General features: G+C 49.8%; 4 protein-coding genes across 14 annotated transcripts; all 4 read right to left on the reverse strand.

Annotated features, from left to right (window-relative positions):
* Window positions 1-22,484: 22,484 nt before the first annotated feature.
* On the reverse strand, window positions 22,485-117,974 carry Cyth1 (cytohesin 1). Of its 4 annotated transcripts, none has more exons than XM_028892590.2 (13): window positions 117,859-117,974; window positions 58,192-58,274; window positions 56,456-56,520; window positions 49,660-49,726; window positions 49,276-49,394; window positions 48,851-48,931; window positions 47,774-47,886; window positions 45,670-45,818; window positions 45,168-45,279; window positions 40,063-40,139; window positions 30,280-30,351; window positions 27,340-27,494; window positions 22,485-24,381 (listed from the first exon to the last, which is right to left on the reverse strand). In XM_028892590.2, exons 1-13 carry the CDS (start codon window positions 117,878-117,880, stop codon window positions 24,303-24,305), a joined length of 1,194 nt encoding a protein of 397 aa, XP_028748423.1. In that variant the 5' UTR covers window positions 117,881-117,974; the 3' UTR covers window positions 22,485-24,302. The 4 variants fall into 4 exon arrangements, with proteins under 4 accessions (XP_028748423.1, XP_037057035.1, XP_028748422.1 ...); XM_037201140.1 differs by lacking the exon at window positions 117,859-117,974 and adding an exon at window positions 89,988-90,306 and having other exon boundaries at window positions 40,063-40,141; window positions 45,167-45,279; XM_028892589.2 differs by lacking the exon at window positions 117,859-117,974 and adding an exon at window positions 78,313-78,385.
* An 11,216-nt stretch (window positions 117,975-129,190) lies between these two features.
* Window positions 129,191-160,274, reverse strand: Usp36 (ubiquitin specific peptidase 36). 3 transcript variants are annotated; one of them, XM_028892551.2, is made up of 22 exons: window positions 160,185-160,274; window positions 158,000-158,153; window positions 157,183-157,342; window positions 155,827-156,088; window positions 154,979-155,200; window positions 152,152-152,262; window positions 151,584-151,686; window positions 147,392-147,459; window positions 146,833-146,903; window positions 146,141-146,223; window positions 144,896-145,007; window positions 143,491-143,631; window positions 142,800-142,900; window positions 142,018-142,156; window positions 138,741-139,409; window positions 137,974-138,104; window positions 134,860-135,429; window positions 133,583-133,791; window positions 132,835-132,936; window positions 132,137-132,252; window positions 131,643-131,794; window positions 129,191-131,209 (listed from the first exon to the last, which is right to left on the reverse strand). In XM_028892551.2, exons 3-21 carry the CDS (start codon window positions 157,225-157,227, stop codon window positions 131,663-131,665), a joined length of 3,387 nt encoding a protein of 1,128 aa, XP_028748384.1. In that variant the 5' UTR covers window positions 157,228-157,342; window positions 158,000-158,153; window positions 160,185-160,274; the 3' UTR covers window positions 129,191-131,209; window positions 131,643-131,662. The 3 variants fall into 3 exon arrangements, with proteins under 3 accessions (XP_028748384.1, XP_028748386.1, XP_037057416.1); XM_037201521.1 differs by having other exon boundaries at window positions 131,195-131,278; XM_028892553.2 differs by lacking the exon at window positions 157,183-157,342.
* Window positions 160,275-174,862: 14,588 nt separating this feature from the next.
* Window positions 174,863-223,315, reverse strand: Timp2 (TIMP metallopeptidase inhibitor 2). Its single transcript, XM_028892547.2, has 5 exons — window positions 222,902-223,315; window positions 187,942-188,042; window positions 185,046-185,154; window positions 179,574-179,698; window positions 174,863-177,770 (listed from the first exon to the last, which is right to left on the reverse strand). Exons 1-5 carry the CDS (start codon window positions 223,029-223,031, stop codon window positions 177,573-177,575), a joined length of 663 nt encoding a protein of 220 aa, XP_028748380.1. The 5' UTR covers window positions 223,032-223,315; the 3' UTR covers window positions 174,863-177,572.
* On the reverse strand, window positions 200,609-211,384 carry Cep295nl (CEP295 N-terminal like). 6 transcript variants are annotated; one of them, XM_037201454.1, is made up of 3 exons: window positions 210,263-211,384; window positions 209,319-209,411; window positions 200,609-202,482 (listed from the first exon to the last, which is right to left on the reverse strand). In XM_037201454.1, the coding sequence occupies exon 3, from the start codon at window positions 202,357-202,359 to the stop codon at window positions 200,659-200,661; it is 1,701 nt and encodes a 566-aa protein (XP_037057349.1). In that variant the 5' UTR covers window positions 202,360-202,482; window positions 209,319-209,411; window positions 210,263-211,384; the 3' UTR covers window positions 200,609-200,658. The 6 variants fall into 6 exon arrangements, with proteins under 6 accessions (XP_037057349.1, XP_037057348.1, XP_037057347.1 ...); XM_037201453.1 differs by having other exon boundaries at window positions 209,319-209,451; XM_037201452.1 differs by having other exon boundaries at window positions 210,217-211,384.
* Window positions 223,316-244,072: the final 20,757 nt, after the last annotated feature.

Below are 244,072 nucleotides of genomic sequence, written 5' to 3' on the forward strand. Positions count from 1 at the left end.
GTCCAGTACTGTCCAGGCAACCTATGGCCAAGAGCTGTAGGAACCTGTCACAGGTTACTCCCTCCTGCCCACCTCCATCCTTAGCCTTGCTAAGTCAAGCCTAGCTCTGAATTTCAGGGAAGGGAGGGTGAGGCCCATACTTGTTGGAAGGGCCTCTGGCTGTCAGGCTGTCTCAGCTCTGTTTGCTAAATTGAACGTGACTTGAATGAATGCAATGTGTCAGGAAAAATAGATTTGAACGAGGTCTGGAGAAGAGATTTCCTGCCTGGGGTTTGACTCTCGCCTGTCTGTCTCCGGACGGACTCCAAGGATGTCCATCCCATGTAATGGGGCTGCTTTTAGCTGAGACCCTGGTTCTCCCAGGGGTAGGGAAAACTCTGCATGTTTAGGCAGGAAACAAGCAAGGAGCTCAGACTGCAGTACACATGACGCACATACATGCAAGCAAAAATACCCATACGTATCACAGAAAATGAAAACTAAGAGCGTCTGCTAAGAAATGAGAGGCATAAGCCACTGAGACAACCATGGACATGACAGACACTGAACACTAAAGAGTGCAGGCAGAGAGGGGGGCAGGGGACAAGGAACCCATGGGACACAATGAGATTAGTGGCAGGAAGGTCGCATGGAACCAGGTCAGTGGTCTCATCACCCAGGGCACCCATCCCAGCGTAGAGCCAGGCCTGAGTGAGGGGAGGAGGGCTAGGCCGAGCAGGGGTGAGGAGGGCAGGATGACTAGGAGATGCTTCCCTGCTTATGAAAGATGGGATTGTGACTTAGACCTGGGGGCCTTCCAGCGCCGTCTCTGCAGATACTGAGAGAAAGCCTCGGGCCTAAGAAGAACCAGAGAACGCTGCTGACAGGGCAGACGTGTTGAGGAAGGCTGCAAACAGGTGAGGAAGGTCCTGACCAGCCTTGGCGCTGGGAGCCTTTCCCCATCCATTTCCTAGCAGGACTGTTCTGGAATTTAGACCTGCTACTAGCAGCTGGCCTTCCTGCAGGGCAGCTGAAATGGCTCTCAGCAAGGACCCTCCTGGATTTCTAAGACAGCTGATTCATTCAGCAGCTGTGTCCATTCCTCAGTTTCTTCAGTCACAGTGTGAGTTCCTGGGCTGGGGGCTGTAATGTGAGATCCTGGGCTGGGGGCTACAGTATGAGGTCCTGGGCTGGGGGCTGGTGAGGTCCTGGCTGCAGGTCCTGGCTGGGGGCTGTAATGTGAGGTCCTGGGCTGGGGGGGGCTGCAGTGTGAGGTCCTGGGCTGGGGGGGGCTGCAGTGTGAGGTCCTGGCTGGGGGGGGGGCTGCAGTGTGAGGTCCTGGGCCGGGGACTTCAGGAGCTTGTTTCCAAAGTGCTGACTATGTTTTTTAAAAGAAAAAGGTGTCTAACTGCCCCGGCCAGTGGGGTGTCAACAGGGGCGACCCACCTGTGAGAGAGAATGAAAGGGATGGGGAGACACGAGAGAAGACAGCAAGACAGAGTTCTGATCAAGCTGCAAATTTTATTCTCCTCAGCAAGGCTTATAAAGCATGAGAGGCGGCAGGAAGGAGGGAAGGGGTGCACGACTTTGACGTGCTGGACGTGCAGGTGAAGGGAGACGTGCAAGTCGTGCAAGTCGTGAGGCTGCTAGGTGGTAAGGTCACTGGTCAGGGCCCATTGTCCTGTTGCTATGCTGCCTGACCTGCCTGACCTGTTCTTTATCTTTGGAGCATCTGGTTTAGGGCAGGGGCTTGTTCTCTGGCCTAGCTAGTGCTTTTCCATGGTCCGTGTTTGGTCCCTGACATCTCCCCCTTCTATAAGTATAGCAAAACAAAGAAAGAAGGCCCAAATGTTTTTGCCGTGACGGGAGAGGGGTGACAGAGGCTCTATCCCTGATAAGTTCCATTGTTAACGGTCGGTCCATGTAGGCGTCCCCACAAGTCCCGAAGGAAGCTGGAACGATGCAGTTTTTTACAGGGGGCGGGTTTGAATCCGGGAGGAAAGAGTATAGGGTCTGCATAACCGCCGTGCAATAGAGCGTGTCATCCAAGGCCCCCAGGGTGGTGGAGCACTTGAGTCTCCCTGCCTTCTGCAGTCCCGGCTGCCCCCTCAATCCCCTATGCAGTGGGCTCCAGCTCCCAGGCACAGGTGCATCCTCCCCTGAGCAGAGGAGCCTGTGCTGATACGGAGTCTTTATCTAGTTCATCGAGACCATGATCATGGAGGTCGAGGCGATGGTAATGAACCTGAATTTATTTTGCCTGAAGTTCGGCCAGCTGACCGTGCACAAATCGAGTTAGTCGAGACAAGGCCCAAGGGCCTAATGTCAAGACAAGAATGAGGCCAACCAAGGGTCCCAGAAGGGGGGTTAGCCAGGGAGATGCAGAGAACCAATTTTGGAACCAGCCTAGCTCTTGATCTCTTTTTTTTTGCGCTTCTCTAAGTCTTCATAGACTTTGGCCATGCTATCTCTTGCTACTCCTGCGTGATCAGTATAAAAGCAGCACTCTTCCTTAAGAGCGGCACACAGACCTCCTTGCTGTAAAAAGAGGAGGTCGAACCCTCGGCAGTTTTGGAGGACCGCCTCTGAAAGGGAGGTGAGGGAGGATTCAAGGGCGGAAATGCCTTGCTCAAGCTGCGCTATATCCTCATCTATGGAAATTCTAAGCTCTGAATAATGTTGATTAGATAAAACCAGGGAAGCTATGCCCCTGCCTCCGTTTCGTGGATTGCTCAGTGACCTCACAGGGCCTCCGGAAAGCTACCCTCTGTGTTCCGGGTTCTACTGCATTCTCCCCTTTACCGGTCAGCTCCATCCACCAGATAAACTGAGCTCAGCGATGTTGCTGGAGACCCGTTAATTGCAGTAAGAAGAATGACGTCCCAGCTTGTCCACACCATTAGGTTTATGGCACCCAGGGGCCTCCTTCCTTAACCGCCTTCTGACCAGTTAACGTAGAACCTTCCTCCTCCCTCACTGAGCTTTATGAGTGGCAGAGAGCTGGTTCTTATGAAATCTTTTGTCTCTGCTTCCAGGTCTCCCACATTCCTCTGCCTTCCAAGAACCCTTCTGGGCAGGAGTCATGTGTTCCCCTTTCCCCAAAGGCTCATCGTCCTGGGCGGTTTTTGTTTGCTGATGGGAATGTCCTGTTAAAATCAAAGTTGTGAGTCGGTACAGTAGCTGTGCTTGCTTTCCACAGCTTGCTTCCCTCTCTGTCTTCGGAGGGCAGGCTGAGCAAGTTGCTTTTGCTTGTGGTGCTTCTTTGCAGCAATAGAAACCTTAACTAAGACAGAGGTCAGGGCTGGTTTCAGCTTACAACTCCCAGGTCACATTATCAGTAAGCGAAGCCAGGGCAAGAGCTCGAGGCAGGAACCTGGAAGCAAGACCTGAAGCAGGCCGTGGAGGAGTGCTTCCTGGCTCGCTTTTCATGGCTTGTCCATCCTGCTTTTTTATTTTATCTGGACCACCAGCCCAGGGATGGCACCATCTACAGTGGCCTGGACCCTCCCACATCAATCATTTACCAAGAAAATGCTCAACAAATTTGCCTGTAGGCCAATCTTATGGACACATTTTCTCAATTTCGAGAACCTCTTCTGTAGCTAGAGTTTTTCTGCCTGGCCCACAGTCAGGACAAATCTTTGTCACCCGCCAGTCCCACAACCGCTCAGACCCAACCAAGTAAACACAGAGACTTATATAGCTTACAAACTGTATGGCCGTGGCAGGCTTCTTGCTAACTGTTCTTATAGCTTAAATTAATCCATTTCCATAAATCTATACCTTGCCACATGTCTCGTGGCTTACCGGCATCTTCACATGCTGCTTGTTGTGGCGGCAGCTGGCAGTGACTCCTTCTGCCTTCCTGTTCTCTCTTTTCTCCTCTCTGTTAGTCCCGCCTATACTTCCTGCCTAGCCACTGGCCAATCAGTGTTTTATTTATTGACCAATCAGAGCAACACATTTGCCATACAGAACATCCCATAGCACTCTCCCCAATATGTTGTGGGGTGTCCACCAGAAAAGACTACTCAGACACAGGTTTAAGCCAAAAGAACAGTGGTTCTCAACCCGTGGGTCATGAACCCCTTGGGGTTGGAATGATTCCTTCACAGGTATCTCATATCAGATATCCTGCATATCAGATATTTACATTACAATTCATAACAGTAGCAGAATTACAGTTGTGAAGTAGCAACAAAAATAATTTTATAGTTGGGGTCACCACATGAGGAGCTGTGTTAAAGGTCACAGCATCAGGAAGGTTGAGAATCACTGCAGCAGAAAATCTTTATTAACCAGCTGGTGACTACACTAGGTGTTCAGAATTCCAGTGCAGCCCCGGGCCTTTCTCAGGGTGAGCTTTTAAGTACAAAGCCACATCCTGGATTGACGTACTTCTTCAGTTAATAAGAACAGTTAGCCCGAAATGGAACTACTGAAGCCAAAAAGCAAGGTTAGAACATCTAGAGACTTTCACAGAACTATGGGTTTTGATGGATTAGGTCTTTGCTGGTGCTGTCTACGTGCTGAGTCTTACCACCGAAGGGTACTGCTATCATGGCGTCTGTCGTGCTAAGGACTGGGGCCCTGTTACAAAACGACTCTAGCTTTGTCAGGTCGACTCACAACCAACCAGAATGACAGATAGTCTTCCAGGGAGGCATCTGAACACTTTCCACCCCTGGAAGGGAGTTCTCAGAGAGGCCCAACATCCAACACACGTCACACAGCAAGCAGGCAGCCCAGTCCCTGACTCTAATCCAGTTCTCGAGGACCTAGGTGAGGCCCTGATGCCCAGTCTTCATGGTCAGCTTCACTGGGCTCAGGCTTGTTATGGAAATGCAGCTCTGGCTGTGTTTTCTAGCATGTTTCTGGAGAGGTTTAACTATCACTGCTCAGCCTTTGGGATAAGATCAGATGTGGAAATGTTTCACTGAAGAGGGAAGATCCACCTTGAGTATAGGTGGCACCATCCCCTGGGCTGGGATGTGGGTGGCACCCATCCCCTGGGCTGGGGTGTGGGTAGCACCATCCCCTGGGCTAGAGTGTGAGTGACACCATCCCCTGGGCTAGGGTGTGGGTGGCACCATCCCCCGGGCTGGGGTGGGGGTGGCACCCCATCCCCTGGGCTGAGCTGGGGTGGCACCATCCCCCCGGGCTGGGGTGGGGGTGGCACTATCTCCTGGGCTAGGGTCTTGCACTGAATAAAGCAAGCTGATCCCCAGCATTCATCTCTGTTTCCCACCTGCAGGTGCAATGTGACCAGCTGCCTCATGCTCCTGCCTCTGTGTCTTCGCCTCCAAGATGGACTGTGCCCTCCAAGTGTGAACCCAGATAAACCCTTCCTTCCTTAACTAACCCAGCATGTTAGCTGTACACGTGCCCCACGTGTGAGGCCAGGAGCTGGCAAGGTGGCCACTTCAAGAACCAATGAATCAAGACATGCAGCAACATGTCAGGGCAAGTGCCCAATGTGACAATTACCAGAGTTATTCTCTGAGATTGCATTTCTTAGGGCTGGAGACGCCCCATTGGCAGAGTGCTTGCTACTATTTTTAACACTCCAGCCTTGCCCCTCAGCATCTCATCCAATGGCTAGTGGAACAGGACTGTCCTCCCAGCATCGGAGAGGTAGAGGAAAGAGGAGCCGAAGTTCCAGGTCATCCTCGCTACACAGTGAGTCTGAAGCCAGCCTGAACTACACGAGACTCGGTCTCAGAAGTACAACAGACCAATGAGATGGTTCAGTGGGTAGAGGACTTGCCACCAAATCTGATGGGCTACTGTAAGCTGTCCTCTGATCTCTACAAGTGCGCGCGCACGCGCGCACACACACACACACACACACACACACACACACACACACACAAATAAAAATAAAATGTAATGAAGCAACGAAGACTCCGGTTTTCCTTCTGGTATGCAGCAAAGACCACTGCACTCTTGCAAAGCTGCATGCTGGTACGATGTTCTGGACCGGTGACATGTGACTGGACGTGTGGCAGCAGTGCATGACTCACCATGAGCACACGCCACGAGGAAGCTGCGGTCCCTGTGATGCTGAGATTCCTTTTCTCACAGGAGCGTGGCTCAGTATAACCTGAGTGACGCACACATCACCATGTCACACACCACGGCTCCAGTCCCCGTCACCATTGCTCCAGCTCTGCTCTGCCTCTCAAAGTGCTCTGTGTGGCCGCCATGTGAGTGCTGTGGGAGCTCACCAAACTGAGGCTTCCAGACAAGCAGCAAAGGCTCTCACAGGAAGCCACCAGCAAATGGAAAGCCAACAGTAGAGGGCAGAGTGCCAGAGGAGGTGTCGGGGAGACAGCCGGAGGGCGGCCTTCAGAACAGGGTGGGTTGTACACAGCAGGAAGGAAAAGGCAGGCAGGAAGGGCGGGAGGGCAAGGACATAAGCCTCGGGACTGCCATCGGCGCGGGTGCTCTGGGCATTACCAAGACAGCCAGGCTCACACACAGCTCGTGGGTGTTGGTGGTGGCCAGGGAATAAACAGGGCCTGAGGAAGAACAGAGTGGGCACGGAGTGGGCACCGTGAGACGTTTGCACATCTAGGACTTGGAGCCTCCTGTGTCTCAGAAGCAGAACAGACACGGGCTTCCCAGCAGGAAGCAAGAAACAGGAAGTTCGCAGTGAAAGTTAAGATGCAGGCACCTCAGGAGGTGGGCATCTATGTCCCTTGCCTGCGGCCTGGCCTTGTGGTTTACTGTGGACAAGAGGATGCAGAGAACTCAGGGTCTGGCTCCCCTCTCCAGTGTTCAGTCCCATCCTGCCCCTCCCCCGCCTCCATCTGAATAGCGGCCATCTCGGTCCTGCGCTGAGGTGTGAGGCAGTGAGACAGCAGCCATGCCCGGTGTGATGTCATGCTGCATGCCTGGGAGACCCTCAGATTCTCCAGAGCACAGCAAGTGGACGTGGTCGGTGGCTCCAGCCAGGCTTGGTGTCTCTTGTAATCCCAGTACTTGGAAGGTGGAGGCAGGAGGATCAGGGATCAAGAGCTGAAGGCTAGGCTGCAGAGTGAGTTCAGAGCCACCCTGGGCCGCATGAGACCCAGTCTTAGAACACAGGCACAGCCAGGAGGTGGGGCACACCTTTAATCCCAGCCCTCGGGAGGCAGAGACAGGCAAATCTGAGTTCTTGGCCAGTCTGGTGTACAGAGTGAGTTCCAGGACAGCCAGGGCTACATAGTGAGATCCTCTATGAGGGTAAGGGGGGCTGCATTGTTGCTGTGTGGTTGGGAAACAGCTCTGGGCAAAACCGCCCACAGAAGGGACGTGCCCATTGAGACTGTGAACCCACATTTGCGTCACAAAGGCAGAGTTGGCTGTGATTTCATAACATGCAGCAATCACATGTCACAATTCACAGTATATCTTGCCTAATGCTTATGTGGCCTTTTCTTGCATGTCAAGGAAATACTCAAACTTCGGATTTATGTAACTGGTGGTCTAGACTCTCTGAAAGAGCCTGTTTCTAAATCATACTCAGCGAGTTGAGGACCCTCCTCCAAGACTTTCATCCTAAGTGTAAGATAGAGGACCTGCCAAGTCTCTTCCATGGCCGTCACGAGGCCCTTTAGGCTGGACTCTTTGTAAGGCAGAGGGGTTCTGGGGTATGAGAGTCTGGTAATGAAGTGCCAGCTCTGTGCAGGCCATTCTCGCTGGAAGGTGGAGACAGGAGGATCCCAAGATCAACGGTATGGATAGCACCATGGGGAGCACATTTGAGAGGAGCACATAGGACAACAGGAAGCCTGAGAGGGGGAGGGTCCTGGTTCACTCGTTCACCTCTCATGAGAACTAACTGAGGGTCCCCTGAGAACTACCTCAGGCTCCTCTGAGGGAAGCACCCCAGTGACCCAATCACCTCTCATGAGGCCTCATTTCTCCTTTTTAAATTTTGTATTTTATTATATTTACTTATGGAGGTGGGTACACATGCCGTGGTGTATATGTGGAGGTCAGAGGTCAACATTTGGGAGTTGATTTTTCTCCTACCATGTGTTCCAGGGATCAAACTCAGGTCATCATGCTTAGTGCACATGAGTCACCTAGTGAGCCACCTCAAAGGCCCGAGGCACACCGGGGGGTCTAGCACCCCAAACACAAACCCCATGGAGACACACTAATCATATCCAACTGCAGCACATGCCCATGGACGAAAGTCGGAAATCTCCCCCAGCCAATCTTCACCCTATTCTCTTTGGTGGCACTTTGGAAGGTACAGTGCCGAGGCTGCAGGGAGTCATTGCAGCCAATGAGACGTCTGAGCTGTAGGGAGGCAGTCCAGAGGGCCTCAGCCAGGTGGACACGCGTGGAGAGGCTTGTGGGACCGTGTGAGCTGCCCAGCTAGCGGGTTCTCTGTGCCAGTGGGTTCTGTGTGCCAGTGGGTTCTGTGGGCCACAGCTGTGGATCCAGCATTCTCCACCTCATTTCGTGCTTATTCCTGAATTTCTCGCTGCGGATAAGGCTGGTCGCCCCTTCCAGAAGGTATGGGGAATAAAGAGGGCTGAGCATGGATTTCTCTGGACTGCGTGTGTCTCTTTCCCTTCTCTGTCCCCTTGGGCATCTGACTCAGTATAGCCGGCCTGAGTTCTGAGGCCTCCTAGCAATGACTGAACATGCAGCTGATCTCTGGGACTCTAAAATGACATGTTCTTGGAGGAAACTGCGTGGACACCTGAAGGATAACAAGACCTGGCTAACATGGCAGCAGGAACAGAAGAACACACAGGGAAGGGCCCCCGAGATGCTCACAGAGCACACACAGGGAGGGGGTCCCCCAGTCCTAGACCTTGGGCTAGCCACACAGTGGGAGCCTGAGATCCAAGTGCTGGAGACGGTACCGGAGAGGGTTCCTCCCGGAGCCGTGAATGGCGGAAGAGGCAGAGGGCAGAAGGCCCAACATCTTGTCCTCACAGTGTGGGGGAGATGGAAGAGCTGAAGGCACCGAGGTGCTCGCCTCACCCTCTTTCCTAAGCTCTCTTAATGTCCCCTGGTGAGGACAGAGTCTGTGGCCTCATCACCTCCCCCAGAGTCCTACCTCCTCATGTCACTACCTCGAGGTTTGAATGTCGTCACATGAATGTTGGAGGGACAGAGACACTCAAATTGACACCCACTGGGGTTTGGACAGGGTGTCTGAGTTCTCAGGGGTACCAAGAGACCCAAAATGCTGTCAGTTCTTGCTACCACCTTCAGGGCTTCCGTAGACTAGTGTGAGGCAGGGATGAGTCTGAGCCGAGTAAAGGACGGGTCATCCCAGCCAGCCATGTTCCTCCTTCGTGTCCTGTGGATCCTCATGGCAGCAGCGAGTTTCACAAGCTTACAGCAAGCATGCCTTACCCCTATGCACAGGACTCCTGACGCCACGGCAAGGTGACATCAGTGGACGCCGCGGCAAGGTGACATCAGCGGACGCCACGGCAAGGTGTAAGCGTGGCAAACGTTGGCGCAGGCAGCATAGGCAGGTCATGACGAAGAGCAGAACGCCCATGAGGAATGTGTGAGTTCAGCAGGAATTAAGACACCTGGCAGAGAACCAAAGGCCGGCCAACCCGGCGCCTCCGCGATGCAGTCAGCCCATGGCTCTGCCCTGCCTGTTTTTACCTCATCTGCTAGCATAAAGCATGCCTGGGGACACCCAGGGCAGCCACCTCCTCTCCTTCAATTCAAGAAGATGCTATAGGCACCCAAAGCAGCCATGGGTAGGTCATAGAATGTTCCAGGAATGGTCACGATGATTACCAAAGTCCTGGCCCAGCCAAGTGGCTCCTAGTGAGATACTGCTATTGCCAGCTCTGGCTAGACCAGGCCTCTGCTGAGGACGGGGACTGTGCCGAAGACTTGGGCGAAGCCCACCATTGTGATGGCCATCCTGGACCTGAGGTTGTGGGGACCCCACCAGCCACCTGTTCTCCTTGGCTCTGAGATGCCAGAAGGTAACTTGCACTGAGCTATGGTCTTGCCCGTGTCTGCCGGGCTGATGTCTGGAGCCCTTTCCCTGGCCTGGTCCCACAGACTACAGCTGGCATACCATCACCTTGGAGGTCCCAGGACTGGCAGAGCTCAGTCATCAGGTTCCTCTGCTGTCTGTCCTCCTCTACCTAGCTGTCAGTCTTCCACTTGCTGACTGGAAGGGCCTTGCTGCTTGTGTGGCATTCACTAATGGGGATGGCCAGCCAGCCACCAGAAATGTAACCTTTCCTGAGCTGAACATCTGAGCCACCCGAAGCTCCTTTAAGCAATGCTGAATCTGGGGTCCTACTGCAGACACTGTGACATAATAGGTTTGCCATGAGTGTTAAGGATTGGGGGTTCCAGAAACTCCCCTGGGGCTGGGGTGTAGCTCCACAGACAGAGAGCTTCCTAGCCTTGGGTTTGGTCCTCAGCACTCAGGGGGTGAAGACAGGAGGATGTGAAATTCAAGATCACCCTCAGCTACACAGTGAGTTCAAAGCCAGCCTGGGTTATGTGAAAAATCTGTCTCAAAAACAAACAAGCAAAACCCAAAACAAAACCAAGGATCGACTCTAAGGAGTCTCAGGTCTAGCCAGGCATGCTGGAGCCACCTCTGCCCCAGACATCTTGGTACCTGCCTGGAGAAAGCAACCTTCCAAATGGTCCTCAGCCAAGCCCATGGAGTAAGGAGAAGGGCCCATCCATCCTGGTACTCCTCCATCTCCCTCCACAGAGACAGAGGCCAAGCAAAACACAGCAGTGTGAAGAGGATGCCACCCTCCCTGGAAGGGCAGGGCTGGTTTTATTGTTTGTCTGTTTTAGCAGACATGGTATCCTCTCCCCGTCTTAGCTTCCATTCCCCACTGCTGGGCAACTAGATCATCACAAGTTCTCTCCGGGAACCGAAGAGGGACTGAGAGAAAGAAAAAGCAGGGGTCTGCTGGAGGAAAGTAATGGAGGGCAGGCGCTAACAGAAGGGACCGGCCAGCACCGAGAGGCTCAGCCACCAGACCTCTGGATGTTAGAGTCAACCCTGTGGAGACTGCAGCATCAAGTGTTAAACCAAGTTGCCCGGGGACACCACTGCCCAGCGGTCCTCGCGTGAAGGACTGCACCCTAGGAAAGCCTGGCTACAACCGTGTTCCTGGGACAAGCAGCCAAGTGTCAGCCGGTCTACAACTGACCAAAGGCCGTCAGGTCGACCACGCCTACTTGTTTCCGTCCTTTCTGTCCACTCCATTTTCTGTCCCCAAACATCTTCCTGTCCCGAGCAGGTCGGGGCTCTCTGAGCCCGTCTACTGTGATAGATTTGTACGTGAACGCCGAGTAAGACCTGCATCTCCGCTGTCATCCTGCCGTCCTGCAGCAGGTCCCAGGCCCCAAACGGCGGTCAGCGTCTCCCCGTGTCCAAGGACGCTGGACCAGGAGGCAGTACCCCTCCCCATGTCAGTGCTGGGGCACGGCAGACATGAGTGGCGGGTGCCTCGGTGAGTAGAGTGAGGGAGCAACAATTCATCGACTGCCTCTGGGGAGAGAGGCCACAGAAGGCAGCCACAAGACTGTCCTCTGGGCCACAGTGGGCTGGGAGGGCTTCTGGATCTAGGAACAAGAGAGGCAATGAGCGGCCATGTCTCTGTAGGAGCCCAACACTGGGAGACCAGTAGAGAATGATGTGACAGTGAGCCACAGCCCGATGCCACCAGAGACCTCTCCATCCCTTCACCGTGTCCCTAACAACCTGCAGGTGTGGCCACTCAGGCCTGGGAAGGGACAGACGACCACAGGAGTGGCTAGTACTTGACTAGGAGCTGATATTTATCTGAGAGCAACAGAGTTAAACCAGTTGGTTATCAGTGGGGGTGGGGGGTGCCTGACAGACCTGTTTACAGGTTAAGTTAAATCTGGTTTTCTTGTTGCTAGGCAGGAGAAAGGCTCTGTCAATGAGACTGGGGAAGCATAAAAATAGAACTTCACGTTTGCACGCAGCTGACTGGCGAAGGTGGATTCACACCCACCTCAAGCCAGAGAGATGCCGCACGGGAGCCATGCCTGTGCTGGAGTGGCACCCTCACCGCTGCACCCCGTTGAAGGCAGGGCTGCAGTTAAGGACGCAGCAGCCGCGGAGCAGCTCGCCGGAGCCCAGGGAAAGCACACACGGAAACAAACACAGACTCCAGCTGTCTGAAGATCAAGGGGGCTGAAGAGGTGGTTCAGAAGTTAAGAGCACATACTGCCTCTTACAGAGGACCCAAGTTTGGTTTCCAAGAACCCTGGTTGGGCAGCTCACAACTGCCTATAACCCCAGTTCTGGGAAATCTGATGCCCTCTTCTGGCCTCTGTAGGCACTGCACCTACATGGCACACGTTCACACACACATACACAGCTAAAAATAAATAAACCTTAAAAGAAAATAAAAGATTAGCAAGCTGGTATAGTGGCACATGTATGTAAGCCCAGCACTCAGGTGGTAGAGGCAGGGTGATCCTGACTTTGAGGCCAGCGTGGGTGCAGGACCCTGTCTCAAAAAAGCACAAGAAAACAAAACAAGACTCAACAAAACAAATAGCTAAAAAATAGATGAAGATAAGAGCAAAAAAAAATACTAATTAGGATTGAGAATGTAGATATAATTCAAATAGGCAGATTAGAAATCCAGATCTGTGTGGACCCGTCCATGCAAAAACTACACAGTCTACAATATCTTCAAATGGGTTCTCCTGACCACATGCTCTGGAGCCCTCCAGTGCTCTGGAAAGGCAGAGTTCCACCTCCCCTTGGACCCTGCACCCATCACAGATCTCCCCGGATCCCTGTGCACCCCGACATCGACGGCTGCCAGACCGCAGGGCAGCACAGACAAGGACCCTGGGCCCAAGGGAGGCAGGGAGTGTGAACCAAGCAGCCATCCTAGGATAAGCGAGACACCATGAAGGGTCCTCCCCCACCCCCCACTGCTGAGTTCTACTGTGTCCCCTCCTCCCCACACTCACAGGCTGAAGTGGCAGCAGGCGACTGGTCGGTCGTATCTGGAAGTAGCATCAGCGCTGTGGTGGTGAAGATGAGATCATGCTGGAGTCGGTGGGCCCACGTCCAACATGACTGGTGTCTCTACACAAAGGGAAAATCTGGGCATACACAGGAGAACGTCACAAGGATAGGCAGGCAGAGCTCAGGCGATAGAACACCAACCACTTCAGAAGTCAGGAGAGGCCTGGTGTGGCCCCAGAGGAGCCACCCAGCAGAGGCCTCACTCTGACTTGGGGTCTCCAGAATTCTAGGTCACAGGTTTTAACAAACCTCCTGAGTGCAGGGAATGTCCATGTCCCTAGGCTGGCACACAGGACCTGAGCAGGGCACATTTCTAGGCCATGTGGTAAATCTAGTGCATGGCTGTGGCAAAGCTCGAGCAGGAGCAGGAAGGCAAGGGCCTGGAGCCCTGAGGAGACTCAAGATCCCAGACTCCCCACGGCCATGGGCAGAACGCATGTGCTTCAACACTGATGCTGTGGCCCATGGACAATGAGAGCTAGCCATGCATGGGATTTGTCATCTGAGTAAATTAAGGCAGGGAAAACACACGATCACGTCAGTACTCGGAAGTATTTGGAAAAAAGCCTGAACCTTCTTAAGTCAAAAAGTAATAATAAATTATTAGCAAACAGTAGAAACAATAAAACATAACATCATAAAATGTATGTATTGAGACCTTGCGGCCAAGGCACTGTTAAGTCTTTTCTGAGCTGTGCAGCTAAGACAGGGACAGATATCACGGTTGGCAGAGGAAGCAATCAACCAGGAAGTCCATTCTGAGTGACAAAAAGGTGAAAGAAATCCCATGAGTACAGTTGTCCCTTAGAAGCCATGGGGCACTGGTTCCAGGAAGTCCTCCAAAGTCTGAAGCATCTCAAGCCCCTTCTTTATAAGGACGTGGTCCCTGCATGTCACCCGTGGATGTCCTGGCGACTCTGAATCACTCCTAGAACACTGTAACGCCTGCAGGGAGTGACATCAGTGCCCACAAACAGGCTCTGTGCACGTGCAATAACATCCACCTGCGGCTGGCTGAACGCGAGCCCATGAAGGGGCAGGGCAAGCTCACTACGTTCAGAGCTCCACGTGCTGAGGGCAGGGCCCCTCATGGTCCTTGCAATTTATATAGGAAACAAGGTGGTGGAATAATCCCACAGGCAGAACGTGGTCCCAAAAGAAGGAACCCCTAAGGGGCCCCTGAGGTCAGAGAGAGGTGGACAAGCTGAAGATGTTCAGTACAGTGAGGAGTCAGGGAAGTTCCCTGCCGAGACTATTGGCAGGGAAGGAAACATGGTTTTTAGACGTGTGGAAAAGGGGAGACCACAGTCCTGGAGGCTATGGTGAGCAGCTCCCGAGGGGACAGGGAAGAGCCAGGCTGGGATGGACACAGGTCCTGGGAAAGGTAGGGGTTGGGGGGCTGTGGGCCTACAATGGCCTTGAGTCTAGAACTTGGAAGTGCTAAAGACTGCAGGTCTCCACACAGGCTCTGGCCTGGCTCCTGCTTGGTGGCAGCCTGCGACAGTGAGTCCTGTGTATCTCTGTGTATCTCTGATGACTCTTTGCTAACATCAAATCCATCAATAAACCACCACCAATGCTAAAAAACAATCAGATGAAACTTGAGGAAGCCTGCTGAATGCCCTAAGCCAGACCCAAAGACTAAATATTATCTGTTGACATTTATGAGGTCCCTGGGGTGGTCAGTTCACAGGGACCTTATAGGTCAAGTTCACCAGATGTTGGAGGGGAACGAGGAGCCAGTGTTTCATGGGCACAGAGTTGACTTTGGGATATGGATAGCAGGGATGGGTTCACCAACAATGTGAGTGTGCTGAGCACACTGTGTGGATCTGGGAATTGTTTGAGATGGTGAGTATGCATTATCATGTATTAGCAACCATTTCACCACCTTTTTAAGTCTTGACATTTGTTTTTGCTTGACTACATATTAGGATGAATTCCACACAGTACACAAGATTACCGGATTTGATTTGTAGACCGGTAGGGACTGGTAGGCAACACCCTACACTCATGCTTTGCCCCCACAGAGCGCCCAGTCATGGGAAAGTTCAACGGTGATTATGCACAGACCTAAGAGATGTGGGTGAGACAGGTGGAAATACATCAATGTGCCTTGGGCTGCAATCTATTGAGAACACCGTGAATGGCCTTTTGCTCCAGGTCATGCTGGGTCCATTAGTGCTGTCTAAAGGGGATGAACAGATAGGCACATGTAGGCTGACAGCTAATAAAGCTAGAGTCAGAGATGGATAGAGTGGGGCGCTGTGAACAACACGAGAACAGAACAAAATCACCTCTCTAGTCGGGCCAGGGGACATGCACAGTGTGGGTCCTCCATTGACTCAGAGAACTAACCTGTCTCCTAACCAGCAACTGCCAGAGCTCTATAAAAACCACAGAGGAGGAAGTTCAACAACTTTTCCTCTCTCAGGGACCACCCCCACTCTTGGGCAGTTTCTTTCACTTTGCCTCAATTTTCACAGTTTTATGCAGTTCTCCTTAATAAAGCTGATGCTTCTTGTCTGACCTTGACTTGCATCTCTAATTGTCACTAGTGTGAAGCAACAAGCTTGAAGCCACTGTCCCAGGTCAATCTTTGGTAACTGTGTTCATCACTTCAGGTCCTCGAAAGCATCATTTGGCCAAGAAGATTCCCTTTGCATCCAAATGCCGAACCTGAATCACCTGATGGCCCAGAGAACAGGCCCTTGTCTGTCTGTAGGAATGGACGTCTTTCTCCCTTCTGGTACACAGCAAAGTTTTGGAAAGACCATCTTGGGCTCAGCTCCGCTAACTTGTGGGTTTGACAACAGACATGTGGTTCATATATGACACACCTCACTTCTTTAGCCCCAGATTTTATACAAGACTCACTATGTATCTATATATGTAGGAAGTGCTCTAAGTCTTAAACTGTGGAGCCCCTGCTGGACACGGACAACAGTTGGTGACTCTCCCGGCCTCCATCAAACAGGGAAATGGAGGTTACTGATGCTGGGGAGTCCAGTCAGCTCTGGAATGCTTCCCACCAATGCTCTCTTGATGGGCTGCTAAAAGTTCAACTAAGAAGAAGGCTGCCACTGAGTCCCAGCAGTCAGGGCAGAGACATTGACACATCCTAGAGATGAATCTCAGGGAATGGCCATAACCAGTGGATGTAGGGCTGGGCATGGCTTAGCAGCAAGAGACTTGCCTAGCATCCTCAGCTGCACAGAATGGACAGTTCCAAACCTGTGGTCACACAGATGACCCTAGTTAAGTTAGTGGGGCACAAAACAAAGCACAGAGACAAGAATGGAACAAGAGATGAGGGAGGGGAAGGGCAATGGGTAGGAGAGCCAGGGGAGAGTGAGGGATGAGGGCTAAAACCAAGTGTTATGTATGTGTGTGAAACTGTCCAAGAACAACTGTAGTCAGTAAAAATTCGATAAACATCCTAAAGAAATCTCTCTCTCTTTCTCTCTCTCTCTCATACAGACACACACACACACACAGATAAATATATATGTGTGTGTGTGTGTGTGTGTGTGTGTGTGTATAGAGAGAGAGAGAGAGAGAGAGAAGAGAGAGAGAGAGAGAGAGAGAGAGAGAGAGAGAGAGAGAGAGAGAGAGACATATCTTGAAAATAATGAAGGACATGAAGTACATATTTATAGTCCCAACATTTGGAAGCTTGAGTTCAAGGCCATCTTGGGCTACAAAGCAAGACTCCAACATGAGGGGGTTAAAAAAAAGGCTACAGCACCCCAGAGGGACCTTTCAAAGGAAAGGACACCTCTCACTAACTTGAGATGCAAGGAAGGAAAACAAAATCTCCTGGAGCGGGAAGCCGCATGAGTCATTAGTTTAGAATAATTTGTTGTTAAAGTAAGGGATGTAACCAGAAACGATCCCACTTACGTCTGTATAATTTAGCCAGCAAAACAAAACACTGACCTCAGCGGGCGTCTCTCAGCTCAGCACAGAACTATAGCGAAAGCTTTCCCAGTGGAGTTCATGCTTCCTAACACAGGCTGCCAGGTGACCTGGCACACGCACCTTCACCTAGGAGGTCTCAGGCTCCTCATTCCTTAGGGGAGCAGGGAGCACCAAGCTAGCTGTCTTAGAGTTTCATCCAGTTCTAAACCCCTTGGGTTTCCTAAAAACACATTAGGTTTTCTCGGACAATTCTTGTAACACAAGGCAAGTTATTTCAACAGACTCATGTATTCCCTGCATAGGTTCGTTATTCAGTATTTCTTGTGTAATGAGTTCTGTTTTGACTGGGTCTCAGCATCCATTGCTCAGTCTCTCACACGGAATGAGTTCTAACTTTGCCCGAGGAAGCAGCAGACAGCATCGTTGTCCTCTTCTGTTTTTTTGTTCTGTTTTGTTTTTTGTACTGGCTTCCAGGAAGCTGGCGGGGGCCTGTCTTGTCTGGGACCAGGCTCTCTTGCACACATTTCAGTATTGCTTGAACTTAATGCCCACATTAGGTGGTAGTAGCAGGATTAAATATGTGTGTCTCCCTGGGGTGCTGTGGCCGTCCTCTTCACAGCAGAAACCAGGCTCCAGTACCCACGGAAAGGGCTACACAAGCGCCGTGCTTGCTGTATCGGCTGTCTATGGTCTTTCTAATTCTACCTTGAAGAACCTTTGCCGACTCCAAGGTCATAAGTAGATTCTTGTGTGTTTTCATCTAGAAACTTCTTGGCTTTATGTGTGAGATCAAGTCACACTCCATCTTGAATTATTTTGGAGTATGTAGCTTACTCATGCAGTTGGTTTCCATGCGGAAAAGGCTTTGCTGTCCCCACTGGATTGCCTTAGGGACTTTACTGGGTACTGAGTGACAACAGATTTCATCGTTAGATTGCCATGGGATCTGCTTTTGTTTGCTGTTTTCCTTGTCTTCCAGTTGTGTGGTCCCATACATGCCCCCTTGTTTCCAATGTGTTGGGCAGTGTGGGCAACATGGAAGGGCTCTGGGCTAGGCTGTCTTCCTGTGAAGAGCTAACACCCTCTTCTGGTCTCCACAGGTACATGTGGTGCACATATATTCAGGCAAAACACCCGTACACATAAAATCAAATGAATTTAAAGAAATTCCTTCTTCATTCGGAAGAGACTTCCTCACTGGACTTTAGCTGTGTCCGCCAGGCCAACAGACATCAGTTGTCACTGTTGTGACAATTATGCTTCACACCCTGTCTAATAGAGGAAACAGATACAACATCCTCTTCCTCGTACCAACCTGTGAGCACCCAGAGTTCACTGAGTCACTGGCTCCACCACGGAGCCAATGGCAGCGACCCACATGCTCAGTGTCTGAGTTGTGGCTCCTGACTGCTCTGACCGGCGGTGTGCTGGAATTGGGGTAATCTTGGATTCTTTGCCTACCTCGCTGTCTCTCAGCAGCTCTTCAGAGGTTACTGGAAGGACTTGACATCAGATTATCTTCTGACCACGTGGGAAATGCGTGGTTCCTGCATTTCCCACAGTCCATTCATGTAAATCAGGTCCTCACCAGCACAGGCAAGTGTCTCAACTCCTAAATGCCCCATTCAACATTCCCATGTCACTGTAATATGAACAACTCAAGCTGGCCATGGGAGCTCCAGCTGTAATTTCAGCACTTAAAGGGCTGGAACAGGAGGATGACTGTGTATGTGAAGCCAACCTGGGCTACATAGGGAGTCCCAGGCAATGGTTCCTGGGCAATGGATGAGAGCCTGCCACAAACCAAAACCAACAAATAAAAACAAATGAATGACTTGGGAACCTCTGCAGAGCCCTGGCCCCGAAAGCTTACTTAGAGTCCAAGAACTGGCCTGAGGAGGACACTGACTGAAGAATACTCCGTGTGTTACCCTGCACTCTGACAGAGTCCACGAGAGCATGAATGTCTGTGACCTAGCTGCAGTCTGCCAGGGTGAGGTGGGGGTGGGGTGGGGTGGGGGGTGGGGGCTGGATTTGCAGATCTACATCAAGGGCTTGGCATGTCAACAGTCATGTCATGCCCAGCTTTGCCATTAGAAGTACCAGGGACCTGGCTAGTCATGCTGGTCCTGCTCACTCTGGGCTGCTTTGGCCCTTGGTGAAATCAACCCACTCATGGAAGCTGGCCTTCTCCTTGGCCAGGCCCCTCCTCTACATGCATGTAGGGCATAATGCTGTGGAGCTGTCTCACTAGGGAGTGGTATGACAATGGCTGTACCCTCCTACGGACCTTGGTCCTTAGTCCTTCCTGACATCACTTCCCTCAGATGCCCTCCCAAGGGGCATCCAGCCGGCACCCCACATCATCCTTCTCCCTCTTGTCCTTTACACCCAAGGCTGTCTGCTTACAGTGTTGGGACAGCATCTGTCACCATCATTGCCTCCGTCACTCTCACTCACCTGGATGTCCTTCCTTCCCCCAGTGTGACTATGTCTAGTTAAGAAGGATGTTGCCTCAGTCGCTAACCTACTGCCCCTGACCAGCTAGGGCTTAGGTATGCACCACAGCCTCGGGTGCTTTAGCAATGGGCTTCCTCAGAGATGATCCTCTTCTGGATCCTTAAAGTGAGATTCTTAATTAGCAAAAGGCTCATGAGACAGGATCCCAGGCTGGGTGTGGTGGCACAGGCTTGTCATCCCCACACTTGGGAATCAGAGGCAGGGGACGGCTCTGCTCAAGTCTGAGGTCAGCCTGGTTTGTACAGGGAATTCCAGGCTGTGAGGACTACACAGTGAGCTCTCAAAAGAACAAATACAAAGCTAGAACCAGGACCAAAGAAAAAGCAAAACAAGCCAAGCATTGGTATGAGCAGACACACTCAGACACGCACACGTCAGGGATGCAGAGGCCTACAGAGTAAACAATGACGTATCCATGACTGGCTGTTAGCCTGGCTTCTGCTAAGTTCCCACACACACACCAGAGAGGTCTGTGTCACATTCTGATGTGATGAAGCAATCTGGGAGGGAGATGGGGTGGGGGGTGGGATGCGGGGTGGGGTGGGGGCACGGTGCTACCTGTTTCCCTATCACTCCCACCCTGAGACTGCTCTTGGCTGCTAAGCAAGATGCTGAGATGACCAACTTCATTTCCCAAGGACTGGTACACCTTCTTCACCAAGACAGCCTCTAACCAGAAGGACCAGATCCGTGGATGGGACAAATGACCCGAGCCTGGCCCTCCCCTGGGCATTTTCTAACACCAGCTAGTTTCAGAGAAAGCTGGGCCCCAGTGAATAAACTTTTTGCGCTCACCTTCTACCGGGCCCAGAGAACCTCCAACAATGTGTGTGATTGTCATGCTCAGGGTCACACTCACAGTGGAGGGAGGCTTAAAGCTGGCAAACAAGTCATGCAGGGATACACAGCCCAAGGTCAGGCCAGCTGAAAGACTGGAGCCTAGGAAGGACTCCAGAGACGGGGCACAACCCTACCCAACAGTGATGAGGTCACCTCCTGTGACCAGCACAGCACAAGGGGTAGCAAGATAGCAAGAGAGCCATCCACACCACCTACCTTTCCAAAGCGCTGCTTCTGTTTAAGCCACTCTGTGTCACAGCCTATGAGTAACACTTAAAAAAAAAAAAAGGTTTGGTATTTTCTCACTGTCCACAATCTACTCCTCCGCTGCTCTCTAGCAGGCGCCGGTGGTCAATTCAATGCTCAGGAAGAGGTGAGTCAGGAGCATCGAGCACGCTTGCCCAAGCCCGCTGCCCTGCCCCCGCCCCCAGCACAGCCGCTCTGCGGCCCTGTTCTGTTTCTGCTCCAGCGGGCTCAGGCAGGCCAGCAGTAAGCAATCTTTGGAGTGATGGACATAGTACTTGGCTTCCTGGTCTGATAGACCCCAGGCAGTGTTTGCTGAATGTAGACGTTCAGTGAGGAACGAGACACTCTAATGCAACTACTGCAAGGAGACAAGAGCTCGGGATCGGGAATGTTTAACCAAGCAGGAAGCAGAAGACGCTGAGACTCAGCTCTCAAGAGCTCGGAGTCACACAGAATGAAGTGGTAGAACCAGCCCGCCTGATAGGGCTCAGAAAGGAAGTGAAGGGACAGAGCCCAAAGCTGAGGAGCCCACAGAGACAGGGGCTCTGTGCACAGTACTGACTTCATGCTTATGAACAAGATGCAGCCATGTAAACAGCAAGAGCCACATGCACATCAGCAGATTCGTTTTGATCAAATATGTACAAAAAAATTAAACCAGGAGGAGATAAGCAAATGTCATCAAATGTCAAGGAGTGAGATGCAGAGACCTGGATTAAGGGAGACAAGAACAGTGTATCTGTTGGGGCTGCTCTTGTCTATCAGGACAGGTGTTCTGGTACCAAGTTCACAGCACCTTTGATCTTTACATTGTCTGCCTTAATGGAAGTCAGGGCAGTGGTCTGTTTGCTGAGCACGGAGCTTAGCCCTCTCCAGATGTGACCCTGAACTTCCATTAAGGCAGACAATGGGATAACGATCATTTGACTCACGGCTTCAGAGGTTTCAGTCCATGGTCCTGGGATCTAGTGATCCTGGGATCTGATGAAGTAGAGCATCATGACAGCAGAACCCTGTGGCGGAGGCTACTTACTTCATGGTACACAGGAGGCAGAGAGAGAGGACAAGATACAGTTTCCAAAAATATGCCCTCAGTGACCTACTCCCTTGAAGCTAGTTTACAAGGCAAAACCAAAAAAACAATTGGAATAATATTTTCAAAAAACCCTGTCAACAACTTTCAGTCATTTTGTTGTATCTTGATAAATCTTTTTGTAAACAAAATAATACAAATCTTTTTGTAATACAAAATAATCTAAAAGGAGAAAAACTATATATGAATTATTTACACCTCTGATAAATAAACCGATGCTGATCCAGGTGCTGGGCTGCCCAGGACACTCCTGTGAGGACCGGTGTGAGGGAAGGGCTGTGGCCCTGCTGCCCCGGCCCCAGGCTTGGGATGCAGTTCAGTTCCTGGAGTGCTCATCTCACACGAAGAACGCTTTGGGGCGATCCCCAGCATTGCACAAACCAGACACTGTCCAGACCCATGACCCCAGCACTGGAGAGAGGCAGGCACAAGAAGAGCAGAAATTCAGGGTCGTCTTCAGCTGCACACTGAACTCAAGGCCAGCCTGAGCTACATGCTGCCTCAAGAAAAGAAAAGAAAGGAGCCCAGAGAGACGCCAGCTTCTGCCACATGGGTCATGTACCTGTGGCCTGTCTCCTGGTGCCGCTCAACCGCCCGACAAGGCTGCACGTGGCTGATGTGGACACTTCTGCTCTGCCTTCAAGTTGAGTTTCTTTCCCAAAAAGGGGGGGGCAAATGTTAAGCCCACTCCCCCCTTGTTATGACGTCCCTTGCAGAAACACAGCCCCTACCCAACTTCTGCTTTCTTATCAGAACCACACTCAGGATGGAGCCATGCCCACCCTACAGGCGCACCAGCTCCCAATCCCAGGCTTGACAAGAGATGACACCCACTACCAAGCAGACAACGAAAAGTGGTTTGGGCACATTTGGAGTTTATTTGCTGCAGTTCCTTGGAGCTAGTTTACAAGGCAAAGACAAACAAAAAACAATTGGAATAATAATATTTTTAAAAAACCCTGTCAACAACTTTCAGTCATTTCTTTGTATTTTGACAAATCTTTTTTTAAACAAATACAAAATAATCTAAAAGGAGAAAAACTATGTATGAATTATTTACACCTCTGATAAATAGACTGATACTGATCCAGGTGCTGGTCTGCCCAGGGCACACCCGTGAGAACCAGTGTGCAGGAGGGGCTCTGACCCTGGCCCAACCCCCCCACAACCTGGCTGGCACTGCCTGGTTCTCTACCAGGAGGCTCAGTTTTCCACCCTGGACCCTCTTCTGTCACTGTCTCCTTCACACACTCCAGCATCAAGCACCTGAAGCCACTCGAGGCCGGATCCACAGGAAGGGAGGGGGCCAGAGTGCTGTCCCCACACTCACCCTTCTCTGCAAAGCTATTTCCAGAGGTGCTGACCTCCTTCTGAGATTGGAGGAGCCCAGCTCACACAGCCTAGAGGGGGCCCATGGCTCCTCCACCTGCCTGGAGGCAGCATTCTGCCACCGAGGCCTTGGCCACACGGAGGAGTGTGCCACCTGCTCTGCCTGGACTGGCACGCTGGCCCTGGCCAAGGAGCAGGAGCTGCCCTTGAGAGTCCCTGAGAGAACGGCAGGAGATGCTGCGCTTCATGGCTCCCTTCACACTGAGTTAGGAGACCAGGGCCAACTCACACATGTGCCGTGGCATGCCACGCCATAGGGGGAGGGGACAGAAAGGCCACCTCACCCTTGCCTGACTGCACTGCACGCTGCTGAGTGAGGCCCCTGCTCCTGGAGGCTCCCACAGAGTGCACCAGAATAGTCCAGTTGGGGATACTTTTGAGGCAGAAAAGACTGGAGCCCCAAGGGGATCAGGTAAAACCTACTCCTTCCTCTAGAACGAGGAGTGGAATCCTTGGGGAAGAGAAAGAAAAACCAGCTATGAAACAGTCGTCGGCCACCCGGGACCACGGGTGGCCTCCTCACAGTTTTGGTTACTAGGAAAATGCAGACTCCCACTTTAGAGCGCAGTGGGCCTGGGTACTGAGGCCAGGCAAGGGGCCAGCCGCCTTCACCCCACCCCACAGGCACTGGGCAGGAGCTGCCCAGACTGTCCGCCTGCTGCCCTGCTGGGGTCCTGGAGGCCTCCCTGTGTCTGCTGGGCCCTGCCAGCAGCCCTGCTTTTGCCCCTCTAGCCCACACAGGTCACGAGGCAGCAGCTCCTGGGGTGCCAGCAGCCCCAGAGCCCCTACTGGGGAAGCTTCCCAAGCAGGACACAGGAGGGCAGAGTACAGTGCTACGTTCATGTTTGCTTTACAAAAACAAAAATAAATCTTTCTAGTGCGTGGCTTCTTTTCCTTTCCTCCGTTCTCCTCAGTCCATAAAGTACATCCTCACAGGCATGTGTGGAGCAGAGGGGGAGGCCCTTGGCCAGGAACACTGCGAGGTAAAGAGAGCTCTCTGCGGTGCCATCGGCCTGCGAGCTGAGGCCTGGGACCGCGGCACTGCTCTGCTGCTGCCAGAGAGCGCTTCTGAGAGAGGCTGGAGCCTGCGGGGTGCGGCAGCCCCAGCCCTCACTGCCCACCCTTCTCCCCCTTAGAAAACTGCAAAAGCTGAAGCTAGTCTTTAGGAGCGGGCAGGAACTAGCAGAGGAGCCCTCTGCTCTCCTCTGCTTGGCTCGCTGCGCCCCCCCAGGGCAGGCGGGAGAAAGGCCCCGGCTCAGGGGGCTGCCGTGCCCTGGTGCACGCTCAGTGTCTCTTCGTGGACGAGACCTTCTTTTTCCGTGCGGCAAGCATCTCGTAGAAAGGGTCTCTGCTGATGGCAGCCCTGGAGGACAGAAAAGGGAGAGAAGAGGCATGAGAGGTAGATGAACCTGGGCTGCCAGATGTCACCAGGAACGCCCACCCTCACTCTGTCCAAGTGGTAGCTTAAGGTGATACACAGGGACATATAACAAAGTAAGCATGGAGGTTCCTGCCTATTTTAAACTAACATCACTTAGCATTTGGGAGTAGAACCATTATACATTCACTCCTTAGCTGAGTTCCCAGCATGGGGATTTGGTTTTCTCAACCAAGTGACTGTCCTCTGTATCCCTGAGTGGCATGCTGCAATACTTGCCACTAAGTTACTTCACTCATAGTGAAGGCAGGGAACTTCTGGGGTCCTGTTGTTCCAGCTCCATGTAAATGAGTACTGCTGCTGGGGGCCCAGTGCAAAAGGGGACGGCCATGCTGCCTGTCGAGCCCAGTGAGGGAGGGCACACGTGACCTGCACTGGACAGTGGAGGTGGCTAAGGCCACAGAGCTGGTGCTTGGTCTCCTAGGGAAGCAGAGTCTGTGTGATGCTTAGTTCCAGTGGTCACCAGTGACCCGGAGTCCACAGCACTCACATCCCAGCTGCCCCAGCTCTGGTGAGCTGGCTGGGTCTCACCACCACAGGGACTCAGCACCCAAGGAATACGGCTAGTCAGAGGCCTCTCATCTTCACGGGTAGCTGAGTCTACCTTGCCTTTTGGGCGATGGCCAACCCCTTTGGTAGGTTGCTTGCCCTTGTACAGCAGTGCCCATGATGCCCAGATGAAAATATGCTGGGAAATGGTGCCAAGAACTGGGTTGGTATCAGTTACTCCTCAGTTACGGGCTATGTTTAACTTCCTCTTCATCCCTGGCACTGTTAGTTCTCGGAACTGGAAATCACACCTCTCCACACCTGTCAGACACAGGCTCCCCATGGCTGACAGTGGGCATCTCTGGCCTACTGAGAGTCTGCTTGCAGTCTGGACTCTGTTGAACCCAGTGTTGAGATGGACACATGCAATGCACTAGGAGTTTGCTTAGGCTGCTGGGAACCCCTAGGAAGGGGCATCTTGGCCTTCTACGACACCATGAAGCATGTTTCTCCCAGTGCTCTCTCATTTCACTCCTCCACACAGGTTCTGAGGCAGACAGTGTCTCAGGTCCTCATCTGTGGAGTAGTGCTTACCATCTTCTGGGCTTTCCCCATGGGGATTGGGATGCAGAGATCATGCTACAGAGTCCCAGCACCTGCACATCCTCCAGAGGCCAAGCCAGAGTTCCCAGGGAAGCATCAAGAATATTTGCGGGGAGTTGTCAGAGGAGATTGGTAGCCCCAGGAGGAGGCCTAGCACCCACAAGGATCCAAGAGGGACTTTAAATAACACTCAAATTTTCTGATTACAGCAGCAAAAACTTCTATGAGAGCCAAAATGGACAAAAACAGCCAAAATTCCTTTGAAAAAGCTTTAAGGGGAAGGAGCCTCTACCAAAGCATATTCTAGTGACAGAAGCAGTGTGTATTCAGGTGGGAAGACAGTGGTCCACACAGGCCAGTCAGGGGCCATGCAGAACGTGGTAGGACCAGGGAAAGTGCTTTAAGTCCGTGTCAGACAGACAGTTACTGGATCGAGAGAATAGTTAATGAATTCCCAACAACAGACATGAAAGGACACAGGACACTCCGGGGGTGATCTGTTCCCTGGTCTCAGGTCTTTCCCAGACACAGAGCCAATGCTCAGAGGATGGGCTGCCTGCCTGGCCCTCTCTGTGAACCGTAACTGGCACAACAGCTGTCATTTGAGGACAATGCCTAAGTCAAGGCAGCATGCTGTCAGCCTCAGCGCTCTACCTCAGTCCTCAAGCAGCCCTTGAAGTTGAGAGCGTCAGAGAAGAGATGGGTAACACACCCCAAAGACATCAAGGACTGACTGCACTGGAGACCTGCACCCAAGCCCCAGCCATCAGCCTCCTTTCTCTGGGAACTGTGAGTGGCATGTTTCCAGAGAAAAGCGTCAGCCCTCCACACCAGCATGTCAGCACCTTGCTTGCTCCCTGTCTGATCTTGGCCAAAACACCACACTGGATGGAGTAAAGTCCCCCAAACTAATTAGACTAGGCAACAATCAGGTCCTAAGGACGGGCTGCAGCTGGGTAGAAGGCGTGCTTGCTATGTCTGAGGACACAGAGGCAGCCTGTGACCTGATGGCACATCTTCCTCACTCCCCAGGTCACCAGGGCCCAGATAACAAGCAAAGCTTTCTAAGGGAAACACTTGCATAACTCCTCATGGCCAAAGTCCCCAGAGTGATGAGTAAGGATGCTGCATTGCTGGAAGAAGAAATAACTGCCGAGAGCGTGGGAAGTCAGACTGCTCAATGGCCGTCTTCCTGGTGCAAGGAGAAAGAAACCCATCAACCCAGGTTTCATGTCAGTCCCAGGGAACAATGCTGACAGAAGACATCAAGGAGCTTTGTAAAGCCTCTTTCCAGTCATGTGCCACACTGGGAAGTCCTGTTCCTGTAGTAAGCCTCACACTGTGGGACCACAGTTCGTGGTGGGACTTGGAGAAGCTCCCTCCACTCAGGCTGGCTGTGGTCTCACAGCACATGGTTCATAACCTGGCATCACTGCACTGTGACTTTCCACAGCTCTCATAATTTGGGGGCTTCGTTTCCATGTCTGTAACTGGGAGAACAGTCTCACTGGATAAAAAAGTACAATAAAGCCAAGTGCCATCCACTGAGGAGGCACCAGGGAGAGATGTCCCCCCCCACAGACACATAATGGAGGTAAGTGGCTCTTGTCCCCACTCTGGGGTCTCTGAATTCCCTTGGTGCCTAGGCTGGAGACATGGCCTACTCATGCTCTAATGGGCAAGAATCCAAAGGCCTGCTGGGAAGCAAGCTGGGAGCCCTCCCTGAAGCCCTTCCAAGCTGGAAGGGGAGGACACTGCGGCCGTCCCGTCCCAGGTGTGGGAGCCACCTACTTGATGCACTTGATCCACTCCTCCTTCTCCTCGGGAGTCGGGGCTGAGATGCGGTACACAGTGTGGTTCCCTTCCACCACCCGGCCATCGGCCTCCGTCTTACAGGCCTTAATCACCTGGTCTTTGTTGTCAGGAATATAAAGCTCAAAGCAGTTCTGAGAAGAAAATGAGAAAGAACAGTCAGATTTTTAAGAAGCTGTTGACCAAGGAAAATGTTATTTATTTTCCCAAAGACTCTTTATTCTTACTTTCAAGAAATATGTATCAGGGAATACCTCCAGAAAATGAAGGCAGAGAACAGAAGTCAGTTGATAAAGTGTTTGCCACAGAAGTATGAGGAACTGAGTTTGATCCTGCATTTAAAAAGCCAAGTGTGGGCCAGTGTGGTGGCACATGCCTTGAATTCCTGTACTCAGGAGGCAGAGGCAGGTGGATTTCTGAGTTCGAGGCCAGTCCGGTCTACAAAACAAGCTCTAGGACAGCTAGGGCCATACAGTCTTGAAAAAGCAAAAATAAATAAGTAATAAATAAATTCGTGAGTGTGTGTGCGCGTGCACTTGTGTGAATGCAGGTGCACTGTACCAGGCTGGAACCCCAAGGACAGCCGCGGGTATCACCCCGTCTTCTACCTTGTCTGAGACAGGCCCATTGCTGTTTTCCCACTGCACACACTAGGTCAGCAAGCCTGTGAACTTCTGGAAATTCTCCTTTCAACATCCCCTACCTCACAGTAGGGGTGCTGGGATTACGGACACACATCACCACACCCAGCTCTTCTGAGGACTGAACTCAGGCTCTTGTACTTGCCAATATTGTCTCACACTTTCCCACCAGCTGAGAGTCTGTCTCGAAAAACCAGGCAGACAGTTCCTGAGGAATGACTCATGTGCATATGTGTAAACACATGTACACCTCTGTGGTGATATTTTATCTGTGTCTCCCAATAAAATTTGTCTGAGGATCAGAGGAAAAAGCCAGCCACTATATTAAACACGGAAGTCAGGCAATGGTAGCACACCTTTGATCCTATCACTTGGGAGGCAGGGATTTGTCTGGATCTCTGTGAGTTCAAGGCCACACTGGGAACAGAGCCAGGCATGGTGGCACATGCCTTAAATTCCAACATTAGTTAACCATGGAGGTCTGTAGGTCTGTACATCTGTACAGACAGACAGGAAGTGACAGAGCTGGGAAGGAAGAGGAAGTGATGTAGCTGGATGGAGAGAGCAATGATATAGCAGAACAGAAAGGCATATAGGCATGGGTAGCAGGAATCTTAGAAGGTCTTATTAATAAAATCAAACCTGAGCCAGTTATTGGGGTGAACTCGGGAAGATCAGAGAGACAGAACAAGCCACAGCTTCCTCACCTGCCAATTCCTCAGCTGATCCTGTTTCTTCAGACTGGATGCCTCTGAGTCCTCATCCAGAATGAATCTCAGCTGAACTGTGCTGCTCAAAACCAGCCAAATGCTTCTAGTTCCTGGTCTTCACACCTTATATACCTTTCTGCTACCTGCCATCACTCCCTGGAATTAAAGGCTTGCTTTCTGGGATTAAAGGCATGAGTCACCATGCTTGGCTGTATCCTTGAACAGATGGATTTCTGCCTCTAGAATGCTAGGATTAAAGGTGTGAGCGCCACCATTTTCTAGCCTTTGTATCTAGTGGCTCTTCTGTCTCTGACCCCAGATAAGTTTATTAGGGTGCACAATATTTTTGGGAACACAATACCACCACAGGCATGGGTATACAAGAAGTAGGTTTCGCTGGGCGGTGGTAGCACACGCCTTTAATTCCAGCACTTGGGAGGCAGAGGCAGGCAGATCTCTGTGAGTTCGAGGCCAGTCTGCTCTACAGAGTGAGTTCCAGGATAGGCTCCAAAGCTGCACAGAGAAACGCTGTCTAGAAAAACCAAAAAAAAAAAAAAAAAAAAAAAAAAAAAAAAAAAAGTCTCTTTGGTCAGTAAGGTGAGGCTGGCTTGTGGCTTTTCCTATTCCTCTGATCATTCAGGTTTTAACCCTGATACCTGGCTCCCGGTGTTTTACTTAATAAGACCCTTTAGTAATTTGTCTACACACCTGCACACATACACAAGTATTTTTCCTAAAGAAAAAGAAGCTCAGACTTGAACACTGAAGGATGCTGGCCTGACACCTGCTGGCTCCACCCCTGACAGACAGGAGCATGCACAGAGCTGCAGGTGAGCTGCTCCCATGCCACACAATGTCATAAAGCCAGCACTGAGCTATGGGTGCTCGCAGCTGACCTGTTAGGAGGGACGGTTCAGTCAGTAGGTGACACTGAGGCAGACAGACAGAACAAAGTAAGGCTATTTGTTTCATCTTTCACTTGAACACTAAGGGTAATCAAAGCAGGCGGAGGTAAAGGCATGGCTTTGTTTTTCTTAAAATGCCTTCCAATGTCATTCTTTCTTAGAGCAAAGCTGTGACCATCCCTATGGTGGTATTTTATTTGTACTGAAATGTGATTTTCATTGTATGTTAATAAATAAAGTTGCCTGGGGGTCAGAGCTATTAGACCCATAGCAAGAGCATGGTGATAGTGGCGCACGCCTTTAATCCCAGCACTTGGTAGAAGAGCTAGGTAGATCTCTGTGTGTTCAGGGATACAGCCAGCATTGGAGACATACGCCTTTAAGACCTGGAGGGCGGTACTTACAGGAAGTGACAAGGCAGTCATGTGTTTGGGTTTACAACCAATGAGAAGGCAGAACAGAAAGACTATTTAAAGACATACACACAGGAAGTAGCTCTCTTTCGGGGAGGTAGGAGCACCGCAGGAGGTAAGATTTTAGCTCTGAGCTCTGACCGCTTGACTTTCTCTTTTACATTGGTTCTGTGTTTCTTATTTTAATAAGACGGTTGGTTACATCTACACATCCCCTTCTGGCCCTGGGCAATATCATAGGAATACTCACCGGCTTTTTGGAGTCTTCTACCTCTCGGATACTCAGATTCTCTAAGGGGATGATCCCACGGGGCTCTTTATCCTGGAACAGGTGAAGAAAGACTTTACTCACAGCTGAGGAAACACCTGTTTCTCCTCCCTCAGCCCATCCTGACTCCTCCCTCTCAGGCATGAAGCTCCTAGGTAGGCTTCAGCCACCCTTGAGTTCTAAAACAGGACCAGGGTTAGGAGTGTGTGGCAAGGCTGGGAAAATCCAAAGCCCTCTGCAGACCACAAGGCCAGGGGCCTCAGCTGATTAACTTCATTATTCATACAATTGCAGGAAATCATCAGAAAAAGGGAACATCATATATATATATATATATATATATATATATATATATATATATCTCACATATCAGATCCCATACAGGTCTGCCAGGACCTCTAGCACAAGGTAATGATGAGATTGATCAGTTACTAATAGGTAATGTGCTAGAGGCCTCAGAATGTCATAAGAAATACCATGTAAATAGCAAAGGTTTGAAGAAGGATTTCTCCATCACTTGGCAACAGGCTAAGGATATTGTGAAAAAATGTCCTACTTGTTCCATCTATAACCAAACTCCATTACCTGCAGGGGGTAATCCAAAAGGTATACAAAGAAATGAAATTTGGCAGATGGATGTGTTTCATTTTGCAGAATTTGGAAGATTAAAGTATGTACATCATACCATTGACACCTATTCAGGATTTCAATGGGCAACTCCTATGAGTTCTGAAAAGGCTGATTCTGTGATTACAAACTTATTAGAAGTTATGGCCATCATGGGAATACCTGTAGAAATTAAGACAGACAATGCCCCAGCATATGTCTCCAATAAAATGAGACAATTCTTTGCTTATTACAATATAAAGCATGTTACAGGTATACCACACAATCCCACAGGCCAAGCAGTCATAGAAAGATCTAATCAAACTTTAAAGGATATATTAAATAAACAACAACAGGTAACAATGACTTCTAGAAATAGACTGCATAGTGCTTTATTAACCCTGAATTTTCTCAATGCTAATGAGAAAGGAACAACAGCTGTGGAGAGACATTGGACGACAGACAAAACTCCTGAGCTAAACCAACCGGTTTATTTCAAGGATGTGCTGACCTCAGAATGGAAACCTAGATATGTTCTATGTTGGGGAAGGGGTTTTGCCTTTGTTTCTACAGGAGAAGAAAAGCTATGGATACCAACAAAATTAATAAAAATTCGATTCAAACAGGAAAAAACCCTTGATGAAGAGAAGTAAAAGATCATCCACCAATGTGACATCTCTACAAGTTGTAAGAAAAATTTAACAATCAAAGGGTGGAGCAGGGTTCTGTTTTTGTCTTTCCAGGATAATGGAAATACCCATCTTCCAAAAATCATAAGGCCTTGGATATCCAGATGTTTACAGCAGAAAGAAAGAATCTATTGGTACCAATCTACACATGGTAAAATCTCACTGTCTAACATCTATCTCTCTATCAATCTAGAAAAGTTGTGGTTCCAATTTAATTATAAGCCAAGCTGGCTTTGGAGATGGAATTGGCTCACTCCTTCTCTAAACCCAAACGTATTGCTAAAAGAAAAGTTTGAGAGATTCTTCAGTCCCGTATAAGAACAGCCCTCTGGTGTGAGACAGAAGGAAACCAATAAAAAGGGACCATTGTCTTCTAAATTCTAATTCTCTCCATGCTTACTCTTGATTTCTCAGAATCCTTTCTTACATGCTATGTCCTCTTTAAATCCAAACCTCCCATTTTTGATAACAAATAAGTTTTTCCAATAGCAATCTCAGAAGTCTCCAGAAGGAAGATGGGGCCTCAACAACAACTCTACCCAATCCAGAATGATGCCATGGTAATCATCATCATACTACACTTCTTGCCAGAATTTCAGACAATCTTACCCATTACTCTAAAACTTGCTGCAGAACCTACAGTTAGTCTAACTGAGATTTAACTATCTGAGCTTTCTCACAGTACCCAACAGAGATAACATTACCCCCTAAACGACAGGAAGCAATTCTAAGAAAACAATGCCCCTTCTCCCTTAGGTTTCATAATTCTCAGGGTTATGGATGATGGTTATAGGGTTGGGGGTGGAAGAAAATATTAGACTCAGTATTCTAAAAAAAAAAAGGGGGGGAGAAATGGAATGGATAGGTATAAGATATGATGGTAGATCAATGTATATACTAGTAAACAAATTTAGTAAAATAGCAACCTTAGATAATTTGCACTGTAATTTGTACTGTTATATGTTGATACAAATGTAAACTATTTTTATACTCCTGTTTAAGATAATTTTTATATTGATACAAATACAGAACTATATTTGTTATAATGTACATATATTTCTACTCTTATTTGAATTTTTTTTTTTTTTTTTTTTTTTTTGTTTTTCGAGACAGGGTTTCTCTATGTAGCTTTGCGCCTTTCCTGGAACTCACTTGGTAGCCCAGGCTGGCCTCGAACTCACAGAGATCCGCCTGCCTCTGCCTCCCAAGTGCTGGGATTAAAGGCGTGCGCCACCACCGCCTGGCTTGAAATATTTTTATATTGATACAAATGTAAATTTATATCTGTCATACTTTATGTATGTCCGACTTCTGATTAGGATATTTGGTATATTGATATATATTTGATTATTGTCATATTGCATATTGCACTATATATTCCTACCTGTTATAAATATCTTGTGTATTGTCACAATTTTGAAGTCATCGTTCTTCACCATACGTTTGCTTATAGACTATTTACTTTGTTTACGTGAAGCCTTAGTCCTTAGGTTATTTCAGTAGATAAGACTTACATATTTATAGTCACCTATGCCTGTCATCTCTACAGTTACGTTAGTTAGGTTATCCAGATTTACAGATACATAGGTCAGATGGATAGGTAATCTTCAAACACTTCATAGACCTATAGAATATGGGATTTAAATAACTTAGAATTCTGTTGACGTGAGACACAATTGCTTCTGGCTGCACCAATTTGATCCTGAGAGAATGTTGGGCTTCTAAGACATTTTCATTTGGAAGTTTGTCTTTTTGGCACAAAATGGCCTACTGGTCAAAGTACTGCCCTTGCCTTGACGGCTGACAGTACAAATGCAATGCTGTCCTTTCTAGACAAGCGGGACACAAGGAAAGCGACCACTGTACTCTGCCAAGACAGGGTAAAATGGTCTTTCAGAATTCCTGCTTCTGAAAATGGTCTGTCAGATACTCTAGGCCTGTAGCCAATTTAAATACACCAACAATGCTGAGAAACATTAGGTGACTGTCCAGGCTGCCAGCTGTCTTGGTCTACTCTTGAAAGATTCCCAAAAGTTGCTTGCATCCATCTACCATTTCTCAGGTACCATTATGTTCCTTCTCAGGTCTTTGATGGGATTGAAGACTAGAAGTTATAGTTACAACTTAGTATATATAATATCTTAGATAGAACATATTAAGTATTAGATTCAGGTTCTTTAGGATAGGACACCTTTTAGAATGATCTTTATAACATGCCATTTACCTATGCTCTATACTTCTCTGGATTTTAGTATGTGTTTCTTGCTTGATATTGTTTGCATTGGTTGTAGTTCCATCTTATCTAGGTCATTATCCCTCATTATTCCTGGACAATATTTGATAACCATTCCTTTGTATATAGTCTTGTATTAGTTTAGAACCTTCTTATTTAGACAAAAAGGGGGAGATGTAGTGGGTAGCAATTCCAGCTTGGATCTGGAAGTTCCAACCCCCACTGAGACTCTGGCAACTGTCACGCCTACGAGGCAGGGCCAGGGGAGGCACCTGGAGACCTGAGAGCTGGATGGTTGAGCGCTGTCTCGGTGCCGGGACCCTGAATAGTGGAGGTGGACCGAGCAGAGCTCCAGAGAACACCGCTGGACTGCGATACACCTTCCCCAGACCCTGCGACCTACCTTTCCCTTTTTGTAAGTTGCCCACTAAATAAATCTTTCTTTTAACTAAGTGGAGTGGCCTTAATAATTTCACCAATACTCAGCAGGTACCATCAAAGTGTACCTGGCAATAACCCATAGGACCTCAAGCAGGGAACATGTCAGCTACTTTCCCTAAGAAAGAGCTTTTCCCCTCTTCCATGTCTGTATCTGTTTTTCCTTTTCCTTTTCCTTTTCCTAGCATGGTTCTGTGCCACTAACTCCTGGGAGTCTTTTCAGGCCTAGGTCTAGGCACTCCTGCCCATGCCTGATGTAGGGACTCCAGCTGAGTTTCAGATTACCTTTGCTCACTGCATATCACCTGAATTTGTGACCCTTAGGGTGACACTGTCTTTTGGACAGCTGCTCCACGATCCATAGAGGTGCCTGACAGATGATCCTCATTCCCTCCTTCACCTCAACTGGCCCTCTGAGGAACTGGCCATCACATCAGCAAGGCCCCTACCAGGGATATACTTCTGCCCTACCAGCCAGCTAACCTTAGTCAAGGCCTGTCACTTCTCAAACATATGCACAATATGTCAAAAACAAACCATCCCCGGGAGGCAACCAGGCAGTGGGACCGAGTCCTGTGCTCATTGCATGAGTTGGCTGTTTGAAACCTGGAGTTTATGCACGGATGCTTGGCTCAGTCTGGGAGGAGGGGACTGGACCTGCCTGGACTGAATCTACCAGGTTGATCACAGTCCTCAGGGGAGGCTTTGCTCTGGAGGAGGTGGGAATGGGGGGTAGGTTGGGGGGAAGGGGAGGGGGTGGGAGGGGGAGAACAGGGGAACCCATGGCTAATATGTAGAACTGAATGGTATTGTAAAATAAAATAAAAGGAAAAAAAACTTCAAAAAATATAAACAAACAAACAAATAAATAAATAAAATATAACACACACACACACAAAAACCATCCCACCAATTAACCAACCAACCAAATCTAGTTCTGATTGTAAACAAACAAACAAACATTTCCCCAGGCCCTGCAGGAACAGTCACCCTCTTCCTGCCAACCCGTTCAGTGCTGGCCTGAGGACACCCTCTCTGAGCTGCTCCTCTGAGCTTCCAGCATCGTCTACTGAGAAAGACCCAGCTCTTTCTGCCTCATCCCTCAATAATCAAGCTGGCGTATGCTGCTTCTTGTCAGCACTACTCTGCTCCTTGGCTATGCCACGCAGCAGCTAATCTGTACCAGGTAACCTACTCCACACCTTTGCTCTCCTTCCCCCAACTCAAAAATCACCTTCTAATTGGGTGGTGTGTGCACACCCATTACTTACTTTTCTATCAAACAGCACCCAAATCAATTGCATGTGTTTCGTCTTGTCAAAATCTCCTTCTTAGGCTAATTCATATTGAGTATTCTCCTAATCTTAACTTTGTGGCCAAGTCCCTCTCAGAGCCAGTTGGCCTCTAAGCCCGGGACATTCCATCCCCAAGTTCGCAGCTCTCCCCTGTTTCACTGCCTGAGACCCAGTTCCCACGGTTAAGATTTCCCCGAATTTACTGGGCATTATCATTTTGACAGGGTGCATCTTCCAAGAGTATTCTGAGGGAGAGTACAAAGGGCAGGGGAACCCTGTTAAAATCTCCCATGTTGGAAAGGTTTTCACCTGACTGGAGCTCAGATGCATCGAACAGTGTGGGTCGAGAGTGCATCCTCCAGACTGTGACACATGGTACCCTTCAGCTCTCAGGCTATTCTGTCTGTGTAAGTTTTTCTGTTGGCTGAAACTGTGCTCTTTGTTCTCTAGGTACTGAGACTCAGAAGGAACATGAACTCGGTGAGGATCTATTTTCGGTCATGATGCAGGGTAAGCCTGGAGGCACATTTTCCATTTGAGGATGGTCTAAGTGATTGTCAGTATCTCACAGTTGTCATCCTCTCTGGGCCACATGGGACCTCTTGGGCTAGCTCTTGTCTCCTGTATCATTTGCTCTGTGTCCTAGTACTCTTTCTGGAAACCCTGGTTCCTTCCAGCCCTTCTACTGCATTTATGACTGAAGTGTTTTGTTTTCACGAGCATGTCTGTCGGTCCGTCCTGGGCTCATTACATCCCTGTTCCCGTCCCTGCTGCAATGGGCCATCTCTCTAAGACCAGTCTCCGGCTCCCCACCGTCCTTTCCTCCCTCCTGCAAGCAGCTCTGGCCTCCACCTGCTCTTCGTCAGAAGCCTTCTTAGGCGTCTGGACTTGCCAGTTGTATCATTTGGAGAGTGAGGGACTAGGCTGAGTAAGCGTGTAGACTGCAGGTTCTCTCTGCTCACGCGGGTCCTCCCCCACGGCTGACCAGAGTCTGCCTGAGATCCTCACAGCCCTCTTCTGGGGTATCAGTCCCTCACATGGCAGTTACAGAAGGGGAGATAATCACGGACCTGAGTTTCCCTGACCCTCCTATGTGCATACAATGCCCCCCTCAGCAGTGCTAGGAGGACCCCTTGGTCCAGAGACTCACAGTAGTCCCCTCCTGAGGAGGAACCCCCAGGCAGCTGCAGGAAGGATGGCCACTGGCTTCTTCAACAATCCCCAGTCCACTTCCCCATCCCCTTTCCCCTCCACTCTCATTTCCTGGCCACAGGGTGCCTGGACATGTCGAGGATTCCAGTGTTGAAGTGGGTTGTCAAGTCATCCTAATGCAGAGCCTGAGGCACGGCTTCTTGATTCTGCTAGACTGCAGGGGCCGGGGCAATGAGCTGCTACATGTGCACAGTACATGGTCTGTGGTCTAGATATGCAGTTGTGAACCAAAAGGGGCTCGAAGAACTGCTCAGTAGGAGGACCTGGGTCCTATCCCCAGCACCAAAATTAAAATAACCAAATAATTCTATACCAAGTCCAGGCACAGACCCATGGTACATACACCTTACCACTGGTTTCATCTATGTCCCAACAAGGACAGAAAAAACCAGTGCCAAGTCCTTTGGCCTATGTGATATCTTACACCAAGTACCAATATCTTTGCAAAAACATGACTCGCTCATTATAAAGAATTTAAAATACTGCAGAAAAGAATAAAAGAAAAAGGTTTTAGACACTCCAAATCAGATCACCTGGTGATCACATGGGAGCACTGTGGGGTAGGGGTATAGAGGGCTGGTGTGATGTGGAGGGAGAAGAACATGTCTGTGAGGATGGGCTATTTCATGTAGTATTTTCATAAAAGATATCCTATTAAGAAAAAATTGAGGCAGAAAATGAAAACACATGGAACTTCAAGGAAAATGCTTCCTTGCCATGAAAGACCATTCTTAAAGTAGCCTTACAAAGACTGCTAGGTGTTTCATCTGTTTTGAAAAATGTCATGTGATTCAGCTTGAACAGTTTGAAAGATGAAGTGTCCTTCCTACTGCTGGTCCCTGCTGACACTGACTTCACTTGACACTTTCCAGGTTTCTAACACCCTCAAGCCTGTCCCGCAGCCACAGGGTCTAATTACTTAGCACAGGCATGAATCCATTCCGGGTCTCGGCACAGTTCCGTGTGGACCCTGTATCTCCACGCTGCTTCCATATTTAGGAAATTTTAGCAACAGCTCTATAGTGAAGTGCACCCAAGTTCCAGCTCTGTGTTTAGGCATCAGTTTATACTTGAGTATCTTTTATAACTTCTATGTTTAAGAAAATTTCAACATTGGTCCTGCTTTTCAGTGCTGGCAGCAGCCCTCAGCACAAGGTCCACACGTTGGTAGTCTGGTTTTAGTTCCACAGCTCAGTGCAGGATGCTGTCAATTCTCCCAACCGTACCTTTCAGCACTGGCCCCTTATGTCAGCATACCTGGCCTGCTGAGCTCAGCACTTCTGCCCCAGACATAAGTGAAAGAGCTCAGCATCCACCCGCCCCACCTGCAACCCCACCTTCTACATCTTGGGAACAATTCCACAGGTACAAAACGGATTTTGCAGGTATCAACTTCCTGGCACTGAAACTGTGTCCTATGCCCAGCACCTGGTGCTTACTTCTAATTTTGCTGCCTTCCTGCAGCAAGCGAGGACATCCTTAGTTAATATGTCCTACTCCTTAAAGTTCACAGACTTGCTAAACAATGAGCTACAACTCCATAGCTCCATAGTGATTCAGAAATGCACAGCTCTGGCTCTCATGAGCTGAAGTCCTGTTCTGCCTTCTAGATCATTCTGGTCACTATTTAAGTGAGCCTAGACGATTTTCCTGGACTCTCTGGGGGCCAGGTGTTTGCTATTCTGTACTTTCTACAGTGTCCTAAGTGAACTGGAGGAAGCTCCTCTGAAGTTTGTCCAGGGAAGAGCTGACTCTACCTGTTGGCTCCCAGAAGCCCAAAGGCAGCTTTCCCGGGAGAATGCACCATCCCGTCACAGAGAGAAGTCCTGTCTGCTCACTCCCCATCCTTGACCCACAGTGGACTTCACTCCATGCACTCTTACCAGCCTGCGTCTTCCTCCAGGCCAAAGGGTGGAGTGGGCTGAGCTCAGGCCCAGGCTGCAGCAGAACCACTCTGCAACTCCAGCTGTGACTTCTCTCCCATTGCCAGAGAGCAGGACGCCCACACCCGCTGTGCCCTCTCCTGGTCTGGGGGTCTCATCCCACGCACTCAGTCTCCCTAGGGTTATCCCATGTCAGTGTTTCCCGAGCACTTGCCGGGAAACCTCTCCTGGCTGCCTAGACCCTGTGAAGTCAAAGGAAGGAAGGCCCCGGAAGGAAACCTGCTGAGCCTTTTGTCCACAGTACCCTGGGGGTGGAACAGGGAGACTCCTACCACTTTTATACACTTAACGTATTGTTCTAACGTTTGAGAAGACTTGAAATACAGAAAAAGCAAAGCCAGTTGCAGAACTTGGGCAGCACAAGTGAGGCCCTGTGAGAAGTACTTTGGAAACAATTTCCTGCCAGGTCCACAGCACATCATCAGCATGAATGACTGAACTGAACCTGCTAACTCCATGCATCCCAGGCTGGCCTAAAGCTTGTGGTAATCCTCCTGCTGATTTTTGTTTAACTGTTACTTAAACACCATTTTGTTCCACCTTTACCACAAATGAGGCTTCAACCCTGTTTTCTCAGTGGGATCAATGACTTTTACTCAGTGAAGATCCAGCCAAGTTAGTTACACTGACCTAGTTTGAGACCCAAGTCCAATATGCATGCAAGAAGAACCACTCTGTGCTTGCAGGTGCCCAGGAAGATGGCACCAGAGTGCCATGTCACCAGTGTGGGAGTCACAGTCTGAGCATCGACAACCTCTGGCTTTCTGAGTGCTCTGCCCACAGGACGGACGCCGGGAGGAACTGTACTGGGTCCTTTTTATTCCTACACTATAAAGGATACCAACAGAACTTCCGTGATGTGAGGAGACATCAGCTCCCCAGACCTCCAGGCTCCCTCAGATTAGCCCTTCCTATTCTGTTCCTTCCCCTTTACTGTACCTCTCATCACTGGGACTGCTCCTTCTCAATCGAACCTTTTCTCCACATCACAATTATTATCCCTTTCACGTGAGCTTCACAAGTCTTTCTTGGCAACTGAGCCAGTTCCTTGTTTCCAGCCCAGCTCCAAACAAGCCCCAATACTATGCCCACTGCTCCCTCTCCGTTCTGGTACTTGTGCCTCTTGTTGTCTCGAGAACCAGGTGCTGCTCTGGGTCACAGCCTCCTGGCCAGCCACTCTACATCCTTGTTAGGGTGCTGCATTCTGAGATGTACCTAAGTTCTTCCCTGACCCCCAAAGAAGGACAGATCTGACTGTCTCTCCAGTCCCCTCTAGCTATGTTTGGCCAGAGTGGTTTGGAAGCGGAGGACTGGCCCAGCCTGCCCCAGGTGGACCAGCAGAAGCTCACCGTGGTGTACTCAAAGTAGTATAGGCAGTTGTCAGTCAGAATGAACCAGCGCCTCTTCCAGGTCTTCACCCTGCCACCTGAGAGCAAAAAGAAGATGCTCTTGACACGAGACACCAAGGCAGGTGCATGCTACACACACACACACACACATACACATACACATACACACACACACACACACACACACACACACACACACACACAGCTCTCTTCTCAGGGAGGGGATGGGATTGGGCGGGGTACCAGGAGAACACTTAGACTATGGCAAAATTTACATCAGTGACAAGACACAGCCAAGACAGAAGCATCTTTCACAGAGTGAAAGTCTATGGTATGAGCAGAGCAAGCGTGTCTGGGTGACACCCTGAGATGTCCCAGACAGCAAGATGAGAGCATGGGCTAGGGAGGAAGCCCCAGGGTGATGATGGTGGAATGCAAGTGTACTTCAGGCTGGAGGAGCTGGCCATGCCCTGTGTGATAGAGACAGGCAAAGAAAGGAAAGGAAGAAGGGAGGGTCAGCACCCTGACACAGGTGGCATGGGCAGGGAGTTCCACGCAAGTGACAGAGAGAAGATCCAGAAAGTGAGGTACTATGAGCCCTTACAACCAATCCATGGGCTTCCCTCACCCTCCTGCCTGTGGTGAAGTGCTACACTGGCTTCAGTCCCTTCAGTTAATGTCCTGAAAGTCATGTCCCCAGAGCTATAGGTGTGAATTGAAGCAGGACTCCTTCCCCAGGAAAGGAATAGCTTATCTAAGAGGTGGGCTCAGGAGCCCTCCCACTGTGGACTCATGTGACTCCTGAAAACTACGTAATTACAAGAGGCAGTCCTAACAGCCAGGAGGTGGTGACTAGCTGCTGGCCAGGGCCTTCCTCAGTCCTCTCCAACACTCTATGAGGTTACTCTACGCTGCGTATGGGGAAGGATGTGCATCACTGTGTCCACTTTGAAGGGAGCTCTATCCTCACTTGCATCATGCTCAGGATCCCCACTTTCCCCAACTTACCTCTGGTCAAGGGAAGACTGTCTTGACATGAACCATTCAGAATCACCCAGGGCTTCCCATGCTGATACACACACGGCACTGCATGAACACCCTCTCCCTGATCCTTAGCACTTGCCCTTTGCTAGGGCCCAACTATGGAGAACATCACTCTCTACAGTCTCCACGGAGGGCAGGGGAGTGGGCCCTGCCATGCCTACTTTCCTGACCTCTTGCCAACAGCCATGCAGAGCAGGGAAATTTTATAAAGACTGTTTCCAAATGCCAGCATCTGCCTGCAGGCTCATCCCTGAAATTTGAGAGAAGAGGTCCAGCGGAACGGATTAGGACCTAGACCTTTCTGGGGTATTTTACAGCTCTGCCTGGGTGCCTGAGCTGGAGGGCTAGGGAAGGAGATGTAAGCAGCCACCATTAACTACAAGATTCTAAATGACTGAGACCTAGGTTTCCAGATGGAGTATGCCACGAGCAATCATGTGCCAACAACCACGCCTCCTGTGTGGTATACAGTGAGGCACTCTCCCTCATGGTGATCTCTAAGTTGTATGGAAGCACCCCAAGGTTAAGTGGCATGAATGAGAAAAGACATAAGAGTACTATGACATGCGTGTTGGCAACAGGGAGGGCTGGGCAGAATTAGGACAAATGAAAGGAAGACAAAGAGTGCTCAAAACCAAAGGCAGTTTGTCTTAAAGTGGACCCTTCCCATTCTAGGTTGAGAGCTTCTGTCTTCCAGCCCCTTGGGGAGACCATTTCTCATACAGGGCTTGGTACACAAGGATGGTCAACCCATGCTGACCTCCCATGCACTCCGTCACAGGACACTACCCCAGGAGACAATGGGACTCAGGAAATGATGGAAAAAGTGAGTTAGATACCAAAAGAAACAAGATGGCAGGAAATCAAGGAGAAAAAGCAGAGCTGGGAAGTTGTGTCTGGTTATAAAAGCTTCATTACGTCCCCTGGACAGTTGGCTGCACCACAGAGCCCTCTACCACAAAGCATCGCTGCGGGCCCACGGGGAACACTTCCACGTGGAAAGAAAAACAGACATGGGACAAGCAGACAGATCAATGTGCGCCTAGGACAGTCCCTGTGGAACTCACAGGACCCCCTCCCACGCAGGGCTCCACAGACCCTCCCTTAGACAGAAGGGCTGACACTGTCCTGACAGTCCAGCCTGCCTGCTCCCAGCACTGGAGGGAGCCTGTGTCTGTTCTCTTAGGGCAGCTCTGCTCTAGTCAGGCTTAGACATAGACCTGAGGAGCATTCAGATCCTCCATATGCTCCCCATATCAGCAACCAGAGAACTAAGAGGCCAATCTGGGTTTGAGAATGACTGAAACAGAGGCATATGTGCACCATTAGAAACGCAGACAGAGGACCCAGGCTGTGAGGCCTCTCTGATACTCAGGAAACGGAATCAAGGACAACAGGAGGGGGCTCTGGTTTGGGGGTTTGGAAGACACCATTTCTCTCTTTCATAGAAAGGCAATGCCCCAAGGGCCATCTAATTTAGTCTTTCCTCAACTCCTTCATCCACCATGGTGTCAGAAACACATGGCTTTGGGAAGTTACAGGGCAGCACCCTCTTCTCTGATTCCTCACGTCAGAAATTACTTTTGATCAGGTTGACGCATGGGTGTCAATTTGAATTCAGTAATTCCCAGGAGCAGGAAGCCAGTGCCTCTCTGCCCTCCTCAGCTCGCTCCGGGCTAGGACTGCACGACTACTCGCAGTTTGGGACCTCGGAGCTGGTGGCTGCTGAACCACTCTCTCCTCCACCGAGAGGCAAGTGAGCACTGCCCCAGACCCTGATCCTGGCCAGTTCCCTAGGGACTGTACAGTAAGTTAGAAGCAGCATTAACACTACTACCAGCAATTAAAAAACAAAATAACCAAAAATAACAAAGTAAAAAACGCTGCAGCAATGACAGTGGCCTGGGCAGAGTGAGCGAGCAGGTTGCAGGGTTACATACCTCCTGGAGTTTGGGGCAAGGAAAAGGAGAGCCAAAATCATGGAAACATAAATGAGGAGAAAAGAAAATTAAAACAAAGAAATCAAACCCAGTTCCTCAATCTTAAAGTGCAGCGCACCAGTCACATTTATGTATGCCTGAAGAGGGAGGTGAACCTGGAAACACTGATGGGCAGGGGACCACCCATGCTGTACAGCAAGGTTGGAGGTCTTACCCACTCCTGGCCTAACAGTGCCACAAATCCATTATTGTAAGGTCAGCGTTTGCCAGACTCCACAATCCGGAGCAAAGAGGGGGATGTGCAGCACTTCTGAGAAAGTCAGTATCTTCCTTAAGACACTCGTCATTTTATAAATGTGTGCAAGGACGCACACATATACACCCATGGATATACATGTACACATGTGTGTACACAAGGACACACATGCTATGGCTCTCTGCATACAGGGACATATACAGACAACTACAGATGGCACAAAGTCCTACCCTGTGCAGCACACAGACACACAGGACTGAGTCTCAGTGTGCCACAATGGAAACACCCTATCGGGAGTCTAGGCAGTTAGGAAACGTGAAGCAATGGCCCCACAATTAATGGGTCCCATATTGTTAGATTTTTATTCTTTGGGATGAGGCCTTGCTCTACCACGAAGCTGGCTTGATTTCATGGGCTCCAGGGATTCTCCTGATCTGTCTCCTAAGTGTCTGGGATCTCAGGTGTGCACCATTGCACTCAGCTTAAATTTTTGACTTTTAAAAATATAGGATGCCTCATGAATTTGCATGTCATCCTGGTACAAGAGCCAAGATAATATCTGTTCTAATTTTAGTGTCTCAGCTGTCAAAGCCAACACTTAGCATTCGCATGGAAACAAATCTCCCTGGAGGGAAGGAAATCTAAATTTGGACACACTTTTGAAATTCCCGGCACATTTCCTCTTCACTCTCTGGGTTGGGCAAGAAGAATGTGGAGAAGGTTGCCCATGCTTTAACCATTTCAGAGTCTTCAAATCAGACCCTCTGCTTAGAGCTTACTGACTGTTGGCCACAGTCAGACACTGCAGGGCTCTAATCTGTGAAGCAGTACTTGAAAGGAATTTATGAATCGTCATGTGTAAACACATGCTTTGGGCCTTTTAAAGGAAATGTCAACCCTAAGCTATCTGGATGAGTTAGTAGCAGAGGGCATGTATCTTACTTTCCATGGATGTGTCAGTAATGGCCAAGATGCTGCTGGTCGGGGCAAGTAACCGAGATGGAAGAAGAGCATGTCTCCAATAGAATATGCCCTGCTGATATGGGATTCAGCTCATCAAAGGCCAAGGAAGAAGGAAACTGGAATGTGCTCTCTAGTGGTCAAAAAATTTGAACATTTTCATGTCCAGAGAGTTCAGAGACCTCCTGTATGTCTGATAATAAAGCAACCACAGGTGGACATGAATATGCACGAGAACCCATTGAATTTCTTCTGTTTAGTTACTCTGTCACCTTCCTGGCAAGGCATGACCATAAATCTTAACAATACAGGCTCACTTCTGGCAGAGGGAAGAGAAATGCACCTGCAGCTACTGATGACACAATCATTAATGGGGCTGATTGGGACTGGAAAGGGGCCACTGCCAGAGCATGAGGAAGAGTGCTGTGGTTTGCGCTGCAGCCAAGGGCTCTAGATTTGCCATGCACACTGCCTGTGGGAGCCAGATGCAGAGGGAAGTGATGATGCACTGGGTGGGGCAGGAGTGCAGGGGTAAATCTGGGATGGGAAGTAGAGAGATGGATATGGCTGGTTACCCTCCCAAGGGTAGGAGGCAGAGGCGGGTGGTGGATCATAGAAAGTGCCTCATAGAACATGGCCATCTATTCAGGAGTGAACACAAGAGGGCTCAGATACACATGGGCAATGTTTATAAAGGCAAAGTCTGTGTCCAGGAGTCTCCGTTCTATGGAGAGTGGCTTCAGCAGCTTCCTGTCTGGAGGTGGACTGTTGTAAGAACACAACTCAGGGCAGTCTCTGTGGGACGCCTGTGACATGCCCCCTTCCCCACACCCCAAGCCTGTGAGCATACAGCCCTTCTTCCTGAGCTCTGTTGCAGGGACCCCAAGCTGGGGAAGGTTACTTACCGAGTTTCAGCAGCCAGCCTTCTCGGTCTGGATTGAAGAAAGTGTGAGTGAGGTCATTGCCATCATCTTCTGGGATCTTAAAGGGCTCGTTTTTAATGCTCTCATAGAGGTTCTGGGATAGAAGATGACATTGCACGTCTCATTCTAGAAGCAGCTGTTCTTTCTCCCCTCTCTACTCATTCCACAGCATTCACTGTGAGCCTGGGGTAAGGACTAGAGAAAAACCAACCATTTTTCTGCTCTACAGCAGCTTACAGGGACAAAAATAAGATGCCTGGTGGATAATTAAGGAAGAAAAAAAATAGCAGCTTGGAGTCTACTCAAGCCTTTAGTTTCAGATTTAGAAGCCTCTTCCCCTTGCTGCTTCTCAGCTGGCCTTTGTGAAATTCACATATTTAAATGAATTAAGAGAGCAGGCACTTGGCAAGTTATCCCCTGTCTCTTCTCCTACAGAAATGATCCTGTTCTGAGCAAATGCTTTGCCTGATGAAATGAAGCTCACCCGGAGCAACTCCTCAGGCAGGTCTCCTCCATCATTGATGCCCCGATTCATGGCAATGAACCTCTCCACCGTAGGCTTGTCTTTGACATTGGGGTTGTGTAGGCTGGTATTCAGCATTATGATGGCAAAGGAGAGGACGTAGCAAGTGTCTAGGGAAGAGAAGAACAGGATGTGAGAGCAAAGGAAACACCCACCCAGGACAGGAGACACTAAACCGAATAAGATCAAGAATATAAGATCATGGGCAGGAAGAGTGGGTAAGCCGAGCACACACTCTTGTTCCCAGGCTTACGCTCCTGAAAGGGGCAAGACACACGAGTGTACCGAAGCCACTCAATTTCTTCAGACAGAAAGAATAGGGAAACAATAAAATGGCCAGCTGGGAGCATCCCTTAGTCCAGCACTCAGGAGACAGATTTCTTGTGAGTTCCACTACAGTCTGGTCTCCAAAGGGAGTTCCAGGCCATCTAGGGCCACACAACAAAACTCCAAACCAATACAATGTATAAAAAAGATTAAAAACTACCTACAATTCTATTAAGTACTGTGGGATGATCCTTCTGTATGCTGTGAATATGTATTACTCTCATTGGTTAATAATAAAGCTGTTTGGCCTGTATCAAGACAGGATAAAGTTAGGTGGGACCATCAAACTGAGGACTGGGATGAAGAAGGGCAGAGTCGGGCGAGACTCGAGGGATCTGCCCAAGAAGCAAGATGCCAGAGGACTGGTAAAGCCACAGCTCACATGACAATAGATGAATAGAAATGGGTTAGTTTTTTTTTTTTAAATAAGTAACTTTTTTTTCTTTGTTTTTTTTTTTCTTTCTTTCTTTCTTTCTTTCTTTCTTTCTTTCTTTCTTTCTTTCTTTCTTTTTATTTTTAAGCTGAGGATCGAACCCAGGGCCTTGCACTTGCTAGGCAAGCACTCTACCACTGAGCAAAATCCCCAACCCAAAATGGGTTAATTTAAAAGTAAGAGCTAGTTAATAATAAGCCTGAGCTAGTAGCTGAGAATTCTGTAATTAATATAAGCGTTTGTGTGTTTGTTTGGAACTGGGAGGTTGGGACAGAAAAATTCCACTTCTGCTTACAATTCAGTAATAATTTGGTCTGCTTTTTTCTTCTATATAAATGTGACTATGTAATAAAATCACTTTATAGACACTGTAACACACTGTCCTCCCAACACATACATATGGGATACATACTTACATAGGGGATAAATACATACACATACATATACAAATGATATACACACACATTTATATACACACATATATGCATAATATATATATACAAACACACAAACATGTATACACACATACACATATATGCACACACACACATATATATACATACACACATGTACACATACATACATACACACACACATATATACATACACACATGTACACACACATATATACACACACATACATATGCTTTTTTGTTGATCTTATCATTTTCCCATGCCAATATCTTTACAAGATCATGATTTTCTTTCCAAGACAAGGTTATGCTTAGCTGACTACAGTCATAATTCTGCTTCTCCCTCCTGAGTAGCTAGGATGACAGACAAATGCTATAGCAGCCTGCTTCTAGAGACATCTTCAACAGTTACATGTTGGGTAATTCGGAACCCAGGGCCTCATGTACGTGGGGGAAGTACTCTACCACTAAGCCACAACCAGGTCTTACTGTGCCTCAGTGGTGGTCTTCTGGATGCTTCCAATCTTTCACCGTATACATACCATTAAGAAACTGTTTCTGGGGGTTGGGGATTTAGCTTAGTGGTAGAGTGCTTGCCTAGCAAGTGCAAGGCCCTGGGATCAGTCCTCAGCTCCAGAAAAAAAGAAAGGATCAAAGGAAGGAAGGAAGGAAGGAAGGAAGGAAGGAAGGAAGGAAGGAAGGAAGAAAGAAAAGAAAAGAAAAGAAAGGAAAAGAAAAGAAAAGAAAAGAAAAGAAAGGAAAAGAAAAGAAAAGAAAAGAAACAAAACAAAACGAAAAGAAACTGTTCTTGGCATGGACTCAGCCTCTTGTCTTAGAAATCCTTCACTGCCAAGAAGAGAACCTTATGGAAAAAGCTCTCCTCCCCACTCACCTGTGGACTGAAACACCCCGTTATTGCACTGACAGTACCGCTGGGCAAAGGCCTCCATCATCCGGTCAATCTTCTGGGCCTCTCCAGGGAGCCGGAAGCTCCATAGGAACTGCCTAAGGGTGGAGACAGGAGCATTGCTTTGACTTGTTCTGTTGCTGGTCATGGCTTTAGTATCAGAGGGCAAAGGGAGGTGAAGGGCTTCAGTCCACTTTAGTATCAGAGGGCAAAGGGAGGTGAGGGGCTTCAGTCCATTTTTACAGAAATTGAACAGAAGCCAATTTAGCCACCGCCCATCACTGTGGCCTTAACTGGAGGTAAGGTGCTTAGGTAAACTGAGAAATTGAGATTTTCCTATTCCAAAGAACAGCTCCCCCTCTTCAGAACTGAAGCACAGATGTTAATCATTTAAAGTGAACTCTAAGGTAAGGATTCATTCAGAGCATTCATGATGAAACCATGTAAGTAACATGGGCCCACAGCCATGGGTTTAGTTCTGCCATTACTGCACCTATTAAAAATCACAGCTCAAAAAATAACCTCAGGATTTAAACCTACAGCAGAGAAAATTAAAAAGACAGTTTCTTCAAAAGGCATAAAATAAGCTTTGTTAAAAAACTAAAGTTGCTAAGTAGTGGTAGCACATGCCTTTAATCCCAGCACTCTGGAGGCAGAGGCAGGAGGATCTCTGTGAGTTTAAGCCCAGCCTGGGCTACAGAGCGAGTTCCAGGACAGCCAGGGCTACCTAGAAAAACCTTGTCTCGAAAAACCAAATTAAAAAAAAAGTTGATTTTTTTTTTCTTTTTAAAATGAAATACACAGCTACCTAGTTTAGGATAAGAAATAAAGGGCTTTCTTTTCTGAAGAGTGGAAACAATTGCAATATTTGATACTGAACAGTCCTACCACCCCCAAGACCAAGAACTGTCCTAGCAAACGCTTTCCCACTCATAGGCGTGCACATGGCCGCCCCTGAAATACTTCAAGATAGTGACAACAACCCCCACGACAGAACTGCAGTCCAACAGCATACAGGATGGTCACGCTCCCACTCCACGGTGCCCCACTGACAACACCCACCGCAAGGCCTGGACGAGGTTCAGGTCGGTGAACTCATGCAGCTCTACAAACGCATGCAGGACCTGGATGCTGAACTCATCTCTGTCAGGAAACAAACAAGAGGCAGGGATGGAGCACAAGTCAGATCCCTGTCACCAAGGCCAACACCCATCCTGATCCCAAGCAGATGGCATCTCCTGAGTCCCAGGCTAGGAGGCCTCTCAAGTCTGGCCATCCATAGGAGGACACTGGACAGGCTCTGTTTACTAACTAAACAAGCAAGGCACCTGCATACCCCTGGACAGGTAAGTTAGTGTTCCTGAGAACACTTCCACTCAACACCACAGGGCTACTGCTGCCCTCATACCACAGCCACCCCATGAACTTGGGCACCAGGGGGCTCTTTCCTCCCATGATTCTGACAACACCCTCTCTGAAGGCCTCACCTCTCCCCAAGGTAGTCACCAATGGCTGTTTTGTTGAGCCCTTCCCCTTTGTATAAGAACTGGGCAATGTCTTCACAGGTATTCTTCAGCAGGTCATTCTCTATTAAGAACTGGATCCCCTGCAGAAAGACCAGAAAGAGCTGGTGACAACGAGGGAAGCAGAGGCTGCCATGGGCCCTGGAGCACGTCCAAGAAACATCCACCAGCAGACACCCACAGAGGCATTGCAGGTTAGGAACTAGAGCCCCAGACAATGGGGGTAACCACCCAACATCCAGTCCAGAACACCGTAGCTTAGGAAAAACGCCCCTGGTTCCCATCTGACCACTAAGAAAGCCCCACCTTCAGACTCTGGCCTTGGTCATTTTCATTTTTGCTTTTTACCTTTTTAGGATCCATGTTAAATTTCTTCCTGCCCATGGCTACCTGTTTGTTCCTCTGCATGTTTTTCCTGAAAGAGAAGTGTAGCCATTAGTGCTCTGGCAGCAGGGAGTTCTGGCGGGGGCAGTTCTGGCGGGGGCAGTTCTGGCGGGGGCAGTTCTGGCGGGGGCTAGAGCAGTCCTCACATGCGCCTGCTGACAGCTTTGGAAGACTGGTCCAGCTAAGCATGGTCAGCTGAAGCTCTGGCCCAGGCTCAGGCTCAGGCTCATTTGCCTCTTTCCCTCTAGATTCATGGTTTCTCTTAGAATTTTTATTTTCTTAAGCTTTGTTGTCTACATATTGTAGAATCTGCCCATTTTAAGTGTAAGCTTTTAGTAAGCTAAGTTGTGCAACCATTACCATAACCAGTTTTAGAACATTTTCATCAGTCCAACAAAATTCCCCATACCCATTTCCAGTTTACCCACATTTCTAATTCAACCCCCAGGAGCTCTCAGTCAACTTTCTGTGCACAGATCTGCCTGGTTCTGCAGCTTCTGTGTGGACAGAATCATGGAGTGTCTAGACTTTTGTTTAGCATGCTGTCTTCAAGGTTTGCAGCACAACACTCTGCCTACTGCTTAGCGACGTTCCTCTACATTCTACCTCCATCTGCTTTTCAGATGATAGACAGAATCAAGATTGGGGTCATTGCACACAGGGCTGTTATCAGCACATGTCCACCCTTGTGGCAGACACGTTTTCCTTTCTTTTGGGCAGAAGGGTCAAGGTTGTATCGAGACAGGTCATGTAGTACTTTTATATTTAACTTTTTAGGATGCTGTATAAACAAGCAACAGTTTTCTTAACTGTGCATCAGCCTAAACAAATGCAAGTTCACAGACCATGCTTCTCAAGGTGTGGTCACAAACATCTGAGGGAGCAAGTCAGATGCAGAATGCCAGCTCTCACTCACACACCTAATGTGTCTGTGAAGGGATCAGGACTCCTGCCCATTTTATCCAATCCGACAGATGAACTGAGTTACAGGTTCTGGGTTAGTGACTCAGAAGTTTTAGGAGTAGAGTCTAGGTGACATTTTTAAAACCTCCTGTAAGTCTGGTGTATACGGGAACTAACAGTAATTTTACAGTTTCTGAGCAAATGAGTTATTCAGAAATAACTTATTTATTGTCTTAAGGAGCACATCAGCACTGACTGAATCCCCAGAGGTAGACTGATAGAAGCAGATGCAGAGATCCATGGCCAGGTGCCAGGCTGAGCTCCAGGAATCCAAACAATGAGAGAGGGGAGGGATTCTATGAGCAAGGGACATCGAGACCATGAGGGGAAAAATTACAGAAACGACCAGCCAAACTAGTGGAAATACATGAACTGTGGACCAATAGCTTAGGAGCCCCCATGGTACTGGACTAGGCCCTCTGGATAGGTGAGACAGTTGTTTAGCTTGAATTGTTTAAGGGGCCCCCAGGCAGTGGGGTTGGGACCTGTCCCTAGTGCATGAGTCGGCTTTTTGGAGCCTAGTGCCTACGGTGAGACACTTTGCACAGCCTTGGTGCAGGGAGGAGGGGCTTGGACCTGCCTCAACTGAATGTACCAGGCTCTGCTGACTCCCCATGCCTTAGAGGAGGTAGGAATGGGGAGGTGGGTTAGGGAGGAAGGCTGGGGGGTAGAAGGAGGGAGGACAGGGGAATCTGTAGTTGGTATGTAAAATGAATAGAAAATCTCTTTAATAATAATAATAATAAAAGAAAGTCCCTCTTTTCTTTTTTCGTGGTTGAGACAAGGAGGTTACTCTGTAGCTCAGGGTGGGCAGAAACTCACAACAATCCTCTTGCCTCTGCCTCCCAAATACTGGGATTACAGTCGTGAACCCACTATGGTTGGCTAGGCTGACTTGAGGTTTGGAATGAACACGTATGAGTCTCAGGTTATCTAATTACATTTTCCCTAAATCCAAGAATACTACTTTGATCCATATTTCAAAACAAAAAACAAAATGAAACAAAACAAACAAAAACAAGAAAAAGCAGCTGGTTTCCTATTAGAGTATGCAATACTTGGAGGCCCTACAACGGCAAGGCACATAAACACCCACAAGGGCCCTCAGCATCCTTTGCCTTGGTTTGGTTCCTTACTGAAGGCTTCCTGTGCCTCTGGCAAGCCCAGAACCAAGAGTCTAGACTTCAATAGTATACTTCCAGATCTCTGCCAGCTACTATTGCTGCTTCTGACCACTCTGAGTGCTTACAGGGGTGGCTAGCTAACTTCACTGGCTCCCCATGAATGAGCTCCCACCCCTAGCCATTCGGCATTGTAGCTTATGACTGCCTGGTATACTCCCAGGACTCGGCTGGCTAAAGTTCCCAGTTCTCCATGAGTCAGCTCCTGCCCCTAGCTATCCATTGTTGTCTATGACTGAAGGGATAGTCACTGTAGGTGGCTGGCTAACGTCATCAGCGCCTATGGGTCAGCCATCCTAACTTCAGCACAGTCTCCCTTGGACACCAGCTGCATCAACTGGTCAACTTGAGAAAGCTTTATGTCTCACAGTATTATGTTGTCTCTACTTCTTACATAGTGTTTGGAGTTATTGCTACAGAATGCTGATTAGGACTTTGATTACAAGCACGACACCACACCTATGGAAAAGCCAGAATTAATAAGAAATCCCGACTACACAGATGCTCAGAACCTGCAGAACAGCTCTCCTTTTGATCTTCAATATTGGAAAACTAGCTTCAACTCCAGAGTTTAAACCAAAAATCACTGACATGTGGCTCTTGGGCTCCCAAGCACCAGATGCATTGATGAAAGTTGGTCTTTTTTCTTTATGTTACCTTTACATTTTGTTACTTATTTTGTTTGTGTGTGCCTACATGATGTGCACGCATGGGTGTGGAGGTCAAAAGACCGCTCTGTGGAGTCAGCTCTCTGTTCCCCTTTACACAGGTTAAGAGGTTGACTCAGGCCAGCAGGTTTGCCCGGCAAACACTTCTGTGTGCTGAGCCATCTTGTCCGCCCTTACATGTCACCTTTAAGGGCATTCTTCATGTTTTAAGCTTCATCAGATGATGGTGTTGCTTGTTTACTCAAAGTTCCCATGGTATCCCATTGTCCACTCAGATGGAGCATCTCCAAACGAGGCACGATTCTCTAGCTCAGGATGGGCAGATCAGGACTCCATGGAAAGAACTAAGCCCAGTGAACAGAGAGCTGGTTTTCTTAAGTTCACCAGCTGAGTGTTCTCAGTGCCTAGCTGCTGACACCACGGGGGTCTTCAGTCCACTGGGACCGTGATAACCCACAGGACATTAAGCAAACAGTATCCTGAATTCCACGTATGTGTGCTGGCACCAAAAGACACAGAAAGGAAGTATGCTATGATATTAATTGTGGTTCTCTCTGGGTTGCTGATCATGGGAAATCTGCTTTCTTCATGCTTTTCCATCTTTTGCCAGTTTATTGCAATAAACATATATTCCTGGATAGTGAGATGACTCAACAGGTACAGGGACTTGCAGTTAAGCAGACCATCTACACTCAATCCCCTGGACCCACAGCAGGACAGAGCTGGCTCCACAAAGTTGTCCTGAGTTCTACATGTGTGCTGTCCACTAAATATCTAAATAAATAAATGTAATTTTTAAAATTAAAAAAATTCACTTAGAACCAGGAAAAGGCCAATAATTTGATTTTTAAATTCAGAGATTGTTAGCATTTAGGCATCTGTACTGGCCTGCCCTTAGGTCCTGACAGGATATGTCCTCAGCTGCAACCACCAAGAGCACCCCCTGTGCACATTAGCTGCTTTCCTTATAATAAAAGCGGGCCTTGCCCACCTCTTGTCTCTTTCTCTTCCTCCATTCTCGTCCCCAGGGACCGTTTCTGTCCCCTTCTCTGTCCTTCCCCCAAGAGCCCTGTTGTATGGTGTGACTCCTTCTTGTCGCTTTTAAAATACAACAGAGATAATTCTCACTCAGTGCAAGGCTCGCATCCTCAGTGCCCCATTCACAGTTTTGACAGGCGTGCGTGCGTGCGTGCGTGCGTGCGTGCGTGCGTGCGTGCGTGCGTGCCCTGGTGACCACCCCAGAAAGCCTGCTCCCATCTTCCCACTAGGTTCTGGTCAGGGCTCCCTCTGACACCGGCCAGAATCCACTGCCATTCCTAACGGTGTGTCCTGGTTTTCATCTCAGCTTTATGACAGAAGTATGTATTATGTCCATGTGGTACTATGTATACACATATGAACAGCTTCTCTAGCCTGTGTCTGTGGGGCCTGCACACGCTCCTGCACCGGATCAGTATGCTCCTCCAATACGACTGAGTAATGGGCCATTGTCCCAGCCTACTTATGCATGTACTTACTGGTAGACAGATGGGCCATTTCTAGCTTGGTTGATTTTAATAAGAATGCTGTAAATAACCTTGGTAAAGGTTTTTGTGGACATATTTTCATTCTCTTGAGTAAACACCTGAATTGCTGGGTATCAGCACTGGACATGTATTTTATATCTTTTGATTCTAGCCATTCCAGGATATGTGAGGCTGCATTTCATGGTAGTTTTACATTGCTCACCCTCATAGCTAATGATACCAAGTCTCTTTCACACAAGCATCTTTTTTTTGTTTGTTTGTTTGTTTTGGTTTTGGTTTTTTGAGATAGGGTTTCTCTGTGTAGTTTGGTGCCTTGCTCTGTAGACCAGGCTGGCCTCGAACTCACAGAGGAGGCCAGGCTCTGCCTCTCGGGTGCTGGGATTAAAGGCGTGCGCCACCGCCGTCAGACCGGAGCATCTATTATTTACTGCCTCTTGCATGAGGATCTGCTCAGGACCTGTGTCCCTCTTCTCAGGTAGTCTGTGTGTCACTGCACTGTGTGAGCGTCTGTTCTGGACAAGGTCTTCCTCAGATACACAAGCTGCAGCTACCTTCCCCTACTTTGCGACTTGTCTATCTCTTCAGCAATTACCTGCTTGTTGTGGTGGGAGAGCTGCTGATGGTGGCATTGAATCTAGGGCCTCACACATGCCAGACAAGTATTCTACCACTGAATCACATCCCTAGCCTGTTTGTTTGTTTGGTTTTTGGTTTTTGAGATGGTGTCTCACTATGTAGCCCTGGCTGTCCTGGAACTCATGATGTAGACCAGGACAGCCTCAAAGTCACAAAGATCCACCTGCTTCTTCCTTCCAAGTGTGGGAATTACAGGTGTGCAACATCACACCCAGCCTGTTACCTTTTCTAGAGCAGAAGCTTTAAATCTAGATGAACCCTTTTGTTTGTTTGTTTTCACACAGGGTTTCTCTGTGTAGCCCTGGCTGTCCTAGAACTCACTCTGTACACCAGGCTGGTCTTGAACTCAGAGATCTGCCTGCCTCTGCCTCCTGAGTGCTAGGGTTTAAGGTATGTACCACCACCACCTGGCTCTCTAGATAAACTCTTAATCTACCAATTTCTATGTTGTTGTTGTTGTTTTTTAACAGACAGTAAGAGGCTGCAGAGGTGGCCTCTTGCAGAGGAACAGGGATCAGTTCCCAACACCCACATGGTAGTTCACAACCATCCATAACTTCAGTTCCAGGGGATCTGATGCTCTCTCTGACCTCCATGGGCACTAGGCACACATGTAGTGCACAGACATACTTGCAGGCAAAGCAGTCAATACATAAACATTTTTAAATCTAAAATAAAAAATGTAATAGAAAGTAAGAAAGCTGTGACCCTAAAGACAGCCCAGAGGCTGACAGTGCCCTCCTAGCTGCTCTCTGTGGAGGACGTAGCTTCCTCCCTAATGGCACTGTCCACACAAGTTTAAAATAACAAATCAAAGGGCCTTATGAAGTCAGACAGGGAGGATTAGGCTTAGAAAAACACAGACACAGAGGGAACTAACTGGAAGCAGATCGTTTATCGAGTGAGGCAGTAGAAACGGCCTGAGAATTCCATTCAAAGTCACTGACATCTTGTCATTTTACACTGTAATCATCTCCACATTCTTCTCCCCTAAGCATAAGGAAGTGCAAGTGAACTTGACATTACACCACACATAAGTGGGCACACCAGCCTTCGAAAATCACATTAGCAGCTCGTACTAGGCTTTTCCGTTAAACAAAAGTAAAACAGAAAATTTAAAAATTCATACAGAGTGGACAACATAAGGGGAAATAAATAATCTATACAACAATTTATGAGCACTTAGAGCAGTGTTCTCAACCTTCCTAATGCTGTGACCATTTAATACAGTGCCTCATGCTGTGGTGACCCCCAACCATAAAATTATTTTGTTGCAACTTCACAACTGTAAATTTGCTACTGTTATGAATCATAATCTGATATGCAGGATATCTGATATGTGACTCCTGTGAAAGGGTCGGTCCCCAAAGGGGTCATGACCCATAGGCTGAGAACAACTGACTTAAGGTTTTCAGGTACCATTGAATTTTCTAGCTGGGTTTTGTACATGTGAAAGGTGTCCTGTGGCCAGGTATAGTGGCGCACACCTTTAATCCCAGCACTTGAGAGACAGAGGCAGTGGATCTCTGTGACCAGGTCAGCCTGGGCTACATAGCGGGTTTCAGGACAGCCAAAGCTATGTAGAAAGGCTATGTCTCAAAAAAAAAAGTTTCCTATGTTCAGATCCTTGCGGTGAGGACTCAGAGGAAGGCCATGAAGGCTTCTGTGTATCTGCTAGGACTACAAAGGAGAACCCTGCTTTCTCCTTGAACATGACAGAACATGTGGGAGGATGGTGCACTGGGAGCTAGACCACAAGGCCCACCCAGCAGCAAGGCAGACTCACCTTTCCTCTGTGGATCCCAGGCTTTCAATTTCATTAGCGACTTCTGCTATCTCGTCCTTCAGCCTCTGTAAACAGGAGTTACCAGGATGAGAGCTGCAGACCACAGTGACACTTCCGAAGCCTTTCACACAACTCCCTCCATCCCAAGACCATGACACAGCAGGACAGAACGACAACAGAGGCACGCGCAGAAACTCTAAGAGGTCAACTAGGAGAGTGGATTTACTCAACAAGTGTCTCCTGGGCTCCCGGCAGACAGTAAGCTTTTCAGGACTGCAAAGGTGGGAAGACAGCTACTTGGCCCACGGCCCCGGACTGCGGAGAAGTGTCTTAGGTACATGCTGCTAAGAAGGTGCACTCGAAGAAGAACATCCACTTTGGCACAGTCTTTCAGAACAGTCTGCAGTTCCCAAACCCAGTATGATGGAACTCACAGCACACAGGCACCCACACACATGGTTGGCTGGATCAGCAAAGGCTGTGCTGGACTTACACTGCTGCTTCTTGCAGCTATAACTGGACATGGGAATGTCCCACTAAATCTGCTGACCATTCACCCCCGGCATCAAAATCACTACCAGCCACTGCCTCCCCTTCACTCAGTCTTGTAAGGGAGGCGAGTCTGCTGTGGGATGTTCTGTATGGCAAATGTGTTGCTCTGATTGGTTAGTAAATAAAACACTGATTGGCCAGTAGTCAGGCAGGAGGAAGTATAGGCGGGATGAGGAGGAGAAGAATTCTGGGAAGTGGAAGGCTGAGTCAGAGACACTGCCAGCCGCCACCATGACAGGCAGCATGTGAAGACGCCAGTAAGCCACGAGCCACGGTATAGATTTATGGGAATGGATTAATTTAAGACATAAGAACAGTTAGCAAGAAGCCTGCCATGGCCATACAGTTTGTAACCAATGTAAGTCTTTGTGTTTACTTGGTTGGGTCTGAGCGGCTGTGGGACTGTCGGGTGACAAAGATTTGTCCTGACTGTGGGCAAGGCAAAAAAAACTCTAGCTACAGTTGTCTCCATGCAGAGGGGAGGGTGAAAGCTCCTCCATGTTCCTAGCAGTTACCAGAGACTCGGGGGTGGGGGTGGGGGACGGGGGACGGACGACATCCAAACAGTCCCAAGTCACCAACATCAAGCAGGCCTGTCCTCCCTCGCTGTGCTGAGGTTCCAGGCCCTCCTTTCCTCACCCCTGAAATCTTAGAAAGGGTTTTAGAAGAGCATCCATCCAGCTGCTCAGAGGGAAAATAACCCACCATAGGGCTCCTGGGCCCTCTTTCCAGCACAGCCTTTGTCATGAAAAGGAACTTGGAAAAACATCAACACTGCTGTCTACAATCCCAGCTATCTGCAGGGATCACCCTGTACAGAGCAGTGCTTGTCATGTCCTCTCCAGAAGGTGTGAGGGAGCTGTTGTTCTCATCCTGTGACCAGGAAGGAGAGAAGTAAAGGAACCAGAGCTGCAGCCCATGCCCTCAGCTGGTGAGGAGCAGTCAGGACCCACAGAAGGTGCCAGCAAACCTGAGCCTGTGTTCTGTGCTGCGTCAGCTGGGAAAACTGCGCCCAGAGTCACTCAAGCTCCGACAAGCGGCAGCAGGGCAGGCCTTCCGAGACCCCACCTTCTGGTCAGTCACAGGCAGCCACTAACACCTCACTTCGGTCAGAGCTGTGGGAGCACCAGCCCTTAAGGGCACCTTGTGTTCCTACACTGGCCAGCCTCCCAGCACCCTCCAACCTGAATGTCAGCCAGCAGCTCCTGCTTCCTCCGCCGGATGTTCTCCAGTTCTTGACGCTCTTCTGCAGTCAGGTCACTGGGAACTGCAAAGAGAGACATGTCACCAAGAAAGCATCTTCCCACAAAAAAAAAAAAAAAAATCCAAAGACCTGTAGGTAAAACATGACCAAGAAAGAAGCCAGAAGCAACTTCAGACATGACAGCTGCTGGGAGTCACTCTGGCAGGTTTAGAAGAGAGGTGGGACCTTCAGCTCTTAGACAGCTGACCAAGGACAGCTCCAAAGGAAGAACAGGGAGATGCTACCCCAGTGGGGAGAGGAGAGAGGCCTTAATCATCTGTCAGGCCATTCTGCCTTCTAGCTGGGAGAGGACAGGCCTCAGCTCCCTCCCAGGAGGTCAAAAGTGGAACTACAGCTCCCAGGAGCTGCCCAGGCACCTAAGGTGGAAGCCAGAGGTGAAGTGCTTTGAGCGCTCTGTGCTGTTTTAGAAAACGTGGGGTGAGGATTCTTTGTGAACAGAGAAGAAAATAAACATTGCCATAGACCCCCAGTGACTGGCTGCTCATTCCAAGCCCTTCTCTGTCAGAAGAGATGGCCACATGAACAAGCATTAAAACCGGCAAAGTGTCCCTGTTCCCACATCTCGAGTCATCATGCCTCCTGTACCCCATCCCCACCACTTCAGACAGACTACATAATCCATTCAGTCACATGCTGTCCGTCCTCACGGGTGATCTGAGGAGGGAGTGGAATAGAGATGTATTCCCTTGCCCTCAGAGGACACATTCTAAGGACCCCAACAGACCTCTGGACCCACAGATAGACTGGTTTTGTCTACATGTACATCCACATTGGATGCTTTTTCTGTCTGGCCCAGGCACTATCCTACACTGTGGCCAAACTTTGGCAGCCTGAGGTACAAGCAGTGAAATGAGTAAACAGTTTTTCACTATTACAGAGGGTCACAGACAGAGAAGGGTAGAGCAGGCAACTGCAAAATTCATCCTGCCACTCAGAATGCAAATGAAGGCTTATGAGCTGTTTGTTTCTGGAATTTTCCACTTAATACTGTGGGCTACAGATGACAATGGGTAAAGGTTTTAACTGTGGTGCCTCAAGCCCTGACTGGTGTCCAGTGGACAAAGTGTTGGCTCCGGTTTCTGCACAGTGTGGTGTAGGGCACCCACATCCTCAGGATGGGTAGACAGATTTCTTCTCTTCTTGAATCAAGGTGCACCCTTGAGCTATGATGCCCAGTGTGACTCCTCTGCAGTAATGCTTCACACTGGTGACACACTGGTGTGATGGAGTAAGGCCTCACACTGGTGACACACTGGTGTGATGCAGTAAGGCCTCACACTGGTGACACACTGGTGTGATGCAGTAAGGCCTCACACTGGTGACACACTGGTGTGATGCAGTAAGGCTCACACTGGTGACACACTGGTGTGATGGAGTAAGGCCTCACACTGGCGACACACTGGTGTGATGCAGTAAGGCCTCACACTGGCGACACACTGGTGTGATGCAGTAAGGCCTCACACTGGCGACACACTGGTGTGATGCAGTAAGCCTCACACTGTGACACTGGTGTGATGCAGTAAGGCCTCACACTGGCGACACACTGGTGTGATGCAGTAAGGCCTCACACTGGCGACACACTGGTGTGATGGAGTAAGGCCTCACACTGGCGACACACTGGTGTGATGCAGTAAAGTGTTTAGCTGACCCCTCAGAGCTGGAATGACACTTCTGTTTATAGCACAGATGGACACACGCTCATCCTGACATGGCATGGCTTTGGAGGCAAAAGTTCACTTTAAACGTATCTATTTCATGAGGATATCAATACCTGGGATCTGATTTGATGCTTATAGACCTGGTTAATCATATCATCAATGAGTCTCCATTTGAGCAGAAACAAGACTAATAAATCCCAGATCCTTACTACAAAGCTGATGGGGAAAAAAAATTCTTATCCCCTGTGGTGATATTGTGTTCCCCAGAATATTATGCACCCTAATAAACTTATTTGAGGTCAGAGAACACAACAGCCACTAGATATAGAAGCCAGAAAATGGTGGCACACACACCTTTAATCCTAGCATTCCAGAGGCAGAGATCACTCTGGATGTCTGTGAGTTCAAAGCCACACTAGAAACAGCTAGGTGTGGTAACAAGAGCCTTTAATCCCAGGAAGTGATGGTGGGAAGCAGAAAGTATTTAAGGCGTGAGGATGAGGAACTAGATCCTGGCTAAGCTTTTAGGCTTTTGAGCAGCACAGTTCAGCGGAGAGGCATCCAGTCTGAGGAAACAGAATCAGCTGAGGTATTGGCAAGGTGAGGTGGCTGTGGCTTGTTCTGCTTCTCTGATCTTCCAGCATTTACCCCAATACCTGGCTCCAGGTTTGTTTTTATTAATAAAAACTTTTAAGATTCGTGCTACAATCCCCAGGCTGCTAACATTTATCACTTGAGTCAGAAACTCTGTGGTTGCCTCCAGAATCAGAGAACCCACCCTTCATTCACATGTGACAGTCATGGCCCATTATCTGCATTTCACATTCAAATTGTGCTTCTCACTATCTGCCTCTCAAGATGTTACTTTAAAAATAAGGAAGAAAGTCTAAAAAGTCAACAAACCTACACTCCTGTGGGGCATCAGTAGTCTCTCTGACAGGAACCTGGGACTCAGAAGGCAATGTCATGAGAACAGAGGCCTTCTTGGGAGTCTTGGATGCCATCATATCTCTGGTACCTCACCACAGGGCTCTATGTGCCAAAGAATTGGAATATACACCTATCCCCAAGCAAACAAGAATGGATTAGCTGCTGGTAAGTAAGCTATCTGATGGGTAGTTGACCCAGTTGGGATGGGAGCCCTTGATGCTGATGCCTGGAGACTTGACAGTCCCTGTGGCAAAGGCTCCTCCTGCTCCACCTAAGCAAAACCCCTAAGTCCTAAGACCCAACCCCCTCACAGCCTTCCCACCTACCCCCAAGCTTCTCTCTTACAGTTACACCTGAGTGGGAAAGAGTAAGACCACAAACAAACAAACAGATCCTGTAGTGAACAGAAAACTCAAAAAAAAAAAAAAAAAAAAAAAAAAAAAAAACCCAGACCCTTGAAAAGGGGTGCATGCCTTTAATCCCAGGAGGCAGAGGCAGGAGGATCTCTGTGAGTTCAAGGCCAGCCTGATCTACAGAGCAAGATCCAGGATAGACACAAAAACTACACAGGGAAACTCTGTCTCAAAAAACAAAACAAAGCAAAGCAAAAACCCAGACCCTTGAAAAGGGGGTAAAGAGAAAAAAACAAACCAACATACTCTTGCAAATTAAATCTTTTTCCCTTTTTCAATCCTCCTATCTAAATAAAACATGTCAAGAAAGGACTAAAGGACAAACCTATAAGAAGAACAACAAGAAAAGACCTAAAAATGAGCAGCCAATCAGTTCATGGCACAGTAAAACATAAGGTCCTATAGAGAAATAAATAGAAGCAAATAGGCCCCCAGACCTCCACAGGGCAGGGAGTGGGGTTCATCAGCCCACAGCTGAAGAGATCCACACAGTCCAGTGAGGACCCTGAAGGCTTTCAAAATTCTAAATGAAAATTCCTGGACCCCAATCCTCAGCCAAGAGAGAGATAAGTCAGAATCATTAGATGTCTAAGTAGCAGAGAGCCAGTCTCCTGGCCACATGTTCTAAAGTGACTTCAAGTGGGGCACAATGCAGGACGAGGGACAGGTCCAACTCAGGAGCCTGAGGATGGCAAACAACTGGGCGGAGGGCAGAAAGCATGTAGAACAGGCTGGTGTGCAAAAGGGCAGAGCATGTAGAACAGGCTGGTGTGCAAACTGTGGACTGTAGGAAAGGTATCGCAAAAACAAAACAGGCTACAAATAAAAGAATGGGGTGTGTAACACATGTCTGTAATCCCAACACTCTTGCGGCTGAGGCAGGGGCAGCCTGAGTTTGAAGCCAGCAAGGACTATATAGCAATACCATCTTGGAGATACTGGGAAGTGTTTGTGAAATGGGCAGACACCACTTCACGTTCTCTTAACAAAATGGTAAGTTCTGCAAATAGTGGGGGAACCCCACATCTAAAAGGAATACTGGGAAAAAGTAAGTGAGAAGTCTGGGTAGCAGGGATGCTGGAGCAGCTCACCAGTATCTCCAATCTTGTACTATCTGCTGCTTGTTGCTTTCAGAATCCGTCTGTTTGCAAAGCATAAAATGCTCCCCAAGAAGGAAGAACAGCTCTTACCATGAAGGGTGAGTGAGGTGTGACAGGATGGGGCCACCTGAGAGAGAATCAGGGTCCCCACTGCAGAGGAGGAGGAAAAGGAAGCAAGAGCCTGAGTAAAGACCAGGGATGAGAAGTGCACAATGCAGACACACTCACGGGACATGCACAGGTAAAAAAACAGAAGAACTAGAAGGCACAGTAAACTACTCAAAAGGAGAGAAGGCGAGCTGGAGCCTCTGTCCGCCACAGGAGGAAACCAGGAGTTTGTCCCTGGCTCTGACACAGGAACGAGCTACTCAAGACCCAAGCAGACCAACACCAAGGAGCTCATGGCTGTGGCTGCCTTGGGGGTCAGGTCCCAGAACGGAATGATGGGGTTCCCATGAATACTCACATGTCATCTGTCTGACACACTAACCAGGGTTTCCAGGGAAAAGGCTTCTGTGTCCTGGCAGCCACACAAATGGCCAGTTTGCAGTTATAATAAAGACATTAAAAATAAAACAAAAAAGCCATGGCATTTGCTGTCATTTGCTTTGATCCAGTCTCCTGACACTAACTATGTGATCTCTAAGTTACTTCTGTAATAGTTAATAACCTGAAATCAATGCTTCTTCCATTTTGGTTCAAAGAAGAACAAGAATTTAGGAGAAGAAATAAAAAAACAAAAACAATCTAGATCTCATTTTATTCTTTGGAATTTTGCTGTAAGATGAGAGAAATCTAACATTTTAAAGAGCACTTCACTCTGCAGAAACTCACCAATGTCAACACCAAACCTTACCAACATAGCACCAAAACTTACTAATGAAGCACCAAGCCTTATCAATGTAGCACCAGACTTTACCAACATAACACCAAGCCTTACCAGTGAAGCACCAAACCTTACCAACTCAGCACCAAATCTTACCAATGTAACACCAAATCTTACCAAAAGCAAATCTTTAGTTCAAGCCTCTGTGCCAGAGAAAAAAACAAATGCCAATGATTGCTTCATTTAACACAGGATCGAAACGATTGCTAGGTGCTGGGGGTATGGAGGTTCCAGGTACCTGGGCTGATAACACAGATGCTGTGAACAATGGAACCATGCTGAGAAGGAAAAGGGAGAGACAGACAAGGGGCACTGGGTGACCCAGTCTACTGGACCTGGGGGCACCAGCAGGGAAGGCTATCTAACCCCAAGGACTGGCAGGGTTAAACTGCACAAGAGCTCCCACACACAGGCCAGATGGCAGAACAACAATCAACTTCCCCTCCCCCACTGCCACGTGCTACAGCCACGCTTCCGTGCCAGGAGGCGGCTAAACCCTTTTCTCTAAAAGAATGGCCACTGGGCAGGGCAGCAGGTTGTCCTTGCCACAGTCTGAGCACAATGAAGACAGATCAGGAGTTCTCTTGCTATACCATCACTCACCCTTGTCTGTGCCAGAGGGACAGGAACCCATGCCCTAAGGTTAATTTGTAAGGTGTCCAGCCAGCAGGCTGAGGGGACAGTCCGGCACTGGTCTCCTCACCAATCCTTTCCCAGGTTCCAGTTTAATGAGGGGGATTAAAGAGGCCAAACAACAAGAAGCCATTGTGCCCAGCTGTGAAGGCAAAAGCAGTACAAGGGAAGCTCTCATTTATTTATTTAAATGTTGCTTTGCAGATTTTAACTGTAGGCAGAAACTCAGAGCTGAAACATGGTCCAGCCAGCACATACAAAGGAGGACTGTCTTAAAGGGACGGTGCCTTCTTTCCAAGCCAAGGAACAGAAATGTGCACAGGATGGCAGGCATCAGTCTGCAGCCCTGCAGTCCCTGCTCTGTTCTGTCACAGCTGCCCAGTGGTGTGCCTGCCACGAGGTCTCATTGGGGACGGAGCTCCTGTGACATCAGTTCTATTTAGCAGCCACTGCAGCCACTACTCAAATGCATGGCGCTTACCCAGTCCTAGTGGGTGCTGTGAAGTCAGAGGGGTCCAGGCATGCTTTGGAACGCAGGTTTCCTTCTTCCTGCTTTTTGGGGTCATCTTGCTCCCCTCACACCTTTCTGCCTGGCTTGAAAATACACTACCTGCCTTGTTTTTAATTATTATTAACCAATTTACTAACCGCCATAATGATTAACCAGCATCCAGAGCCCGGGCCTCAGTGGATTAAAAAGGGTCTACATTTAATGCAGTACTACAGGGAGACAGTGAAGAGTGACTAAGAAATGGGTCTTCTCGGAGGGCTCACCTTCTCCTCACTGTGAAGAAGGTAAATATACAAAGCATGGCTACCATGGTAATAGCCCCAAACCCAGAGCCCAGGGCTCCCCCATATTTCCATACAGCTCTGCTGTTAAGCTGCCTTTTCTATTCTGGACCTGGACTGAACATGCATATTTGTATTTCCTTTCTCTCCTTCTCCCCACTCCTTCCCTGCCTCTCACTTACTCAGGCAAACCTAAGCACAGCCCAGAACTGCAGAGGTGGCAAATGAAGCCCAAGTTTCCCCATATCCCCACAGAGCTGGCCCCCACTCCGAGAGGACAGTGGCTCTCCTAGTTCCAAGAGTACAGATACAGGAGGAAGCTGCTGCTGAAACTTCCCACAGTGTGAAGAGCCCTGAAAGTCAGCAGCACCAGCCACAGCAAGGCACCAACCCATCCACTGTCTGCCCCCAAGTGGACTTAGCCAGTGTGATCTTGGCAACAAGTCCAGAGTCTGTCCCCTCCAGAGGCCTATATCACTTTGTCACCCAGGAAATCCAGGGACTTACACTTTGAAAAATTTTCCAGTACTGTGGCCACACCAATGCTTAGCAGCTGCTCACCTCTTGGTAAGACGGAAGTACCCCATCCATTGCTGTAACCACTGGGCACAGGAAAAGAGCTAGAAGAGCTGGCTCAGTGGGCACCCTGAGCTAAACCAGGTCCCTTCACCTTCAGATTCAGCTCACTCACCTCCTCTCTTGCCTACACACCACAGATACTCACCTAACCTGTAACTACTGCTACCTCACTGCTGGACAGTGGACTCTCCCTTCCTGGAGGAGCAGCAGTCCTAGAGAAGACCCAGAGGTCACGGACAATTTAGGAGTGCATGCTAATGAAGGCCATGTCTATTGGGCACTGCACCTACCTGTGGAACTGCCCAGGGCCACTTGGCTATATCACCTACAGTCCATACTCACCCACTGTGTGGTCCTGGGCAAGCTATCTCATCAGTGTGTGTCCCTCACCGACAATAAGCTGACAGGCTGCTTCCCAGAACACTCTGCAGTGGAGTATGGCTCTTACACCATAGTGGGGAAAGTAACAGCCCTAAGCCCTGTCCTTGTGGTGAGTCAGAAACAGCAGGGAACCGGGGCAAGGCAGGAGGGGCTGGCACAGAAGGCAGCAGCTGCAGATTCAAAGACAGTACCAAGGTTCTTATTGATCACTGCTACCTGGCTTGGAGTCTGGCTTCCCTCACTTAGAACTCCCCATTCACAAGTGATGGGCTGAGGCACTCAGGAAGACTAGGAATGCAACCTACCTTCAGGTAACAGCAAAAGAGGAAACACCCAAAGCCTGATGCTCTGGGCTACACAGCAAGCCAGAAGTTGTTTCCAGTCCTCGGAATAGTGATCAGGATCCAAGGATGAGGGAAGGTGGACACAGGAAAGGGGTGTGACCACAGTCAGAGACCTAGTGACACACTTGCTGCCAGCAGTGTGCTGAGTTCCCACCACACCTTTATAGAGTCTGTCAACTTTAGAGAACCAATCCCATTTCTTCCTTCTGAGTGAAAACCTTCGCAATCCTTCTAAAATGTAATACACTATTAGGGGTTTAAAAGGAAGAGAATTCTGATGCTACAATAGCCCAGATGAACCCTGAAGACACTCAGTAAAATGGCCAGTCACAAGAGGGACATTGTAAGAGTTCCCTTACTCAAGGGTCCTTGGGTCACACTCATAGAGAGAGTAGTGATGGTTTGGGGAGGTGAGAGTGGTGAGAAGATTAATAAGGACAGAGTGGCAACCTTTTAGTGTTGAACATTTCTGGGGATGGATACACTACCATTGTTCAGCACCATTAACTGTATACTTCAAATGGTTAAGATGGTAAGTTTTATGTTATATGGATTTTACCATAATTAAAAATAAACAGAAATTTTAATGCCAATAGTCTAACCTCTTGATTCCAGTTCAGATCCTTTTTGCTATGTTTTGGCCCTTGAAAGACACCTTGACGCACTACCCTTCTGCAGTATACAAGTTTTAAAGAAATTCACATACTCAGGACCAAAGCCTGTTCAATTCACATGCAGCAAGCATGGACAACCCTCAAGACAGATGTGATGGGCAAACTGCCAGTGTGGACATTTATACACTCTAGTTTACATTCTTTCCAGGCAAACCAATCCAGGCCTCTGCTTAGAAGTAGGAGTACTAAAGATTTTATTGCCATATTTTGCATTTTGAGGGAAGACTTTGGTCCGGTTCTCAAGGCTCAGGGACAGCTCCTCTGATGACTACCTTAACAACAGCCTTTGCCTCAGCCTTGCCTGTTGAATTCAGAGTGGACACTGTCCAGGGACAGGAGGGAGGGAGGAGGCCCAGGACCAACCAGGACTTCACTGACTTCTTTGTGACCTTGGACAAAACATGACCTCTCCTCTCCCCAGTTTCCTTGTGTGTAGACATGGAATAGGAACATGTATTTTAAAAGCTCCAAGAACATTCTTATAAAATGAAGATATTTTACTATCATTTAGAGAAGAGAATCAACACAATTTATCCAATAAATCCTAGAACTCAAAATTGAGTTTGCATGCTGTAAATTTGAGCAGCCCACTGAAGGGAAATGAGGTCAGATTTCGAGGCAGTAACAAGAACTAAGTCATCAAATTTTATCCTAAAAATGTAGATGTATTAAAACACAAGTGACTGTCCTCACAGCTGAGAGACCCTTACCCTTTAACACCTGGCAGGGGCAGTGCCACAGCCAGGATTCCCAGCAGCTTTCTCTATGCAGGACAAAGCTGGGAGCCCTGGGAAAGGAAGAGCCTTCTGGACACTTCTGAGATAGCACTAGGTTCTCAGCTCTTGGACAGCTGGAGAGTCCCTATTCCACCAGGAACCCAGGTCATGAGGCTCCCCTCCTCTGGGGGTCAGAGGACACTTGTATTTTGGGGGAAGTACTGTCATTCTGGTGCCTGCCAGCTGCAGCCACCATCACACTGCACAGCTGGGCCACCACACCCCCTGTGCATCCCAAACAGAAGCAGACTGGGGGTTTTCAGAAGTCACTTCTCCTTCACTTCATCTCCTCCCTAAAGACTGTTTGCACACCAGTCCTTTACACAACCTTGACTCTTCCTGTACACTCGAGCCTTTTCTCTGTCTAGCAGCTGGAAAGGACCTGGGGTCGCTCTTCTCAGTGTGTATTGCTAGAACCTCAGCTGCCCCAACCAGGAAGGTCCAAAGGCCCCGAGTCAGCAAAACCCCCAAGTGGTGGGCAGATCTAGACAGGAGAGTCTGGCCATGAATTTGCCCCTTGGCTTTCTGCTACCCTATTTTTAACCTCATCAAAGCCAAAATTGAGAATTGGTTATTGGCTTGCTCTTAAGTCTCAGGCCAAGAAGAAACAACAACAAATAACTGAATTCCTATCTAGAAGCACTGTGGAAAATCCCTGAGAGGAGAAAGAAGAGGACGGGAATCCAAGGACAGACATGCAGAGTCAGCGGCACACGTCAGCTCCTGCTGCCTGCTGCAGGGTATGGGGTGCAGGGTGGGAGAGGCTGCATCTAGGTAAAACGGGGGGGGGGGGGGCTGCAGACCCGATCCATGCACCATCCACCAGGATCTTACCGGCAGCGGCGTGTCCCCTCTTCTGTGGCCCCAGTGTCCTGTCAAGCCCTGGGCAGCAACATCAAAGCCTCAGCTGGTCCTCGGTTCTCCATGTCAGAGGCCATGGTGGATCTGTACAGCAATCCCACAGGCCCAGGCTCCCCGGAGCTCTCCCAGCTCTGGGTGCAGGGAGAGCTGGAGTAAGGACAGCATTTGTGTGCCAGCACACAAGGGCAGGGGAGGAGGCGTCCAGAGGAGACAAAAGCCGAATGGCCAAACAGCAGGCGGGAGTGAACAGAGCCTGGTAGGGAAGGCTGGCGCAGCCCCGGGGATGGGGACGGATGCACGGAGCTGCAGCAGCAGCTGACACTCGTGTGCGGCTCCTCTCCTAGCAGGCTCATTTCCATGAATGTAATCACACCGCCCCTCCTACTACCCTCTTCCTGGCCTCCTGGGGGAGGGGAGGCACTGCTAGCATTTGCTCATAGGCTGTGCTTGCCTTCTTCTTGCCCCTTAGAAGCAAAGCTTGATGGCTGCTCTCTCCAGAAAGAGGGCAACTCTTACTTATGATGCCTTCTCAAACAGGAGACTGGATCTGGGTGTCAGACATCTGTCACTCACGTGGCATAACCTCAGACCGTATGCCAGTCCCACATCAGACCAGCCTGCTCTCCCCTACATACCATCTGGGAGGGTCTTGAGAGGCAGCATTCTACAAGATCCACCCCTGGAGGATCTCCTCCCTCCACCTCCACATGGGATGCTGCAGCCTTTTTATTTCTGCTGTTCATGGATGCCAGCACCCATGAGTTCTGCACCAGAAATGGGCCACATGTGCTAAGTGCCCTGGGTAGCAGGGCTAGGCATACTCATTCTGGAATGACTATATAAGATGGCTGGGGGCTAGAGAGATGGCTCAGCAGTTAAGAGCACTGGCTGCTCTTCCAGAGGATCTGGGTCAATTCTCAGCACCCACATGGCAGCTCACAACTGTCTGTAACTCCAGTTCTGGGGATATGACATGTGGGCAAAACACCAAAGCACATAAAATAAAAATAAAGAAATCATTAAAAAAAAAAAAAAAGATGGCTAGTGACAAGAAACACAGCTACATCCTAAGCACAGGCAACTGAGTCTTGAAGGAGTGCAAGACTACCTATTAGGTAAGACAAGTGGGACTCCAGGGCCCAGGACAAAAATTCCATAGGTCCAGACCTAATTTTGAAGTGGCAACAAGGTGTTGACACACCAAGAAGCACTGCTTGAGACTATGAGGCGGGGAGATGGCTATTTACCAAGCAGTCAAATAAGCAAGGAGAAAAAAAAAAAAACAGACAATGCCTCACTGCACTAGGCCAGAGTTCTTTAGTCTGAGCCCCGAGGCCATTTAGAACATATCACTCAGTGGTGGGGACTCATCCCTGTATGCTTCTGGGACGTGTTGAGGCAACCAGAGGAGACAAAGGCTGAGAAGCCAAAAAGGGCACAGAGCACTTATGGCCTCTTCCCACTAGATGCCACAGCTACCCTCTCTCAGCCAGTTGTGACTACCAAAATGTTTCCAGACATTGCTGAGAGTCCCTGGACAACTCTGGTTAAGAACCATAACCCCAGATATATAACAAAAGGGGATCCCCACCCTAGGCCTCTCTTCCTTTTAGCCTCCTGCACTAGGGAACCACTAAGGTTACCCCTCCCTCCAAAGGCACACCCCCCCACCCTGTGATCTTCAATTTCAGGGTTCTACTTGACTAGACAGAGAATGTGGACAGACATCCTCATCATTATCCAGTGTCTCCAGACTGGACTCAAACCCTGTGCTCTCCATTCCAACCCATGTCTTCTAAAAGACAGCCACAACAACATGACCAGTTAGTGCCAAAATGGTAGTACTTGTTTAAAAGAATCCTAAAATCACTTATGAAATGTCTGCCTTAAGCTGCAAAGGCCTACAAGTTTTCTTTTTTTTTTGATTTTTCGAGACAGGGTTTCTCTGTGTAATAGTCCTAGTTGTCCTAGAACTCACTCTGTAGACCAGACTGGCCTCAAACTTACAGAAATCTGCCTGTCTCTGCCTCCCAAGTGCTGGGATTATAGGCGTGAACCACCACTGCCTGGCGCCTACAAGTTTTCAACAAAGTGTGGGCAGCATTTTCTAAGGAGAGGGAGAAAGGGTATGAATCCAGATTGGAGTGGGGTAGGAAAGGAGTATGAGGAGGGGAAACCATAATCAGAATGTATTATATGAGGAAAAAAATTGATTTTCATTAAATGAAAAACAAGATTATCAGAATGAATAGAAAAAAAAAAGGTGTGGGCAGAGAATCCTGGGAGACACAGCCACAGGCTCCTGTCTCTCTGGCTCTCGTGTCTGGAGAGTTCCCCCCTCCCTGCTCTGCCAGGTCTGATGAATCCATTCTTCCTCTTGTTTGCAGGCTCATCCCCACACTTCAAAGGCCTACTTCCTCCAGAGAGACTCTCTGATTATTGTGTCACCTCCTTGCTTAGCCTGTGGGTATCAGCTGTCACCTGATAACATTCTGGTCGCAGTGTTTACATCACAGGAGCCATGTCCCCCTCACATACCCTCCTTCAGGTGGTACCCTACACCGAACACAGCTGCAGTTCTTCTCACAGTCCCAAGGGTCACAACCATCTCCTTGGGGTGATAATCTGATTGTCATACAGTTATGTACACACTCTGGGGACTAAAAGACCCCAGCAGATGAATCCTGACCTATCCCTTCCCCATGCACTCACCCATAATGTGCAAGGCTCTCCATGGCTCTCCCTTATGTGGCCACTTACAACACACATACTAAGTGGATATTCTGCTAGCTTTATTCACAGCACATGAACTGCTCACCTTCAGGTGGAACCAACCCGTGCTAAATGAAACTGATAGCAAAAGCCTGTATGAACACACCTCTACACACAAACTCTAAGTTACAGGGAGCCAGCAGACCAGAAGTCAGGGGAAAGGCTGCAAATGAGCCCCTCCCATACCTAAAGAAAAAAAATGCTAAAATAAATCAATATACAACCAAATTTATGAAAGCATAGTAACAGAAAAAAAATTGGAGAAAAACCTGCTTGCAGAACAGGAATCACGCCAAAGAAAATGGAAGTTTTTAAGAAATTACTTTCTTAGACTAAGAATTCAACACACCTATTAGTGACTGTGGAAGACACAGAGTTGGGAAGATAGGGCTCCACCATCCAACAGCTCACGTGTCACAATTTCTCTTACAAAAAGAAGAATCAGACAGCATATAATGCCTATCAAAGTGCTACAGGGCTGGACGTCAGAGAACCGTGGTACACATCAGTCTAAATTGACTCTACACAAGAGTCAAGATTGGTGTTGAGCCGCCGAGTTCACCAGGAAGGAAAAAGTGTCCAGGCTGGGGGTGAGATGGGTGGGACAGAAGCGGAAGGGTGGCCCGAGTGGGAAAAGTCTGGAAGGCAAGCTGGAATCGGCGGTGACTTTTGACTCCCGCTGAGACAGTGGGTCCCACTGTTGCTGAGCTGAGCTGAGGAGCAAAAGCAGCAAGGAGGCGCCAGGGAGAGAAGGGAGAAAAGGACCTGGAGGCCTTCCAGTTCCAGAGGAAAGCACAGGGACGGATGAAGACAAAGAGCTTCCTCGCCTACGGTGCTGGCGGCTTCAACTGCCACCCTTACCTGACACTAACATTTCAAACACACCAACTAGCACCACCCTCCCCCACTCCTATCTCAGGCACAGGGATGGCTTCTGACAAGAGTGTGTGTGCACCGTCACGATTTCTTTGGCAACTTCTGATGAGGAAGGCATGGACCAAGGTAGCCTTGGTGGCCCCTCAGCTCACTGACGGACGCTCAGGGCTGCCTGCAGGCTCTCTACACACATGACACGAAGGAGCACATTGAACACAAAGTCCCTGCCCAGGCACTACCTCAACCTCCTGATCGTGAAGGTTCTGAGATTCTTTATACTTAAAGTTGCTTTGTGACTCTTTAGTAAGAATAGAAACAATGAGATGCTTTTTCAAAGAGGCCACCAACTGCCATCTACTTTTGCTCAACGAGGGCCTGAAAGTTGACAGGGGCATCTCTACCCTCACATGTCTTAGTTGGGTTTCTGTTGCTGTGATACATACCATGACCAAAAGCACCTTGGGAAGAAAAGGATTAATTTCAGCTTACAGCTTACAGTCCATCATGAGGGGAAGCCAGGTGGAACTCAAGGCAAGAAGTGACACAGAGGCCATGGAGGCAACGCTGCTTACTGGCTTGCTCCCATGGTTGTTTACTTTCTTATAAACCACAGAACCATGCATGCAGGGGTGGCACCGCCCACAGTGGTTCCTCCCACATCATTAATCAAGAAAATGTCTCACCGACTTGCCTACCAGTCAATCTGATAGAGGCAATTTCTCAGTTGAGGTTTGCCCTTTCCATATAACCTCACACATGTTGGGGTGACAAAAACCTAAGAGTGCCAGACACCCGCTCTTCAGAGCTGTCCTTAGTCCCGGTGGCAGCGCTGGAATCCCAAAGGAACTCAGGAACAACTGCTGACCCTGGGTGGAGCCCAAGCTTCCTGAGTCCAGAGCAGTCCAACCGCTGGTCCCATTGGTGGAACCATTGCTTCAGGAGGCCAAGGCTGGGGAGTGGCCACAGAGGCCCACGCCTCTGGCCTCTGATACAGGTGCCAGAGGGGTGTGTGTGTGTGTGTGTGTGTGTGTGTGTGTGTGTGTGTGTGTGTTGGGGGGGCAGGATTTCGTCTCTGCCTACCCACAAGTGTTCTCAGGGGCTGCTCTTAGATGGGCCCTACCTCCTGCCCTGCACAGAGGAAGCAGCTGGGCAGGAGAGAAACTGCAGCAAGGGAGGCCCAAGGGAGCTGGGGAGGAGGGACAGGAAGAAGCCAGGCCTGTGTCTCTGAGATCCAAGGTAGATGTAAGAGGCAGACTGAGGAAGCGTAAGAGCTGGGACATGAAAAGATGCTATGTTCCACTACCCGGGAAGTGCAAACAAAAGCACCCACCAACTGCCAGGCCCCCTATGTGCACGCACTCCCAGAAGTGCAGACAGGCTGCTGCAGCTTTCTGCACCACCTTAAACACACGGGGCTTTGCATCGGAAAATTTGAGTCTGCTTCTTAAACTAAATTTGGATACTTTTTGTAAAAGATTGACTGATTCATTATGTACACAGTATTCTGCCTGCGTGTATGCCTACACGCCAGAAGGGAGCATCAGATCTCATTACAGATGGTTGTGAGCCACCATGTGGGTGCTGGAAATTGAACCCAGGACCTCTGGAAGAGCAGCCAGTGCTCTTGACCTCTGAGCCATCTCTCCAGCCCCTAAATTTGGATTCTTAATTTGTATATAAGAATTTTCCCAATGACTACCACATCAAAATTGTAAAATCTGCAAAATGTTCAGTACTGTACATGGTGACTAAAGAGTGAGGTGTTCTGAAGAGGCCAGTAGTGACACAGGATGGCATCAGGCAGCACTGTGTCAGATTCCTCCTTATGCATGACATATGCCTGGAGGACACATGTGAACCCCACACCACCAGCAGCCACCACATAGATGAGGCCTGTGGAGAAGGGCATGCCTGCTCTAACTCTTCTTTGCTACTGTTCTGTACGTCGGGTCCACAGGAAATGCAATCTTTGCTGCTGAGGCTTCTCTCAGAGAAAATGAAGAAAAGCCACTGGCTCCTTCGCCCAGACAGAGCCTGAGCCCTTCCTCTGTGTGGAGCATTCTTGTGCTCTGGTCCACTATAAGTGACACCCTACTTGGCACCCTGACGCTGCCATGGCAGCACCATGGCCTTTCCTACGGACTTGCTGCTCAGAATCCTGACTCAAAGGAAGACGGAGAAAGGGTATCGAGCACTGAGAACAGGGCGGAACAGCACTGACTCTGGAAGGACTCACGGATCTCTCGGGGCCATAAGTTGAGCTTCCATGAGTCAGTCCTCCTCCGTAAAGTGTGAAAAACACAGGACTAAGGCAAAATATGACTTCCTTCTTTTCTCAAAAAAGGAAGGGACATGCTGGGTGGGTCCTTCCACAGCAGCGCATCTGCAGGGAGTCCCCACAGCTCCCTGCCACACCACAGACAGACAAGAGAACTTCTTCCTCACTCTCAGGGCTCCTTGTTCAGAGGCCTGCTCTCCTGGGAGCCAAGGCAGACTGTTATTTAGAGCCGACCAGGGATTGGCTGGAGAGCCGCACAGGCACTTCTTGCTCTGGAAGTCTGCCTGCACAGCTGCTGGTGACACCTGGCTCTGTGTGGAGCCACACGCACTGCTCCACTACTCGAGGCTGAGGACCTGGGAGGGCAGGCAGGAGAAGCAGCATTCCCCGGCGTAATTCCTAAGAAGAAAGTACAGCTGAGCAGGAGACAGACGGACAGACAGACGAGCAGACACCAGAACACTGTGTTCAGTGAGGCTACTTTTGGAAGGGTGTCAAGGTCCAAAGGGAAAATGAGAGGTGGGAATTCCCAGATATTTCCAAGTCTAACTCTCCATCTTTGACGTAGCTAACAGCAAACTATATGCAACCTCCACCCTCATTTCAGTAAGTTTTTGTGGGCCCCAGGGTGACTGACTGGCTGAGAACGGGCGCATGCTGCCTCCAAGGCACTCTGTTCACTCCTCTACCGTACATCCCAGCTTCATCCTCACTGGCTACTCTGCAAGCCTGCAGGACTCTAAAACCCCAGACTCAAGCCTGCTCTTCTTCCCACCGATACTGAACTCTTAGAATCTGATTCCACCTTCTGCCTCCCAAACCTCCTTTCTAACTGGTCCTGATGTCTGCAGCTAGCCTGGCTTTCATGCTCTACACAGGGAACATGGCAGGTGGCGGAAGACCTCAGGCAGTGGGAAAGGCCGACTGTCTTCAGAGGCAGCTACGCCCTGGCTTCTGTCCCATGTCCTCACTGAGGAGAAGAGGTGAAATGGTGCTGTGCTCCACAGGGAGGCCTGTAAAGCTCAATCAGAGGGAAGCCCTTCAACACTGTCACAGCAGATGGTGACACAGGCTTTTTGTCTTCATGTGTGCTTTGTACAACATCAAACATGCTCCTGCTTAAAAAGAAGATGAAGTCAGGTGTCACCTTGAGAAGCACCTGAGGTGTTCATCCACAGCATCAGCACCTTGGGTCTTCCTTCCAATACCTACCAAGCAGCTTGTCCCAAACCACGACACAGGTCACCAGGGATGCTGCTGCGAGTCAAGTTAACATCAAGGTGAATTGTTTAGTTGCTACCTGAAAACCTAGTGTATACACAAGAGGTGCTATATGCAACTCTATTTGGTGTGTTTTCCTATAAATAATACTATTTTATACCCTTGTAGTACCATAGCTTCAGACGTTTTTGAGTCTCTCTTTTTTTTTTTTTTTTTTCAACTTGACAACCAAGCTCAGGTCTGAACTGCTCCCTGAGGTGAATTGCTCCTGACAGTTTCTCAATGAGGCACAGATCCAACACCAACAGCCCGCTTCACACGCCTGGTCCCTGACTGGTCCTTAGCAACTTATTCTCCTACTGAAACCTACAGATTCATTTAGCTAGCATTTGCTGAGCATCTGCCATAAGTGCAGCCTGTGCTTGGAGCTGGGACTTAAATAGCTCCAGACCCAGCCTTGCCAGTGGGGAGAGGCGGGCAAGCCTGTGGCAGCAGGAACTTGGCACAGCATCTGTGCATGCTAAGGACATGCCGAGATGCTGCAGAGGGGCCAGCTGGATCCAGGACTTGATGATCAATGATTCCAACTGGAGAAGCTGTGGGAATGGAGAACCCCAAGCCTGAGGTCAAGTCAGAGCCAGCAAGAGAGAGCGCTGAGAGCCTCCTCTGGAGGGCCATGGGTACACATTAAGGAGTCTGGATTCCATACTAAAGAGAGGGTTCAGTGGCAAATCAAGGGGGCCTACACATAAGCAGAAAAGCTCAAATAGCTAATCTACTAGAACCAAATCTATGGCGGTTAAGGAAACAGTGCCCAATTAATTAATTATATTGGTAACTCTCACTTAGGCAAATAAACACATGATGCTAGAGAGCAACTGCTTATTTAAGTACAGATAAGAAAGGAGGTAAAGGGTTGGAGAGATGGCTCAGCAGGTTAGAGCACTTGCTGCTCTTCCAAAGGACCTAGGTTTGACCTCCCCCAGCACCCATAAGGTGGTTCACAACCATTTATAACTCCAGTTCCAGGGAATCCAATACCCTCTTCTGACATCCCAGGACATCAGGTGCACATGTGGTGTATGTACATACATGCAGGCAAAATATTCATGCACATATATAAGTAAATGAATAAATGATAAATAAATAAATGTAAGAAGTAATTTTTAAAGAAGGGTGTGAAAGCAGCATGGCTGATGTGCACAGCAGAAGGACCCGCCCTCTGAATGTCTGTCCAAAGTCCTCACCACTGAGCAGGCATGCACTCAGGAAAGCAAATCTGGGGAGGTAGCTTCGTAAGAAGCACCCACACTCCTCCTTCGGGACCTTAGGGACTTGCCACAGGAAACTCCACTTGTTCTCTTCCCTTTTACACCCATCTAAATGCCATCCTGCTTCTGTGGCTACACGGCAGGAATCTACTTTAGCAATGGTTAAAAGGGCAATGTTCTTCCCTTTTGTTCCAAATAGGGAACATTAAGAGGGGGTTGGAAATGGGGACACTGGCTTTTCAGGGTTGTTCATTAAAAGCAGAGCTGATGTGATCCCTCAGGCCCTGCCCCTAAAGCTCTACCATAAAGCCTGCCTCAGGCCTATCACCCCATCCCCGGATTTAGGCCTGCACCCACACTCAGGGCATCTGATGATACACTTTAAAGCCTACAGGACAATGGGGAATCCAACCACATATGACTCCTCTGGCTCAAAGTGACTATAGCACACTTTCTAGATGGATGTAAAGATGGGTGAAGAACTAGCAGCCAATGATCACTGCTGGCCTGGTTAAGCAGTCTCACTCCGATACTATGATTATTCTAGTATTTTATTCTGTGTCCTCCTCTTCTGTCAAAGCTATTTCCCTTGGAGCTCAATACCAGGGCTAATATGGATTCACCTCTTAAAAATAAAAAATAAACTCCCAGTGGGCAGCTTACCCTGGCCTGGTATCGGCTCCCATTACCATCCCCCCAAGTCCTGCAATAAAGACAGCATATCCTTCTCACTCAGAAGTTGTACCCACAACAGAGTTTTTCAAGCAGCCTCATGGAAACTGCCCAGGGTGAGCTCTCTTTAGAGGTGAGACTTCAAGGGTGTGCTCAGTAAGCCAGGCGAGGGAAGTGAATGAGAGAGCCAGATTCCCTGGACTCATTCCTGGAGCACGGCCTCATCTCTGTCGAAGCACACGATTCGCGGGGGTCACCCTCGCCCTCTTTTGCCTCCTCCGGGCTGAGCACTGCAGCGGAGCTGAGGAAGGCGGAGACAGCAGGGAGACTGACCCTGGAGTTGCAGCTCCTGCCTCACAGCTCCACTGCTGACAGGGGGGCTGGCGGAAGATGAGGGAAATGCAACAGACACCACGAGACTTCAGTCTCCACCCGGCGAAGAAAGAGGAAGCCTCTCCTTTGGCTACACTTCATTTAGGAAAAGCAAGAACCGGTGATGCCGGATGTTGACGGCATAACCCAGTGGATGCCTTTACTTGCCAGCCCAGCTTCACTGTGGTTCACAACTGCTCCTCAGATACAATGAACAGTCCACAAGCAGGAGCATCTATGGTTTTGTACAAAGCTCAAAGTAAAGCAAAGGCTGGCAGAAGCCTGGATGACTCTTGCCACCTCATTTAGAATCTCATAGTTACTCACTCTCTCTGCCTCCCTCCCTCTGAGACACACAACACACCTCTTAATCTTACTCAGCACACTGAAGCTCTTTGAAAGAAACAGATAAAAACCAGACTCTAACTGCACCCTCCACAAAGGCCCAGTAAAGCTGTCCCTGTGGGGACACACAGATGAGTCCAAAGAGACCCTCAGAACCCACCCCACCCGCCTCAGACCACCTGGGTCTAATCTGGGGCTGGGACTCACCATCCTCCTCTTCTCCTTCCTTAAGAACCATTGTTTGGCTTCTCAGAGCAGGACAGGCTGGGCTCTGCCACAAAGGAGAGGCTGCTGCTAACTCACTAGCAAAGTACCCAGAGCAAAGTTTCCTGAGCCGTGCTTGGGTGGAGCTAGGAACACCTACAGGAGCTGTCCAGCCACTAGGGCAGCTAGAGGCTGCTTCTGACTACCAGAGGAACAGGGACCAATTAGCCTGCAGCCTCTGCAGGCGTCACCACACTCTGTCACCACCCAGTTCCTGAAGTCAAGCTCAAGCACCTTCTAGCACGTAGCACAGCACTGAGTCACCACACAGCTCAGCAGGGCCCACCCTGTCTTCACTCAGCCCAGCAAGGGCACAGTAGCTGCGACTTTCCTCTTCACCTCCTCAGTCTTCCCAGGAACACAATCACCCAACCCTGTCATCTCCCAGAGAGGAAGCAATACGTTAACATCCACAAGACAATGACGAAGATGGCAATCACCACCACATGCTAGCATGTCCCAGCTAAGAAGCAGAAGGCAGGGCCTAGAGATGAGAAAATCAAGGGCCACACTCCCAATGTGAAGTCAATTTCAACCCCATTTTGATTTCTGCAATCTTAACTGACACTTAACAAGACCATACACAACCGGGCGGTGGTGGCGCACGCCTTTGATCCCAGCACTCGGGAGGCAGAGGCAGGCGGATCTCTGTGAGTTGGAGGCCAGCCTGGGCTACCAAGTGAGTTCCAGGAAAGGCGCAAAGCTACAGAGAGAAACCCTGTCTCGAAAAACCAAAACAAAACAAACAAAAAACAAAACAAAACAAAAAAAAAAAAAAACCATACACAATGTTTACCTCCTAAATTAGGTGAGTAATGCATCTCCTTGTCCTTAAATGCCATTTCTTGTATTGAGGACTTCCAACTCTTTTCATCATGACTGTGGGGCTTGCAAGGTAGTCCAGTGGGTAAAAAGAGTTTGTCACACAGCCTGATGATCAAGTTGAACCCCAGAATGCACATAAAGGTGGGAGGAGACAACCAACTTACACAAGCTGTCTTCTGACTGCCACATTCTCATGATGGCATGCATAAGGAACGCCCCTACCTCAGCACAATAAGTAAATGTAAATAATAATGATAATAATAATAATAACAATAATAAAATAAGGAAGTCAAGTGGCGCACACTTTTAGTCCTAGCAGAGGCAGAGGCACGCAGATCTCTGAGTTAGAGGCCAACCTGGTCTACAGAGCAAGTTCCAGGACAGCTAGGGCTACACAGAGAAACCCTGTCTCAAAAAACCAAAGTAAGTAAGCAAAAATAAATAAATAAATAAATAAATAAATAAATAAATGAATGAATGAAACAAACAAACAAACAAACAAACAAACAAATAAATAAATAAATAAATAAATAACAACAATAAATCAGGCAGTCAAATGGCCCCACAGGTAAAGTGCTGTTCTAGTTTTTTGGAACCTGCACAGTATTTGTCGCAATGCCTGTACTAATCACCCCTGTGGCCTAGCCAACAGTTGCTGCTTTTTGCTGACATCATCCCTAACGACTAAGTGATACTGAGCATTTTAAATATTTTGGCCATTTTTGTTGCTGGGTTTTAGGAGTTTTTGTTTGTTTGCTTGAGACAGAGCTTCATCATATAGCCCAGACTGGCCTTGAACACACACACACACACACACACACACACACACACACACACAGAGAGAGAGAGAGAGAGAGAGAGAGAGAGAGAGAGAGAGAGAGAGAGAGAGAGGCCTGTGGAGTACTAGAATTACATACAAGCCTCTTTCACCATGCCTGGCTCATCTGTGACCATTTGTATTGCTTCTTTCAAGAAAGGTCACTGGGCAGTGGTGGCACACGCCTTTAATCCCAGATCTCAGGAGGCAGAGACACGGGGATTTCCGTGAGTTCAAGGCTAGCCTGGTCTACAGAGTGAGTTCCAGGACAGCCAGGGTGGTTATACAGAGAAACCCTGTCTTGAGAAACTTAAAAAAAAAAAAAAAGAAAGGGAAAAAAAGGCCTATTTCCATCTCTTGCTTTGTTTTTCTGTTGTCTTTCCATCTGTTTGTTTTAGACAGCCTCACGTAGTCCGGCTGGCCTCAAACTCCCTACATAACCGACAATGACCTCAACTTCTGACCTGCTCCACCCCTCAAGTGCTAAGGTGCAGGCATGCACCACCATGCCCAGCCACTGGCTTCTTTTTAATTAGGTGTCTTCTTCTGTTTGGTTCCTTGTATATTCTGGATATTATATTCTACATAATTTACAAATATTTTTTCAAAAGCTTTTTAGTTTGATAAACTCTCATTGGTCTGGTTTTGCCTTTGCTTGGGGATCTTATCCACAGTATCATTGTCTGTAACACCTTACAGCACTGCCCTACTTTTTCTATTGGTTTTATAGTTTCTAATCTAATTCAGGTCTTTGGTGTTTTATGGTGGAGAGACAGTCAGATTTCATTCCTGGTTATATATGTGGATAGCCAGTTTTACTGGGACCAGCGCTGGCGCCTCTGTTGGAAGTCAGTCGGCTGCAGAATGTGACTTCTGGGCTCCCGCTTGTTTCCCTTCCGTGTGACCACAGCATGCTATGGGACTGCTCTGCTTTGCAGCTGTTTGAAACCAGGTGTTAGGATGCCTCGGGCTGTGCTCCTTTTGCTCAGGACTGTACAGTCATAGGAGACTTTCTGTGAAAGTGACTACTGTTTTTCCTATCTGTGAAGAAGGGCACCTTTATTTAATCCATTTATTCCAAAGCATGTATTCTAACAAGTAACACTAGTCTAGAATTAGAAAATTACCTCCTAAGGATGACAAGCCCAAAGTGGTCTCTAGCCTGAGTTGACAGACTGGTCCTCTGTTGCCCTGCAGACTGAGCCAAGTTGCTCCACCTTGCTAAAGGACTCCTGGGGACAACAGCCCCCTGCTGTTCTGATGGTGACCACAGTGAAGCTGCATACTGCACCGGGTAATACTCCTTTTCTAGCTCCTGATGCATCACATCAGGATGTTCTTTTCTGCATGTTTTTCACAATGTTCAAGAAACATATTCATGAATGAATGCAGGAAATATTAGCAGGCAGTCTAACCCTTCCCCCAATGAGAATCACTGTAGGGTTTGGCCTGGCTTCTTTTGCATGCAATATACATTATGCTATACTGTCTCTTTCATGTCACACACATATATATATATACACACACCAGAAAGTTAGCAACTATTTTTGCATGCTGCTTATAAACACCTCGTTTTCACTTTTGTGTGTGTGTGTGTGTGTGTGTGTACATGTACGTACATATATGTGTGTTCACAGGTGTGTGCATCAAACACAACAGGTATTTCCTCAGTTGCTTTTCCCTTTTTTTTTTTTTTTTTTTTTTTTTTTTTTTTTTTTTTTTTTTTTTTTATTTGTATAGCCCCAGCTGGAACACACTATGTAGACCAGGCTGGCCTTGAACTCACAGAGATAGGCCTGCCTCTGCCTACCTAATGCTGGGACTAAAGGTGTGTGCACACCATGCCCAGCTCTTCACCTTACTTTTGGGACCGGGTCTCTCGCTGAATCCTCACTGGAGCTCATTGATTCAGTTAGACTGACTGGCCAGAAATATCCCTGCGTTCTGCACCATTTAAAGACTGTTTGATGGTTCCTAACCCATATTTCTTCTGACCTTAGATCTAATTCCCAGATGATCCTGACTTGGGAGGGACAGGTCACTTCTGTTTCCTATGTCATAGCAGTGTGGTAGCACATGTCTGGTCTGTCCATACAGGCCTGCACTGAACTGCACTGACAGGTGGGGACATTCCCAGTGCTGACCTCTGCACTGGCCTCACTGCATTCAAGCCTGTCTTTCCCTAAGTGTGAGAACACTTCCATTCTGTGAGCTGATATTACACCTTATGTTCTTTTTTCTGTTATCCTTCCTACTGCTTTGTAGGACTGAATACTGAATAGAATATTTACAACCTATAATGCAATCTGTCACTTGTTTTTAACTCCAGTTCTATCTTTAGTTTTACACACTTTTTTAAAAAAAATCAATCAAATTTATCATCTTTCCTTCCTACTGTTTCACCCAATAAGGGTCCCGGAGCACAGTGGGTGTGGGCTGTAGAGACATCAAGACCAAATGGACACAGCATTTCCATTGTGTGGAATGACAAAGACAGGGGAACATACAAAAGCAGAGTGGACACCACTCCTGGACATGTGCTCTGGGGCTCAGGACAGTGTCAAGTTCAGTGTGGGCAGGAAGGACTACAGGAGGTGAGGTCAGAGGGTGGAGGCCCTTGGCGGACTGTAGGGAGCCTTAGGCTGTTACATTAAGGACTGCAGCTTCTGTTCTGGGTGAGATGAATGACCATGTTCTGGGCAAAGCAAAGACATTGACTTCCTTTGTGACAAGACCACCACAAGAACAGACTGCAGGCAACCAGGGCAGAAGCAGTGTGACCTGAGAAGCTGCTATGAAAGACGGGTCAAACTCCTGTTCCATTTATGTCTAAGGCAGTGCCAGGACCTATGGGTGGACTCCACATGAGGCATGGAGACATGAAGAGTCAAGGCTTAAGCAGAGGCCACAGGCTGGGTCTCCGCAGCTTCTGCCTCCCAGTCCTCTCTCTCGGCCCAGGAACCTTTACACCCCTGCTTCTCAGGATCTCAGAGCCCCATCCCTTCGGTTCCTGTGACTCCACATCCTCTGCAGCTCAGGACTTCACATCCTTGTTCACTGCCACTGCCCCACAGCTCCTCACAGCCCTGTCCCTCAGCTCCTGGTTTTGAACCTTCACAACTGCCACCTCCATTAGCCAATAACCCATTCTTAGTATAATTTTCAAAAAGTGACTCAAAGTAGCTCCTATGACAGCTACCATCCCTCCTTGGGCTCCTCATGAGACTTCCTGGCAGTCCTGATGGGGAAAGTTCTGAGTCCTGGTTCCTGTGAGCCTGACAAAGCTGCCCTACAAACTTGAGTGCAGCAGAACCCCAGACCACACCACGATGCCCTCAGCTTGACTTCTGTTTTGCTAAAGCTAGTGCAGCACTAACTCTGTTAACTAAAAAAGGAAATAAAGAAAGCCTTCTCAAATCCTTAAAACAGACATTACCTACCAAAGGCCCATGTCTGACTCAGAGGAAAGTGACTACATAATTTATCATCTTTACGAGGCAAGGCATGTGGTGTGCCCCTGTAATCCCAGCACTCAGGAGCCTAAGGCAGGGGGATCATGAGCTAGAGGCCTGCCTGAGCTACCTGTCTCAAAGACCATCTGTCTCAAAGTTTAAACAAACAACAAGAAAATCCACAGTCCTGGTGGCACAGGCCTATAACCGTAACTACAGAAAAGGTTGACACAGGAGGACTCCAAACTCAGGCCTAATGCCCATGCTACAAGGTACATTCAAGGCTGGACTAAGTAACTCATTGAAACTCTACCTAAACAAGAAGGCAGGTCAGTGAAAAGAACACTCATCTAGCTTATGCCAGGTTTTATCCCTAACAATGCCCCAAACAAACAACAAAACAAACAACACAATAATTTATCTTCCAAATTGGGACTTAGAACTGAAAGCTGGCAATATTAAGAGTTTCAGTATCTACCCATGGGGCTGGAGAGTTGGCTTAAAGCATGGGCTGCTCTTCCAGAGGACCTGGGTTCAATTCCCAGTACCCACACAACAGCTCACAACTGTCTGTAACTCCCATTCCAGGGGCTCTGGCACCCTTATACAGACATACATGCATATAAAATAAAAAATAATTAATTATTTTAAAAAAGTTACAGCAGTCTGCCTGAGCGTGGTGACACACACATCTTCAATCCCAGTATTTGGGAAGCAGAGTCAAATGGATCTGTATAAGTTCAAGGCCAGCCTGGTCTATACAGTGAGCTCCAGACAGCCAAGGCTGCATATAGAGACACTGTCTCAAAAGCAAAACAAAACTAGTTACAATACAAGCAGGAACAGGCTGGAGAAATGGTTCAGCGGTTAAGAGCACTGGCTGCTCTTCCAGAGGTCCTGAGTTCAATTCCCAGCACCCACATGGTGGCTCACAGCCATCTATAGTGGGATCTGATGCCCTCTTCTGTCATAAAGTTGTACATGCAGTTAGAGTACTCATAAATAAATAAATAAATAAATAAATAAATAAATAAATAAATAAATAAATAAATAAGTCTTAAAAAAATTACAAGCAGGAACTATCCATTACACTAGAATATACAAACATATCACATAATGATACACTAGGCACATGTACAGCCAATGTCAAATAGAGTCTTGTAGAAAAGTCACTGCATTTGCCTGGATGGGAGCTAGGGCAGCCCTACAGTGGCTTTGAAACTGTGGAAGAAGACAGTGGAAAACTACTCATATTATGTGTCAGGGCGTTCCTATGCAAGTTTGCTTTTAAAATAGATTTTATTATGCATATTTAAGGTATACACCATAATGTTCTGGAAGACATGCAGCTAATAAAAAGGTTGTGCAAGTTAACTAACACACCTGTCATCTTACGTATTTACCCTTCTTCCCCATGGCAGGAGCACAAGACTTTACTCATCCTCTATGCATCCGAGCACAGCACACTGCTTGGCTGTGCTTTCACAGCAAGCTGGAGCTCTCCTGACCTATCCCTCAAATACTGATGCAGGGGTCTAGAGTCAAGAGGTTTCTTATTTCCAAATAATTAAACATATTTAACACCCCCCCCCACAATGGGTAAGGTGAGAACATACAAACATGGGCCAATGACATGACACTAGATGTCATGAATATTTCTATGGTAGTCTGTGCTTCCACGAACTATTATTTATTTATTTTTTTAAGACAGGGCTTCTCTGTGTAGCCCTGGCTATCTTGGAACTCACTCTGTAGACCAGGCTGGCCTCAGACCCAGAGATCCACCTGCCTCTCCTTCTTAAGTACTGGGATTAAAGGTGTGCATCACTACCACCTGGCTCCACTACCATTTTTTTTTTTTTTTTTGATTGGTTGGTTTTTCTAGACAAGGTTTCTCGGTGTAACAGTCCTGGCTGTCCTGGAACTAGCTCTGTAGAACAGGCCGGCCTTGAACTCACAGAGATCCACCTGCCTCTGCCTCCTAACCACTGCCCGGCTCCACTAATATTCTTAATTCTCTGACTCTAGAACACTTCCTGCTTGCCTCAGAGGTTATGGTTTAGCTTTTCTACATGTCTACTGAGTATAATTACAGCTATATTTTTGGTGAAACCACTACTTAGCATCTAAAAAGAAATAAATATTGCTTACAAAATATCCTACAGATGGAATTACCACAGCGTCATGAACGGTCACTTTTTCCTTGTCCTGTGTCTGTCACTGAAAATTGTCAAACTCTACCGCATCATAAACAGTAGTATCAACAGGGCCAAGTGTACTAAGCACTATGTTCAAAGCATTGTGTCTTCCAAAGAAGAAGTATAAAGGGGAGCATATTACTGAGACCCCAAAGCCTGCTCCCATTCCCAACAAGCCTCTCTGGCACCTGGCAACCCACAGGGTCCTCATGGCTGGTCAGAACAAGCCTTTATGAGGCAGAATTATAGCACTTTTATTATCAAAACAAAGAATCCAAGTTAATGAGATGTCAAAACAAACACAAACCTAATGCACACCTTTATGTTTTGTATTGCCTGCCCCTCCCCCCTCTTCAGGTTCTCACTCATCTAGGCTGGTTTTGAACTTGCAACCCAGGAAATTCAACTTCCTAAGTGCCAGGATTACATGAGTGTGCCACCATGAGCATCTCCTGTTTATTTTTTTTTCTAAGAAGAGCAACTGACATTTGTAAGAAGAAAATAGACACAGAAAGATGTAATGTTGTAAAATAAACAAAGATTGATCTTATTTATTCCCTTTGTGAAGAAAATCCATTATTGATGGCATAAAGTGTCCCAGAATGAGCACTGTATGGCTTGGGTTCCCTTTCTGCAAAGAGAACAGATGGCCCTGCCATGCCAGTCTCAGATCATGCCGGTCTCAGGTCCTCCTAGAGTGTAGTGATGCGAGCATCAGGAAGACCCCGCTCAAGTGAGGGGCAATGCAATAAGGCAGACAACTCACCAACGGAGCACATCCAGGGATGTTGGAAGATTCATCCTGAAGACTTCATTGACATGTTCCTGATTCCAGGGAGACACTTGCCTCCATGACAGAGAGCACACAGTATGATCCACAGGGGGATGACAAAGCTGAGGCTAAAATAATCTGCATACTACACTTCAACATTGTTGCTATGGTACCTTTAAATATCTTTTAAGTAAAGCAAACAAACTAATTATTTAATTAAAAAAATTAAAAAGTTTGCCAGGCAGTGGTGACGAGAGGTAGGCCAGGTGTATCTCTGTGAGCTCGAGGCCAGCCTGATCTGCAGAGTAAGATCCAAGACAGGCACCAAAACTACACAGAGAAACCCTGTCTCGAAGAAAACAAAAAACAAAAAAAACGAAACAAAAAAAGTTTAAAAAAATAAATTAAAAAAGAAAAAACACTGTATCTGGAGACTCAATCTATGCTGCCCTCTGCTGGCTAAATGAATAAACTGTTACTAGCTATGACTCTTGGCCACCTTTAAATGTCTTCAGGGCAACTGTAATATAGGAAACATACTTTGTGACTATATGGCGACTTTCAGCTTTACTCCTCCTTGGGGCTTTTCTTCCCCTCGATACTCTGAGACAGTATCTCACTATGTAGATCAGGCCAGCCTTGTAGTCACTGTTGCCTCTGCCTTCCAGTGCTGGCACAGGCTTACACCACCATGCCAGCCTTCTCTGCATCTTTAGGGTTACCCATTCTCCCACTGTCCCACAGGTGCTCCCTTCCCAGGGTAACTTCAGTCACGTGTGCACCAAGTGCTCCGCACTGATTCAGCAAACACTGCTGAGCCGTCCAGTGCCATTCTGCCTGGCACTTTGTCCCCAAGTGCTTAAGTGTGAGGTTTACTGAAGGACACTGGTGGCAGGCAGCACTAAAACCAATCACCACAAAGCAGCTAAGGCTGGGTTCTGAGGCTGGGGAGCTCCAAGCTCCAGGAAGAAGACAAAGAAGATTTCCTCCCATGGGAACGGTGGAGCATTTGGAGAAGAAAATCAAAAAGAAATAATTTTGGAGTAAACCACGAACTTGGAGGCATCATCCGGCATTTCCTTTGGAGGTGATCTAGAGACAACCAAATGCTGCACAGAGTCACCATCTCCAAAGATCTACATAATCTCTGGGGTGAAGAGGCCTCTCACCAGCACGTCACCTTTCCTTGTCATTCTACTCTATGAAAACAACTGTATGCCCAATCAGGACCAACCTCAGTCTCTTCTCAGGCAAGGAGCCTGCTCCAGAAATTGGATTATAAGAAACAGGGATGGAGGAAAGGCTAACTCAAAGACACGATGGAGCTCTGTCGTCAGGAAACGGGGTCATCACACTACCAGGAGGGCTGGCAAGAGTTGCTCCACCAGCTAAAAGACCAGAGGATACAGTCTGAGAATCCATGGGTAAGTTTGTTTCGTTGTTGTTTTGTTTTGTTTTTGTTTTCGAGACAGGGTTTCTCTGTGTAGCCCTGGCTGTCCTGGAACTGCTTTGTAAACCAGGCTGTCCTTGAACTCACAGAGTCTGGCTCTGCCTCCCAAGTGCTGGGATTAAAGGCCACCACCACCTGACTCTTCGTATCAGTTTGCAAAGAAGACAGAAATACTCCTTCAGGTCTACATGACCTCTCTGAGATGTGACTGCAACAGAACAGGCACTCTCCAATCACCTCATCCTTCCATCACCACCATCTCTATTAGATGAAGTTGCTTCAGAGGAAAGGGAGGTGAGAGTACCTGTACTGGCCCAGCCTTGGGAGCGCTCCCACTGTGCTCTCCCCTGTACCTCACCCCTTCCCCCAGGCTACCCCTGCACCTCACCCCTTCCCCCAGGCTACCCTTGCACCTCACCCCTTCCCACAGGCTACCCCTGCACCTCACCCCTTCCCCCAGGCTACCCTTGCACCTCACCCCCTCCCACAGGCTACCCCTGCACCTCACCCCTTCCCCCAGGCTACCCTGCACCTCACCCCCCCCCCCCCCCCCCCCCCCCCCCCCCCCCCCCCCCCCCACAGGCACCCTGCACCTCACCCCTCCCACAGGCTACCCTGCACCTCACCCCTCCCCAGGCTACCCTGCACCTCACCCCTCCCACAGGCTACCCCTGCACCTCACCCCCTCCCACAGGCTACCATCCTCACCTCCCACCTACCCCTGCACCTCACCCTCCCACAGGCTACCCCGCACCTACCCCCTCCCACACTACTCCTGCACCTCACCCCTTCCCCCAGGCTACCCCTGCACCTCACACTACCCTGCCTCCCACAGGCTACCCCTGACCTCACACCCCTGCACCTCACCCCTCCCACAGGCTACCCCTGCCACCCCCTCCCACAGGCTACCCCTGCACCTCACCCCTCCCACAGGCTACCCCTGCACCTCACCCCCTCCCACAGGCTACCCCTGCACCTCACCCCTCCCACAGGCTACCCTGCACCTCACCCCCTCCCACAGGCTACCCCTGCACCTCACCCCCTCCCCAGGCTACCCCTGCACCTCACCCCCTCCCACAGGCTACCCCTGCACCTCACCCCCTCCCACAGGCTACCCCTGCACCTCACCCCTCCCACAGGCTACCCCTGCACCTCACCCCCTCCCACAGGCTACCCCTGCACCTCACCCCTCCCACAGGCTACCCTGCACCTCACCCCCTCCCACAGGCTACCCTGCACCTCACCCCCTCCCACAGGCTACCCCTGCACCTCACCCCCTCCCACAGGCTACCCCTGCCCCCCCCCCCCCCCCCCCCCCCCCCCCCCCCCCCCCCCCCCCCCCCCCCCTGCACCTCACCCCCTCCCACAGGCTACCCCTGCACCTCACCCCTCCCACAGGCTACCCCTGCACCTCACCCCCTCCCACAGGCTACCCCTGCACCTCACCCCCTCCCACAGGCTACCCCTGCACCTCACCCCCTCCCACAGGCTACCCCTGCACCTCACCCCCTCCCACAGGCTACCCCTGCACCTCACCCCCTCCCACAGGCTACCCCTGCACCTCACCCCTCCCACAGGCTACCCCTGCACCTCACCCCTCCCACAGGCTACCCCTGCACCTCACCCCCTCCCACAGGCTACTCCTGCACCTCACCCCTTCCCACAGGCTACCCCTGCACCTCACCCCTTCCTCCAGGCTATCCCTGCACCTCACCCCCTCCCACTACACTCTCCCCTGTACCTCACCCCATGGTACCACAGAGGCACAGTTTGCCTAAACTCTAAAACTCCCAAATGGCAGTTCCTCTCTCTTAAAACCTCATAGACAGCAAGGAAGTTTTCTGAGAGGCTTAAATGCCAATCTTTTTTTTTAATCAAAATAAATTGCTTGTTAAATAAAGCATAGACATTAAATGAGTAACCTGTGTTGTTTTATAAAACACAATGAGATATTTTTTAAACATTTCATTGAAGGCATTCTTTTCCATACTTCCTTCCTCTTATGTTAAAACTGCATAAGAAATACATGATGACTGTACTTCTATGGTACCAGGGCATGCAGAGTACATAAAACAAAGAAGTAAAAAAACCTGAGCACACTTACAGCCCAGCAGGAAGGTTTCATCCATCCCTTGAGAATGGTCTCCAGACCATATTCTCTGAAATTCAACATCCACAAGGCTGCACTACATGTGCGTGCGTGCGTGTTTTATCCAGGGATGCACTCCACAGAAAAGTCCATTTGAATGTGTCTCCAAGCCACACTGGAGAGCATTCTCCAACAGTCAGATGCCTGCACCTGTGGGAATCTGAGGTAGAGATTCCGAGAGCTGAGTGAGCTCTTCACCCTGTCATCTGAAGAGAATGACCCACTTTCCCCTGTGATCACTCCCTATGTGACCCCAGCACAGTGACTGGTACCAGGCTATGACTCTACTGAGCTCTCACACCTTACCACCTTCCACATAAATGCCCTTTTTGTTCAAACCCAGAACACTCCACCCTAGTTTCAATTTTTAACATTTAAATATTATTATTTGTCTTTCTTTGCTAAGACGGGGTCTCACATAACACAGGCCTGCCTCAGCTCACTATGGAACTGAGATGACTTTGAACTCCTGATCTTCCTCCACCTCCAAGTGAACACCACCATGAGAGGCTTCTGTCACATGCCACTGTCAAGTCTCTTCAGTCACTTGCAGCCCATGACAGTGCCTCAGTCCTCCATGTTTCAGGGCTTGTCACATGAGCAGACCAAACAGTTCCTCAGCTCTGGATCTGTCAGCTGCTTTCTTTGAATTACACTGAGGTCACTGACTTAGACAAGAACACCACGAAGAATGAGGTTGGATCTGGGTCAGGGGTATGTGATGCCAATCAATCTTTCTGTCAGCATTGATGACCTTGAATACTGGAGCAAAGTGAGTATGCTGGGCTTCTGTGAGGTCACCCCTGTCCCCACCCCAGCCACCAGACTAGTCTCTCACTGGAGAGACTTGCTCCTCAGCATCTTCTTCTGCCTGGTAATTTCAGTGCCAGTGTCCTCAAGATGGCTCTGTCATTCTGAACTCCAGGCTAGCTCATTTCGTTATTTGTCACACTAGGCCATGGCATCAACTATCTTGCCGAGGACTGTGGAATCTTTTGAATGGAGATAGTATTTGGCAACCAAGATTTGAGTTCTTGAGTGCACTGAGTGAACAACTGTGACTGCAAAGTGCTGCTCACACTCTTTCCGGAAGGCCACTCTGTCTCCTTCCCACTGTGTGATGTGAGCCTGTGCTGGGGTGCCAAACACACACGCACCATGTTCTACTGACTGATATTTTACTGCTGATTGTAGGTATTCTGCATGTAGTTTGGAGAGTGATCCTTTGTGTCTGTGTGCTATACATACTTCCAACTCTACCACTTCACTTACCGACGGGTGGCGGCGGCGCACACCTTTAATCCCAGCACTTGGGAGGCAGAGGCAGGCGGATCTTTGTGAGTTCAGGGCCAACCTGGTCTACAGAGCGAGATCCAGGAAAGGTGCAAAGCTACATAGAGAAACCCTGTCTTGAAGAACCAAAAAAAAAAAAAAAATTCACTTACCTATAGCCTAATCTGTCAAACTATTCTTTGACTTCTGGGTTTGGAGAAGAGTAACTCTCAAGGAATAGTGTTCCCAATAAAACTGAAAATATTCCAAAATTTACAACTCTCTCTATATATATTTGACCTAAACTCATCTGCACTTGATTAAGGTACAAAATGGCAAACTAATCTAAGTTTCTTTCTGAATAGTTAGCTATCATCAACATCTGCAGAAATGTCACTGGGATCAGCAAAAGCCCAAGAATCAATTAGGGTCCTGGGCCGCTACATACTCTCTTTGTACAGAAGCTGCCTGCTCTCTCCATATATGAGATTTTTTCTCATCTATGAAATATAATTTTTACACATTAGAGGCAGGAGTATGTATGGTCCATGCCTGTAGCTAAGGCAGAAGGACCTTGAATTTGAGGTCAGCCTGGGCTTATAGAGGGGGTTTATGAAACAAGGAAACTAAGAAGAGGGGGAGAAGAAGAGCGGAAGGGAAAACAGATAATAGGTTAAATTAATCTTTTTGTTTTGTTTTGCTTTGTTTTTCGAGACAGGGTTTCTCTGTGTAGCTTTCGCCTTTCCTGGAACTCACTTGGTAGCCCAGGCTGGCCTCGAACTCACAGAGATCCACCTAGCTCTGCCTCCCGAGTGCTGGGATTAAAGTTGTGCGCCACCACTGCCCAGCTAGGTTAAATTAATCTTAAGACCATATTTTATTTAATTAAACTGTGGTAGCTTGAATGTAACTGCCCCATAAGCTCATAGGGAGTAGCACTACTAGGAGGTGTGGCCTTGTTGGAGTGGGTGTGGCCTTGATGGAGGAAGTGTGTCACTGTGAGGGTGGGCTTGAAGGTCTCATATATGCTCAAGATACCACCCAGGGTTTCAGACCACTTCCTATTGCCTGCAAGATGCAGGACTCTCAGCTACTTCTCCAGTACTATGTCTGCCTACAACACTGCCATGTCCCACCATGATGATAATGGACTGAACCTCTGAATTGTAAGTGAGCCACCCCAATTAAATGTTTCCTTTATAAGAGTTGCCATGGTCATGATGTTCCTTAACAGGGACAAAAACCCTAAGACACAAACATAGCTGAAACAGTATTTCAACATGTAACCAATGTGAAAATTATTAAGGTATTTGTGTGTGTGTGTGTGTGTGTGTGTGTGTGTGTGTTGTATACTGCAAGTGCTTAATAATATCTGTCACCCAAGAGAGGCACAGCAGACTACCTCATTGTTATGGAATAATCTTTTTGTATATTGTGAATATGTGTCACTTGGATTGGTTTAATAAAAAACTGAACGGCCAATAGCTAGGCATGATTTTGGGGGCAGAGAGAACACTGGGAAGAAGAAGGGTGGAGTCTCAAGGAGACACCATGAGATGCAGAGGAAGTAAGACATGCAGGAGGTAACATGCCATGAGCCACATGGCTCCACATAGATGAACAGAAATGGGCTAATTTAAGTAACAAGAGCTAGTTAGAAACAAGCCTAAGCCATCAGTCAAGCTTTCATAATTAATTTAAGTGTCTAGGTGGTTATTTGGGAGCTGGCAAGCAGGACAGAAAAATCTGCCTACCCCTAATTGATTTAGTTGTGTATGTTTTTGAAATATCATGCATGTACAGGTGGGAAAGTATTTAAAAAGCTGAATATCGTCAGGCAGTGGTGGCGCACACCTTTAATCCCAGCACTCAGGAGGGAGAGGCAGGCGGATCTCTGTGAGTTAGAGGCCAGCCTGGTCTACAGAGTGAGTTCCAGCACAGCCAAGCTTCACAGAGAAACCCTGTCTCAAAAAAAAAAAAAAAAAAACCAAATAAATAAATAAATAAATAAAGCTGAATGTCTGCATAATTATGACTGAGTAAAATCTCTTAGAAAGCCAAAATAAGAATTTCTTAGTACAATAAAGTTATCTATTACAATTTGTATTATTTTATATCACACACACATACACACATATATATTCTGTAGGACATTGGTACAAGCTTTCCCTTTAAGGTTGGAGAAAATGAAGGCGGCCCACCATCAGTGACTTAATTTTCTACCCTAATTGTCCTTGGGCAGGAATTCCTGAGAGGATTAAGTGGTCAGTCACACAGGGCAGGAAGCCAGCGAAGGACTGGGAAGGGGCAAGGAAAGCTATGCCCCTCACGGGGAAAGAACCTTGTGGTAAAGTGTCAGACTCATCACAGAGCTTAGCAAGGCTGCTGACCACAAATCCACACGTCTGCAGCTCAAGTGCCCAGTCAGGAGTTTTTCACACTGTGTAAAATTTTACAAGAAAAAAAAATCTAAAATTTTATAGAAAGACTTTCTAAAGAAGCAGAGAGAAGCCATGCTCACACACAAAGGTTTCAGCACACTACAGGGTCAGCTTCCCTCAGTGAACTCCAGAGGTGTCCCTCAGTTGTTTTAGGGATTTGGGGTATCACTGTGCTGGCACAGGACAACACAGGTCAGAAATCTCTCTCCAGAAAAAAACTCCTAACAGATGATGGGGCTGGCACACGACCAGAAAAGATCCATTTCTGTACAAATGCTGCTGGGATGGAGCCCTGGTACTCACAGACAGGACTGCAAAGTATTCCTGTAACATTCATAGCAACACTGGAAACCACCAACAAGTCCATCAAAAGTATAGCCAATGTTCCTAAATTGTGGTCTGTTACTTCATGTTGGCAAACAAAAACACAGCATAGCAAGTCTCCTGAACATTATATTCACACACACACACACACACACACACACAGCCGTCAAAACAGAAGAATTTTTACTAAATACAAAACAACTGCAGATTCATGAAGGCATTTTCTAACATGGAAACTCAAACACAAGCCTCCCACACACACCCTTTGCTAAGGAACTTGTAGAGGACTTCTGAGAATGTCACTGACACCTAAAATAGAAAAGACAAGGGATCTTCAGCTACTGAAGGTGATCCCACAGAGATGGTGGCATGGGGGTTACAGGACACGTCATCACCTGGGGGAACTGCTTGCCTGCAGGTGGAGCAGGCAGAAGACATGGTGGCTAGGCAGGAGGTGGAGAGGGTGAACTAAAATAAACAACAGGAGAACAAAACAAAAAAAAACCGAGAGTTTGGAAGAAAACCAAGGAAATGACAAACTGATGCAATCAGCAGCTCCAGAAAAGGCTGTAGCGGACAGACAGACCGTGTGGCTCTGGTCACCTCCTGTATTTGGGGAGGGGGAGTACTGAAATGAGTATTGCACTATGCGAACATTTAACAATATTTTGAAAATTACTTTCACCTGAGAATTGTATCAGTGTTGAACATGCTTACAGCAACGTTTAAAACTGAGGGGCTGGGGGAGAGTTCAGCCCTTAGTGCAGCAGCTGCTCTTCCCAGCACCAAATTCCCCTAAAAGAAAGCCCCATGCACACTCCTGCCACCCCCAGCTCTGGAAACCACCCACTGGCCTTTCTGTCTGGTCAGGTCTGCTGTGTACACGTGGCCTTTTGAGCCTGGCTCTGTCACTAATCTGTCTTCAAGACTCAGCCACTCTACACTTCCACCCTTCAGTAACCCTCATTAGACAGCACACGGCCCGGGTCTCCCTGCTGATGGGCACCCAGGCTATTTGCACTTTTTGGCTCTTCTGATTGGTACTGCTGTGGGTACTCATCCATGTCTCTATATGCTTCATGATCTTAAACTTCTGCATGCAGCACTTTAATCAGTGTTTTCTGCTTTTCTGGATCCTACCATCCTTCACAGTCCACTCCAGAGCCCCTCTCTCAGCTGTCTGTCAACTGTGACCACAAAAAAGGAAACAGAGTGCTGGCCCAGATTTCTGAGCCTCACCTCTAAGCACTTTGATTTTATGACCTACAAGCACTGTTCTCCAGTGAACATGTCTGCTGAACAGCATCTATGTCTTAAGTACCACCCAGCAGACATGTCAAGTGTCCATCAGGTTGGTGTAAGTAATGACCATCCCACCAGGGAAATGAACAGATGAGTTCAACAAGGCAGTTGCTGTAGGAACATTTCTGGTCAGGACACAGGGAAATCTGTTCTGTAGCAGGATTAAGGTAATACATTCCAACACTTGCAGTGCATTTTAAAAATAAAGCCCCTAGTTCCTAGAATGATCTTTCCAGTACTTTTGGTAGTTGGAGAATAAAAGACACCAAAAGAGGAGGAGGAAGATTATTAACTTGTTCCATATTTTTCTCTCCATGGCTAAAGCAAATTCAATTAGAAGGGGTTTTGGTTTGGTTTTGGTTTTTCCAGACAGGGTTTCTCTGTGTAGTTTTGGTGCCTGTCCTGGAACTCACTCTGTAGACCAGGCTGGCCTTGAACTCACAGAGATCCGTCCAGCTCAATCAGAAGTTTTTTTTTTTTTTTTTTTTTTTTTTGTTTTTCGAGACCGGGTTTCTCTGTGTAGCTTTGCGCCTTTTCCTGGAACTCACTTGGTAGCCCAGGCTGGCCTCGAACTCACAGAGATCCGCCTGGCTCTGCCTCCCGAGTGCTGGGATTAAAGGCGTGCGCCACCACCGCCCGGCTCAATCAGAAGTTTTAAGTCAAAATTTTTAGCCTTCACCAAAAGAATAGATCATGGTACAACCTTTTTTTTTTTTTTTTTGGTTTGGTGCTTTATTTATTTTGTGTTGTTTTTCCCTTTTTTTTAAATTAAGAAAAAAATTTCATTCATTTTATACACCAATCAAAGATCCCCCTCTTCCCTCCTCCTTACCCCCCCCCCGCCTCCCCTTCCCAACTCACCTCCCTCTCCCACCCACAAGAAGGCAAGGCCTCTCATGGGGAGGCACAACCAGTAGAGGCAAGTCCAAGCCCTTCCCCCTGCCTCAAGACATTTAAGCTCCCTTATGAAAGCAGCCTGCTGGCAGCTCAGAGCAGTATGGATGGGTGGGTGGGGTCCCCATGTCCCCTTCTTGTTTCTTCCCTTTTTTTCAGTCTAACTACACAGCCCCTTCTTTGTAAAACCACAAGACCAATGTTACAAAATGATGCACTCCACCCATCCTCCTAGTCAGCTGACAAGAGACCAGACCAGGAGCTGTGCCTGCCACAATAACCCAGGAGCTCCAGTCAGTTCCACTGAGGTCAACTAGGCCAACAGCTCCTTGACGCTGGTCACAGACGTTCAAGGCCAGAGCTCTGCTTGGTCTAAGCTTTGCTTTAGAAGACGGGGCTGGTTCAAGGATAAAAAATAAAAACACCTCTAAATCTATTGTTTAAATGACTACTCATGAAGTGCTCCAGCATTTTACTTAGGCCATTGTTTAAATGCTTGTTTAAAACAAGTAATAGCAACAGGAACAAAAACCTGGGTCCAAAAATATCCCGCCAGGTTTAGAAGCAAATCAGAGATGCTACAGTTAGCCAAAGAAGCAAGTGCTACCCGTGCACCGTCCGAGCACTGTCCCAGCAGCACCATAACCCAGCATGCAGCTCTAGGACAATTTGGCGCTTGTTGGCAAGCCATTAAACATCAACAAAAATGTCGAAAAAGGTGACTCTATCAGGCCACAGAAAGACATCTGTGTATGGGTGACAGTTGAAATCTGTCACCTTGTTTCACACTGGCTCAAAATGGGCTCTTTGGGCAACCTGAACTCTTCACTGCTCTGTATCCACCCAGAATGGTCGGAAGAGCCCCACCCTGCCTGATATCAAGACCCTGGGAGACAAAGAACATAGGGAGCACTTGTGGTTACCAATTATTTCATTCAAAAATTTAGAGAGCAGCCGGGCCCTGGTGGCGCACGCCTTTAATCCCAGCACACGGGAGGCAGAGGCAGGTGGATCTCTGTGAGTTCGAGGCCAGCCTGGTCTACAGAGTGAGTTCCAGGACTACATAGAGAAACACTGTTGGGGGGGGGGCAAAAAATTTAGAGAGAGAGAGAGAGAGAGAGAGAGAGAGAGAGAGAGAGAGAGTGTGTACGTGTGTGTGTACATACAAGTGTGATTGAGTACAACTCTTGGGAAGTTATCTTCTCATTCCACCAGTTGGGTCCCGGGATTGAACTCAGGCTGTCAGTCTCAGCATTTTACCCAGTAAGCCTTCTTACCAGACCAGCCCATCAGTCATTTAATTCTAAAGAAATCTAGTTCAAAATTATATCTCTGGGAAAGAAACAGGGAGAAATTTGAAAATTTGTAGCTTATTTCCCAGATGCCTGGATGCTAAGTGAAATGCCTTTACCTTCCTCACTAGTCATAAGGCTGATGGTTTGATTGACACTGTCTAATTCCTTGTTCTAAGTTCTAGTCAATTCAGAACCTGGGAGGGAAGGAGGAAACTATTGTTCTCTCTTGCTATCAGATAAGTATTTTGGTGTTGTAGTGCTGTAGAAAGAACCCAGGGCTTTATGAACCCTAGACAAGTGTTCTGTCACTAAGCCACACCTCAAGCCCTTTTAGTTTGAAACTGGGTCTTACTACATAGCTCAGGCTGGCCTCAAACTCAAGATCGCCTGCCTCGACCTCTCTAGTTCTTAGACTAGAGGTGTGTCTCACCACATTCCGCTTCCTTAAAGTGTATGTTTCAAGTACAGGACACTGGGAGCCACCAAGAACTTGAGAATAAAGCTGGTGGACTCAAAGTGAGGGGTCAGATGACTACTAGCCCCCCTAGTTAATCAGCTTACAAACTGACCCAGCAGATCACAACACTAATTAAGTGGTAATAACAATTAGGACAGAAGATATAATGATGATCTGTCATATTGCAGTTATGAAAGGACCAATTTATTCAAAATTAAAATTAGTATAATTACTTAAATATAATTATTGCCATCCAATTCATCAGGGACACAAATCACTAACTCTCAAAATAGTCTATAATTAAAAACTTAGTTCCAAAGCAGAAGATCATCATGGACCTGGCAGTTCACACACTAAATAATCCCCCTCAAATGAGTTCTCAATGAGTTTTAGAAAGAATCCCTCGAGGGCTGGGATAGAGCATATTACAACAATTGTCCAGCATGCTTGAGACCCCAGGTTCTTTCCCCAGAACCACAAAAACACATAGGCATATGCACACACACACAAACACACACACACACTTTTTTTGTTTGTTTTTTGAGACAGGGTTTCTCTGTGTAGTTTTTGGTGCCTGTCCTGGATCTTGCTCTGTAGACCAGGCTGGTCTTGAACTCAGAGTTCCGCCTGGCTCTGCCTTCCAAGTGATGGAATTAAAGGTATGTGCCACTGCCGCCCGGCCACAAATTTTTTTAAAGGATTTATTTATTTAATGTGTATGAGTGCTCTATCAAGTATACGCAAGAGGGTTCAGATCCCACTATAGATGGTTATGAGTCACCATGTAGTTACTGAGAATTGAACTCAGAACCTCTGGAAGAATAGCCAGTGCTCTTAAGCACTAAGCCATCTCTCCAGCCCCACCCCCCACAACACTCTTTTTAAAGATTAATCATTGAGTAGCAACTGTGTGTAATCTGTAGGTCACCAAGGCCTCCTGGTGACAGCAGGGAACCTATATTCCTCTGGTATGAGGGAGAGGCCAAAAGACCATCAAAAGATGTGCTGTGCTGTACCACAAATGTCATGGACACATAACTCCCAAGGGGTGATTTATTTTCTGGGGCTGAAGGACGCCCAGGTCTTCATGTCTGTCAGGCAAGTACTCTGCCACTAGGCTCCAGTGTTTCCCTACTAAACATGAAGCAATGATCTTAGTGGACTCACTCTATAAAATCTTTAACATCTATAAAAGATGCCTTGTCAGGCACAAAGGGCCCAAGAACGCTGACAAGGTAGGAAAAGTTAACCACAGGCCTGTGCTCAACAAACCCAGCAAAACTAGATGCAGATGAGTCATGGGGGCAGAAAAGCAGACAACGTGTCATCACGGTTTTAAGTACTCAGAAACCCTCATCTGAGCTCCACAACTCCATACGCCGCTGATAAAACAGTCCCCTCTATGGACATCAGCAAATGTCCCCAGTAGTGGGGAGCACAAGAAGCCCTGAGTGTGTAAAGTCCTGAGTGAATGTGTGGAGTTGATATAAGCTGGCCATACGAAGGACCATGCCACAGACCCATGGGACAATGGCAAAGCCTTCCCTCCCAGGCCAAGTGCAAATGCTGACAAAGTGTGCCAAAGTGTCCAGATGTTTACAGCCTGAAGAGTGCTCCCTACAGAGAGTGCTCCCACCTAGCTAAACCTGACTCCATGTTCAGCTGAGTGCAACATCTCCACCTCCTTGCTCAACTGCACATAATAGATATGCTGAGCTCCTAGGCAGCTAGGCGTCTCCATGAGGAACCCCGCACACCCAACCCCAGCTTTCTGTCTGTCTGTCTGTGTGTGTTTGTCTTTTCTTCACTCCCTTGCCGCTCCAGTTACTCAAATCCCCGAGGCTGTGGAAGGACTCAGCACCTGTTCTCTTCTCTAACTAGGATGCAGACTCTCTGGAGACTGTCCAGGCAGAGGCCTGTGAGGCACACCATCACAATAGGTTGTGAAGCCCTGTCCTCTGAGCACAGCAGCTGTCGTCTTCATCACAGCAACTGTGACTCCTGGCAAGAGGCCAAGATTGGCCTGCTGACCACTGATGTTCCCTCACTGAGGTCTCTATCCCAGAGATCTGTATGTAACTCAACACTAGCTAGCATGGCCTCAGTCTTGGTAGGTGCTAAAGTAAGCAGAGAGTGGAAGGTTAACTAAGGGAGGGCTCTTTCTATGCAGCCATGGGGAAGGTGTCCATGCTGGATAAGACTTCCTGAGTGGTGTGGCACTCTGGAGCCGGGCAATGCTCCTGTAAGCAACCCCTCACCCATGTTCTGTAAGTAAATCTGATAAGCTGCAGGTTCTCTAGGTTGAATGTTGGTGGATTTGTGTTCTGGTTTATCATCTGTGCTCTAGAAGGAGGGGTAGACCTCTGCTGAAGTCACCCTGGGGAAAAGGTTCCATGACACTGTGTCTAAGAGATACCTGTTGAGTAAGTGAACTGAAAAATGACCTCAGTCAGGAAAGAGCTTGCCACTCAAAGATGAGGACCTGAGTTAGGTCCCGGCACCCAGCAACAGCAGCACTGGAGCAGTGGAGACAGATTCCTTGAGTTCACTGTTCCAGTGAAGCTGGCTGGCCAATGAGCTCCAAGTTCAGGGAGAGACCTTGTCCCAAACTATGAGGTGAAGCTGGGTGTGGTGGCACACACCTTTAACTTTAGCATTTGGGAGCCAGAGGATCGGCTCTTTGTGTGTGACCCTTTGATGGAGTTCTTTGATGCCAACCTGACTTACATAACAAGTTCCAAGGCCAGCCAGGGCCACAGAGTAAGACTGTGTCTCAAAACATCAGGGCCACAGAGTAAGACTGTGTCTCAAAACACAATAGCAACAACAACAAATGAGGTAGAAAAAAAACACAGAGGGAAAAATACCCAACACCAGCCTCTGGCCTTCACATTCATGCATCCACAGACACATCATACACACAACTTGGAAAAGAAACAGCTATAATTTTGACTGATAGAGACACAAAGTAAAATTTACAGGACAAAGTTCATTCCCACCAACACTGAGAGAGATTTAAAAAATATTTTTAGGAACTACATCAAGGTAGTTCTCACAATAAACAGATAGATAGATAGATAGATAGATAGATAGATAGATAGATAGGTAGATAGATAGATAGATATCTTTTAAAAGGGGCTCAGAGGTTAAGGGCACTATTCTTCCAAAGGACACAAGTTCAGTACACACACACACACTCTCACTCACAAACCTCACACACACACACTCACACACCCTCTCTCACAAACATGTAAAAAATATGTATTTTTTAAAGAGCAAGCCACAACAAAACATTACACATTTCAAAAAAAGGCTTGAGAGAGTGAACAGGTAGGAACAGCTACAAGAGAAAAACTGAAAGGTGCTCACACCCAACACTAACGGAGAGAGCTGCAGCTCACGCACTCTTCTATTTTTGCTTATGTTTGAATATTTCCATAATAATTTTTCAAAATATGCACAAGTGCTAAAGTTAAATAAGAAGGCACAATCATTGCCAAATAAAGTACACTGGCTGCCAGACCCTACAGAAAGACAAACTGCCACCCAGAAGACCCTTGGGACAAACGGCTTGGCCTCGATCTTCTGAAGGTCCCCTGTGCCTAACACCCAGGGGTAAGCCCTTTCTCACCCAAGCAGGCAAGGTGGAGGGTCCTGTGGGACCCTTCCCTCCGCTGTACAGACCAGGGTCTATGCCTAGCACAACTGGCACTGGTCCAGGGGCTGCCAGGCAATGGCCGTCATATGTAGGGAGGATGTCTCCTCAAAGAAACAAAACAGAAAACCACACAAAGGCACTCAGGAAGCTAAAGTAGGTGGGTTGTTCAACTTGGTAATTATAATAAAGAAGCAAAAGGCAGCCAAGTTTGGGTATTTTTTGCTTCTTTGATCTGCTGAACCTCTTCTTAAGAACCTCTGAAAACTTAAAGCTCTCTAAGGGGAATTCTGAATGGCCCACAGCAAAACCACAGAAATCAGACTAGAGAGTCACAGCTGGAGAAGTGCAGCCGGCACAGCCACCCTGTATAACGTGGTGGGCACAAAAGCCCTCCTGCCCTCTTCAATACAATCTAAACGGGTAATGAAGGCAACTACTCTGTCTGGCCAGCCCACGCCGCCACCAGCCTGTGCAGTCTGCCACAGGACACTGTGGAGTCTACATCTAGGGTCTCCAAAATTTCAAGCCTTAAAAATATGTAACTAGCTGGGCAGTGGTGGCCACACCTTTAATCCCAGCACTTGGGAGGCAGAGGCAGGCAGATTTCTGTGAGTTCAAGGCCAGCCTGGGCTACAGAGTGAGTTCCAGGAAAGGCGCAAAGCTACACAGAGAAACCCTGTCTCGAAAAACAAACAAACAAAAAACAAAACAAATATATATATATATATATATATATTTTTATATATATATATATATATGGGGCTGGAGAGATGGCTCGGAAGTTAAGAACACTGGCTGCTCTTCCAGAGGTCCTGAGTTCAATTCCTAGCAACCATATGGTAGCTCACAACCATCTGTAATGAGATCTGGTGCCCTCTTCTGGCCTGCAGTCATATATGCTGTATACATAATAAATCTTTAAAAAAATATGTAACTATATACATGGGTTTATATCCATGTATGTGTGTGTATTCAGTCATTCCTAGCTCCCAGCCTGAGGTGACTCGGCTCACTAGATGTAGGTAGATTGGAAAGCCAGAATAAATTGCTTTAAAAACATTTTTTTAATTATGTGTTCATACAGATACTTGTGTATGGTTATGTTCACATGAGTGTGGGTGCCCAAGGAAGCCAGAAGGGGCTGTAAGATTCTCTAGAGCTGGAGTTACAGGCAGTTGTAACCTTCCCAATGTGGGTGTGGGTGCGGGGAACCAAGCTTAGGTCCTCTGCAAAAGCAATATGTGCTCTTAACCACTGAGCTGTCTCTCCAGAACCTACAATGCTTTCCCCCCATTTTGTTTGTTTGTTTTTTTGTTTGTTTTGTTTTGTTTTTTGAGACAGGGTCTCTCTATATAGCCCTGGTTGTTCTGGAGCTCCTTATTACACTGGACTGTCAGAATGTCCTAGAACTCAGAGAGATCCACCTGCCTCTGCCTCCCAAATGCTGAGATTAAAGGTGTGTGTCACCATGTCTGGCTTTTTTTTTTAAAGAGTGATATACTCTGGCATATTTTTAAGAAGAGAAAATGTTTCAGTGCAGGAACAAGTATGAGTGGAAATGGTCATTTTCTCAGTGGGTGGGGCTTTATGGATTGCTTTCCACTCAGCAACACATGCCCAGCTTTCGGAACACACAGGCAGCAAGACTGAGCACTTCACATCTTTAAATCCAAACTACTGAGGTCCTTGTTTTCTCCAAGGGAGACAAGCTCTCCTGGGATCTGCTCCTTCCCCTTCTGCCCTTGGTGGCAGGCTTCCTTTTGGGCCACCAACCAGCTCCCAAGTCATGACACAGAGAACTTATTATTAGTTATTAATGTTCGGCCTTATCTTAGGCTTGTCCCACTAACTCTTAGAACTCAACATGTTTCTCTTCATCTATATTTTGCCTCAGGGCTTTTTACCTTCCTTTCATTCTGTATGTCCTACTTTTCCTGTTTCTTCTGTGTCTGGCTGGCAGCAGCCTGACTGGCTAGCCCTGGAAGTCTCCCTCTCTTTCTCCCTCAATCTCTCTTTTCTCAAGCCTAGATATTTATTCTTTCTGCCTGCCAGTCATGCCTGCCCCTCCTCTGACTAGTTATTGGCTGTTCAACTTTTCATCAGACCAATCAGATGCCTTAGGCAGGCAAAGCAACACATCGATACATTGTTAAACAAATGTAGCATGCACAAGTATAACATACTTTCACATATTTAAATTGATATTCTGCAACATAAACAAGTGTAACATATCTTTACATAGTTAAAGTAATATTTCACAACAGCCCTTGGCTGCAAGGAGGTGAAACTCGACCTGTTTCGGTGTAGAAATGCACTGACCTAGGGATATGATAGCATAAGAAAATCACTGTGACTCCCTCAAGCTGACTAAAGCCCTTTCAGAGCCACATGTGCTGAGAACCACATTTTCCTCTGTTGATTTTTGAGGCTATGTTACATACTTTTGAGAGGCACATGTTTAATTCCCCTTATTACAAAATGCTGTGCACACAAGTTTATATGTTTAAGAAAATGGAAGTTAATACAATGTCCAGAAAGGGAAGGACACTAGTATTTAGCAAAAAAAAAAAAAAACCCTTGGCTTTAGATCTATTCAGAGTAGAAAGTGAGCCTTCAGCACAGCAGCACTCTCCTGCGTCCTTCACAGTGTGTCCACATGATGTAGGGAAAGGACAGACAATCACAAACAACATCCTTCCAGAATAAGGAACTCCTTTTCCTATGTGGCCCATTGTTCAGACATATTTCCACTGCCTGAAAACAGAAGAGAACTAGCTCTATTCTGGAAGAGAGCACAGAAACATCTTAAGGGCTGGGTAGCAACAATCCACTTTTCTGACTTAGCACCCTGATGAGCCACAGAGTGCAGGCTGTAAGGATTATGACTGCCCTTCCCCGTGAACTGCAACACACTTCCTTCTTTCTTTCTCTCTGTGTAACAGCCCCAGCTGTCCTGGAACTCACTTTGTAGACCAGGCTGGCCTCAAATTCACAGAGATCCACCTCCCTCTGCCTTCCAAGTGCTAGGATTAAAGGCATGCACTACCACTGCCCAGCTAGGTACAATCATCTTTCAAGTATAGAATAATCATATTTTTCAAGAAAATGTCCATTAAAAATTGCACTGAAATCTCAAAGGCACAAAGTGATCTGGGACATACACATTTAATCTCAGCACTCCGGAGGCAGAGGGAGACATATCTCTGTGACTTCAAGACCACCCCTGGTCTACATAGCAAGTTCCAGGACAGCCAGAGGCTACATAGTTAGACCCTGTCTAAAACAAAAAAAAGCCAGGCAGTGGTGGCACACCCCTTTAATCCCAGCACTTAGGAGGCAGAGGCAGACAGATCTCTGAGTTCAAGGCCAGCCTGGTCTACAGAGCCGAGTTCCAGGATAGCCAGGGCTATATGGAGAAGCCCTGTCTCAAAAAACAAACAAACAAAGCAAAGCAAAGGCATAAAGTGCCTCCTCACTGTCCCAAAAATGAGACTTGACTGCTTTATCCCACAGCCAGCTGCATCAAGAACCAGACCTCCAGACAGACCACAGACCCAGAGAAGAGGGAAGCGAGTCACAAGCCAAATGGGGCTCTGGTTCTAAGTGGGACTCACAGCTGCCGTGAGCAATCCTATGACTTTAGCTCCTATGTTGAAATGAACTGGGGCAGATTTTAGGATTCAGTCAAAAAACTTAGAGCCAATGTGCCAAGCCCTGCTAAACTTGTAGGCTGGGTCAGGTAACAAGAGAGGAAGTCCTGTCTGCTGAGTGAGACAAGCAGGGTCAGAGGTCACGGCAGCAGGAACCACTGGGCCTCTGAGACCTCCCAGACACAGAGGAGCCTTCCTGCTGCCCTGTGGTACACTCCCAAAGTGCTGCTTCCTCTGGAGGCAGAGTCTAGGCTGGGAGGCCGGCAGGCCATTACACTGTATAAGATGACCTTCCAAGTCTAACCCTAGCCATCCTTGCAGAATCTCGCCTCTTCCATGCTGTGTGACTGCAATCTGAATAGAGAGCGCCTGTAAGATATCTCAGCAGTGGTTAGAACACAGGGAAAAAAGAAATCGCTCTTTAACTCTCCAGCCAAAATCGGAGCAGCAGGAGGTGACTGTCAGAGTATCAGCAAGGTCCTCCAAAGCTCCATCTACTCAGTCCAATTACCAAATAGTCATCCTCACAAGTCTACCAAGAGGCATCAGAACAAGATGGCAGTGTTCTCAGGGCACCTGGATGTGCTCCTGAGACCCACAGTCCACAGCTGAGCCTATGGTGCCAGGTGACACCAGACTGATTTTGCAGAAGTCCCTCAAAGACAGTGTTTTTACTTCACAGTTCTGAACTTAAGCCCCAAAGTTCATTCTTAACCTGCAACGCTTGAGCTCTCTGGCCTATTGATGACCCTGACCAAAGCCTGCTTCTCCTCCAGAAGCTGCACAGTCAGAGCTCAGCTACACAGATTCTGGAGCTGTAACTACCTGGCTCTGTTCTGTTCCTCCACTGAATGTGTGCTTCCCACAGACAACCTTTGTCTTCCGCACACAAGGCTCTAGGTGCCCGTGAGGCAGTCAGCTCAACCTTGTAACTAAGTCCTGGCTGCCCAGCCACCAACCTCTAGTGTTTGGGCTCCAGGGAATCCAAGACCAGGTTGTATGACTCTGATGCCACTACAACAACTTGCTTGCCAGAGCCTCTGAGAGGTCATGGGCCAAATTAGTACTACCCAGGAGTCTTAGGAGACAGAAACTACCTTTACCTGTGACCCCACAAACACTTTAACCCTAAGAGTCACAAAAATTCAATATAAATAATTCAGTAACTGGCAATACAGGCCATGCTGAGACACAGAACTATCTATGCCCAGTTATGAGGGGAAGACAAAAAAAAGTTTTAAAAGTGGGTTTTCAAAAAAGCATATACAGCATAGAATAAACAAAATGTGTATAACGGGTGTGGGCAAGGAGAACAAGCCAAGGACAGTGCAAGTCCACTCGAAGAACAGCGTGGTCCTGGTGATGTCAGGAGAGAGAAAGAGGGGGGGAGCAGGAGAAGCATGGGGGAGAAAAACAGGACATAGGAGCAGGGAGGAGGAGGAAGGCCTTCATTGACAACAATCCTGCAATGCTCCATCCCTCAGTGGGGATTAAACCGCAAGTGCACGACGCCGACGCCAGCAGCTTTCCATGGTGAAGCAGTTCACAGGGTAACCCCATCAGGAATGCTCCCTCAACACGGAACAGGACGGGAACCAGGTGCCTGCAGGCCTCACAGCCTCGACCCTGTCACCCTCACAGCTCTCACACTCTCTCGAGAACATTCAGCTCACCCTGAGCCCACGCTATAAGCTTTCTGAAGGCAGGACCTAGTGCCCTAGCAGAGAGGGAGGTTAGTTCATCTAAGTTGACAGAAGGACAAATGGACAGACAGACGGAAAATAGTTTAGACCACGAGAGAGAGAGAGAGAGAGAGAGAGAGAGAGAGAGAGAGAGAGAGAGAGAGAGAGGTGAAGGAGACAGCTCTGTCGGTAAGTGCTTGTCTTGAAGCATAAGAGCCCGAGTTTGATCCCCAGGACCCACATAAGAATGCTAGAAATAGTGGTCTGTACTTGTGATCCCAGGGCTGGGAGACAGAGGCAGGGAATCCCTGGGACTCACTGGCCAGCCAGCCTAGCCAAAATGGTGAGCTCCAAGCCAACAAGAGACCCCCATCTCAAAGGAGGTGGATAGATGGCATTCCCAAGGATGATGATGGTAATGATGATGGTGGTGGTGGTGGTGGTGGTGGTGGTGGTGGTGGTGGTGGTGGTAAGATGATGATGATGATGATGATGATGATGTGATGTGATGATGTGATGTGTGTGTGTGTGTGTGTGTGTGTGTGGTGGGGGTTGTTCATGATGACTTCAGGCCTGAATACCCAGGATGGTAAATGAATAGTGACAAAGTGAAGGTGCTAATGGAGTATGAAGGGAACTTCAGAATGGAGAGGCCATGAGCTATCGCGATGATTTCAGATGACAAGGGAATCTGGTCAAGGCTGAAACCACCAGAATTTGCTAAAACTCAACATCCAACTTTCAGTCATTATGGTTGTTGATTATGTTTTGGAGACTCAGAACTCAAGAGAAAGTTACATGCTGAAGAGATTCCAAAAGCACATGCAGTCTGCAGCTGCCACACACAGGATACAGGAGGGAAAACGAAATCAGAGGCCACTCCTACTGGTCACTGCCCAGCACAAAGGAACACCGTGTAGCCCAAGATTAGCCTAGAATAACTACCGAAATGGGTATTTTTAATTCTATTATAGGCAGGGCTGTGGCTTGGTTAGTAGAGTGCTTGCCTAGTGTGCACAAATCCCTAGGTTCCATCCCAGCACCACACAAACCAGGTGGAGGGGTACACACCTGTCATCCTAGCACTCAGGAGGTAGAGGCTGAAGTTCAAGTTCACCTTTGGCTACATGGGGGTCCAATGCCACCTGGACTACAAATTAAAAGCAAAAAGCACTCTCCATTCTCCATCATCTCTAGCTACTGAGCATGCTCTTGGTGTGCCTTCTCCCACCCTCTTACTCTCTCCACTTACAGTCTAGTTGCTTGAAGCATGGCACGCCTGTACCTTCGGTCTCCTCTCTCACACCCATCAGCATGACTGTGCCTGAGGCGCCATGTTGGAGTCTTTGAGGTCAGCCCTGGGCATCGCCTCCCACTCACATACTCATAGTCTCAGTTTTCATTCAAATCCAGCTGTCTAAAGTTCCAAAGACTCCTGCAGGATGTCTACTGCTGCAGGAGGTTAAAATCCAGGGGTTCTCCAAGCAGTCACTCAAGGTTAGAAACTGGAGTACCTTTGGCTCTTCCTTCACATCTTTTCAACATTGTGCCCTCCCAAGCACTAGTAACCAAATTTTGTTCACTTCCTGTCCATCATTGTATTTATCCTCTCCTCTACTTCCTGCCCCAAGTTAGGCCCTCAGCACTTTATACATGGAAGGTTGTGCCCTCTGTACCAGACTAACTCATAGTTCTTTTAAAAATACACACACACAAGCCCGGGCGATGGTGGCGCACGCCTTTAATCCCAGCACTCGGGAGGCAGAGCCAGGCGGATCTCTGTGAGTTTGAGGCCAGCCTGGGCTACCAAGTGAGTTCGTTCCAGGAAAGGCGCAAAGCTACACAGAGAAACCCTGTCTTGAAAAACCAAAAAAAAGAAAAAAGAAAAAAAAAATACACACACACACACACACACACACACAGAGAGAGAGAGAGAGAGAGAGAGAGAGAGAGAGAGCGCTCCTGCTGCTTCTTAGCTGCTCAGACCTCCTCCCTCCAGCTTTTGCCAGGCACACACCACACCTGCAGCTCAGGTCTCCTGGCCTACCTCTCCCTGGGCCTGCAGTGTGTTTGCCACATTCATCTACTTAGATCACATGACCTTTCTAAGCAAGTCCAAGCAGTTTCTCTATGACAGTTCCCCTGCCCAGTGCAGTACCTGTCACATCCACTCTCACTTGCTCCTTCATGGCTTGCCTTCATGCCCATGTCCTTCTCGGAGGTCCAAAGCCCTGCTGACACCTAGGCTGTGTGGAGCAGAGCAGTGACTACTACTTGCTGACCAAATAAGCAGTGAAAACCAGCTACTGGAAACAGACCAGTGATGTCACCAGGAAAGGTTCTCACCAATGCACCCTTCACAGCAACAGCAGAAAGGACAACACAGACCTTCAAGACCACCCCTAATCAAAAACAGTGCACATGAGCACATGGCAGGCAGGAGGTGCTGCCCTGACCCATGCTGCAAGTCCAAGTCAACCACCGCAGGAACACTGGCATCACCCTCCCTGAACAATGACCTGGTAAAGCCCCGCTGCCCCCATCTGCTGGGGCAAAGAGAAGCAAAACACCGTTACAGGCAGTTTGAAAGGATGTGGGATTCACTTCTCGAACATTTCTAAATGCTTCTCCACCTCCTCCAGGCCTCTATTATTGCAACTGAAACTAAGCAACACTAATTAGACAGACAACCAAGCTGGGGCTGGGGATGCAGTGTGGACAGGTTCAGGCAAGAGCTTTCTTTGGGAAGCCCACTCCACAGGACTTTCATCTTGGGGCCTGGGTGTGGCAGGGAGCCTGGTCAAGGGCACAAAGGAGAGATCTACCACCAAGGATCTTCAGCTCAGGTTCTCCAACCTCTGAAGCTTGCTGGTCAGGGCTGCCCTGCCCTTAAGTGACCTCTAATCTGGTTCCACACCCTTGAAAAAAATAGGCCATCACCTGATTTGTACAGGAGAGTAATATCCTACTAGTCCTGGGGTGCTCCAAACAGGTAAGACTTTATCTGACAAAAGGGTCTCCTTTGACACATGGAACGTTCAGAAAGGAGAGAGTACCATGCCTACAAACCCACAGACAGAGCTGTCTGTCATCAAAAACCAGACTAACCATCCATTTAACTTGCAATGTTTCCTCTAGAGTCCTGGCTCTCAACCTTCCTAATGCTGCGGGCCCTTTAATACAGTTCCTCATGCTGTGGTGAGCCCTAACCAAGAAATTATTTTCATTGCTACTTCATAATTGTAATTTTTCTACTATTAAGAATCATATGGATTAGCCTATAGAAAAATGTCTACCGTAAATCAAACAGTGAAGGGGAAGATGAACAGGAATTGCACTTACACAACTTAAGTAAAACATAGCTCTCTGAACAGATAAAGATAGGTTTCTTCTGTATCTCAGAATCTAATCAATATTTATATGTATAATTCAGCTATTATTCAGCTTAAAAAGGCTTATTGGGAAATGTTACCATTTTTATTATTTTTTACAGAGAAAATATTTTCCAGTTTCAAATAACCCTGGACTTCTGAATTATAACCTCTTTTTATGTTCAAGCTATTTGTGTATTATTTCTCCTGGAGTTGTACATAAAATGTTTTTACATTTAAAAAAAAGAACAAATACTATAGAATTGTATTACATGAAATATATAGAATATACAAATTCATAGAGACAGAAAGATTAGACGTTATCTCAAAATGGAGAAGAAAGGAATATAGAGCAATGATTTCCTAAGTACAGAATCTCTGATCTGTGTGATGGAAAAGCCCTACAAATGGACAGTAGTATCAGGACATAATATCATGAGTGTAATAAATCAATACAATTAATGTAATTAATGAATATCATAAATACAGTTATTGAATGAAAAAAAGGAATGCAAGGCAAGTACTCTAGTACTGTGCTGCATCCCCACCCTCTTACAACTGATTATTGTACCTTACATTCCATAATTGATGATTGTACCTTATATTCTATAATTGATTATATAGTCTATAATTAATGATTGTACCTTATATTCTATAGCCGACTTGAGTCACTTACTAGGTCTCAAAATTTGTTGTAATTTGTTTGTAAATTCTTAGGGTTTCCCATGTGTACTATATTAACTGTAAATTAATTTAAAAAAAAAAAAAGAATCATAGCTGGGCGGTGGTGGCACACGCCTTTAATCCCAGCACTTGGGAGGCAGAGCCAGGTGGATCTCTGTTGAGTTTGAGGCTAGCCTGGTCTACTGAGTGAGTTCCAGGATAAGCTCCAAAGCTACACTGAGTTCTGAAAAAACCAAATCATTAAGTGTGTAACCAAATTTGAAAACACTGAAAGTAGTCAACTAGATCACAGAAGAACAAAGAAAAGTGGTCCTATATATGGTGGAACATGTCCAGGAGAATCAGAATTCCTGTCTGGGATGGAGAGTGAAAGCAAACCCCAAACTCTGAACATTAAGGCCAGAAGGGACTTGGTTCAAGCTCTTATTCCTCTGTGGTTGCTAGGCTGCCTATACGGGACCTTAGGCCCCATTGTCTTCTCTAGAGGCACAAAAAATATTTTAAAAGGTCGCTCTCTTCCAAATGCCACATGCTCCAGGTCCTATCCAGAACACTGTGCACCTCACTGTCTGCAGAGAGCAAAGGCAAGCCATGGGTCCCATCTCCACTCCCTCACTCCCAGGTCAACTTCCTAAGGTCCGTTTCTTTTCTCACGTGGGGACAAAAAACAAAGTCTGTCAGAAGCTGCTCCAAGTGAGGGTGGAGGGAATGCCTTCTTCCTAAGGACCAGCCATGGGAAGGTGCTCATCCTGCCAGGGTTCTGAGGCAAAATCATCACTACTGGGAGGTCACCCTAAACAGCCCTGTTACTACATCTAAGCCTATCCCAAGAGAAGCATGGGGTGATTCTACATCTCTCAAGATCTGGAGTTAGCTGAGATCCTGCCAAAATACACATTCAGAGGCTGTTACAACACACACACACACACACAGTCCCTGAGAGTTGCTAGAGGCCTGGCAGAAGCCCAGGCCCTGTGAACAATCCTGGACACAGGAAATCAGGTTACAAGGCTTGAGGTCAGAAGCCAGGAAGGAGACACAAAATCCCCAAGTCAGTCTTCCCTTGGGTAGGGTACCCCATGAATGTAAAAAAATTCTTGTTTTCAAACCTGAGAACTAGGAGTCAGGATATACACTGATGAGAAAGGTAGTGGGACCCTTAAAAGAAAAGAGCCAATTATTTGAGTGTTCAGAGAGACTAGGAGATCAACCAATGGTGAGAAATATGAATATCTTTCTTAAGGCGTCAGCATTTTAGAAAATGTGGTTAAGAGCACTACCTGCTCTTCCAGAGAATCTGAGTTTAAGTCTCAGCACCCACATGGTGGCTCACAGCCATCAGTAACTCTAGTTATATCAGGCACCATTTATGCACATGGTATGTGCAGGCAAAACACCCATTCACATAAAAATTAAAAAAAAAAAAAAAAAAGTGCCGGGTGGCAGTGGCACGCACCTTTTATCCCAGCATTCGGGAAGCAGAGGCAGGTGGATCTCCGTGAGTTCAAGGCCAGCCTGGTCTACAGAGCTAGTTCTAGGATAGCCAAGAAACTCTGGAAAAAAAACAAAAAAGAAAGGAGGGAGGGAGGGAAGGAAGGAAGGAAGATGATAAATCACTAATTCTTTTTTTCTCCTTTAAAGAAAATCAAGGTTGGGGATTTAGTGCTAAGGCCCTGGGTTCCATCCTCAGCTCCAAATAAATAAATAAATATTAATTAATAAAAATAAGAAAATCAGCTTTAAAATTATTCTTGAGACTGGAGAGATGTGTCAGTGGTTAGGAGCACTGTTGCTTTTGCAGAGGATCTGGGTTTGATTTCCAGAACTCACAGGGTGGCTCACAATCCTCTGTAACTTCATGGATCCCCATGGCTCACTGTACAGCATGGTCAGCTCTTCCTATATCTGGATATAAATTCTCCTTTCAGCTGTAGTACAACATGTGGATTTCTTGTTGTTGATAGTGATTATTTCTACTCTACAACTCTTTCCCTGAAGTACCTATCAGGGACCTGATACATACAATTAGGTTACAACTGCCCAGAGGCCCTGCTCCCACCAACAGACTTGCTACAAACTACACCCTCCCTGCCCGCCCTTCACGCCCATGCTTCTCCTGTGGCAAGGCTCCCACAGTAACCACAGTTCAGGACAGTTCTGTGTCCACACACCACAGGGTTCTTCTCCTGGGGCACCTCTGTGCTTTAGACGCCACACGTAACCATGCATAAAAACCAGGTCAGATCCTGGCAGTCTTCAGTGACCACGGCAACAGGAGATGGATGGACAGAAGGAACAGATGAGAGGTGATTCTGGAAGCCCTGGGTGCTGTATCTATTCTTATCTCCCCATCCTGGCCCTGAGTATGCTTTGTACACTGCCCTCATGAGCCAAGGCTAGAGACACCAAGAGAGCAGCTGCACTTCAGTGATCTCCACATGCTATGCAAAGCAACTATTTTCCTGTATGTCCTACCTCGCTGCTCACCCTATACCAAGAAACCGAAACCTAGATTGTCTCAACTCTTCTTAAATGCTGATAATCGAACTAAAAGTTGATTCTACTTTGCTTACACCGGATCCAGGAGCTCAACACGAAGCACGTCACAGGCACATCAGGAGCTACATGGGTACAGGATATCTGGTAGACTGCTTTTGCAAGAGATAACCTTTCAGTTCACTTGAAAGCTTTCCTGAACATAAAGATCAATTACCTGTTGACAGTTTGCCTAAGCAATCCCATCTGAAAGGAGCAGAAACAAGGTGTTCAATGTGTGTTTGCTATGATAAAGGGCAGATTCCAAGGGCTCTCCTTTTAAATTTTTATATGGGGAAGACAGGCATGATGGTGCGCATGCACCTTTAATCTCAGTGTTAGAGAGGTAGAGACAGGTAGATCTCTGTAGATTCAAGGCCAGCCACATGTACATAGTAAGTTCTAGGCTAACCAGGGCTAGTTGTACCCTGGCTCAAGAGGGAAAAAAATTATATGGCAGCTGGAGTTGTCTCCATGGTTAAGAGCTTTTGTAGAGAACCCAGGTTTGATTCCTAGCCCTCGCCCCCCCCTCCTCCGTATGGTGGCTCACAATCCTCTGTAACTCCAGTTCCAGGGATATGACCCCTCCTCCAAACTTTAAGGGCACCAGGAACATACATAGTGCACATATATACAGCAGACAAAAGAGTCATACACATAAAACAAAATTAAACTTATATGGACATGATGCTTAGCACAGAGGTTAAGCTGGGAATGGTGCACATCTGTAATCCAGCACTTGGGAGGTGAAGGCAGGAAGACCAGAGTTCAAGGTTATCCTGGGAGACATGTGAGTTTGTGACAAGCACAGCTTCCATGAGACCTTGTTTCAAAATTAAAAAAAAAAAAAAGTTAATAATAGAATCCAGGAATTAGCTCCAACCTGTGCAGCAAGGTGAAGATTTGCTCTAGGGAGGCCCTCACATGGCTGTGTGTTCACAGCCCTTAGCAGTACCACAGAGCCCTATCTGACTCTAGTCAGACCCAGTGTCCATGTCCTAGACAGGATGTACACAGAATCTAAGTTTACACTTTTTTTCTTCCTGAAAACACATAGTTGAAACTATAACCCAACAGTACTGTCTTGTGATGATAAGGTGCCATCGCAGATCTTTCTAGAGCCAGGAAGGTATAGCCTGCATAGGTGTAGCTATCAATTGATCTCTGCCTGGTAAATACTAAAGAGGCTGCAGTCAAGACAGGCCTCACTGTTTGCTTTTGAAAGTTCCTTTAACTGAACAGCAACCCTCTAAGATGTGTGCTCTGTCTTCAGCATACTACACATGAGCTATGCTCCAAAGGTCTCATTTTCAATACCAAACCAACAGCTCTGTAATCCAAATGCGTTTTCCTACAGAACGGTGGTAAAGGTCCAAAGGCAGACCGGAGCAAACACAGGGCAAATCTGGCTAAAACATTTGTGTGTAAAAATGTCAAAGCCACATGAAACAGTTAGTTATTATTTTACAAACCAAGTATTACAGCTTAAGAAGTTCATCTGGAAGAAAACAATGGAGGCTCTGAGCATGTTATGTGCTCCATGAATCCCCAGCACGCGTTTCCTCTTAACATGTGGAAACTGGTCCAAGTCAATTTTCTGCACAGCCTCTAAGGGGAACGGGTAGTTCTGATACTAAAGCAAACCAAGCTGGCAGGCTCAGCCAGACACAAAGACACACTGTAGCGCCAGCTACTCAGAAGGCTGAGGCAGAAGGATCCTTTAAACCTAGGAGTTTGAGGCCAGCTCAGACATCAGAGGGAGGTGCTCCTCCAAGTCAAAGAGGAAAGAGAAGAGCAAGAGAAGGAGGGAACCAGAGAAGACAAGGCCAGAGGAGGGGAGGGGAGGGAAAGAGAGAGGAGAAGGGAAAGAGAGGGGAGGGAGAGAGGAGGGGAGGAGGGAGGAGGGGAGGGAAGGAGGGAGGGAAAAGCAAGGGAGGCTAGTCTCAGACTCCCTCAGCCATGATCATTTTATACTATGTGATACTTGAGTTTCTTGTGCTTAGTCCCTCTAGTTCCTCCCAAATGAAAAGACGTAAAGGTGTCCAAAGGGACACCCTGTGCAGCTCTCCTAAAATGGCTTGCAAACATGCCCACATCTGGGATGCGGAGATGGCCTAGTGGGTCAAGGCACTTGGTGACAAGCCTGACGACCTGAGTGTGATCCCAGGACCAGCAGAGCAGAAGCTGAGAACCAACTCCTGTAAGATGCCCTCTGACCTCCATATGCATAAAATAAAATAAATCAATGTAATACAAAATTTAAAGATGGGAATGTCCTAACCCTCAAATCTTTAAAAAGTGCTTCCTCACATGGTAAAAGAAAGGATGAGTGGCTACAATGCTTATCCTGGTTATCCAGGTGGGTGTGACACAAAAGTGTCCTCGTGAAAGGGCAGCTGGTAGACAAAATGGAGAGATGCTACCCACTGGCCTAAGAGACAGAAGGGAGCCATGCACCAAGAGAAGCAAGCAGGCTCCAGAGCTTGAAAGGAATGAAGCTGCCTTTCCCCTGCTAGTCTCTGGAAGGAATATTGCCCTAATGAAATCTGGGTATCGGCCCAGTGAGACCTCCAGAACTCTATGGTAAATTTGGGTTTGAGCCCCTCCGTCCATGGCAGTAACAGGAACTAAAACAGTCTGCTCGCTCCCATTTCTCCCTTCCAAGTAGAAGTCAAGCCTGAGTCAAAGCAGGTGCTATTAAAACCAACCAGAACAGCAGCCTCTCGCCTCACCCAGCAGGCACTAACACCGGGGGAGGGCAGGAACAAAGCAAGGCAGAACACTGGGGCCCAGAGGCAACAAATGACAAGAGCCAGAGAGCAGTGGGTAAAGCTCGTGAAGGTTTCCAGCGAAGAAAAAACCAGAGGGTCCAAAGGGGATGAGCACTCGCTTGGGGGCTGCCAGCAGGGGCTGCTTTTCAATCACAGAGGAAGGGTACACATTCTTTTACCTGGAAGGCAGCAAAGGCTGGCCTGTATTCCACTGAACAGGCACACACCTCTAACATTCAGCCAACAGTGTTCACACATTCAAAGCTCAGGGTCAAGCTGTCAGCCATAACCCTCCCGGCTTCACCAGGTCAGAGTTCTCTACAGCGTACCTGCAAAGACCTAACGTGCTTCACTTTTGGCATGTTAATCCCCCCATGGCAGAGTGTAAGGAAGTTTGGCTCCATTAAGCACGTTAAGTTCCCCATCTGTACTTCCCTGCCAAACCAGAAAAGTTCGTCACTTGCTCTACCTGCCATTCTTTCTTCCATTCCTCCTGGACACAACGCTAACACCACGGAAAGCATTTCAAATAACCTTCTACAGATCCCGAGACTGCAGACCCTCTGAGGGACCAGAGCCCTGGCTGACCACCAGCGGGGTTAGCCGGAAGAATCTGAATTGCTTCTGTCCTGATGAACTGGTGTCATTACCCTCCGTCTACCTGCAGGCAAAAGCTCAAACTTGATCTCCTTGCCAAGTGTGGTCAGGCCCTGACTGACAGACGTGGGGACCGGGAGCTAATTCACAATGCGACAGCGGCACGAACCTGGCCGAGGTCCCCGTCTCAGAGGCCCTGGTCAGGCCACTTGTGTTCATCTCGGAACAAAGAGCTGGATGGGGCACATAACTTCTAACACTCCGGAGAGCCGGAAACTACTAGGGAACGCAGGCCAGGCGTGCGGCTCTCGCAGCCAGTCGCAGCGCCAGCCAAGCGGGTGACAAGCAGCAGACGACTCGCCTGGAGACTCCGACCCGAAGCCACCGGGCCCTGGCGACCCCCGACGCTCCGGGGCTGCTCGGCATCCTGATGACCCTGGCGACCCTCAGCGCCCAGGTTACCCCGGCCCCGGAGACCCTCTAACCCCGGTGACTTCCCTCCTGGGGCCCCTCAGACTCGGAAACCTTCAGCCACAGCGACCCTCAGACCCGAGGAACCCTGGTCCCAGAGACCGTCAGACCGGGTGGAACACCCCCGCTCCGGGCGCCCTCAGCCTCGGGGGACCCCTGCCCCGGACTCTCCAGGCCTGGGTGACCCTCAGCCCCGGGTGACACTCAATTCCTGGCGACCCTCGGGCCTGGGTGACACAGTTCCTGGCGACTCTAAGGTCCGGGTGACCCTCAGCCCCGGCGACCCTCAAGCCCGCGAGCGCTTGGCCAGTCACCCCGGGCCCTCGCACTACGGCCACCCAGAGCTCGGCGCCCCGCGCGGGGTCCCGGGGACGCCGGCGGAAGCGCACAGAGGAACGGCGGACTGGCCGGGCTCCACTCACCATAGCTGTCGTCGTCCTCCATGGCGCCGGCGACCGGCTCCGGCCCCCGACCGCCACCGACCTCCCGCAGCCTCAGTCCTGCCAGGCACCAGCTCGCCCCTCAGGCCAGCTCCGAGAACCGGAGCCCCGCCCCCCGCGCCGCGCCCGCACTGCCCAGCACGCGCCTGCGCACGCGCCACCAGAGGCCCCGCCCCCGGCACAAGGTCCCGCCCCCACCGAAAGCGCGCGTGCGTGAACGCTCCCCACTCCTCGCCGGCTCCAACCAAGTGTTTACGGACGCCTCTTTGGCTTGCGTTTACGCACGCGCGGCACCGTAGGCTCAGCCTATATGGGACCCCGCCCTAAACCACGCCTTCGCTTTTAAGCACCGCCCCTTACCCTCCGTGGGGCGGAGCAGAGTTTCGGGTTTCGAGTTTCACAAGAGTGCGTAGGCCGCGGGCGTGGCTTACTGGCCAGGCGGGCAGTTCAGCCAGCAGGCTGATTACAGAGACCCAAGGTCATGGGTGCCACCGAAGGGTAGGTGGCCCAAGCTGAATCCACCTTGGACAACAGTTTGCCGAGGAGGAAGTTACCTAAATTCATCTGAGTTCGCTTCCTACCTGGGTCCAGTTTCACAGGAGGACATGTCGTCTTCAGGCTTTGCTACCTAAGTAGCCTCAATTCTCAGGCTCTGCTGCTTTCTTTGGCTTGCCTTGTCCTGGGAGGAACAGTTGGTCCGCCTTTGCAGTGCTGGCCAGGGGCTTGTTCTTGTGGAGGTTAAAACATTTATTCCCCAGGAAGTCTCTGCAGAATTAATCAGTGGAAGCACCAACTAATGATCTGGAAAGGCCCTTAGGGAATACCCTGTCCTGTGTGTGAACTCCAGACAAGTGACACTTAGAGCCAGGGCTGCAGCGCAGTGACAGTGCACTTGCCTAGCATGTGAGAAGCCCTAAGTTGCATCCCAGAGACTAGAGAAAGAGAAAACCGATTCCCAAAGAGTCACATACATAGGCTGGGGCATCACCCAAAGACAGGTCCCTGTCCAAGAGGTCCACCACCACTACACCATGCAAACACTTCCTACTCCATTCCTATTTGGCCCTTTAAAATAATTCCAGAAAGGCCTAGGGTAGTGGTGCCTGCCTGTTGCATGCCTGTTAGTCCAGCCTCCCTGGAACCTGAAGTAGAAGGACAACATAATGAGACTCTGTCTCAAAAACCAAACCAGGGTGGTGGTGGCACACACCTTTAATCCCAGCACTCGGGAAGCAAAGCCAGGAGGATCTCTGTGAGTTTGAAGCCAGTCTGGTCTACATAGTGATTTCCAGGATAGCCAAGGCTGTCTCAAAAAAAAAAAAAAAAAAAATTACCTGTCTCACCTAATTGACATGTCTCCCTACATATCCTTAGCCATAGGAGCTCTCTCCTGGAAATGGCACTCTTTTAAAAAACATTTTTTGAGATTATAATATTATTACATCATTTCCCCCTTTCCTTTCTTCCCTCCAAACTCACCCATGTGTTTCCCCCTCTTTTTGTTGTTACTATGTGTATGCGTATTCCTGTTCCTAAATATATAAATACAACCTGATCAGTCTGTATGCTGTTCCTTGTATTTTCAGAGTCGGCTGTTTGGTATTGGATGACCATTAGCTGGTGTGCTCATCCCCTGGGAAGGCTGCGTCTCCCTCTCTCAGCAGGCCTTAGTTTCCTGCACGTCTTTGAGTAGGGTTGACCTGTCCCTTCCCATATTTGCGTGTCTATTGGTGCCATCTTTGATTGGGTCATGTTTAGACAATCCTTCTGGGGAGACTTCATGGATTTAATTCTGAACTTTCTAGAAGACAGTCTTACAGCAAATGTCCCAATCCTCTGGCTCATACAGTCTTCCCACCTGCTCTTCCCTGGGCCCTTGGTGTAGGGTGTGTTTTGTAGATCTATCAGCTGGGACTGGACCCCACAATTCTGCATTTTGATTAGTTGTGGTTTTCTATAATGGTCTCCATCTGTTGCCAAAAAAAAATTCCTTAATTACAAGTGAGAATTACACTTATCTGTGGATATAAGGACAAATAAAATTTAGAATATTAGTGAGGGATTATTCTGGTTTAGTAAAGTGGCAGTGGTAGGTTCTCCTATAAGACGGATGACTTCACAAGCACTGGGTAATTGGCTTGGCTTCTAGTACTGGACATGATTCCCCTCTTGTTGAGTGGGTTTCAAGTCTAAAGAGCTGGTGGTTACCACCAACATATACATGCCACTGCTGCACCCTTAGGTTATCTACCATGCTGGCATTGCTGTGGTTCACAGGTGTCATAGGTAGATAGGTGTTATAGAATATTAGTTGAAGATGTGTTACATTTGTTTATGCGGTGGAACATTTGTTTAATGATGCAAAGATGTGTTTGTTTCATTCTTTTTTTTTTTAACACCAAACTTCTTTGAAAGCCGACATCTTCTTTTATTTATTTATTTATTTATTCATTCATTCATTCATTCATTCATTTATTTATTTATTATGTATACAGTGTTCTGGCTGCGTGTTTGCCTGCAGGCCAGAAGAGGGCACCACATCTCATTACGGATGGTTGTGAGCCACCATGTGGTTGCTGGGAATTGAACTCAGGACCTCTGGAAGAGCAGCCAGTGCTCTTAACCACTGAGCCATCTCTCCAGCCCGTGTTTCATTCTTTTATGTTGCATTTGTTTAATTCGGTGAGGCTGTGTTACTTTGTCTATCTAAAACACCTGATTGTCTAATAAAGAACTGAACGGCCAATAGCTAGGCAGGAGAAAGAATAAGCAGGGATGGCAGGCAGAGAGAATAAAAACGGGGAGAAATCTGGGAAGAGAAGATTGAGGATTGAGAGAAAGAGAAGAGAAAAACAGAGGCCCGTCACCCAGCTACACAGCGAGCCATAGAGTAAGAAGTAAAGGAAAGATATACAGAAATAGAGAAAGGTAAAAGCCCAGAGCAATAGGTAGTTGGGATAATTTAAAGTTAAGAAAAGCTGGCTAGAAACAAGCCAAGCTAAGGCCAGGCACTTATGATTAATAGTAAGACTCTGTGTGTGTGTGTGTGTGTGTGTGTGTGTGTGTGTGTGTGTGTGCTTATCTGGGAGCTGGGTGGCGGGCCCCCAAAAGAGTAACCAACAACAATAGGTAGGACTGTTGGTTGTTCCTCCTTTGGAAGCTTGCCAGGTCCTTTCTGGTACCATGCAGCTAGTCCTCAGGAGGCTTTGAGGTCAGTTCCAGCTCTTGGGCCTCTGGACCATGTGTCTGAAGTACTCGTTTCTTCAGCAATTGTGACTTACAACCTTGTAGGGAGGGCTGTAACTAAGGGCACTAGTCTATGTTTCCGGAGTCTCTTGGACAACCAACCTTGACAAACAACTAAGCTTCTCATGCCTGGTATTGGGTTTTTGTTAGTCTACAGCTCTTGGGGAGAGAACTGTCAGCCCAGATGGGAAAAATCCTTTGAACTATTTACACATTGATTATATGTATCATAAGCATGTTTAGGGAGTTAATAGTAGCAGTAGTCCTGATTTTTTTTTTTCAGATTTATTTATTATGTATACAGTGTTCTGCCTGCATGTATGCCTGCCACCAGAAGAGGGCGCCTACATGCCTGCCCACCAGAAGAGGGCGCCAGATCTCATTACAGATGGTTATAAGCCACCATGTGGTTGCTGGGAATTGAACTCAGGACCTTTGGAAGAACAGACAGTGCTCTTAACCTCTGAGCCATCTCTCCAGCCCCAGTAGTCCTGACTTTTACAGACATCCTTACCTCCTTTTACCTCCCTTCTTCCATCCTGTAACTATTGCACTTCCCATCCCGAATTAGAACCCCCTTTTTCCATCTCCCCTTCATGTCACCCTGCTTTCCCCTTCTCTACTGCTCCTTTCCTGCCCGTCCCACAATCACCCCTTTTTACTTTACTGGTTTCTGCAGTTACCCCAGGTTATACACTCACACCTGAAGATTTTAAGCTACCAACTGCTAAGTTTTTTAAGAGAGTGCCTCTTACCATCTACGCCAGCCTTCCATTATAATTTCAAAAATTAGAGTTGGGAAATAATTTTTTTTTAGCAACAATAACCCAAAATATCCTCGTGGAAAAGCACCCTCAGAGACAATCAACAGGGGACAGACTGAATGTGTTGTGGTTGCTTTGTATACAGAGTACTGGAAGGCGTCGGAAATACTGAGGCCGAGCCAGGGAGATGGCTCAGTGGGTAAAGGTGCCAATTCTGCCCACTAAGTTCTGTCCCAGGCCCAGAGGATGGAAGGAAAGACCAACTCCCAGGAGTTGTCCTCTGACCGCCACATGAACACTTGTGGCAACCACCCTGATATAGATAAAAGTTTCAGTGTTTTGTTGTTGCTGCTGGTGTGTGTGTGTGTGTGTGTGTGTGTGTGTGTGTGTGTGTGTGTGTTCGCGCGCGCACGTGTGTTTGGCAGAGAAGAGGGCTGGAGAAATGGCTTGGCTGCCAAGAGCACTTGCTGCTCTTGCAGAGAACCCGGTTCAGTTCTCCCTCTTTTGGCTCCTCTGATACCTGTATGCACATGGTACACAGACATACACTTAGACAGACAGACAGACACACACACACACACAGACACACACACAGACACACACAGACACACACACACGCACATTAAACAAACTTTTTTTTTTTTTTTTTTTTTTTTGGTTTTTCGAGACAGGGTTTCTCTGTGTAGTTTTGGTGCCTGTCCTGGAACTCACTCTGTAGACCAGGCTGGCCTCGAACTCACAGAGATCCGCCTGGCTCTGCCTCCCGAGTGCTGGGATTAAAGGCGTGCGCCATTGCCGCCTGGCCAAACTTTTTTTTTTTTTAAAGAGTAAGTGTATTAAATGGCTTTACTGTGTTTATATTTTTTGAAAAAAAAAATAGATTGAGACAGATTTCTGTGTTTACTGATACAAGACGATTTCTAAGATGTAGGAAATGGGAGAAAACAAAAACAGAATAGCATGCAGACATTGTCATCAAAACACACAAGTAAAATCCAGTCATCCTACAAAGGTTCCTTCTAGGCTCATGATGGGGACACAGCTGGGCATGAGCAGATTTCCTGGTGTGCCCTGCCCTGCGAGTTCGCTAACAGAGCCTTTCTGCATGGTCATGGCTTGGGTTGTGTTCCACAAGAGACATGGTGACGCTCCACCCCCACTGCCTGCAAACACAACCATCGTTGGAAACTACGTCCTTACAGTGCAATCAAGAGAAGGGCGTCAGAGTGGACTCTGGTCCTGTGGTACTGTGTCCTTCTAAGAGGGTGATCTGAACAGAGGCAGCCAAGAGGAGGCATGTGAGGAGGCTGGAGCGACGCCAGCCCAGATCACCTGAAACAGCTGAAAGGCGGGAAGGATCCTCGCCCAGCGCCTCTGGAGAGAACACAGCCCTGCAGGCCCACGCCTGCCTCCAGAACCTGAAACACATTCCTATTGTAAGCCAGCCAGCGTCGGGCATGCTCCCCATGTGTTGCTGAGGTTTTAAGACTTATCTGGGGGCTGGAAAGATGATGGGTCAGTGGTTAAGAGCACTTGCTGCTCTTCCATCCAGGGGAACCAAGTTCCCCAGCAGCCACATCAGGCCGCTCTTGACTGCCCGTAATTCTAATTCCAGGGATTCTGACACAGGCTCCTGCACACACGTGGCACACATAAACCCATGCAGGCATGCACATACACACACATAAGTGAATAAACAAATACACGTTTTTAAATGTTTAATTATGTGCATGTGGAGGTATGAGCATGTAAGTATAGATGCCAGTGGAGGCCAAAGGAAGCCAGATGGCTATGTTCACGCAAGGGTGACCAACCATTGCCTACTGGGCAGCAGCCCAAGGTGGACTGACAGAGTATTGGGAGAGGGATGACAAGGCCTGAGGAATACATCATAACACCTGTCTCGTGATCTAACGAACAAGCGCTATGCCTGACCCTGTCTGGAGTCCTCCATGCTCCCTGAGGAAGGAAGTGAGTGAACTGAAGCAGAGGCCAGCCTTTGGCCTCCCCCCAGGTGGAATGTGTGGTCAGACTTTTGACTCAGGACTGCAGGCCCCAGAACTTAGGCGGGAGCCATCGTGGCCTGTACTTGCTGGCTCTGGGCTTTGGAGAGCCTGGAGGCGCCGAAGAAGAGGATGCTTATGCATGAAAAGGCTGCACAGGCATTGTCTTGCTTTGAAAATCCCCAGATTTTGTTTTGCTAAAGCGTGCAGTTTCTTCTGTGTGTGAATGGCACTTGAAACGTGTTTGTAATGGAACTTGACTGTATCCAGCTGTCACCAACTGTTCCTGTGCCACCCAGAAGGCAGCTGGCCACGCGCCACATTGGGGCGTTCACTCCAAAAAGAGGAATTACTGCTCTGGTTCCAGCTTGACTTCACCAAAATGCTTTCAAGTATGAAAAAGACGAAGGGGCGGGGTGGGGCCCTCAGAAGGCACAGGAAAGCCAAATGGGTAAGGAGGCTTCAGAGGCCTGGCTCTGTGTGTGTCGGTGCTGGGGAGGGGCTGGCTAAGTCATGGTCACGCTTCCTCCACACGCCTCTCTAGTTCACCCATTCAACAAATGTTACCATCAGACAATGACCCTGGTCCCTGACAACGGGACCTATTTAACTATAACAATGTATGACAGAAATGTCAGAATAGGGGCTAGAGAGATGGCTCAGCAGTTAAGATCACCGGCTGCTCTTCCAGTGGACCCAGATTCAATTCCCAGCACCCACACGGCAGCTCAATCCTGTCTGTAATTCCAGTTCCAGGGGATCCCATACCCTCACAGAGACATACATGCAGGCAAAACACCAATGTCTGTTAAAAAAAAAAAAAAAAAAAAAAAAGAAAAAAAACATAAATAAATAATTTTTTAAAAAAGTCAGAAAATACGTCAAGGTGTGGGGAAAATACACTTACAGGGGTTGGTTGCTTCTAATATCACAAGAACAGAAGGATCACAGGCAGGGGGGAGATGGCTCTGAGCTCCATCCCTGGAACCAGCACAGTAGAAGAAAACTGGCCCCCATACACTGCCCTCTAACCTTTATGTGTGTACCCTAGCACGTGCCTGCACCCCACAAAATAAATACATATAACTCAAAAATAAAAACCAAATCCTGTAAGGTCTATTTTAAGAATGTCCACTCTGAGCATGGGGTGGGTGATGATGGTTTAGATTTGACGACACAGTCACAGGGACTAGAGGGAAGGCTCAGCAGCTAAGAGCACTGGCTGCTCCTGCAGAGGACCTGGGTTTAATCCCCAGCACCCACATGGAGGCTCACAACTGCCTGTAACTCCAGTTCCAGGGGATCTGACACCCTCTTCCGGCCTCTGAGTTCCAAGCTAGCCAGGACTACATAGCAAGACCCTGTCTCAAATAAATAAAATTTGTAAGAGTCGCACACATTTCGGAGCAGGTGTTTGTTATGTACCTAGACGCTGTCAGAAGACACCCAAGCACAGTAAGAAGCCGCTCTGTCCCCACAGCCTGGCTGCGCTGCTCACTGACGCTTCTGTTGACAGCAGAGGCCATCCTCCTAAAGGAAGGAGAACAAGCAGATGAGAGCCAGGGTGACAATGACACCGGGGTGGCTCCACCCCTGCGCTTTGGAGGAGCAACACAGAGCTGACACAGTGGCAAGGCTGACTCCTGTAAGACCCTGTCACACCCTGGTCCAGATTCCTGTCCTCCTTCAGATAGCAAGTCATGATTGGAAACCTCGGTCCAGCCGGGCAGTGCTGGCACACACCTTTAATCCCAGCTCGTGGGAGGCAGAAGCAGGCAGAAGATCTGGGTCTGAGGCTAGCCTGGTCAAAGAGTGAGTTCCAAGGCTATATAGTGAAACTCTGTCTCAAAAAAAACAAAAGAAAAAGAAAAAACCTCAGTCCAGACTGACCTCAACTGTGGCAAAGCTGGATCCAGGCGAAGCAGCTGTCCTTGAGGAAGCCTTGGGCCTAAGCAACAGTCTCCAGTTGGCCAACTGGCAAGGGGCTGGTCCCTGACACCCGGTAGAGGTGGACCTGAGACAGGCGCTCCAAGGTCACGGGGCCTTAGGGATGTCTTTGCTGAGAGCAAGGGTACATCACCTGACTCTATCCTCTCACGGGAGCTTGTCTGTCCCACCATCCATCCAGTCAAGGTTTCCTGTTTTAGGAGACAGTGAAACTGGAGAACTCGGTGGGAGACCAAGTCCAGGAGAATGACAGCGTCCCAGGCTTAGTCCGGTGGAAGGAGGGCATTTCAAGACAGTAGGCAGTTAGATCTGGTGTTCAGGAGCAGACAGGGGAAGAACTCCTGGCTGAAGTCAGGGGCTGTGGCCAACTACAGGAGTGAGCACAGATCAAAGGGCAGACTACAACCTGCCAGCAGGGCCGTCCCAGAGGGCCACTTGAGCTGTGTGAATCCATACTTGAGTGTCCACTGGCTCACCCTGCATGGTGCATGAGATGAATGGGGGAGGGGAGTGACAGGCGGTCCTCAGAAGTGTGGGGGGGGACGGGACAGGATGCACATCACACATGGGAGTTGAATGGGGCCACGGATGGAGCAAAGAGAGAGCAAGAGGCTGAAGCATACTAGAGGAAAGCATGACATCGCAAGACAGGAGGCTTCCGAGCACAGTGGAGAGGGAGACACAGAAGGCAGCAAGGTCCACCCCCGGAAGGGAAAACCAAGTGGGAGCCCAGGCCACCCCAGAGAGGCGCCTCTTCCTGTGGCTGCAGGCCACAGAGGCTAGAGGACAATGGTGTCCATAGCTTATTTCAGGCATGCAATGGTTAATATTGCCAGCTTGACAGGATCTAAAATCACCTAGGAGGCACATCTCTGGGCAGGCCAGTGATGAAACTTCTAGACTGGGTTCACTGAAGTGGGAAGATACACTCTAGCTGGGGGTGGCTGAGGACGGACTGTATCAAAGGCAGGCAGTTAGGCAGCAGCGTTCATCTCTGCTTCCTGAGAGCGGATACAGTGTAACAGCTGTCTCCCGCTCCCGCGCCTGACTCTCCCATCAGGAAGGACTGTAGGCTCAAACCGAGCCAGAGCAAACCCTTTCTTAAACTTTCGCGGTGCTCTGTCAGAAGAAAAGTAAGGAACACTACGCGTGTGGGTCTCTGTGCTTAGCTCGGGGCTGGGAGCCTTCTTGGCCTCCCACAGGCCATCTTCCTGTGTCCTCTGTACTCCACCCCTTTCCAGGTGCAGAAGCTGTCAGCTCAGGTGTCGAAGAGGCCAGTCAGACCAGGTTGGCCAGTACCGCCTGCCTGGGTCATGTTTGTCACTGCCTGGAGTTAGTTGTGTCAGGAGCCCAGGCTGACCCATCAACACCCTCACTGCCCTCCTCCAGGCACTTCCTCCACACCTTCCTCCAGCCGTGGGGTCCTTTGTGCCCACAGCACTCATCCTACCCTGGAACTGTCAGCTCTGCCTGCGGGATGCTCTGCTGCCAGCAAGCCATCCGCTTGGCTTCACACTCATACCAGAGCCAGCTAGGGGTTGGGGAAGTGGCACTAAGAGGGTGATCTTAGCACCCCGTCACCACTGTGCCCAGAACAGTCACTGCGCCCTCCTCAGGTTTGTGGCCAGCAGTGGCCTCACCTCACCTGCATGCTTGCTTTTCTGTTCCCATCTTGACATGCCTGGATAAACACGTGAGAACACTAAGCCAAACTCCCTGTGTCTGCTAGATTGGAAGCTTCCAGAAGTCCCTAAAGGAGGAGGCGTAGAGGTGCCAAGTCGACACGGAACTGCTGAGTGGCACTTGGAGCAAAATCCACTAAATTGGAAGCTGCTTCTGCCCCGGCAACTGTCCAGACCTGAAGGTGGCTCTTCTAATTGGAACCCTCCTGCTCACAGGCACCCTCAGAGGGACCTATCTGATCCCAGCTTTTAGGACAGGTGCTCTGCTGAGAAAAACCAGAGGCTGGGATAGACATGGAGAACCCAGCAATTTCCATACACACCTAATGGAGTCCTCTGTCCATGGAAGGAACCCTCGTCCACACAAAACACAAGTGTCTTCTCACCATGCCTCCAACCTGGGGCTGGGAAGCTGCTGGGACATGGTGCCACCACGAGGCCAGACGGGACTATGGTACTGCCCAACACTATCCTTGGAACATAACAGCCACTGTACAGCACTGACTCAAAATGGGGTCAGTTGACAGCTGATAGCCCTGCTGAAGGATGGGCTGAGGGGCCTCACTATCTCCATCATTTCCCTCGACACTTCCCAGACAATCATACGTCTGTCCGTACGTTTGCCGTAACTTACATGAACCCGTGGTCTCAGAACTTGCTGGGGTACATACACGGAGGAGGGTTGGCAGAGGGTGGGAAGTCACTGTCCACGCCTGTGGTGTGGCTGCCTTGCAGTCACTAATGCTCGGGAGGTAAACCCAAGTTTACTGGTCCCCACATTTGGGACTTTGCTGGAGCTTTTCTACCGTTTGACACTGGTGCCCCATGAGGTGGTAACATTTGTTTATGTCTCCCCAGAAAGTGTTGCCCACGACAGATGGCGACAACATTCTCCACCTGTATGTAGGTCAAACTCAGATCCATCTGAGAGGCAACCTCACTTCCTCTGAGCAAAACAAAGCAGCACATCTCGGTGAACAGTGCTGCCTGAGCTTCCTTTCTGCGGTGTTCATTTAAAGTCACCCCAACATTTACAGAACCAGAAGCTGTCGTTGTCCTCCTCCTTCTTTTGGTTTTTCAAGACAGAGTTTTTCTGTGTAACAGCCCTGGCTGTCCTGGAACTCACTCTGTAGCCCAGGCTGGCCTCGAACTTACAGAGATCCACTTGCCTCTGCTCCCAAGTGCTGGGATTAAAGGCGTGCACCACCACTGCCTGTCCGTCTTCATTCTTAAATTTAAACAAATACAATCATGGGATAAATTTACATGTATTTCTTTAAATCTTTTATTTAAAAAAAAAAACTTGCCGGGCAGTGGTGGCGCACGCCTTTAATCCCAGCACTCGGGAGGCAGAGGCAGGTGGATCTCTGTGAGTTCGAGGCTCAGCCTGGGCTACCAAGTGAGTTCCAGGAAAGGCGCAAAGCTACACAAGAGAAACCCTGTCTCGAAAAAAAAAAAAAAAAAAAAAAACAAAAAACTTTTTCCCCCCTGAGAAGGGGATTCCAGTACATTGCTCAAGATGGTCAACACTCCTAGGCTCTCTGATCCCAGCTGCGGATGGCCACCCGAGAGTGCAGCATGGAAGCATATTCACCTGACCTGGAGAGGTAGCCTGGCCATTGCTGGGATGTGCTTTTTTTAAAAAAAGGAAAGGAAAAGGCAGACACAGAAGGAACTCACAAAAATGCATTACTTTATTGCACCAAGATCTTGGCAATATCTGGGGGCTCCTGAAGAGGGAATGAAGAGTTTGGGGATCCCTGTACACATACAGATGCAGCCACATAAGGATGTAGGATGAGAAGAGCCCCTAACAACAGGCAGGTGAGGGAGAACAGAAACACCGGGAGGGGGCCCTCTGCACACGGGCCAAACCATAGCTACGGCCAAGCACGCAGTTCAAATGATGTGACTTGATCCAACAAAATGGCTGCTTTTAGAAAAGCTTCAGTTATTTAGGACAGTACACGTCACCTAGAACTTTAATGATTTTTCCAGGCCCATTCTGTCCCTAGCCTGTTTCTAATGGCTTCTAAGGAAGGAGAGGACTTGCCTTCACGGACAGCAACACATGCTGCCAGAAGTCAAGATGTCAGTTGGGGGACCATGACTACCCAAGAGGCAGTGGACTACACTCCCCTGGAAGAGATTTTGCAACAGATAATCTATTGGACAAAGGAAGGAACCCATGTAGAGGAAACATGGGAGACAGATCAATTCTGTGCTGGCAGCTCCTACAACTTTCAACCAGAGAATGTCATAGGAAAAAACAAATGTGGCCAGGAAGCAACTGATACAGGAACAAATGACAATACCTCAAAGGAAATGATAATCCCTGCCCATGAAGGTGCCTGCCTCCCTTCAAGACAACACATGAAGGCCACACCACTCCTGGACATGATATCCAGAACTCAGCCCACACAAGACTCATCACCGATGGCTGGGAGACTCAGCCAGCAGACCCACCACGGATTGCTGCTCAGAAACGCCCACATGGAAGCAGGACCTCACCTCCCCGCACGGAGAACACAATTCTTTTTCCACATTTGCAGCAAGTGAGGCCCTGGTCAGGCAGCTGGATAAAATGCTGCTCGTGGAATTGGGGAGACAGCTCCTGCCCCTCCCAAGAAGTCCAGACTGAGGAGGCCAGCCCAGAGCAGCCTAGGACTCTGGGAAAGAAGAGGTGTGCCCCATGGGGAGGAACCTTCTGGCACTTTCCCTCTCCTGGGTGCTGTCTTCCCCTCACCAAGGAGTCTTGTTTGTTAAACCCTGAGTCCACAGGGGTAGCTGGAGCAGGGCAAGAAAGGATTCTTCTTGAGTTGTACAATCAGCTCACTTGCAAAGCACTCACAAAACTGAGCAAATGAAGCCAGTATTTGCATATTAGAGGAACAAATTGCTACTGGAAGCCACAGGCCTGGTCAAAAATAAATGCTTTATCGTAAGTAGTAAAATAACGGAGAATTCACCTCTAAAGACCACCACCTTGACAGAGACCCGCAGGCTTACTACAGATGCAGGAGAAGCTCAAAGTCACCTCGGCGGGGTCAGCAGCTTTAGAAGCAGAGGCGCTGGCACGTATTTCAAGGCTCTCCGATCCCTAGCAGCTGCTGATTTCTAGAAGGTGTGGAGTCCTTTTGAGGAGATGCACTTGGGGGTGGGGGGCAGTGCAGTCACCAGGTGGTCCTCCTCCCTGCAGCTGACAGTCAGTCACACAGGGGCCCCTCAGAGGAGAGGGCCACGAGACAGCTCCAGCTCAGGAAAGCAAAGGAGGGCTCACCACAAGAGGCACTAACATGCCGCCATCCTGAGTGAAGGACATGCTGGAGGTGCTGGCTCCACTCCTTGTCTCTGACAGTCCCAGACCAGGAACACAGGGGTTTTCCTACCTAGACCCCAGGGTCTATGAGGATGCTCAGCCTTTCAAGATGTCTCCTAGGTTACTGTCAGCATGACATCACAGGCCAGGCTTTCTCTTGTGAGGTTCATTACGAATGCCACCAGAGGCCCTGAGCTGAAGCCCCAGGGCTCTGACACTGGATCATCTATGAACTGTGGCACCAGGAGCCTCTGCCATGACAGGCTCACAGTGCAGTCGAGGCTGCAAGGCCGCTCCTCAGATCCATGTGGACAGTCCCCAGGGTATGATGTGACAGCTCTGGGATGCAGTGGCACAGGCATACTGGTCTTCCTGGTGAGAGAGAAACCATGACAATCCTATGACATCCCTGGGTCCTTCAAAAGACATTGTCAGTCACACCTACAAACAGACACAAGACACACACATCATTAACTTATGCACCACACACGCAATACATTTACCAAACAAACACACCACAAACACACACCAGACAGAACACATATACCAAATGGCCACAGACACCATACATACCACAGGCCACATGTGCCACATATATACGATACACATACCAAAGACAGATACATACCATACTCATACCAGACACATAAGACAAACACCACAGATAAACACATACACCACAGACCATACACCAGAGACTACACATGCTACACACACACCAGATACACACACATCAGCCACCAGAGACAGACAGACACAGACCACAGAGCACACACACTGCAGACAGACACACACCCAAGCTGACCTCTAACAAGTGCAGCAAGCTCAGCGGCGATAGCCGAGGCTGGCCACCTTAGCAGGGTGAGTCACAGACCAAAAGTTCCGTTTACTCTGAAGCTTCTGGAAAGCGTTGAAGTTTCTCTTCTTTTCTCTCTTGAACTTTTTAATTTTCTTTTCCTACATTAAGAATCACAGTGTCAGTTCCCAGAGAGGCTCCCCCAAGCCTCGGAGGGTTCTGGCTACATACATGGCATATGCCTCCTAGACACAGGTACTGTTACCGCCCATGGACAGTGCCCTCTGAGGGAGGCTCCTGCCGCCCCCACCTTCCTGAGGAAGAGATAGGTGGAAGAGACCCACACCTGCCCAGGACACTGGATGCACAGGAGAAACATCCCAGCGGGAAGGGACCCAGGAGGCTGACTCCAACCTGGCCTGACCGCTCTGTGCACACCTGCACCACAGACTGCTCTCAGCACTCAAGCTGCCCCAGCCTGTGGTCACCGCCGCACACCATACCTTCCCTCGATCAAACTCTTCATCCCAGTCATCAAGCACGGTCTGGGTCCGGGCCAGTCTGCTGTCTTTGATAGCGTCCTGACTGACCGCTGAAAGCTCGCCATCCCAGGTCAAAACTGTACAAGACAGGGTCCGTCAGTGCCCATGGCTCCCAGTCACCCTGCAGACTCTCCTCAGGACTCATTTACCACCAAGGCCCGTCTACTCTCACCACTCCAGGTTCTGACTGCCTTTTAACAGAAGGCACATGACAGGGGAGGAGGATGTGACCAGTGTGAGCTCCAACTCCAATTGCAAACTTTTTCTCTGTAACCTGTGCTCTCACTTCACAAAGAGTCTCTTGTTCATGCTCGCCAAAGTCAGGACTGCCAACACCAGAACTGGAGGGTTCCATCCCCTTGGCCTTCTGAACTGGGGACCGGGATATTCTGGGCCCAGGGTTTATGCTTCCCATTTTGTCTCCTGCTCTTGGGCCTCAGATCTTTGGGATCCATGAACAGAATCTGCCTTTGTGCCCCAGCAGGGGTCAGGTTAAACATAGTCAATAACTGTTTAAGTTCTATAAATCTGAGCAGCATGTCTACCACATATCAGTACACCAGAACCCCCCCCAAACACACACACACACACACACACACACACACACACAACAAAATGAATCAGTCCCTAGGAAGCGAAGCCCTGCCTCAGAGCCGTACCTTTTTTCCCATAAGCCTTATCAGATGAGTCCTGGAGTAACTCTTGGACCACATCAGGTTCTCGATCTCTGTTCCAGGTAATAAGAGGCGCTTGTCCCAGCCCTGTAATCAGAAGACACACTGAAACCGAGTCACTGAAGAGACAACCACACGTTTGTAACGGCACCACAGGACGAGCTGCCAAACTGCTCCCTTCCCAGTGACGACCCTACCCCATGTCCAAAACAACACAAGCCAGCACGAGACCCCATCCTCTGACAGAAGGGGACCAGCTCTAAGGGAAGCTACCTAGCCAGCCACAAAGGGCCTGCTGCCGTGGAGACCTTAAAGTCCCCCACAGGCCCGTGCCCTAGAGGCCTGGACCCTAGACGGCGGCTGCTCGAGGTGTTCAGGTCACTGGCTTGCCCTCCCTGGGAAGAGTAGGACCACAGCCACCCTTCCCCTCTTCCCCTCTCTCTGGCTTCCTGACCATAGTGAGCAGCTTTGCTCTGCCATGTGCCACGGTGACAAGCTGTACCAGAGGCCCAGAACTGCACAGGACATGGAGCCGAAACTAGAGCTCTGCCTGCCTCCCTCTCAAGCTCTTGGATTATACACTCAGGCACTATGCCCAGTCATGCTTTTTCTCTAAGACGACCATCTCAGGTATTAGCCAGTGATAGAAAGCTGACATCGGTTAGTGCTACCAGGAGCCTGCAATGAGGAACAGTAAGTTGCCACCTCGGTGGCTATCAGCAGGAGTCCTCACCTAGGCGGTCACTAGAAAGATGGCCGTTCACACTCAGCTCAGGGACTGGGGTGACGCTGGGCCTCGGGCTCCTCTGGCCTTCTGGGTGCTTGCTTTCCTCCTCCTCCTCCTGCTGTGACTCACGCTTCCTTTTTCGCCTTTTCTTCTTCCTCTGCAACTCTGTCCTGGCCTCAGGCTCACAGTGGTCTGCAGGGGAGCAGCTGTGGGAGCTAGAGGAGCAGCCAGTCAGCCCTCCCTCCAGGTACACCTGCAGGCAGAGCGGCACTCGCTCCTCCAAGGCACCACAGCTCCACCCGAACTCTGCAGAAAGTTCCACCCCGAGCCTGGGAGACAGCTCAGCTATGAATGGCACTTGGCACCAAGCCTATGACCTGGATTGGATCCCTATTCCCTCAAGTCGCCCACTACACATGTGTCATGGTGTGCAAACATGCTCACATGCACACAGGTAAACAAATAAATATAATGTTTAAAAAAAGTTGTTGAGATGGCTCAGCAGGTAAATATGCTTGCCATCAAAGCTGACAACTTGAGTTTGATCCCCAGAACCTACATGGTGGAAGGAGAGAATGAACACCTGCAAGTTGTCCTCTGACCTCCACATGCATGCATGTATGTATGTACGTACGTACGTGTACACACACACACACACACACACACACACAAATTAAGGGTGGGGGAAGAACTTGGAAAGAAACCAAAGCAGGGCTAGAGAGATGGCTCAGCGTTCAAGAGCATTGGCTGCTTTTCCAGAGGACTCGGGTTCAATTCCCAGCATCCACATGGCAGCTCATAACCACCTGTAACTCCAGTTCTAGGGGACCTGACACCCCCACATCAACACACATAAAACAAATAAATAAAAAACGAAGCTCCCCCACGACACTCCTAAGACTGCTGGCAGTGCTGTGTGAATGGTGGCGGTTCACTCCAGAGCTGAGGAGTGGGCTGTGCTGTGGGAGGCTTGCTGTCCACAGCCACAGTCAGCATGATGCTAGAGAGAACACACGGTCCCTCTGGCTCTATCGGGCACATACACTGCATCCACAGGATGTTGCTGCAACCTTCTAAAGACAGTGCCTGGCCTGGGGCCACCTGACCCTGTGTTCTTGGCTGTTCTTATGCAGTGATAGCCATGGCCTAGATGTCCTCTTCTACCCCTAAGGGAACTGGCACAAACGGACACAGGGCACATTCCACCCCATGTCAAGGCCAGCACTATACTGTTAGCTCACACCACCTGGGAGGCTATGGGTACATCCCAGCCATGCTCTTACCCATGCTGTAGTAGGTTCTGGGACAGGGTGGCTTCCTGGCTAAGTCCCTCTGATCTCTTCCTCTTCCTCCTTTTCTTGCTTCTCACATGGTGACTGTCCAGGACGTGATTCACTTGATGGCCATTTACCTGGGGATGTGTACCCTCTTCCTTCCGGCCCCTGGGACTCCAAGGCTGGTCCTGAGACTGGCCTTCCTGCTGGGGAGCTGTGGCAGCCTCATCCTCTAGGCACTTCTTCTTCTTCTTCTTCCTCTTCTTGCGTGCTGCTGCAGGTGCACCCCCAAGGCACTGTGGGAGGTGTGTATCTATGCCCAGTCTCTGGGGATCTCCATTAGGGGTCTTTTTCCTTTTTCTGGAGGGGCTGTGCGGGGCCTCGCTGGCCTCTGGCAGCTGGTGTAAGTGGGACATGAAGTGCCCATTGACCTGAGGCAGGGGCATCCAGGCAGAGGCGCGGCAGCTCTGTGGCTCTGATGTCCCTAAGGGCTTGGCGCTACTACTGGACAGTGATGCAGAGTGGGGGTGGATGGAATGCTTCAGGAGGGTAGATGGTTGGGGAGCAGGTGCAACAGCCCTGTAGACAGCGAGTACAGGGAAAGTCACTGTAGAAGATCTGCACAAGTCATTCTCCCTCCAACCCCCACTCCACCCCCCTTTACACCGTAAGAATTTGGGGGGAGCCGGGCGGTGGTGGCGCACGCCTTTAATCCCAGCACTTGGGAGGCAGAGCCAGGTGGATCTCTGTGAGTTCGAGGCCAGCCTGGTTTACAGAGAGAAATGCAGGACAGGCACCAAAACTACACGGAGAAATCCTATCTCGAAAAACAAAACAAAAAAGAGTTTGGGGAGATGAGGTCTCCCTATGAAACTTGGGCTGGCCTTGAACTCACAGAGATACATTTGCCTCTGACTCCTGAGTGCCTGGGTGAGTGCCACCATGCCCAACTCACCCTAGAATTTTAAAAGGTTATTTTGCTCTGTAATTCTTAGATACACAAATCCCATGGTTTTTGAAGACAGGCTAACAAAATTCAGTTTACCTAAAATCAGAGTTAATAACAGCAATACATGTCTCAGTTTTTTGTTACAAAGCATTTTTTTTTTTAATAGTGCTGAAAGTTGAACCAAGAACCTTGGGCATGAAAAGCAAGCACTGTACCACTGGGCTACATGCCCAACACAGATCTGAGTATTATAAATTCTATTTTTTTTTTTTATTCAGGCATGGTGGTACACACCTGCAATCACAGCACTTAGGAGGTGGAGGCAAGAAGGTCAGGCATTCAAGGCCAGCATTTACTAAGTGAGTTGAAGACCAGCCTGTACCACTTGACAGCCTGTCCTTAAACAGACTGACAAACAATAAAAAGTGTTAACACTTGCTTGTGATCCCAGAACTTAGGACATAGAGGCTGGAGGATCAGAAGTTCAAGGTCATCCTCCAGCACATAGCCAAGGGCTACAACAAAACAAACAAACCCACTGGGCATCCCACCTGAGGCCTCAGACAGCACCTGGGAGGCAGAAACGGGTGAGTTCCTGGCCAGCCAGGACTATAAAAGTAAAACCCTGTCTCAAAACCAAAACCCTCCCTTCAAACAACAAAAACTAAAAGCAAAAGGAAGGAACCAAATCCCAATGTTTCACATTTTCACTGGAATGTGTTGGGAGGTGAAATGAACAAGACGTCCTGCCCAGATTTATCTTCCAGAGGCCATCATGGTTCCCCTTGGGGACTGAGCATTCCAAGAACAGCCCAACAAGCCATGCACCATCCATGGTTACGTCCTTCTGAATTCAGGGTGGAGTCTGGGAACCCACTTTCACAGAGGCGACTATTCTAAGAGAAGTAAGGCAGGGCTGAGCAGGCGAGGCATGCCTGTGGGACCCACAAAGGTTTAGTGGATTCACAGAGACTGTACTTGCCATCATCCAAACTAGAACAGACTGGCAGTGCCACCCGGACTAATGTGACTCTACGTGTCTGCCAGAGCTTTAAGACACACCTACATGGGGCTGGGAGGTGGCCCAGCAGTGAGGAGCACTTGCTGCTCTGGTGGGTCATTTCCAGCACCCACATTGCTCACGTTCCCCTGTAACGCCTGGTCCCCTCTCCTGACCTGTCGGCACCAGGCACACACATGGTGCACAGATACACACGCAGGCAAGACACTCACATATAAACCTAAAGTAATTAAGACAAAAGCGTCTATGCCAAGTGTGGTGGTGCACAGCTTTAGCTCCAGCACTCGGGAGCAGATGGAGGAGGATCTGAGTCTGAGGCCAGCCTGGTCTATAAAGTAAGACCCCGTCTCCAACAAAAACATGAACAATTCCCCCAGTGTCTCAACATTTGGGAACCTCAACATTTAAGAACACACCAAAAATGTTATGCTGGAGACAGGACGTATGCACGTTCATGTTTGGGGTGGAGGCAGCAACAGAGACGTCACCCTCACAGCATCCCGGGACTGGAGGAGCCCAGCAGTGTCACAGGACCTCACTCTTGCCCTCTCTCCATCCTTGTCTCCCAGCTGCCGAGGCATCTGGTCCCTGTGAACCCAGACAACCATGGATCTTCCTATCCTGCACTCAGCACCCTAAGGGACACAAGCACCATGTACTGCAGCTCCTCACTGGATCGGGAAGGTCATCCACAGATGAGATTAAAGGGCCCTGAAGAATGCTACAGCACTTGAGAACCCAGTCTCGCCCCTGCAGGCCTGGCATGCGGCCGGCAGCCTGGAGACTCAGGATGCCTTACAGGGAGGGCTAAGGCAATGGAGGCACTGTTGGAGACGAAGTCATGAGCCTGTAGGAAAGCTGTCCCCGCGGGGTTCCCGTGCCTCTGGACTCACATGGGGTCTGACTTCTCTAGAGGGCACAAGTCAGGACAGTGCACAGCACTTCAGGTTACGACATGCTGTGGCAAGCAGATGAAAACTCAAGACTTGGGACCCCGAAGACTAAACCAACTCTGACCAACTGAGGTTCTTTTACCAGACAGGGGTGGACAAGAGGGGTCTCTGTCCTCGATGACCCATGGCTCTTCACCAGCCAAGTACACGTAACCACAGGAGGGAAGGAGTCGCACCCAGGGGCCTCTGCCCAAGCTCACCTGGCTTTACTGACAGGCCGAGTGGAGGCAACGACGGGGTGGGTGGCTTTCATGGGGTAGGTGAGGTCGGAGAATGCTGAGGGGGGAGGTGGACGGATGTCATTGCCGGTCGCCCTCCGCAGGGTGCTGGCCTGCAGTTATTGACATAAATAAAAACTTGGTGGTCTAAAAAAGGTTTCCGTGAGTGAAGAGGGAAAACAAAATTAAAAATAAATAAAAATAAAATAAAAGAGCCCAGAAAGATGAATAAAGGGACAGAAGAAAAAAAACAGGGAGGGGGAGGGGGAGAGAGGGGGTGGCAGAAGAAGAACCAGAGAGTGTTGTTGGTTAGAAATAAAAAGGAAAAAGGAAGGACATTTAAACAAGTATCCCAGCACAGTCCCCACATACCACTCTCTGCCCCCACAGCTGAGTGGGAAACTCCTCCCGCCCACTGTACCCCTCTCCATGCCCCCCGCCAGCTGTCCTTCCCCTGAGCAGCCTGCTGGCCCACAGGTCTTCCTCTGTGGCTCAACTAGCAGACCCATTTATAGAAAGCTGGTTAGTACTCTTAGCCTACACTCCACCAGTAACCTGAGGTGCTGAGTAAGTGGTATACCCTCAGGACCTACCACCTCCACCCAAACAGCCATCCACCCAAATACCCATCGGCAGGCACTCGGGTCCTCTGGACTACAGGAGTGAAGGAGGCCACACTCCTTCGTAATTTCTCCTCTCCCTATCCTCACTTCGAGTCCTAAGGCAGAGAGGAGACCCCCCCGACCCACCTTCTTGGCAGACAGGGCCAGTTTTTTGGCTGGTGGAGGAGACATGAGGCTCGTGGGCTCGGTGGCGGTGCTGCTCAGGGCAGGGGACTTCTGCTTCACTATCTTGGCGTCTACTCCGTTCAGCAGTGCTTTGGAATGGCCAGCGGTGGGAGAGTCTGTTTCCTGAGAATCACAGAAATGTGCAGCTCTGCTCTCTGGGGTCTGTGGGGCCTTGACAGGGTCACTGCTGGCAGAGTGCTCAGGGCTCGAGCCGCTCGAAGCCCCCTTCTCCAGGTCCACACCATTGCCTTCCCCCTTCAGCCTGTGCCCATTAGCAAAGGCTTTGGCCAGGAGCTTTGGTGAGGTAGAGAAGATGGTGTCCCTGCTTGACCAGGAGCCAGGCCGCTGGCTCCTGGATTCGCTGGTCCCCGGAGAGCCCTGAGAAGTGGTAGGGGATGCGGTGAGGGACTGCGGGGGAGCTGATTTCTTCACCTTCTTTCCAGGCTCATCTAGAATGGTGGGCATGTTTGTGGGTGTTGGGGTGAGTCTTGGGGAAGGGGACCCGGCAGGTGCCTTTGCCGGAACACATCCATTCTGTAACTTCAGGCCTGGCACAGAGCCATTCCTGGACACAGGCACACCAATCTCCTCAGGGGTCTGCAGCTTTCTCATCGGCACAGAGTCTTGTCGCTAAGGAAGAGCAAGAAAGAAAGTCATCAGAGCCTCCGCGGAGCACTGAGCAGGGATCACGGTCAAGCCAAAGCATGCATCCCAATCAGGGTAGCTTCTGTGAGCAAGCTGGCTCTGGGTAATGGGAGAGACTTTCAGTGCTTCAGGACTTGCATACAAAACAGGCCGCACTCTGTGACTATCCTCACTATAACAGCAACGGGACTTCACCAAGAGTTGGGAGGACACACGGGGGAGAACGGTCCAAAGCCCACCGTGTGAACACCGTTCCCTGGGTCTCCTCTGCACCCGTGTCATCACTGTGCACAAGCTAACCCGTCCTCACAGGGTACGCCCTCCAAGGCCTCAGTGTCTCCCTGCAGCTCTGCAGCTCTTGATGGCTTACATACGCTTGTCTTACTCCCTATGCCATGACTAAAACATACAAACAAATGAACAAAACATTCGATAGTTTAGAAGCCATCGTAAAAAGTCCAAGAGGTCAATCTAAAACTCCTGGAAGTCGATGGGAGCAATTTTGAGGGGCTGGAGAGATGGCTCAGTGGTTAAGAGCACTGGTGCTCTTTTAGACCTTGGTTCAATTTCCAGCATACACCAGTTCTAAGGAATGCAACACATTCTTCTGGCCTCTGTGGGTACTGCATGTACATGGTGTACAAATATACATGCAAGCAAAACACTCATACACAGAAATAAAAATAAATCTTTAAAAAAGGGAGCCATTTTCTTCTGGTACCTCTTAGTCTGCCCACTGCAAAGAACCGAGGCCCACAATGTACCACAGCATGCTTCCAAAGGGGGTTTCTTTTACTACCCTTGGTTGAAGATTTAAACAAAGTCAAAACCTGCTTTTTGATATGCATTTACTATGAAATAAAAAAAAATCCTAAGACCAAGATTATATGAGAGCAATCCACTGTTTGTAAATCTTTCATGGTGGCCACCTCCTGCTTGAGCACACACCTACCTGCATCTCTTTCCTCAGTCACCAAAGTCCTTGCAGCTAATGCAAGGCCTCACACCCAGTACATTAAAAAAAAAAAAAAAAAATCAACAGATGGAAGCCTGTTCTGTACTCCACAGCCATGCTAGTAATACAGAAATGGGATTCCTGGGCCATGGATTACCTCGTGACCATCAACACATGGGGTCAACCTGAGTTTCCTCTTTACGGCCATGTATGCGTGTTTCCACACACTGACAAGGCACCCTGGCTCTCACCACTCCACCATCCCTACCTCCACAGCAACTGCTGCAAACACCAGCTTCCTGCACCTGCTACAGTTCTGTGCGTTGGGGGGGGGGAGTGCTGGTGCTGGAGCCTGGGGCCTCACACAAGCCAAGTACACAATGATCACTGAGTGACACCTTCCCAGCCCTGCTTTGCAAACATTTTTAAAATTTTACTGTTTTTGTTTTTTTGTATCAATTTTTTGAGAGAGGGTTTCTCCGTATAACTGCCCTGGTTGTCCCAGATCTCTATCTGTAGACTAGACTGGCCTCAGACTCAGAGATCCGCCTGCCTCTGCCTCCTAGTGCTGGGATTAAAGGTGTGCGCCACCACCTAGTAATTTTTATTTTATTTTATTTTACCTAAAAAAGTTTACATTTTACTTTAGCCAATTGCTACTTTTCCTACCAATTCAAAAGTTAAAAAGCCTTCTTTCTTTCAGAAGTTTAATTACTTCAACTTTCTTCTGAGTTTTTGGCTTACATTTTATAATAATTTTTATAATACTTTTGCAAACTGTTTCCTGACAAGAACACATCTCTTTCTCTCTCTGCAAAACCTAGTCATCTGTTGAACATTACATCTGCCTGGACTCACGGAAAGTGAAATGATGCTGGGTGTGACAGCTCACGTCTATAATCCCCATATTTCCAGCACCCAGAAGACAGAGGCAGAAGGATCAGTTTAAATCCAAGGCCAGCCTGGGCTCCAGAGTAAGACCTGGTCTCTTCCCTGAAAAGGCGGCTTTACCACTGTGCAGTATAGGAAGGTGTGTGCTGACCTGGATCATGCAAGCACAGCAGCCTTGCCCGCATAGCTGCGCTGCCACTGCTTCTGCATGCCCAGCTTTGCCTCCTTCAACGGGGGCACCTCTGCAAGTGAGGCTGCCGGCCTCCCCACGGATTCAGTGACTCCCAACTCTGTAGTCAAATGTGGGTTAAAACCCAGAAGTCCAAGATGACTACGTTTCATTGCTGTGTATGTATGTGGCTATATGTCTGTGTGTATGTAAACGTATCTGTTTCTACTCTGAACCATTTGAAGAAACTGCAGACAATACATCCTTTTACCCACAGGTATGTCTGTATCTAGCACCAAAGAAACACAAGGTCATGACTAAACTCAGGACACCGGCATGAACAGAAAACACAGTGGTTTCCCTGGCACTCCTGGGCAGCAGCTGAGCCCTACATTCCCATTTTTCTCTTCCCAAGGCAGCTGGTAACCAATTTATGGAATAATATGGTTGGTACAGCGCCACAGCCTGCAGGTTCCTCCTACCATGGCAAGGTCCCCAGAGGAGACCCCTGGTCCTCTGAAATATTCAAAGCAGCAGTGAGCAGGGCCGCCAGGCCAGCTCTTCCACTTACACAGTACCTTTGCCATCAGCGGGGAGGAGACGACCCCATTGCCAGGGCTCTTCTTGGGGTGATCTGGAATGACACTGGGACGACCGGGAAGAGTGGAAGCCACCCTGGAGACAGGGCCCTCAGGACTTTTCTTAGAGCCTGGAATTCTGCATAAGAAAGAAAGGGATGGGGATTTCCCGACCTGTGCCAAGAATGCAAAGAAGAGCACCAGAGGCCCGGGGCCCCAACAGGCTTCCAGGAACCTGCCTTGCTCTCTACATCCTAAAGGCTGTACAGAAGCCTTGGACATCCACATGTGAGTGCACAGAGCCCTTCTAGAGCAGATCCTCAAGGAGCCGAAAACCAAAGAGCCCCAAATCTGCCACCCAGACTCGGCAGGGTGGCACCAAGTGACAAGAACACCCCAGGGACAGTCAGCCTCCTGGCGGCTTCCTAAGATCTGCTGCATGCCCATCCCCAATGTGAAATGGGTCACGTCACCAGAGGAAGTTGTCCAGGCTGCTGCCACACTACGGCAAAGGCCTCATTAAGGCCTCACCTACCCAGTGCTGTGGGCTGTCAGAGCCCTCCCTCACTGCCATCCCTCTTCCCCCACCTCCCAGGAGGTTCGGCGGGAAGGTCCTCCCCAGGACACAAGCTCCTGACAGTGCCTGGGGTGGTCTGCCCACTATCTCCCCTCCAGCAGATTCCCAGGAGCGTATAGACAGGAAAGGGCTGTGGAGAAACCCTGGCTCAAGCAGAACATGCTCTGGGGCACGGACAACTCTAGGGAGGGTGGAGGTTCCTCACCGCAGGTAGAAGAGCACATAGGCCTGCTGGTTCAGAACCACCTTGACGTTGCTGGAATGGACCAACGAGTCATTCATCTGGTACCACTGTCCGTTGCTAGCCTGAGCAGCAAGGGGAGGGGATGGTTACAGGAAACAGCAATCAACAGAGGGGCCACAAGCCACACTTCTCTTCGATTCTGAGACAGAGGCGCACCATGTGTTTTCAGCTGAGCTTTAAGTCTCAACCTTCCAGAATACTGGAATTACAAAGGCATGGTTTACCATACCCACTAGTGGGTCTTAAAAAACTCCTAAAATTTACATTTATTTACTTATTTTCTGGGGGGACGGCAAGTGCACGTGCCACAATTCAAGTGTGGAGGTCAGAGGACAACTTAATGGAGTTAGAGCTGCTCTCCCACTTTGTGGGTCCCTGGGATGAACTCGGGTGGTGAGGCTTGGTGGTGAGCGTTTTTTACCTGCTGAGCCATTTTGCTGGCCCCAGGACCATGGTACAAAACACATCTTTTCTATACATTCATGGAAAGGAGGAACAAAACACAAACGCAAAGCACTGCTGTTTACCAAAAAACATAAAACAAAAAGTGCAGTGGCCTCATTTGGATTTTTGGTCACTGGCTACTTGCCCCAAAGGCAGCGCAAGCTCACCTGCCAGCACAGAGGAGCGCAGCAGTCAGGCCAACACTCACCTTCACGTAGCAGTAGTAGTGCCCAGCATGGCAGCTGTAGCCTGAATGCACCAGGACAGCATAGAGCCCATACATGACAGGGTCACCACTGCTCTGCGACATGTATGGGCGGATGTTCAGGAACTCGGGATAGCCAACATCCTATTTAAAAAGGAAAGCAAGTAACATTCCCTCAGGAGAATAAAGGTCCTTTACATCCACGACCTCAGAAATGTTTGCTTTAACCAATCTTCACTATGTGCCCTAGGACAGACTCCAACGCACTATGTCAGGCTGGCCATGAACTCGTATCTCCTCCATCTCCATCTCCCAGGTGCTGGGATTACAGGCATGTGTCACCAGACCCAGTTTTTTCTCTCTTTCTATGACAAAATCTCATAAGCCAATATATACACAATGGGCTCACAGCCTGACCCAACTTGGTTATAATGCAGAGTCTTCGGATCCAAACAGACAAATGGTTCACAGACTGGAGACCTCTGAACCCCTGCCAAGAGGGGCTAACAGGAAACCCCGGCCCCTCAGGATGCCGCGGCAGCACTACCCCACCAACCGTGTCTGCACTGTCCAGCTCAAGAGGGTTGTGTCTAGTTCTTTCATTACGTTTTTCTATGTGGGTACGTATACGTACGGTACAGCCCTCGTGTGGAGGCCAGAAGTCAAGTTTTAGGAGTCAGTTCTCTCTTTATACCAAGGAGGTCCCAGGAATCAAGCCCAGGTCATCAGGTTTGGTGGTTGGTGCCTTTACACACTGGACCATCTCATCAACCCTAGACAATTTCTTATAATAAATCCTCTTAGAGATTCAAGATTTCATAGAGCTTCTATAGCCAGGCGGTGGTGGAGCACGTCTTTAACCCCAGAGGCACGAGGATCTGAGTTTGAGGACAGCCAGGGCACAGAGAAAGCCTGTCTCAAAAAAGAGGGGGCGGGGGGACCTGGAGAGATGGCTCAGCAGTTAAGAGCACTGGCTGCTCTGGCAGAGGACCCAGGTTCAATTCTCAGCACCCACATGCAGCTCACAAACATCTGTAACTACATTTCCAGGGGATCTGACACCTCCTTCTGGCCTCTGAGGACACCAGGCTTACAAACAATGCACAGATAAACATGGAGGCAAAGCGTGTTTCATACACATAAAATAAAATAAAAAACTTTGTTTTGTTTTGTTTTTGAGACAGGGTTTCTCTGTGTAGCTTTGGAGCCTTTCCTGGATCTTGCTCTGTAGACCAGGCTGGCCTTGAACTCCCAGAGATCCGCCTGGCTCTGCTTCCTGAGTTCTGGGATTAAAGGCGTGCGCCACGACTGCCCAGCAAAATAAAAAAAATTTAAAAGAAAGAAATGCAGATTCCCAAGGCCTACCTCTGTGATGAGCAGCCCGGATGTCAACAGGTGGTGTACTCACCTTGGTGATCTTTCCCCCGCTAAAGTTGGCAAAGCGCTTGAGGGACAGAGTTAGGACATTGGATGTTCTGTGGATGGTAAAGCGCTTGCTGGCTGGAACCTTCTTCTTACACCTACAAGAGGGAATGGAAAAGCCATTGGTGTGCTTGGCAGGTGTCCTGCTGCTTTATTATTATAACAGGAAGGCCTGTGCCAACAGGCATCTGAAACCAAAACCCACATGCCCTGAGCTAGACCATCAGAAGTCCCAAAGCAAGAAGACCTCCTCAACTAGAAGCCTAAGTGATTGGTGCAAAAGACTTTGTGTAACCCAGGGAAGAACACACAGTGTCTATGTGGCCACAGGAGGGGGAAGCACAAAAGAGCCAGATGAGAAATGGGCAGGAAACTGAGATAGATGAAAGACAATCTCACCCCAAGCCGGGGGTAGCAAATTTAAAGAGGGATAAAAGCAAAAAACCCCAAAGCCCAACGTAGCTGGGCATGGTGCTGCATGACTTCAATTCCCAGCACTCAGGAAGCAGAGACAGGAGGATCTCTGTGAATGAGGCCAGCCTGGTCTATAGAGCGAGTTCCAGGACAGCCAAAGCTACTTGGTGAGACCCAGTCTCAAAACAAAACAAAAGCCCAAGGCAGTGTTGCTGGCCTTTAATTCCAGTACTCAGGAGGTAGAGCAGGTGGATCTGAGAGTGTGAAGCCAGTCAGGGCTACATAGTGAAATCCTGCCTCAAAACAAAAACAAAACAAAACAGAGCTGTGACAGGAGAAACCTGAAAAATGGAGTGAAGGTACTTTTGGTGGCCACAGCTTTAAAGTGACCCCCAGGCCAACATCCCCAGGGTGTGCCTCATAAGGACAACTGTTTGTGCTGAGACAGAAAGATGACTGGACCCCTACAAGCAGGAGCTACACACAGGTCTCATTTAAGATGCAGAACAGTGGGGTAGAGGGTTCTCCACTGCATCCTCTGAGGGGCACTGGGGTCAGACCCTCTGCCTCTCTATGACGCAGTTTCCATCGCAGACAAAGGAGAAAACAACACATTGCTCTTCAACATGCTAACACATGTGGAGCCTGTCCCAAAGGCGGGGGCCAGGTGAACAGCAGCTACGGGCCTCGGTGAACTGTGTCCATGAGCCAGATGAAGGCCACTAGGAAACGTGAGCAGCAGACATCCCTGAGGGCGGGTCAGGAACTATGTATAGTGGTCTGGACAGTCACTTTCTTGCAAGCAAATGACACTTACTTAGCACACATATAGGCGTTCTCTCCGCTCAGGACATCTGGTTTCACAAAAAGTTCCAGAGCACGCACGATATTTGCAGCTTGCTGAGGAGGACGGAAATGGAACAGAATGAACAGCAAAAGAAAAAGCCTGACTCAAGAATCCCAGATTTAAGGGCTTGTCAGGCTGAGGCAGCAAGTGATAAAACCTGACTTGCATAAAAATTGGCCTGCTAACCCACCCCCACCCCCACCAGAGGAGCAAGGAGCAGACAGTGTCCTCTAGAGGTGACAGGTGACAGCCATGTGAGAGCTTTCACATGAGTCAGGCCCTTTCACTGTGACTGCAGTGGGGTGGCTCTTCTCAAGGTCCCAGCAAAGGCAAGGAGAGGCTGACAGCGCAGGAGAACAATGTCCCCAGCATGGCACACACATTCTCTCCTCAAGCCCCAGTGTGAGACACTGTCACTGTGATGCCTCAGAACACAAAACTCAGTTTCACCTTTTACTCTTTAACTGGAAAGAATCTGCACAGGCAAAAGGCTCGACAGATCACAAATGCCGACTTCTTTCTCCGTGCTATGTGCAGCAGAGGCCACCACACCTCGGCAAACAGGGGCCGCGCAGGGGAGCCAGCACCCCTTATCCACGCCTACTCTGACTCACACCCTTCTCGCTGTCACCCCAGGAACACAAGCCACTGCCCAAGCATACCCGAATCTCCAGGGCTATGTCCAAGTAGGGATCGTATGTGTCTGAGACGCTCTTGCACACAGAGCACTTTACTGCAAAAGAACAGAGGCAGTGGGCAGCTGTGACCCACGAGAGCACCACCCAGATCCAGACACCTAGAACCACAGGTCTAGAACATTCAACTCAGCTCTCACAAAAGGTGACTATCCTCTTAACTGGAGACACAGATATGGGTCATGCCAGGTTCTTTTATCAGGTCTTGCCTGCCTGGCTGCCTGGCCACCACCACAGGCCAGTGGGCAAGCTCTCTGCAGCAGAGCACAGGCCTCACCCCAAGGACCGAGGAGAGCTAAGGAGAGTTAGTTCCATAATCACTTCATGCACCGTGCTTCTCAGCTCCCTTAGGAGATAGTCCTACAGTGGGCAAAGGCGGCCAGGCAGAAAGACGAGACTGGGACCTCCAGCCCCCACGCGCCCACAGTCTCACAGCTGGGGCACGCCCCATCTGTCCGGAATGCTGAGGACTTCCTGGCTCAATGTGCAGACCTGCTTAGCCAGGGTGGAGAACACATCAGCTTACCTCGGGACCTGAGATAGCCTCCAAAGATCTGATGCACCAGGGTAGTAGCCTGTGTCTGCCGATCCAACCTAGAAGAAAGCCACAGCCATGAAGAGCACAGCACAGCGCGGCACAGCGCGGCACAGCGTGGCACGCGCCTCACGGCCAGTATCCCCACCGCTCGAGCAGTCACCACCACATCCGTTGGCGGTGAGATGCCTTCACCCCACCTAGGCCCCCAGCAGCTTTCCTAACTCCTCGCAGGACCTCTATCTTCTTGGGCCCGCCCCCACAACAGCACCTTCAGCCTTCACAACCATCTCAGCAGGCAACTTCCCTTGACCCCCACAGAACACCTCAGTGTTTTCACCCAACAACATCTCTGCTCTCCACTTCCTGTAGAAGGCCCCAAACCTCGCCTGGGAGGCAGGTCCAGCCCTGTGACCCATGGCACTGACCCTTGCCATGCCTTCCACTGGGCTGTGCAGCCGGAGCCTGCAGGCTCAGCAACACTTCCTGACTGGCTGTCACATGAAGGGACAGGATAGCAGGGGCCTTGCACAGAGGAGGGCCACCCTACCCCTTTCTTCCTGACACTGCTAACAAGACCCCTGGGCAGCGAGCACCAAGCCACACTGACTAGCACCTTCTTTGCCTGGCCAAGACACAGTTCCTCCACCTCAGCATTCTACTTAACTGGCCCTGCCTGCCAGTCACCCTCCCGCACTAGTTACAGCCCTGGAGTATTCACTAGAAGAGACAGCAATGGGAGGGTGTGGCCAGCTCCCAGCCGTTTGCTGACTCCCGTTCCTGGCCAGCTGCTATATCCTCAGCCACTGCCGCTGAGTGGCACTAGATGTGGAGGTCTCCCAAGGCCATCTCCTGTGGCTGACATCACCCGTTCATATCCCATGCTGCACAGTTCACTGCCCTCTGAATGGATGATGGTGCCAGGGTTTACTCTGAACTTCTTAGACACTGATCACCAAAACATTTGGAGAACAAATTTTTGTTGTGCAGTGACAGGCGATGAAAAAATATGAACCACCACTATTAATCAAAAGAAGGGACAATGGACTGCCCACATTAGCAGGTACACAGCCCTTGAGTACACTGGAACCCAAGAGCTGTCGGAACCCACACGGCTACTGCTCAGAGGCTGGAGCAGGGTCTCAGATGCAGCTCCAGCCCGGCCCAGGGGCAGGGGCTATGAGAACTGCAGGAGGTGGAGGCAGCAGGTTCCAGAAACATGCAAAGAAGGCAAAGGGACAGAGAAGCATCTTGACACTAGATGGGGAAAGGTAAAAGGGACACTTGGATATGCCCCCAAGCCCAAAACTATGAGCAGTGACATACATGCCACTCCAGAAAAAGCCATCAATGCAAGAAGGTATGCTTCACACTGCCCCGTGTTGGCAAAGGATAGGCGGACTCCAGAGTAAAGAATCGTAGATGGCTTCAGTCTATGCACAGGCATTCTACATAGACAATGGCAACCAACGAAAAGGGCACCATCAGGTCAAACCATCCCCAAGGACAGAGGAAAAGAGTAACAACCACGTCTAAGTTTAACTAAACAGCTCGAGACAGAAAGAAAAAAAACAATCCTGAACAGAAAACTTCAAATAAACAAACACATGCTAAAAACCAAATAAGCTAAAGCGCGGATCTCATTTGGGGTTGGAAGAGGGCTCAGTGATTAAGAGAGATTGACTGCTCCTACAGAGGACCCTGGTTCAGTTCCCAGCACCCATGTCCTGTGGCTCACAACTGTCTATAACTCCAGTTTCAGTGGATCTGGCACACTCCTCTGTCCTCTATGGAAACCCACACACAGGATATTCACTCACACAGACACACATCCACAGACACACACATAAAAATGATAAAAATTAATCCTAGCCAGGCGGTGGCACACCTTTAATCCCAGCACTCAGGAGACAGAGCCAGGCGGATCTCTGTGAGTTCAAGGCCAGCCTGGTCTACAGAGCGAGATCCAGAACAGGCACCAAAAACTACACAGAAAAAACCCTGTCCCGAAAAACCAAAATAAATAAATAAATCCTTTTTTAAAAAAAGGAACCAAGGCACAATGGTGCACACCAGAACCTTAGTGCTTGGGTGACAGTGGCAAAGGATCAAGAGTTCAAGGGTTACTCAGCACCCTGTCTCAAAGAAAAAAAAATCCCCGCACTCTGGAGGCAGAGGCAGGCAGATCTTTGAGTTCAAGGCCAGCCTGGTCTACAAAAAAAATCAAAATCAAAACCAAAAAAAAAAAAAAAAAAAGGAGAGAGAGAGAGAGAAAGAGAAAGAAAAAGAAATAGCATGAACTGAAATGCAGAAAGAAACAATCAAAAAACAGCCTTCCAAGGTGGAGACAGCATAAAGAGGCCTGTCCAAGTGAAGATGGACCTGGGCCTACAGACAGGAAACCACCAGAGACCAGAGCTGTGGTAAAATGTTACAGAACTACCTAGAGACCCTGCAAAGCCAAGTCAGCACCACAGAACTGCAGCCCCAGAGATCGCAGCAAACAGAACGTCAGAGGGTGAGCGCCACTTCTGTCAGCCAGATCACCTTCCAGACATTCCAGAAGGATGAGGCTACCTGGTGCGTTCCTAAGCTAACTCCACCTTTTCTGAACGAGCAACAGCCCCTCCATGGAGTACCTGCTGCACAGAGCAACCGGCTGGGGAAGTGACCCTGTTCCACGCCCCAACGTGGGAAAACAGTGCACACAAGGTGCCACACTTCTGGACTCCTGCTCTGGGGAATGAGGCAGCAGAATCAAGAGCTGAGGCCACAGTTAGGCCCTGACTGAAACACCAAAACCCAAAAAGAAAACCTCCTAGCATCAAAAAGAATTATAACTTTTCACACGCTGTGTTTTCCTACATGCTTCTGCATTTTCACAGAAGTGTGAACCCCACCTTCTCTAAGTGTGAACCCACACCTTCTCTAAGTGTGAACCCACACCTTCTCTAAGTGTGAACCCACACCTTCTCTAAGTGTGAACCCACACCTTCTCTAAGTGTGAACCCACACCTTCTCTAAGTGTGAACCCCACCTTCTCTAAGTGTGAGCCCCACCTTCTCTAAGTGTGAACCCCACCTTCTCTAAGTGTGAACCCCACCTTCTCTAAGTGTGAACCCCACCTCCTTCTCTAAGTGTGAACCCCACCTCTTCTCTAAGTGTGAACCCCTACCTCCCTTCTCTAAGTGTGAACCCCCACCTTCCTTCTCTAAGTGTGAACCCACACCTTCTCTAAGTGTGAACCCACACCTTCTCTAAGTGTGAACCCACACCTTCTCTAAGTGTGAACCCACACCTTCTCTAAGTGTGAACCCACACCTTCTCTAAGTGTGAACCCACCTTCCTTCTCTAAGTGTGAACCCCACCTTCCTTCTCTAAGTGTGAACCCCACCTTCTCTAAGTGTGAACCCACACCTTCTCTAAGTGTGAACCCCCACCTTCCTTCTCTAAGTGTGACCCACCCCTCTAAGTGTGACCCACCTTCCTTCTCTAAGTGTGAACCCCACCTTCCTTCTCTAAGTGTGAGCCCCACCTTCCTTCTCTAAGTGTGAACCCACACCTTCCTTCTCTAAGTGTGAACCCACACCTTCCTTCTCTAAGTGTGAACCCACACCTCCTTCTCTAAGTGTGAGCCCCACCTTCTCTAAGTGTGAACCCACTCCTTCTCTGTGAACCCCACCTCCCTTCTCTAAGTGTGAACCCCACCTTCCTTCTCTAAGTGTGAACCCACACCTTCCTTCTCTAAGTGTGAGCCCCACCTTCCTTCTCTAAGTGTGAACCCACACCTTCCTTCTCTAAGTGTGAACCCCACCTCCCTTCTCTAAGTGTGAACCCACACCTTCCTTCTTTAAGTGTGAACCCACACCTCCCTTCTCTAAGTGTGAGGCCCCCCTCAAATGTGTGTCCTCATTTCCTTCTCTATTCAAAGTCACGAAGTGGTGTTAGAGAGGCTGGATGCGTTCACAGCTACAGGTGAACTTCTGAGCCCTTCCCCTCAGCAGATCTTAGCCCCCAGGTTTTAGAGCACCGGGCAGTCAGATGCCTGAGCACCCACACAAAACCTTCTAGAGGATGGCCTAGAGGGAGGCTGGCTGTGCTCACAAGAATGCCCTGCTGCCTGCCCTCAACATAAAGAAGGGGTCCTCAGTCAGGAGGACATGTGGGAAGGCACGGCACATACTTAGCATAACCGTTCAAGCAGGCCTTCTGCATGGCATCGATGGTGTACCGCAGGAATTCATGCGCATCCTCTTGGTTCCCAAAGCGGAAGTGCCGGGCAATCTCTGGAGGAAGGAGAGAGATGCAGAAGGTCGATGACTGTGCTAGGTCAACTGCCGGAGGCCACTTTCCCAAGAGCCCATACCATGTCATAGTGCTGCAACCTCTCTGCCAAGTGGCTGGAAAGCAGCAGGGTCTCCCAGCACACGGCAGCTGGCTCCACCGATGCCGTCGTCAGCACCTCCACGCTACCCACACCCAGCTTTCATGCTCACCTGCCCATCTTGACTTCAAACACAGCCCTCTATCTGACTAAAACCTAACTGCTCTTCCAAGCAGTGCCCAGCAGAAAGCCTTCCTCAGTGAAACCCTGAGCCCATGGTCTGCACTGACGACCATGCTGGGGTCTGACCACTGGACGGGATCTTCCAGACACAGGGATCCCTGGGACGTCATTCATGGCTTTTCTCTTCCTTTCTCCAACCACAGACCTATGCTTGGCAGATACTCAACCAAAAATCCATTCTTACTTTTCAGGTCTCTGATGAAGGAAACAGGCTTGATGGCATTGCCGCTGTTGGCAAAGGCCTGGACCATGTGGTTCTGCATGACACACAGCATACAGAAGCTTCCCTGGTGGCCTGCAGTGGGGAAGAAGGAACTGTAGAGCGAGTGATTTCCAGAACTCCTAACGATACCTCATTCCACACGCAGAGTAAAAGCAACACAGACCATGTATGACAGCCTAGAGAAGTTCAACGGAAGTTAGTGACTAGCAAGCCACGGACCAGATGGCCTGCCTCCTGCTCTATACCAACGGGCTGGTTTCTCATTAGCACTACACTAGAAGAGGATACATTCCTGTCTTTACAACTGTGACTTTTTAAATAGAGATGTAGAAAGAATATGACCCCATCCTGCTTCAACTGGCTTTGGGCATCTGTTAAGTGAAACCCTGATTATCAGAGTCCAGCTCCCCACAATCCTTCACCCACAGGCCCCTGGCCCCTGAATTAGGCATGACGGAGCCAGTCAGAGCGCTCCCTGCAACACACTCGCAATGTCATCAGCCAGAGGTTAGTTAACAGGCTCGCCGAGATGTTCCGGCTACACCACACTCCCTGCAACACACTCGCAATGTCATCAGCCAGGGGTTAGTTAACAGGCTCGCCGAGATGTTCCGGCTACACCACACACCTGCAATTTGCTTTCCTAACATCCACGCTGCCCACCCAGTTCTTTCCCCTGCCCTACAGCTGGAACATTCTATGAATGGACAGACAGGCCTCCTCATGCTATCCACCTTTTAACTTCTCCTACCACCACTGCAATGAAGGGACCTGTCACTTGTCTCCTGAGGCACTAAGGAACACACCTGGAAAATAAATTCCGGGATCAACTTTGTGAGGACTGTGTTACAACTCTGAATCTTGGTTACCTGGCACAGGTTAGCTGCTAGCTGCCTTGTCAGACGTACCTTCAGTTCTGAGACAGCCCCTGAACACGATGCTTCAAGCCAATCTTGTCACACAAAATCCAACCCAAACCAATTAGTTCCCCTCTCAGCAGCTGAGACCAGTGTATTAACCCCTCACCAACAACAGCACTGGCTGCTCCTGGGTGGGCAGGTGCTGCTCACAGGACAAGTGGCCCACACTGAGGACACAGAGCACAGCTGTGATACTTCATGCCTGTCAATGTCACACTGCAGCTAACCTGCGCCAGGTGACCAGGATTCAGTTACAGCGTTTACCTAAATCAACCCACAAAGTTGACAAGTGGCTCAAAAAGACTCCTGTGGAGCAATCACGGATGGAGGAGAGCTAGCTCTACAGGGAAAGAGCAGACAAGAACAGAACAGAAAAGAGCACTTACGTAAGGCTTGGGTAGGAGGATCCTACTGCCAAGACCATGAGGTCAAGATGACAGTCCAAAAACTCTTACAGGACCTCCAGCCCCTCCTGAGATCAAACCGTAGACCCTGCCCGTGACGGACAAGGACACTACCCCAGCCACACTCACTCTTCTAAGGAACAGAATGTCCTTGAACTCATCACGCAACCCAACGCCATATTAACACCGTTTCCTCGTCCCCATCCACTCGCCTCAGGATCCAGCCTGACTCCCAACTGTTTAACCATCACCCTCCCACCCATGACTTCTCTGTCCTCTCTCCTCTCTCTCTCTCTTTCCCCTGAGACAGGGTTTCTCTGTGTAGCCTTGGCTGTCCTGGAACTAGCTCTGTGGATCAGGCTGGCCTCTAACTCGAGATCCGTGCTCTGCCTCCCTCCTGTGCTGAGATTAAAGGTGAGTGCCCCCACGGCCCAGCTGAGCACTCTCCTTTTCTAGCAGTCTTACACAGGGGTGATGCGGCCACCCACGCTCCACTGCACCTCACAGCGTATACCTACAAGGTCACTCTCTAGACTAGCGCCCCACTGCTTCCTGTGCCTGTCAGAAGGGAGGGCCTTCTTTACACTGTCATCAGTGTGCTCAGGTCCCCTTTCACTCACTAACCGAGTGACCACTTGACCACCTAGATATGAACACTCATAGCACATCTTCCGTGCCAACTGATGTAACACCAAGCCTTTGACAGAATTCATTTCATCCTTACAATTCTGTATGGAAGTCAGTATTACTCTGTAAAGCAGTGACAGAAGGCAGAGGAAAGTCATAGAACATTCTAGAGACACAGCTGTTCAGCAGCAGAACTGGGGCACAGACAGGCGGGAGGCTCTCTCAGCATGCTGAGCCCACAGCATCTGTGGGTGGGAGGCTTCCCTACAGAATGCCTGCACTCTCAGGATGAACTCAAGTTTCTCCAGAGGATGTCTACAGATGCCCCAGATGCTTTCGTTTTAGCTGACAAGTTTAAACCAGTTCATTAGTAAGGCAGGGTGGTGATCTTTCTTTCTCATGTTGTCCTGGGTTTTGCTCTCCAGGTTTAAGAACCCCCAGCATAAGCCTGTGAGTGTCATCTTTCTGTTCACTAGAAGAGAAGAGCTACTGCGGAAACATGAGCTAGCTCTGGCAAGTCTCACCACTCCAGCTACTTCACTCAATTTTAATTTCTGCTTCGGGGTATTTTTGCAATGTATATAAAACATATTGGTTCGGTACACACATAAGATAGTTGAACACACACTGTGTGGAGGTATCACTCAAAAACCATTCTCTGTAGAGAGCATGACCCTGCCTGAGTGAAACTGAGGCATGGCCCATCCTAGAGCGGGTATCAATCGCCATGCTCTATTCGCTCCCCTTTAACTGTCAGACAGACAGAAGGACGGCCCCTCAAGCACAGGGGTTTATCTAGCTGGTGTTAAGGGGGGGCTGCCCGTTCAGCTGACTCACAGCTCCGCGCGTGCTCTTTGGAGAGCAGGTAGTTGGCCAGAGGTGGTGTGTAGGTCAAGCACTGGATGGTGGAGTTCAGGAAGCAGGTGTTCCCCAGGTTGTGCAGCCCTGCACCAACACGGAAAACGCGCTCCCATCTTAGAGACAGTCTCTCCATAGGGAAGAGCACTTTCTGTGGGGCGGGGACTCCGTCACCTCCACTTCCAGACACACGCTCGGTGCCTAGAAGAGAAAAAGATGAGACCAAGTCACCCCAGGGCCCTTCCATGCTCAGTCCAGAGGTCAAGCCCTGTGGATAAGATGCAGCAGGTCCTAGCTCTGGGCCATACTGTGTGCTAAGAAACCCACCTTACTTCTGTATTTTCAACCCCTACTCCCCCCCCCAAATTAACTGCGTGTGGGTGTACATGAGAGTAAGACTGCTGTGTGCTGGGGTCGAGGACAGCTTCTAGGAGTCAGCTCTTCACCTCCCACCAGGCCAAGGCAGTGTCTGCTGTTGTTTCTCTGCTGGCTGCACACTCCAGGCTAGCTGTCTGCGAGCTTCCTGGTGACACTCTCGTCTCCTCCTCCCACCTCACTGCAGGTGTGCTGGGGTGACAGGGACAACGGGGCACCAAATCTGGCCGTTTGTGTTGGCTCGAGTCGCAGACTCACAAAGCTAATGCTTTCATTAGCTGAGCCGTTTCCTTGGCCCCTAGGACCTGCTTTCTGACCTCATTAAAGAAGGGATGTTCAAGTACACAGACATCCTTCCTACTCACCCTGTATCATGACATCTATCACGATAGCCCAGTGACTCCTGGAAGCCCAAAACTACTCCAGCTGCCAACTTAGGGCTACCCCAGTACCTGGTTTCCTGGCCTGTAGCTCATCTCCGCTCTTGTGGCGACTAGCTCCCTCGGCCCTGGAGTTCAGCAGCACGTATTTGCTCTTCAAGGACTCTAGCTGGTAGGAGAAGCTCTTGCTGGCAGGTTCGAATTCAATCCTCTGCAAAAGGACCTTCTTGGCAGAGGCAGCCAGCAGCTTGCCCAGGTCCCCATCCTCTGCTGAGTCCTTGCGGCCAGGCTTGAGAGCCTCCTTCAGCTTATCGACTATTGGCATGGTGCATTCCTGTGGGATGGGAAGGACCCCAGACTCATAAGCAGCTATTCCCAGAACAAGCACATGACTTCTGCTTGCTCACTATACACAGCAGCCACCAGGACAGCTACCCAAAAGTGCAGGGGCAGTCAAAGGCAGAGCAAGCAGCGCTGCATGTGCCAATGAGCATTATTTCCTGAAACTACTCAAAAGACAGTGGATGGCTGATTCTCATACTCTGGTTAGCAGCAACAAATGTGAGAAATGAACTGAGGCGGGGGTTGCAGAGACGGCTCAGTGTACGCACTGCTCCTGAAAAGGAGCCAAGTGCGGTTCCCAGCACTCATGTCAGGAAGCTCACAACCACCTACAGCCAGATCCAGGGGATCCAACACCCTCTTCTAGAATTCACGGGCACTTGCACTCACGTGGGCATAAACACACATATCTATAACTAAAAATAAATATTAAAAAAAAATAAACTCTTGTCTGGGAGTAGTCCACACACCTTTAGTCCTAGCATTTGGGAGGCAAATCTATGTGGATCTCAGTCAATTGGAGATCAGCCTGCTTTATACAGTTTCAGGCCAGCCAGGGCTACATAGTGAGACTCTTTCTCTCTCTCAAGATTTATTTAATTTATGTGTATGGGTATCTTGCCTGCATGACAGATATGTGCAGCACACGCATGCCTGGTGCAATAGATCCCCTGGAACTGGAGTTACAGTTGTGAACTGCCATGTGGGTGCTGGGAACTAAACCCAGGTTAGAAGACCAGCCAGTGCTCTTAACCAGAGACATCTCTCCAGCCCCAGAGAGACACTTTCTTAAATCAAAAACCAACCCCCCCACACACACGAATGAATCAGCATATAAGTCAGATGGCCAGGCACATCTGCACAGGCCTCTCTATGTTCTTCTACAGAGGCCAGGAGCCACATTCGATACTGAGCATGTGAAACAAGCCTGGTTCAGGCCAAGAGCTGCGAAGATTCACCATCAGGTTTCCATGGCCTACTTTAAGAAAACAACACAAGGCATCTCCATCTCTCACCTGGCAAGTGTTGAAACAACAATATCTTACATAAATTGGTTCAAATAAAACATATAAAAATCTATTTTACCTTTTTATTTTTCTCATGTAGCTGCTGTGAACTTTGACCTTGCATCTGGCCATTCTGTTTCTAGTGGACACACAGACTCTTTCTCAGCTGGGCATGGCTTACTCCCAGCACTTGGGAAGTTGAAGCAGAAGGACAACTGCGAATTCCAGGCCAGCCTGGGCTACAGAGTATGACCATGTCTCAGACACACAGACACAGATACACAGACAGACAGACAGACACACACAGACATAGACACACACACATGCACGCACGCACACAACCTCTCTATCCCTGAGTGAAGAGCTTGAGAAGAAAAGCTAAGTTAAGTGGGCAGGAGGACACACACCGGCTCCAAGAGCGGCAGACCTGTGTCCTTTATCTCCACACAGCCCCAGTGCTCCAGTGGGAAGCTGGCTGCTGGGGTTGGTCAGGAAGCCTGCTGCACAGGAGTCCCTAACAGAGGCCCAGTCTGCCAGGACAACAGCACAGACACTGTAACGAAGAGGAGCCCCTCCATCACCTGACTGCAACACCTGTACCCCCATCCCGCCTACCTCACCATTAGCTGTTTGAGTCACATTTACAAAAATACATCCCTGAAACTGCTCATTCTCATCAGACAGATGGCACCCACCACTCTGACTATCCAAGAAGCAGTTACACAGGTGTACCCCAAAACAAGTAAAATGAAAAACAAAAGCAAGCATCAAGTCCTCTGACACAAGAATCACAAAGTCCTCTGTGGCGGGGACTCACCAGGACTTTCACCCACGGGACAGTCATTACCAGGCTCTGGCCTCTGGAAGAAAGAGACAAGGAAACCTCTGGGGCTCACCTGGGGTGTCTGAGCCTGGGTGCTGCTTTTCTCTGCAGCAGGGAATCAGATTCTCAAGGCAGGCCCGGAGCTGACCCGGCAGGTGCTCCCCTGGACTTCAGCCTGCTCAGTCACCAACACTGCCAAGTGTAGAGTCCAGAATAGGCACCAGCACCTGGAGGATGAGCAGCGAGACTGTCACCCGTGGCTGGCTTCTCCCGCTGGCCCTTCACCCGAGCTGTGTGATCTGTGACCTTCTACCAGGAAAGTGGCACCAGTAATGTCAAAGGAAGCCAAGCCCAAAGATGCATGCCGTAATCCCAACATTCAAGAAGCGGAGGCAGGAGGAGAAGCATTCAAGGCCAGCCTGGGCTATGTAGCAAGACTTTGTCTTTAAAAAACAAAACAAAACAAAAAACTCTGTGCTGAATTCACAGAAAGTCCAGAGGACAGCTGTGCTAACAGATCACTAAATTCATGACACGAACACACTACCCCCCTGCTCTACACCGCGATCCTCACACTTCCCACACCCCTGGGGCAACCCCAGTCTGAATATAATATCCAAAGACAGAGTCAATAAGAATAATTGATAAAAATCTCAAACTTTTTTTAAATTTCATTAGCCGGTTTTTTTCTTTTTTGGAAAATAACTATGACATTTTACTAACTATAAACCCTTTCCTCAGTTCCCACCTACAGTTCACCTGATCACATAAAGTAAAGGCATTTTCCATCTATTCAAACACACACAGATTCAAAGGACAGCACATCAGCACAATACACCGCCGACAGGCTTAATGGCTGTCTGCCCAATCTTGGTTCACCTCCCCGTTCCTAGGTTCTGTTACAGAATGCCTCAGAACTTCCACTCCATTTAACCAGTACCCCTCCCCCAACAGAATGTTCTGAAGCTGCAGAAGGAAGCCAGCCTGTCTCCTGAAAGCTCCATCAACATCACTTCCAAAATACCTTCCCACAGGGAGGTGAGAACTTTGTCCTGACCTAACATGGTCCAAGCATGACCAAAGTCATAAACACCTTACACTTAAGTCAGGTTCATTCAGTCAGGATAATTTTTGAAGTTGTGACAGTAAAGTCTATACAGTTCTACCTGAAAGACACAGCTGCGTGATGTAGGAACCAAGGAAAATGCTCTTGTGGTCCCCAGCAAGGCCTCTGATAGGCACACGCAGCATGTGTGACTCTGAGGCTGAGGGATGTGCTGCCTACCCAGGTCTCTTAAGGTCTAGGATACTCTGTACCCTCAATAAATATACATATACCTAACCCTGAACTCAAGCCTGGCTCCTCCATCCAGACAGACACCATTTAAACAAAACATTTCCCTCTTAAACTGTTTCCCAAGAAAACCTCACTTAAGACACACGGGGTCAATTACAAGCTGCAGGAGAAGAGGGGCAGGGCTGGGGCCTCCAAGGCTCCAAGGCAGAGGACTCCTAGCCAGGAACGGCTGAAATACACGTCTCTTTGGCATCCATTCCGGGTACATCTCTCCCGGGGTTTTAGGATGCTATTCTACCATCTCCATCCCTAAGGGATACGCCACAGACGCAGGCAGGCGCGCGAGGGCGCGCACAAGCGCGCGCGCGTGCACGTGCACACACCACCACCACCACCACCACCACCACCACCACCACCAGAAGCAATGGGCATTTTGGTTAGAATGCTGCCCTGCTATTACAATTCGGTGTGGATCCGCGTTAAGGATCTGTCCCCGCCCTAGACTACAAGCTGGACTTCAGTTCTGCCTGACCACCCGGAGGTTTGCAGCGCCGCGAACCTCCTAAGGAACAAGCCGCTCCGAGAGTGCAACCTCGGGGTCACTCAGATCCCTGCGACCCCAAGTTCCGGAAGAACCCCGGGATGCAGAGCGACTGATGCAATTACCAGGTCACGCTAGGGTTCGCAGGCGCCCCTCGCATAACCTGTCCCTTCCTCGGTCTCCAGCATCCCTTGTTCCTCCACGCTCCTCACACCCCATCTCTCCTCCGCGTTCCCTATGCCACTCGCGTCCCCTGTCCTCCCCGGGAAGCCCAGTTCCTCACGTCCCTAGTCCGTCCTCCTCGCGGTCCCGGGCGCCCTCGCCGGCCACGCACCTGTCAGCCTTCTCTGGAGTCCCCAAACCCCGCGGGTGGACGCGCACACCTCCCGCCCTCCCTCATCCCAAGCCTGGCGGATTCACCTGCGCTCCGCCGTGCTCGACCTCAACCTCACAGGCCTCTCGGCGGCCCGCGGAAGGCCGGCGCAGCTCTAGCGTCCGCTCCGGGCCGGGGCCGCACGCGCACCATCCGGGCCTCCGGAGCCTCACACACGTGTCACCATGACCTTTAAAGGAGCCACACTGCAGCGTGCGCCCCGAGGCCGCGAGGAGAGGTACGTTTTCCTTTAAGAAGCGGGGCTAACTCCTAATCCTCGCCCTGGACCCGCCCTCCTCTGCTATTCGCGACTCACACGTCACCCTCCGTCCCGCAGCCCTGCCAGTCTACGCGATGACGCAAGCGCGCAGCGCTAAAGGCTCCGGAAGCACCCTGGAGTCCATGGACTCGGCTGCGGCCTGGCGCGGTTCCCGCGGAGTAGGTGAGGTGGCGTCATTTCCGCCTGCGTGCCTGACCCCGCGATTGCGCAGGCCTGGGCTGGACTGCGAATGGTTGGAAGCTGGGCACCGGCTACGCACGGGCTGAAGGCTCTGCAGTGACGCCGGTAGAGAGTGCAAGCCTGGCCATCCTGGGACCGAGTCTTTGAAGATTTCACCATTTGTTATTTTCTTGGCTGCTGGTGTCCTTTTGAAAAAGACCAGCAAGCGGGGCTTGGGATGAGGCCCCGGGTTCCATCCATCACGGCCTGAACCAGGCGTGGTGGCACAAGAATGCAGTTACTGCAATTCTGAGGAGTGGTGGCGGGGATGATGAGAACTTAAAAGTCGTCCTTGGGATACAGGATATTCTGTCTGTAGATAAATAAAGCAAAAGTCACTTCACCCTCTTTAGTGGCTGAGGTCTTGGGAAATGTCCAGGACCACGTAGGAAATCCTGTTGGCCTATGCCTATGTCTAGCTATAAAAAATGCCCCCTTTAGAGCTAGAGAGGCTAAGAGGGCTTGTTCTTGACCAGGACTTCCCAGCGCCTACACACTGGCTCAAAACCTCCTGTAACACCGACTCCGCAGGACTTTTTGACCTCTAAGGGCACCTGCACACTCATGTCATATGCTCACAGATGAACACACACATTAACGGTAAAGAAAAAAGAAACGCTCTCTTAATTTGTTTTTGTTTTTGCTTTTCGAGACAGGGTGTCTCTGTGTGGCCCTGGCTGTCCTAGATCTCTGTCTGTAGCCCAGGCTGGCCTGGAGCTCACAGAGATCTGCCTGCCTCTGCCTCCCGAGTGCTGGGATTAAAGGTGTGTGCTCCACCGGCTTTTTCTTAATTTATTAAAGATTTACTTTTATTATTTTAAGATAGATATATATTTCTATGTGAGTGTAGGTGCCTGTGGAGGCCAGAAGTGTCCTATCCCCTTTTAGTGCTGGAGTTACAGGCAACTCTGAGTTGCTGGGAACCAAGCTCTGGTACTCTATGAGAGAAGTATGGGCTACTAACTGTTGAGCATCTCTCCAGTCCCAGAATCCTCCCTTTATTTAGGCTGATTTCTTTGTCCTCTGACCACTCTTCCTCCCCTGGCTGGAGCTGCCACTATTCTAGCCTGGATACAATGAATTGCTACTCTCCCGAGCCTGATGCGAGCCCTGGCCAGATCACTGTTTCACCATGCTTCCTGTGCGGGAGCTGACACCTGGATGAGATCTAGGTTTTCATCCTGACTTTGCCCTAAGTAGCCTATTACTCTAGATATTTCTCTTACCTGGGGCTTGATTTCTCATCTGTGTGTGTGTGGAGGGGGAGTAGGCAGGGGATCACCTAGACCAGTAGTTCTCAGTCTTCCATGCTGCAACCCCTTAATACAGTTGCTCATGCTGTGGTGAGCCCCAACCGTAAAATCTGCCTGGCTCTGCTTCCCAAGTGCTGGGATTAAAGGCGTGCCCCACCACCGCCAGGGATAAAATTACTTTTGTTGCTACTTCACAACAGTAATTTTGCTACTGTTACGAATCATAATGTAAGTATCTGAGATGCAGAATATCTAATATGCAACCCCTGTGAAAGGGTCGTTTGACCCCCAACACAACCCACAGGTTAAGAACCACTGACCTAGAGACAGAGTCAATAGTTCAGTTGGCGGGTGATGAATTCAATCCCCGGAACCCACCAAAAACAAACAAACAAACAAACAAACAAACAAACAACCCTGGCACAGTAGAGTTATAGAAATGATATGAGAAATTATTCTGAACACTTAGAGATCAGTAAAGGAAAAGCTCTTTATATGCAACCAGATATGGCTAATGCCCAAAGTGAAAGCCAGCCTCGAATAGAAGGTTTTACTAACTTACATACATGTTAGGCCTGTGCATTTTGCATGCACGGTCACCCTTAAATCTCTTTCAGGTCCAGACCCCATTACATTTTCAACAAATTAAATAGAGATGGGAAACTCTTGTCTGACCACTTGGGCAGAGGGGAGATCTACACAGCAAAGATGTCGTCAGAATTATGTCTTAAGTACGTCAGTGTTGCCTTTGAATAGTTGTTACCCAGGGTCATCTTGCCCACTGGCAGAATTATGCTTTTCCTGATAAGAGCATATGGGACTTAATGGCAGACCCGGGCTTAGTGGTAGTTATGGCCCTGCACAGGCCCGCTAAACTTCCTGATAGGCATGTTCTTTGGGGATGAGCCTAATGGCTGCTCAGTCCTGGTGAACATTTACATCCTAGCGTAGCAAGTTTTGCTTCTTTGTTTCTTTTTGGGGGCGTGGGGTGGGGTGGGATTGTGGTTTGAGACAGGGTTTCTTTGTCAATGTATCCCTGAACTATCTCTGTAGACCAGGCTGGCCTCAAACTCAACTCACAGAGATCCACCTGCCTCTGCCTCCTAAGTTCTGGGCTCAAAGGCGTGCACCACCACCACCACCACCACCACCACCACCACCACCCAGTAAGTTTTGCTTATTCCTTTTTTTTTTTTTTTTTTTTTTTTTTTTTTGTTTTTCGAAACAGAGTTTCTCTGTGTAGCTTTGCACCCCTTTCCTGGAACTCCTTTGGAGACCAGGCTGGCCTTGAACTCACAAAGATCCACCTGCCTTTGCCTCCCAAGTGCTGGGATTAAAGGCGTGCGCTGCCGCCGCCGCGCGGCCACCACCACCACCACCACCCAGTAAGTTTTGCTTATTTCTTAACAGGCCTAATTAGCACACTACTTATCTTTGGGTATTTTAGAGGCAGCACTCCCTTAGCTAAGTCCTACTGTGTGTGCTGTAGTGTATCCTAGGCAAATCATTAGGAAATCGTTTACACCATCAATTCTGGTTGGGTTTCTCCTGCATGTGCAGCGTGCACTTGTAATGAGACAGTCTGTGGGGACTTCCTCCATTCTCTGTGCTCTTGTCCTACCGTCCCGCAAGAATGGTGTGGGCAGACGGCTAACAGTACATAGGGGAACTACTTTACTGCTGATTCAGGATTAAAATAAATTAAAACAGATGGCCCGTCTACCCCTAACAGTAATCCCAGTGTTTGATGGCAAAGACAGGTAGATCCTGTGGCTGCCTGGCCAGCTGGCTTAACTACTTGTTAGGTTCAGGCCAGTGGGAGACCTTGTCTTTTTTTTTTTTTAAGTGGCATTTTGGAGGAATAACACCTGAGTTGCTTTTCTGGCTTCTACATTCACCCCATACACACAAACACCAACACTTATAACTGCTGAACTTATAATAAGTAGCAAATACCAAGCTGGCCACAGTTAAATACCCAGAGCAACCCATAAAAAACATACTGTCGGCCTGGTGGTGGTGGTGGTGGTGGTGGTGGTGGTGGTGGTGGTGGTGCACGCCTTTAATCCCAGCACTTGGGTGGCAGAGCCAGGCGCATCGCTGCGAGTTCAAGGCCAATCTGGTCTACAAAGTGAGATCCAGGACAGGCACCAAAACTACAGAGAAACCCTGTCTCAGGGGGAAAAAAAAAGCCTGGCATTGGTGGCACACACCTGTAATCCCAGCACTCGGGAAGCAGAGGCAGGTCTCTGTGAGTTCAAAGCCAGCCTGGTCTACAGAGCTAGTCCAGGACAGGCTCCAAAGCTACAGAGAAACCCTGTCTGGAAAAACAAACAAACAAACAAACAAACAAAAAAACAAACAAACAAACAAAAAACCATACTGTTGTTCCCATTTTACAAATGAGAAGACAGCACATTCAAGACCCCAGCTCCAGGGCTAGTGACATGGCCCAGTGGGGAAGCACCACACTTGATGGCCTGCGGTTGGAAGCTGTTTAGGTAGTTCTGTCCTTCCCACCCCACCTCATCTCTGAAATTGGTCCAGTAACTTCCAACTGTTGGGTTGCTCCCCTTGAATGCTCCCCTGGGCACCTCAAACTCCTCGTGTCCTGAAATGGACACATCTCCACCTTCTCAGAAGAGACCATTCTTCTACCCTGTTGCCCATTTAAACTGGTGGGCAACACTCAGACTCCAGTTTCCTCCAGCTGTCTTCAGTGGGTGAGGCGGGACTTCTCTTGTCCTCCCTCTCCCTCCTGTGGTCTGGCAGTGACCCTCTCTACCTGTGAGAGTTCTCCTGAGACACTGACACCACCCACCTCCATTCTCTGTCCTTCCAATTGAGGTGGTGCCAATTCCCTGCCATGGCCAGTTTCTGGTTGGCCACTGCTCCCCAACTGGCATCTCTGGTGTTCTTCTGAGAGGACATGACCAGGCTCTGTATCCCTGGTCACAGAGATACTCTGGTTATTTTACTTGAGACCATACTGCTATTACCCTACAGCAACTGCTGGCCTATGTCTTGGGCTTCCCTCCCTCAGGTAAACCACCAGCCTGTTGTGGTATAGTTCAGTTGGTAAGTGCTTGCCTAGCATGGGTGAAGTCTTGGGTTTGATTCCTAGCACCTCATAAATGGGGTGTGGTGGTGTACACTTGTAATCCCAAAAGGATCAGAAGTTGAGGGTTGCACTTAGCGACAGTGTAATGGTAAGTTTCTTTGGTCCTGCCCAGACCCGTGGTCCTGCAGCCGCTTATAAAATAATCACTCAGAGGCTTAATGTTATTTACAAACTGTATGGCCTATGGCTCAGGCTTCTTGCTAGCTAGCTCTTTCATCTTAAATTAACCCATTTCTATTCATCTGTGTTTTGTCACGTGGCCATGGCATTGCCGGTCTGCTGGCGTCTTGCTGCTCCTTGGGCAGTGGCTGGCATCTCTCCCTACCCTCCTTTCATCTCTCTGTATCTCCGCTTGGATTTCCCGCCTGCCTCTAAGCTGCCTTGCCATAGGCTAAAACAGCTTTATTAATAAATAAAAAAACCAATGGGAACAGCACATTCACAGCATACAGAAAGATATCCCACAGGACTTCTCCTTTTCTATCTAATCAAAAAGGAAGGTTTTAGCTTTAACATAGTAAAATTACATATAATAGAATAGTTATCAAGCAGGAATTACAGCTACAATATCTAGTCTATTTGTATTTGGCAAAATTAAAGAAAATATTCTCTCTATTCTATATTTGTGAGTATAAGGTTTTATATCTAATTTATCTTTTATTATTTATAACCAAGGAAAATTACAATTATAACTAGTCTTCAGCTACATCAAAGACCCCAGAAGGATATAATATTTACCTAAGTAAACAGGAAGTGCATTGTAAGTGACTTCCAAAAATCTAGAATGACAGAGACAGCTAGCCAAAGTTCCTCTGCAACGTTGGGGCATCCATCTTCAGCCTACAGGCCTAGAGTTTTTTAGTCCCTTCTCCCTGTGTCTTGTAGAATATTTGGCAGTCTCCTCTGTGAAGCAGGAACCTGAAGGACCAACTCACCTTGTTTTGGTAAAATTTTGTGACTAGCCTCAGGATATAGAAGATCCTGTCTCAAAAACTAGCCTATCAAGTTTGTTAATTTTACCATTCAAATATTTCTCAAAACACACTCCTCCCATTCAGTTGTTTAAGAAGGAGATCTTGCCTGGACTAGAGAGGTGGCTCTTGCAGAAGATCTAGGTTCAATTCCCAGCACCACCACATGGCAGCTAACAACTGTAACTCCAGTTCCAGAGCATCTGACACCCTCTTCTGGCCTCTGCAGGCATCATGCTTGCACACTGGTCCACAGGCATACATACAGGCAAAACACACACACACACACACACACACACACACACACACAAAAATAAATAAATAAATAAATAAATAAATAAATAAATAAATAAATAAATAAATAAAAATAACTATCTCTTACAAAAGAAAAGTCTCACTGTGCAGTGGTGGTGCACACCTTTAAACCTAACACTCTGGAAGACAGAGGCAGGCAGATCTCTGTGAGTTCAAGGCCAGCCTAGTCTACAGAAAGAGTCCAGGACATCCAAGGCTGTTACACAGAGAAATCTTGTCTTGAAAAATAAAACAAACAAACAAACAAACAAAAAAACCCAAAACAAAAGAAAAATCCCCCACAATCTTCATCAATATTAGTGGAATAGCCAAGACATTGCTCAAGTGCCAAATAGAATCACATTTTTAAGCCGGGTGTGGTGGTAGCAGATAACTTAATCCCAACACTCAAGAGGGAGAGACAAGAGGATCAGGGTCTTCCTCAGCTACATTAGCTAATCCAAGGTCAGCCTGGTCTACATGAAGCCTGATCAAAAATAATAATAACATTCATAGCTTCCCCTTGAATGTATGCATAGCTCCCCTGACTCAAACTGCTCCTGAACCCTGGTGCTGACTGAGAAGCTGAGCAAGCTGCTCAGCTACCTCCTGCCTTTCAAGTTGACTTCAGCCCCAAGACACTTCCAATTCTAGATTCTTCACAGACAAATCCAAATTCTCCATCTGCACCCCAATCAGACGTCTCTGCTTCAGGCTCAAGCTAGTCTTTGGCCAGGAATTCCTTTCCCACCTGCCTCTCAACCCTTATCTTAGGCATTGCCCACTTCTAAGTCTCCCTGGATTTCCTCCTTCCCTGTTATTCTTTTGGAATATTCTGTGGATTTCTCTGTCCCTACTGTGACTCCCAAGAGCCAGAAACCACGGTATCTCTGGAACTAGTGTGTTGCAGGCTCACTGTGGACAGATGTTTTAGAAGAGACAAAATGCAAAGCAAGATGCTTTAGATGAGACAACTGAATGATCTCAGAATCCTAAAAAAGAAACCCAGAGAGATGCTGAAAAGGAAGGAAAGCTTTCTTGTTTTTCTTAATCTACAGACCACGCTGACCTTGAACTCACAAAGATCTGCCTGCCTCTGTGTGCTGGGATTAAAGGTGTGAGCCGCCTTGTCCAACAGGACAAGTTTGTTTTAAAGCTATACTCTAAATTAATGGAATTAGATTTTACCTTGGGGAAAAGATGTGTTGCTAGAACTGTAATGTTGCTCAAAAGCTACTTGGTCATCTCCCTGCCTTGGAGGTCAGAGCAAAACAGAGTCCGTTCCTCCCCAACTTCAGGGCCTGTGGTTGTTGGAAGATGTCTCCAGATGTCAAGACCGAATTGGGGCAGTGGTTCAGTGGGCAGAGTGCCTGCTGGGTAAGCATGAGAACCTGACTGCAGCTCTCCAAGCACCCACAGAATGGGTGTGGTGGTGCACATCTGTACCCCAGCACGGTGGCAGGTGGGGAGCAGGCATTATCTGGGGCTCTCTGATGTCAGCCAGTCTGAGTGAAATGCAAGTCCCAGGTTCAGAGAGATCCCTGGTCTCAAATACAAGGCAGAGAAGCAACTGAGGAAGACACCCTGGTGTCAGCCTCTGGCCGTCACAGGTGAGTGCTCACCCATGCCATTCCCAGTGAACTCTCTCTGTGCTTCCTGCTTGTGGATCAGATGCAAGCTCTCAGCCATGGCTCCAACACTACGCTTGCTTGACTACTGCCATATGTGGTAATGGACTCTAACCCTCTGGAGCCACAAGTTCCCAAATTAAATTCTTCTGTAAGTTGCCTTGATTGTGATGTGTCTTCAGGGCAGTAGAAAAGTAACTGAGACATCCCTCTCCCCCATCATGAACACCGCTGGTGCCTCTGCACAGTAGACAGAGATTCTAAATCGCATTAACTCTGCCAGCTTAGTTGTAGGCCCCCTGAAGCCCCAGCAAGCTAAGGGGGCACCCCGCCCCTGAGTTGCCATGGCAACGGACTTTTCCAGTAAGCAGAGGCATTATTTGACCTTCCGGTGCCCCGAGGTTGTCATTCGCAGACCGAGTGACCCAGGCACAGGCTGCTCTAGGCTGAGAGTGGAACTCACCTCTCTTGAGCTTCTGCTCCATCTGAGCGCCACTCAAGCCCAGGCCCATTCAGATGGTGTACTGACATCTGATGTACTGACATCAAGCCCAGAGGGCGTGACGTGTACTGACAGCCTTGGCCCCGTCACTTTGTCTGCACAGTCCTCAGGGACAACAGTGGTCCATGCCATCCTCCCTACCCATGCAGACAGGACCAGGGATCAAGGTGGTTGTTGTCTATTGGTGTTGTTCCAGAAGTCCGACTAAGGCAAGTAAAAGCCCCTACTCCTGGGCCTAGCCACTTGGGGAAAACATTTATGGCGTTGCCACTTACTGGTACCTGAAGTGAATTCCTCATTCAGATAATCGGCAATCTTGTGACAACAATTTAAAAAACGCAGGAAACTGACTTTCCTAAATGATATTTATTTCTCAGCAAGACAGACAGAGGCCAGAACGGGGTCCCTGAGGATCTCAGCAAATTCAGTGACTGCTGTGGGACTCTTCTACACAGCCAGGACAAGGTTATTCTGTTTTGTTTTGTGCTAACAATGTATATTTATTTAATGCTCTTCCCACAGTGTGGTTAGGAATCCTAGCTTCGGTCATTAGGGCTCCCTTTCTCTTTGGGATACATCAGTCCACCCCAGGGCTTAATGAGACTCCAAGTTGCCATTTTTTAAAACAGGAAACTGCTGGGATCCTAGGTCCTTACATCTGTCCCTTGGAACTGCCCTGGGGCCCGGGCCAGCTTGTGCCAGGCTGGCAGGATCCTTCCCCTGAATGAAGCTGGGCAGGATCCACTCTCTCCATGAGTATGTTGGTCCAGGATTGCCGCTGCCCAGACCTACACATGCACACTCCCTGCCATACTTCCGTAACACACACCACACACATCCACACAGTATTCACAGCCACATGTCCCATGCACTCGTTTCTTCCCACTCTGAGCACACACCTTCCACACTCACACCCTCTCACACCTTCACAACCTTTTGGCCCTCTCACACACTCCACAGACCTTCCCATCACTGATGCCCACCTCCCAAGCGGCTGCGACCTCACCTTTCTGTTTTACTCTTAGAGACAGGGTCTTGCTAAGTTGCACAGGCTGGTTTTGAATTTTCTATCCTCCTGTCTCAGCCTCCCAAGTAGCTAGGGTTACGGTCCTGTGCCAAGCCCTGTGCTCTTTTGCCCTTATATACCTTTCCCCTGCACCCCAATATTCATCCTCAGTAGGACATACAGGTGCTATGGGAAGCTTCCTGAGAGGACCCCAACCCTGAGCTCAGGAGCCTCTTCCCTTCCTCAGAAGTTCCCAGGACTTTGACACACAGCCTTCCCACTGTCCAGAGGTCACACCCCTTCCCAATGACTCCACCCACAGCACTAAGCCACACCCCTTCCCAATGACCCCACCCAAGGCATATGCAGAACATTTCTTGTTTTCCACATTCCGTGATTGGTCACTCCTACATCCTCCCCACAGGACCAAACTGTATTCCAGTAACATGGAATGATTCGGTGTTCATAATGAGACCTACAGGTGACATCCATACTTCAGCCTGACCTTCTTCCAGTGTGACACTTACCATGAGAACCTGAGCCAAGAATGAGACGAGCAAGGACCAGGAGTGAGAACAGAAAGAAGATTCCAGAGGGAGGGCCCAAAAGAGGCCCAGGTCCAGGACAGGAGTGGTGAGCACTTTCCAGAACTCCAGGAGAAGGCCATCTGGCACAGAACAGGTAAAGCAGGTGGGTCCCTAAGCTTGCTTGAGGTTCTCCTGAATCCTTCACAATGTGTACCCTAAGCTGTGCAGTGGTGGCGCACGCCTTTAATCCTAGCACTTGGGAGGCAGAGGCAGGCAGATCTCTGTGAGTTCGAGGCCAGCCTGGTCTACAAATGAGTTCCAGGACAGCCAAGGTTGTTACACAGAGAAACCCTATCTTAAATCCCCCTTCCTACCAAAACAAAACAAAAAACAAAAAAAAAAATGTATATGCAAGATTGTCGGAGCCAGCCGACAAGTCAACCAGGTAGCTGGCTGGAGGCGTGCGGATTGTAGAGACAATGAAGGAGACAGAACAGCGTCGAGAGAACTGTCACTCAGTGCTGGACAGTCCTGAGTTCACGTCACAGCCAGCTTATGTACACTCTTGAAGGACAGAGATAGAACAATGCACAGTCCAGGCCTTCAGCCACTGTCTATCCTGTCCTTGAGTCAAGGAGCAGACAGTTTCATTTTCTATCTCGATGTACCTCCGGCTGGCGTCAGCAGCCTGCGTTTAGCTAGATAGTGTGTTCCTTCCTGTGGGCTAATCAGGACTTTCTCACAGCCCTGAAACAAGCAAGCTTGAACTTTATTGACTCAGAATAGACTTCAGATTCAAACTGGGAAACTGAGTCAGTTATGGGCTCCCACACAAGATGACTCATGATTCATGATTTTCAAACTGATTTGGATGTCTTGTATGTGAGTGTAGTGTGTGTGTGCACATGTGTGTGTGGGGGGCGCTCACACCTGTACACATGCAAAGACCAAAGGAGAGCATCAGGTCTCCTCTATCCATCTCTCCCTTGTTTTTTTTTTTTTTTTTTTTTTTTTTTTACTGATTTTTTTTTTTTTTGTTTCCTGGAACTCGCTTTGGAGACCAGGCTGGCCTCGAACTCAGAGATCCGCCTGTCTCTGCCTCCCGAGTGCTGGGATTAAAGGCATGAGCCACCACTGCCCGGCCAAGTATTTTATTTTATTTTATTTTTTTTATTGTGACCTGGAGTTGCCAGTTTTAATTCAGAAGGTTGAGTTGGAGGTTCACCAGTTCCAGGCCAGTCTATGATACATAGCAAAACATTGCTTCAGAACCAGACAAAACAAAACAGGACAATAAGAGTAACAAAAACAATTCAGAATGAAAGTGATTTTCCATATATTATTCAAATGAACTATTAAAGTGTTAGCATATATCCATATAAGCATATTCTTTTTTAATTCTGATCTTAAGTGAAGGAGGGGCTGTTCAGCAGAAATCTTGACAAACTCCAAACCCTATGAAGTTTCTCAATTTGGAAATAATCTCACTTTCATTTCTAGGATGTAGGACGAGCAGATAATATGAAAGAAGCCATGGTCAGTGCTCATTGTGAATCTAGAATGCAGAGTCACATCTTGAAAAAAAAAAAAAAACGTATTCCCTGTGTGTTCTCATAAAAGGACAAAACAAGTCCTTAGCATTCTTTAACCCAACACTAGGAATAAGGTAAAGAATTCAATAGTGTGTCCTCATTCCCAAATACTCTTCCATGAAACTGTTATACAAACAACATGCCTACACAGTAAGAAATCACTCTCAGAAATTAACAAAGGAAAAGCTCTGTACAAAAAACCAAAACCATGAGGCTAACTGTGGCTAATACCCAAAGAAGAGCTGGCCTCCAGTTGAGGATGTCCTAGCTTGTATACACACCTTAGGCTTATTCTTTCCACAAATGTTGTCTGTCATCCTTAAATATCCCAGGTTCTGGCTCAGCTTATATTTCGAACAATTTAAGCTGCCATAGGAGACTGCCAGTCTGGACACTTGGGCAGATGGCAGATTTACATACAAAGATATTATACAATACACCGTGTTGTTCTTTTCGCATAGTTCCTACCCAGGTTCATCTTGCCAAAGCATAATGGTTGTTGTCACCCTGCTCTGCCCCCTTGAGCAGTTCTTTGTTATGGGGATGAGGCCTAACTGGAGGTCAGTCTTGGTGAATCAACATTTAGCAGAAACTTTCTCAGCAACCCTAAACTTCAATTATGGCACACAATTTTCTCTCTTGGGTTTCTAAGGAGCCTAGTTAGTACACTACTTCTCTTCCAGTCAGCTTGGAGGTAACACCCTTTGATTAAATACTACTTCATGTAACTTAGTATTTCCTGAGTAAGTTATTAGTAAATCCTTTATAGCTTCAATTTTGCTACTTCTAGTTTCTTGTCCATCAAAACTACTCTCTCCAACTCTTTTTTTTTTCACATACATCCGACATATAATGTCATAGGATATACATTACCATTTCAAAATGTAGGGAAGGGAGCATAGTGAGGAAATATTGCACCAAAGCAAGACCGAAACCATCTGGGCAAACTCCAAACTCTGCATCTCTTTGTCTGATGTCAGAATGCTCTTTAGGTCTCCAATGCTGTTCAGCTTTGTTGACTGCAACTCACTTCTTTCGTATTTTATTTTTTATTATTTATTTTACTTATGTGTGTGTGTCTGTGTAAGTGTATGCCGTGTGCATGCAGGTGTCCATGGAGACCAGAAGAAGGTGTCCAACCCCCTGGAACTGGAATTACAGATGGTCATGAGCCACCATGTGGGTGCTGGAAATTGAACCCAGGTCCTCTGGAAGAGCAGCCAGTGCACTTAACCACTGAGCCATCTCTAGCCACCGCATGTTTCTTTGCGGCAGGGTCTCCCCCTGAATCTGGAGCTAGCATTTTTTTGGCTAACCTGGCAGCTGGCAAGTCACAGAGAGCATCCTGTCCCTTCCCTGCACAGTACTGGGGTCACAGGTCCACACACGACTCCATCCGGTTTGTTAATGAGTGCTGGGAGTTGAACTCATGTCCTTATGGTTACACAGCAAGCCCTTTCAACCACTGAGCCACTCTCTGACTCTGGGTTTGTTTTGTTTATTTTCTGTTTTTGAGACAGGATCTCACTGTATAGTCTTGGCTCACCTGGAACTCACTACACAGATGAGGCTGGCCTGGAGCTCAGAGATCTACCTGCTTCTGCCTCTGGAGCACTGGAAAGACTGGACACAGCATTTCCCGGAAGCTTTATTGCCTGCCAGGGTTTTGTAAGGGTGGGGCTGTATTTAAGAACTCACTGCTGGGGCATTAGGAGTATCCCACTGACTCTGTACAGCTACTTCCTCTGAGCTGACATGTTCCCTCCTGGAACTAGAAGGAGGCTCAGAAGCCTCAGTCACAAGATTCACAAGGGCCCTCTCTCCCTGGGTTATGTCAGAAGTAAGCGATAGCTGGGAGAGGAGAATCGGGGTGGTGCTGCCTTCAGGCTGAGCAGGGGTTTCTAGTGGTGTGGCATCAGCCACAGTGGGGCACCCCTTCTGGTGATGCAGCTGCCTTTAAGCCACCCATGCCCCAGTAAATAACGCCAAAGCTCTTGGGTTCACCAAGGGAGAGTGCTGGGCTTTTGTTGTTGCTGTTTTGAGACAGTCTTGCATAGCCCAGGCTAGCCTGGAGCTCACTGTGTAGCTGAGGATGGCTTTGAAATCCTGATCTCCATGCCTCTGCCTCCTGAATACCAGGATTACAGTCATGTACCACTACAGACAGGGCATTCAGTGCTGTAGATACGATCAGAGGCTTCATACAATGCTGGGCAAGGCAAGCCACATCCCCAGCCTCTGTCACGGTGGATTTGGGGAGCCCGTTTCTCTGGTTTGTCACTGTTTTCTATCCAGAGTGAATAAACATTTGTTCACATTGGCCCAGAAAAGTCCCACAACACTCCCCTGGGACAGCACTTTTGGAACACTGTGCCTGGCTTTCCTGTGGCTTCCCTTAAAAGGGGCGAAACGAGACACAGTGATGGACTACACACAGAATTTGGCCGTCAGTTTTATTTCTAGACGATGCCTGTAGAAGTACCCTTGTCCCCACAACCACACTCCATCTTCTGCAGGCTCAGAGGTGAGTTTGCCAGATAGTCTAGCTATGTAGTCCAACTTACCTCAAATTCATGATTCTCCTGCCTCAGCCTCAAAAGCCAGAATTCTTTTTTTTTTTAATTAATTTATTTTTATTTTATGTGCATTGGCATTTTGCCTGCGTGTGTGAGCTTGTTGGGTCTCCTGAAACTGGAGTTACAGACAGTTGTGAGCTGCCATGTGGGAGCTGGGAATTGAACCCGGGTCCTCTGGAAGAGCAGTTGGTGCTCTTAACCACTGAGCCATCTCTCCAGCCCCCAAAAGCCAGAAATCTATATGCATGCCACCATGCTTGGCTGCTTCACATTTTAAAAATTAAAGTCATGTTTATTTATTTGTCTGTATGTATACTCAAGTGTGTACATGTGGCGGTCAGAGGACAACTTGGAGGAGTAGGTTTCGCCTTCCACCACGTGGGTTCCAGGGACCTGACTTGGATCACCAGGCTTGGCAGCAAATGCCTTTACCTCCTGAGCCATTTCTTCAGCCATGCTGAACATTTTTTTTTTTTTATCAGGCAGGAATGTTCTTCTTGGTTATTAAAGAATGGACATGCAGGGGTTGAAGATACAGCTTGGCAGTTTAGAGCACCGACTGCTTTTGCAGAGGACCCAGGTTTGGCTCCCAGAACTCACATGGCTCACCGCTGCCTCTAACTCCAGTTCCAAGGCATCAGATGCCTTCTTTGGTCCTCCATTTCCCTCTGTGACTCCCCTTCCCTCTAGCTGGTAGACACTTGGCCCGCATCCCTCGCTAAAAAACAGCAGAAACAGCCACACAGGGAGTCAACCTTCTCTTTGATAATATGGTTTATTGTCCATTGACAGAGCAATCACTCAAAAAAAAAAAATCAAAATCAAAACTGATACAAAGCATCAGAGACACGCGCGGTTGGCTTGTTAACTTTCAACAACTCTCAGGTGTTGCCAGCGTGGGGGGGGGCGGGGGGTTCATCTCAGACTTCATATTCCAGCATGAACATGGTGCTTCCCCCCAACAACCCAGAGTTCAAACGGAAACAAAATCAACAAAGCTTTAAATTATGTTGCAAGCTCACAGATATGTCTTAATATGCATCAAGCAGAGATTTGGAAATAACTACCATGTAAACGTCATCTGAAATATTCGAGTTGCTGGCATGACAGAGGCAGAGGGAGGGAAGCCCAGTGCTTAGAACACAACGAAGTTAAACAACGCCAAGCGGAGATATTCCTTAAAGTGTAGACTGCGATTGATCTGCTGCAAAGGCATTTGAGTGGCCGCTGCTCAGCTGCCATCTGGCACTTTGTCCCAATAGTTTGCTTGTCTGTTTGCTTTCCTCTCATCTGCCCAGTAGGGCTAGAAAAACCAACGTGAGTAGAAATGATAAAGGCCATCTTTTAGAACCAATCTACTCAGAGATTCCTTCCTTCATAATGATTTGAACCAGGTACAAAAGACAGGAGGCTGGAAAAACAGGTATTCAAAGAACTCAAAGATCCAAAGGGTTCCTCGGTCCCGGGTCAGCTACCATGCCATGCTTTCCACTCTGGGTCAAATGCTTCCTCGATGCCGAAACATTTTTGTTTTTGTTTTTAAAAAGTGCAAAGTCTAATGCTACCAAGGGCATAAACGCAGTACAAGAATGCTCACAGCGAACACCAGAAACAAACCAGAACATGTCAAGAAGTCAGCAGAAATGGGCATTGTTACATATGCTATCACTGCACAGGAAGCAAACAGGCAGGGCGGGATAGACGGCAGGGTCTCGTGGGCTGGTCCATGACAGCATCCTAGGAAGAACATCACTGCACAACATGAAAATGCCCTCGGGCGGGGCAGGCTGATTCCTGGGCATCCTCCCAGTGTGTCTTAAAGGAGAAATAATCAAGTTCTGAGCTGGCCAGATCCTGGTGTGGGGGCGTGGGTAGAGAGCATCTGGGGAGGATCTTAACAGTTGCTTTGGGGTTTCTGATAGATAGGACAGGGTTGGAAGATAGAGGTCTATGGAAGCATTTTACAAAAGAACCAGTCACAGGCTGCCAGACTTCAGGGTCTGTTTTTGTGTGTGTGCATGTTTGGATAATATACACGTGTGTTCTCGGGACAGCTTATTTTTAAGACTCAGTTAGGAGGGAGAGAGACTATCTGTATTGTCAGTGACCAAGTTCTGCCTGTCTTAACCCCTATCCTATTGGCATCAGAAAATCAATTTTTTTAGGGAGCAAATAGGTGCCCCAGTTCCCTATAAGGGCCTCAAGTGGGCAGCCTCTGTGACATTAAGAGACAGAAGCAGAGCCCAGGACACGTGCCTCTCAGCCTCATACGTTACCTGAGAATTCACCTTTAGGAGAATGAGATGGCTCTGAAAACAAGCCACTGCATCCTGGCAGCTTGGCAAGCAGAGCTGCCTGCCTCTCAGGCTCCCTCACTGCCATGTGGATTCACGGGCTTGGTTAGTAACACAGAAATCCACATGTAGTGATGAGGGCCAGTCTAGCAGGGAGATTTCACTAGAATTTTTCTGTTGGGGCTTTACAGGACTGGCCTCTAAAATCTTCGGTTTGTGCAAAAAAAAGGGAATGCTACCAGCATCCCCACAGCGGCAGGGCATGATGCTACAGAAAGCAGAGCTGTGCTGCTCAACCCAGACACCTGAAGCCACTTGGAAGGGGGTTAAGAATAGCTCTAGAGGCTTAGGAGTGACTACAAGGACAGCCAAGGATCCCTCACCACAGATTGTCACCCCCAGCATGAGACCTCAGAGATCCCCACTAGGGGATGGGTGGAGATGGGGAAGGGTAGGACAGAAATGACTTGGCTAGAGCCAGAAACACAGCTCCGGGAGGGCTCCCATTCCCATGAGGGGGTGCCCCTGAAGTCTGTGGATTCATGGGGTTGACCAGGACTCCTCGACAAGTGAACCACTGGTTGGAGGGCTACTCTTGGACTTGAGCAAGACCCTGGTGCTCGGAGTCCATACCAGGTGCAGAGGAGATGGGGGGTACTTGCAAGGGCCAGAGACTACTACCTTGGGCCAGAGGGGTGGCCACTGCAGAAAATGAGGGACATGTCCCTCTCAGGATGAAAAGGACCTGGTAGGCCGGCTACACAGTCTTACAACAACCTTCAAGAGTTTCTGCAAAATGCACATTCCCAGGCTCTGCCCCAACAGAGCTAGCAAGCCCTTAAATGTTGCCTGTCAGCTGTATGTGACATGCCCAAGAAGCCTGGTAAAAAGTCTGTTTTCCTCTCCGGCCCGGACCCAAGGATCAAAGGCTGAGACACACAGTGCTCAGCCTGGCAGATGGAGGGGGTGTGACAGGGACTCTGGCCCGCCTGCCCCTCCAGACCCACAACCATGTTTAGGGAAAATTGGGGGGGGTGCAGAATCACACTAGCGTGAACCCACTTGGATGATTGATGTTTTATTCATGCTGTTTCCAGGAAGGGATGTCAGAGCTGGACCAGTCTAAACCCTCAGAGGCTTTTCCATTGGCCGCAGAGGCTCTGTCTGCCTGTTTACGGGTCCTCGATGTCAAGAAACTCCTGCTTGGGGGGTGCCGCCCCGCGGTACCACGCGCAAGAGCCATCGCTTCTCTTGATGCAGGCAAAGAACTTGGCCTGGTGCCCGTTGATGCTCTTCTCCGTGACCCAGTCCATCCAGAGGCACTCATCCGGGGAAGAGATGTAGCATGGGATCATGGGGCAGCGTGTGATCTGGGGGACACACATGCAGGCAGATTCAGTTGGGGTCAAGGGACAGGTGGGGCCAAGGGCACTTGATGTACCTCCAGACCACAACCTATTGAAGGTGTTCAAGGACAGTAGTCCTGCTGATTCCTGGGTTCCCACACTGTAGCTGAGGATAGGCCTGTGCATACCCTGGCCTCTGCATCCACCTACTTATGTAACCCTGGTGCAACAGGTGCACCTCTGCTTTGGGCCATCTGGTCTACCTTTTTTTTTTTTTTTTTTTTTGGTTTATTTATTTATTTATTTTGCACCAGATCTCATTACAGATGGTTGTGAGCCACCACGTGGTTGCTGGGAATTGAACTCAGGACCTCTGGAAGAGCTGCCTGCTGGTTCTCTTAACCTCTGAGCCATCTCTCCAGCCCTGGTCTACCTTTTTAAAGGGATGGTTTCAGCTTAGGCTCTTCTGTAGCCACAGCTACCACAAGGGGCTTACACTGGAGAGAGCAGAGCCAAATAGGAATTCCCATGCTTGTTCTAAAGCACCTGCTTGGGTCAATGGGTCACTAGCTTTTTGACCAAAGATTATGGAGCTATGAGAGTGCCCACCTCTGGCCACACAGAGATGAAGAAAGAGAGCTTGGGTTTTTGTTTGTTTGTTCTTGAGAGAGAGTTTCATGTATCCCAGGCTGGCCCAGAAATTTCTATGTAGCAAAGGACAACCTTGAACTTGTGATTGCCTGCTTCTACCTCCTGAATGCTGAGAGAACAGAAATGTGCCTCTACACATGGTTTATGTGGTGCTAGAGATGAAACCTGGGCTTCGTGCTAGCAAGCACTCTATCAGCTGAGCTACTTTCCAACCGTTTTTTTCTTGTTTTCTGAGATAGACTCTCACTCACCAGGCTGGCAAGGAACTCACTCTACAGCAGCACAGGTTGATTTCACTCAGCAATCTTCCTGTCTCACTCTCCCAAGGGTGCTGTATAAGCACGCCCAACTAGAGTTTGCTAGGCACAGAGGTGCCACACTTGGTCTGTATTTGGCTGGATACCTGGGCATGGAATGACACCTTTGATAATCAAGTGATGGGAAGCACCAGCCAGAAGGGGAGGAGGCACCAAGAAAAAGTGTGAGCTGGCACAGGCCCATAGAACAGGACTCTGCTGGCAACTCTCAGCCCCAGACTCACTCCTGGTAGCATGAAAGGATGCTGGCTACCCGGTACAGATGTGGGGAAAAGCATCAGGACCATGGACATGGTTGTTCCATGAAGGTGACACAGTCCCCAGATCTGGGAATAGATCTCACCCTTCTCCACCATATCTAAGCATGTGTACATCTACAACTCTGCTTAGTGCCACCTCTGGGCAGATTCACAGAGACCTGCCCAGAAGTCTAGAATGTTGGGACCAGTACCTCAGCTCTTGGACACACAATGCTTACACCTATACACGGGTGGGTAGGAAAATATTTCCAGGACCATGTTCTCCCCACAAAATCTCCTTTCCTTGGAGCTTTTCTTAGAAGCTGCCCATCATATGGATTGATTTATGTGCTTTGTCCCATCCCTATACCCCCTTATCTTCTAAATATTCCTTGCCAAGGATACAACCCAAGGTTCTCTGAGGACCTGGGACCAAAAGCTTTGTCTCTAGATAGACAGTCTCACTCTCTTATCTTCCCAGAATTCATTTCAAAATCAGGACTCACTGTCATGAGGGTCTGGGAAGCCAAGGACCCATGCCCTGCTGTCCACCTGGAGACCTTGTGGTGGCAGAGCCAGGGAGGGGAGGGGTACGGGGAGGGGACACAGATCTTACTCACCTTGCACTCGCAGCCCATCTGGTACCTGTGGTTCAGGCTCTTCTTCTGGGTGGTGCTCAGTGTGTCCCAGGGCACGATGAAGTCACAGAGGGTAATGTGCATCTTGCCATCTCCTTCTGCCTTTCCTGTGGGAGAGTCACCAGGCTCAGTGTGGGGGTCACATCTCCTCCTTTTGCCTTCCTCCTGCATTTGGGTGCAGCTCTGGGTGTGAGGGTCAGCTCCAACTCACTATGGTTGGACTACTCTGAGTTTTAAAATAACTCATATTGGGGCTAGAGAAATGACCCGTGGTTTAAGAGTGTTTGCTTATCTTCCAGAGGACTAGAGTTTAATTCTAAGTACCTATGTCAGGTAGATTACAACTGCCTGTTAACTCCAGCTTCCGGGGATATGACACCCTCTTCCAGCTTCTGTGGGCACTGTACCCCCTGGCATGTAACTTCCTTCTCATCTAATATAAAACAAAAATACACCCTCAATTTTTTTTGTTATTTGGGACAGTTATATTTCTCAGTATGGCCTTGGTTGTCCTAGAACTTATGCTGTAAACCAGGCTGGCCTCAAGCTCACAGAGATCCACCCACTTCCACCTCCCGAGTGCTGGGATTAAAGGTGTGCATCAGTTTAAAAATAAAAATGAATGTTTAAGCCTGGTATGGTGGGGTACAAAGAGGTAAAGGCAGGAGAATCATGAATTGAAAAACAACCTTGGCTACATAGTGAGTTTGAGGCCAGCCTGGGCTATATAAATTCCTGTCTGAAAAAAAGGTGGGGGATGCATATTTATGATGGCTAACTTTAATTGTAATTTGACATAACCTAGAACCACTTAGACAGTCTCAATGAAGGATTGTCTGCCTTGGGTTGGCAGGTGGATATATCTGTGGGGAACTGTCTTACTTAATCCATGCGGAAAGACCCAGCCCACTGTGGGTGGCACCATTCCCTAGGCAGGGGTCCTGAACAGCTAAGAGTGAAGATGTCGAGCTGAACACAAGCGACCGAGCAGGGGAGTGTGCATGCATTTATTACCTCTTCTGCTCTTCACTAGTTGCTTCAAGTTCCTGCCTTGACTTCCCCACACTGAGAGACTATAACCTTGAACTAGGAGTCCCAGTCAACCCTTTCTCCTCTAAGTGGCTTTTTGTCAGGGTGTTTTATCACAGAAACAGAAATGAAACTAAAACAATGCTCCATGTAGAAAATTTAGGATGTAACAATGAAGGGGAAAGGGGCTCCCCATCCCCTCATCTGCAGCTGCCATACCCCTCCATGTGTGGGACCATGCCTGGCTTTTCACATGACTGCTGGGATCTGAACTCAGGTCCTCATGGTTGCAGAACAATCACACTTAATCACTAAGCCATCTCTCTGGCCCCAGACCAAAGTACACTAAATACATGTATGACAATGTCACAATGATTCTTATTTAAATATTTATTGCATGTCTGATGTTTATGTGTGTGAGAGCACACCTACACATCACAGCATGCATGTAGGAGTCGGGACAACTTCATATTGTCTTTTCTTTCCTTCTACTTTTACATGGGTTTGGGGTTGAACAAATGTCATCAAGCTTCTTTGGCAAATGCCCTTACTGGCTGAGCCATCTTGAAGGTCTGCTATTATTTGTATAATTAGTGAACACTAATTTAAAAAAAAAAGAAGCCCCTTTAGCATCATCACATTGGTCGGGCTCACATGGCATGATTATCTGCTGCACATTTTAACGTGGGAAAAGGCAAAGCGTGAGTCTTGGGTACAGGAGAACAGGAACTGAGTGAAATGTGCAGCTGGGGTTACTCGTTGACTTCTCCTCTCAGGAGAGAAAAACTTAAAAGAAATGACAGGGAAAACCTGTACAAGTCCACATGTGAAGCTGAATCATGGGCCTGGGAGGAGAGGTGTCCGCAGCCAGCTGGCGGGGCACTTGGCTGGGACGTGTGATTTCTGGGTAGTTCCCGTTAAAGGGCTGGTCCTGACTCTAAAGAATGGGAAACAGGTTCTGTGCAGTTAAAGATCGTCCAATCTGGCTGGAGTCACCTGACCAAGCCCAAAAAGAAAAAGATAAGAGTTTGTTGGAGAGTGTGCCTCACGCTGGGTCCCTCTCCCAAGACAAGAATGAGGTGTGTGGCAGAGCAGCTGACTGACGGGCAGGCACAGTCATCACTGAGTTGTGCCAAAGAATGGTCCTCACGGAGAGATCAAAAGAGGCACAGAGAAACATCTCTGGCTGTCCGAAGTAGTATACTGGCATCACAGCTATTCTAAGGATGGTTGTGGTGTGTGTGTGTGTGTGTGTGTGTGTGTGTGTGTGTGTGTGTGTGCGTGTGTGTGTGTCATAAGCATGTGTACATGTTCATATGTGTTTGTATATGTGGTATGTGTGTGTATGCATGTATGTATATATGTGTAGGTATGTACCTGTGTGTACACACACACAAAGGAGGCAAGTCTTACACCTGCTGTAGCATAGTCAGAACCTGACATCATGCTCAGTGAAATAAGCTGCTCACAAGAACCGTGAGCTGGCTAGAATAGGCAAGTTCACAGAAACTGAAAGTAGAAGGTGGGGGCTGGGACTCTCGGCAGGGAAAGACAAGGAGTGAGATGCTCTTGGCCCGCGGACAGATATATAGTGTAGGAAGATGACATCATCCCCGATAGACAGCAATAGTTACATGCTATTGTGAATCCATTTAGTGCCACTGAAGCCCATGCTCAGGCGGGGTTACAGAGGCAAATCCACTATATGTACTATGCTCAGGAGGAGTTATAAAGACAATTGTACTGTATGTGCCGCGCTCAGGAGGAGTTATAAAGACAATTGTACTGTATGTACCGCGCTCAGGAGTGATAAAGACAATTGTACTGTATGTTCTGTGCTCAGGAGGAGTTATAAAGACAATTGTACTGTATGTACCGTGCTCAGGAGTGATAAAGACAATTCTACTGTATGTTCTGTGCTCAGGAGGAGTTATAAAGACAATTGTACTGTATGTGCCGCGCTCAGGAGTGATAAAGACAATTGTACTGTATGTGCCACGCTCAGGATTGTTAAAGACAATTGTACTGTATGTACCGCGCTCAGGAGTGATAAAGACAATTCTACTGTATGTGCCGTGCTCAGGAGGAGCTATAAAGACAATTCTACTGTATGTACCGCGCTCAGGAGGAGTTATAAAGACAATTCTACTGTATGTACCGCGCTCAGGAGTGATAAAGACAATTCTACTGTATGTACCGCGCTCAGGAGGAGTGATAAAGACAATTCTGTATGTACCGCGCTCAGGAGTGATAAAGACAATTCTACTGTATGTGCCGTGCTCAGGAGGAGCTATAAAGACAATTGTACTGTATGTACCGTGCTCAGGAGTGATAAAGACAATTGTACTGTATGTGTTTTCTGTAGGTTTTGTTACACTCCTTTATTTTGTGTGGGCATGAGTGAGTGGGTACATGTGTGGTGTGCGTGTGTGGAGATCAATCAGATGACAACTTCGCACCTTTTCTTCTTCTACCATGTGAGTCCTGGGGATCCAGCTCAGGCTGTCGGGCTCAGCGGCCAGTGTTCTACCCACTGAGATATCTAGCTGGCCCAGGTACTGCAGGATTTTTGTTTCTCAAGACAAGGTCTCACTGTGTGCCTCTGCTTCCCAAGTGCTAGGATCAAAGACTCGTGCCACCATGCCCAGAGACACTAGTGCAGCTTTTAAAACAGCATGCAGAATGTTTAAAGATGTCTTTTGCTGGTGTCATGCCAGTCAGGGGACTAAAATGTGCCATGTGTCTGGGTAGTAAGTGTGGCGTAGTTTAAGGTGACAGGCACCCGGTTTCTGAGTGGCTTTGGGTAGTTTCAATCTACACTGCATCTGCAGCTGTAGTGGAGTCTCAGCAGGCCTGGGAAGCTGTGCTTTACTCTGTGTGAGCTTCTCCTTACTAAGACGGAGAGGAGCTGGACACACGTGGCTGTAGCAGGGACCGTACAAAACAGATGGTGTGTGTGGGAAACCTGACGGCCAACGTGGAAGACAGGGATTCTGCATGCTAGAAACTGATGTCCACATGCACTGAAGTAACCTGGCCTCCTGTGTGGACTAATCCCCAGGCTTTGCGTGAACTCGGAGCCTGGCTTGTGCAGAAGAGGGGCAGAGCCAGAGAGAATGCTCTACTGTGCCCCCCGGTATACAGAAGAGAGCGGTCCCAGCAATGCTCATCACACTGCTGCCCTGGAGGACTCCGCCCTCCCCTCTGCTCAAGGGTCCGCAAGCTTCCTCATACTGTCAGGACACCAGGCATGGGGCAGGAGTTTGAGCCTAATTGTAGCAGTCACTGTGTGTCAGGGCTCCTGATAGCAAGGCGCGGCTTACCTATTTGTAGGTTGCCTGCCCAGAGCCCCTTATTGGTCTGGTGGGCTGGTTTCCATTTCATGGAACAGAAAGCTGTGCCCATGCTTGGAATATCCAAGTGGTAAGCAGGTCTGACTGACAGCTTTGGCCCCAGGAGGTCAAAAATAGCGCCCGTGTTCACGGGAGATGGCCGTGCCTGCCTACCGAGGTGCATGCCTCCCAGTGTGCATTAACCAGCTATTAGCAACGTCTGCCCTTTGTCGGGGAAGGTTCTGGTTAGAAAGTGGCTGCGAGCCCTGATTACACAGGGACTCCCCAGAGGACAGACTGCGGCCCCAGATGCTCCTTGGCTTGCACTGGTACAGCCTGGGCATCTGGGGTGTCACAGGTTGCAAGGAATCCCAGCAGGTAGTGGAACAGTGAAAACACTCATACACAAAAAAATAAACTATTTTTATAAAAGGAAAACTGCTAGAGGCAGCAGGAGCTGCCGGGCTGTGCTGAGGAGCTCTGTCTACTGGCTCTCCCAGGAGGAAAAGGCCCTCTCTGCAGTGGCTGATGATTTCTATGCCAGAAATGCCCCCACTCTGGCTGGGTTTCAGCTGCCCATATGACATCAATCAGCTCACAAGAAACAGAACCACAGGTTCTTGCCAGGTGTTGTGAATGGACCCCATGTTAATCACCGTGCCTGAGGCAAACCTTCACCTGCACTGGGGGATCATGGGAACGCCTTTATAACACGAAGGTAGAGGGTTTGTGCAATCTCTATAGAAAGAAATGGGAAATCCCCTACCTCCCAGCCTGTGCCCAGGGAAGGAGCTGCTGCTGGACTTCCCAGGACTGTAGCCCACTGGAGAGGCTGCTAATGCAGACAGCTTCTGTATAGGCAAGGACCTGGGGGGTGCTGCCCCTGGAAGGAGGTGCTGGCAATAGCCCCTTCACCAGAGTCTCCATGACATGGGCTACCAGCAGTCCCAGTGCCCATGCAGATGGGCTGGTTCGCCCCTAGAGGGCAGTGTAGGAAGGCTGTTCCTTAGGGACCAGGACACAGGCATGCAGAGGAATTCTGTTAGGGTGCCATGATCCAGCACTCAGTGGGGAAGGCTGAGCTCCTACTCACCTGCAATTAGATATTCCTTCTTCCCTCCAACGTCCAGCGAGACCCCGCACACTGCTGAGGAGGGGGCCGTGTAGATGAACTCGATGTCTTTGTCGGGTCCCTTGAACATCTGCAAAACACAGTAGGGCAGGGGTAAGCCGAGACGGGGTTCCCAACCAGAAGATGTCGGGAACAGGGGTGCATGACTGCACACAGAAGGTGCACAGAGGGTAACAGGCATGTCACGGGGATTCACAGGCCACCGCTGCTTTTGCAAAGGCATCCAGAGTCACACACCTGTTCAGGCAGCTCTGAGCAGGTGAGCACAGCCTTGTCATCTGCAGGAGACAGTCCAAGGACATTTCCAAGCATGAGGTCATTTCAGAACCTCTGGAAAATTCTAGAGATTCCCACTTGCCACAGAGGGTCACATCTTTGTCCCCAGGAACAGGGTTAATTTGCTTGCTTTATAAACAAAACAAAGTGTGTGTGTGTGTGGGTGTGTGGGGTGTCTTTAATCCCAGCACTCGGGAGGCAGAGGCAATCAGAACTCTGTAAGTTCCAAGACAGCCAAGGCTACACAGAGAACCCTGCCTTGAAAAACCAAAACCCAACACTCCCCACCCCCCAAAAAAACAAAAACAAAACCACAAAAACAAACAATAAAAAAGGATTTTTTTTCTCCTTTTCTTTTGATCTTCCCTTTTTACCTACCCCCGTCCCCTCTCCTGGATTAAACATGGGGTCTTGAGCCCAATAATTTACACCCAGCCCTACTTCTATAATTTTTTTTTTTCTGAGACAGAAGTCTCACTTTGTAGCCAGGCCTGATTTCAACTCTCTGTTCTCTTGCCTCAGCCTGGATGTTGGGTTTATAGGCTTGTACTACGACGTGCCGTTTATGTCCAGGGATTTTGGTGACGCTCTGGCTACCTGAAGACAACAGAGGGGAGAGGGTCATTCCCTGGAACCAGAACATAAGCTGGGGGGGGGGGGTGTCTCTCAGTGTCTGACTGACTTCCGCTCTTCAGGAGTGCCCCTGCTGTCCCGCGGAGGAGGAGGAAGATGATGCTAGAGTTCCCCTTTTACTCACACCCTTCCTAACTCTCCCCAAGAGGCTGGTGTGTCTGTGTCTGAGTGTCTGCTGCCACGTGCATGCAGGTGCCCTCGGAAGCCACATCCCCTCAAGCTGGAGATGTAGGTAGCTGTGAGCTGCCTGACAGGGTGTTGGGACCCAAACTCCGGACAGCAGCAAGCGCTCTTACCCACTGAGCCCTCAGCTCCAGTCCCTCTCCGGGACAAAGCAGCTTTGGGGAGCGTGGCTCTAACCCTGTAGGAAGGTTGCAAGGGCAACAGCCTCCTTGTGCATCTCAAATGACACCAAGGGGTCAGAGTTACTTCTTGGCGTGAAGCCACAAGGAGGTTATGAAAGCCCACCTGCTACTCCGCCTCATAGAGACTTTGGTATTGAGAGGTTAGTTGTTCTCTTGAGATGACACGTGTGATGAGCAAGTGCTCGCTCCTCTGGTCTGTTGATAACATTTATTGTCTTTTGTTGTTGTTGTTTTGAGACAGGGTTTCTCTGTGTAGTGTTGGAGCCTGTCCTGGAACTCACTCTGTAGACCAGGCTGGCCTTGAATTTACAGAGATCCTTCTGCCTCTGCCTCCCAAGTGCTGGGATTAAAGGCGTGCACCACTACCGCCTGGCCTTCTTTTTTTTTTTTTTTTAATTTTATGTGCATTGGTGTTTTGCCATGGGTGTCGGGTCCCCTGGAACTAGAGTTACAGACAGTTGTGAGCTGCCATGTGAGTGCTGGGAATTGAACCTGGGTCCTCTGAAAGAGCAGTTAGTGCTCTTAACCGCTGAGCCATCTCATTTATTTTCAGCGTCGGTAAATAAGGATGGCTACAACCACCATTGTGTGACAAAGCTGTCCCTCGCACCGGCGGGGCCAGCTGTCTTTCTTTGGACACCAAGTTAGTAAACGTCAACTGTCAGAGCAGGCACGTTCCACCCTGCTTAGTTTTGCAACGCTGGGGACCAAACTCTGAACTTCATGCGTTCCAGACAAGCATGCTACCAACTGAGCCACATCCCCAGCCTCTCCTTAACCCCCCCCCCCTCAAACATTGGTTTCTTCCCGTTTGTCCCTGACACGGGGAGTTCTCTGATTACACTAGCCGACACCACCACAGCCACCGCCGCGGCCACCCGCAGTCCCCCGACCACAGCCCTGTCACCCATCGGCTACCTTCTCTGTAAGTGGCCCACCACAGTCAAGAAGCTGCCACTGAGCACACCTGCCTGCCAGACTCATCCTCTTAGGACACGCTACTCACCGGCTTATCACCCGGTAAAATCAAAGTAACCTGTTTCTGGAATTAGGGTGACATTGTAGTTTGAATAAAAATGGTCCCATGGGTTCAAATACGTAAACGCTTGGTCCCCCACTTGATGGAACTGTCTGGGAAAGATTAGGAGGTGTGGCCTTGGTGAAAGAGGTTCGTCACTGGGGGTGGGCTTTGAGGTTTCAAAAGCCCATGCTAGGCCCAATGTCTTTCTCTCTCTACCTGCTACCTTTGGGTCAGGATATGAAGCTCTCAGCTACTCCTCCATGTCTGTCTGCTTCCCACTGTGATGATCATGACTCATCCCCTGAAACTGTAAGCCAGCCCCCCCCCCCCCCCGATTAAATGCTTTCTTTTACAAGAGTTGCCTTGGTCCTGGTGTCTCTTCACAGCATAGGACAGTGACTCAGACAGTTGGAAACCTAAAATTTCTGCCAGCTTTTCATGTTCTTGTGGCTTAAGAAGAACTGGGCTTCTTCGTGGCTTGACAACTCAGCTTTCTGCCTTACGGTGGCTGGGAGGTGTTCCCAGGCCCCACTCCAGCTTCCCCCACGAAGTCAGGGGTTACCTTTATCTGCTTGATCTCATATTGAATCCTCTTGATGGGGTTGCCGTAGATGTCATTCCCGGAATCCACCTCCTTCTCGCTCACTGCTTTGGCCCTGATCACTGCAAAACACAGAGACACAGATATGAGGAGAGTCCTTGAGGACCAGGATTCAGGCTCTGCCCAGGGGAGAAAGGTGTCCTCCCTATGGGAGGGGGAGGGGGGCCTACTGCCCACCTGCTGTGAGTTGGGGTGTCAGAGGGGTCTGGTCAAGCACAGGCAAGGAGAGGAGCTCTGCGGCTTGTCATCCTGGGGTGGCCAGCAAGAGTTCTTTGCCGTGGCTGGGATGGGGCTCAACTGGTAGCGTGCTTGGCTAGTAGGCACAAAGACCTGTGTTCAGTGTCTAGCACCTGGCATCATATAAAAGTGGGCACATCTTTAACAGTAGCCCTTAGGAGATAGAGTCAGGAGGGTCAGAACTTCAAGGGCAGCCTGGGCTAATAAAACCCTGTTTTGCCAGGTGGTGGTGGTGTGCGTGCGTGCGTGCGTGCGTGCGTGCGTGCGTGCGTGTGTGTGTGTGTGTGTGTGTGTGTGTGTGGTGGTGGCAGCACACACCTCTAATCCCAGCACTCAGATGGGTTTCTGAGTTTGAAGCCAGACTGGTCTACAGAGTGAGTTCCAGGACAGCTAGGGCTACACAGAGAAATCTTGTCTATAAACAAACAAACAAACAAACAAAACAACCACAAACTTGACTCAAAAGACAAAATCAAAAACCCAAAAGCTGGGTGTGATGACGTACACCTTTAATTTTAGCACTTGGGGCAGAGGCAGGTCGATCTCTGTGAGTTCAAAGCCAGCCTGGTTTAAGTCGTGAATTCCAGGTCAGCAAGGGCGCAAAGTGAGATCCTATGTCAAACCAAACCAAAACCAAAACCCAACCAAATCCCCCAATGAATCCTAGGACCCCAGCGGCTCTGTACAGCAGGCTGTGGCCATGGGTCCGGTTCTTTCTACTTAGCGGGGGCTAGAGAAACGGTTAAACAAATGGCCTGGCATGCCGTCCTGCCCCTGCAGGCAGGGCTGCTGTGAGAAGGCCCTGACATTCCTGCACCTCATCCTCACACAGGCTTTGGGGGCTAGAGCAGATGAGCAGGCATCCACCTCAAAGGAGCCCGGTTTATTCAGATTTGGGGTCTCTTGGGGGTGCTAACGTACAACTCAGAGCGGAGCACCTGCCTAGCATGCCGGAGGACCTGAGTCCCCTCCCTAGCAATACAGAGGAAAGAGGTTTCCATGTGAAATGTCCTAGGGGTCATACATGTGAAAGTCAAGGGACAGCTTCATGTATCATTTCTTAGGTGCCATTGCCTTGGGTCTTTTTTTTTTCTTTTTCATTTTCATTTATTGGGGGTGGGCAGGGTTTACATGCTGCATGATGCAGCCAACACGTCAGAGTGAGAGGACCACTTGTGGGAGGCAATTCTCTCCACCTCGTGGGCTTCAGGGGTAGAACGCAGGCCAGCAGGCTTTGTGGCAAGCACCTTGGCACACTGAGTCATGCCGCTGACTCTCCACCTTGTTTTTTGAGACAGGGTCTCTCACTGGCTTGGAGTTCACTGGCTGTCTCCCCAGCAGGCCTCCAGGTTCCTCCTGGGTCTTCCTTCCCAGTGCTGGGATTACAAGAGCAAGCCACCACACGTGGCTTTGTGGGACATTCTCTATAGTAATGTGCAGTCTGTGAGAAGTGTGACAGACATGGAGTTGGAAAGCGTATTATGGGGGATCAATAATGGATGTGGTCAGTAATGCCAGTGTGGCTCTCAAACCTTAGACACAGATGGTGAGGAGGCAGGTCATGTCAGACGTGCATTCAAGACAACAATCAAAAGAAGCAATGGGAAGGGATACACCAGGAAAGTTGCAGCATGTTCTGGAGCCTGGTTGTGCCTAACATGGGTTGTCTATTAGGAATTAAGCCCCTGGTCCCTCCCTGGAAACCCTACGACCGAGGCTCAGCAGATCCTGCCACAGGCAGGGCCCTCCTTTTCTTTACTCGGAGGTTATTAGCTGGGTCAGGGTCTGTTTTAATGGCTTTAAAAGGTTTGACCTTCAAAAGGCAGTGGCATAGGGTCACTCTGGGCAAGGGTTCTGTCACTGTGCACGTGAGCTAGATGGAGACAAGGGGCAGTTGATGCCGGCTCAGAGTCTCCAGCGGTCAGCTTGAGTCTTGGAAACTTCTGGCCAGGACTGTTTCCCACAGAAGCAGGGAGGTCCAGGCACGTGGGAGTGCCATCTGCTCCTCAGACCCCAGCAATGCGCTCTGGATCCCTCCCCACGGAGTCTCACACCACAGCCCAGGCCCCACCCAGTTCTGAGGCCCATTGACATTGGTCCTTCTGTGCAGCTGAGTCACCACTGGCCTGGCCACAGGTTCCTGTTTCCCAGCCCAAAGCAGGCCTCACTTCAAACAGCTACAACCTGGTAAAGCTACCTGGCAGGCCACCCCAGAACACAGGGTTCTCTCTTGGTTCTGTGCCTTCCCCATAAACATTTCTTGCAAAATGCCTTCACTTAAAATCCGAGCCAGAAGCGGTGACGCACGCCTTTAATCCAAGCACTGGGGAAGCAGAAGCAGGAGGAGCTCTGAGTTTGAGGCCAGCCTGGGCTACAGAACAAGTTCCAGGACAGCCAGGGCTACTACACCTTCTGCAACCCCACTTGGCCCTTGCTCTTCCCTAATGCATTCTGCTCCCTGTCCCCCATGCCAGGATATTCAGATATGCCCTGCCTCGGAACAGGAGAGCTCTTCTACCTAAAATGTCGCCTCCAGGCCCCTGCCTGCCCTGAAAAGCAGCCCCTTCCTGTCTTCTTCCTGCAGAGATGGGTGTACTGCCCATCTCTCACACACTCCGCTGTAAATGTCTGTGCACCTGTCTGCTGAGAGGCCCTGGCAAGTAGAGGCCATGCTGTGGAACAGCTGGGGCTCAGAAAACAACTACCAGATGGAACTAGACTGACTGACAGCCTTGGGATGATGGGGCAGGCGTGGCTGGTCTTCGCCCCCCACCCCCAACACCTCCGTGGAATCTATACAACCATCATGCTTATGCAAACATGTAAGCATGCCAGGCGAACACTGCCATACGTGTGTTCTTTGGATAGCCCTATCATCGCTCAGAAACAAGACGGGGCAGGGGTCCTAAAGGACAGTCTACTTCCCTCTACCAGCCGAGAGAACTTGCTTCTCGGTAGTGGCCCAGTACGCTGCACAATGCTTAACGCTCAAGTGTGTTCGCTAAGGGCTGGGGCTGTAGCTCGGTCGGGGGAGGGCTTATATAGCAACCACAAAGCCCTGAGCTCAGGTCCCAACACTTACAGCTGGACATGGCACATGTTTGGAATCTCAGCATTCCCTTGAACTATTACAGAGTTTGAGGCTGTAGCATGGGCTACTTGAGACCATGTCTCATCACAAAACAAGCAACAACAAAAAGTTCAATAAATGCACCACCCACCTGGCAATCAGAAAATAAACAGCCAAAGGGTCTCATTCTCTCCCACGGCACTGAGGACCCAATACTGCTGTCGTATGGAAGTCCCCAAGTTCCCACACACCTGAATCCCTGACAAGATCTAAGCTAAAATGCCAAGAGCAATCAGGTGTGGGAACGATGGGGTTAGTGAGGGTGAGTGATGGGGATGGGGAGGGTCAGTGAGGCCCTGGGTGTGGGCACCGAGTGCGAAGGACACATCCTGCACAACAGGAATCTGGAGAGCCGTCCCTGGTCCTGTGCTCACCTTGCCTGAGGGCTGTGGACCATACACTTTCATTTTTGAAATTTTCAGAAGAGACGGTGGTTTTCAGGCTAGAAAGTTAACTGGGGGGAAGGTCAGGGATGCTTGTGGGGAGTGGGGGAGGGGCAGGTAGACTTTCCATTGACAGCCGGGCTGCTTCTGGCTAGCCGCAGGGACCTAGACAAGCGATCCTTTAGAGCAGAAGCCTGATGGGGTTCCTCTCATTTGGTGTCCCTGCTGCGAGATGAGGCTGTCGCTGTTGCTGCGGCAGACACCTGTCTTAGCTGTAGCTGTCACTGGTGAGATCAGAGGGGAGAGAAGGGGATGGGGAGGTCTTGCCAGTAAAAACTTTCACAGTCCCGGCCTTAGAGGGACGTCTGATCTAGGCAGCGGGCAGACAGATGGACAGGAAATCCGGGGTGGAAGACAGGAAAGGGGAGGAAATAAAGAATTCTCTAGAAGCTTAGCCCACATGCACGGCAGTGGTCATCACTGTGACCTCCAGGGTGACCACCAGGGCTGTAGAGGAAAGGACTCCACATCACAGAACGGACAACCTCTTCAAGTCCCAGGCCATCTGAAGGACAGGGAAATGCAGAGACCCAAAGAATTTGGGATGAACTAGAAGCAAGTCATGAGTGCCTGTTGACTGGACACTTAGATGCTAGGCTGGGGGCAGACACCAGGTCAGGGCTAGCCACATCCTGCCCTGTCCCACTACCTATCCAAGGAGCTGGGCACAGCAGCAGGAGACTTTTTGTGCCCCAACCACTGTCCCTCCCCACTCCCTGCGGCTCAAAATTTGCTTTTTCCTCTTTTCCTTTTGCTAACCCAACATCTGGGTTTGCCATCAAGAGTGCTACACTGGCTGATGAATTCACTGCCAGATGCTGGCTACTGGAATGCACAAGCGTTGACTTAATTCAAAGCACACCCAACCGCAGAGCCCCTACCCCCATCCCTCTGGCAGAGGACACCACATGATGTCACTTCCCCCTAGAGGAGCCTGCAAAAACAATCCCGGTGCGCCCAGCCAGCAAGGGATGGAAAAGAGCTAAGAGGGTGGAAAGTCAAGGGCACTGATGATGAGCCAAGGATAACGGGCTGTGTTTGGACCTTGAGAATCACAACTGCCAGCGATGCCAACAGAAGCTGGGCCTCCTGCTATTATCCTATGAGGGAACTTTCTAGAAACCCTGGATGCCATGGCCATGGCTAAGGGAAGGTAGAGGATTCAACACACTCCACAGACCCCAACCATGGCAAGCAGAGACATGGTTCTCCCTCCCAGGTGCCACCAGCACATGGTCCACGGAGTCCTAAAGACATGTTCACAAATCCAACAACTGTGTCTGTGTGTGGAGAGAGAGGAGATGAGAGAGAGAGAGGATAGAGAAAGAGACAGAGAGGGGAGGGAGGGGAAGAGAGGAGGGGGGAAGAGAGGGAAGGAGAGGAGAGGGGAAGAGAGAGGGGGAAAAGGAGAGAGGGGGAGGAGAAAGAAAAACAGAGAGAGGAGAGAAAGAGAGGGAGAGAGGGAGAAAGGGAGGAGAGGAGAGAGAGGAGAGGAGAGGAGAGAGAGAGGAGGCAGGGGGCTGACTCTCACTGTGTAGCTCTGGCTGGCCTGTAACTCACTATGTAAACTTGAACTCAGAGATCCACCTGCTTCTGCCTCCCTAGTTCTGGGATTAAAGGTGTGTGTCACCATACCCAGCTTGCCAACAACTTTTGAATTTTATAGTGTCCATGGTAACATCGTGGAAGTTCCTTGAGAATCTAAAAACACACCATGCCTGTAATCCACAGAAAGGTCATAACCTGAAGGAGAGTTGCCTGCAAGATTCCTCCTTGTTGGATTCTGTTACCGTATTGAGGACCCAGCTGCTCTTCGGACAATCCCATACGCCAAGTGAATATTTACATACTACAGATGGATTCCACTTAGCCCCTCTCTGAAGTATGGGCTTACCACACTGAGCACAAAGGAACCTATGGTATCAACACCTAACTTCTGAGGCGGAAAACATGTACTCAGGATCACCAGAGGGCCACAAGCAGGCCACCCTGTCCTTTAGGGTTCTGCTGTGACCTGGGGCCAGCAAGGTCCTATAGAAAACAGGCTAATTTGGGGTGGTGCCTCCCTCTTGGAGCTAGGAGACGGAATGGGAGCTTTTGTCAAGACCCTGCCAGCACTAATCAGCAGGGGATGGGGACACTCTGATCCTGTAGCTAGACTGGGGTCAACCGAAGACAGAGGAACACTGCTTTAAGTCTACTAGCACCCAGGTGGAGAGCTCCTGCAGAAAGACCCTCGTCATCTCATAGATGCACGTGCAGTAACTTCAGACCTTGCTGTCAATGTCCTCCGAAGGTCAGCTGCTCCATTTCTTTGTTTTGTGGCAGAGTTACACGCCAATCAGCTCGAGGATTATAAAAGAAACATCATTCTCTCCCAGAATACACCCAACCTGGGAGGCTCTGAGGTCTTTTTCCAGTCTCTCAGGGGGTGGGGAGCTACAAGGTCTTTTCATTAAGCTCCCCCAGAAACAGTGTGCCACTGCCTTGTCATTTACACCAATTCAGTAACAAAGTTCAAATTCTGTCCATAACTAGACCCTGCGCCTGCCACTTGGGATCAGTTTCTTGTCCCTTTAGAGAGGGCAGCACAGCACTTGAGCCCAGCAAAGGCTGCCTGACCTTCGAATCTGAATTAATTTGTCTTTAACCCTGAAAGTCAGTCCCCCACTGCCCCAGTTTGACACCCTTAGCTGGGGACATAAGACCAGCCACACCGTTCCTGGCTGTGTCCTAGGACAGCTGCCACCAGATGGTTACATTGTCCAGGACGCTGTCCTTGAAGAGCTGTGACACCTGACTGGGGCCGTGGAGGGCACGGAAAGAATTGGATGGGCTTCCCTTCTTCCTTACAACTGGCCAGAGGAGCTGCCGCGGATAGGGATCAACACAGGGGCTCAGCCCCGGGACACCAAAACCTGCTCTGCCTTCCAGACTTGAGGCCACACCTCAGCATGTGGGGTACAGGCATGGGTGAGCACACTCAGCATGTGGGGTACAGGCCTGGGTGAGCACACTCAGCATGTGGGGTACAGGCCTGGGTGAGCACACTCAGCATGTGGGGTACAGGCCTGGGTGAGCACACTCAGCATGTGGGTACAGGTCTGGGTGAGCACACTCAGCATGTGGGGTACAGGCATGGGTGAGCACACTCAGCATGTGGGGTACAGGTCTGGGTGAGCACACTCAGCATGTGGGGTACAGGCATGGGTGAGTACACTCAGCATGTGGGGTACAGGCCTGAGTGAGCACACTCAGCATGTGGGGTACAGGCCTGGGTGAGCACACTCAGCATGTGGGGTACAGGCATGGGTGAGCACACTCAGCATGTGGGGTACAGGCATGGGTGAGCACACTCAGCATGTGGGGTACAGGCATGGGTGAGCACACTCAACATGTGGGGTACAGGCATGGGTGAGCACACTCAACATGTGGGGTACAGGCATGGGTGAGCACACTCAGCATGTGGGGTACAGGTCTGGGTGAGCACACTCAGCATGTCGGGTACAGGCATGGGTGAGCACACTCAGCATGTGGGGTACAGGCATGGGTGAGCAGCCAGGTGTCCTGAGGAACCAAAGGCAAGTTTGGTGCCCACAAGTCCTCAGGTACCAAGGACTTCAGCTCTGCCTTCTGTCTCTGGCCTCATGGTGCCCACCTCCCCAAGTCTGCCACCTCTAGGTGCCCTCTGTAGATGGCTGAGGTTGTTCACTGAGCTCTGCTCTGCCTTGTCCCCTCCATGCCCAGCCACTCTGGGCTAGTGAAAAAGACCTTCTCCAAATCCTTTTTTCTCTCATTTCCCTAAAAAGGAAAAGGGGGCTGTCTTTCAGTAATTAAAAACAGCCCCGTGCTGGTGAGCAGGATTCGGCACTGCTTCCCTACATCGGCATCGGAGACCAGCCCCTCCCACAGAAACTCCCAAATCCGATGATCGATCCCCCTCACAGGCAGTAACTGAGCTTATGGGGGAATGTGAAACCAAATAGGGCCCCAGCCTCGGGGAGGGCTGAGCCTACTCAGGATGAGGTCAAGACATGCTCATCTATAACTCAGGCCAAGACGAACAGATGGGTGTGGCTCAGGGGGAGGCAGAGAAGAGAATGGGGTTGTAAGGCTATGACCTGGGGACAGCAGGACATCCAGCTCTGGGCACACCATCCATGGTCTGGTGCCTGGGAATGTGCCAGGCCTGCCTAGCAGCAGGCTGCCTGCCCACCGCTCAGATTCTAGCATGCTAGCTCGCACAGGAGGGCGGCTGTCCGCTAGATGCCCGTCTCCATGGAGACCAGCTTTCCCATCTCCATTTCCTGCCCGTTGCTTTGGCTCTTCCTGGGGAGGGCGATGGCATATCTACTTCAGCGAGCAGAAGGCGGCTGCAACATTCACGGCCCAGTGCTCCAGCTGCCTCACGCCCCCCAGGACCCTGGCTCTCCACTCTAGGCCTGGTGAGACGGCCCACGCCCTGCCACCCTTCCTTCCCAGCTGCGGGCCAGCGGGATCTCATGCCAGGGCCTTAAGTGCGGCCCTTCCCATTCACGTGCTGCTGAATCATTTGAAAAAAATGCATCCCGCTCCTGGGAGGGTTTGCTGAGAACAGTGTGGCTTTGTGGAGGAGGCTGCTGCTCGACAGTTTCTCCGCCAAGGAGCCGAGGGCCTCGAGGAAGCCAAGCTCAGCCCTGTAAATCCCAAACCCGGGTAAGCGGCGCAGCAGCCTGGCAGGGCTGGAGGCGGAGAAAGCCTCGAGAGGTCCCTGGGGAACCCTGCCAACCGCTGTAAGCAGTCTCCACACAGCACTGAGGAAGGGGCTGGGTGACATGACGGCAGAGGCCGATCAGAATCTTCTCACTCAGTGGCGGCTGCCACAGAGGGCCAGCAGTCATCTGTCTTCGTCCACTCGTTTCCAGTGTTCAGCACTGACAGGCCCTGCCCATGAGTGGGACACTAAGGCATGGGGGCTGTGAGCTGAGTCGACCATGTCTGAAGGGAGACACCAGGACGTCCGTGGGTTCCTACTCGCCCCTCTCATTAGCCCAGCCCCACCCCCTGGCCATGCCATGGAGTATGGGAGGATATTCAGGACAGCTCTCATGTCTCCAACCAGATGGTTCAGGACCTGTGCCTTCCCCAGCCTGGCTCCTCTGGAGACTGGCTGGAGCCTGGCTCCTGTCTGATGGTCTCAGAGGTCTGAACTGACCTCTTGCCATTATCTACTTGTTGGAGGGACACAACAGTCAGAGGAGGTCCCTGATCTACTCCCAAACTCACACCTTTTCTAAACCCATCCTCTCACAGGTATGGAATCCCGGATGCTGCCTGTGCGTGGGGTTAGGTGGGGAGAGGTGACCGACCAACCGTGCCTCAGGGGACCATCACGGTCGTGACTGACTGATGCACCCCATGTGGCAGTGAGCAGGGCATGAGCCTGTGTCTCTCACCTGTTGGACACTCTGGGCATGCCCAACCTGTGGACAGTGACACTGATGCTGTCCTTCAAACCTCTTGGGCAAACACGGTGCCCGTCCACCACTTGGTCAGTCCCAGATGTGCCTGAGTCTGTGTGCTTTGGAGGAAACGCACGGGGCAGAGACACAAAGAAGCAGCTTGATGACTAGTAGGATTCTGATAAATGCAGTCCACAGCAGGAGTGACCATCCTGCCCCCACCCTGCCGTGTGAGTACAGAAACACAAAGCCAGGGAGAAGCTCCAGACTCCAGAGTACACAGTGCTCTGAGGAGGTCCGTGGCAAGAGCCCAAGAGTGCTTCGGAAGGAGGGCGATACAAAGCCGGCCTCCATGCCTGGGTTCTCCTGCTTCCCCCAAACCCAGAAACTGCATGCATCTGTCAGTGCTTCTCTCCCGCCCCATTCTCAGTCAGCCCGAGGCCGGGCTGGCCGGGCAGCGTGTAGGACTGGAGTATATGACTATAGGCGGCCCTCCACCCGGCCAGCACGGCCATCTGTGTGATCGAATGCTTCAGGAAGGATCTGAGTAGCGCTGCGGGAGCCCAAAGTGTTCCCCTTTGGATACCTGTGTCAAGAACGAGAGAGCTGGTGAGAGATGGCCGGAAGCTGGGCGTGAGGGGAGGAGGCAGTGTCAAGGCTGGGGAGGTCAGAGCGTTGGCCCTTGCCTGGCACCCAGAGTGGCAGAGTCTTCACTCTTGTCGCTGTGATGCGCTGGTCCCTCGTGGAGGCTGAGGTGAGAAGAGGGGAGGGGGCTGGGCGGCCCCAGGTGGCAGCCACTCAGATGTCTCAACACAACCAAAAGAGTGAAAATGGGGTCTACACAGACTCCTGAACCGCTGGGGATGAGGTGGGAGGCAGCCATGACATCCCCTGAGAGAATCATCGGGAAGTTCTATTTTTAGGGGGAGGAGAGCCTAGGGACTGGATTTACTGCCCACACCACTGGCCTGGGCCGAGGCTAGCCCATCCCCCTCAGCCTTCTACCCGATAGTGGGGAAAGGGCAGGGCATCTTCTCATGCGGCTGCCAAGGGACAGTGTAGGTGTTCCTGTCCGGGCAGAGATGACTCACCCTCCACCACGTCTCCTTGCCCATCCCTACACCTACTTTTAGCTCAGTGTAGCCCAGAAGGAGCGCTTCCTTACTCAGAACACGGGCTGGCCGCAAATACCACCTTTGTAAATGGAAACAAACCAGTGTGCTCCAGGAAGATGTGTCTGCTCACTGGGCTGCGGCTTCCGACTGAGCTGAGAGGCTCAGTTATGCAATGTGAGGTCCAGTTGTGACCACAGCCCAGGGGTGTCCCAACACCCGCTCCACTCTTCGGTACAGAGGTGACCCTGCAGGCTGTCCATGCAACACTGAGCATCAACGGACAGTCAGGCACCAGGCGGGAACAAGGTATGACGACCGAGCCACAAAAGGCAAACTGCTGTGAGACGCTATTAGCGTCCAGGCAAATGAGCAGTGCGGTAGAAGGAAGCCTCAGGTTGGGGCTGCTCAGAACCACACACAGGGCCAGCGTCTCACATCTTGCTGTAGGTCTAGTCCCTGGCCAACACTGGTCACACAGGCTGCTCTCGGCTTGTGTTTTCTACTAGCCACCAGTTGCATGGCCCTCATGTGCCGTTCACTGCTTACCTCCTGGGACAGAGTTGGGGACAGGGTCAGGGACAGAGTTTGGCACTCGGTATAAATGAGAAATATCAGGAAAGCAGATGGATCTCTTTCGGGAGAAGTGGTACAAATGGGAAGCAGAGGGGTGGTAAACGGAGCCCTCCACCTACGTCCCAGCTGCACGTTTTCATTTGCAGCTTCCAAAAGCGTTTTAAACAAGAGATGGTGCCAAGCTGGGGTTAGCCTATGAAAGCACTTCTCAGCACCAGACCCGATCCAAAGGCACTGGCTGCACAGCTCTCTTTTCAGGAAGGGGCACAAACACAGCTGGGATCCTGGAAGGCAGGCTCTGAAAGCCCACGAAAATATCAGACCAGGGTGAACACGAGCAGGCGGAGGTTCCGTACTTGTGGCTGGACATCAGCAGCTAGGCTAAGACCACAGCAGGGAAGAGGGACTTCAACCCCAAGGAAAATGACCAGCCGTGTTCAGCACACATCTGTATGCTGAAGGGCTCAGCAGGTGCATGTCTGAGGGGGGCACAAGGGATAAAGAAAGAAACTCAGAGGTACATGGCCCAGGACCTGTTTTGGCTCCCTCTCCCACCTAGGTCTCGGATTCGGCTGACATACTTACAGTTGTTCATTATATTATCTACAAACACATAGGAGATAAATATGGCCATTTACGGACCAATATTATTAATGTGTCATGATCAGATATGATTAATCAAGGTATCTGAAGAAGGCCATGAAAGGAAGATGGGTGGGGGAAGGGAAGAAATGAGAAAAGCCTCAGGAACTAACCAGGAGCCACAGCCAGCAGCCACCGCCCCAGCCCACTAAGTCCCATTGTACTTGGCCACGCCCACTCATGACGGAGTCCTCTGGGGCAGACCCCACACCCACCCCACCAATACCTCCACTGCAGTTTTGGGGACTGATCCTAGGGCCTCACACATCTAAGTGACACTGCTCCGAGCCAGGCCCCTCTACAGCTGCTTTGAGGCTGCGGAAGCAGAGCTGAGCAGTGGCCGGAGGCTGGCTGGCAAAGTCAAGGCATTCACTCTTTCGGCTCTGCAGAGAAAAGTGTGCTGATCACTGCCTGCCCGGGAGGAGCTCACCACAGCCAGGCGGCTGCTGGTTCAGAGTGATCCCCATTTACCCTGCACATGCTCCCCACAGTCAGGTGGCTGCTGATTCAGAGTTGGAAAAGCTAAGAAGCAGGAAACTGAACACCCAGGTCGCCCCCTCCTCCCCTACCCATTAGCACTGGCCCCATCCTCACGGGGTGATACAGTCACCCAGCTGGGCTGGGCTTGCCTGCCTCCCACCCATAAAGATTCTAAGAATGCATAGATTGTGAAACAATGTTGGCTGTGTGTGTGTGTGTGTGTGTGTGTGTGTGTGTGTGTCTGTCTGTGTGTGTGTGTGTGTGTCTTCTAAAGGAGAGAGGTTTTAGCTAATGGCTCTGACAATGTCTCAGCCAGAGGCCAAGCAAGCAATGATGTATCTTTTGAAACTCTGCCCATCTGACCCTGAGTGCCCCTGAAAGGCCCATGTTTGACTAACCCATCTGAAGAGCCGGTTTACCTGGGGTTTCCATTAAGTACCCACAACCCATAAAAACAGACTCCATCTGCAGAGCATGGGCTAGACTCGCTCTCCGGACCCCACAGGGATTCTGCTTCTGCAGGAAGGAGTTTGCCAAGGTGTCGAACAAACAGAGATGCAGGCATGGTGCAGGCAAAGTGGCCATCAGGGATGTATTTATGTCGGGTGGGTCTGCCTTTAAAATGTTTTTTGAAACTCTTGCAAGCGTTTCCTGGCTTTTTCCAAAAACTGCTTGTGTAACTTGTTTTGCTCTAAAATCTGCTGCTGAAGGTCACGGATCATCTGGTTCTGTTTGTCCTCATCCAGAAGGCTGTTGTCCAGGGAAACGCTTTGGTCGGTGGTTATTCGGTCAGGGGCTGGGGGCTGGACCCCAGTAGGATAAGACTTGAGGATGGCCAAGCGCATCCTTCTGCGCTCCCTACGTTCCTCCTCTAGCTCGGCCTTGTAGTGGATTTCCAAGCTCATGTTGGGGTGTTCTGTCAGCTCCAGCAATGTCTTTTGCCTTCTCTCCTCCAACTCTGCCTTCTGTTTTTGCCTCAAAGCCAGCCAGCTTGCTGCAGAGCCCACCTGTTTCTCCAGGTAAGGCGTAAGGCTCTCTTCCTCCCCTGTGGCCGACTTGGGTGGCTCCCGTCCTGGCTCTGGGCTTTCTGAGAATGAGTCATCTTGTTCACTCAATGTTCCTGCCTCGAGATCAGGTGTCAGGCTTTCACTCTTTAAAAGGTGCCTTGCCATCTGTTGGTACCTGGGGTACTCAGTCTCACTTAGCAACTGTTTCAAACTGGTTTTGGACCACGTTTCAGGGGCCTCCATCTCCAAAGGACTCCCAGACTCCTCAGCAATCCTTTCTGCCTTCTCTGTACTCTCCTCTCTGGGGGTTTCGCTGTGCTCACCCAGAGTCTCGCTAAGCTCACCCAGAGTCTCTGTGCAGCTCTGTGGCTCATCTGGATTCTGGTCCGCCTTGAGCCTCTGTTCAAGGTGCAAATTCAGATGCTTCTTCAGCTTTCTATTTGTGTTAAACAATTCTTCAAAGGCAGACTCGATCTCTTTATGCCACTGATTCTTATCGCTGTACTTCCACGACGCCCCTGGGGGCGTGGCCTCCTGTCTGAAGGCGGAGCTGAGGGGCAAGGGCTTTTCTAGGTCATCTGTTTGGTCCTGCGGACTCTGGCCTCTGGAGTTGTGACTTGTGCTCTGAGCAAAGTGTGCAGTCCCCCTTCCCATCGGCCGCCTCCCCTCCCGGGATATTTCCTTCTGTACCTCTTCCGCACACTCAGTTTCCCCAGCATCAACCAAGAGTGGGTTGAGCTTCGCCAGATCTGCCCCTCTGCCCGTCCGAGGGCCCAAGGGCTGGTAGCCACCGTTGCTCTTACTCGAAGGCACCCGTTTCCCTTTACCCTTCTCACTGGGGTTTTGGCCCCGGGCTTTGGAAGAACCCTGTCTCTCTGAGCATGTTGCTTTTTTCCGGGACTTGGGGTGTTGCCTGGGATGCTCTTCCCGGTGGCCCTTCTCCTCTCTAAAGGCTGCTCTATTTCTCCCCTTAGACCTCATGTGTTTTGCTGATCTTCTCTGGTTGCGTTCGTTCATGGTGAGGTTGTTTCCCCTGGCCCGCCCTGTTGCTTCATCCAACAGATGGGTTAAATAGAGGCGCTCCATGTCTCTGACCTGCTGCAGGCGGGCCTCCCGCCACTCTGCCTTCAGCTCCTCAGCCAGGCGCTGCAGCTGCCGGGCTTTCCACTGCTTCAGAGTGACGTCGCTCTCGTCTGGGACTTGCATGAGTTCAGGCTTCTGCCTCAAAACTAAGGCTTCCTCATCAGAAGAGGGGCTCAGCTCGGTGGCTCGCTCTATGTCTCTCTCTATTTCTGTGATTTTTGCAGACATACTTGCAAGCAAAGGTGGCTGTAGCCAAGGTGCAGAGCGCCCGCGCGGAGGGACTCACAGCACACCTACAAGGCCAGGAGGGCACAGGCCGCTCGGGACAGCTGGAGGAAAGTATGCAAGGCCCTGGAGACAAGTGTACATGGGAATCTCAATGCAGGATACACGCCAAACATGCCCACCAGGTTTCTCCTCTGCCCCGGCCCCATAGCACACACTCCCTGACTCTTGCTTTCTGTCCCGAACACCTTGGATAAGAGCCTGGGGGGCACCTGTTCAGTAGAGTGCAGCTGCGGGGGACATCTGCAGTGTCTGGAGACGGCTTTTGTCATCACAACTGGAAGGAGGAGATGCTACCAATCTGGCGGGGGACAAGCCAGGGGTGTCAGTAAACATCCCAAAAGGCACAGGGTGGCCTCATGACAACAACAACAACAAAAACAAAAACAAAAAACAGCAGCAGCGGAGACTGAGAGCCCTCCACTCAGGTGCTGGGGGAGGTTGCAAAGAGGGGCAGGGTGAGAATGAGCCTGGGGAAGGAGAGGTGAGGCCACGGTTATGTGTGAGAGATCTGCTTATAGGTGAGGAGATGAAGGGGCACGAGAGGGAGGAGCGGCAGGCAGGGTGTGTGCTCATACATCTGTGTTACACACCTGTATGCACAAGAGCTGCGGTGTGCACGGGCTTGTTACTTGGATCCAATGCAAACCAGAGATGCAGGCACATATATCTGTGTGCCTGTCTTTGAGAGGAGGAGGACATATGCAGGCACGTGTGTGGGTGGACATGTGCTGGCTACACGGATCTAATACAGACCAGACCGAGAGGAGACGTGTGTTACATCACACCATGATGCCCAGCTTGCCACTGTGAGGTTCTCAGAGGCCTGCTGTGAGTCCCTGTGGTGCCACACCTTTCTGGAGAAGTTGTGCTTCCTAAGGGGACAGAGTCCCGTGGCCCCTTGAACACTATAGTCTGCAGGAAGAGCCCTTGACTGCCCTTTGTTTTAGTCGTCACATATCCATTACTGATAATGTTATAGTCCAGGCTCCTTTGGCACTGGGCAGCCATCATGCAGGTTTCCTATTTTGAGGTAGGGATCTCCCTATCTAGTCCAGGTTGGCGTGGAACTTGTAATCTTCCTGTCTCACTGCCCCCACCCCCAAGTGCTGAGCTTATGGACAGTGTCACCACACATAGCATAGGTCCCTTTTTTTTTTTTTTTTTTGTCTAGTAGCCCTGGGAGGTAAAGAGCTATTATCATCCATGGTTCACAGATGGGGAAGCTGAGGCAGGCAGCAAAGGGAACAGTGAAGCCAGGACTCATCACTGGAAAGAGGTTAACAGACCCTCTCTGACTGGGTAGACCACAGGGCCTTTGGACAGCCATGGCCCGTCACACTGTCACTGACATGGTCATATATGCCCCTGTGAGAGCTCCTTGCAGTTAGAAGCACTTTCTTAAAGCAGTTGCTGACACTACACCCACCAGCCTGCCAAGCACCACCGTGGCCGAAAGGAGAGGGTGAGAGGAAGCTGGGACCCTCAGCTCAGGGGTAACATTTTCTTTAAAGGGAACAGCAATCCAGCATGGGAAAGGATTTTTTTTTTTAAACAAATGTTTCCTGACAGTCAAAGGAAAGGAACCCAGACCCTTTCCTCACGTCACACACAAAGTCAACTCACGGTCAGTCCGCAGAGACCTAGTCAGGTCGAAAACTACCAATGTTTGGAAGAAAACAAGTATATATGTTCATGGCCCTGACTTAGGCAAAGGTTTCTTCGATGGAAGAGGAAAATCCAAGTAGTTAAAGAAATAATTGATGGATACATGACATCAGGAGAGTCACACGATCAAAACATCTGCAGATGCCAAGGTTTTCAAGACCGCAGAGCCAGTAAGAGAGTCCAGCCTGTAACACTTGAGCAGCTCCACAGGAAGACAACCTGACTGTACAGGGGCTGCAGCAAGATGGCTCAGCAGGCAAAAGCACTTGCTCCGTAAGCCCGACGACCGCTTGAGTTCAATCCCCAGGGTCCCGTGAAGGAGAGAACTGACTGCTGGAAGTTGTCCTCTCAGCCCTATACACGCGCTGAGGCATGCACACACACTCGTTCATATACACGCAAAAAGAACATAATATGTTTAAAGGATACAAATAGAACTGGAGAGATGGTTTAGCCCCGCTCTTCCAGAGGACCCGGGTGCAGTTCCCAGCACTCATGTTGGGGTGGTTCACATTAGTCTGTAACTCTAGCTCCAAAGATCTGACATCCCTGGCCTCCATGGGTCATGTGCACATCTCTCCACCTTACCCCCTACTCCCCACCCCTACTCTCCCATCTCCCCACCATCCCACACACCCCCATCCCACCCCCACCATAACATAACTAAAAATAATGTTTTTTTTTTTTTTTTGAAAGAGAAAGATACAGATAGGCACTTCACCAAAGAAGACAGATGCATGGCTAAGACAGCACATGAAAAGATGGCCAAGAGCCGCGTGCACCAGAGGAAAGCAGACTGTTACTGCTTCACGCCCTCAAGGATGGCTACAATCAGAAGAAGCCAGGGAAACTGGAACCCTGCACCCTGGTGGTGGGCGTGGGAAATGGGGCAAGGCACTTTGTCAACAGTCTGGCAGTTTCTCTGTTTCTCTAGGTCTATTGAGTGACCTGGAATTACCACATCTAGGTCTTTAGCCAGGAGAAATGGAAGTTCAGAGAGGCCGAATGACTCAGATCCCAGGGCAGCTGGATGTAAATGTGCATCTCATATCAAAACCCGGGCGAGCTTCACCACATGGGGAACAGCCATAGGGGTGTTGCGTTGGGTGGGGAGGTCTGTGTTGTTGTGACTATGTCTCGGATGGCACTTGAAGTGTGAAGTCTATTTCTGAGCCTGGAGCCACTGGCTCCCATCCTTCTAACAGAGACCTGCCATGTCTCTGCCAACCAGAGGTGCCCCCATCTCAGTCAGTCATCCTCATCCTCATGGAGAAATCTTTGGGATAGGCTTTGAAAAGTTATAGCTAGCTCCATAGCTCAGGAATCCATGTCCCCATGACAACTGCCAACAACATCTGCAGTGCCGCCTTTCTGCTCTTTCCTGTGCCCCTCTCCCATCCTATCTGGTGACCAGAGGGCAGGGCTCCACTTGGATTCATGGAGGGTCCTTGCTGAGCCTGAGACAGCCAAGGAGAAGCACCTGTTCACCTGTTATCCTCACCAGCAAGTCCCCAAGTGTCATCCACAGCCACCAGCAAGACACGCACCTGAGCCAAATGGGGTCAGCACCAGGCTGCATGGAAGAAATCCCAATGCCTTTGAGCAGCCAGGTAGAGAAATGCCCAGTGCCTGCCTGTAGTGGATATTTGTTCTGTCTATGACCTTGAAGCACCGCCCCTAGAGATGTAACAAGTAACTGTCCTACCTATCTATGACCTTGAAGTACCTGCCCCTGGGGCCTCGGGCCTACCCTTAAGACCTGAGATGCATGTACACCTCTTTTTTCTCCCCCTCGTGGGCTTCGATGCTGAGATGGACTCAGGAGGAAGAACAGTGTGGGACTGTACCTCGGCCTTCCAGGACCCTACGATAAATCTGTTCTGTAGCAAGCCCTCCTTCCTAATAAATTCCTTTACCCTTTAAGCAAGCTCTGTGGATTTCTCATTTTACCTGCCCCAATGAAATCAGGAACCAAAGTAATATAATCAAAAGCCACATGAGAAACCATAAATGGGCTCACATCAGCTGGGTCCCAGTAACAGGGTATGGGGTACTGCAGCTGACCCATGTAGATTCTGTCTCACTAGGCAGTAAAGTTATCATGTGGATGCACAGGTGTGCCTACTCCACAGCCATGAGGACAGCCACACAGCTACATAGTGGCCACCAGGCCCTCTACTTGCTGGGACTTGTGATAATGTTGTCACATCTTCCTACCACCAGGGACACAGTAGCCACAGGGATAAGCCCACCCACTGCAGTTGACCATCAATGTGAACACTCACTACACAGTGAGTACAGCAGATACCACTGCCTTCCCCAGACACAGGTCAACAACAGCCCAGAGCTACTACCTCTAGGGATGGCAGGGGGATCCTGGGAGCATGTGCCCTTTTAGAGATGCCAAGCCAGGTGAGGTTTGTGAAGACAGCCAAGTGGGGCAGGCTAGGTGGATTCAGCGCCGATAGCCACAGAGCCGGCAGGTCATAGAGCAGGATGACTTCACTCCCAGGCTTCACACAGATCCCTGCATCTCTCTGGAGATGCCCCATGGGTAGCTGAGGCTCAGAGAGGGTAAGTAACTCGCCCTCCACCTCCTACCCAGCCTGCACCAAGGTCTCAAATCTCGGCAGATAGACCCTGATCCAAGTTCCTAACCTGCAGGAACAGGAGTCAGAGCTGGAAGCCACTTCCAAGACACACATCAACTCTGCTCTGGGCTGGATTTGTTTTCTGGTTGCTGCTGAGGCCTGAGATGAGCTTGTGTGTTTTCTGGGTGTTTCCACGGGACACAGCAGTGCCTCTGAGTTCACCAGATGTTCCACCTGCTGCCTTTCAACAGCTGGCTCTCTCCCTCCCCCAACAGCAGGTAAGCCCCTAGGATTTCTTACAAGCCTTCCTGTCTCCCACCCACCTTCCTGCCTGTACCCTCTCCAACTACAGTACACGGAGCCAACTTACACTGGCCCCCTGCTGTCCTGTTGACCTCCAAATATCATCTACGGCCAACAGCGGTACACAGACCCGAACCATTAGCAAATTCCCAGGCTCTACCCTAGGGAGACCCCACCCCAGCCTGTAAGACAGCAGCGGGGTCAGGTCATGCTGTCCCACCAGCTCCAACACCAGTGACCGCGGCTGCCCAGCATCTTCACTGTGCCCATATGGGTTCTTCATGAGATAGATGTGACCCCCACATTCTCCATCTGTATCTGCAGACTCCTGCAGCTCCCCTCCCTGGGATACCCCACAATGGTAGCTCTTCAGCACACTCAGGACTCAGACACCAGCATTTGTGGAGACATACAGAGACAGTTACAGATTAGGGACATCAGCTAGAGAGAACATTTCTGTACAGCTCAGCTTTGCGATCTCATGCATGCAGTCTGACACAGCCATATCACACCAGAGTGGCTAGCACACAGCACACACAGCTCACCCTTTACAAAGCAACACACTGTGTTTTCTTTGGTTCTGTGGGACAGCAGAGGGGAACCGCAAGGGCTCCTAAGATACACAGAACAGGGTTTTCTTAAACTAAGTGACCCCAAACATAATGTGGACTTAGTGTCAATTTGTGCAGCTGCTGCGTCCTCAATGCCAGCCATGACTTTCACCTACCTCTTTTATTTTTATTTTATGTGCATTGGTGTTTTGCCTGCATGTATGTCTGTGTGAGGGTGCTGGATCCCCTGGAACTGGAGTTACAGACAGTTGTTAGCTGCCCTCTGTGTGCTGGGAGTTGAACCTGGGTCCTCTGGAAGAGCAGCCAGTGCTCCCGAGTGCCAACCCATCCCTCCAGGTGACCCCCTCCACTACCTCTCTTACAGAAGCCTGGCACCACAGGAATAAACATCTAGCAATTGAATGTGACATAAAAGCAAACAGGAGTATAGGGACCAGTAGGACTAGCTGGTGTCAGGGACTCAAGCTTTGGAGTCTAAGCTCACACATCCTAAAACACAACTCCCATAGGTGCTGATGACTCACATGTAAGACAGAAAATTAGCTGCAAGGCTCCAGCTTAGATGACTCTTGTGTGGTTTTGTTTAGATTGGGTCTCACTATAGGCTAGTCTGTATGTAGCTTGTGATCCTCCTGCCTCAGCCTTTCCAGTGCTAGGGTTATAGGCCTTGTGCCACCAGGCCCAGATCACAACATTTTTCAACAGATTGTATTCCTAGTCAAATCTGACAGGACAAAATGCAACAGGAATGCATCCAAATCTCACCACATTCAGCCACCAGAGCACGAGGCTTAGGAGACCAAGACACTGCCTGTGGCTGGGAGCCACACAGCCACCCGAAGCACCAGTATGACTTCTACCTGCAGTCAGAGAAGAATCTAACCCTGTGCCAGACAGCCCTGACAGCCCTGGGCAGCCTTGGACACAGAGGGGAAGAGGGACATTGTCTCCACAGCCAGGATGCCTCAGCAGCAGAAGAGATGGCCTGCGTCACTGAGAACGGCACCTGGATCAGAGGGAGCTCTGGTACAGGGAGCCGACGGGCAGTCATGGGCCTGTGACTCTGAAGAGATGAGAAGCATCTACGAGTGTGACAAGTGTCAGTCAGCAAAGGTCTTGCTGTATAAACACAAGGCCCTGAGTGCAGGTCTCTGGCACCCATGTAAAGTAGCTGGGAATGGCCGCTCGCACTCATGACCGGTGTAGGGGAGGCAGAGACAGGTAGGTCAGTCAGTGTGTCCAAACCGGTGGGCTCCAAGTTCAGTGAGAGACCCTGTCTCAAAATATATGGTAGAACGCAAACTAGGAAGATGCCTGATGTGGGCCTCTGGCATGTATGAAACCCAACAAACAAACCAAAAGCACAGTGCGAGCCGGGCCCTCCAGAGGCAGACACAGAGTGCGTTCCAGGACAGCCAGGGCTGCACAGACACATAGAAGCTGAGGGGGACAGCAGGATGAAGTGTTGGAAGAGCGACAGAGAACCACACTTGGAAAGACTTTCTCCCAGAAGGTTCTGGATTAGGAGGGAAGCAGGCAGAATGGCAGAAGGGGACGCCAACAAAGATCTCAGAGGGCAATGACAAAAGCCAGAGGCCTCTGCGGGGATGGAGTCTGGAGGAGTACGGGTGGCATGCTCTGTGCCCAGAGAAAGGATCTGAATGCTGTTGCCTCAGCCCCTCATCTGTGAAGTGTGCGATGGCAGCCTCTCCTATCACTGTGAGGACCACCCAGATGCTCAGTCATGTGGGGATTGGGTGGTACTTACTGTGTATGTCTCCAGATGACTGAGCCAGACCACCGAGGACACATTACAGGGAGGCAAGAGTTGGCCAGGTGAAAGGAAACACTTTCCACAGGGCTGTCTTGAAATCATTGGGTAGGTAGTGAGTCACCCATCACTGGAGGCATCCAAGCCAAGCCCAGGTGAAATAAACATCAGAAATGTTTTTAACCCCATTTCTCTGAGTTCTAGCTTCTATGACACACAGTTTGCTGCCTCATGCCCTATTTCTGGCCCTTCTCACCTAGCTAAGGTCTAGAGGGGTTGTTTCTAAAGTTGCTGGGCGGAGTGCTGGTGTAGCAGTGCCAGAATCTCCCCTAGGGGAGGGCATGGCGGAACCTAAGTCCTGCCTAAGTTCATAGCAGGTTTTCACCCAAATCCTGGGGATGGGGTTATGTGCTGACACTTTACCATCTCCTCACACTCCACCGGGGTCAGGTGAGCTCTACCAGGCTAAGACAGCCGGCCAGCCAACGAAGGGAGTGAAGGACAAGCTCAGATTTCCAAAGGCAGACCTTGTAGCAAGCTGACCTCTGACCTCAGGGTCCAGGCATCCACCAACCAAGAGGAGCACTTAAGGCTGATCCAGCTGGTGCCTTACTAAATATAGGGGTGGTGCCCACCACCTGCTTCCCACGTCCCTAGCCAGGTCAGAGGCGCCCACCCCAGCTGCCACTCTTGCTCCTTTGTGACTTCCCTCCCACTCCTCAATGTAGCTGTAGTGTCCACAAGCTCCAGCCCCGACTCTCAGCACCTAACCTTTCTTATAAGACAGGGACTTTTAAATTTGCATCACAACTTGGCCTGGGCATACGTCCTCCACAAACAGCTGGGTACAAAAAGAACCCCCCTCCCAGAGAAGAGGCAGACACCACACTCTTACAATCTTGTCCTAAGGTGGTCCAAGTGGGGTCTCAGGGGTCACTGACCCAGGTTAGCTGGAATGACCACTCCCCACCTCTGTCAGCAGCCCAGTGTCTGCCCTGGTGGTTAACTATGGGAGGCTGTTGCCATGGGAACGGCAGAGCTGTTGTGCTGTGACATCACCGCAGGGGTGAGGTCAGGGACAGAGACAGGCCAGCCAGAGCACAAACTTTCAGGTGAGAAGAGCAGTCACAGAGCTGTCCAAGTGGCAGGGGTCCTGAGCTTTTTGACGGTGCCTGTTTGAAGAGGTTTTGATGAAGCAGAGGCCATGCAATATAGAGACTCTCAGGTCACAGCCATGGCAGTGTGGATGATACCCTCTCTCCCCCAGCCTGACAACATCACGACCTCCTCAGGTGGCGCTCTCCACCCTAGCTGTCAGAACATTAAGAGGACATACTTCAAGGTCTCAAGGACAAATGCTTCCCATACCTTCTCCCGTAGAGACAGTAGCTGGTTGGACTTAGGCAGAGGGGATATGGGCTACTTCCCAACGGTACTGGGACTCCGACTGAGGCAGGCAAAGAAGGAATCCTAGCTCTGGCCCCTCTGTCACTCATAACCCTGCAGAACTCAAAGCCAGAGTGCTTGATCGTGTTTCTAGGGCTGGAGCATTCTCTAAGAATGGGACCGCTGAGAGCTTGAGTTTGGAGAATGTGGCTTTGAAAAGAGTCAAGAGTTTCTTCTATCAAGGAAAAGTGAGCTGCAAGGCAGGCTGAGGCATGAGACTCTTGGAGAACACAGGATCAGGAGAGCTAATTCGGGAACTGAGGGCTCTGACTGGGTTGGATGGGCTCTGGGAGAGGCCACTGACCATTGACTTGGGCCAATATATGATTTGTCCCCACAGGAGGACTTTCTCCACCAAAGCCTCCTCCATTTTTCTGGTTCCTTTCTCACACCTTTGCGATGGTTTGTTTTCTGTGACAACTTGACTGAGCTAAGGGACACCCGACTAGTTTGTGAACTAAGGGACACCCAGCAAGCTAGTTAATCTGGAGCTGTTTCTGGACATGATTAGCTTTGGATCAGGCTTTCTGGGCTACTTTGAGCAAGGTTGAGGACCCAGAAGTGAGCACTTTTTCTCTGCTGGGACTTGGGCACACATCTGATGTCTCCAGCCATCGGGGCTCCCGCCCCCCCACCCCTGTCCTTTGCTCTCTACCCTCACCCCACCCACTCGCCCCCATTCTTCAGTCTCGACGCAGACAAAACCAACCATGTCACTGCTTTCTGGTCTGCAGTGGCCGCTTGCAGTCTCTATCATGGTGGGAGCCCATTCCCATACCAAACCCTGGGCCTCCTTTCTCTGTGGATTCTGTTTCTCCAGGGAGCTCACAAATACAGCCCTGGGATGGGCTTTTGTGTCTCTTTCTCCTTCCCTCATCTCATGTCAACTCTTCAGCAAGAGAAAAGTTCCCAGATAGAGAATGTGCTGCTGCTTCAGTAGGTGGTTCTTTCGACCTGCCCCAAAGGGCTTCCAGTTTCCTACCCTCTCCAGGATTGTTCTGGAAAGTGATGTTGCCACACCCAGCCACACCCGGGCTCTCCTGACACTTCTTGGTTGTTCCTAGAGCCCCAAAGCTGCATTAAGCCAACCGGCAGGCTGGGGAGATGTTGGCTCAGTTTTGCTTGCTGGGTCAGTATGAGGATCTATGTTTGATCTCTAGCAGCATGTAAAAAGCGTGGGGTGGGGTGCAGGTGAGGTGGGGGTGGGGCACATGCCGGTAATCCCTGTGCTGAGGAAGTCCAGATGACAGGCGGATCCCATGGGGATCACTGGCCAGTACCAACAAAACCCCCAAATATCCACTCTGCTAAACAACACAGGCCACAGTGGCCAAGACAGGTCTAGAGGGTGCCAGGTTGATGGCTGCCCATTATTAAACAATCATAGCAAGTACTAACTGGGAAAAAAAAATGTATAATTCACGTCCATTTTAGGAAAATGAAAAAAAAATGCACTTGCAAACAGGAGCCTGATTCCCTCATGTGTCCTCACTTTTACATTTTAATTTAAAATACCCATGCCAGACTGGGGGAGGGACGGACACCCAGTGTTGAGTGGTCTCATGTAGGAGGTCCCGACTTCACCCCACCCCACACAGCAAGAGAAGGACTGGCATCATTTGTTACCCACAGAGCACCTGACACTGTACTTACCCATGACCCCAGGTACTGTATATCCGGGTGCTTCTAGCCTTCCCCCCACACAAGCAAGACTGAACAAGCTTGCAACCAAATGCTTACTGACTGGTGTCTGTTACCAATTCTTTCAGAAAAAAAAATTCTTAGATACAGGCTTATTTTTATAATCCTGATTGCTCTGCCAGCACGCCCATGGGAGACTCCAGAAGGCACGCATTGAGACACAACATCTTTGTCACCAAGCCTCCACAAGGACACCCAGCCTCCTGCCCCCCCAAGAAACAGCACCCTCATATCCAAAGCCAGGACCCTACTCCTATTGAGTCTCCAGGGACTCCTGGGCCCTGTCACTGCACTGGTGACCTTAGACAAGTCACAGACCTTCCTGCTCCGTCTTCCGAGGGTGGAGAAGCCAAGCTGGGTTCAAGTGTCCCCAAAGGAAAAGGGGACACTTCCATCCACAGCATGATGTTTTCCCAGGAGTGGAGACTCCTGGAGGGAGACAGGGGACTGGCACCTGTGGAGGTCCATCAGGACATCTTATCTTTGCCCTTCAGAACTTGATTCATCAACACCTTTACCGTCAGGGTTTGTTAGACAGGCACCAGCCTGTTGCTGTGGAACAGGAAGCAGCCTGAGAGGCACAGAGTAAGGACTCAACCAGACCTTGCGGCTCTGAAGCCTGGGCCTCTCCAGACACCTCCTCTTCCTTGGTTAAGAACCAGCCCGCCAGTGTCCTAACCAGGTCTCTGTTATAACCAGAGATGCCTGGCAAAGGCTGCCTCTGCCACAGTAAGCTCTGCTGTGCCTACAGAAGCTGGCTAGACTCCAACAGGGTGCCAGGAAAGCCAGAGCCACCCACGACCTCAGGTTGGAAAGGGGGCAAATAATGTCTCAAGTCACATGCTGACCCTCAAGACACACTGACAAGACCTCTGGGGTCTCTCCCACAGGAAAATCTGCACAGAGAACCAGGCTTCAACCCATGAGACCCTCCCCTAGGAACTCAGGGCAGGTTGGGGGGACTCAATGCAGCTTCAGGGTCAGCTTAAATGGTCCCACAGGCATCCTTTCTCAAATCTTCCTGCTTGCTTCTGGAAACTACAGAGCAGGGAACCAGACGAAAACTACCATACTGCACAAACCAGAATCAGGCACCACCTGTGTCGCTGAGGCGGAGTATTGAGGACTCAGGCTGTGAGGGTCTGAACAACTTCTGCCACACTCGCTCAACCCCCACTGTCGTACAATACGGCCACAGACAATGCCGATCTCCACAAAACTGTGTTTACAATGGGCAGTCTGTCCGGCAACGGGAATCCTTTTGTCAGCCACAGAAAGGGGTCAGGAAAATATCAGGATGTCAGCTGCCTTCTGTGGGGCTGAGTCACACCAATGAGATGGCAACCTGTCTTGGTGTGGTGTGCCTGTCATATACAGGGAAGGACCAGTTCCTCTGGAAAAAGGAACTGGAGGCTACCCTAGAAGCCTCAGATGAGGTTACCTGTGCTCTGGGTGCTGTGAACTAGACAGAGGTCATCTTGGAAGTGTCTTGGGATCCACTAAAAGACACTAAATCACGTGCTTTAAATACTATGTGTATGTATGTGTATATGTGCATGTGAGTGCAGGACCCACAGAAGCCAGAAGAGGGCATAGGATCCCCTAGAGCTAGAGCTACAGGTAGTTAGGAGTTACCTGCCATGGATGCTGGAACCAAACTCAGATCCTCAGGAAGAGCACTATGCACTTTTAACCCCTGAGCCATCTCTCCAGCTCCCCTGAATTGTGCATTTTAATGGGGTGATCTGTATGGTGCATGAATTATACCTCAATAATGAATAATGCTGACAAGCAGAGCCCTTGTCAGAGATAAATACCATCATCTCAAGTCAATTCCTATAACCCAACCCATGGTGGAAGGAGGAGAGCTCAGTCTCTTGAAAGCTGTCCTCTGACTGTAGTACACACACACACACACACACACACACACACACACACACACACAAAGCCAGGGCATTGTCAGCAAATTTATCAATTCAGTAGCTGCCCCCCAAAACAAGGGTAGAAGCCAGATACCCACTTGTCTGATGGTGGAGTCCCAGCCTCAGGCTGGGTGGTAGCTATTGAGGACTGGGCTGATCCAAGGCTTTCCCTGAGGCCCCACCGTATGGAGAAGGAACACAGTTAGTGCCCTGTCTAAAACCAGGAATATGCTTGGCAGAGCCAGTGACGGCCTGGGGCCAGGGCCCTGGGGGAGCTCCACTTCAGATCCTGAGAACCCAACTCTTCCCTTCCTGAGACTGGACTTTCCCAAGGCCGCTGTGTACCCATCTATCATGTCACGTGTTCCCCTTGTGCAACATTGTTTGATTAACTTCTTGCTACGTCTCATTGTATGATAGCTTTCCACCGACTCTGTCCCATTCCAAAAAACACCCACAAATAGTCCTAAGACGCTCTGCTTCATAATGAACTTGCTTGGCCTATGACAGAGCTTGTGCCAGACCTCCCAACCCCAACTCTGCGTTCTTACCTTCTTGTCTCCTGTCCCCTCCACTTAGGACCCTATCACTGAAGAGTGAATGACGTGCTGGTCCAGGTCAGGTGACAGAACTCTCTGGCTTTTTTACCTGGGTGTCCACTCCATACAGTTGCTAAAATGGGTCCCTGAGCATGTGCATGTTAAACCCAGGTACCACACTGGGAAAGAATTGAATGACCACGTTCAATACATAGGCTGCACCTGGGCTCATAGAGCTGTCCCACTCCAGAGCTGTTTCTGGATCAGAGATATGAATCTGTCCCACAGCAAACGACTGAGTTCACATTCGATTCTCTGCCAACAAGCAGGCAGGCAAACCTCACACTCCATCCCTCCCTCATGGCACCCTGTATCATTCAGGGACCCCCAGCCTGCTCCCAGGGACCACTCCAAGTCAGTGCAGGTACAAATTAGCACCAAGCTAGAAACACTCCTCGAACTTCTTCCTTACCCAGCCATCTCCTACCGTCCACAGGGCCATGAGCCCCTCCTTTATCAGACTGGGTCCTGGGGATTTCGCCTTTAAAAAAAATCTGTATTACTGTGTGTGCCTGGCTGCATGTGGGTACACCCGTGGAGGTCAGAGGACAACTTTACAGAGTCAGTCCACTCCTTCCACCTTTACATGGATCCTGGGGCTCGAACTCAGGTCGCCAGGCTTGTGTGGCAAGGTCCCATATCACTGAGCCATTTTGCCAGCCCTGGGCCTCGGATTTTATTATATGCAAAATGGGGTGGGGTGGCAAAGAGAATGGCGGACGGACAGCAGGAAGCAGGGCTACGGTTCTTCCAGCACATGCTGCTACCCCAACAGCTGCTGTCACTGTCACTGTCACCGTCTTCCCTCCCAGGACCCTGGCTGCCACCTGCCCCCCTCTGGAGGCAGCAGGATGTCAGGTCTCTCCTTTGCTCTCTCCACTGTGTGATACCTGCAGCTCGGCCCTCGGTGTCGGCTGAGGGCTGATGAGGGCTGAGAGGCAAGTCTGGCTCAGTGTTGGGCACAGAAGTTAATGGCCTGGCTGCCACCACCAGTAGGCTCTGCTCCCAACCTCTGTCCTCCTTCCTTCACCCACAACCTAAGAGAGACGCCAGTGAGTTACTGTCTCCATTTCAGAGATGGGACTGCAGGCAGGGACTCAAGTCCAAGGTCATGCAGCTGGTCTCTGGCCATCACTCTGAGCAGAGCCAGCCTCTGGCCACATTTTGCTGTAAATGCAGGCGCCCCGCCCTTACTGGCTCCTCCCCCATTTCCTGTTCTCTCCACAGCCCCCTTCCCCCTACATTTTCCACAGTCTGCTAAAGAGCTGACTGGGCACTTCCTCACCCAGGCCCACAGCCCAACAGAACTCACAAAGTCCTGTCCGCCTGACCATCTAGCCAGGCTGGGAAACACTTGCCTGCCCACTCGAGGGTCTGGGTGTTCAGTTGCAAGGCCCCTTTCATCTGTCGAGTTACCCCTGGTTCAGGTGTTGGCACTGCCCCCTGGCTCACTAGACTGTCCCCACAGGGCTCCTGCCTCCTGGAAGTGTTTAACAAAGTCTCCCCACCGACTCCCAGGCCCTGCAGCTCCACACAGGCTCAATAACCTTTTCCCATGTCACTCACTCTCTCAATCAGCTCAACCACACTAGCTTTTTGCTCCCTTAACCTTCTCAGGCAGTCCTGTCTCTGATGCAGGTCCCTTGACCTATAGGGGTATCTGTCCTGATAAGATCCACACCACAGGATTGCCCAGGGCTCTATAATAATCTCTCAATCCAACAGATTCCTGTCGGGGCCCTGATGCAATGAGCCAGGTCACTCAGGTGCTAATTCCAGCCTTCACTCTCCTCCAGACCGGAGTTGTGGCTGACTCACTCTTTTAAAATCTCCTGGAGCACCTGTCACAGAACCGTGTGTAGAGTCAGCTACCCAAATGCACCTATGCAGCCATACATGCTTAGAAGAATGAACCACAAAAAAAGCAGGTGTCTAAGTCATAGCCACGCTGGGCCCACAGGCAGCGAAGCCACATAGCCACATGGTGCAGGGGCATGGGTGTCTAAGCCACACAACCACACAGCCACACTGACCCACGGGTGTCTAAGCCACACAGCCACACTGAGTCCACGGGTGTCTAAGCCACAGTCACACCATGCCCTCCATACACTGGATTGAGTTCATCCTCCCAACCCAGGAGTACCGGCCAGCTCTGATCAAGATTTAAGCAGAAAAATAGCTGCAGTTGACCAAGGAAGTGCTCCTTCTCCAAGACATCCACATATACAGACCTCTCTTCATAAAGTTACCCCTCACAAGTGGCACATGCTTTGGTCCCAGCACTCGGGAGGCAGAGGCAGGTGGGTCTCTGACTTTGAAGCCAGCCTGATCTGCAGTTGAGTTCCAGGACAGTCTAGGCTGCACAGAGAAACCCTGTCTCAAAAAAAGCTACCCCTCCTTTCTGCGCTCCCGCTGGCCTAGCGAGCCGGCATGGCCTCGACATGCAGAACGACGCAGGTGAGTTCGTGGACTTGTACGTGCCGCGGAAATGCTCCGCGAGCAACCGCATTATTGGTGCCAAGGACCACGCATCCATCCAGATGAATGTGGCCGAGGTTGACCGAGTCACAGGTCAGTTTAATGGCCAGTTTAAAATCTATGCTATCTGTGGGGCCATTTGAAGAATGGGTGAATCAGATGACTCTATTCTCCGATTGGCTAAGGCTTCTGGTCAAAGAACTTTTGACCAAAAGAGATCGGGGAATATTTGTCATAAATAAAAGAAAGTAGAAAAAAAAAAAAAAAAGCTACCCCTCAGTTTGTAGGGTAGAATATTTTCTCAAAATGCCTTCTCAGGGATGCCAAAGCTTTAGCATGCTCATCTGCCACAGTGCCCCAGGGAGCAGCTCACTGTGTGGGAGCACCCATCCCATGCCCTTCCACCCCTGCACAGAGCACCCATCCCATGCCCTTCCACCCCTGCACAGAGCACCCATCCCATGCCCTTCCACCCCTGCGCAGAGCAATGACAGAGACCCATCAGGCTGGAACAGCAGCCTGTATGGACCCCAGCCAGCTCAGGCTGGGGTGGAGGTGTTCAGTTGAATGTGTTCCAAGAGGTTCAGGGCTGCAGGTGCTGGCTCTATACCAGACTCTCCTGACACACTGTGCGTCACGGCCATGCTCGCTCTAGAAATCTGTCTTCTTTCCAATTCCTTGACCACCTCTCCTCCTGGCGGCTTAGGTATCTGTCTCATCTGCTGGATTCCCCTCGCCACACCTGGGGACACTCACAGGCTCCACCGTTCTTGTGCAGACCCAGCAACCACACCAAGATCCTGGCCAAGCACTCTCATGGGATAGGCAGCCATTAAACACTGCATCTGAATAAACACGGTGCTCATCAGTCCATCTCTAGCCTCTGCTGCTGTGACATCGTCTTGGGGACCCCACTGCTCCGCACCATCATGGGCAAAACACCAGCAGAATTGCTGGACCGTCTTAAAAACCCCAATGACCACACTCAGGTCTCAAGGCTCCAGGTGATGATGATTCCGGCCACCAATCTACAGCCTGAGTGTCCTCAGGGACTTGCTGTGGGTCCACTGTGAGACAGAATGCACCATGTGACCATGTGACCAGTCAGAGTGACGACACTTGACCCCAGTCTGCGCCAGCCACTTCGTGCCTCTTCCTCAGCCACTCTGCACCTACAGTTCTCTCACTCAATCCAGCCCATCCACCACCGATGATCACTCTTGACGCCATCAAGGTGCGCTTAGCCATGCCTGGAGCCTTCTTTCCCAGTCTGTGTCCTCTACACTGCCTCCCCTCCATGTCTCACTTCCTCCCTCTGGAGAAATACTATCCTAGCCATGTGCTGCCTGGTCCCAGATGTGTGTGTGTGTGTGTGTGTGTGTGTGTGTGTGTGTGTGTGTGTGTGTGTGTGTACCAGGGGCAGAGGAGCACGCACTGTAAGCTTTTGAGCCTAGCTCCTGGGCTGGGGAAGGGCTCCCACATGACCCTCCTCCTTCTGCCAGATTGCCTGTACCTCCCTCCTCCCTTTTGTTTCTTCCTTTGCTGTTTTCTTTTTCCCCCTATCTCATCCATTGAGATTCCTGGGGCCCTGAAACACAACTCTCAAATGTGTTCCAATACAAGCGGTCCACAGCTTTAGGCATTAGTCTAAGATCCCCCACCAGATCTAGGCAGCGGCTCCTCTGACCTAAAGTCCCATCTCAAGTTCTTGCTCAAAGCCAATGGAGGTCCAAATGAAGGTGAGGTGGAGGAAGGCTGAGACCTAGGCCCCCTGCAGGCCAGTGCTGGGGAACTTGACCACCACACCAGGAGATGTGAATTTCAGAGGCCTGAGCAGGTCCCAGGCTGGCACGGAGCTCATATGTGGTGTGGGAGGGTCCACACCTCCCTGTTTTATTGGCACTTCATTCCTCTACAGCTCCAACCCTGGGAGCTGCCACTCAGATTCCTGACGCTCCCCAGCAGAAGACATCCATCCCGGGTACCAGTCAGTGTTCCCACAGCACCCCCCTCCCCAGTGGTCACCAGAATTCTTACCTTTGTAACGTGCCAATCCACTTCAAGTTGCTATGTGCCTACCCCTGAATGTGGCAAGTTTATCACTAAAGTTAATCATTTTCATGGACTGCACAAAGTCTGGCTTGCTTCACACCTTCCCCTGGCCATCTGCCGGCCATCGGCAAGGGTCTGCGGACGCCTCGGATCCTTTAAACCCACCTCTACTGTTCCCTGTTCTGGTGCTGGGTTTTTCCCTTGCCAGGGGCTCAGTTCTGCCTTACATCCCTGTAAGGCAGAGCCAGCCACTCTGGACTTGTTCATTGGAACAGACAAGCCCAGTATGAAACCACATGCCTGGGGACCCAGGAAGAGCCTGCACCTGCTGCCAGCGGCTTCTTCAGAGAGCCACCATCCGCCAGAGTCCTGCAAAGCTCACAGGGCCTGGGTGCCTCGCTTTGCTTTTTACATGAGTCAAGAAAGACAACCGAGTGCACGTGCTTCGTGCTTTCTGGAGTGGCCATTCCTACCTCTCTGGTCTCCATCACCACATACACAAATACAAACAAGCCCCATAAAAAGCCAGTATGCCCCCCCACCACCACCCTGGGACCCACAGCTGGCCCGTTGGGTCTTGACTATGGATGGCTTCAGGCCTCACTACCTGCGCAGAAGGGGGTGGGTGTTCCCCCACCCCCATTCCTGAATACCCATGATTCCAGAAAGCAGTCAAAGTAGCCGAGTCTGCCAAGTAGCTCAGCGGATTCAGTCACTCCAGGTTCCATGGCTTGCAACAGGCAGTGAAAGACTGCATTAGTGAGGGAATCAGACCAGCGGTGTGCCTGAGCAGGATGCAGACACATGTCTCCTATGTGTCCTCACTGGAAAGCACAGAGACCGGAGCCTTTCAAGAGTTAGCCCCCCCCCCCCAGCGATTCTCTCTGCCCACCAGAGCTCCAGACCTGCCACTGGCAGAGAGAGCCCTCCCAGGAATCCATTCCCAAGCAGATGCTGACCCAGTCAGCAAAGCTGTGTGCGTGCAGCAGCCACAGGAAAAGCTAGCCTTTATTAACCCTTGATGTGCACCCTTTCCAGGCTTCTGGGTGTACGAAATCTGAGGTGCTCTGAAAACTGGGGCAGCTCCAGTCTGGGCCAGGCCTTCCATATCAGCTTGGGAACTCAAGAGAGAGCACTGGGCAGTTCTGACCCCGGCCAGACCAGGCCACCCCTCTGAGCAAGTCACACATCTGTACCACTTCCAGGAGAACAGAGCCCTGTGACAGGCCAGTACCGACGGTTCATTGCAGCTCCCTACCCGAGGGTGTCAGCCACTTTTCAGTCCAAGCTGGTCAATCCTGGAAGAGGTGGGGAGGGCTCACGTCGAACATCCTGACTGTGCTGAGCTGACAATGCCTCTCCACAAGTTCATAGCCAGCAGAACCTGTGAATGTAACCCTACTGGGACATCTCTGCTGACGTAATCAAGTCAGAAAGGGTTCAAGGATCACTGAATCCAATGGTTTGTGTCCTTATAAGAGGAGGCACAGCTGTATGTAGAATAGAGGTGGATGGGTTCATCCTCCACCCCACCCCCGAACACTAAGGAGTACCAGAAGTGCCCCCCTCCACACCGGGAGGGGGGCCTGGGCCAGGCCCTCCCTCAGACCCCCAAAAGGAGTCAGCCCTGAAAGCATCTGGAGTTTAGGCTTTGGATCTCCTGGGCCATGAGACAGTCAGTTCCATTGCTTTGGGGCACCCATTTGTGGTCATCTGTCACAGCGGCCACAGGAGACACAGCTTTGCTGTGGGATTAGGCCTCTGTGCTGGGATGAGCTCAGAGTCTTGGCCTCATGGTGACTTAGATGCAATGCTCTGGACACCCATGCTGGGGAATCCAGGCAGAGGAGAGCACAAGCAGGAAGGGGCCTCTGGGCACCCACACGAGCCTCAGACCTCTGGTCCAGACCAGGCTAGGGCATCTCCCAGCCTGGTGCTGCCTTGTCCTGGCAAAGCACCCCCCTGCTTGCAGCCAGCGCTGTGGGCATCCCAAGCCGGTTCTTTCCCACCTGGCCCCTGTGAACCAGGCCTCTGAGTCCTGCGTGCTGCTTTTCTCTGAGTTCCCTACAATTTGCTGGTCAGAAGTGAGGTCTCTACAAAGGGGCCTTACATTCCTGTACTCCCAAAGGATGGTCCTGAGGAAAAACACTAGCGATTCCCTCATTGGAGGGGGCCATTTCTTCAACCCCCAATTTTGCTGATCATCAGAGCTAAACGGGACAAAAGCTCTCGTTCCCCCCAAATAAGTATTTGCGAACCACTCCACAGGCACACACCACGCCCTATGCCCAGGTAGGCTCAGTTAGGTAGCCCTACAGGACAGGTTCATCTAAAAACTCTCCAAAGAGCTAACCAGGGTGAGGCAAGGAGCCACAGGAAGGGGTTATCAAGAGGGCATTTCTGATACCTGGAGAAACAGGCACCGTGTCTTCAGTCTGGGTGGGAGAGGGGCACAGGATACTCAGGATAGATGGGACAGAGAAGCCAAAACCACAGGGAAGGTGGCACGGGAACCAGAGCCTCACCTGCTGGATACCCGAGTCTGCCCAGCGCTGGAGAGGCCTTCAGGTCAACTCCAAGTGGAGCCTTCCACTTTTACCAGCTTTTCCAGACCATATAACCATTTCCCTCCTACCTGGCTCGCTAGTATACACCCTTTGGGTCAAGGAGTCCTGAGGGGAACATACATGCTGGGCAACCTAAGCAGCCGTACAATCCCGTGACCCCCATAGTCACCAAGTCGCCCCCCCCCCGCCGTGGTGTGTGTGTGTGTGTGTGTGTGTGTGTGTGTGTGTGTGTGTGTGTTTTCTGAAAAAAAAAAAAAAAAAAAAAGTCGACAGCAGCAGACACTCAGGCTCTGGACCCCGCCTGGCCCTGTTGGTGGGGCCTTCCAGGGGACACGCAGTAGGGAGGTGGGCTCTAGCAGCCTCCCTCGGTCCCTCTGAGCTCATGGGATCTGCACAGGGGGCTTCCATTCTGCCCGGCCAAACGCAAAAACTCCCAAATGGCTGCGGAGAAGCCCTCCTCACACAGCCACCCCCTCACCTGTGGAAGTTTCTTCCCGAGGTTTCCAGTCCTTTAGCCATCGCACCCCGCGTGTGTCCCCTACTCCCCGCCCCCAGCACTGGCATCCCAGGGAGGCCGCCTGCCAACATCCAAGCGTTCCCTGGCTCCCTTTCCTGGGGCCGGAGCTGCTGCGGAATTTCGGTGGAATTTTGAGGTCGCCAAGCATCTCCCAGCTCAGAGAGGGGAAGAAAGAGACACGGGGGACGGAGGAGGGAGAAAGTGCGCTTGGGGCGTTCAGTTGCAGGATGGCAGAGGGAGCCCTAGCCAGCTGCACGGTCAGGGAGGTGGGCCGCGCGAACCGGGTACAGCTGCTTACCTACGTCTGCATTGCAAAACGCCTGTTGCGGGTGCACCGGGGAGCAGCTGCAGGCGTCGGCCGGGCGCAGCAGCGTGGCCAGCAGCAGGAGGCCGAGCGCCAGCCGAAGGCTGCGGGCCGCGGCGCCCATGGCGCGCTGGGGGCCTGTGTCCGGCTGCTGTGGCGCGGGCTGGGGGGCCGGGCACGCCCCTCCTCACCTGGCCCGCTCCCCCGCACAAACTTTCTGTCCTCTTTGTCTAAGGGGGAAGCGGCGAGGAGAGGGCGCGGAGCAGTGCACCCGGCGGAGAAGAAAGAGGCTGGGGGGCGGCGAGCGAGCGCAGCCCGGCTCAGCTCCTCCGCTGCCTTCTATGGCTGTGTTTGCTGCGGGCTCGGGCCGAGCCGCCGTTTTATTGCGCTCCGAGGATCCTCTGCTCCTCCTCTCGGTGGCTGGCGGCCAGTGCAGGCCGGGCGCTCCCAGCAGCCCTCCTCCCGCGCCGCCCAGCCCTCCCCAGAACCCCGGCTTTTGTTGTGCCCAGCCTGGCACGGCTGTGGGCTTCCCGCACCACCTGGCACGCTGCGCCGCAGGGCCACGCGCGCTGCGTACCTGACTGCCCGCTGGGGCCGCACCCACGCAGCCCGGTTCCCCAAAAGGCCGGCTGTGCGATGTATTTTGCCTGATGGGCCCTGACTCTGGATGGAACTCAGGCCTTGTCCCTGAAGGCCACCAGGCTACCCCCCACCCCCACGACCTCTGACCCAACCTTTTCCTCAGGTCTGGCTCCAAGTTCTTCACTTCTCTTTCCACAAGGGTAAAGTGACTCTGGGGCCAGCATCACTCCCCTTGGCCCCCTTCCATGTGCTTGGAGTGCTTGGAGGCCTTAGAATTTCAAGCATCCTTGGCTAGTTGTTAAAGGGAGTCTAGGGTGTGGTTACGGTGGACGAAAGAGGATAAAACTGGCCAGATTTTAGAACAGTGTCGGGAGCTAGAAGTGAGCCCAGGGGCCAGTGAGCGCTGCAGTCACCTTTGCCCAGAGATGCTGCGTGGAAGGACTTATGTCAAAACACTTCTGTGTTCTAGGAAAGACCAAGGTGGCCAGTCCCTGCCTGCTGGCCAGAGAACCTGCTTTGCACAGGGGATATCATCACTCTTGCCCTCAGATGTTGGCCATCAAGATAGAGGGACAAAACTTGAGGAGGATGACAGAAGTAAAGAGCCATGACACCCTGGTGTCGTGGCACACACTTCTCATGCCAACAGCTGAAAGGCTGGGGAAGGAGAATTGGCATGAGTCTGAGGTCAGCCTGGTCTGTGCTGAATCCCAGGCCAGCCTAGACTACCTGAGGAGACCCTGTCTCAAACCTGGGGTGGGGTGGGGTGGGGGACAGTAAAGGAGGCTGGAGAGATGGCTCCACACTTGAGAGTGCTTGTTACTCTTGCAAAGGACTAGAGTTCAATTCCCAGCACCCAGACTGGGTAGCCCACAACTGCCTGTAACTCCAGCTTCACCAGCATTAGGTGCCTCCGGCCACCAAGGACACCTGAACTCAACGCACACATAGTTAAAAATAAAAAAAGAAAAAGCATAATTTCCCGCTATAATACGTGGTGCGGATCTGAGCCAGGGAATGCTGGGAAACATGAAAAGAATGGAAAAGTAGTTTTTGCTTCAGAGACAGACAATTCAGACAAACGTTAGACAGGGTGGTTATTTTTAGCACCTTGACAAATCCAAAGTCATTTTTTGACTGTTGCTAACCTAAAATAGAGTTGTGTCATCCATCAAGTGATGCCTGAGGCTGACTTTTTAAAAGTCGGATTGAGGGGCCAGGGAGATGGATCCGTCAGTACAGTGCTGGGTGGTATAAGCGCAGGGGCCTGAGTTCAATCCCCAGGCCCACGTGAAAGGCCACCTTTGCGGCATGTGATTGTAATCCCAGCACTGGGGAGGTAGCAGAAGGAGAGTGTTCCTGCGACTCTTCTCAGCCAGCCTAAGGTGCTCAATCGGAGGTCTCCATGAAAGACCCTCCCTCTCAAAAAAAAAAAAAAACAAAAAAAAAGGCTCAGCAGCGAAGGGCAGGGGGTGCTCTCCCGGAGGACCCGAGTCAGTTCCCAGCACTCACATCAGGTGACTCACAACTGCCTGTGACTTCAGTTCCAAAGCATCCAACACCCTCTTCTGACCTCATCTGCCACCCACAAACACATGACATTCACTTACACACACACACACACACACACAGCATCAGGCAGATGGCCCTTGAGCAAGAACACCTGAAGTTGGTTTCTGCTATCGGTGCACATCTGTAAGTATTGAGAGTGTGCATACACACATACACACACTCATGGGGGTGGGGACAGAGGAAAGTTATTCCGTGTCAGCTGCCTGCAGCCTCTCTCTTTCATTTGTTGTTGTTGTTGCAAATGAGGAAAAATGCTTTTGGATTTTTAAGCCTACGACAGTTTATAAGAGAAGTAGGTAACTTAGAATGGGTAACCGTCTCAGAGTTTCAGGCACTACATAAGCAGTGGCTGAGTGTGGAAACACCTCGGATGTACGGATTGAAGGTGTCATGAGAAAGGACCAGGGCCACTGCTGGGTGAGCAGGGGAGGAGCGGGCGACAGCTGGGGGCCACCCAGTGACCTCTCCCACCTGTAGGCACACTCTCCTGCACCACTGTTTTCACCACCATGAGCCGTCTCCATCCGTGTGCAAAGGCACTGGCTTCCTTTTAACATTCTCTTCATGGGGCTGGAGAGACGGCTCAGTGGTTATGACCACTGGCTGCTCTTGTGGAGGACCTGGGTTCAGTCCTCAGCACCCACATGGTGCCTCACCACTGTCTGTAACTCCAGTCCCCAGGGATCTGATGCCCCCTCTTCTGGCCTCTAGGGGCATCAGGCATGCACATGGTGCTCAGACATACATGCAGATAAAACTACCCATACACATTAAATAAACAAACATTTGAAAATATTCTTAGTTTTATTTTATTTTTTTGAGACAAGGTCTCTCTATATAGCCTTAGGTGTCCTAGAATTCACTATGTAGACCAGGCTGGTCTCAAACTCACAGAGATCTACTTGCCTCTGCCTCTGCCCCAAGTGCTGGGATTAAAGGAATACACTGTCATATCCAGCTCTGGTTTTTTGGTTTTTTTTTTTGTTTTTTACTGTGCTAGGCATAGAATCCAGGGCCTCATGAATGCTAGGCAAGTGCTCTACCACTTGAGCCCCACCCGCAGCCAGACGCGGGCTTCCTCAGCCACAAGGGAGCCTATGGGTACAGTATATGTAAATATTCATTTCTGGTTCGAGAAAACACCCCATGCCCATGCTTCCCTCTGTAGCTGTCCTCTTCAAGCAGGATCCTATGAGGACTGAAGCCCTCCCTTATCTCCAAGTCCGGCTTCCCTCCTGGTCCCACTTCCTTCTTCCATTTTTCTGAGCATTGCACCTATGGGTGATGGGAGTCCACCACACCCCACTAGTGCAGTGCTGGGGCTGGGTGAATGCTAGGCAGACTTTTCAAATGAGCACCCCTCTAGTCCTTCACCTCTCCTCTTGATGTGGGTGGGTGGGCTAGCAGAGTCCCGGGTCCTACTTTGACCTGCTAGATAGTCCCTCAGGCCCTGAGGCAGGACTGTGCTGGCCTGACTGGGCGCCGGCGATGCGCCCAAAGAGACAGAGGAAGCAGAGTAGAGGCTGGAGCCGCCAGGTCAGAGGGCTGAGACAGGATGTGCGCACAGGGAGGATAGGAGCGAGAGGACGAACGTGTTCGAGTGACGTGGGAGGGATCTGAGAGGGACAGAGAGAAACAGGACAAGACGGGCTGCTGCTTCTGGAAGGGCAGGCAGGCAGGCAAGGTCGGAGCCTGCGAACTGATAACGGAAACTGTGCTATGCGCCTTCCCTGCTGATTTCCCAGGCTTATCTGCAAATTGATGATAATAAAAAAACCTTCCTAAAATGGTGTGTGGGTACACAACTGTGATCTCAGCTGGTTGGGCTGAGACAGGGAGATCAGAAGATCAAGGCCATCTTCATTATAAAGTGAGTTTGAGGGTACCGATCCCCCCCAAACAAACAAAAACAAATAAAAGCCCCCACCCTCCTAAATGGGACGTGGAAGCACACACATGGAATCCCAGAGTCAGGAGGCTGAGGCAGGAGGATTGCCATGTATTGAGGCCAGCCTCAACGACAGTGAGGCCCTGTCTCTGCAAAAGCAACAAACAACAACAACAACAACAACAAATCAAACCAACAAAAAACCCGAAAACCAGCGGTCAAGAGCATTTGTTGCTCTTGCAAAACATTTGGTTGGGTTCCCAGCACTCAGATGGTGAGATTTACAACTATCTGTACCTTTAGCCCCAAAGCCTCCCATCTCCCTCTTCTGACCTCTGCAGGCACCAGGCATGCACATGATGAATGTACATACATACATACTTATGCAGGCAAAAAACACTAGTACACATACAATAGAATGAATTGATCTTAAAAAGTTAAAACAAATACAAAGAAACAAATAAAACCCTTCCTGATGCATTGTGTGAATGACAATCCCAGACTGTAAAGTTGGGGTGGCTGACTCCAGGTGGCCACAGCACCAGGAGGCATTTGAGACCTACATAAGAGAGGAGATGTCCTGATGCCTGGGTCTTTATTCCAGTTCACCTCCAGCCTCTGCCCTCGTTCTGGAGCCCGGTACCCACAGGGCACTGGCTGCCCAGCCTCAGGCCCTGCCTACCCTCTGTCTCTCCTGCAATAAGAAACTGCCTGTCCCCAGTCAAGAGGCCTAGACGAGATCGGGAGCCTTCTGGAGGCAGGATTATTGCACCGGGCTTCCGGTGTGCTCATGCTCCTTGGTTGGGGAGCTCAACAGCACAGAGCAACCTTGGGGAAAGGACCGCCGCCACCCCAGCCTACTCCAGCTCTGCTCTATGGGATGGGGTAAGAGTGTGAGTGAGGTAAGAGCACGGGTCACTCCCCACTGTCACCATCAACCGCAGCCTCCTCCATCTCTCTGCTTTTGAGGGGGTAGGGAGAAGAGAGAGTGTCTCAGTTCTCTGGTATCCCAGGCTGGTCTCAAGCGTGCTAAAGCCGAGGATGGCCTTGCATTCCTGGTCATTTCCTGAGTGTCGTGATTCAGGTATGCGCCATCGTACCCTGTTAACGAAGTTCGGGAACATGGCGAATGCTAGGCAGATGCATATCAAATGAGCCACACCCGCCTAGTGTCTCGGGTACTCTCCTGACAGATGGGAGGGAGGTGGCAGTGCAGGGGATCTGTGGAGAGGTCTTGCAGGCCTGTGGATCACACTCTTGGAGTTATCATACTTGTAAGAGACTCCCAGCCCAAAGCTGGGGCCTGGAGCCATGCAGAGCTGTCTGCCCATATCCCTCCCACATCTGAGCACACCCAGCAAGCATGTGCTGGGTGGACCCAGTAAACACTGTCCAGGCCAGGAGGAAGCGCCAAGGGTACCTCCCTCATGCTTCTCCCAGGTGAACAGATTCAGGGTGCCTTGAGGTGGAACAGGCACTCTGGCACTCAGGATGAATCTGCCCAGGACGGGAAGCTCTATGTCTCGGGACCCACCCAGCCTAACCCATCTCCCCCAGCACATGGTGTTCTCTCCTCAGTGACAGCTTGAGCAGAGAAGAAGCCCCCCCAACTCTTTCCGACAGGTTCCTGGAGAGCCAGACGCTCTTCTCAGACGCGGGCATCAAAACTGGCCACATATGCCAAGGAAGTAGTTCCCAAGCCAACAACAGGAAGCTCTAGAAGCAATTGTGGGGGGAGGCGTCTTAGGCAGGACTTAAGTGACTTTTGGGGAGGTGGGCATGGGTTCATGGATCTGGTTCTCTGGGAGGAACTGAACTAGTATGACCTGTGATTCCCATCAGCTCCATGATGATCCTCCACACCCAACTGGGCATCAGAGTTTGGCTGCAGCAGGCAGGTGGGGTCCGTCCTTCTGGTGGGACTGTTTACTCAGGACATTCCTAGGCTGACAAGATGGTGAGTTAAGACTGCCTAAACCTGTAGACAGGGCGCAGCCCGGCAGTGTCGTTGCCGGATACACCAAAGGGCATTTCCACAAAAGTTTCATTTCTTTATTCACACTCTTCATTTGGGGCCTGAGCCTCCAAATACTGGCATGTTGATGGGGCTCCGGGTACACAGTGGCATAGTAAATAAGAGAGAATCTGCCTCAGTAGGGTGGAAGCCGAGAGCCTCTGGCTGTCACCCAAATACTGTCCCGTGCATGTGCTGGAACTCACACACAAATCACACACACGATAAATTAATTAATGGATCAACCGACTGATTGATCGAAAGAAAGAAATGGCTACAAATTTTTGGCCCTGAGTCAAGCAAGGAACAGAATGTTGAAGAGCAGGCTTTTGTTTTGTGGAGCAAGTAACATTCCACTTAGGAACGATCCAGGGACTTCGAGCCCCAGGTGGGAGTCCTGTTCTGGTCAGGGACAGAGGGGAGGTAAAAGATAAAATAACTTACAAAGCCAGGCGTGATAAGATAGTGTCCCTAACATTTCATGGGTGTGACACAGAATGTCCCTAGTAGGAACAAATGTACACAAAGGCGTCCTGGTTATCAGGAGCTGGGGGAAGGGGCTGTCTGTCCAGCTCTGGGAGTCAGGTGAACGTGCATTCTGGCAGGGACAGGACACCCTCCCCAAACCGTACAACTCTTTTCTCTAGGGCGGCGGGAAAGGCCTTGGCCACAGCTCATCAAGTACCCACTTTTAGGAGATGTTTACTCTTTTTTTGTTTTTTGGTTTTTCGAGACAGGGTTTCTCTGTGTGTAGCTTTGGAGCCTGTCCTGGAACTCACTCTGTAGCCCAGGCTGGCCTCAAACTCACAGAGATCTGCCTGCCTCTGCCTCTGCCTCCTGAGTGCTGGGATTAAAGGTGTGTGCTGCCACCGCCCCCGCCGCCCACCACCACCACCACCACCGCCACCACCACTGCCGCCTGAGATGTTTGCTCTTAGCCCACAGTTCCCTTCAGCTTTCCTCCTGCCCTGTCCCATACATCTTCAAAGTGAGGACTTGGTATCTCCCACAACCTGGCTGCCAGGCTCTGTCCTTTCCCAGACAGGTATCATGAGCCCATGAGTCCAGCATTCCATGTCCACTTGAGCCAATCTGGGGGATGTCAGCGCCTGTGCAGGCAGCCTTGTGTGAGGCACAGCTTCACAGCCCCCACCCACACTGGTACAAGGACTCCAGACAGGAAGGGAGGGAGGAATGGGGAAAGGGAGGGAGGGTGTCCTGGAGGGGAACAGGAAGCCCTGTGATGCCTGGCCCCAAAGAATTGCCACATAGTTCTACGCTGGCTGGGCCAGCATCCCAGACAGAGGAAGGCTGGTGTGACAGCGTCAGCCTGTGCTGGCTGGCTCCACGGAGACCCTGCAGGGCCAGGTCTGTTCTCTCAGTTCTTCAGGGCTTCCATCCTAAAAGGAGGGCAAAGCCAGGGATCCCTGCCCTCTTCCCAGAAAAGGGAGCAGGCTCTGTAGCTCTGGATTCCTCGAGTCTCTGGCTCCCCTCTGCCCCCAGTGGGCTCTGGGGACCCTCTAGACCAGTTCTGTGAAGCACTCAGGAATGCAGATGATGCTAGGAGTGGACGCCCTGGGGCTTGCTGCTCACATTTCCTCATGCCCAGGCTATTTCCTCTTGGCCCTGGGCATGCGGTCATGTGCTTTTGCTCATGAGCGAGTGGGTTGTGATGAAAACCCTGTACCCCTCTAGTCTGCCTTTCCCCAGGAAGCGGCCTCAGCTAGCAGGGAGGGGTCAAGGACCCGGAGCTTGCTGCTGCCCAGCTCAGCGGGGCTTGCTTGGGGACGGTGGCTTCAGGTTCCCTAGCCTGCTGGTCAGGGATGGGAGGCTCCGAGGAGGCTCAGGTTTCCAGCCACCATCCTCTGCTTCCTTTGGTGTTGGGGAGTGACAGCCTTTGGCCATGATGTCATTGCCTAATCCAAACAGAAGGGAGGCTGGGCTGTGGCCGACTGCAGGCCAGTGCTGAGTGCCGCAGCAAATCGCAAGGCTGTGATTAGATCTGGGTAGAGAACCCACCCCTCCCTTCTCCTGGTCCTCTTTCCCTCCCTGTGCTCCTGACTGGTCTCCCCTCCCCTCCCTCCTCTTTTCTTGCTTCTCTGGAGATACTTTAGCCTCCTTGTGACATCATTCCTCAGCCAGGAGTGCATCAGGCTGTCACCTCTAGATTCAAAGCCAGCCCTATTCCCTCTGGAGGAGCAGGCTTGGGGTGGGTCTCATGCTATTCCCTCTGGAGGAGCAGGCTTGGGGTGGGTCTCATCCTAGCAAAGAGATGGGGAAGGGAAGAGGAAGCAAGGCTTCTTGGAAAAGGAAGCTTGACATTCTTACTCTATTTCCTCTGCTGTCTGAAGTTTGGGTCCTGGCTCATTGGCTTTGCTTTGGCCTTCCTCAACTACAAAGGGCTGTTCAGCACCAAAGGCAAGAGGAACTGAGCTAAGGACAGTGGCTGTTCATGGTGCCTGGCCTTCCTGGGTAGAAATGGACCCAATGACTGTACTAAATGAGCCGTCTGGTTCTGTTCTGATGTCCTGTGGCCTGGGAATAAAGGTGGTAGCTAGTCACCTGTCTCCTCAATTCCCTTCTCCTGGCTGTAGAGCTATGTCACCGAGGGTGTTCATGGGTAAGTCATGGAAGGCTGGTAGATAGAAGCCATATCTCCCAGCACAGGATCCCGGCTGGTTCCCTGCAGAGGCAGGAGGCTGCTGTGAGCTCTCGCTTGGCACCTGGTCATTTTGTGCCGGGGGAGGCAGAGAATGTCTGGAACATGACCTCCTAGTCACTCATGGTGCCTCTGCCCTGCCCCATTAAATATCCCTTTCCCATGTATCCTGCACTGGCCTCAAATTTCTCCCCCAGAATCCTGTCTAGCTGAACATGATACAGACTCTCCCAGTCTCAGAGAGGTACCCAGCTGGGACCACGTGGTGGCAGGCTGGTCTTGATGAGAGTTACAAAGGACACCATGCTCAGTGGCCCATCACATCGGCCATCTTTAGGCTGCTTGTGGCTTATCTCACAGGTGAATTGTTTTCAGGTCTGTCTTCCCTACTGACTGAATATTTCTTTTATTTTGTTTTGTCGAGACAGGGTTCCTGGCTAACTGCGAACTCACTATGCAAACCAGGCTGGACTTGAACTCATGGAGTTTCATCTGTTTCCAGAGTGTAGGGGTTACAAATATGTGCCACCATGCCCAGCCTCTGACTGAATATCTTTTAAGGTTATAGATCAGAGAGTCTTCATTCATTTGCTCAAAAGTATTTCTTGGGCAGAAGTTATGTGCCCAGGCCGTTCAGGAGCTGGGGCTATGGGTGAGATAAAAGGGATCCCTCCTTTCTTGTAGCACAAACCACTGCTAAGTAGGAAATAAAAGGCATGGCTTGGAGGATGGCTCAGTAGGAAATGTGTTTGGTACGTGAGTTTGGGTCCCATGTAAAAGCAGAGCATGGTAGCTGTGCCCGAAATCTCTGCACTGGGGCAGCAGACACACGCGTATTTCTGGGGATTTCTGGCCAGTCTATCTGAATCCATAGCTCCAGGTTCAGTGAGACCTTGCCTTATAAAATGAGGTGGAGAATGTTGAGGAAGACATCCCAGTGTTGACCTCTGACCTACACACACACACACACACACACACACACACACACACACACAAATACAGACTATGATGGGTGCCAGGCAGTGGTGGCACCAAGTGCCTCACAGGGGCCCAAGTGAAGGGATAGGGCTGCTGCTGGGAGACATAATGGTTCAGAAGAGACCTGGGTTAGAGTCCCAGGGTAGGTACACTTGGAGGGCTAGTGTGCTGGATGTGGAAAGCCAGGGCCCAGGAGACAGGCTGGCTGTGGGGAGGGGGTGGGGGTGGAGCCAGCGGTCAGCAGGGTCTGAGAGAGCGTGGTGGAAGCAGCAGCTGTTGGTGGTGACTCACCGCTGAGCAGAAAGATTGGAAACACATGTTCCCTCAGAGAGGCGGCGCATTCGTTACTCAGAGCTGAGGGTTCTGTTGAACCCGGGAGTCAACAGCAGGGGGTGGGGTGCAGCTGGCAGCAGGCAGTGGCAGAGTCCAGCTCACTGTCGCCATCCCAGGGACTATGCAACTAGACCACACGAGGCACTAAGGCTCTGTTTCTAAGAGGATCACCGCAGAGGATCCCATCAGCCAGTCTGGTCTCCCTATGGTCCACCCAAAGGAGGTCCTTTTGTGACAAATGCCAGATATCCTAGTTTCTTTTTTTAAAAAATGCGTATGTGCGTGCATCTGTACTCCCTTTACTACCTACCTAGCATGGCTCCTCCCACTACCTGAAGTGGCTCCTCCCATTTTCCAGCATGGCTCCTCCCCATCTGCATCTTCTCTATATGCTTTTCCACAGGTCCATGGTCCTGTACCACTGTCCCTCATAACTCCTCCGCCAGCACTCGTGGTTCAAATCCTTCCCTGCAATTCTTTCCTCTCCAGGACCTGTCTTCCACCTGAATGTAGCTGAGGATCTGATAGGGCCAGCTAACTACCCCACGCCTGGTTCCATGGCTGTAGCCACATCTCTGCCAGGTGTACAAAGCCCTGGGATCTGTTGGATGGGTCTGCATGAGTGGGGATGGAAAAAGACAGCACTCTAGAGAAATAGTAATGCCCCCTCAGGAAGTTCCGGGGTGGAAAGGAAGACAGTCAGCCATGACAGCCTGCCGAGGAGACCCAAGGCCTCTTGGACTCTTCCAGAATGGAAGATGCTCTCAAAAGTCTGGCTGCAGAGGGCACACCATACTGTCTGACATGATAGTCTTGTGCCTGAAGCTTGAGAGAGGTCTGTCCCCAGAAGGTCTTACACAGCCCCACTCCCCAAGGCTTCTGATCGATCTCCCTGGCCCTGGTGGAGAGGGGAAGGAACGCTGTTCAGAATCCAAATCTAGCCAGCAGCTGCCCCAGGCTGGAGTGTCATCTGGAAGGCATGCCCCAGGCTGTTGCTCTCATAGTGGCTGCCAGAGAAAATAGCACTTTCAGGTTCTCTGTGAGCTGAGAAGGAAAACAACACCCCGCAGGAGGGGAAGGAAAGCTTGGCTTTTTCCAAGAGCCCAGAGACTCAAGGATACAACCGTGACCCTTGGCCTGGTTGGCAGAGGGAGAAACACAGCAGGTCTGCGCTGTGAGACAGGGCTGGTTTCCGTGGCCATTCTCTCTCTCCTCTGGACTTGAACTTCCTTTTCCATGAGTGGACGCACCAAGCCTCCCACTCTCCTCGGGTGACAAGAGGTCAGTCTACTGTTCCGAGGAGCCATGGCATGGTAGCCACTACTGTACGTGTAGTTCTGGGATGTAGAAGCACGAACGGGGTGTCATCACTGCCCCGAATTTCCCCATCAAAAATGTCCATCATGGCCAGACCTTCAATCCCAGCACTCAGAAGGCAGAGGCAAGTGAATCTCTTTGAGTTTGAGGCTAGCCTGGTCTACAAGTGAGTTCCAGCCCAACCAAGGCTATATAATGATACTTAGTTAAAAACAAACAAACAAACAAAAAACAAAAACAAAAAACAGACAACCAAAATGTCCATCTCAAGGCTGGAGAGATGAGTCAGTGGATAAGAGCATGGGCTGCTCTTGTGGAGGACCTGGTTTCAGTTCCGGGCACCACATCGTGGCTCACAATTATATATGACTCCAGTTCCAGGGTATGCACCCTCTTCTGGACCTGTATACACACGGTATGCAGACATGCATACAAGCAAAACAGTTATACCCATAAAAATAAAAATACAGGAATCTTCTAAAAATGTCCTTCGAATGGTGAGTGGATGAGTTTATCTATACCACGGACTATTATTCAGCCATGAAAAATGAAGTACTGATGCCTGCTCCATGAACGAACCTCAAAAATATTATGTCAAGCCAGGTGTGATGGCTCACACTCATATTTCCAATATTTATTTGGGAGGCTAAGGCAGGAGGATTATGACTTTGAGGCCAGTTTTCCTTACTTATCAAGACCCTATCTCAAAGTAAGCAAGGACTAGGGACATAGCTCATGCATTTGCAAGACTGTGGGTTCAATCCCCAATACTACACATACAGAGAAGCAAAGACCATGATGCTGACTGAAAGAATTCACACAGGAAAGCCTCACTGTATGAGTCCACCCCCATGACAGTGGCTGCTGAGAGCTGGGGCTGGAAGGGATGGGGACACAGGGTTGAGAGCTAAAGAGTGGGCAGGCTCTTTATAAATGATAAAAGTATTCTCAAGTTCATTGGCAGTGTGTGACTCAGTGAACGGGTTAAACCCCAGAACCAGCGGCTGGAGCCGCGGCTCAGCGGTCAGGAGCACTGGTGTTTTCAGAGGACCAGGGTTCTGCTACCAGCACCAACATGGTGCCTCGAAACCATCTGTAAAAACAGGAATCCAGCATCCTCTTCTGACCTTTGTGGGCACTGCACACATGTGGTGCACATACATACAGGCAGGCAACACACACACACACACACACACACACACACACACACACACACACACACTTAGCCCTTCCAATAACACAAGCAGAATCATATACTTTAAATGGGTGAACTATTGCATATGTGAATCATATCTCAGTATCACTATTGAAAAAGAAAGGTCTGGGGAATGTCACTTTGGCAGAGTGCTTGCCTAGTATGCATGGCTTTGATCCCATCCCCAGAACTGCATAAACAGAGCATGGTGGTGCAAGTTTGTAATCCTAGTGCTTGCGGGGTGGAGGCAGGAAGATCAGAAGTTCAAGGCTATCCTTAGCTACATAGCAAGTTCAAGGCAAAATAAAGAGGAAGGAAAGAAATGCGGATTGAGACCTTGAAAGTTGAGTTGTTTAAAAGTCCCTGGAAGATTAACAGACAGCTTGCCTAAAGCAGGGAGGTGTGGAGTACTGATGCATGGGCAGGCTGGTGGGCATGGTGCATGGGCCTGGTGAATGGGCATGGTGCATGGGCAGGCTGATGGGCATGAATGGGAAGACTGATGGGAAGACTGATGGGCATGGATGGGGAGACTGATGGGCAGGCGGATGGACATTGTAGATGGGCAGGTGGATGGGCCTGGTGGATGAACAGGCTGATGGACATGGATGGGCAGGCTGATTGGCAGAGGCCTCTTTTGAGAAGCTGATGGGGAGGGGAGGTGGTGGCAGGGACATAAGAGCTGGTACACAAAGGTAGATACCCACTTTTCCAGTTCTGTCCAGCCGGATAATTCCAGGAGCAGCTCCAGGGCTGGTCAGGGTTGAAGAGCTGGTCAGGGTCGAGGTGGGATGGAAGAGGACAGCACAGACACTAATGCGTGGGATGGTCCTTCTGTGTGCTCTGAGTGTGTGCTGCTCTCACTGGTTGATAATAAAGCAGTTTTGGCCTAAGGCACGGTAGAGTAAGGCTAGGCAAAAGAATCAAACTGAGGACTCGGAGGAAGAGGGGCAGAATCAGGACAGACTCTCAGTCACCCAAGGGACAAGATGCCAGAGAACTGGTAAGCCACGGGCTACATGGCAATGTGTAGATTAATAGAAATGGGTTAATTTAAGTGTAAAAGCTAGTTAATAATAAGCCTGAGCCATCGGCCAAGCATTTATAATTAATATAAGCCTCTGAGTGATTATTTGGAAGCAGCTGTGGGACAGGGTGGGACAGAGAAACTCCTTTTACAATGAACAGGATGTGGGGCAAGACAAAGGTTCAACACAATGGCTTCCAGAAAAACCACCTGTAGAGTCACAAACCCATCTAGAAAGAACAGTGTCCCAAATGCTCAGCCCTGCCCTCTCCTGGACAGATGTATCCAGATCTTGGGTTTCCCATTCCCAAGCCAGTTCCTCAAACCCAGAATGTGGTGTCCTATGGAGTGAAACATGACAAGCTTTCTAATCAACATCATTGCCGACTCCCCTAGGGACAAGAGAGCACAGAAGCCTTTGCTGTGGCTTACATTAGTCCCACCCCCAGAACAGTGAGGTGTGGGGCTTAGGGGCCATTCTTTGACTGAATCACTGGGGAGAGAGATGTCACGGGAGGAGGTAAGAACACTGTCTGGGGTCATGTAGTGTCTCATGCTTATGATTCTAGCACTTGGGAGGTATAGGTGGGAGGATCATCCTTGGCTATGTAGCCAGCCTGGGCTACATGACATCCAGCCTTAAACACACAGAACCAGCCAGGCAGTGGTGGCACACGCCTTTAATCCTAGCACTGAGGAGGCAGAGACAGGCAAATCTCTGTGAGTTTGAGGCCAGCCTGGTCTACAGAGCAAATTCCAGGAAAGGCGCAAAGCTACACAGAGAAACCCTGTCTTGAAAAACAAAACAAACAAAAACCAAAAACCCCAAAACAACAACAACAAAAACCACAGAACCCTCCAGCTTCTCACACTCAGGCAGGGCTTTGCTGGAAGACTGAAAATGGAAAGTTAAGCTGTCTGGTGGGCAGAGGGAGAATGGCGGGGGTCAAAAGACAGAGAGCTGATTTGGGAGACACTGGGCAGGAGGTAAAGGCTGTGGGCAAGCAGCCACTGTGGACTCCAAGGAGAGAGAAGAGGAAGGAAGAGGGAGGGTTCTGCAGAGTTCTGAAGGCAATGGCTTCAGTCAATGCTCACATTGTCTGTCTGTCTGTCTGTCTGTCTGTCTGCCTCCCAGGCAGCACAGCCTGGCTTGGAACTCCTCAAACTCCTGCCTCTACCTCCAGAATGCTAAGATGACAGTGTGTGCCACCCCCACCCCAGCTGAGAAACTTTACTTTGTGTGTATGCAGGGTTTTATTTTGTTTTTTGGTCTGCATATATGTATATGTACCACGTGTGTGCCTGGCGTTCATAGAGGCCAAAAGAAGACACTGGATCACCTGGAACCATAGATACAGATGGTTGTGAGCTGCCGTGTGCATGCTTGGAACTGAGCCCAGGTCTGTGGTGACAAATTTTATTAGGGTACACAATATATTACCACACAGGTCCTCTGCAAGAGCAGCGAATGTTCCTAACCATCGAGCCAACTCTCTAGACCCCCTGATAGAGAATTTATCTTGGTATTTTGAGACAGGGTCTCACAGATCCCAGGCTGGCTTCTCACTGTATAGCCCATGGTGGTTTTGGAATCTTGATCTTCCTGCCTCAGCCTCCCAGAGTCTAGATCAAAGTATGTTTTAAATTATTCATTTTCTGGCAAGCAGACTAATTTTTAAAAGCAGTTTTAGGTTTGTAGAAAATTGAGTTGGCCGTACACAGTTCCCGGCTGTCCCTGTCCCAGTGGGTCCCTCGCACTGCCTGCCTCTCTCTGTAGAATAATATATTGAGCACAACAGATCCCATATCGAGTCCCTCAGCCTTTCCAGAATGTTCTGTGGGCTCTGCCAGGTTGTGAGAACACGGAGCCGCTTTGTCAGTGTCTCTCAGAGGATGTCACTGTCCTAAATGTCATTTGTGAGCACCTGCCTGCTCTCACCTTTGGTGATCCTGCAGGGTGGATGATGTTCACGTGGAGAGAGCTGCAGCATCCCAGCGTCAGCAGCTCCTGCCAGGTGCTACCTTGCTCCCTCGGAGTGCAGGAGTCCCCTGTGGGGCTCCCCATGATTCCTGTGAGCTGTGGGCTAGCAGGCCAACTCTTCCCTCCCTCCTCAGGCACTGATGGAATGGAGAATCACAAGGGAAGGCAGGCAGCCCTCAAGGCCAAGACAGGGCCTCCTCTCTCCTGCTAATGCTGCCCACAACCTCTGTCTGTCTTCATCTTAGTCCTGCAGCTGTGCAGGGCACGGCCTCAGGCCAGCAGTTGGCTGCCATCTGCACTGGCTTTAGGAAACTGCTCTGCTGCCTGGCACCTGGCTGTTACCAAGTGTTTGCTGCAAGTCCTAAGCAGAGGCAATGTCCTCCAATGGCAAGTGAACACCAGGCCGAGTCCTGGAAGGGGCCCAGGGCAGAGCTGTTCTCACCGTGTGTGAGACGGGACAGCTGGGTCAGTGGACAGCCGGTCTTCCCAGGACATTTCGGAAGTATCATTAGCAGGGCCAGAACCCTCAAGCTGCTCATCTGTCTTGACAGATGTGGTATCTGGGAGATGACCCCCCACAGACCTGTCACTCCTTAATGCTGGCTTCAGCTGCTTGGGGAAGTGTCTGGCCCCCAAAGTGAGCATCCAGGACCCCTGGTCCTTCCCAAAGACCAAAGGCTGCTTTTCCTTCATGCCTAGCTGCCACACAGAAAAGGACCCAAGCTCTAGGCTAGGAAAGTGGGTCAGTGAGCAATACCAGCCATACAAGCATGATCCTTAGAACCCATATGAAAAAAGCTGATGTAGTGGCATGTCCTGTAATCTCAGGGCTGGATGAACAGAGACAGGTGGGTCCCTGGGGCTCCCTGGCCAGCCAGCTTAGTCTACGTGGTTAAGTTCCAGGCCAGTGAGAGATCATATCTCAAAAAATAATGTGGGCCTCAGGCCTCCACATACCATGTGAACATATGTGCACCCACAGACATATGTGTATTTGCAAGTACATATAACTACGCACTCACATACACACACATGCCCACAGTACCTGGGTTCTAAGAGAAGAGCATGGTGCATCTTCACAGTGGCTGTGCCAGGGATAGCCTCTGAGAATAAGAAGAGCATCATAGGTCTGGGCATCACCTCCCTTAGGTCCCTCCCAAACACTGTCCCTGCTTAGAGGGGACCCCCTTCCTGCTTCTTGCATTGTGGACTCACTTTGGACACTCATTGGGCCTTGTATGTCACAGCAGACCCTCCCAAACACACAGCCTGACTGGCCAGAAACCTGTCCAGTTACTTTTACAAAAGTAATTATTGTTTCAACAGGTGAGATCCTGTTGTTTTTGACAGGGTCACCTATGTAGTCCTGGCTGTCCTGGAATTCACTATGTAAATCAGACTGGCTTCAAACTCATAAAGATCTTCCTGTCTCTGCCTCACAAGTGCTGGGATTAAAGGTGTGTGCCACCATTATAACACGAATCTTAAAAGGTCTTATTAATAAAAAACCTGGAGCCAGGTATTAGAGTGAATTCTGAAAGATCAGAGAAGCAGAACAAGCCACAGCCAACCTCACCTCGACAATTCCTCATAAGATCCTGTTTCAAAAATCCTCAGACTGAAAGCTTCTGGGTCCTCACCCGAATGGATCTCAGTTGAACTGCTGCTAAAAGCCTAAAAGCTTAAAAGCGCTAGTTCCTGGTTCTCACACCTTATATACCTTTCTGCTTCCTGCCATCACTTCCTGGGATTAAAGGCGTGTATCTTTCCCCAGCTAGACATAAGATCTCAAGTCCTGGGTTTAAAGGTGTGTGCTACCACTACCTGGCTCTGTTTTTAGTGTGGCCTTGAATTCACAGAGATCCAGATGGATCTCTGCCTCCTGAGTGATAGGATTAAAGGTGTGTGTGCCACCATTTTCTGGCCTCTATGTCTAATCTAGTGACTGTTCTGTTCTCTGACCCCAGATAAGTTTTATTAGGGTACACAATATATTGGGGGACACAATATATCACTACACACCATGCCCAACCTAACAGCAATTTTTATTAGGGTAGAAAACAGCCACTGCTAGGTAGAGTTAAACTTTGTTTCTTACAGCAGTCTCCAGCTCTGTTTGTCTAGACCAGGGAGGCGGGCTGGGGAAAAGCTGACAATGCATCTGTCTAAACCGCTCACCCGCTCACATCTGGAGCAGTTTCAGATGTGGAAACCCCCATTGCCCATTCTGAGGAGCCAGCTCTGAATGGAGCCGGAGGGCAAATGAAAGCTGGGCCGAGTGGTGCATGAGGCCGATGGAGGCCAGAGGGGCAGGGATTCCATGCCGACAGGTGAGATCCTGAAGCAAACGGAGTCCAAGAGCTGCTCCTGCACTCCTGTTCTAGACCCCAGGCTGCATGTGCTGTGACCAGGGGAGCCTTCTGTCCCAAGAGCAGACCGGCGTGTTTCTAGAATGCTCTGGTATTTTCTGAGGTTTTCTTTAGCCCTGCTCAGCAAAGCACTCTGTGCCAGTGCTCCATGGAGGGGTAGGGGTGGGGAGAGGGTATTTTTGAAAGTTAACTTTGACAAATAAAATGAGGAGAGCTGTGTGTGTTGGGCAGTGGCTTTTGTGGTGACAGAGCTGTTTCACTGGATCTGCCCTCCTCTGACCAACCCGAGTCATAGCCCTCCAGCAGCCATGCCTCACATTGCCACACTCCAGGGGAAGCAGTCTCTGCTGCCCAGGACGGCCCCAAACTCTTGGGTTCAAGCCATCCTCCTGCCTCAAACTCTTAGGTTCAAGCCATCATCCTGTGCTAGTCTTCCAGGTAGCTGGGATCACAGATACACACCACTATACTTGGCTCCCATTCTCATTCTGAATCTACCAACTCGGACCCTTTAGGGTGAGCTGAGTCACCCCTGGCTCCAGCAGTGACCCTGTCCTCTCTGCTAGCCTGGGTTTGGGGTTTGCATTATAACCAGAGCAGACTAGTGGAGAGTCCACACTGGCTCACTGGGCAGTGGTGGCCATGCCCCTCCCATGGGCTCTTCTACAATGAGACCTGGGCCCTCTGCCCACCATGGGATCTGCAGCTCCACCCGCTGAATCAGGATGGCTTTTGTAACCACCTTGCCCAACAGAAGAAAGTGCAAATGGGGCTGTGACATCCAATGTCAGGCAAAAGGGAGCTACACTCCCTCTCTCCTCTCACCTCTCCATTCCCGTCCTTCCTCACCTCCTCCTTTCCCTTCTCTTCTTCCTTTGTCGTGGACTTGGGAAAAGGCCTGACTAAGGAAAATGTCCAGACTTAGGTGGTTTGATAGATCCATGGTCCATCCACTACCCTGGAAAAGATGGTACCTGGCCTCTGATCTCTGGCCTCTCCTATGGAGCTCCAGGAAGGTCTCCACCCAAGCTGACCACAGCCTTTCCCACTATCCAGCAAGCTCCTAGGTGTTCAGCTAAGCTCCTTGCCTGCTGCAATTCAGATTCTTAAAGGACCAGGCCAGTTCTCCTTCTTCATTGACACTAGGGGCTGCTCTCTCCAATCATCCCAGGAAGCGCTAAGCTCTGCTGACTCTAGGAAAATCCATTTCTGAGGGGAGAAGGTGCCAGGGTCTCTCAACAGCCAGGGCCATCTGTCTGGGTGACAACTTAGTACCCAGTTCTGAGAGTCATGGATTCACAGAAGCAGGGAGAGCCATTGAAGCGCTTCTTTTCTTGGTCTGAGAAGGCATTTACTCTCCTCCCAGGAAGCTCCAGGCAACTCCCCAGAACTCACTTCTCTGGAACATGGTTCTGGGATCTGCCTGGCCAGGATTCTCTCCTGGTTCACAAGTAAACATCCAGCATCCGTCGGAGTCAAAGACATTCAGATGCTGCTTCATTGAGGACTCACAGCCCTAGAGGGAAGTCCTCTGTCCACACCCGAGGCTAAGGTTCAGAGGGGGGCAAATTCGTGTACAGCCTCTGCCTAAGGTCCCACTGCTGGCGGCAGGACTCTAGAGCCTGGACCCGTGGTCCTAAAGGTTCGTGTGACACATCTACGGTGACACGTCAGAACTCAGTGGCCCCTCGCTGACTGTACAGCGGTTGCAAAGTGATCCACAGGTGTGGTCCATGGGAATGGGGGGGGGGGGGGGCGGTGTCCAGAGTGTGCCAAGGTGCAGCATTGGCTACTGAGTGCAGGAGGCTTTTAAGATGCCTGAGAATTGGGTCCTGTGGGTAGGAGTGAGGGGCAGCCCAAGGCCTCCCCCAGCTGAGTCTCATGGCAGCCTTGGAACTGTCTCCCCAAGAAAGAAGAAATGGGAGTCGAGAAAACTACCGACGGAGATGGTGGAGGTCGGGCCAGCTCTGGTTACCACCGCCACCCCTCCCCAAGTCTGTGCTGCCATGGCAACACCACTCCCGTGGTACTCATTCCCACAGACACGGGGCCTGTGGCAGGGATGCCCCAAAGTTTGCAGGGGCTCTTCACTTAGGAGGGCAAGGTTGCTCTAACACGGATCAGCTGCCCAGCACATCACAGGCCCACAGGGGACCGAGGAACTATCTACACCACGCTGGTTCCGGCCCCTCCCAGTTCCCAGGTACCCCTCCTGGGGAGCTTGAGGCCACTCCTCTTCTCCATCATAGATGGTGCTTTTTCTTTGTGGAGAGATTCTCACAGGAGACACCTGGCTGGACCTTGGTTGTTTTTTGTCTAGTCCACTCTCATATCAAGGCCAAGGAGCCTCCAGGACAGAGCCAGCCCCTTTAGAACTGGGAGCTGACTCAAGACAACCTAGTTTTCTGGGCTCCCAAACCACTTAGCACCAAGCCCACAGTACCCAGCACGGGCTCTGGAAACCCATGTGGCAGCCCTGCCCTACACTCCTCCCAGGGAAGTTCTGCATCACCATCCAAACTTACATTGCTAGCTTAGAACCTGGCTGATGGACCCTACTCCCTCAAGAAGCTCTGGTTTGGACAATTGTTTCAAGGTGACCCACGCTATTCCTAATGTCACAGCCAGTTCAAGTTTCTTCAGTTGTACATAAGCTGAAAGCCATGCTCCACCATCATGTTAGAGATGAGGTCACACAGACTAAATAAATCCCAGGAAAATCATTTCGATCATGTCGACAGATGCAGGGTCCCTGCCATGGGGTCGTTTGGTGAACAGAGAGCCTTCATTGGCTCAACTCCCAACATAAGATAGGTGGGTGGATGAATAGCTGGAGGGAAGGCTTGGCCACTAGATGAACAACTAGGAAGACACACGAGGGACCAGGGGAACTCTGGATGAAGGACCTTGCCGAAGCCAGGCCAGGGAAACCAGGGCCTGGGCAAGTGCAATCAGATTTCCAGGGCACTGCTTTCTGGCTAAGTCAATGTAATGGGCATTCTTTGCTAGCACTGGAGTTTGCAAGGCCACATATGGCATAGGAGAGCTGGAGATGGACTTGAGTCTGATAGATCACCCCCTCTTCCCAGGAACAGACTGGCACTTCAGAAAGCCTGGCCCGGAGCCCAGGCTCTATGTGGCATGCCCCTGGCAGACCTGTTAAGCAAATATGCTGACCTGGGCCACCTGACACTCTGAGGACGAGTGAGGTAGCAAGGTGCTGGTTGTCTCCTGGCCTGTCACTACATCA

The sequence above is a fragment of the Peromyscus leucopus genome, chromosome 8b (genome assembly GCF_004664715.2).
Source record: "Peromyscus leucopus breed LL Stock chromosome 8b, UCI_PerLeu_2.1, whole genome shotgun sequence".
Lineage (NCBI taxonomy): Eukaryota > Metazoa > Chordata > Mammalia > Rodentia > Cricetidae > Peromyscus > Peromyscus leucopus.

Coding starts and splice junctions, on each gene's coding strand:
- Cyth1 (XM_028892589.2), bottom strand. CDS start 78,343: ATGGTTCTTAAGGAAGGAGAAGAGGAGGATG. Junction 45,819..47,773: donor CGGGGTGTTTCAGTCCACAG/GTGAGTGGGGAG, acceptor TCTCTTCCCTAG/ACACTTGCTACGTCCTCTCC. Junction 24,382..27,339: donor GAGTGGATCAAGTGCATCAA/GTAGGTGGCTCC, acceptor TCTGTCCTCCAG/GGCTGCCATCAGCAGAGACC.
- Usp36 (XM_028892551.2), bottom strand. CDS start 157,227: ATGCAAGGTCAAAGTTCACAGCAGCTACATGAGAAAAATAAAAAG. Junction 146,904..147,391: donor AGGCTATCTCAGGTCCCGAG/GTAAGCTGATGT, acceptor GTTCTTTTGCAG/TAAAGTGCTCTGTGTGCAAG. Junction 132,253..132,834: donor TAAGGCTTATGGGAAAAAAG/GTACGGCTCTGA, acceptor TGTCTTGTACAG/TTTTGACCTGGGATGGCGAG.
- Cep295nl (XM_037201454.1), bottom strand. CDS start 202,359: ATGTCTGCAAAAATCACAGAAATAGAGAGAGACATAGAGCGAGCCACC.
- Timp2 (XM_028892547.2), bottom strand. CDS start 223,031: ATGGGCGCCGCGGCCCGCAGCCTTCGGCTGGCGCTCGGCCTCCTGCTG. Junction 188,043..222,901: donor GTTTTGCAATGCAGACGTAG/GTAAGCAGCTGT, acceptor TGTGTTTTGCAG/TGATCAGGGCCAAAGCAGTG. Junction 179,699..185,045: donor GAAGGAATATCTAATTGCAG/GTGAGTAGGAGC, acceptor ACTCTCCCACAG/GAAAGGCAGAAGGAGATGGC.